Genomic DNA, 288,358 nt, shown 5'->3' with positions numbered 1-288,358 from the left:
CGTATGGTACCATTTCTTCTTGCCACGTCAAATATTAAACGGCCACAGTACTGGTTCGCGTTTTGAAACTAACAAACATTTTTAATCTTACTCAAACATTTTGACAAGCACACTCACATCAATAGAGACAGAACTGTAAAATATCGGTTAGCCAATGAAGTCACTTACAATGTGTAACACATTGTTTGGTTGTAAATTCAGGGCTTGTTGACAGTAGTGTAGCGACCAGCCGCAGAATAAAAAAAAAAAACACGTCCGATCTTGTCGCTGTGCAAATAGGTACTGAAGTCAATTCGAAGCGAAAGCGGTAAGAAAATAAGTTTAGCCAATGAAATCGTTTATGATGAGTGATGCATTGGGGTTTTTTTTAAGGTAGTGTGGCAAAATAATGCCAACGCAAGAGCGCTGTTACCATTGCAGTACAGACAGATTGGAGTGTAAACGTACAAACCCTTTGTTGCGTATTGTACCATTTCTTCTTGCCACATCAAATATTAAACGGCCACAGTACTGGTTCGCGTTTTGAAACTAACAAACATTTTTAATCTTACTCAAACATTTTGACAAGCACACTCACATCAATAGAGACAGAAGTGTAAAATATCGGTTAGCCAATGAAGTCAATTACAATGTGTAACACATTGTTTGGTTGTAAATTCAGGGCAAGTAGTGTAGCGACCAGACGCAGAATAAAAAAACACGTCCGATCTTGTCGCTGTGCGAAAAGGTACTGAAGTCAATTCGAAGCGAAAGCGGTAAGAAAATAAGTATAGCCAATGAAATCGTTTATGATGAGTGATGCATTGTTTTATTTAAAAGGTAGTGTGGCAAAATAATGCCAACGCAAGAGCGCTGTTACCATTGCAGTACAGACAGATTGGAGTGTAAACGTACAAACCCTTTGTTGCGTATTGTACCATTTCTTCTTGCCACATCAAATATTAAACGGACACAGTACTGGTTCGCGTTTTGAAACTGACAAACATTTTTAATCTTACTCAAACATTTTGACAAGCACACTCACGTTGTCGAGTAGCGTAGTTTTCTGGAGTACGTACGTACGTGTCCCAGCGACACAGTGCCGTCTCTAGCTCTCTTGAAGACACCAACTGTCTGTTTTATTTTTCTTGCAACTATTTTCTTTCGTGGTAGGGTTTGAATCGAAGGGTCGTCAAGATGCATGAGGTGTTTAAGACGCAACGCTGTCGTTGGGTTCCTATATGCTTGGCTTTCACTTGCCTTGTGAAATATACCAAGTCATTGTCACAACTAGAGGTAGAGAGGGTATATATGGAAAGAATGAACTTGGTTAAATCATTTCTGAATCAGCAATCGAGATGAAACGATCGCACGATTTCAGTGAGAGAGAAGAAGAACGTAAGAGGCAGCGAAGTGACATATCGCCTCACACACGAAAAGAAGTGTTCTTTCAAATAGAAGACATGAGCGAACCTGAAGCAACACCTTCCACGTCTGCGACCAGACAGAGAGAGTCTACTCCAAACCAAAGTTCACCAGTCAACCCTGAAAAGTACTATCACATTCGAGAGACGGAAAAGCGCTCCTCTAGAAAATTTAGAACCACGGCTTACACCTACACGGTGAAGTTTAAAGGTTTCAAGTCCGACGTACCGTTGGAGAAAGCAGAAGGGTTCATCACTGAGATGTGGGATTCTTTGCTCACCACACTCAAGAGACAATGTCAACCCAAAGAAGGCGATCGCTTGACACTATCCATACAACACGACAGCTTGAAATCCCCTGTTTGGATCGAGTTTAGCAGACCCGCAGAACTGACCCCTTCCAAAGTCATGGACAAGATACAACAGGTGCAACAATCCAATGACAAGTTTGACATCACCGATGGTAAAGCCACACTGAAAATGGCTCACGTCTCTCTTCCTCAAGGGACAGGACGCAAAAAGGTCTTATTGGTGGACGACCTTCGCAACACCAAAACAAGTCTCGTCCGAATTAACAACCCTCATGACCAGATGTGTTTAGCCCGTGCCATCGTGGTGGGACGAACCTATGCCAACAAGAACGACACGGTAGAATGGAAAAGAACCTGGAAAACTATTCAACAATCCGACCGAGTCAAACAACGAAATGAAGCAGAACTCCTGTTACAACAAGCCGGACTGTCCAAAGACACACCCTGTGGCATTCCTGAGATGCAAAAATTGCAAGATGCCCTAGCTCCACGCTACACCTTGAAAGTGCACCCTCAAGAAATGCGCGGGCCTCTGTTGTTTCGAGGCCAACATTTTAAGGACGGAAAATACATTCACCTTTATCATCACGATGAACATTTCGATACCATTACCAGTATTACTGGATTCCTGGGATATGTTTATTATTGTGAGAAATGTGACTATGGTTATAATAATCGAGAGCAACACAAACATTGTGGATGGAAATGCTCAGGATGTTTGGCCTCTCAACCCTGTCTGAGCGAAGAACCAGTGCCTTGTTCAACTTGTCTGCGCACGTTTGTCAGCCCTACCTGTTACCAACAACATTTGAAGACGCAAGGTTCACAGAAGAAATGCGCTTGTCAACTGCTGAGATTGTGCCCCGCGTGTGGACAAGGCATACGTACCAATAGTGTCAAGGCACACGTATGTTCAGGAAAGAAAAAATGTCACATTTGTCACCACATCGTGGACTTGGAACACCAATGTTACGTGCAAAAATACCAACCCCCACCAGAGAAAGAGGACGGTCACAAGAAGAAAGGCAATTTCATCTTTTTCGATTTTGAATGCATGCAAGAGACTGGCATTCACATTCCTAATTTCTGCGTGGTTCATCGAGCGTGCGAGAAGTGTATTCAAGAACCTATCTTCAGTTATTGCCCTCACTGCAGCAAAATTCCTGGAGGGCGTGAAAAAATCTTTCGAGGACCAAAGACGCTAGACGATTTTGCCAAATGGGTCTTAGACCCCATCGACAAGACATGGAGCAAAGAGGACATCGAACGTTACCGAGATTGTCATCGCCATGCCACAGTGATGGCTCACAATTTCTCCGGATACGATGGACAGTTTCTTTTGAGGTACTATACGGAACATGGCACCGAACGTCCTAAAGTCACTTTGAACGAAGCCAAAATCATTTTCATGCAAGTGGGACAAGTGCAGTTTAAAGATTCGATGAGTTACTTGGCCATGCCTTTGAGTCGAATGCCTAAAACGTTTGGAATGACAAAAGTGGCTAAAGGGTACTTTCCACACTTTTTCAATACGGAAGCCAATCAACATGCCGTTCTACCCCATTTGCCTGAGGCTCACTATTACGACCCCGACAACATACGTACCGAACAACGAGAAGATTTCTACGCTTGGTACCAGGCTCATGCCTCGGACCCTTTCGACTTTCAGTAAGAAATGTTAAAGTATTGTCGTTCCGACGTGGACATTTTACGACGTTGCTGTGGAAAATTTCGAGAAATGTTCATGGAACACGGAGGGGTCGATCCTTTGAAAGAAGCTTGCACCATTGCCAAAGCGTGTTCCTTAGTGTACCGCCAGCGATTCATGCCTCAAAAGACCGTGGCTGTCATCAGTCCTCAAACGACCAACTATGTCAAGCGTCAATACTCGGTCAAAGCCCTACGCTGGTTACATTACTTGTGCGACAAGGAAGGCAAATGGATTCAGCATGCCCACAACGGAGGAGGCGAAAGGACCATCGGAACGTATTCGGTCGATGGCTGGGACTTAAAAAACCCCAAGATCGTGTATGAGTTTAACGGTTGCTTATTTCACGGATGTCCCGTCTGCTACCCTGACCGTGACACTAAAAATCAGTTTTTACAACGGACCATGGAAGACTTGTACCAGGACACTTGTCAGCGACGCTTGAAGTTAGAACAGCAAGGATACCAAGTGGTGGAAATGTGGGAACACGAATACGATCACCGTTTGAAAATCGATCCCGAGTTTAAACGTGTCGTGGAAAGTTACAAACTGATGGACCCCCTGAACCCGAGGGATAGTTTGTACGGAGGAAGGACCAATGCCACCTGTTTGCTGTACCAAGCCGACGAAGAGAAAGGAGAAGAAATCAAATACTTGGATGTGTGTTCGCTGTATCCCTACGTGTGCAAATATTGTCACTTTCCTACAGGGCACCCGCGATTGCTGACGGAACACATCGACCTGGTCAACATTCGACAATACGAAGGCTTGATCAAGTGCAAAGTTTTGCCTCCCACGAACCTATACCATCCCGTCTTACCTCACTATTGTCAAGGCAAACTGATGTTTCCCTTGTGCCGTACTTGTGCCGAAACGTGCAACCAAGATCAGCCTTGTCAGCACACCCAGGAAGAACGGGCCTTGACGGGAACCTGGGTCAGCGTAGAATTGTTCAAAGCTATGGACATGGGATACCAACTGTTAGAAGTGTACGAAATTTGCCACTTTCCCAAGACACAACAATACCACAAGGGTGACCCTACTCAGAAAGGCATTTTTGCAGACTACGTGGATGCCTTTTTGAAACTGAAGCAAGAAGCCAGCGGCTATCCTTCCTGGTGTCACACTCCCGAAGACCAAATAAAATTCAAAGAGAAATACCGGGAACAAGAAGGCATCACTTTAGACCACATCGAGAAAAACGAAGGCAGGCGATCGCTTGCCAAAGTGATGTTAAATTGCTTGTGGGGTAAAATGGCACAACGACCGTGTTTACCCAAGACGGAATATTTGACAGAACCTTCCCGATACTTCCAGATGATTCATGACAAAACCAAATGCATGAAACACGTGGACGTCGTTCGAGAGAATTTAATCTTGGTCAATTACGAAGAAGATCTGGACTTTGTACAAGACGACCCTTTTGAAAATGTCATCATTGCTGCTTACGTGACAGCTCATGCTCGCTTAAAATTGTACGAAGCTTTAGAACTGTTAGGGGATCGCGTCCTGTACTTTGACACGGACAGTTGCATCTACATCGATCGACCGGGTCAGCAACACCCTAACATCGAAGGAGACCGTTTAGGAGCCTGGACAGACGAACATCCTGACGACAAGATTCTAAGTTTCGCGAGTGGCGGTCCTAAAAATTACGGCTACGAATACCGGGACCCACAAGGAGAAGTGCACACAGAGTGTAAAGTGAAAGGATTGACTCTGAATTATCGTACCAGTCGTGTGGTCAACTTTGGCGTATTGAAAGAAGCATTGCAGTCTGGAGAGGATGCAAACTTTAAAGTGACCACCTACCAGCCGAACAAGATTGTACGTTTACCCAATCACCACATCGTCAGTCGACCCTTGGAAAAAGTCTATCAAATCGTGTACCAGAAGCGAGTGCGACTTCCCAACCGCTTTACTTTGCCGTACGGTCACATCAATATTGGTCAGCATATAAAAAAGGACAACGTCCAAGACCAACAGTTCATTGTCACTACTAAGACCAATTGAGAAAAAATGAATCCCTTCAAACAGCAAGTATAGAGCGTAAGACTCAAGTCCAACGAGAAACTCGGGTGTGATTCTTTGCCTCACTATCACATCACCAATGCAGTAACACATCTTAGTTATTTATGTACTAACGCCATGACAAACTACGTGCAGCTAGTGAAACTTCCAGACCACAAAACTTTACCTTATGGACATACTGATATCACCCAGTATAAAAAGGGACGACTTCCAAGAACGACACTTCATTGCGAGGACAAGCAACGAGAAAGATGAATCACTCTACGCAGATGAAAAAAGAGAAGGAACAAACATCACTGACCTCTTTCACTACCATACAGTCACAGCAAAGTGCGTCCAAGAAGGGAAAGGATTCAGTAGACCTACAGGAGTATTTTAGCATCCAAATGACTCAGACAGCGACCTCAAGAAAATTTAGAACGACAACTTACACCTACACGGTGAAATTTAGAGACTTCGCGTCTGACATTTCAGCCGAGGAAGTAGCAGGTTTCATTACGGACCTACTTGACTCACTGTTAGAGGAACTCAAATGTCATTGCCAAGTCAAAGATCGAGGTCGTTTGAGCCTATCTATGTATCGCGACAGTTTGAACTCACCTGTATGTCTCGGATTTAGCACACCTGCAGAAATAACTTCGTCCAAACTTTTTAGGGCTATTGAAGACGTGCAGTCGATGAGAGGAAAATTTGACATCAACGAAGGAAAAGTAACCATTCATATGGTATACATTGTACCTCCATGGGAAGAAGACGATGACTGCACTTGATCTGCTTACTGATAAGTGTACCTAGCACGATGGATATAACAGCCGATTTATGAATGAAACGGATTAAGTGATGGGAAATATCTACGCTGGGACACAAGTGCTAGCTGACCAGATTTTTAACAACGTGTGAGACGAATAGAGAGAGAGAAACATGAACTTTGTCCTATTTGATTGCATGTTACTTGTTTTGTGTCAGCTTTTTCTTATAAATGAACATTAAATGTAAACAGGTTTACTAGAGCCAAGAACTAAATAACTAGTAAATAGGTTTGTTTGATGTAGAAATGTTTATGTATTAAATGGATAGTGCTTAGACCAAAGCACAGGCCAGAGAGCCCATGTATATACTTGAATAAATGTTTTGAACCCATACAATAGACGTTTCTTTTTTGAGCCATTATTCTCTCTGTGAGGTTTGTTTTAGAACATTTCTGTCGTCTTTTCTGTGTGTTTAAATGTGTATTTGTATGTTTGTCCCTATCTACCCTTTGTCCTTATAAATACATTAAAATCCCTATAAAATGTTTTGACCCTATAAACCTCATGACGTCACCCAAAGTTCAATTCCCATTGACATCCAGGTGACATTCCCATGTTCAATTTCCATTAACGACAAAGTGCAAACCCCATATTTTAACGTTAAAGTCCCATTGACGTTAAAGTACCGGTCCTGTTCAATTTCCATGTTCAATTCCCCTTGACGCTCTACAGTTCCATCCATGTTAAAATTTCCCGTGTTAAATTCCCCTTGACGCCAGAGTGAATCGACTGTTTTTGCATGGTAAGTCCATTTGACGCTAGGGTGACCCCATATACTACTTGTATAAAACAAATAGTATTATTCGCAGGAGGTCTCATACTGTGACCCCATATACTACTTATACATCTTGCCTAAGTTCAGATTAGATGATACATTTATTTGTTTATTTTTCTCTTTAACATTATACATAAGTTCAGTTTGAACCATAAGTGTGTATGTACATGACGCGATTGTATTAGTGCATCTTTAAATGCGTACATGTACTTTTACCTGTCTATTCTTAACAAACTATCTTGCCGAGGTAAAGGAATTCATCTTTATACTTAATAACTTATTTTATCTTACATTGATTTCTTCTCACTGCTTATGATAAACACTTTCGATTGTTCAGCTGTTGACGTACTGTGATCTTTTGTTGTTTAGGAAACAACAAATTCCTATGAAACTACTTTACCCTCACAGATGCCGGAGCCGGAGAAAGAACCAACGACCGCAGCGGCGCAACGCAAATATGATACAATCTGTTCTACTACTACTACTGCTATTACTACTACTACTAATAATAATATTAATAATGATGATGATAATAATAAAAACAATAATTATAGTACATATCTATATATCTATCTATATATATATATATATATATATATATATATATATATATATATATATATATATATATATATATATATATATATATTTCTCATGCGTTATGCTGCGGAAATAAAAACAAGTAAAAATCCCAAAAATGTATATATTTCTGTTCTCTTTCAAATCAACTAATATAAGTTTAGAAAGTATACTTTGCATTTATTGAAGGACATTCACAAACAAAGAGGAAGCAATCAAACATATTCAAGGAGACATTAATATAATTTAGTGTGATCTAACTGTGTGTATACATTTAGAGCACATAAAGGTGTGCATATTGTTATCGTGGTAGCTTCCCATTGGATGGTTATAATCTATCGATGATTTTCGGACAAAAGCAGTTCTTACATCTGGAATCTACTCCACACAGCTTAGAAACTGTATATTCACTAGCCCAGAAAGATGGGTAAAACATATTCAGAAAGAACAACATAAAAGTTGAACTTGACGGTGCTTTGAAAATCAACAAGACGTACTAGCCTAGTAAGAAAGAAGTAAAGTCATCAAAAATTACTAGTCCAGTCACAATTACTCAGCTATTAGATTTAATTTTTTGAAAGGTCCCGCACCAAGGTTGTTATGTGCTATTTTTGGTTGTTTTATACAGTTGTGAAATACGTACTGATAATTCTCTCTACTAGTACAAACTATACTGGACAGCATAAATGGCCTTTTAGTGACATTTGCTTTGAAATATTGCTGAAATAAATGCAACACATTTATTTTCATTTCCGATAATGTCGCCTTAGCATTATTTTATTTGAATGTTAGCATGCTATTATTCAAGCAATTGTAGAGTGTCAGTTATTTAAACCCTTGGTGTAAGTTTATACTGTGCTGGATTTCAAAATGATATGTCAATTATTTTGCCCTTAATATATAATAACTTTTTTGTATATATAACAAAGAACCACAAAACTGCAAATGGAGGACACATGGTACTAATTATACGGGAGACCTGTGAACCAGTCTAGAAATGAGTGAAGAAATAATAGAGTATTTACGGGTTTGGTGGTCCATAATTGGTTAACAATGAAAATTAAAATTTTAGTAAAAATATCTTTTGAGAGCTTCTCCTATATGTAATTTTAAAATAATATAGACACATTTCTAATGATGCAATTTTAGTATTTTTACAGGCTTGACTCAGGAGTACTCAATAATGAAAGTAACACCTGATTCATTTGGTGCAGAATCAATAACATGTGTTTCATGCACATGTAGATAAACAAAATGCCGCGGCTTATATGTTGTTCTCCACACATAAGCTTGTACCAAGGTTAGATGTGCATGGAGAATTATAGGTCTCATCATCAGCACCTAGACATTTTAAGTTACTGAATTTTGAATATGATAGTGTTTCCATATGTTTAGTATTGGATTTGAATTAGTACCGTGAGTCCTATATGCGACCTATACCATAATAGGAGCTTGTTTTTTTCCATGGTTACCATGGGCATCCAGAGTATCATTTTGGTGGTTTTTGCATATGACAATCATAATGGAGTCTTTTTTCATGGTTTGCATGTGATTTTGGAGAAAAATCTATACAAAAAACAGATGGGAATGGTTTTATACACTGGACAGTGGCAGTAGATAGCGCAGGCCATGGGGAAAAGAGCATAGTATGGCCTGATGGCAGAATTTCATATGATGGTGCCCACAGATTGGCTTATATTGTTAAATACCATGTAACACATGAGTAGTGAAGTGGGGCGATTCAGCGTCAATGGGAATTAGCATTACAGACACCCCTCCCCGACCTGTTTAGCGTCCATGTAAATTTAACATGGGAAAAAATCGTGGGCCTGTTTAGCGTCAAGGGTATTTAACATGGGAAAAAAGTAATCTTGGGCCTGTTGAGCATCAAGGGAAATTGAACAGGGTGGGTCTGTTGAGCGTCAAGCGGAAATGGAACATGGGAATAAATCGTGGGCCTGTTGAGCGTCAAGGGAAATGGAACAGGGTCGGGACCCTATTTTAATAAGGTCCCGACCTTATGGGTCTATGGAAATGGAACAGGGGAAAGGGATAGAACACACACACACACACACACACACACACACACACACACACACGCACACACACACGACAACAGACATTTTTTTTAAGAAAAGGGGTAGGCAATGAAAGTCAAGGTCTTTTCGAGACCTATGAGTGGCCCTGTAAAGGGCCTTTGGCTTTCTTCTTCTAATTTCTTCTATTCCTCCACCAGCTTCTTATTTTCTCTCCTACACTTTTTCTCTTCTTTTCTTTCTTTTCTCCCTCCTTTTTCTTCTTTTTCTCCTCTTTCTGCTTCTCCTCCTCTTCTTTCTTCCTCTTCTCATTTTCTTCTTCCTTTTCAATTTTGTCGTTCCACGCTCTCATCCTTATCCTTTCCTCTTCATCCTCCTTCTCCTCCTTTATTTCTTTCAACAGATCACTGATGATTTCCTTTAGTTTTCTTAAGTTGTTGATCTCCATCTTTATTCTATGTGGACTATAAGAATAGCGATCCTCGTCCAGTCTTACTAACATTTGCTCCATTATTCCTAAATTGTCCAAAACGTCTTGCAATTTTTTCATTTTGTCAAGGTGGTTCGAAGCCATCTTCTTTTTATTTTTTGCAGAATGGTGCGAAAGACGAACGTTGTGGGTTTTTATATGGAAAGCGCGGACGTGAAGGAAAACATCCCCCAAGACAAAACTTATAATACCTAGATCATCACCTAAAAAGCGCGGACGTGAAGGAAAACATCCCTACTTTTCTCATTTCATGTTATCTACTATCCACATACGCGAAGCAGCAATAAAGAAACCCAAATCTACCATCCACACAAACTTACTTGATCACTTACAAAACCCAATAATCTACTATTCACACAAACGTACGTGAGCGCTTACAAACACAAAAACATACACTCACACTAGGAAAAAAAAGAGTCAGTGTTTATATTCACACTACTCTACATACACACATTGGCAAATCGATTACTATTTCTTTTCTAAAGGTTTGGGTAGCCCTGAAAAGGGCTGTTTTTTTAAGAACTCCACTACACCTGGTTAATGATGGCACCTTCCAGGCCTGGCACCACACACACATCTTCTACTCCAATCTTTCCAGTTGACTCTTTTGACTGGGAGCGCAGAGGGAGGATGATTGGCTTCAGTACCCCAATCCTCTGTCTCTGGAATATTGTACGACATCCTCTCTCCTATTTTCTTTTCCTCCTCTTCTTTTTTCCTTTTTTGCTCCTCTTCCTCTTTTATTCTCCCTTCTTCAACAATGGCGTCTGCAGCCAGCTCATTCACTATACGCCTGGCATATTCCAGGTGCATCTGGAGTTCTAGAAGTTTTACAATCCTTGTATTCATTGTCTTGTTGTTAACCAGTCAACGATGGGCAGTTTTCAATTTATACTAAAAGCGCGGACGTGAAGGAAAACATCCCCTAAAACCCAAAACTTATATTACCTAGATCATGAACAAACAACGCGCGGACCTAAAAGAAACACTCACTTTTTTACTACCCATTACTAATTTAAAATTCTCATTAAATAAATATTATACTATCCATATACGTAAAGCAGTCATATCAGACCCAAATCTACTATCCCCACACTTCAAACAACAAAAAACATTATCATAATCTACTATCCACACAAACGCACGTGAGCGCTTACAATCACACACACTTTCTAAGCAAGATAAATAATTCATGTGCTTATACATGCACTTTTATTTTTTTGAACTTATTATAGGCAATCGATTGTTATTTCTTTTCTAGAGGTTGGGGTAGCCCTGAAAAGAACTGTTTTTGTTTGCTATGGCAATCTTTTTTAGGTTCTAAGATTGCGGCCTCCTTTGACGATAGGCTTTCTCCCAGGATAAGGTCTGCTTCTTCGGAAAGAGAAGAAGAACTCTTTGGCATCGATACGACAGTCGACAAAGCCTCTGTCAGGTTCAGGTTGCTGCTGCTGCTGCTGTTGTTGTTGCTGTTGCTGCTCTCTCTCTGCTGTTTCTGAAGTCTGTAATTCTCTGTCCAGTCTTCTTTCTCCCTGTGAATTTCTTCTCTGAAGAGCTCTTCTATCATGTCTTCAGTGACTTTTAACATTCTCACATTCTCTATCTCTTCTGGCTTCGGTATCAGATTGTGTCTGACCCTATGCAAATTCACTTAGGCTTCGTTTAGCTTTGCTAGTCTGGAGCACATCTTCGTAGGAGGATGAGTTGACAATGGGTGGTTAGACTGTAGAGTGCCCAGGTTTTAAAGTCAAAGCGCGGACGGGAAATAAAACATCCCTACACGATTTTCCACGTTCAATGAGTTTCATGAGAGGGATAGTAAGAAGTCAAAGAGCATGAATCAAGGCTCCTATAGCGAAACAAACCACAAAAGCATTTTTTTTCAAAACACAACATTTTTTATTTAAAATCACTTAACACTAACAAGTAACTATAACATTTTAACAATAATCAAACAATATAACATCAAACATATTTTTTTTCAAATTACAAACATTTGTTTCTCAACTAACAATTTATTTTGGACAGGTCTGACAACGTTGTGAATGAAATTGTGATTTCCACTGTTGGAAGTCATTAGGCCATTGATGGACACTACGTTTCCTAGCTTGAGACAAAAGATAAGCATAATGGTCACAAAACCATTTATCTACTTTCACATCCTTTCTAGAAGAAGAACGAGGATCAAATGAGTCACTAAATGTTCTAAGGAATAGCCCAGGCTGCGATGATGCAGAAAATACACACAATATTGTCCACACACCACGGAATCTGTGCCTTGCAATTTCACATTATTGAATCGTGTGGTCTGAGCATTTCTTCTCATAAAGTCAATGATATCGTCTTCCAAAGGAGGCAATCCATACGAATCGAAATATTCCACACATCCTTCTTGAGGAAAGTAGACGGCTACCCAGTGGGTTCCTGGGAGATGACTGTCGTCTGTGTTGATCACATAAGCTTGATGGTCTTGAGGTTTGCGATGAGGGAGTTCATCTTTAGCACAGACGACAGGATTCCAAGAAGCAGTGTACGAACTATGGTTCAAAAGGTAATAAAGTTTCCAGGTATCCATGTTTTGTGTGTTTTTTTTTCTTCACAGGTAATGATAAGTGATCAATTCGATTCTGACTTTCTCTTGGAAAATGTCTGACAAGTAAAAGGCGTTTAGCTCCGACTTCTTACTCTGGTCAAAGAGAGATTCGATGCGACGAATCTCCAGAGGCGTTAATGGAGGACAAGAATGTTCACGCAAGCCTTTATTCCACTGATGCAACACGACTTCTTTCGAGATGAGACCCCAAGTTTTGTCCAGATACTCGTCCAATTTTTCTTCTTGACTCAACATCAGACATTTATCGTGTTGAATTTGACTGAGATGATCGTTTTGACATCCATAGCACTCTTCCTTGATCAATTCTTTCATTTTATCTGCCAGGACTGTAGCAAAATAGGAGACTAAATGGGCTTCTTGTTCTGGCCATCTTGACTTCATCATGATAACTTCTTCGTCTTTGTCTTGGGATTCTTCTTCTTCCACAGTCTCCTCAGATTCCATGTCTAAAGTTTCTCCACTAGGTAAAGAGGAATAACAGTCTTCCATGGCTTCTAATAATCTAGAATGACTTCTCTTAAACTGTTGATTTCTAGGGTATTGTCAGATTCTGCATACAGGAGGACGTTCACTGTGTCAGATAGAGGATTAGTAAACTGAAGTTCCACACGAATCTGGCCGGATTTTATAGGGTGGAAATGTCCCTCGTCGCTGCCTTGGTCTGGAGTGAAATCAAACGCCCACAAACCGTAGCCTCCTGTATAATCCTCGTACGATATGCCGTGACTGGTGTTGCTTCCTAACTGTCCGGTGGCTTCGTACAGGGACAAGTACGACCTCAAGTATTTCCTGTCACGAAACGTAGGCTCAAAGGGTCGGGTACACAGTGTCTTGCCATCGCGACTGACTTCGATCTTGGCTACGTTGTAATGATGAAACAGGAAAGGATTTTCGTTGTGAACTCCGTTGAAGGCTGAATTCTTGACGATACCAATGATCAAACGCTTGGGTAACTGGCCTTGGAACAGATGATCTTCGATCATGGATCGCTGTCCAGCAGGAATGGTGAACGTTTTTACTTCCACGCATCGTATCGGGTACTTGACGGTCGTTCTGCTCAACGTTTGACTGATGTCGTTTCCCACTTTGGGTAACACTTCCACGCGTCGTACGTAGAGCCTGACTTCTTGGATGATGGTTTTGTACTCGTTAGCATGGGCCATCAAATGGAAAGCGGTACTGCTACGATTCAGTCTCAGGCGAATATCCACTTCGTTCAGTAAATACTTTTCTTGCAGCCACATGTCCAAATGCAAACGATCCATCAGTTCTAAACTACGTCCTTGCAGAATTTTATTTCTACGTGTATTAAACCCCACATTGTGAGGATCGTCATCTGCTGTCAGGGCTGTATCGTTAAACGTGTTATCACCCTATGTGTCAGGTTTCCATACCAAGCAAGTATCCAGATGAGTATTCTTGGCTTCTTTTCCGTACGTCAAGAGATTTTCCAGGTAGGCACGATACGGGTAAGTATCCATGCTGCTGCTGACCAGTTTGTTATTCAAGTATAAGTCCACTTCGCTGAAAAAGGAATGCATGAAATTGTTGACAGGAGCTACTCTTGCATCGCCTCCCGGATTGGTGTTGTCCGTTTTGATTACTTTGACTTTCAAATACAGGTAACTGCTATTCAGATCGATGTAATCTTCGGGCTGCCCTTTGGTATCAAACTCGATGGGAGCTGAATCGGTCAAAGAGGAAACAGGGTGAAATTCCACCCATTGGGATTCTTGCATGGTCATCATGGTGGGTGGCATGACAAACAGATCTAGTTCCGACTTGGAACAAGCGCAAGACTCTCGTGCATCATTTTTTTTCTCTTTCTCAATAATCGAAAACGTCTAAGTCTCGAACGGTTTTTCTTTTCTTTGTCTTTCTAGCTTTAGACGTGTGAAGTCTGGTGAAAGGGTGTTTTCTTCGTCGTCTTTTTCTCCCTTGTCCTTGCTGTGGCTTCAGGGAAGTAGGAATGCCTGACTCGGTAGCGTGTAGGGCATTTACAGGTGTTTCTCGTCGGCCCAAAATGTCTTTGCCCGTTTGCAGCAAGACATTTTTGCCTGCCCTCAAGAAGGCTTCTTTGGGATTTTTTTTGTCGATGATGACATTTTGGAGAAATTCTTTGCCTTGCGTCATTGCGGCATCTTTCAAGGCATGCAATCCGCGTGTCACCATCGGTTTCAACACCGGGGCCACCGAACGAAAGGCCGATTTTAACATATCTCCTAAACCGTGTCCTCGCTGTCGAGCAACCCCTCGGTAGACTGGATACATGACTTACAACTCGTGAGAGAACCGTTTTCGAAAATGGAGTTTCACCGTGACTTTTCCTTTGGTGAATGGAATATTTTGTTCCAGATCTCCTTTTATAGCAATGTTGACCGTGTCCAAATAAGACTTGCTGATGGGCAAATAGTGAGGATGAACAAATTCGAGGTGAACGTCATAAGTGTTTCCACCTTCCTAGTCAGCGGCCGTGGCAGAATCCACTTTGAAAGGAATGACACGCAGTAACAGTACGGAGGTGTGTCCCACCACGTTGTACTCCACCACATCGGAGTACACAAAGATCAAATTCAGTCCTTGGTTCAGTTCTACCGGGGAACGAAATAACTTGGTAAAAGAATCGTTGTCGGAAATGACTGGTAATTCGTTTTTCTTGATCATGGTCATTCTCATGTCCATGTCCCCACCCAACATGTCATACAATTCAGGACAAAAAAAAAGACATGATTTTACCCCCGTCAAATTTCATCAAGAAGCGACGAGCTGCTTTATGGTATTATATGGTGACACTTTTGATGACACTTTCTAAATCTTTAAGAAACACGACATTAAACCTGGAGGTAACGGTGCTGACTAAATGTTGACCGCTAAAATACTAGCCTGGGGGAACGAACAAGTGGTAGGACCACTTTTGAGTTTTGTCATCATAGTTTTGTGATCATATTTGACATGGCTATTCAAGTACTTTTGTAGGGGTTCGTCATGAACCTCCAATGAAAAATAATTTTGATTGGGAAGGACACTGAGGACTTGGGTCGGGGCAATGATTTCTACCAAAGCCACTTCCCAATGGGCTTCGTGATCTAATGGGATGGTCTGAGGTAATTTGACCGTGTAACAGCACAACGTGTTCTTGGGAAACACCTCCATGGAACTGTCACTGGGTAAGGTTAAGTAAAATTGGTTGTTATTGCTCATAATTCCAGAGTTCTGTGGCTGTCCGAGGGGTTACTGGACGTCAGAGGCGTGTCTCCGCCTAAAATGGGATTGTTGTTGTTGGAGTGGTGACTGGTACTGGCACTGGACACAAGGTTCCCGTGGTTCCCGTTGGAAGAGAATTTCAGGGAGGGATTGGGAATCAGGTAACCGATGCAACTGCTCAATAAAATGGTCCACAATTGTTTGTCTCCTTGTTGCAAACTCAAATTAGCGATGGCTGCCCCGATGACACAATTGGGATTGGGAATCAGGTAACCGATGCAACTGCTCAATAAAATGGTCCACAATTGTTTGTCTCCTTGTTGCAAACTCAAATTAGCGATGGCTGCCCCGATGACACAATACACCACAAAGATTTGGCAGAAAAAGACGATTTGCGTTTTAGGCACACGTTCTCCACACCACAACCCCAAGGGTTGTTTTTGTAAATCTTGCAGAGAAGCACTGGGTGAAGGAGTGGTCGCCGTAGCTGAATCTGTGTGAAAGGGCATGATGGTCACTTCTTTTTATAGTCGATGACTTGCGAAGCGTCGATCCAAGAGTCAAAACTGGGTGGATATCCTTTCCAACGTACTTTGACTTCTTTGACACGTCGTTTGCCCACTTTACGGGTTACGCGTTCGAGAATGCTTTCGATGTCGTACACGTCGTCTTCTTTTTTGGTGACACGTTGTAACTCGGGTAAGTAAAACGTTCCTTTGAGCACTTCTCCGTTCATGTCTTCCAATTTATAGACGGCAGGATGACGGCCATGCACTCGTTCAGTGACACGAAACAATTCGGTGGTCCAGTTAGGTAAGTAACCTTTGTCGAAAGTGCGTTTGGTTTTGCCAATGCGTACCCAATCTCCTACGACCAACACTCCACTTTTCTTGGGGACAGCCCTCCTCGGGGACGTACCAAACAGGCGATCATACACCAGCACTTCGTTGTCGGGAGTCACCTCTTGCGGGCACGTCCAATGCTTCGATGGTAAGATTGGATGTATGCTTGCACCAGGTGCGGTAAGATGTCGATGTACTTCAGAGTGTGGTGATGCGTAAAATATTCCACATGCGTTCTTTCAAAGTGCGTTGAAAACGTTCCACGATGCTGGCTTTGGTTTCAGGATTCTCGGTGGTAAAAAAATGAATGTCACGTTTCTTTAATTCTTTTTGGAAAGCTTGGTTCAGAAATTCGGTACCTTTGTCCGTTTGCCATCGAAGAGGGTGACGACCGCTGTGTTTCAACACTCGTTGCAGGGCTCGCACTAACTCACTGCTCGATTTGGAAGTCAAGGGCACGACCCAGGCAAATTTGGAAAAGACGTCGATGACACAAAACAAATATTTGTAGCCACGATTGTAGTTGGCCAAATGAGAGACATCGGCTAAATCGGCTTGCCATTGATGATCGATGCCTTCCACTCGGGTGCGACTTCTGGAAAACTTGCGTCGAATGGGTTTGTGTAAAGTGTAAGTAGCTTGTTCTTGTAACCATCGTTGCACTTAAGGTAAACGGAGACTTTTCAGTCGCGTTTTGGCAGCACGATACAATTTTTGAACTACTGCGTAACCTGCAGGATGGGAGGGATCGTAGTAAATGCTGGCTAACACTTTTTCCATGTTATGTTTGTTAATAAGGCACCCACTCTTTGAAGATGCAGCTCTTTTTCTCGTGGGGTATTTTCTTGGATTACAATGCTTTGCGTGTGCGATCAGCAATAGGTGTCGCAGAGGAGGATGTCTGAACAAGGGATATCGGTTCTTGTTTCACTTCTGTCTTCACCTTCTTTTTCTCTTCTGATGAAGAAGGAGTGGTCATCATCTTTTTAATCCATCCAATTCTGGAGGTAGGTGGTGTTGTTAACTTTTTGTGGAGGAGTTTGAAACCCTTTCCCTTCTTCTTCTCCTTTTTCTGTCTTGGTCACTGGCAGTAGCGATGGTAGTGGTGATGGTGCTGGACTTTTCATCAAGGTCTTAAAATCTTTCAGAGTGGGAACAGCTGTTTCGTCTGAGGCTTTCTGGTGAAAGAGTTGCAGTCGTTGCAAGAGTTGACCGTACTTTTGCGATTTTTCTGTTTCGGACAAATCTTGGCGATCCATCAGGGACTGCAATTTGTGATGTAAGTGGGACATCTCGCTCAAATTGGGATTGGGAGGTAAATGCGGGGTGCGTTGTTCTTGCCAACGATGGTACTCCATCCATCGTTTGTAAGGCACTAAAGCCAGTTTTCGTCCTTCCATGGGTTGTAAATGGTCAATTCTGAGATCTTGGGACTTTAGAGGTCCTTTTTATCTTGCTCCCACCAGTCCTCCCAACATGGTTCCCAAGACTCATTTCAGCAATGGGCCTAACAAGAGGGGTAAAATTCCTCCACGTTGGACCAACATCTTTTGACGAATGAGGATTTTCTTTTGAACCATTTGGCGAAGAACGTGACGATGTTTGCTTAAGCATTGTTTCTGGTGTTTGGACAAAGGGATCGTGCCTTTCAAGACGTCCAAACAACATTCGCACACGGTCTCGATGACCTCTTTGGAGGCTGATTGATTGAGTTTTTTTTCGTAGGGGTGGAGAAGCTTTGGACAGGACAGATAACATGTCCCCATGTTTGACTAAACGAGGAGGTAGTCCTTTCCTTTTATTTCCTTGGGTTTTAGAAGAGGGATGTTTTTTGGAGGGTGACATCTTTGAATCTTCAGGAGCACCAAAAACACTGATACCTTACTTGGTCACAGACCTTTTTTATACTGGAACGCGTCGCCACTGATTGTCTTTACGTCGTATTAACTTGAGGACAGGCATGACACGTCGTGCAGGGGTACGTAACAGACTAAATCGAGCCAGTTCTTGCTTGGACAAATCCAGTAAACTTTGTAACATGCCAGACCTCTCTTGGACTTTGATTTTGGGAGAAGGTACTTTGTGAGCAGCGGCCACTGCCGCTAAAGAGGAGGGTCCTGCCACTGGAGAAGTTCTTGGTGTCATCAACGGAGAAGTTCTTGGTGTGATCAACGTCTCCAAGTACTTTTCAGTTCTTGGTGTCATCAACGGAGAAGTGAATGAACTTGAGGCTACCGGAGATGCGGTCACCGCCGTTGCAGATCGTGGTTTGCGAATGTAAGGTTGCGTCCTGGCCGAAGTGCCTCTCTTGCGACTAGTTTTCTGTGAGTTTTTCTTTTTCTGTGGACTTTTTCTCTGCTTCTTTTTCTGGGGACTTTTCTTTTTCCGGGGCGGTGACTATTAAGAGGAGGGTCCCGCAACTGGAGAAGTTCTTGGAGACACGGGTCTCGTTGGGGACCTGGTCTTGACACCGTAGCTCTTTTTCTTCTTGGAGCTTCGTTTGAATTTTTTCTTGGGGAGAACTTTGGGAGCATTAGGATCCCATCTTAAGAGAGTGCGAATGATAACCCCTCCTAGAGTACCGCTCCCTCCAGGTTTCAAAATGATTTGTTTTTTGGTTTGAGTGTCGATGCGGGGATCGGCTAGTTGGGTCAAAGCGACTTTGTTTCGATCAAAAAAGCGTTTGGTTTGATGAGGAATCTGAATTATGCCTTGCAGTAATTGACGTGCTGTCACCATGAACCATCGTAAGATTTCTTTGAGATCAGCTTCTAAGACACGAGCCCGTATTTGTGGATTTTTTTCTCGACTGATGCCATACAAGGCACGAATCAATTTGCCGGGAAGATGCAACTGAAGGGACGTCATGTTCAAACTGTGTGAGACAGGCGAAAAGTGTCTGAGGTTTTTATAGATATTTTTTGAGTGAAATTAAGTCGAGGACGGAGCCGTGTACAGGACAGGCCCTCCGTCTTGGCACCAGTGGTGAAACAATTGGGTACGAAATCGCAAATCATCGGGGGTAGTAGGTTCCAAATCGACGAGTAAATAAGCGTGTGGAGTTTGAGTGGCATCGTCGTACGCCTGAGTCATCCAAAGCGTTCCTAACTGTTTGGCTAAGACTTGCACTTACGATTTATCTCGAGGGCTCTTAAAGAAGACCACGCAATGCGCATTGAGACTGATGGTGCGATGGGTTTTACTTTGTTGAAACAAATTTTGAGTGATGTAAACGCCACGAGCATTACGATGATGCCCTTTGCGCGTAAACCACAGTTTAATTTCTTCTTCGTCTTCTCCTAACATGTCGTCGAAAATGACCAAATGGGTTTGACGGGAGTCAGAGACGATTCCGTCGTCTTCTTTAGGAATGCCTTCCACAAACACGATGGAATCACCTTGACTTTCTCGCAAGAGGCTGTACGCCGATTGCCACTCTTTGTAACACCGCTGAGGTGGTCGATCGATCAAATGATGTTTATGTTCGATCAAACGTTTGACGAATTCGGTTTTGCCTGAACCGCTAGGTCCAGCAATGAGCATGTTAAAGGGATGACGAAGATACAAAGCCTCCAAACTGGCACGATCTAAGTGTTCATCGATGACTTTGACAGTGGAGGAAGAGGGAGTAGAGACAGCAGAGGTAGCCATAGTGTTAGGAATGTCACTTGTGACACGAAAAAAGACAAGACAAGAGTTTTTATACTTTTTTCAGCACAAGTTTATTGAATGTTTTAAACATGAACAGGAAAGACTAAAATACATAAAAGCCAAATTCTTAAGTACAACGATAAAAGGCACATGAAAACCATGAACGTGGAATAAAAACAAATTTCTGTATAACATATTTTGGGTAATGTTCTGACCAGTTCTATTGGGGGTAAGGTCACACAAGTATCCTCCCGAAAGGGTCTTTCAGGCATGTCCACGACAGTCCTGTCCTGGGTGACGGGTTCTTCTGGCACTGTCACTAACACAGGTTGAAAAGTAACTTTTTTTCTTGAACAACTCGCGTGCATACTGGGCCACTTCTTGGGTCCAAGCCTCAAAACCAATTTTTTTTCAGGCACGTGCATCTGTCCAATGGGGGTGTAAGTCACAAGCTACACACACATCGTCATACACGTCTTCGGTAGCTAAAAGTTGACGAATCTTTTTTTCCTGTTGAGGTCGAGAAGTATCCAGATGAAAACGCAAGGCTTTGAGCAAAAGGGGTCTTTCGTGACCATTTAAGGCCATTTGGGTGGTAAGTACTGTTCGTAAAGAGTCCACAAGGAATCGGCTGGTAAACGAAATCCCAGAAAACAAGTCACTAAGACACACACTATGCGTCGTCCCAAATTGAATGGATACAGTTCTTGTAATAGTTGATGGTAATGATCCACGGTTTGAATATGGTCATTGAGTTCCTTCCACGGAATCTGTTCAATCACTTGTGACATAAGCCGTGGCATGGATTCCTGTTTTTATAGTCTCTTTATTTCGGAAGCAATAAAGGTACTTTCTAACTAGAGATCTTCGGTCTCCAGTTGGGAATCTAAATCTTGCTTACTGTAACCTACACTTCAGAGTTCGTTTAGAAGTTTCCTCTTCCGCTAAACAGATTCCACGTAAAATATGTTGGTAATCCTTTAACTCGTCTTCCTCAATGCGTTGCTCTAGGTGAATCTCGAAGTAACCAAAATGATGAACATTTCGTTCATTCACTAACTCAAAGTGTTGAACAAGGTCTGACCACTGAAACAATTTCTGACGAATCAGTCCTCTTATACCATTCAGGTACCATTTGTTAAACAGCTGGTGACGTAACGGATGCAATTGTTCTTTACGTTTCACTTGTGTTTTGACCAGTTCTCGGTAAATGCGTTCTCTTAACTCCACAGGCAAAGCACGAATGTTCTCTTGTAACGTATCCATGAATAGGTCAGTCAGTACAATTCACAATCTTCTCCTAGAGCAAAAGTAATCCACATAGTGAGTAATTTCTGACCACTGCCATTCAGGGTAACGTCCAAGAATCTCATTGAACTCTTTTGATGTAAACGGTCTAGAGTGATATAATAGGATGAATGCACACTTGACCCAGAGAAATCTAACACATTGATTAATTTTTTTAAACTTTCCTCTTGTGAATTTCTCGGCAGAAAAGTTCTACAGTTACCCATTGAGATTTCACTCTGGCAAGTTCCTGCCAAACTTCCTTGTAAATCTTCTCTTGCAGTTCTTTAGGTAATAATTCAATATCGTTTTTGAAATGAAGTTTAAATACTGGTCTCGGTGATGTCCAACATTTGAGTCCTAGCCAATCTGGTTTCTTCTTCAACGACATGCTAAGTTACTTCAATGTCTCGGTCCCACTAAGGGTAAGTAATGACAATTCGGTGACCAACGAGCATGTTCTAGGTAGGCCGAATCTTGTGGTTCCCAGTGGTGAAGTGACACACCGCAACTGAAGCACTTGACTTTATCCCCTTCGCCCAAGTAGAAAAATCCGGCTCTGGCTAATTCTTCGGGGGTCGGTCCTCCCAGAAACTTAGGCCATTTTCCTTTGAACGATTGAAGACGATTTTCAAAGTCGCAGTATTCCGACAACCGCACAGGAAACGAATATTCGTCTTTCACAGGTTCGTTTGATGAGGGTTGGGTGACATGGACAGGAGTTTGCTCAGGGTTGGATGACATCCGTATGGGGGTAGACGTGAAGGTTGACATCCACATTTAAAACGAAACCCAGTAAAGTGTCCAAGAGGACGAGGGCATCGCTTTCGCATCCCTCAGATTTGACACGCACCATCGAGTATGTTCCAGAATAGCTCAATCTTTATAGATACATAGATCCATTCGTAACTTCAGTCCGCAAGCGAAACACTGTACTTCGTATCCCAATCCAGACTCAGGTCCCAAGTAGACAAATCCTGTTCTAGCTAAAACATTCGAAGAAGGTAATCCTTCCCTATCCGTAGGCCATGCTTGAAACGTTTCCAATCGACAGGCACAATCAAAATAGTCAGGTAAGAAGACCAAAACATGGTAGGGTTTGAACTTGGAGTTCTCACTGGATTTCTCACTCGATTCTTGCTGTGGCGAAGTCATGCTTCTGGTGGGTGGCTATCCTCTTACAACCAATGTTTTATACCGACATGTCCATACGGCAAAGTAAAGTGGTTGGGAAGCCGCACTCGCTTCTGGTACACGATTTGATAGACTTTTTCCAAGGGTCGACTGACGATGTGGTGAGTGGGTAAACGTACAATCTTGTTGGGCTGATAGGTGGTCACTTTAAAGTGTTCATCTTCTCTACACTGCAAGGCTTCTTTCAATACGCCAAAGTTCACCACTCGACTGGTACGATAATTCAGAGTCAATCCTTTCACTTTACACTTCGTGTGCACTTCTCCTTGTTTGTCCCGGTATTCGTAACCGTAATATTTAGGACCGCCACTCGCGAAACTTAGAATCTTGTCTCGGGGTGCTCGTCTGTCCAGGCTCCTAAACGGTCTCCTTCGATGTCAGGGTGCTGTTGACTCGGGTGATCGATGCAAATGCAACTGTCGGTGTCAAAGTACAGGACATGTTCCCCTAACAGTTCTAAAGCTTCGTACAATTTTAAGCGAGCATGAGTTGTCACGTAAGCCGCAATGATGACATTTCCAAAGGGGTCGGCTTCTACAAAGTCCAGATCTTCTTCGTAATTCACTAAGATCAAATCCTCACGAACGACTTCCACGTGTTTCATGCATTTAGTTTTGTCATGAATCATCTCAAAGTAGAGGGAAGGTTCTGTCAAATATTCCGTCTTGGGTAAACACGGTCGTTGTGCCATTTTACCCCACAAACAATTTTCTTTGGCAAACGATCGCCTGCCTTCGTTTTTCTCGATGTGATCTAAAGTAATGCCTGCTTGTGGCCAGTATTTGTCTTTGAATGTCTTTGATCTTCGGGAGTGTGACACCAGGACGGATAGTCACTGGCTTCTTGCTTCAGTTTAAAAAAGGCATCCACGTAGTCTGCAAAAATGCCTTTCTGACTGGGGTCACCCTTGTGGTATTGTTGTGTCTTGGGAAAGTTACAAATTTCGTACACTTCTAACAGTTGGTATCCCATGTCCAGAGCTTTGAACAATTCTACGCTGACCCAGGTTCCCGTCAAGGCCCGTTTTTCCTGGGTGTGCTGACAAGGTTGGTCTTGGTTGCACGTTTCGGCACATGTACGGCACAAAGAAAACATCAGTTTGTCTTGGCAATGGTGAGGTCGATGTGTTCCGTTGACAATTGTGGGTGCCCTGCAGGAAAGCGACAATATTTGCACACGTAGGGATACAGCGAACACACGTCCAAGTATTTGATTTCTTCTCCTTTCTCTTCGTCGGCTTGGTACAGCAAACAGGTGGCATTGGTCCTTCCTCCGTACAAACTATCCCTCGGGTTCAGGGGGTCCATGAACTGGCAACTTTCCACGATGCATTTAAACTCGGGATCGGTTTTCAAACGGTGATGGTACTCGTGTTCCCACATTTCCACCACTTGGTATCCTTCCTGTTCTAACTTTAGGCGTCGCTGACAAGTCGCCTGGTACAAGTCTTCCATGGTTCGTTGTAAAAACTGATTTTTAGTGCCACGATCAGGGTAACAGACGGGGCATCCGTGAAATAAGCAACCGTTAAACTCGTACACGATCTTGGGGTTCTCTCAGTCCCAGCCATCGACCGGATGAGTTCCGATGGTCTTTTCGCCCCCTCCGTTGCGGGCATGCTGAATCCATTTGTCTTCCTTGTCGCACAAGTAATGTAACCAGCGTAGGGCTTTGACCGAGTATTGACGTTTGACATAGTTGGTCGTTTGAGGACTGATGACAGCCACGGTGTTTTCAGGCATGAATCGTTGCCAGTACACTAAGGAACACGTTTCTTTCAAAGGATCGACCCCTCCGTGTTCCATGAACAGTTCTCGAAATTTTCCACAGCATCGCCGTAAAATATCCACGTCGGAACGACAATACTTGAACATTTTTTGCTGAAAATCGAAAGGGTCGGAGGCATGGACAGGGTACCAAGCGTAGAAAGCTTCTCGTTGTTCGGTACGCATGTTGTCGGGGTCGTAATAGTGAGCCTCAGGCAAATGGGGTAGAACGACATGTTGATTGGCTTCGGTATTGGAAAAGTGTGGAAAGTACTCTTTATCCATTTCTGTCATTCCAAACGTTTTAGCATTCGACTCAAAGGCATGGCCAAGTAACTCGTCGAATCTTTAAACTGCACTTGTCCCACTTGCATGAAAATGATTTTGGCTCCGTTCAAAGTCACTTTAGGACGTTCGGTGCCATGTTCTGTATAGTATCTGAGAAGAAACTGTCCATCGTATCCGGAGAAATTGTGAGCCATCACCGTGGCATGACGATGACAATCTCCGTAACGTTCGATGTCCTCTTTGCTCCACGTCTTGTCGATGGGATCTAAGACCCATTGAGCGAAATCGGCTAGTGTGTTCGGTCCTCGAAAGATTTTTTCACGTCCTCTAGGAATCTTACTGCAGTGAGGGCAATGACTTAAAATAGGTTCTCGAATGCACTTCTCGCACGCTCGATGAGCCACGCAGAAATTAGGAATGTGAATGCCGGTCTCTTGCATGCATTCAAAATCGAAAAAGATGAAATTGCCTTTCTTCTTGTGACCGTCCTCTTTCTCTGGTTGGGGTTGGTATTTTTGCACGTAGCATTGGTGTTCCAAGCCCACGATGTGGTGACAAATGTGACATTTTTTCTTTCCTCGACATACGTGTGTCTTGACATTATTGGTACATAGACCTTGTCCACACGTAGAGCACAATCTCAGCAGTTGACAAGCACATTTCTTCTGTGAACCTTGCGTCTTCAGATGTTGTTGGTAACAGGCAGGGCTGACAAACGTGCGCAGACAAGCAGGACAATGCACTCGTTCTTGCCCTTCGTTCAGACAGGGTTGAGAGGCCAAACATCCTGAGCATTTCGATCCGCAATGCTTGTGATGCTCTCGATTGTTATAGCCATAGTCACATTTCTCATAGTAATAACTGTATCCCAGGAATGCGGTGATACTGGTAATCGTATCGAAATGTTCATCGTGATGATAGAGGTGAATGTATTTTCCATCCTTAAAGTCTTTCCCTCGAAACAACAGAGGCCCGCGCACTTCTTGAGGTTGCACTTTCAAGGTGTAGAGTGGAGCTAGGACATCTTGCAATTTTTGCATCTCAGGAATGCCACAGGGTTTGTCTTTGGGCAAGCCGGCTTGTTGTAACAGGAGTTCTGCTTCGTTTGGTTGTTTGGCTCGGTCCGATTGCTGAATAGTTTTCCAGGCTTTTTTCCATTCTGCCGTGTCGTTTTTGTCGGCATAGGTTCGTCCCACCACGATGGCCCTGGCTAAACACATCTGGTCTTGAGAATTGTGAATTTGGACGAGGCTCTTTTTGGTGCTGCGAAGGTCGTTCACCAATAGCATCTTATTGTGTTGTCCGGTCCCTTGAGGAGGAGAGAAGTGGGTCATGAACAGTGTGGCTTTTCCATCGGTGATGTCAAACTGGTCATTGGATTGTTGCACGTGTTGAATCTTGTCCATGACTTTGGAAGGGGTCAATTCTGCAGGTCTGCTAAACTCGATCCAAACAGGGGATTTCAAACCGTCGTGTTCTATGGAAAGTCTTAATGGATCGTCTTCTTTGGGTTGACATTGTCGCTTGAGTGAGGTGAGTAAAGAATCCCACACCTCGTTGATGAACCCTTCTGCTTTCTCTAACGGTACGTCGGACTTGAAATCTTTAAACTTCACCGTGTATTTGTAAGCCGTGGTTCTAAATTTTCTAGAGGGACGCTTTTCCGTCTCTCGAATGGAATAGTACTTTTCAGGGTTGACTAAGGGTGCTGAACTTTGTTCGGAGGAAAACTCTCTGTTTTTGGATTCTGGTTCACTCATGTCCTCTTCAAAATGACTGGCATGAATTTGTGCCAAGACTTCAGCCTTGTTACGAGGCGATAGATCACATTTCTGCCTCTTACTTTCTTCTTCTTTCTTCTTGAATGAATTGGATCATTTCATCTTGATAGCAAAACGTCAAATGACTAAAATTTAAACACCATGGGCTACTTTATAGTCATGGCAGACCAACGTATATAAAGGGTATGTGTCTTGTCCTTTCACTATTCATTTCAGTCTCAAACCGAGCACAACGATGGACGAGACTACCCAAATCGAACATTTCATCAGAGCTTTGGGAGGGGTCATGCGAAAATTTTCTTCAGACCAGTCGAGGGACTACTCTCCTTCCTTTCGAGATAAAAGTCAAGATACTTGCTATATCTGTCAGAAGAAAGGGCATTGGTCTTCAGAGTGTCCAGACCGTCAAAAAAGCAAAACAGGGGCTAAAAGAGACAAAAGTCAAGATACCTGTTATCATTGTCAAGAAAAAGGACATTGGTCTCCAGATTGCCCTAAGAAACAACAGAAGCAAGAAGAGGGGAGTGATGGAGAGGAAGAAGAGGAGAAAGAAAGCAGACAGGTGAAGAAACAGAAACAGGAGAAAAAAAGAAGAAGGGAAGAAAGTGAGGAGGAAGAGGAGGAAAAGACTGTGACAGTGAAGAAATTTAAAAAACAGAGAGAGTGAACAATGAGACAGAAGAAGTCTTTGAACTTTTTAAAGTGTTACGTTGTGAATTGTGAATTGGATTGTAAATATTTATGAAAGAATAAATTAGGTATAAAAGGTAAGTGTCTTTGAGTTTTGATTTTAAAATAAGAACCTACACTCACGCACTCATACACAGACACGTACTATAGGGTAAAATGGGGCTTTTTTGAGTTTGAATGGATGTTGGCAATTGAAAGACTATCTCTTTTCGAAAGACATGGGTGGCCCTGAAAAGGACCTTTTTTGGTGTAGGGGTGAGTTTAAACAATCAACTTTAACTGCCTTAAGCCTTTGCCACGGCCAAGGCCTACGTCTGGACTGCATACAGTTGATGATGATGATTTGGTTGAAATCACTAAGGGTGGTACGGTAGGCTTAGTCACAGAGTTAGAGTGTTTAGCTCGGGAAGGTCGTATTCTCTTCGGTCGTAATAAAGAAGTCTGATACATTTGTTTCAGATTTCTTAACTCCGCTAAAATGTCTAACAGTACCGTGACCGTTTGACTTTCACACCCTTGTTTCTTTGCTGCTTCTTCTTGTTGTTGTGTTTTTCTTACCTCTTCTTCTTGCTGCTGTTGCTGTAGGAGAAAAGCTTGTTCCGCTTCCTTTTGCTGTTGTATAAATTTCTCCAATTCTTCTTTTTGTCTCTGTCTAAAATTCTCCACGTGCGGTAATGAAGGAGAAGGTGGCGAAGGTTCTGGAACAAATTCTTGCGAGGTAAGAAAATCCACAAAATCCCAATTCACCTCTTCTGAAAGTAAGTCCGGGTTCCCTTGGGTAGTCTCCACGCCTGGTGTACCCCAATTTATCGTCTTCTGAGTTTCCGTCATGTTGAAAAACTGTCGCATGGATTGACTGCACACAAGCGCTAGCGAATCTATATAGGACATGTGACGTCACAGACTGCTCTCTTCGGATTGGACTGAATTTTGTAACGCGTGTTTGGATTGGTCAATGAACTCAATTCGTTTCAATCCTTCCTCTCCCTATACATAAGCGCAGTTCACTGCATTCCTTCACCTGTTCTCGGCGCCCCAACATGTGGACCGACGTGCAATCATCAACTCTTGTATCTTCCATGATGTTCCGGACGGACATACCGATGTATGTCCAATCCAAGTGGACAGTTGTCCACAGGACAGACACCAGCCTGTGGATAAGAAGAATATATGTGGAGAGGCAAGGATGCCTAAAGAGAGTACTAGTATATGGCCCTGCAGTCAGGCGCAGCTTGAGAAGAAGAAGATCTCACAGATGCCCTTTATTTTAATATTAAGGGTATATTAACATAAAACCAAAAGCCCTTTTCTGGGCCACTCATAGGTCTCGATAAGACCTTGACTTTCATTGCCTACCCCTTTTCTTAAAAAAAATGTCTGTTGTATATTGTGTGTGTGTGTGTTCTATCCCTCTCCCCTGTTCCATTTCCATAGACCCATAAGGTCGGGACCTTATTAAAATAGGGTCCCGACCCTGTTCCATTTCTCTTGACGCTCAACAGGCCCACGATGTATTCCCATGTTCCATTTCCACTTGACGCTCAACAGACCCACCCTGTTCAATTTCCCTTGACGCTCAACAGGCCCAAGATTATTTTTTTCCCATGTTAAATTCCCTTGACGCTAAACAGGCCCACGATTTTTTCCCATGTTAAATTTACATAGACGCTAAACAGGCCCGGGGGGGGGGGGTCTGTAATGCTAATTCCCATTGACGCTGAATCGCCCCACTTCACTACTCACATGCAACAATTCCCCAAAAGAGGGTGGGGGAAAGATTGTATATCTAAGTCACTTATGTCACAATCACTTATGTATCAATATTGATCATTTAACTTTAGAGACACATTCAGCAGATCAAAACAGAGAACATTGTAAAAATCAAGGACTGTGCACAAAACTGGACATGCTGCATTGCCTCAACCTGTAAATTGCATTATTATATGTCGAGTCACACTGAATATCAATTATATCTGTCCTATTTCTTATCACAGAATTAAACTCCTTGACACATTTTCTATGTCCAGCATGTTTCTCATATTGGTACATTCAATGTTTTGGCAAACAGTATTGGAACTTTTCTGCATCCCTTTTGTTGCGGGAGCAGGGAGGGACATTTTCACTTTAAAGAATAGTTTTCAACCCTTCATTCCCAATAGAAGTCTGCAAAAGTCCTATCTGTATTGCATTATTTACCCAGGCAGTTTTTCTTCCCCATCCACTCTTCGGCATCTCTTCATAGAGTTGAAACATTCTTGATTTATAACTGCATGGTGAACATATTGCTCTCTCCCACCAGACCAGACCTATTTTCTTTTCATGTACCAAGTCCCATGATAGAAAACCTTTATAGTCAGGGGTGATGGAACTGGTGCTCTCGGAACACATTATTTCACATCTTAACATTTCTTCCTCTGTGCACTAAGTGATATGTGTTTTGTTCACCTGATATGTTGCTGTGAATAGATGAAAACAAGCTTCATGTCAGAAATATGGTTTCATATTTGTAACAAAGCTATTTATAAAGCAAACATTGCTCTGTACTTACTATAAAGTAATAGTAAGGAATCATTTAGCTGTAAATTAGAGCTTGCTATTTGGTTTGCCAAATCAAGGTGTATTCCCTCCCCTTTGACTGTAATTGAGTGATTGCAAGTTTGCTTTGTTTCTCTTTTGTTCAATAATTTATTCATGTTATTCAGCTTTATATTAAAAAGTAAGTAATTTAACACTGCTTATAGTGGAAAGTAGCCACAGTAATGATTTTGGGACTTTTTCTTAACTTTTATGAGCTTTGGGTAAATGTAGGTATAGATTTATGTATTAGACAACTTTAATATGCAATTAAATTCTATTACTTAAATTTAACAAGTAGTTTATGCACTGATAAGTTTTATTAGTGTCTGAATATTGCATAGAACATGTACTTGTCTTGGTATCGCAAAGTTTTTCACATGTTTCTCCCCCTCCAGCTTACTTATTAGCTTGAGCCGCAGCAGTTTGTACATAGGCTTTCTGTCTCCAACATCAATGTCAGCATTATAGAAAATTTGGATAGCTTTTTCAAATTTGTCTCTTGTTTTCCTTATGTAACAGACCTCAAGTGGCTGTGTCTTTTGGGTTGACGCACATTTTCCCCCTTGTTGAGGGGAACATTACCAGGCTTGAAGAAATTACTCTGTCAATTCTTTGCTTCCTCAACCTTCCCCATAGCTTTATACTAAAAAGTAGCACTCTGTTATTTAATTATTCAGTATAATAAAGCTTATGGTACTTTTCATTGGCTTTTATACCTTTTTATTAAGATTTGGGGGTGATGAATCACATATGATGATAGTTTAAATAGGTTTGGAATGTTAGCATCTCTTGATGCTTCATGGGTGTGTGTATTTGTTTTAGTCACAAAAGGGCAATGGCCTATTATCATTTTGACCTGTCATGTGGCACACTTATTTGTTTTGTTTGATTGATATGAATAGGGATGCACCGCATCTCATTTCTGTGAGAGTCAGCAAGAAAAGAAATGCAATTTTGAAATTTAAAACATTTAAAATTTGTCTTATAATAATAATAATAATAATAATAATGAGGACTTTGTATAGCGCATAATCTTTAGAAGCTCTAAGCGCTTTACAACATTAGACAACACCTATAAGATTAAAAACATATAATGATATGATTACAAAAACAAATAACATGAAATTAGAAAATTATAGCCAGTGAGAGATGAAAATACAATGCGTTATGTAATTTGATACCCTGTGATGTCATACTTGCTGATGCAGCATGCATGCCATAGAAAGATAACATGAAGATACAAAGGCAGAAAACAATTATTTTAATAACAAGAATAAGCCACTAATAAGTACAATACAACACAGCAACATGTAATGCGGATGCAATTTAGCTATAGACATTGGTATCACATAAAATGCTATTGCACTATTATCCATGCACGAGCATTGCCAATTCTTTCTTACAATTAGGCTCCAATATCATTGAGTAAACTTTTACTACAAAATTTAAATCTGGTTATAGGAGACACGGTACTAATTATACGGGAGACCTGTGAACCAGTCTAGAAATGGATGAACAAATAATAGAGTATTTACGGGTTTGGTGGTCCATAATTGGTTAATAATGAAAATTAAAATTTTAGTAAAAATATCTTTTGAGAGCTTATCCTATATGTAATTAAAAAAATATAGACATATTTCTATTGATGCAGTTTTGGTATTTTTACAGGCTTGACTCAGGAGTACTCAATAATGAAAGTAGCACCTGATTCATTTGGAGCAGAATGAATAACATGTGTTTCATGCACATGTAGATAAACAAAATGCCGCGGCTCATATGTTGTTCTCCACCCATAAGTTTGCACCAAGGTTACATGTGCATGGAGAATTATAGGTCTCAACATCAGAACCCATAAATTTTAAGTTATTGAAGTTTGAATTTGATAGTGTTTCCATATGTTTACTATTGGAGTTGAATTCGTACCGTGAGTCCTGGAAATCACAACATCATAAATTCAAGTCATGTAGACAACACGACAAAAAGTAAATGTAAGGTCCTCGGTTAGAAAAAGCTAACAATATATGGTGTAAAATACAAAATAAGGTTGATATGTGAACGCAGGAATCAACCGAGGACATCTGAATGACTTCAGAAGGAAGCTTGTTTTGTTTGGAACTTGTGCATAAACATTGATTTTATACATAACAAAACAAAAAGTATAGATGATAATAAAATTCATAATTAATGGAGCACAAAGTCCGATCGCGGATCATCATACATACATACATACATACATACATACATTACATTACATTACATTACATACATACATACATACATACATACATACATACATACATACATTTTAGTGTTGTATTTTTAACTATCTTTCAGAAGCTATTATTTCCTGGTCTAGAGCCGGTGATAAAAGAAAACTCGACACCAGTACATTCCATGCGTAAAATAATATGCGTTTTCCAGTGGGAATAGGCATAACAGCAACAAAGAAAGGTCATGGTCCTGACCTTTAGGCAGTTGCAGCACGCAGTAAGACATCTGTTTTAAGATAAACACATTATCTAGTGACTCTGACTAAGCAAAACAAATGGATACCAATTATAAGGGTGTAATTCTATCTATTATATTGTGTGCATTCTAATGAGGTCATTTGAGCTGTTTTGTTGAAAAGTCACATAAAAGAAAAGCTAAGATCTAAAATGTCAGGCTTTGGGAAAATACATTCCTTATTAAAAAAAAGCACATGCTATATATCCCCATCAAAGAGAGGACTCAGATAAGCATTCCGTCTATCATTCCGTCAATAAGAACTGTAAAAATAAAACATAACTATTCTACAAATAGAGTAAAATGGGCTGATGGGACATAAAAGAAGACAAAAAAAATCCTCAATTGTCCTAAATCAGATTCATTGCTGAATTATTTCGATATTAATATCCATGTGTTAGTTGGGAATGCATTAACTGCAATTTCAAGACGCCATTGAATTTCTGTTAAATATAATAAATATGCCTCCTCCATCACATAATCCAGATACACATAAGATTTTACAGCAATATCTCTCAATAACAATTGATTTAAATGTTAATAATGTGGACAGGGTAAACATGCTGGTTCCTGGGTTCTATGTACCCCAGTCTACATATAGAGATTTACTTTCCACCACACACATCCCCAAACGCACGCTTTTGCCACAGCCTGCCAACATTTTGTAGCATGTTACAAATCTGTTGGTAATGCAATTGTGGCGTTGATAATGTTGGTATCGGTGGGGATTACATATGGTACATTTTTTCGGATACGGAGAGTTCGACAGGAACGCAAAATAGCATTTTGCATACCGTGTATAAAACGCTTTTCAACAAAAAGAGTGAATTAGATTAATTGAATCACAACCACAGAGTTTGTGAATTGTTTATTTAGATTGTTATCGTGTCCATAACAAATTTAATTATTTTTATTTTTGTGAAATTTTCACATTTTACGGGAGAAACTATACAAAATAGTACATATTTTCTAGTGAGAGTACACACTTTTAAGCAGCACAAAGAAAATTTCATGTATTTTATCCAGGTAGCTGTTTCTACAGTCACATACTGCCAAAAATGACCATTCTTTACGGTAAATCACATTACCTGACGAAGACGAGAATAAGAAACTAACAGATTCCAAACATAACGATGTAGTTCCATTCACTTGTTGGCATTATAATGCAGTGATCTCACACAGAAGTTAACTTAAATAATATTTTCCTAAAATGCCAGTCTGTATGAAAATATATTCGTTACTGTAGTGAGTACATGATCTTTGGGTCATCCAAACCTAACATCCGGATTGAGATCATTTTACAGAAATGCGAATTAGTTTCAAGCATTCCGTCTACAGATAATAAAAGTAGTCAACAGAAAGAGAGAACAGGGCTGCCGAGATAAAAACTATCTCGATCGTCATTTATCATACAGACACTTAAAATTTGAGTAATTTGCATAACGTGGTCCGATTCTCTTGGTTGACAGTTAGCTGCATGTACAAAATTTTATCGAAAGATCCCGGATATCTGATAGACAAGCGAGTTAAGATTCTACCTTCACCAAACCAAGGACACACATTTTTACCATAGCATGTGGTAAATAAAGAGGCATTTCGTCGGCATACAGATTTTAATTAATTTCAATTCTTTTCATTTACTATTAAAATTTAAAGATCCGCTCACAATGATATTTGCGGACTATATGTGCAATTTCGTTCATGTATCATCCCCTTTTAAAAGGCGAATCACATTACCTGACGAAAACGATAACATGAAACTACTGGATTATGAGCATGAAAATGTAGTTCCATTCACCCGTTGGCATTAAAATGCGGTGATCTGACATAAACGTTAAACTAAATATTATTTCTTTCTAAACTGGCAGATTGTGGGAAAATGTTTGTAATTACAATGAGTACATGATCTTTGCGTCATCAAAAGAGAACAGCCAAATAAGGGTAATTTTACAGGAAATCAGATTAGTTTCAAGAATTCCGTCTTTAGAACTTTTTTATGAGAACAGACAAAAAGTACAAGATTCACTCACAATGATTTTTGCTTACTATGGATGAAATTTTGTATCTTTCACAAATCATTATATAATCTATATGTATATACGACCACACACACACACACACACACACACACACGTATATATATATATATATATATATATATATATATATATATATATATATATATATATATATATATATATATATATATATATATATATATATATATCCTATCAGTATAGGGGAATATAGTTCTTGAACTACAGAAAATAAAGAAGTATCTTGGAGAATAACCTCTCATTTCCAGGAGATCACAATGCATGGCCGTTAATCGTTTTATGTCGTACGCACCTGCAGGGAGTTCAATATTTTTCCAGACGTTACCACTATCTGGCGAAAATATATTTACACCAATACCACTAAATGGTTGCGATCGAATATTAGGCCAACTGTAATAAAGTCATAATGATAATAATGCAATTTCAAGCGTGCGCGGGTCACCAGCGGTAACAGGTGTAGAAAAAGTCACATTAAATTCAGTGTTTCCCTTTAAGCACATTTGTGCGTCAGGGACGCACGCTGGAGAAAACTGACGCACACATTTTGTTGCCGTGCGTTTTTTTTTTTTTTTTTTTTTTTTTTTGACGCAAGGGATTCGCATAATGCGATCAGGATTTATTTAATATCCAATGCGTTGGACGAAGGGTGGCATCGTGTATACTTAGAGCATAGGCATTGACTGGTTCCCCGCTTTGTTTACTCCCTGTGTTGGACTCCTCTATTCGTACAGCGGAGTGGAACGCAGGGAACATACAAAATAAGGAACCAGGCTAGCATAGGCAATGTTATGACGGAGTAGCTTCCCCTAATCTCGCGAGCTCTCACGCGATTTCCATTGAGCTCAGCAAGATGTCATCTTGATGTTTAACCTCAATGCTTGTTGCGCTAGAAGGTGATCTCCAGATTAAAACGTCGTGTACTAAAAATTATTAGCGAAGAAAGTGAAAGAAACAGAACACAAAAGAGTAACTGTGGATCTAACTTTAATGAAAAATGGAGAAAATAATTCCCTTGACTGGAATACAGCACATCCATTAGTATTACCGGTGTGACTTCTGATAGCGTGATTGCGAAGACTGCAAAACTTGCAAAAGTGAATAATCCTTTCGTGACAGGGTTTAAGAATTTTAACAAATCTGCCCTCGTTCGCCACAAGATATCTGGAGAACACGTTATAACCCAAGACATTCTTTCACAACAAAGAAATCAGTAAACTTGCCGAGACAAATGCGTTTATTTGGATTACACAGTCAGGGGGTCATTGCAGATTTTGTTGGTTTTTATCTTTGGTGTAATAAAAGAAAGACCTCAAAGTTCAAGTGTAACTTATTAGAAAAAAGATGAATCATTAGCCTCCTTGATTTTTGGATAAATTTGGTCTAGGACGAAGTACAATGAAACTGATGATAGTACACATTTTATGACAGGCAGTAAATTGACTGCCATTCGGTTAAAAAGATTTATTAGGCTTTTTGTATTGGCCTGTATGTAATATGTTGGTCTATAATAGTGTTTCAAAAAGATTATAAGGAGACTGTTAAAAGTACGATCTTAAAAGAAAAATGAACTAATAAAATTATTCTTTGAATGGACAATGCATTTGTTTGTTAATTGTGCATGTTGGTTTATTTGTATGTTTATATGTTTAGAGAGAGAGAGAGAGAGAGAGAGAGTATGTTGTGCAAGTTGCAATATCCTATTTCAAGCTGAAAAAGTACGAGTCGGATGAAAATTTGTCAGCATAATTTTGACCCTCACATTTTTTATTTGACCCCCAGTTCTGACACCAAGGTTTTTTTTTTTTTACCGTCAGTTTTACACTCCTGGGGGATACACTGATAAATTCTGATTCATTGATGGGATTGTGATTAACAAGGTAATTCTTTGAGTTGTATCACTGCATTAATTTCATTGTTATGTATATTTGATTTAGTTTATATCTGATTTAATTGTTTGTAAGTTTTAAAATCTTTTTATTTGTTAATTTCATTTTATGTCAAAATAATGTAGTTCTGTTTACCAGGAACTCGATCCCTTTTCCAGGAAATAGTTTGACCGTGACCGTTAATTTTTGTAAACACATAAGGCTAACCTGGTACCCGACCTTAATTCAAAATTAATAACAGTCACGTCAACAATTTTTAAAAAAATTTTTTATTTATATTGTAGAAATAATACTTTTGACTTCGAGGCTGTGCTGGACACGAGACCCTCGACTTGTAGATAGATTTTAGTAAAGTAAACAACTTTTTATATTTTATTCTTTCAGTAAAATGATTGGTTCTTGTCAGGGCCATGCTGAGAGTACGTGATGTAAACATGATCCCGTAAAATTATCCGGGCATCTGTTTTGCGTAATATTCAGGTTTTAACCATTACTTAGAGAGAGAGAGATATCTCAGTTGTTCTTCTAAACACTGGGATGTAAAGGTGTTTCTTTTGTTGTGTCATTTTGGGAATTAAATTGTAATGTTTATTCGAATTATTTGGATTCAAAAAGAATAATTCGTTTCTCTGGAAATATTTGTGAGTGCTCATGCAGAAGTCTCCAACAAAGAAATTTTATTAATTTAAACACCGGATTATTTCTTGTGTTTCTATAAGTATCTGTAGACTTCAACACAGTACAGGATACAGCATTCGTTGTCACCTTCAATCTTGGATTCATCGTCGGGACTCGAACTTGAATTCATTAGAGCATTTAAATATTAGGACTTCTAAAATGTTATTCTTGGATTATTCTTGGATTAGTTTTGGGATTTGATTCTTAAAACTGTAAGTTCTTTTATAATTTTTACAGTATTTTTTCAGGGAAATAATTATTTCTTGAAATTAACCAAAGCTCGTTGTTTTCACTCTTTCTTGTGTTACTGTTTATTCGAACATAAACACGTAACCTCATATAAAACACGAAATGTCTCATCAGAACTCATCTTCAGTGTTGTTAAATACGTCATCGATGACTTCAACAAGTTCGTACAGTAATTGAAATTATATATATATATATATATATATATATATATATATATATATATATATATATATATATATATTCGGTCCACGATGTCATTGGTGAGTAATCGCTGACAAATTCATACGGCCCCAATAATGACTTATGGTGCATTGTCCCTGGCACGAACAGACCCAGTAAATGATTTTAATCAGCCAACGAGGTCGTTAAGTTTACGTAGTCCGCCAACACCTTTTGTTCCTTTTGTTGTTTTCGCCATTGCAATTGGGAGTGTTTCATCCGATGGTTCTTCCTTAATAGGTACAGCCACTTGTTCATTCTTCGTTTTACAGACTTGAGCTATAACAGATTTAAAATTCTTTTCAAAATCATATACCACTACTGTAGCTATTATTTACGTTTGGCACAAACTCTGTCCACGTTGGATTTTTATTGCCAAATCCATTTTATCCACTCCAGTCCTTATATACAAATGCAGGCCAGTTCTTTTAAAGTAGTTATGACTCCTATGTGCTGGTAGTTGATGCCCTATTATATCCTCGGATAATTGCCTTTCTTAATGTATTAAAGCAAAAAAACTATAACATTTATGCATTTCTCAGTGCTGATTTCTGAAATCTTTCATTTGTTGGTGCTTTTCATTTTGACGTGTATGCAGGCGGTTGTTGTGAAAGATCCATAAACACGTCTCCAACATTCTTTTGTATTTCCTCTAAATGGTTTTCAATTTATGCAAATTGCCATGGCACACGTTCGATTAGGGCCAGCCTTTCTTGTGTTCCCATCATCGCAGCAGTGGTTTCAAAGACTCTCTTAGTTTGTCGAATAGTTTGGCCTTCATTTATTTTGTTGGTTTATTCAGCGGTGAGACTTTATCTCAAAACCAGGTGCTAGATCATATCGTGCTATTTGTCTTGATTGTAACATATCTTTGAAATTTGACCCGCCTTCTATAATACTTCGAATCGGTTCCTGGTGATGAAATGTGGCTTTAAGGTGTCTCTTTTCATACTTTCTTATCACGTAATCGTCGGAAAGCGGATGTTTCTCTTTTGACATTTTTATTTTGGCCCACAGTGTGTGTGTGTGTGTGTGTGTGTGTGTGTGTGGCCCACAAGTTAAATCAGTAGTGAGAAAACCATATGGGTTCTTGCTGACCTCAGAAAAAATATCACGAATTTCGTCCCAAGAAAAAACGACGGAAAAAAAGTCCAATGAAAAATTGAAAAATTGTTAAAGGTACGTTAAAAATCCAAATTACACACACACAAGTCCAATGAAAGTTTGCAAGGACATGTGAGTCAATACCAAGAAATATCTTCAACATTTTGTAATTGTCACGGATCACTTTAGGCTCGTGTGCTTTTATAGTTGAGTCAAGTCAAATAGATCACATCGGTGATTCTGTGTCGACCTCGCGAAAAGGTTCTTGCGGGATTATTCTGGTTTCCAATCATCACATCACCCAAAGATTATTTGCATTGTATCCGAATAGCATTTGCTTCATTAATTGTGGCAAAAGAAATCGATGGTGGACGACGACATCGCCACGGCTTTGTCATTCAGTACATTCGTTAAATTCCTGAGAACATCAAAACACAATTGATCATCAGGAGAGGGTGTAATCACATACAGGTGATCCCATTTTAATCACCATAAATCCTTTTCAATAGCAAATGAAATTTCTCATGATCCAGCAGAACAAATATTTATTGCGCTTATTGAGTTTGCAAACATGGAACTGGTTCCATCCGATCGGTGCTTGAGCGGTTTAGGTGTTATAATACAATTATATCTTTCTATTATGTGCGATGTTGCATTGAAACACGTACTGCAAATCTACGGTACCTTGGGTTCAAAGACAAAATTGTCGAAATTCAATCACCGGAATTTGTGTTCGATACAGATCAAAGAAGTTCATGTTTTTTAAACCTTATGGTTCCAATAAAAAAAAGTCGTAGACGCTCTGGGTTTAAGTAGGCGGCGGATATGTCAGTGCCGCCTTAACGAAATTACTATGAGCATCATGGAGTAAATATTATGGCGAAATGACATATCGATCCCTCCATGACCTAGATACAATTATTGTGCGCCCGGTACATAGCTTGATATATGACTCGATTCTAACAACCAGCCAAAGTCTGGTGAAGCTCCTATGAATTGACTTGATGTTGCATGTTACCAATATAATTCTACTTAATAGGCATCAAATGATATTCGTATACGTCAGCCTTCCTCTACAGATCTTATAAATAGCTTGAACACGATTAATCCAACACTCAGAGAAAGAATCGATGGATGAATGTTCAAAGGAAGCCCAAAGACTAAAATTGTATTAGGTGTTCGACATGGTGCTGGTGCAGTCTCTGAAGGTAGATATATTGATATAATCAACAAATAAAAGGCAAGACAAACATGGTTTCTCATCGGGTTTTATCTACAATAGTTTACAGTCCTCGCGGTTGTTGGAAATGTGAAGCTGTTATTGAAATATAAGGAAACAATGAAAAGGTCATTCGTGAGGTTGCTCGAGCTTCTTTACCATACAATCACTATGGCAAAATTACCTACCTTTACCACTAAAACTGTCATGTGGTTGGTTTTGATGTTCAAATAGCTAATGAGGTTCATCAAGCCGATCTCTTATTTCTTTCACATGATCGTGCGCGTGGAAGACTTTACAAATATGCGTTAACCATTGTCAAAGTTTCAAGCCGATATACAGCAGTTGAACCATTAACCGTAAACAATTCAGCAAATGTCGCTGATGCACTTTAGTGGATATTATGCACGCTGGCCATTAACATGGCCTCGGTTATTCTAAATTGAATCACATAAAGAATTTATCTGATCTGTTGCAGCAGTATTAGTAACATGTCAAGAACGAGTTCGTGTTGGGCATGTCGATATGCATCGTGACCATGCCGTTGTGGAACGATTTGATTGCACCTTTGTCTAACGATTATCCGGTCATTAATACGCACGAACATTATTAATGCAACCTCGAAGTGCTGTCACTCTGAGTGTGTGAGCGCACAAATCGGTAACACAACATCCATCAATTAAACATGCGGCTAAATAGTGAAACCACACGCATGTTCAGAACAAAACTCGTAGATGTAATTCAGCGGAAAACTGTCGCGAAAGACCCCACCTCCAATTATAAAACGATTTCACAACAAACACCGTTAGAATCACTTGAAATAATTTTGTTTGGTTGAACCTTTGGTGATCTTAACTAAGCTACTATATCCACTTAACACTTGAATGTCGTCAACGTCATCATCATACGTATCGTTAGATGTAATTGATGTTAGCTTCTTTATTTTTTCTTCTTGTACAATGCACAATAACAGATAATGCATTTTAGGGTTTACTCGAAAATATTGGCTTAATTTGCATCGCTTTTCATGTTCCAATATAATTTCAAAATTGACTAATTTATAAGTGTTTTCTGGATTTGTATTTGAAAACTCATGTTACATACTTTGGGCCTTTTTAATAAATCTGTATGACGCATTCAACTAAGATTTTATATTTCCTTTAAATCCTGTTTCTTAGATTCCAATCATTTGGCAGAATAATGTCACGATCAGAGATATCCATACATTTTGTCAAAATGCTACCATAATAGCAATCATCAAGTCCTGGAGGATAGAAGACTGAGACCAATATCAATGCTTAAGATTTAAGGCCAATGGCAATACTCCAAATCCCCATTAGCACACTACTTCAACTATTGAACTGAATATGACCAAACCTGTCACAGACTGTTCAGGAATAGAGTACTTTCAAGTCCATGCAATTGATGGTTATCTATCAAATAAAATTGTTGTTAAAAAAATATAAAAATCTTTAAATTATTGTGCTTAATCTTTCAACATAATTTGACGAATTTTACCGAAATAATAATGGCATAGAGATAGTTCAATGTTGTGTGACATATGTCAATCTGTCATCAAATATGGCTAATATTGTGAACAATATAAAAGTATTAAAATAACTTCTGCATGCGTATCAACCATTCGCCAGAGCATAAGTACACAATGGCCTTACACTACACTGGACAACAAATTTTTACAAAAGTCATGTTACTGAAATAAAATTAGTCAATTCTTATCAATTTTTATGTGCTGAACACGAATATGACAGTCAAATTGCAAAATTGGCTCTAGTTTTTTTGTAATCTGCAAGAAATTAATGTTTACATAACGAAATGCATTCCAATAGTAAAAGGTCAACTGTAATAGCCTACCTATAAAAAATCAAGTCATTGACTACATCTTAGATTTCTTCGCCTGTCTCTTGTACAGCTGTTCGGGAGCATCTCTGAGGAGTGTCCAGCAGTAGTCAGCCAGCATTGTAGTGGACCATTTTCCCTGGTATCTTTGTTCCATTGTTGCGATATCTTGATGAAAACGTTCGCCGTGTTCATCACTAACAATACCACAGTTGCTAGGAAAGAAATCCAAATGGGAATGAAGGAAGTGAATCTTTAGAGACATATTGCAGCCAAGTTTCTTATACTTCATCAACATGTCTTCTACTAGTTCCTTATAGTTTTCTGCCCTAACATTTCCGAGGAAGTTTGTAGAAACTAGGCGAAAAGCATTCCATGCTTGTTTCGCGTCACCTTCCAGCAAGTTGTTGAACCGGTCATCTTTGAAAAGCTCTCGAATCTGAGGACCCACAAAAACTCCCTCTTTAATCTTTGCTTCGCTGAGTCGAGGGAATTTTTCATGCAGGTATCGGAATGCTGGCAAAGTCCGGTCAATGGCTTTCACGAAGTTCTTCATCAAACCTAGTTTGATGTGAAGGGGTGGTAGCAAGATTTTCTGAGCCTCAACCAGAGCTGGGTGTTGGATATTCTTCTCTCCAATGGCTACATTCTGCCTGTGAGTCCATTCCTTCCTCATGTAGTGCATTTCCCTTGCTCGGCTATCCCACTCGCATAAGAAACATATGTATTTTGTATATCCTTGCTGCAGTCCCATTAAAAGGGCAACTACCTTCAAATCACCACAGAGGTGCCAGCTGTACTTGTTATACTCAATGGAATTCAGTAGCTGCCTTAAGTTATCGTATGTCTCTTTTATGTGGACAGCATACGCTACTGGAATAGATGGAAGAATGTTTCCATTGTGCAAAAGCACAGCCTTGAGACTCAGTTTCGAAGAGTCCACAAATAGTCTCCATTCTTGTGGGTCATGAGTGATTTTTAAAGCATTCATGAGGCCCTCAATATCGGAACAGAATATCAGATTACTTTCCTTTCTGAAGAAAGGCTCCAATTGCTGGTGGCGCTTTCGATATGCAGTAATTGTGACATCTTCTTCTAGAAGATTCCATTGTTGGAGTCTTGATCCTAGCAATTCTGCCTTGTTCTTTGATAAGTCCAAATCACGAATCAGGTCATTTAGTTCTTCCTGTGTTATTCTGTGTGGGGTTGATGATGCACCACAGTGAAAATCTGGATCACTGCATGCTGATGGACCAGGAGAAGAACAGGTCGACTCACCTTTGTCTTCGTCAGATGAATCAAGAGAATATTCTGCTGGAGGTTCTGGAATAGGAAGTCCCTCACCATGTGGAACTGGTCTCAATGCAGACGGAATGTTTGGGTAGACTATTCTCGACTTCTTTCGCTTCGTTATTCCGCCGGAAAGAGGAGGAACCAAGCAGAAGTAACAGTCATTTAGGTGGTTGCTTGGCTCTCTCCACACCATTGGGACTGCAAACGGCATTGATGACCTTTTGCAATTCAACCACTGTGAAAGCTGTGTTGTACATGTAGCACAGCATATATGCGGAGCCCAAGGCTTGTCTTGGTCACCAACCTTGCATCCGAAGTAAAGATGATATGCCTTCTTCACTTGAGAATTGATACTTTTCTTCTGGTTGGCAAATGTCACTTCCCCACAAATATAGCAAAAATTGTCCGCGGTATTAACACACTTTCGAGGCATTACTGTTCTTTATTGTACGTAAATGGATAAAATAATAAGTTTTATGTAACAGTAGCTTGAACTGTCTCGCACAACGTCTAAAATATTTTAAATGCTGAACCTATCTGATTGGGCTTTATATAGTACACTGCTTACGTCAGCTTCAGCAGCCGCCTGGCATTAGTATAATAGGCCTACACATGTATAGTACACTGCTGACGTCAACTTACTTCAGCAGCCGCATGGCATTAGTATTGCATTGCATCAGAAAATGATGCAATCAACTGTGGATGATGTGAGCATGATGGTATTATGCAATGTTACATCATTATTCCGGATGTTGCTGCAGTCCTACTGGAGAAATTTACACAGTGAAACATAGAAAATGAGGTATATGAATATCTTCAAAACGAGAGCCAATACAAATTTTTCACGGTTATATTCGTGTTCGGCACACCAAAATACTACAGATTAGGGCCTTTTCAAGTCAGTAATGATTTCACTGTTGACCAGTGCTATCATATAACACCATATAAAATGAAATTCTGTTATGTTTTACGACTCAAGATCATAAAATATATAACAGAAAGAGAGATAACAAGCACTTTATTTCACAACAACTGAAAGTGAACATTCAAGAGAAACGTATAGTGTGATGAATTAAATTCTGAATGAACAATTTTAATGTTCTATCAAAAGTCCAAAAACTATGGAACGTTCCGAACGAATCAGTAGTTTTATATGTCATGATATAATTATTAGATCTCAGAAACGCTTAATTACGCGTATTTGGACGCCAATTTTTGATCTGGGACGCAGAAAATCACTCAGGCGGGAGTCCTCCGTACGCTTATAATAGGTGTGCGGAAAAATTCAAAGACTTGCCAGTCCTGATTCAGCCACCTGCTTTGTGGGAAAATGTGTTGATCAGTTAGCTGTGCTGATATTTACAATGACAGAATTCAGTGACTGAAAGACCCCTTGATACATACACGTTGCCATTTTACAAGAGTACATAAAAAAGAACATGATGCAATAGCTGGGCGGCAAGTTCAAAGACTTTGACTGACGGCCGCGTGGCGAAATGTTGATATTTACAGTGATTGAATTCAGAGGCAGAAAGACCCAGGGATGTACATGTGGTCATTTATTAAAGTGCATCAAATAAACAACTTTAGCTTTCGTTATTGTGTTCATTTTCGAATGTAGCGGAATAAGCAGTGCACGTGACCTCAGAATCAAGACATGTTGAGACTTAAACAAAATGCCATTCGTAAGTGGGTGACAAGTCGCCTAAAAATGTAAACTTCGCCTTCTTCTGTTAGGAAAGCGAAAACGACTTCGCCCTGTGATTATTTAAGAAGTACATTGACTGACCACACCATATTCTTTTTTAAATGCCCCTTACCTTAGCCCGGGTAGTTTTAGTATTGTAGCGAAATGTATTCACCAAGGCATCAGTAGCTATAGTGAGTGATAACGTTACAAGAACCTCTCCATCTAAAAATAGATGCAGTCATGTCTGTGTTGATTCTGTAGGAAAGAAGGGACTGCAATTTTTGATGGTGGAACTCTTATTTTTACCAAAATGGGAGTCCTGGACGCCTAGTTTTAAAATCGTAGCGAGACCTCTGCCCGGGCGGGCGACTCACTCACTATAACACAATGACAAAATCCAGAGTGTGTTTTGAACAAGTTCACAAAGATCCAAAATAATGTAATAATCCAAAAGCCAATAAATACTTTAGTAACTCCACTGTGTTTTAAATAAATAATTCCTCTTGAAATATATCTGGTTTCAAGATCACAACTGTAAACTTTGATGACAAATTGATTCTCAGATACTGATCTAAAACAGGAATTAGCTATTTATTTATCAACTGCATATGTATACACTCATTTTTCACTTGACCTACATTATAAGATGATATGTTGGAATCCAAGGAAGAAAAAAACAACAGTCTAATTGTCAATAAGGCTTGCCCTGAGCTAAAATACCATGCAAACATTTTCTACACAAGTGACCATTATCTAAAGTACAACCTACAATCACGGACAAAATTAAGCACATAATATAGATTAAAATATACATAACATGTTGATACTTACCAGTATGAAAGTGTTATCTTAATCGTGAGTGCCGGAAATTCATGAAAAATGATTGAGAATTTTGTAATTTATGACGAGTTAAATTTATGTTTGATATATAGTGATAGTGGAACAGTTCACGGACATTAGGCATGAATGTCCTTTAAGCTGCCAGTGTACTCGTAAAACCCACAATGTCCTCACCTTTCCCAGCGATAGGATTGGTCGGTGGTCCATAGGTATTGGCAGGTGTTGATTGGGGTATGGCTGTATGCTAATTCACAAATGCCAATAAACCAAGATTTACATCCTGGTTTATTATAAGATATTCGTTATTGTTAATCAAAGAAAAGTATGCTGAATATATGTTTGCAAAACAAAACGTCCAACAAACAATGATACCACCACTACTACAATTACTAATACTGTTAATATAATATATTCGCATCTATGCAAGTATATGTTTATGAGCACACTAATGTAAATATACGCTTGAGAACGGATTTACGTCTATCTAAATTTATCTAAATTTGAATGCTGCGCAAATTTTCACAAATTTCTTGGACATTGTTACAGTGAGGAGGCAAACTTAAAAGTTTACACTTCATTCAAATTTCAGCACTTGTAAACATAAAACGATGCACGTGTGTCTCTTTCATTTAAATTTTTGTGGAACTTCGTTTAAGACATTATACAATCAAAAGGAAATAAACCTATTCTTATTTATTTGTCGATTTGTAAGTTTGTTAGATTTTGGTAATTATTTGTTGATTATGGGAAGTCTATTTTGGGAATATATTTCTCAACCCCAATAATTAGACAGCTTTTATGAGCGAACGGCGTAATGTAAAATATTCATGGGATTTTATATGACAGCATCGATTAGTTTCGTAAAATGGAATGTCCCTAACTGTTCAATATGGTGAATTGCATGAATATTTTTATGTATACGTGTTTAGTAATTTGAGATGGCAATAATTATTTGCATAAGTGTGTGGGTTTTGTTTTTTACTGCATGACTTGAGGTTTCGGGTAATAAAGGCTTACTTATAAGTAATATAAATGTGAAACAAGGGAAACCATGCAAATGATACATAAGAGTTTCGTGATGTGCGGGCATTAGATGGTTAGAGAATATTTACTTGCAGTATTCGCTCCTTTAACAACAATTTAATTGTTAATGATTGATACTGTGCTCCTTGGAAATAGGGGATAACAATGAACTTCAGGCATTTGTTTGATTCCCACAGTATGAGACCTCCTGCGAATAATACTATTTGTTCTATACATCTTGCCTAAGTTCAGATTAGATGATACATTTATTTGTTTATTTTTCTCTTTAACATTATACATAAGTTCAGTTTGAACCATAAGTCTGTATGTACATGACGCGATTGTATTAGTGCATCTTTAAATGCGTACATGTATTTTTGCCTGCCTATTATATCTTGCCGATACAAAGGAATTCTTCTTTATACTTTATAATTTATTTTATCTTACATTGATTTCTTCTCACTGCTTATGATAAACGCATTCGATTGTTCAGCTTTTGAAGTACTGTGATCTTTTGTTGTTTAGGAAACAATAGAATCCCTATGAAACTACTTTACCCTCACACATTCTTTGGCCGGAGAAAGAACCAACGATCGCAGCGGTGTAACGCAAATATGCTATAATCTGTACAACTATTACTACTGCTACTACTACTACTACTAATAATAATGATGATAATAATAAAAAATAATTATAGTGCGTATATATATATATATATATATATATATATATATATATATATATATATATATATATATATATATATATATATGTATCATGCGTTATGCTGCGGAAATAAAAACAAGTAAAAATCCCAGAAATGTATATACTTCTGTTCTCTTTCAAATCAACTAATATAAGTTTAGAAATTATACTTTGCATTTATTGAATGACATTCACAATCAAAGAGGAAGCAATGAAACATATTGAAGGAGAAATTAATATAATTTAGTGTGATCTAACTGTGTGTATACATTTAGAGCACATAAAGGTGTGCATATTGTTATCATGGTAGCTTCTCATTGGATGGTTATAACCTATCGTTGCTTTCGGACAAAAACAGTTCTTACATCTGGAATCTACCCCACACAGCTTAGAAATTGCATATTCACTAGCCCAGAAATGGGTAAAGCATGTACAGGGAGAACAACATAAAAGTTGATCTTGACGGTGCTTTGAAAATCAACAAAACGTACTAGCCTTGTAAAAAGGAAGTAAAATCATCCAAAATTACTAGTCCAGTCACAATTACTCAGCTATTAGATTTAATATTTTGAAAGGGCCCGCACCCATTTTGTGATGTGCTATTTTCGGTTGTTTTTACAGTTGTGCAATACGTGCTGACAATTCTCTCTACTAGTACAAACTATAATGGACAGCATAAATTGCTTTTTCGTGACATTTGCTTTGAAATATTACTCAGATAAATGCAACACATTTATTTTCGTTTCCGATAATGTGGCCTTACCATTATTGTATTAGAATGTTAGCATGCTATTATTCAAGCAATTATAGAGTGTCAGTAATTTAAACCCTTGGTGTAAGTTCATATTGTGCTGGATTTCAAAATGATATGTCAAATATTTTGCCTTAACATATAATAACTTTTTTGTATATATAACGGAGAACCACAAAACTGTAAATGGACGTCTCCACATCATAAAATCAGATCATGTAGACTACACGAAAAAAAGGTAAATGTAAAGTCCTCAGTTAGAAAAACCTAACAATATATGGTGTAAAATACAAAATAAGGGCCAGTAGCTTCTCGTGGGTCGGTGGTTCTTTCTGAGGTTTTCCCGGTTTCTTCCTCCACCATTAATACTGGCAGCCATGTATAGCCTATTGTGTGCTGAAAAATGGCGTTAAACCCCAAAACAATAACAATAACAACAATAACAAAATAAGGTTGATATGTGAACGCAGGAATCAACCGAGGAAGCTTGTCTTGTTGGAACTTGTGCACAGACATTGATTTTATACATAACAAAACAAAAGTTATAGATGATAATAAAATTCATAACTAATGGAGCACAAAGTCCGATCGCGGATCATGCATACATGCATACATACATACATACATACATACATACATTTTAGTGTTGCGCTTTTTAACTATCTTTCAGAAGCTATTATTTCGTGGTCTAGAGCCGGTGATAAAAGAAAACTCGACACCAGTACATTCCATGAGTAAAATAATATGCGTTTTCCGGTGGGAATAGGCATAACAGCAGCAAAGAAAGGTCATGGCCCTGACCTTTAGGCAGGATCAGCACCCAGTAAAAAATCTGTTTCAAGATAAACACATTATCTAGTAACCCTGGCTAAGCAAAACAAATGGATACCAATTATACGGGTGTAATTCTATCCATTATATTGTGTGCATTCTAATGAGGCCATTTTAGATTGTTTTGTTGAAAAGTCACATAAAAGAAAACCAAAGATCTAAAATGTCAGGCTTTGTGGAAAATACATTCCTTATTAAAACGAGCACATGCTATATATCCCATCAAAGAAAGGACCCAGATAAGCATTCCGTCTATCATTCCGTCAATAAGAACTGTTAAAATAAAACATAACTATTATACAAATAGAGCAAAATGGGCTGATGGGACATAAACGAACGACAATAATCCTCAATTGCCCTAAATCAGATTCTTTGCTGAATTATTTCGATATTAACGTCCAGGTATTATTATTTGGCAATGCATTAACTGCAAATGCAAGACGCTATTGAATTTCTGTTAAATACAATAAATATGCCTCCTCCATCACATAATCCAGATGCACATAAGATTTTACAGCAATATCTCTCAATAACAATTGATGCACATTTTGACTTTGTTGATAATGTGGACAGGGGAAATATGCTGGTTTCTGGGTTCTGGGCACCCCTATCTACATATAGATATTTTCTTTCCATCACACACCTCCAAACGCACGCTTTTGCCACAGCCTACCCGCATTTTGTAGCATGTTACACATATGACGGTAATGCAATTGTGGCGTTGATGATGGTGGTATCGGTGGGGGACTAGATATGGAACATTTGTGATTGTTATTCTTTTGCTTTGTTATGTATTCTTTATGTCTAGATATTTATGATAGTGGTTGGGGCTACATATGGAGCATTTTCCCGTTCTTTTGTTTTGTCATGGATTCTTTACATCCTAAACTTGGATATCGGATAACATGTCCCTTCTGGACACCTTTAAAAACTGAATGTAATCCATCGTTACCTAGATGGGATACACTGTACACACGTTAGAATGAGTGAAATAATGATCTGTTAGTCTGACGCCTTGGGGCTTGTCGGGGTAGTTAGGTACCTCAACTGACCTAATTGACAAGGTATTCCATTATAAGTCGATATTTAGCATCAGATATTATCGACACTAGCATTTACACCCGAAAGGTTATCCTCTTCTGTGTACTTAGCCTGATCCATGTAATGGTGAGGCTCAAACATTTGATACATGTACTTGTCATAGTGGTGATCTTTCCTTTTAAGATAGTCAGGGTATATTCTTATGTACGCAATGACATAGCAAACGCCCATACAAATCGCTCATCTCCGAAAATGGTAGACCCACACGTCAAGTGTGGGCCATAAATTTCCCATCACACAGCTTGTTTTATTGGGAGGCGGCCCTATAAGTATGGTGGAGGAGAGGGGCAGAATTTATTACTACGCTGTTAATGAACATGAGATTCAATTTATTTAGATGACATGGTTTGATGCTGATTAGGTGAAAGATTAGCCCAGTATATAAAATGTCACCATGAGATGGTAAAGGCAATGCCAGGCATATAATATCAACTGGATGATACAGGTAACACCATGAGCAAAAAGCAAGCGTGATACCCTTGTAACATTAGAGTCTAACATAATAAGAAAGCCAGATGACAAATCGCAATATCAACCTTCTCATGTCCCACTGAAACACGTTAATTATTTTTGCTTCTATTAGAAATCTACATACTTGAAGGGTGAAACTGCAAAACTGTACACGTATTCTGGCGACAAGTTCATGTATATTATCCAGGTATTTAAAATTCTGCATAGTCACATGCCGTGATATTGACCAATGTTGTAAGACAAATCACATTACCTGACGAAAACGAGAACATGAAACCAAGGCATTATGCATGCATTCTGGAAATATTAATGCAGTTCCATTCTCCCGTTAGCATTCCTGTGTGGTGATTCGACACAAACCTAACCTAAATATAATAATAATATTTTTTCTAAAACATTGAAAGTTAAGATGTGCTCACAAGATGTTTGCCGACTAGGGATAAAATTTCTTCACTTTCATCAATCATGATATAATCTAAATATACATAAGACTGAACATCGAATTCCAGCATCAACTATTTATAAAGTATAGTGGTGCAATATAATTCATTAACAACAGAAAACTGAAGTAGCGTGGGGAACAACTGGCTATTACTATGCATTGTACATATTGACACCTGGGTCATGCAATGACCTCAGGAGTAAGTGTGTTACAGTTTAGCCAACCGAGCCTTTTCTTGAGTGCAATACCTTCTCATATACCCCAAAAACACGTCAGATCGTTTTATATCTGCTCAAAATATAACTCTCTCGATAAAATAAATTGTGCAAAAGTGTGCATGTATTCTGGTAAGAGTAGACACTACTAAACAAGATAAAGAAACTGTTATGTATATGTGGTGTAAGGGATAGTATATTTTGTGAGATTTCATCTCTTTCTCTTAGATTCTAAAGAAACATAAGACGATTAGTATAGTGTGTTCATAGGGTGTGTGGGATGGTATATGTGGTTTAATGGATAGTATTTTTTTTGTTGTGGTGTTAGGGATAGTCTATTTTGTGAGACTGCCTCTGTTTCTCTTACACTGTTAGCGAACACAGGACGTTTTTGTTGTATAATGTGTGTGTGTGTGTGTGTGTGTGTGTGTGTGTGTGTGTGTGTGTCTATGTTTTGTTTGTTCCTATAAACCCTCGTCCCTAGAAACCCAGCCATGTTACCCGTTGGGTTTCTAGGGACAAAGGTTTCTAGGGACACCTATGTTCTATTTCCTTTTATCTTTATAAAATTGCTTTCACCTATCTACCTTCAGAAACGCGTATTCAGGTCATCTACTTGCAACACTGTTACTAGGTTTCAGCTCGATTGAGGTCATCCACTTGCAACGCTATTACTCAGTAGCTGCCCGATTGGGGTCAGCCACTTGTAACATTGTTGCCATTCCCCCCCCCCCAGTGATCAGAACCGTAACGTCACCCATGTTCAATTCCCCTTGTCCCTATATTGCCACAACATATTAAATACCCCTTGTCCCTAGACAGGCCCACAATGTTAAATTATCATTGTTCCTATTTTGCCCACCCACCCCATACTACTTAGGTCAGTGGCCTGTTATGCAATGGCTTACTGACAATCATCTCTCTAGACCGAGTATGCATGGGTATGGAAAAAAACATTTGGTCAGCATTACACATATCAAAGTTACTATATTGGTCCGTGGCCTGCTATGCAAGGACCAACAACACACGGGAAGCTATTAGCAATCTTTCTCATATTTTCACACTGGACGAGCCGGACCCCAACCCACGCAATACACGTGTGTCTGTGAGTGAGATGGATTAGAGAGCGGGTCGTTAAAAGTGTTTCCAACTTTCTTCTTCTTGACAGGAATGATTTAACACCTCTCTAATATATGAGAAATATAAACAGAGCGGCTTTCCTTTCACTGTCGAAAAACTCATCTGAAGTTTCATTTTTCTGGTATAACGAACGGGTCCCTGTGTATCATACTATAAAAGAGACAATGTAAGTAACTTCCAAAAACTCTTTTATAGTAAGATAGACAGGGTCGTATGTCAGATCGGGTCATCTGCTTATTCTGAGGAACGTTTGTCTCTGGGTATGATTATTTCCCTTCAGGTTATTGCTTATTTTACACTAAGCTTGCGTTAGACACATGTAATAACTTGCAGTGCCAACGTGAATTGTGAATTTGTATTAATGTTAAATTCACGTACGCGCGCGCACGCGTGTGTGTTTGTAGCCTAACTACCTTATTTACAAGCGAAATGTCAGGGTTGCAAACCATATAAATTGTGTTCGATAGCTTGCACAGTCAACGTGAATATTGGGTTTGTATTAAATAATGGCCCACGTGTGTGTGTTTTGTTAAAACGTAACTACCGTATTTCTACGTGTATTACACATACGGTAGTATGATTACATATTTGCAGATGTGACTTCACAAGATCGGCCGGCAGATCAACGTCATTTGTCTCACTTAATATTTCAAGCGAAAGTGTACTTGTACATCTGTCGATGGGTTGTGAACCCACGGATTTGTATCTAAGTTGTTTACAGTTGGATAGAAATAATACACTGATAAAGACAGTAGGTCATCGGAAATATGTAAAGTAACAGATAAATAATATTAAGATGCATACTCTTTCATTAAGAATCAATTCACTATTGTGTGACAAAATCTTATTATACATCTGAATGCCACTTCAAAAATGCTCAAGTTTAGCCTAAACTTAAAATTTTCATTAATTGGGACTCAGCAAGGGCTAGTCTGGCTATTTCGTATCTTTGATATAACAAGCGATGGGGAGAAACAAATAAAAAAAAAAATATAATTGCCATTTATATAAAGAAAATTTTTATTTGGCCTGCTAATGTGTGGTTGGAGTGCGGATAAGGTAGAAGCAATGCTTTTGATTTGAGCAGACCATTTCGGCAGAATTTATTTATTCAAATCTTCTGTGCATAAAATAATAACCAAATTATGTATCATGCAAAACCTTGGTACGGTGAAAATATTACGCCCAATTTGACACTAAAATTGTATAATAAAAAGTATTGTTAAAATGGTTATTCACAAATATGAGCTATTATTATCTTGGCACATCTTTTCTTAAAGGTCCAAACCCGATATTTCATCTCCGTAGTTTCCTTTTCTATACCCTTTTTTAAAGCAATACAAAGTTTGTGCTATTTTTGGTTCAACTCACGTAAAGCACCGATGTAGTTTTAGAGTAACAGGTGTTTTTCATCTCTTTTCTTTAACTCTGAGCTGACTGATGGTGCCTACGTCAGATATGCATGTGGTTCCTATGCCTGTGGCTCCAAGAAGCCGCAACATGCGCATCAGCCACACCCAGGTAAACCTCTTCGACTGTTGGGCTAAACCAGGTGAAGGTAGCCAACGGGTTTTAAGCCGCCCGTGAGTCAGTGCTTGCCTACCTAAGCATGTGAAGACTGGATTCTGCAGACTGCGCGGAAGAAACCAATAGCTAGTTAAACGGTCCGAAAGGCGATTCTCAGCAACGCGCTATGGAGCACAAAGAGCAGGACGAGGCATGTAGGTAGTAATGGTCATCAACTGTATCCGACTCCATCTCCAGCCGTCTTAACCTTTTCTTGCCACTGGATCCAGATGGTTTTGGACAAGAGAGTGAGGTCGACGATGCGCATCTCTTCCTCACTTTAAATCAAGTCAACGTGCACGATACTACTCGGTCATTGTTCTCCCCAAAGTCCTATGGTGACAGAGGAGCGGCGAAGCGGCAGGTGTTGGTACACTGGCAGCCGTAGCCGCAAATCTGCGCACATGCGGCTCAGGCCATATGTTCGTTCTACACTGACACGGAGTAGCAGTGGAGTCTGGCAACCCCCCTGAGCGGCTGATCAGCCCTTTGTAGGATTCGTACTGCCCATCTCCATGACATGATGAAGGGGCTAGAAAAGGTGCCCTAAAATTGCCTGCTCCATCCTTCTCTAGCCAGCTGACCTAGGCTGAAGGGGACCCGACATCAACGGTGGAAACAGTACAAAGAAAAAGATGAAATTCGTTCCATCTCACCCTTGGCGCATGGAACGTGCGCATACTTAGAGATAGAAGTGATGCTGACAGACCTCGGAGGAGAACTGTCCTGACTGGCAGGGAGCTAGCCAGATACAATATCGATATTGCAGCCTTGAGTGAAACCCGCCTTACAGAAGAGGGATAATTTTGTGAAAGGGGTGCTGGCTACACCTTCTATTGGTGCGGAACAAAGGAAGTGAAGAGCCACGTGAGGTTTGAGTAGGTTTTTTTTTGCAGTGAAGACATATTTGTTAACAAGCTAGCTGAGCTTCAAAAAAGGTGTGAATGACAGGCTTATGACCATGAAACTCCCACTGTGCCTACACTCCAACCATGGCCAATCCAGATGAAACAAAGAACATAAGTTATGAAGAACTCCACTCTATCATAACCTATGTTCCCATATCTGACATGCTTATCATCCTTGTTGATTTCAATGCAAGAGTCGGCTCTCTGACAACATCTCCTGGGAGGGGGTCATTGGAAAGTATGGCATCAGCCGCTGAAACAGCAATGGTCTCCTATTGCTTCAGACCTGCGCAGTGTATGAACTGCTCATCAACAACACAGTATTCCGCCTCCCTGCTCGCAACAGGACGACATGGATGCATCGCCGATCTAAGCACTGTGATCTCATTGATCCGATAAATCCCCAATAGCAAGAACAATAACCGGAGAGATTTTATACGAATCAAAGTATAAATCAAAAGGAACTTCGTTTGAAATTATTGATCATAATGCGCATGCGTGGACTAATGCAGTAACAATATTTCCACGAAATCGAACTGTTAAATTTTATCAAGGAGATATATTTGATTTTATTAACGAAATAAGTAGGAATGATCCTTGTCAGTATGGTTATTTCAAAGTTCAGATAATGGAAATTATGATCAGTTTGTACGGCCTAATGGAGATATTTATCGTACAGAATATCTCCACGATGAAATGAAACATCTTGCGTTGAAATAAACCCATGACGATACTGAGCAATTACTGAGTAATTGTTTTACCGTTCCGTCAGTTGCTGCTCATTCTGCTAGAGAGAAAAATTCGTGGAAACCAACACGATTGGATTTTCTTGAAGAAATACAACGCAGTTGTTTCGAATACGGATACGGTGGATTATGGAATACTAAATACGATTATAGAGATGTTATTTCAGTTGATATAATTGCATGTTATCCGGAAGTTTTCTTGGATCTGGAGAGTGTTCTTAGTATTTTGAGCACACAAAATGACCAGAGTATCGATAAATGGACCATTACCGGATTTTGACTTGACTGGATTCGCTTGCATCGAGTCGTTTAAGTTTGGTTACCACAACAAAAGAAATATTCTGACGATGTAAATCCGGATATAACTGATTTTGAAAATAAAATAACAAAAGATCTTGGCAGAAAAATAATCGGCAAATTTACCCAAGAAGGATCATATGATCATAAACGACATTGCAAAAGAATAATTATAGATGATGCTGAATTCGATTTTGTAATTGCTGATACAACGAATAATATACGTTTATAAGTCGAGGAACAGTTTTCTTGCCAAATGGAACTAAATTAGGTACACTTGTGAATTATATTGATGGTGAGTCACCGCAATTTACTAATTTAAGATCTTCAATGCTCGCGTATGTTTCGATAAATCTATTATCAATGATAAATAGAGTTTCTGAGTTCTCTCTCAGAGTCACCACGGATTCATTTTATATCAATAAGAATACAGGATTGCTAGAACAACTACATATCATCATTTGTGCTTCATGGGGTGAATGGAGAACTAATCAAGAAAATATACTTATTTATTCTGAATCCGTCGACGCTGAACTTAAGGATATTTATTGCCCAAAAGAATCAAATATCAAAATTGTCATATGCACCAAATGTATTTGATGCAGTAGCTAGACATAAAACAGATTATCTCAGTGGACTTGGAGTTCTGGTAAAACAACTCGTGTGATCGAATTGTTTATGAATTTTGATATAATTATATTAACACCAATACACAGAAATAATAAACCGTGCATTTATCATAAATTCTTTTGATGGAAGGGCGATAAATGGACTCCTGAACGAGTGGGCGAAAAATATATTCCAAGGATTATTGTTTGGGATGAAACATGCACCGTTTCATTAGAAAAGTTAAAAATAGTTCTTGAAAGGTTACTGACAAAAAATACTGCGTAATAATGTGTGGCGATCATGGTCAACCACCACCTTTTGTCCGGTTGTCTCCACACGAATGGTTAAAGAATTTTGTGGATTATTATGAAGAAATAACTGATGATCATAAAGCACTTGATCCAGAATTAAGAGAGTTTAAGAAATTAATCAGACTACAATCAAATAAAATTCAATGTGAAATAATGTGTGAAATGATTTCAGAAACTCATATTAACAATTTTTAGAATTTATGGAGACCAAATGATTTGATAGTAGCAAGTAGAACGAGTTCGTGATACACTTCAACAGCAATTCTTTATGTTACATACAGAAAAGTTTTCAAATCTACCCGTACCACTGCGTTATCAAACGGTTGATATGCGACGACAGAATGTCGACGTTGATATACCAGGATCATCAGAAAAACAAAATCTTGTATTAAATGATATCGTCTTAGTTCCTGTCAGTGTTGCTGAGAGCGCGTTAACTATGAAGAAAAAAACTCCGTGTACGCTAGGATACGCAATGACAATTCATTCATCACAAGGATTAACCATTTCTGATACAAATGTTTGGATCGTCGATGGTCGTATCGAAAGGTTAAATTTACTTTATCTCGCAGTGTCTCGAGTGAGAAAAATATCTCAGCTGCAGAGAATTGTCATAGACTTTACAGAAAATGATGATCCAACTGCTTGCACTGACGATGATATAGTAAGAACGAAATTAGTTATAAACAGTGTGACAAAATAAACTGCGACTTTGATCTCGATGCTGAATTTATCAAGGCATTGAAACATCAGCAAAATGATATATGTACGAGCTGTGTAACACAGTAATGTTGTGGCAATATTCAAAAAATAATCCAAGATAATTTACCGTAGACATATTTAATAGTAATTTTGGTCACACGCGCGAAAGTATAATGCTGACCTGTCTTGAATGTAATCGTTGAGGTGCTAGAATACAAAAGTGAATGCGGTGATAATTATGCGTCTTCAGGAATTACTTGTAACTGCTCGCGTACAAATCCACGTTGAGGAGCAGTTGAATCTAATCTAGATTGCAGGTCTACCCGTGGATCTTACCACGCTAGAAATTTATGTGTTGTAATACTCCAAATAGGATCAGTCGCCCCTTTTTATAACCGCCTTCAGGTTCACCGGGTTCAAATAAATACCCGAAAGTAAGATAACCTAATATTGGTTGTTTTGAAAATTCACGTTGCTGTATTGGTATGTGTTTTTTTTAAAATCGCATTAATGGGTTTCATGTCTGTTGTTCGAGTAATTTCATTATTTAATACATTCATCACACTTGGTAATCTTCCAACCCATTCGCGAGATCTTATATCTTTCTGAAATATTTCCTTCGCATATTGATATCCAAATAACCGCTCGGCAAGTGTTCGATTAAATCGTTCAACAATTGCCTGATCACGACCAATTGGGGTATGTCCTCGTCTAATTTTGACATTATGTTTTTTCATCAGATATGATACCGCACCAACAAATTCCTTGCCAGGATCAACCTGTAATAGTTGTAGCAATCTTAAGGGTCCTCGTTGATAAATTCGTTCAAAAGCAGAAGAAACTTCAGTTGCTGTTTTAGTTGATAACGAATCTCCTTCCTTATATCTACTTGCAACGTCAAGGACAGTTAATGCGTATTTGTAAGTTAATTGACGTGTTCCAGTTTTAATAGTATCATGTGGTAAAAATAAAATATTTGCTTGATGTACTTCATTAGGAACGCTAACATCAAAATGTGCGTACTGAATTCGTTTAGGCGGAGGTAAGTAAACTTGACATATTGCCTATCGTGCTAACCATTTTGCAGCAACAGAACCTGTAACATTTACTGCATAAGCTAGTTTACTAATAGCTGCTCTACATTTCCTTTATCCCATTGGGCTATAATAAATCGATTCCATTATTTCAATAATCGGATGATTAATTACCGGCTCCGAATAATAATTTACCTTCATCGCAGATCTTGCCAACCAATTAGCTGAAGATTCTCTGAAAGATTTTTTTAATAGAATTTAATGCATGAGTTAATTTAACATCTGCTTTATGCCGTTGTTCTAAATCTTTACTTTTATAAGCTACATCATGAGCGTGACATGCTCGATCAATATAAATTATTGGATACTCTTCAGGTTTTGGTCGAACTCGCTCGTTAAGTCTAATATCTAGTCGGGTACCGGGACCGCAATAATTATATCCTGTGAATTGTTTTTCTCCTGAGTATTAAGCCCATGGAGCTCCTGGTAATTTACCTAATGAAGCAGCAACATCACCAACGATTAACATTACCTGTTAAGGGAGATAAATTTGTATTTACTTATACTACATCGCGTACATTTAGCTGTAAGTGCACATTTTCTTTTTTTATTATCGTTAATAGTCCACTCATATGTGAATATGTTCTACATCGAACACAATACAAATTCATAATATTTATTGTATCTGTATAATGGATGTGATTGATTTCTCAGCAACACGAAATCGCGAACCAGTTAAGCACCATCCATCATGACCAAATTATATCAGAGCAATTATCATAGGTCCATCTGTGTCTGGCAAAACTCAATTATTACTTAATTTAATAATGAGATGGTTATAGTGGGATAAACTATATTTCGTAGCACCGTCCGTTGATGCTCAGCGGTGTTATGATGTGCATACAAATTTTGATGAAAACGCGAAATTGTTAAATGAAGACGGTGATGATGTTATTAATTTTATTACTGATATTGATGAAGCACCATCTGTACATGAGTTAGAGGATTTTATGAATAATTTAGTGGTGTATGATGATGTTATGATTGACAAACAAACAAATACCGCTCGAATATTTTCTCGAGGTAGGCATAAAAAACATTGATGTAATTTATGTTACTCAAAGATATACACAAATTCGGAAAGTCATCAGAAATAATTGTAACGTATTAGTTGTTTTTAACGGTGTTGATAAACATACCTTAAGAAATATTCATCAAACTTGGTGCAGCGGAAACATGGATATCATTAAATTAATAAAAACTTTGGATAAAAGACTGCTAAATATAGCAGCAGAGGAGGTGAACGACCTTAATAAGACGTCCCGTTTTTCTTTGGATATATACGATGGATCGAAATTTATCTTCCACCACTTTGAAATGATGTTATAAATATACGAAGTATGTGTGAGCATTAATTTAAAAAAAAATATCACCTAAGTAGTCATGACTAACTTTTATATGTATAATCTAATACACGTGTGTGTGTGTGTATGTGTGTGTGTGTGTGTGAGCGAGAACGCCAACTTTTAGAAAGAGAATTTTTTAATTTTTTGTAGGTTCATGGGAATGTACATAGCAAGTAAATTAATTTTGTTTAATGATTGATTCATTTCTTTATCGATTAAATCATGATAATTGATATAGTTTTAATGACAAGAACAACCGTAACAAAATTGCTTTAAAAATAATATTGAAGTTCTGTAATACTTCATCAGTTCAATTTTCGAACCTAAACATATCTTATATCCCAATACCATTTTCAGAGTTTAAAAAGCGTACGTAGAACCGCCTATGCCATCTGTAAATTGTAACAGATAGCTGCTGCACCATTTGCAAATAGTTGAAAATTGCATTTTCTTGTACCTTCTACTTAATGCGGATACAGCGGTAAGCACGTATGGTATACGTTTTCTTTACAGGACTCACGGTACTAATTCCACTCCAATGGTAAACATATGGAAACACTATCATATTCAAAATTCAATAACTTAAAATGTATGGGTGCTGATAATGACACCTATAATTTTTCGTGCACATCTAACCTTGGTGCAAGCTTATGTGTGGAGAACACCATATGACCCGCGGCAATTTGTTTACATACATGTGCATGAAACACGTGTTATTGATTCTGCACCAAATGAATCAGGTGCTACTTTCAGTATTGAGTACTCCTGAGTCAAGCCTGTAAAAATGCTAAAATTGCATCAGTAGAAATTTGTCAATATTTTTTTTACATTACATATAGGATAAGCTCTCAAAAGATATTTTTCCTACAATTTTAATTTTCATTATTAACCAATTATGGACCACCAAACCTGTAAATACTCTATTATTTCTTCACCCATTTCTAGACTGGTTCACAGTTCTTCCGTATAATTAGTACCGTGTGTCCTACAGTAATGTGAATCAGGCATCTTATTTTCTTATACAAAAATGTTATTGTTTTTATTTTAATAAATATCATCGTTTAATTTCTCAACATGAAAACAAATGTCATCCACCCATTCCTAACTCGGTCCTATGAATAACGGAGAACTCGCCCCATGCCATGGAGAACTCGCCCTGGGAGAACTCATTCCAGGTGTCAGAGGAGAAGTCGCCCCGTGGTGGTCGGAGAAGTCGCCCCACTTCGCCTGAAGAAGTCGCCCAATGATGATGTATAGTAATTCTGAGATGTCGCAAAATGGTTAAGGCTTTATTTATTGTTGTTTTTCTTCAACTTAATAACTTATTAAATGTATAAAATTTGCAATTTTTCAACTTTTACATTTGATCAACTCCGCTTCTGTACTTAACGAAAAATAAGTGTTATCTGTCCCTTTTGCTCTGCTCTTCAAATCATTAGATGCATTTTATTTGGAAAAATAGAGGATGTAAACATCGTGTGATGCCAGCAGTTTTATATATGAAAGGGTTCCAACCTAATAACCCCTGAGATGACTTTATTTTATGAGTTTTGGGTAATATGTAGAACTGAGGTGTACATATGTTAAGAGGGAAAGTATAAATTCCTCATATACGGAATTATTTTTAGCGATCTCATTAATGCATGTTGAAATTTTTTAATTAATTTCTATTGATGGGTCTTTGATAATATGTTTGTAGTATTTTTAATCATTTAATTGACGTTCATCTTCTTTAACATAATCATCTTGATTCATAATAATAATAGTGTTTGACTTATCATCCTTTTTAATCACTATACTGTTGTCATTCTTTAGATTATATTAAGACTTAATTTCATCCTTAGAAATATTACTATGATATTGCTTTTTATGATTACCAGTTAATATCTCTTTTGTGATTGCATATATATACAAATCTAAATATGAATCATGTAATAGATGATTTAATTCTGTTATAAAAAGATTGTCTGGGTGACAAGTTTTGGGGTGACTTCTCCAACCACTCTGGGGCGAGTTCTCCAGATACGATGGATCGAGTTCTCCCAGGGCGAGTTCTCCATGGGGTGAGTTCTCCGCATACCGGTCCTATTACTGACATTACCTTTACACCATCTATCACTCACATACACACACACACACACACACACACACATGCACGCATGCGCGTGCACACACACACATTTTAGATTATGTACAATAATATAGTGGGAAAGTGATTATCATTTTCCTTGTGATATTAACACAATATCAGATCTTCATTTAAAAATTAAAAATGGGAAAGGTCAAATTTTAAAATTGCGTTCTAGCAAGACACTACTACAGCTAAGTTTGATTTGACACGTTGCTTACACCACAGGGGCTCATGTTGTTGTTTACAGTTGACCTTTCATACATGTACTATATAATAACTATTATATAGTACATGTATGACAGATCAATTGTAAATAACTATTATATAGTGCATGTATGACAGGTCAGTTGTAAACAACGATATGAGCCCCTGTGCGGATGGTAAGTAAAATCCCTCTTCTTTGCACTTGTACCATTAAATCCTTCAGAACACTCACATTTTCTATATTAATCCCTGTTCAAACAGAACACCTATATATCCATTGACAGTTCACCCTTTTTTCAAACTGTTGACACATGCGTAGAAGGCAGCATCAACCCATGGCAAGAGTTACACTTTTACTGTGTCTAGCGAGAACTATATCAGTAGGAATATATCAGCATTCATGTATAATAAAGCTGTTAAGTCTTGACTCTAGACTTTTGTCAATGCATCGTCTTAATTGTCAGACCACATATAAGCAGGGACTTCGGAGGGGAGGGATGCCACCCCCCCGAATTTGCATGTGCTGTAAAATTGCTGTAGCCTATATACAAAAATTAACAAACCCATCAAGTTCCCCCCCCAAAAAAATTAATTGAAATGACATCCCTGCATATAAGCTGTGTATCTTAGATGACCCAATAGCGTATGCAATAATGTGCATATTTCTTTTTAAATATCTGTTTTGAGAAATACATATACATGTATTGCCATTCCTTCCAGACATTATGGATGAAGAACTAAGACAGTTTCTTTGCAACAGGGGCATCAGTGAAGAAACTGTGAAGAAAATGGGAGAGGATAAGGTTTGTCATTTTATATATCCTATCATACATGATGGAGAAGAAAAATAATATGAAGAATTCATAGCAGCAACACATTTGAATCAGAGATTCTACAAATGTACCCTATTGTTATGCACAAAATTTTGCAGATTGTGTATATGTTTGTAGATGTCACAAAATACACACAGTTGTATTTGCAAGGTGCTATGTGTTCACATAGATTTTCACCAGGGTATGCAAATTTAGTGAGGTTGGTACAAATCATTTTCTTTATTTCCTTTATGCCACACTGATAACAGCAAGAGCATGTTAATTTTGTCATGTCCATTTGAATATCCGACTGTGCATCTGAATATCTGTCTACAGTTCTGTCTTTCATCCTGAGGAGTTTGTCAGTAAGATTGTCCAAAAACCAAAACATAGTTTGATAATTTGTATCCATATGTAGATGAGCTCTTTAGATTTTCAGGCTGTCACTCTTTGTTTTGTTCTGTCATCACTACTTGCAATGGTGGCATCTTCGTTTGTCCAGTCTGTTCGTGCTTTCATTTGTCTTCTGAAGAAGCTAAAATTTTAGCAAGGTTGTGTGAAAATCTTAGGCTATTTCAAATTAAATCCAGCTAGCATATTTAATGATGTGATAAGATGTTGGGACTGTTACCAGTATGTGAATTATTTTCTCTTCTCTTTTGCAAAACTTTCAACTTTTAAGGAATTACAATTTTTTGCATTGTCAAAAACTTCATGAGGAAGATTAAGCAAAGGTCAAGCAAAGCCATTTGCAATCGGCAAACTTATTTTGGTTTGGTTATTTGTAATTGACTTATATGTAGATGATCAGATTATTTTGTCGGCTATTACTGGATTTTGCAATGTATGTCCCAGTGTTTTTCAGAATATGTCATTAAATTAGACCTGTCTGTCCTTCCATCTTTGCATTGACCCATATTTTCATCTGTTCATCAGTCCCAGTTTCTAATTTAAATGCACTACTGGAAAAAATATGTATATATGTATTTAACAAAGATCATAATGATAACATTCAGCAAGCTCAGGGTTTGCCCACATGGATAAATGTTGGATTAGCATTCAGTTTAATACAGTATATTTAATATTTCATGGAGCTAAACTGAAGGAGACAGTAATATCAGAGACACATTTTTGGGCTAAAGATGAAAGTTTTATCAAGTGTCAGTGATCTTAAGTACTTAGAAAAAGACAGTAATAAACTTGCAGCTGATGGTGGTAGGTGTCTTTTTCACCTTTATTGTAATTCGATTATACTTCAAAATGTATCCTTTCTGTTTTTAATTGCTTGAGACAATTGACTTTCTTTCAAAAATCTTTTACAATGAAGAGTAAACGCTCTCTTATGTGCAGCAACGTCTTTTCTTTTTATGGATTGTCTTGGAACAATCCAAACATGCAGCACACTGAGAACATTTTCAGCTAATAAAGAGGTTAGATGTTAAGGTAACAGGTATGAAATGTTTACACATAAATATGCTGTTGTTGTCAACACAAAGTTGTCTGACTTGAAGCAAAAGTTTGCATGGAAGACAGAACAAGCACAAATAGGCCGTAGGTAAATACTGTGGAAAGGGCCTATATATACAAGTTGGTACAAGTGAGGTTATCTTCTGTTTCCACACGTTGGTTATACTAACTTGTGAGTTTCAGGAAGTGAAGCTAACTTGCATTTCCTCAGATTATATTTGTATTATAATTGTATTTATGAGTTTTGAGAAGTTATACTGTCTTGCATTTCCATACATAGGTTATTTTTAGACTTGTGATAAGTTATGTTATCTTGCATTTCCATTCATTGGTTACATTTATGAGATTTGAGGAGTGAGGTTGTATTATGTTTACATACCTAAGTTATATTTTGGGTTTTGAGAAGCTAGGTTAGTGTTAGACTTTACACTCCAAAGTATATATACAATGTACCAATATATTACAGAACAAAACCAATATAGAACAGTTTTAATGATTTTGGATTTTTTAAATTTATTTTCTTTATTGTGCATTCTTTTCAAAGGTTTGTAATTGGCTATATCTTCTGTTTCTGTTCAGCATTTATCATGTTTTGGGGCATAAATTTACCATGGGGACTAGGGATGAATGGGAATATGGACCTTACTGAGGTTCAGAGTCAAAATATCAAATTCAAATGGTTGATAAGTTTGGTCCCATATTATCAAAGCCAAACAGATCTATATGAAAATCAGAACAATATATTAAACAATTTAAGAAGCCCATATTCATCGAAAATGGTATTCATCTTCTACACACTTGCTACTTATTTTAAAGACATAGTTTGCAAACTCAGTTTTATTATGTCTTCCTCTTTCAATGTTTAAGCTGTGCATAGAACATTGAAAATAATGCAAGTATATCTTCTGAAAATGAAAGGGACTTTTGATTTGAAACAGTTTTGAATTTCCAGTAATGACTTGTCCTGTTTATAATATCTATCCATGCATAGCCATGCCATGAGAAAATAAGTCATTGTTAACCTTATTGACTCCTGTGATTTTGCTGACATCATTCAAATTCTTTAACATAATGTAACTTTGGAAAGGATATCTACTTGTATACATATTTATAATTTTAGTCCAGTACTTTACATATTTGAACATATAAAGTGTACTCAGTGGGTGTTGACTACATTCACCAACACTGACATTATTCACAGAGATATCTTTTACAAGATCTTTCAAACTCATATATACTGTTCATTTTTTTATACTACTTTAAGCTGGAAATATCTTAATGAAATGTGTTAGATGAATCCTTCAGTGGATAAATGTACAAATCTAATGTCTAGTCAGAAGATAAGTCCTTATTACAAGTGTTTCAAAGTTTTTGTGTTTTGGTTCTAAATTGAGAAATCAGCTGTTGTAAAGTATTGATATCAACACATAGACAAGTATATTTTACACTACTGTTATGATGCACACTGTGTTTATTAAAATTGATTTATTTTGTATTATGGGATGGAGGACTTCTTTCTTTTCTTGTTGAAGTAAATACAATATTCAAAGCACCATTTTACAAGTAATTTATACATGTGTAGTTATTGTTAAAATAGTCTGTATGTAAATGTTCCATTTTCTGGTGTGAATAAAATGATAACTTGGGTTCTTGGACTGGAACTTGTACACTTAAATTTGATTATGTTACATTATTTTAAATTCATAAATTTTAAAATATATTAAGGAATTATAGGGACTAACATGCAGTGTAATTTTAATCAGAAGTAATTATCACCCTTGTGAAATGTTAGTTCTTTAATGTAATCATGTTTAATTTCTTATCATTGCTATATGTCACTATGATGTATATTTAGTTTAAATTGTGTACTTGACCTTTGTCCTTGATTGAGGGTAGAGTAGGTTTTGCTCACCTGATTATCGTCTTATTTGTTTAAACGATTTTTACTTAAAACTGAATTTAAGGCCTAATCTTTTTTTACAAACTTAGAATATTCTGGAAGAGAACTTGTGAGCTTCATCCAGGTCATTTTATTGTGTCTTAGGTCAAGTGAAATTGTATAAGTTTGTGGTAAACTAAATTATTCATTCCTGTTTTAAGTTCCCATTGTGAAATCATTACATTTTGTGTTCAGTATAATTTGGAAGAATCATTTATTTAAATTATTCATTGGAATTACAATGTGTTCGATGACTATGGGCTAAAACACTATATTGTGATTATTGTAAATTCTGTTACAACTCTGGTCTTAATTTAAGAAACAGAAAAGAGTGAGAAAAAAAACATTTTTTGTGAAATTAAACAAATAATTTATTTCCATTAAATACAAAGTAAAAGTTTAAAAAGAACTTAGTTTTGTGAATTAATTCCCAAATAGTCCTGACATTTTTAACATAACTCCAAAAGTATTGAGTATTCCAAAAAAATTCCAGTGGTGTTCTGTATGAATTCATTTTTAAAGTGCTGATATGCCAGTATCGAATGTGCTGATGTGCCAACAGTTCTGATGTATCATAACAATATAATCAAAATTGTCCTTGAATGAATTGACAGTAATTCCAAAACAGTGATTTAGTCCAAAAATCAAAGCACGTTGTAATTTCAGTGAATAATTTAAATGAATAAATCCTCTCAAATTAAAAACTGAACACAACAATAAGACTGATTCCATTTTGGATGTTATGGTATGAATAAGTAATTTTGAAGAAAACAACATCATTAGCAAAAGCTATGACATGATAAACTTCACAACAAATTCATAAATGACTTGCTTCTAGAACATTCTTCATTTCTATTTAAACTATTTAAAAAGTAGACCTTAAACTCAATGTATGCAACAATGTTAACCTCCAATTAATAATGATCTTAATGTATAAATCTAAAATCATAGATAAATATTAGCTGTGTACTATGTGGTATCCAGAATATCAAGACACCAAAACTCAATCCCTGACCAAGGTCAATCACACAAATGATGTACATAGCATGTAATCTTGGAGAAATGTTAGCACACAATACAAATTAAATATACATAACAATTCATTGAAAGCCATTCTGGATTATATCATTAAGACTTAGTTCATAAACCTATTCAGCACTTTTGGTACATCAGCATATTCAGTATTGGATTTCATTCAGAACACTATATACTTTTGGACTTGTGTTAGAACGTTTAGAATTATTTGATATTTAATTCACAATACTATCAGTTCCTCTTGAATTTACACTTAGTAACTTATTGAAATAGATTTATCTGTTGGTAACTTAGAGAAATAAATTTATTTCTTGATTTTTATTTGTTGCTTCTTTCCACTAGTTTAAAACCATAGAGTTGTATCTTCACTTACAGAGCTTTTGTTTTTCAGCTTGACAGGTACGTTATTGAGGTTGCAGATGACACAACACTGACCAAATATCTGCCCCATATAGGTGACAGGGTTGCTGTTAAAGAATTTTGCAAATCTGTGACAGCATCCAAAGGAGACTTGTTTGCTAAAAAAACAAGAAAAAACCAAATACTCAACTCCTTGAGGAAAAAACTGCTATTCAGGAGAGCAATCCATACTTCAGAAGGGTCAGATTCAGATGGGGAAAGTTCATTAATCACTAAAGTCAGGAGAGGTATTTTAACTGGTAATAAAAATGCACAAAAAGGAAGCAGGAAGATAGAAATAGGATGGTTGCATTTTGATACCAGTACCCAGATGTACCGACAGGTACGAAAGAAACGTGGGGGAAGTACCCGTAGAGTAGATATATGTAAAGAGTCCACTATTAAAGAAGTTGAAGAGGTGGCAAAGTCCTTATTTTTCCCTAACGGAACTTCCCCCAATGGATTGATAGAGGACTTTGATTTTGAAATCAGAGATTTTTCTGAGGAAAAGACAGAATGCAAAGAAACTGTCGGCGAGATGTATGACAGGACAGGGATGAATATACTTAGGTTTTATCTTGCATCAAAGCAAAAGAATCCTCCACCACAATATAAAAGCATCAACGGGATGAGGCAAATACCTACTCTGGCTGAACCTGTAGATAAACCACACACAGAGTTTGACAAAACACAAGGACTCAGAATGCAAGAAAAGAATGAGACTGAACCCTTGACAAATATTCAAGATGATCATTTTGGCCATTCTATATCTTGTTTTCTAGATGATTCAGAAACTGAGATTTTCTTTAAGAATACCAGTTCACCAAATGTTGCTCGTGATATCGATGATACTCTGCCATATATTCCTCCACTCATTCCTGCTGAACCCTTACAAATAGACATTCACAGAGGTGCCTTTGCATTTCAAGAACTGTGTAATTACTTTAAAGATCCCAGTATTTTAAATAGACATCTTATCATCACCCGCATTTTGGCAAATGGAGAGAAAGAAAGAGCAGAAGATACAGGGGGTGTTTTGAGGGATTTGTTTACTGAATTTTGGACAGAGTTTTATTGTAAGTGCACCGTTGGCAGAGATGTGAAGGTTCCAAGTCTGCGGCATGATTTTGGAATGGAAGAATGGAAGGCAATTGGGCGTTTGCTTGCATATGGATGGCAAAATGTTGGATACTGGCCAATAAAACTTGCAAAGACATTCATGAAGCACTGTCTCTTTCTGGATACTGATATTACCAATAATGAGCTTTTAGAGGATTTTTATCAGTTTATCTCACTGCCAGATAGAGATGTTTTCGAAAAGGGATTTGCTGACTTCTCTTCAGTTGGTCTTGAAGACTTGTTGGATGCTCTGGATGCCCATGAATGCCGGACTAAGGTCAGTGGGGAAAATTTTAAGGCTGTCCTTTTGGGAATAGCACATAAGGAGATGATTCAAATGTCTATGTATGTATGTGACTGCTGGCGAGACATCCTGAAGGGACTCTGCATCAGCACTGATAATCTCATTGATGTATACTTGACCCTGATTCCGAGTAACAGAAAAGTTGTACAGATGCTTCAGATTCCAGAATCTCTGAATGCCCAAACAAATGAAGTTTCAAAATATCTGAAGAGATATGTCAGAGAACTTGATTTGAAAGCTTTGTGTCTTTTCCTTCGCTTCTGCACAGGGTCTGACCTCATTACAGTGCCCAGAATAGCTGTAGAATTTGTCAATATGGCTGGCTTATCAAGAAGGCCAATAGGGCATACTTGCGGTTGTGTCCTTCAAATTGGTGATTATTATGATACTTTTATGGAATTTAGATCTGAATTTGACAGTGTCCTAGAAAGCAACATCTGGATCATGGACATAATTTAAGTTTTGTCACAATCAATGATCAGAATATTCCGTTTGTCATTCTGACTAGTCTTATCACACTAGGAGTGGGTTTCATTTGTCATTCTGACCAGTCTTATCACACTAGGAGTGGGTTTCATTTGTCATTCTGACTAGTCTTATCACACTAGAAGTGGGTTTCATTTGTCATTCTGACCAGTCTTATCACACTAGGAGTGGGTTTCATTTGTCATTCTGACCAGTCTTATCACACTAGGAGTGGGTTTCATAGCCTTTGCCCCCATCGGGTGGTGTTATGGAAGCTACTTTCTACACTCATGTATAATAATAGATGGACATTGTTTGTAAAGATTTTGCATGCAGTTCTGACAACATTTTTCAATATTGTTTATGGAGTCATGTAACTTGAAGAGTGTAAGAGTGGATCCATCTTGACAAGCACTACACACACCTTTTAAAATTAGGACACTGTGTGTCACACATAACATTTCACAGATTTTGGTCAAAGGTATTGTTGGAAGTTTATTTCTAAAGTTCGCTAATGTTAGAATCATGCGACAGTATGATAGTATGCATTTCTGATAATACCAAACCCAAACTACTAAAGGAGGCCAATGTGTCCTTTATTTCACATGTTACTTGCATCGTTTAAGAATTTTGCATTTAAAGTCAACTCGTGACCACATAGCTTTTTATCTTATGTATTCATACTGTCACTCCTTTAAAAATGAAACATTTTGAGATGATGCATCTTGATGAGTATTACACAATCATAACATAAGGTAGGTCACTGCAATCCATATTGAATGCTTCACAGACTTTGGTTCAGTTTTCCCATTTAACTGGTTTAAATTGAAGTTTTTATGTCAAGCTCATTATCGTGTTGGGTTGGGTTTTTTTCTCATGCTACATACATAGTGTTCTATCCAAATTCAATACATTTGATGACTGGATGCATCTTGTTAAATAAATAATACATACTTGTTGCAAACAGGTCTTCTGTAACAAATATTTCATGCTTTAGTGATTGTTTTGCAATTTTGTGTTTCAAGTTCATTTTGTGTTTCTAGTTCATTCTGTGTTTCTAGTTCATTTTGTGAAATTTGGTGCTTCAAGTTCATTTATTGGATGCTGTTTATGATAAGATCATGAAACATTATAATTGCATGCTTCTCTGTTAGAAGTTCACCTTTATTATCAAAAATCACTGTGACCTTCATTTTATGCTTCAGTGATGTGTTAAATATTTATATCTTGGTTATGAATACATGAGCTTTCTCTATGCTATGTACGTCTTAGCCTGCACAGAGGGCCCTTTCTGATCATCTCTTTAAATTAGTGATAAATATGTTTATTCATTGGTAAACTATCCACATGCCTGATTACAATTCATGTATTATGATGGGTTAGGCCCAACAGGTTAACTGTGTATTGCTTATGAATATAACAATTAGATTATTAGACTGCATGCAGGTAGCATGATTTCTATGTAAGGTCTCAACAGTAGTGGGTTTTTCAAGGTAATTGCAGATGCATGAATGATGTTTGTACTTTTAGCAGTAACCCAGAGCATCTGACTTTCACCCAGTAAAGTCTGGACTCTATGGGTGGGTAGTAAACAGTAATTGAAAAAACAGGCAAACAAAAGCAGTGGCATTACTCTCAGGTTGTTATCTACTCATTATAGTACCTGTATTTTCATTTACACATTTTTTTTACTTTTTTTATTTTATTTTTTTAATTTTTGGGGGTTCTTGTATGCCCAGTAGTTATGTAGGTAGATCTGTGGTTTATGGGCATATCAGCACAATACTAAAGAGATAAACAATAGAAAAGTAATCAACATTTTATTATCATGATTACTCTAGTTTGAATTAATTTTCCACCAGATAGTTAATGTTCATAGTGGAGATTATTAAACCTTGGTAGAGGCAATTGATGATCGAACTCAGGTTGATCCATTGCAATGATATCAGTACAGGTACTGTTGAAAACTGGGTGATATCTTGTTGGTTCATGAGCAATGAAAATTCTCCTTCCTTTTGGATTGCTATCTGTGATTATTCATAGGAACAGCCAACTTCACATTTAGGATGTTGTCAGGAAAGGAAAAGAAAATACTTGACCAAAATTTGAAACATAAATTGGATTAAATATGGGACACCTGGAAGGACTCTAGTTTGCCTGGATTCCAGAGATGATCATTCTTATAGTGTTTTAAATTGACCCATACTTCAATACTTTCATTACCATATTACCATTGCATTAATGTTATTATTACCATTCAGCATGCACCAGACTCTTACAGTTTTCACTGCTAGAAATATCAAGACAGATATTATGTGTTTTAGTTGTTGGTATTGAATACTGTCAGTTGTTCAATTCAAGTGATTATTTTGCCAATTCTTTTATTAAATCATCAGTGTCAACAAAGTATTGTGGTGACAGTAAGCTGAAAAGAGAGCTAATTCTTTATTTTGTTTAATATTTATTTTCATCTCAGTTCTTTATATCCCTCAAGCCTCTTGTCTACACCAAACTTGTCATGGACATTATGACATTTATGTGCAAGAGCATGAAGAAATACATTGGCAGTGCATTTGTATCACTCACACATGTACTGTTGAGAACTAGTTTAAGAAATGGTTCTACAATAATCATGCATTCTGCCAGTGATCTAGAACATAAGATTTTGGTTGAAAGTTTAAAAGTTTTGATAACATGTAGTTGTGATAGTTGTTGCAATGATGATGCACTGAGAATATTTCTTTGAGAGGACGAATAAGGGAATAAAAGATATTTAAATCATATTGTCATTTTGTTTTAATTCTTATCCATGGACATACATTGGGTACATGTTTTTTTTTGTTCAAAGTGTGCTTAAATGGTGGTTGTAACTGTAACGTCGCCTTCTTAGTAAGAGGGGAGGTTAATTGGATTTGGCTGGCGTTATCTAGAGAATGACGTCCCTCGATGTTATAGCCCGTTGGGAGTGAAAAAAGAATAGATTTTCAATAGTGAACTGAGCAAGAATACTGGGAGGAAATAAAACGATACAAGCCCTTTAGACAGGAAAAATAACACATTTAATCAAAACAAATTAAATGTGGCAATTCCAATTCAATCTAAATTATGTCAACATAATTTAATAGCAGTGTCCAATTTGGATTTATTCCATCATAATAACCACGACCGATTTTCATAACCTTACTCCCTTGACCGTGCGTGTATCAACGTCTTCCTATTTCCTGGACTTCCTATTCTTTACGCTTCATCCCTTCCTGGACTTCCTAGTCCTTTATTCTGACCTCGTCCTTTTTTTCTCTCGGACTTCAGACGTCGTACTGTCCTGTATCTCTCCCAGAAAGCTGTTCCTTAAAGGAAAAAAATACCCGTAAAATTCCCTCACTTCGTTACTCAAAAGCATACTAGCCATCCACACACTGCGTAAATTCTGACTTAGTACGGTAGAACATTACCCTCGCTTCACACGGACAAGAGAAAAGAAGAAAGGTCGAAGTGACCCTTCACAAATACTTCATTTTAATGCTCAATGCATTCAACTTTAAGGTTCAATACAATTCAAAATTCGACACTAAACAGCAACAAAAGTTTAAATACCATGGTTTTAAGCTACTGTTGACAAGTCTTGAGGCTTGAAGTGTTCTACTTTGTCAAGTTAACAGGAAAATGTGAATCAGAAATCATGGTTAGGCCACTTTTGAGCATTTGCTTGTACCAACATGTCAAAATCCAGGACAAACTAATGCACAAAGTGATAGTTTTAAATACTTGATGCAAAAGAAAGATGAGAATACATGCACACAGAACTCTCGGTTATTCGTTAAAGGCACAAAAATTCCACTTTTTCCAAAACGTGTGAAGAGCATATACAGATTATCATGTCTGTCCATCCATAGACAGTGTGTATCCACAACAATACTTGAGTTTACTGTTGTTTTCTTTTTTGTGTGTTTTGTTTAAACCTTAAACTTCCTTTACCCATGGATAGAGGCAAGAGCCCATTAATTTGATGGATGCTAGGTCGAAGGTCAAGGTTTGAATATAGGATATAAAGGGGCAGATCAAGTTTTATTGGCCCATCTTTGTCAACCTTCATATTTTATTTTTATGTCAAACAGAAAACTCGTTTAAAATTTCATTTGTTCAAAATAAGATGAAAAATAACTCGTATTTAGGATATATATATATATATATATATATATATATATATATATATATATATATATATGAGAGAGAGAGAGGCAGGCCAATAATATGTTTCAGTTGAATGCTGTTCTTCTAAACTTACAGTGCGAAAACGAAATTTATCTTGCAATTGCAAACTTTTAAAGTCACAGGATAACAACTCAGTCGAATTTTGTGTCCCATTATATAATGAAAATTCTGTGGTTTTCGACGTAGTTTCCAAAACTTTTTTGCTGCGAAACCTTCAAAATGTCATTTATGACGTTCGTTACCAAATTTTATTTCACGTTCTATTAAAAAGTTTGTAGCAGTTGTCCTAAACACACTTTCTCATTTTTCTCTCTGTTTGTATTAAAGGGAAACAAGAAACAAAAACTTTGACATTTTTTTATTGGAATAAAGAAGTATATTAGCAAAGTATACTTGGATAAGTAGAGATATAGCGAAGTCTCGTTTGAAGACCATTTAGTGTTAATCAGCTGAAGGAAAATAATATTTCTCATCATAGAATCACAGCAGTATTAAAGCCTTTATCGTAACAAATCCACAAGTAACATGTTTCGTACATTACAATACAATTGCAAAGCGTCGTCGATATTTGTAGGCGATGTCCATCCCTTTTCTTCCATGTAGAGAGTACAGATATTAAATACATCTCTGTCACATGGATATTCATCTCGAAATACACATTCTTCTCGACAGATTTCTATTTGGTCTTCGTCCACTGACTGGAGGTAGCTCCGGGTTCCATAAATCATTGGTAATTTGTACATCACAACAGGTCGGCCATTTGGGCAATTTTGGGTTTTGGTTGGTCTTATACGATGCACATTCCAGACCTGGACCATGCTATCGATGTCATTCTGCAAAGAAATCGGTTGTTAATTTCATTTCTTTAGTGGAAAATACCCATTCCCATTTTAAGAAGAAAACGGACTAATTCAAACGTCATAATTTCTCTGGCTTGATATTTATTTTCAACTTTCCCGCTTGTTGCCTGAACACACACACACTCTCTCTCTCTCTCTCTCTCTCTCTCTCTCTCTCTCTCTCTCTCTCGAAAACCTTTTCAACGTTTAGATTCATTTGATCGCTTCTATCTGATCGATAATCATCAAACAAAACATGTTTCTTCTTTTATTAATTAAAACAAAATTGAAGGACGATACGCTTTTTCTGTTTGTGATCACCATTTTCTGACCGTATACTACACAAACATCATTTTTACTTTAAAATTAACGTGCAAGCTATATACTGGAATGTTAGAGGCTTGCCGGAATGTTCGACTATAACGTTATACGCAACAGACGGTCGTTCGCATCTTCGAGGTAAATCCTACGGATTAGTCCTACAATGTAAGACATAGCACATGTTTTTGTTTTTGTGATATGTCTTACTATCCAAATAACGGCCTTGTATAGCCTGTTCCGATGTCGGTTGATATGTGAACGAGTAGTCCACGTTTCAAGAATATCTCACACACTTGGCCGCCTATATCGACACTCTACCACTAATTTATGTGTAATTAATATACTTACTGTGCTGTCTTTATCCTGGAAGAATGAAAATGTGACACTTGCAAATGGACGCATTTTCAAGTTACGTTGACATACATTTGAATTTGTTGCAATGCGACGGCAGTCGACGTATGCCGAAGCATGTTTCAGTAGGTTCATGTGGTGATTATGTTTCTTGAACGAAACGAAACGAAACGTTACTTACAGTTCCAATAGGCATAATATATGTTTATTCGTTTCGCTAAAGAATAACATTTTTACTTAACCCTATTTCGGCATTCCCGGCTTTCATCGCTTTCCAGTCAACTGAAATGTAGGCCAACGAAACTTGAAAACAGATTTTTGTGTGAATTTGAATTTATTAGAGTAAAGACATCTGGGTCAGTAAAGTCTGGCAAAAACATTATAACTACTTTGTAGAAAAGCGTCGTTATTGATTGTGTCTGATACTCCTGAAAATTTTACTTTCGTTACACTGTTAGTCGACATAAAAACACCCTACACAGCGCCGTTAGTTAGGCCGTAAAACCCATCACCCAAGAAGAAAAATTTCGGGTGATGTGTCTTACGTTGTATGACTGTCCTACCGATCACACCATGAATGTAGGTCGATAGCTACCATCCTTAAGTGTCAGTGGATAGTTTCGTAAAATGGCTCCAGTGAAATGTCTTAACATAAGGCTATGGTGTGATTTTTTCAGCTATCATTGTTTAATAATGAAAGACATGGATATATTTGTGAATTAGGCATTTGGGGCTGGTGTTGTTCTTGAAATTGATTTAAGGCATGTATGCCTCCCATAGTTACTCTGCAGCATGTAGATAGTGAAGTACCAAGAGTCGGCCAGGAAGAAGAGCTAGCCACCCACAGCAGTAGACATATTGGTTCAAGGCATGTAGAATATCTCAAAATCGGCATGGGTGGCAACTATTTTGCACCGTGAGAAATACATGGTGTCAAAAATGACTTTCGGACACGAAAAATGCAGATATAAATTTGGGGTTGGAGTGCGTAAACTTCTTTAGCTATGAACTGCCATTGACTTCTCTGGTCAAGTGAATAATATTCATATGTTATGTTTTAATATAGCTATCCAAAAATATTGACCTTTTTGACGTCTCTTGTATAAATTTTTAAATATTTTTTATATTAGGCAGGAAGATGCGACATTCAATTTGTACATAAATACTGTCTCCTCTTGCACCCTTACCACTTCGAATGTATCATTTGTAACACCTCATACAGTCAATCCAGTAGTAAAAAGATCCGAGACGATCTGAATACATTGGATTTCTTCTTTTGCGAAGAAATTTCAGGCGAATTTTTGGTAAATTACTTCGGCTACGTACACCCAAGGCATAATTTGTTTTGCAGAGATATTAGCGGTGGTTCTGATTGACCGGGTGGGAGGAGGGGGAGGAGGCAATGCAGTCGGTAGTTGTGAACTGTACCTTGTTATTAATTTTATGGCGAATTTCGTGAATTTTGGGCGCAGGAATGTTTACAGGAGAAATGGATTTTTAGTCTTACATAACTTTCTACAACAAAACTGAAATGTTTACATTTTTAAGATTTCCTCCATATTTAACCTTTAATTATTCATTGTATTTATTTGCTAAGATTAATTTTTCAGGAGCCGTTGTAATTAATTTACTTCAAATTTGCAATACCCATACCTATAAATATGAATCAAATTCTTCACAACTGCCAATACGTGCATTCAAAAATCCATCACCATTTATTGTCACACATAAAAAAGAATATAAAAGGGATAACTCCATCTCCCTCTTTAACCCGTTCATCCGTTTGTGCGTCACTGTGATTGTAATATTTGTTGTTTAATTGTCAACGTGATACAATCCGAGATCTTCAAATTGTAATTTGACTTCTCTAATCCTTCCAAACCTCCACTCGGAGAAAAGAGACATGAAGAAAATTATTTTACTTCTTTTTCTTTTAAAATCAGTTTTAACGAGACAGAAAGAATGAAGTTTTAGATCATTTTCTTTAAGATTACATCAAAGGGATAAAACTGCAGTTGTTTAAAAAAATATACTTTTTTTCTAAAGGGTGGGACTAAATTGATTCAACTTGTAGTTTGCACACTTTCTGCTGTTTAAAAAAAGGAGAAATAATGCTTTTTCGAAAAGTGTCAAAATTATGTGGGTGTGAAAATAATGATAACACAAATTATAAACTAATTATACATATTACGGTATACCGCTACTCGCGAAATTATTTTATGACAGATTCCAATCACGTTTCAGAGGAATATTGAGGCAAAACAAATTTATATTTAAATGTACCTGAAGCAGGCCCATAAAACAAAACTGAATCAAGCTGATATCTATGAAATCCCCTGTGAACTGGCCGATTTCCTTCAACATTCCCAAGGTGTCAATCCAGAACTGGCAACATTGCCTCCGCAGAAAATTCCAAAACATTTCTATTCGTTGATTGGCTGTGCTTCTTCCATAAATGAAACTTTCCTTTCCCGTCATAAAATCTTGCATCTGAGCAACATGGCCGTTTTCTGTGCCACGATCACCTCTCATTAAGGCCGGACATCCGTGACGCATCTGCACTGCTTCCACATAATAGCCGGCGATTACTTTTGGATTGCTGCTTGTTATGTAAACATTTAGCCAAATAACCTGCCTTGAAAAACCATCAATGCATCCGTTTATACAGAGCCCATATTGTTTGAGTTTATCGTAAGAATAGACATGCCAAATGTAATCCGGTCCTTGTCCAAAGTATTGTCGTCTCCTAAGACGTCTCCTTAGTCGTAATTGTATACCAACAGGGTCGAGTAATTGCATAAGTATCCCCACGGTATCCCTTGATACTATTATTCCGTGTTGAAGACATCGTAAATGCATCCAACGATAGCCTTGTTGATTACCGGAATTACTAATATTCTCTTCGATAAACTGGGCTACCTCTAATACATCAGAATGAAACCTTCTTCTAAAGAGACACATCGTGCGCAGTATTCGTTTCAGAGTTCTCATACTAATGCATAATCCATGTATCTGGACTAGAAAACTAAGAATTTCTGAGTAACTCAATCCCAAGTGAAAATAAAAGCTGCATAACCTTGCACGACCCATTCAAAATGACATAAAGGTTCCACAAGTCAAAGACACTGTAAGTCGTAATTACGAGATAGTAAGTCGTAATTACGAGATAGTAAGTCGTAATTACGAGATAGCTAACTCGTAATTACGAGATAGTAAGTCGTAATTACGAGATAGTAAGTCGTAATTACGAGATAGCTAAGTCGTAATTACGAGATAGTAAGTCGTAATTACGAGATAGCAAGTCGTAATTACGAGATAGTAAGTCGTAATTACGAGATAGCTAACTCGTAATTACGAGATAGTAAGTCGTAATTACGAGATAGCTAACTCGTAAATACGAGATAGTAAGTCGTAATTACGAGATAGTAAGTCGTAATTACGAGATAGCTAACTCGTAATTACGAGATAGTAAGTCGTAATTACGAGATAGCTAACTCGTAAATACGAGATAGTAAGTCGTAATTACGAGATAGTAAGTCGTAATTACGAGATAGCTAACTCGTAATTACGAGATAGTAAGTCGTAATTACGAGATAGCTAACTCGTAATTACGAGATAGTAAGTCGTAATTACGAGATAGCTAACTCGTAATTACGAGATAGTAAGTCGTAATTACGAGATAAAAAATTGATTTCAACGTGGCACTAACCGGCTTCCGTACAATGACACCATGCACTATAAAAATTGTATTCACTGGTTTATCCGTGAATAGTCTGAGAAATCTTTCAACAAAAATGTCAACCTCTTGTAGACTGGTATTTCCATAGACGACTGTGAACTATGATACACTGTAGCAGATTGTTGTATATATACTGATCGATTGTGGTATTTTCACGCTTCATAGTAGAGGATTTAGGTTGATTGTGTATTTTCATATTTGATTGTGTAGAGTATCGTTGATTGTGATGTGGTAGATTGTAGTAGACTGTGGTACATTGTATTAGACTGTACTATATATTATGATATTTTCACGATGATTGTAGAAGAATGTAGTCAATTGTTGTATTTTCTTAGTTTATTGTGGTTGATTGTAATTGAAGATTGTAGGACACATGGTAGTAATGGTATGGAAAAATAGTATCCAGTGTGGAAATTGGTGAAAGATGATTTATTGATGGAATTTCAGTCATTTATCAGTCTTGAGTTTGAAAGACTCTTTACTGAATTTAGCACCCGACTCTTTAGTGCAGAATCGAAAGCACATGTTTCAAACACATGCAGGCCCAATAAATGCCGTGGTTCAAATCATTTTCTTTCCATAAAAGCTGTCATCCAGGATACATAAATACTGATAAATACAGGTTTGATTATAAGTACTCAGAAATTTAAAAGTTATTGAATTTTTAATCTCATGGTGTTTGCATAGGTTTACAATGGGAACTGAATGGATAGTTCCGACCTATCAATCAAACTGGGCTGATCGACCACTTGTAAATAGGTATGGAACTGCGTTGTTACGGGTTGCTATCCACCACCTTTGCTCACAAACATAAGTCCACGCTTGATTAATTTCTTATTACATTGGAAAGGAGTTTGTAAGATTGCGCAAAAAATCACTGAAAATGTATCCGAAAAATAGTTCCCCGTTGTGCTTGGGGCACCTGCGATACATTTTGTCGGCATTATGGATAGATTCACGAGAGACATTAAAAAAAAAAACAAATCCTTAACGTAACACCAACATGGAAATATGTGTGCGTTGGAAGTGAGACATTATTTTCAATGATATTTCATATATAAATGCACAAAACTGATTTTAGTTGTGCTTGTAAAACTGTTGAACACAATATTATGCTAAATGTATGCTTATGTACAAATTCTATATCATATATGTCCTAATTACAGTAAAGATAACATGTATATACGTTTTGTTCGTTTTTGTCTTTTTATTATTTTTTGAATGTATTTTTAAAAATTAAATCGGAAATTTTGGAATCCTGCATCATACTTCATCATTGCTGATTTTGTTAAAATTGTCAACATTTAGCATTCACCTTTAACTGGTGTCAGGTTAACTCATTAACCCCTGGCGACGCGTGTACGCGGCAGGATGTAGTAGCCTACGGCCGAACTATGTAGCGCCAAGGTCATGTATGATACACTAAAGTGGGTGGTATTATAGAAAGGTAGACAGACGTAGCTCTACAATGATACCAAATAATCTGGATGTTCTAGTTGCACTATAAAATACAGAGGGAAAAACCTAATTTTATGACCCGATTTTTTTTTTCACCTAAAATTCGCCCGTGGTCGGAATCCGATTTTGTGTCCCGATTTTAGACTTTCTGGCTTCTAATCTAAGGCAGACCGGTCTTAACTGCACACAGACAGGTGAACCTTTGCAAAAAGTACGATAAGATGGGCATTTTGAATAAAGAGTTGTCTCGATACGAAAATGATGGGTCCGTTACGCAAAAAATATAATACAACTTTTAGCCTTCTGCTCATGCGCAAGCGAAATTGCTAATGAAAAACGCTATTTCTAACACAATTAGGCATTATATTAGTGCTGTCCAACCTTTTTGACACCATGGGCCACTGAAAAATGTTTTTCTTGAAGCCGAGGGCCACAGCCCGTGGGCCGCGGGTTGGACAGCACTGCATTAGATTAATGGTGAATTCTCACGATAGCTTGTGAGCCGCAGCAACAGTAACTCAGTGGGCAGAGGTTATCGTTCAACCATGTGGTGTAACGGTACCAACTGCGCAAGTCCAGGTTGGCGGGTCTTAAGGTGTAGGAAGATTTCATTCAGAAATAAAGAACAATGGCTTTGATTGGTGCATTATGTAAGTGTTGTACTTTTTGTTAGGCTTAAAAAATGTTACGCCTCTTGGCAACATGTCTCTTTAGTCCAGGTTTCTTTGATCTTCTTGACTTCTTCTCTCAATACATTTCTTATCAGTTCTTCAGCTTTCTTGAGCTGACCTACTCCCCACTTATCAAAAGACCACTCTGTCCATTGCAAGATATCTTCTAAGAAGCACCTGACTCTCGTGACATGATCAATGGCTTCTTTCAAGCTTCCTACTTTCACATACTGTGGGTTAATGAAGCCTCTTAATCTCTTTACTTCTTCCTCTATCATCTCTTTCGCAAGATCCATTGCTACCTTGAGGCTGGTTACTTGACTTCTCACAAAGACTTTTGTAACTGGATGCCTCCATTCATGTTCAAGCTTTTCCACTGCATAATAGCCATCCACCATCCAATACCAACTGTCTTTAAAGTTGTTAAATAAAGCCGTGACTGCTACCATCTTCTTTCGTTTATTCCGTAGAATGACGAACGCTTTGAATTTTTATGTGTAAAGCACGGACGTGAAGGAAAACATCCCCTACTTCTCTTGTCACCTATTATCTGCTATCCACACAGAGGTGAGGAGCCAAAAATCTAACCACAAATTTGCAATCCACACACGCGAAGAAGCCAAATGAAACCCAAAATTTACTATCTATTGGGTCAGCTTTTTCTTTATTGGTAATGGCTCCAGCTATTTTTGGGGTGGTGTTAGTTGTCTTCCCTCTAATTGATCTGATCTTATCCCAGACTTGTTTGGTACTAGTTGTGATATTGATATTTGTGCAGTATTTATGCCAAGTTGTTCCTTTGCCTGTTTAATTATGTTTTTAAGGTTTTTCTCCTTTTGTTTATATATAGTGAAGTCAATAGAGTTTTTAGTGCGTTTGAATTTATTAAGGGCTTTTTTCTTATCAGTGATGGCTTGTTTGCATTCATCATTCCACCATGGGACTGCTTGTTTATTTGGGTTACACACTAGTTTTGGGTATGTTGACAGGTGGCTGCCTTTAGTATGGTATCAATCCAGTTTTCGTAATAGTTATTAATATTATCATTTTCTAGGTTTTTGGCGTCTACTTTGCTTAGTGTTTCATTAAATGTTGTACAATCTGCTTTTGTGTATATCCATCTAGGGGTTCTTTTGAGTGAGTTGTACTGGACCGTCATCTGCAAGGTGACTATTACTGGAAAGTGGTCACTGCCCAAGGGGTCAGTTTGATCCACTCTCCAGTCCGCCACGTGGGTTATTGATGGCGAGCAAATGGTGAGGTCGATGGCGGACATGAGACCGTTTTCTGGGTTGAGGCGTGTTTTTGTAACGTCATTTAAAATGGTTAAGTTAGATTCAGCGGTCCATTCTTCAATCAATCTGCCTCTTTTTTCCGTCACACCGCCCACCCTCTTCCCCATAGCTCGTTATAGGCTTTGCAATCTCCACAGATGACGATCTGATCTACTCTTATGTGATAATTTATTTGTTTGTAAGTAATTAAGTTGGCTGTGTCTGATTTTCCCCCTGGGCCATAAATGTTAAATATTTGTATTTGACCCTTTCCTGTATGAATTATGAGGGACTGAATTTCGAACGCTTCGTCCTACCTGGGGTTGGTGTTATGATTATTGTTGTTACATTCGGGATGTTATCTGCTATATAGATGGCTACCCCACCCCACCCCATGTCCTGTGGTTCGATTTTTGAAGTGACCTGGGGCGTATCCTGGGAGTTTGGGTATTTGTTTGGTTCTACTTGTTATTTTTGTTTCTTGAATGCATATAATATCTGGTTTGTGTTCTAAGTTTTGTAATTTGGCTTTGAGTTCACTGATATTACTTATTAGCCCTCTAGCATTCCATTGTCATATTATTATGTTGCGGTTTGTTGTATAATCCATTATTTGGGTGGTCATTTATTGATTGTTTTGTATTGAGGGTTATGATGTAAATTTGATTAGATTTTGCTTATTATCTGTGTTATTTTATCCACGATGGAGTGGTGGTTGTTGATAAGTTCGGCTTTGATCTCTATGAGTAACTTTTCTATTGTCGGGTGTGACAGTGATTTGTTTATGGTGTTAGTGTTATCTGATTCTTCCGGGTGGGGCTGTGAGTTTTTGTAGGATTTGATTAAGGATGTATCTTGTTTATTTAATCTTGTTTGACCTTGGTTGATTTTGTTTAACCTTGGTTGGTTGGGTGTTTGGGCTGTGGTTGCTTCAGTTGCTAGTTTGTTTGGGGTCATGATATGGTGGTGATTTTTAATACTGGGGGTTAGTTTTTTCGCCGTATGATACGGGATTTACTTGTTGTTCATGATATCTATGGTTTGATATTCCTTGATAGTGTTGGGGCATTCGTGGGATTTAGGTAGGTGGGGGCCCCTGCAGTTGGTACATTTGGGTGTGGTTCTACGACATACACCTTTGTGGTTTCCCCCGCATTTGTAGCATAGTTGGGTATATCTACATCTGTTAGAGAAATGTCCCCAGTGTTGGCAGTTGCTGCAGAACCTGGGTTTGTTTATGTATGTCTCAAGGCGGTGGCGTGCCCCAGAGTGACTTAGTCTTATCATGGTTGAGAGTGGGGAGTTTGATTCTAGTATTGCTGTGTTGGTTTCCTGTCCTAAATGATTTTTGAGTTTATACGCCCTATTTATGGGGGTACCACTATCTTTGAGCTTGGCAGTGAGGGTTTCATTGTTTATCCCTTTAATTTGTCCTGTGAGTTTTAGAACTGCTTTAAATGTGGGGTTGTTCGTGCGTTTGTGTGTGGCTAAGTTGTTTGTTCGTGTGTTATTGTTTTTTGCTATGAGGGTCTGGTTGCTATTGTGTGTATTGGTTATTATGTTCTTTGTCCCTATTTGTTTGTGTCTTTCGACTTGCTGCTGATATAAAGTGTATGTTCTATGGGGTGGTATGAAAATTTGGCCTGTTTCTTTGGTTCTGTGGGTGTGGGTGAGCTTGAATTATTTTGGGGGGTAGGTTTGTTCTTGGTAAACATGGGTCCCTTCCGTTTACCTTTGCCATCCCACACGTTAGGTTTTGATTTAGTGGTTGGGGTGGTTGAGTTAGCTTGTGTTTTGTTTTGGCTGCTGAGTAATTGTTCTTCAGTTAAGGGTTTTGATGGTCCAGGGGTCTGACTGTTATGATATTTCGGTTTGTTGTTACTGGTATGAATGGGTGGGGGTGGATTTATCGTCCCCTTGGGTGCCATTTTGGGTGTGGTTTTTCCTTTGTACATGAGTCGGACCCTATTTTCGGTGGGTTTCCTATTATCGTGGCTATAGGTTTTTTTCTGTGGATTGTGCTTTGGCCATATATTTGGGGGTGGGTGGCTGGTCTTGTTTTTGGAGTGAATATTGGTGTTTCTATATGTATTGTATCGTCCAGTTCCTTGTTTGCCGATGGGTCTAGTAAGTTTTTAAAACTTACAGTTGAGTTGATACTTAAGTCGGCTGCTGATATTTGAATTAGTTCGTTTCTCTCAGGGGTGGTTAGATGCGGTGTTGTTAAATCATTCCTTTCAGGAGTGGATGAGAAGTTGAGTTTCTTCTCGCAAAGTTCAAGGTGCTTGGAGTTTGCACTGAGATCCAATTTCCCTATGATTATTTGCGGGTTTGGTGTCATAGGGGTGGTTTTTTTTATGTGATTTCATTTCTTTTTTTTAAACCTATTGTCTCTCTAAATTTGTTTTCTAGTGTTAAAGTTAAGTTTGTTTGTGATTGATTGAGACATTCCTACTTTGGTTTTGAGTAAGGTTTAGGTTAGTTATTGTTGTTAATAGCGGTCGTGGTTAGGAGGAAACAAGGAGAGAGGAGATTCTGTTACGTTCCGTGTATCGGAAAATCTCACAGCGGTTAGCTTGTGCTGGTAACTTGTGAGGATTCTGACCAGGCGTGTTACTAGTGTGTTTCCTAGTGCCTGTTTTCGGGAACAGTGCTAACAGCTAGTGTTGTTATTTTGAGAAAAAGGTAGTGGTTAGTTGTGTAATTTGTCGTATTTATTCTCTATGATTGAAAATCACACAATGATATTTGGTGCTTTTATCACGTGTGGATTCAATCCAGTCTGTTCTAGCATGGTTCCTAGAGACTGTTTAAGAGAATAGGCGGCAAATTGAGCAGATACGGAATTTAGTATAAGTAAGGTAAAATATATTATAATGAGTTGTAAACAGCACAGAGTTTTAATTGCCCGCAGGCTTAGTAATTTTCCTACCTTGTACTAAAGTACTTAGTTATTTTACGAGGTGGTATAATCCGAAATGGCTGCGGGGCGGGCTGCTTGGCTGGATTTCCTTTGTCTGCTCTGGTGAAGATGGCGGATAAGGCCTGCTAGTCCGTCAGGTTAGGTCCGGTTTAAATGGTCTTTTTCCCTCTGTGGCTGGATATGTAAGATGTGTGGATTTGGCGGTCATAGGATTTGCAATCTAAAGTTCGAAGAACAAACCATCTATCAGGGCGGAGTGCGTGCCAAGATAGGTATAGCGTATTGGTCCGGTGTCAAATTAGGTCTTCTCCCCTCAGTGGTCTTGATGTGAATGAACCTGCAAGACTTACTTACTTACTTAGTTGGATTAAAGTGACTAAAAACTCCAATCAATCAATCAATCAGTTGAATTATAGTGATTTTCGTTCATTTAGAACATGTATCACTGGTTTATTCTCGCACTGCGTGATTTTTAATTACTCCTGGGGGAAGGAAAGAGAGCCTCATCCCCCAGGCTTTGATGTACTCAAAGAGTACTATTTAATTTAGCCGTTAGGTTGTATGACTATTTAGTCCTTAACAACCTAAGTGTAAGGCTCTTACATGAATTGGAATTGAAACACGCACTCATATTAGTCAGGTTGGATTGAACTGCCCCAGGTGTCAACCCAAGCAGTATGTAACGCCCGCTGCGATTGGTCGGCAGCGATGACGTCACATTAGGACACCTGGTCGCGTGGCAAGTGGAAATCGTTCCACATCTTGCCACGTGTACGATATCTGAGCGTGGTAAAGAAGGAAAAGGCACCCGGCAAGCCAGTCATGGATGTTGTGTACTTCCCGAAACGCAAGCCCGTACTTATTTCAAATTAAGTCCAGTTTTACTAATGGACAATAATATATACCAATATTGTGTAAGCCACCTCTGCAATTAATCAAATTAAAAAGTTCAATTTTTGAATAAATTTTTACGAACAAGTTTGAATTTAGTGTACATAGTGTACTTTCATTATTTTGATATAATAAACCAGTCGGTTAAGTCAAAATGACTTATAATAGTTGAAGTCACGCGTAATAAAAACTAGGTATTAAATTTTGACGGCGGTACCAATGCAATCCAATTTGTTATGTAAAATAGTTGATCGAGAAGGGATACCAAGCCAAAGTGGAACCCTATTATGTTATAGGCAATCTTAGAGCCCTAAAAAGGGCTGTTTTTTATTCCTGAAAGGTGCCACGCCGCTCTTCTATCCTCACTATTTGTTCTGCTGTTATTTTTTCCTGTTTCCTGATATCAGGAAAAAGGTAGCCATGATGCGAGGCGATGTACGAAGCAGCTTCCGTTAGCAGACTGAGGGGGTAACCAGTGTAGGCACGCCTGTAGAACTGGGGGAGTACTCTGGTTCCAAAGGCCCATTGTGAAGGTCGAGAATGAAGTGAGTCTAATGAGCGGAAGGCCACATACTGAACCGCTCTAATGAACTGCCCCGCAATTTTGGTGCTATGCAGTGGCAGTTCTAGACCCATTTCAGTATATTTCTCCACCAGGGGATCGATATCCTTGTTCTCCTTTTCTTCTTCTTCTACCTCTGTTGCCCAATTTTATACCGGTGATGTTGTTTGGTCTTCTTCCGTAGCGGTAGATAATTCAAGATCAGCTGCTAATACTTCCGCCATTGTTGGGGCTTCCTTCTCAGGTATGACTGCCTGTGATATTGGTAAACGAGCGTTTCTATTTCCAAGGTCCTTAATTAATTCCAATATCTGTGATAATTCTTGCTGAACAGCTGGGTTGGTTTCCTGAGCCCTTTGTTCCACAGTCGTACTCACCGGTGCGGGTTCTGTCACCAGGATTGTTTGCTGTCGGCAAGGTGTGCTGGGTTTACTCGTTGTGGTGGGGCTGCTAACATTCTGGGTCTGCATTGCATGCTCCCTCTGTTTGTTGCGCTTTTTCCCGCCTCTTCGAGTTCTGGGCTTTTCATTGTCTTGGTCGTTATCCCATACTAAGAGCAACGTAGTCCTTTTGGCTTGTGCTCTTATACTGCAGCCGGTAGCAACTTTAAGCTGTAAGCCGTGTACTGCGCCAGATGCTTGAGTAGGGATTATATCCGTCGCTTGCTCCATTGTTGATGTGTTCTGCTCTTGAGTTCGCTGCAGACTGGACCAAAACTTACATTGCCCATATTATTACCAAAAATGCGCGGACCTAAAAGAAACACTCACTTTTTTTGATTGAGAATCACTCGTGTAAAATTGTCACAAGCTACGGAAACGAAGGGCTTATAGTCACACTTTCTAACAAAGATAAATAAATGATGTGCTTGCAGACGCACTTCTATTTGTTCTAACTGACTAACATACCATTGCAATTGAATGATTATTTCTTTTCTAGAGTATTGGGTAGCCCTGAAAAGGGCTGTTTTTGTGAACGAGGAGCTATGGCAATCCTTTATGATCTGAGATTGCGGCCTCGTCTGGCGACAGGCTTTCCCACAGGAAAGGGTCTACTTCTTCGGAAAGAGAAGGAGACCTATTTGATGTCAACACGGCAGTCGACAAAACCTCTCTCAGGTTCCTGCTGCTACTGCTGCTGTTGCTGTTGCTGCTGCTATCTCTCTCTCTCTGTTCTCTCTGTTGTTTCTGAAGTCTGTACTTCTCCATCCATTCTTCTTTCTCCCTGTTAATTTCCTCTCTGATGAGCTCTTCTATCAGGTCTTCAGTGACTTGTAACATTCTGATATTCTCTATCTCTTCAAGTTTTGGTATCAGGCTGTGCCTGACACGATGCAAAGTCACGTAAGCTTCGTTCAGCTTGGCTAATCTTGAGCACATCTTCGTAGGAGGATGAGTTGGCAATGGATGGTCAGACTGATAATGATGATAAATTATAGTCGCTTATGCAAACTATGTGCTTTTGCGACTTGGTAATTTCTGATGGCCAGGATATTTAATTAGTCGGGTTTGTAGGAATAGAGCCACTACGATCCCGTGTTTATGTGCGATATCTGCACTACTTAATTGTAATGTCTGTGCGTGGCAAAGGAAGGAAGACATCCAAGAGGGGCCCGACGTCACAGGCTAGTTTGTTGTTAGAAACGCCAAAGCCTATTGATCAAATTTGTCCGGTTGTACTAATGGACTGTCGAATATATTCCAATGTTGTGTAAGCCACATTTGTAATTAGCCTAATCTTTGTTTGTCACCCGATTGCTTTTTGGTCTTGTATTTTTAATTAAGGTTGTGAATTTTTGGCGGTGGTTCCGAAAAGGATCATATTGAATTAAGGCCAAAAAAGCCGAGTTATCTAAAGATTTCTTCAATAGCCAAAGTGAGAACTCCTATTTGAGGCAATTTGCAGAAGTCGTTGTTGTTTCCTTCCCCTCGTTGTTGTGGGTTGCTGGTTTGACTTCTTGGAGTTCCTTCTTTTAGCTATCTTGTTGTGGTTGAACCCTCTTCTTCTGAGTTGTTTACTGCCACACTACCATGTTAATTTTAACCATTGTGCTTCAAGCCCTAATAAATTTATTTTTAAATGTGTCGGCAATTGGTCTGAGGTAATTGCTATGTGCTTCCTTGTGTGGTGTGTTGTTAAGTAATAGTTTTGTTGTATCTTTATTTTTGTTCCGCCTTGTGCGGAGGGACCTGATGACTGGGCTTAGGTCACCTTATAATTCTTAATTTGAAGGATTGAGTGATATTCTGTTGTTGTGGTCAGACCTTGATTATTACATGGTTAGTATATTTTCGCATGCATCAGGTATAGGTGGGAAGGATGAGAGGGCGGAAAGAAGGAAGGAAAGAGGATTTTTTAAAAATCTTGCTATATGTATTGTTTTTATTTATTTTTATTTTTTTATTTGAATCTTGTCTCAAATTAAAACCCTTTTGCTTTATTTATATTTGTTTTTAAATTGTAACTTTATTATCGTTAGTAGGTGCAGGCCCCTTTGCTGAATATTCAAATCCGTGTGGACTTATCAAAGGTGCCTGTCCTCTTTAGTTAACGCCTTTCGCCTATCTTTTAGTTTGTTGTTCCCTATTTTTTGAGAATACAAGTCCCTTTGCTGAGTATTCAGATCCCTAGGGACTTATCAAAGGTTCCTGTTCTCTTTGATTAATGCCTATCTTCTGCCTGATTCTTATCGTTTAGTTTTTGTTTTCCCTTATTTATTGAGGTTGCAGGCTCCTTTGCTGAGTATTCAGATCCCTCGGGACTTATCAAGGGTGCCTGCTCTCCTTGGCTTATTCTTGTCTTCTAATCAATATCGATCTTTTAATTTATTGTTTTATTTATTGAGAATACAGGCCCCTTTGCTGAGTATTCAGGTCATATGGACTTATGAAAGGTGCATGCTCTCTTTATTTTGTTGTGTTTTTTTTTTTTTACCTTGAGTTTGCTTTTTAGCTAGCAACACTTGCTCTTTAACTCCTTGGTTCAAAGTTGTTTTTTTTGTATTTGTCTATTTGTTTTAGGTATGATATTACATTTCTATATGTTAATTCCGTGTTGTTGTTTATTTTGGTATCTAGGAATTCTGGGTATGTGTAGGGGAACCCGATTTTTTTGTTATGTATTTGAAGTTCCATTCTGTGTGAATGATATTTGGAGCAATTATTGAAGGCTTGTTCCAGAGTCTCTGTATTGCTGCAGTGGGGACATTGTGTGTTGTTGTCTAGCTTTTTGTTAATCGTCTCCCGAAGCTTCCCTTAAGCAGGGTTTTACCGGTTCTTATTCTATTTATGATTCTGATGTCTGAGTTTTGTAAAGTCGTTGGTAGTATAATATTCCTAGCAACTTATTTTTACAATTTGTATAGGTGTCTGCCTTTGGGGATGTTGTCCTATATTTGTTACCATTTGTTGTTGATGTTTTGAGTTATCTGGCTGTATATTTCCGGCACACTATATTGTATGGCCAGTGTTGTGTTTTTCGTGAGGCTAGATTTTGCGCTTAAATCTGCTTTGTCATTTCCTAGTTGGTTGATGTGTGAAGGTACTTCTTCTTCGCTTGGATTAAAGTGGTGTTCGTCCAACTAGGGACATGTACCACTGGTTAGTGATACCACGGGCATATTTTTAATTACTCCCAGGGGAAGGAATTGGAGCCACTTCCCCCAGGCTTTACTGTACTCACAGAGTACTTATTAACTGGGCCGTCAGATCGAGGTACTATTAAGTGCCTGTCGATCTGAGTGTAAGGACGTATTTAGTGGGATTGGACCTAGCACTCACTCAAGTTTTCAGTTGCTATGATATGTGACTAGTGGGGATGATCCCACCCTATGGTCGTATTGCTTTCTAGGTGTGCATTGCACATATGGTTTGATGTCTGCTCGTGGAAAAGGAGGACAGGCTGTGGTTCGGGAGGCGGCCAGTGGCTTTGGTCAGTAGAGCATTAAACTTCCGGGTATCCATGGTCTAAATTTCCGTCTAAAATTTTTAATAATGAAACCTTGTGCTGCCGGGCCTGATGGTCTTTGGGCTTTTGACTACCTTATATCATTTAGTTTTGGGTCCTATGTTGTGTTGTGGGCAGCCCTGATGGTCTGAGTCTTGGACCACCTTTTACGTATTAATTTGGGGTGTTGTTGGAATAAGGTATTATAATGGTGCTGTCACCTAGTTAGTAGTGTTAGTCGTTTGTTATAGTTACGTTTGTTTGTTGTTAGCTGGATGTTGTTAGAGAGTGTTCTCTGTCTTTAAGATAATTTTAAGGCTTCCTATTCTGGGTACAAATTATTTATTTGTCCTGATTCCTTATTTCTTATTATGTTGTTTATGATATTTTGTTTTTTTTTAGGTTTTTTGATATAATTTTTATTTTGTGTTTACTTTGTGAGTTGTATTTAATTTTAATTTTATATGTATATTTTTTATTTCATTTAATTATTATTATTTATTTTTGATTTTGTGTTTTTATTTTATATATATTGTTTTATTATTTTTTTTATATTATTTTTTTAAAAGAATTTTGAGCATGGTTTTATTGCGTCCTATTTGAAGTTAATTGATCTGTTATTTCTAGTACTATCGCAGTTAGGTAACCTTGTTGATGACTCGACCCTCTTACGAGGTATCAAGGTCACCAAAACTGGATGGTTCCTATTGAGTTTCCCCCTAACTGATTTAACTATTTGTTTAATGTTTTAGCTATATGGTTTTTGGGATGTGTTTTATATGTACCTTATTCGAGGTTAACTGGTCTGCATTATTATTGAGCCAGATTGCGATCCATGTCGATTTAATCGAACCTTCTAAGATTAGTCTAGGACGCTTAATCTGGTTGGTCCCTAGTAGGTGTTTTTCCCTAATTTTTCTTATTTTACTATTTAATGGTATGTTGGTGGTTAGCTATTATATTTTTTTTAAATCTAAACCAGTTTTACGTAAGTATGTTATTATATTTTGATAGGTTATGTTCAGGTTAGGGTTGGATTTGTTTAAGATTTCCGGGTATGTGTCTGGGGATCCTATTTTCTGTTGTTCTATTTTGAATAACTCCCTATCTTTTTTATATTTACGACATACGTTGAAAATGTGTGGTAGGTCTTCTGGGACCCGACAGTAAAAGCAGTTAGGGTTTACCTGGTAAGGGTCCTATATATTTTCCTAGCTGCTAGCCAACTTAGTTTGACCTGATAAAATTATATTTATTTTGATTTGGTCTTCGTATTTGAGTGAAGTTGGTTTCGTATTTCTGCTTACTTCATTTACGATGTTATATAGTTTTTCTACCTTTTTTGTTGTCATTCCAGTTTTCTTGCCATTTTCTATTTATTAGTGTAGTGATTAGGCTATAGATTTCACTTACACTGTATTCTTTTGGTGCGTAATCGGTTTCATTCAGTTTTTGTTTGGCTGTTTGATCAGCTAGGTCGTTCCATGGTATGTTGATGTGTGAGTCCACATGAATTATATGTGTTGTTGGTTGTTGCTTAATTTTTTTAATGTGTGCTTGATTTGACTATGGTAGTTTTCTCTATGTTTGGTATTGTTATTGAGTATCGTTGAAATGACGTTGAGCGAGTCACTAATGATTACTGATCTGGGAGTATTTATTTTCTTCTACCCATTTGAGTGATTCCTTTATTGCCCAGAATTTTGCAGTGAATATTGAGCAGTGGTCTGGTAGTCTATGCCCTATTTTAATGTTTAGTTCTGGAATGACAAATACTGCTGATGTTTTTGGTGGGTCTGTTATTTTTTATCCATCCGTGTAAATTTTGAGGTGGTTGGGGTATTTCGAATGGATTTCTTCTATAGTAATAGTGTGCAGTAGGTGTTCTTGTTCGCTTTTGTTGCCATATTTGGTGATTGAGATGTTAATTTTAGGTTCTTCTGTTGTCCAAGGTTCATCATCTATGAAGTCATTCGTTTCTGATTGTATGCTTTTTGTGGGAAGTTGTTCTGTAAGTTCATGCACTATTTTTCCTGTACGGATTAAGTGTTTAAGTTTGGTGCTGAATGGTTTATTGCACTTGTTTACCGCGTTTTGTGTGAGGTGGTTACCAGAGTGAGTTGTTAGTCTGGTTGCGTATCTCAGAATTAGTTCTTGCCTTCTGAGGTGGAGTGGAAGTTCTCCGGTTATTATCTGGAGTTCTGCTAGTGATGTTGAGGGGAGCGCACCAGTGATGGTGATGAGGGCCTTTCTTTGTACTGTGTCAAGTTTTTTAAAGTGTTGCTTGGGTGCTGAGTTGTATATTTGACAGCCATAGTCAAGTTTGGATCTAATTAGTGCCCTGTATAGTGCTAGTACTGTTTTCTGGTTGGTTCCCCAGTTAGAGCCTTTTAGGTTTTTGAGAAGGTTAAGGTCCTTGTTACAACTTTTTACTACTTCATTTATATGGTGTCCACAGTTAAACTTATCACTTCTTTTGGCTCTGTTCAGGGCTTTGCCAAAGGCCAAGTCTAACCTCTCCACAATAGTGTCCACCAAATGTTCATCACTAAAATAATAACCTGAAGGAATTTTCAATGTGTAGATACTGAAGGATGGATTGCTTGCTGGTCTTGCGTTCCCTGAACTCGATCCAAACAGGGGATTTCAAACCGTCGTGTTGTATGGAAAGTCTTAATGGATCGTCTTCTTTGGGTTGACATTGTCGCTTGAGTGAGGTGAGTAAAGAATCCCACACCTCGTTGATGAACCCTTCTGCTTTCTCTAACGGTACGTCGGACTTGAAATCTTTAAACTTCACCGTGTATTTGTAAGCCGTGGTTCTAAATTTTCTAGAGGGACGCTTTTCCGTCTCTCGAATGGAATAGTGTTTTTCAGGGTTGACTAAGGGTGCTGAACTTTGTTCGGAGGAAAACTCTCTGGGTTTGGATTCTGGTTCACTCATGTCCTCTTCAAAATGACTGGCATGAATTTGTGCCAAGACTTCAGCCTTGGTACGAGGCGATAGATCACATTTCTGCCTCTTACTTTCTTCTTCTTTCTTCTTGAATGAATTGGATCGTTTCATCTTGATAGCAAAACGTCAAATGACTAAAATTTAAACACCATGGGCTACTTTATAGTCATGGCAGACCAACGTATATAAAGGGTATGTGTCTTGTCCTTTCACTATTCATTTCAGTCTCAAACCGAGCACAACGATGGACGAGACTACCCAAATCGAACATTTCATCAGAGCTTTGAGAGGGGTCATCCGAAAATTTTCTTCAGACCAGTCGAGGGACTACTCTCCTTCCTTTCGAGATAAAAGTCAAGATACTTGCTATATCTGTCAGAAGAAAGGGCATTGGTCTTCAGAGTGTCCAGACCGTCAAAAAAGCAAAACAGGGGCTAAAAGAGACAAAAGTCAAGATACCTGTTATCATTGTCAAGAAAAAGGACATTGGTCTCCAGATTGCCCTAAGAAACAACAGAAGCAAGAAGAGGGGAGTGATGGAGAGGAAGAAGAGGAGAAAGAAAGCAGACAGGTGAAGAAAAAGAAACAGGAGAAAAAAAGAAGGGAAGAAAGTGAGGAGGAAGAGGAGGAAAAGACTGTGACAGTGAAGAAATTTAAAAAACAGAGAGAGTGAACAATGAGACAGAAGAAGTCTTTGAACTTTTTAAAGTGTTGTGTTGTGAATTGTGAATTGGATTGTAAATATTTATGAAAGAATAAATTAGGTATAAAAGGTAAGTGTCTTTGAGTTTTGATTTTAAAATAAGAACCTACACTCACGCACTCATACACAGACACGTACTATAGGGTAAAATGGGGCTTTTTTGAGTTTGAATGGATGTTGGCAATTGAAAGACTATCTCTTTTCGAGAGACATGGGTGGCCCTGAAAAGGACCTTTTTTGGTGTAGGGGTGAGTTTAAACAATCAACTTTAACTGCCTTAAGCCTTTGCCACGGCCAAGGCCTACGTCTGGACTGCATACAGTTGATGATGATGATTTGGTTGAAATCACTAAGGGTGGTACGGTAGGCTTAGTCACAGAGTTAGAGTGTTTAGCTCGGGAAGGTCGTATTCTCTTCGGTCGTAATAAAGAAGTCTGATACATTTGTTTCAGATTTCTTAACTCCGCTAAAATGTCTAACAGTACCGTGACCGTTTGACTTTCACACCCTTGTTTCTTTGCTGCTTCTTCTTGTTGTTGTGTTTTTCTTACCTCTTCTTCTTGCTGCTGTTGCTGTAGGAGAAAAGCTTGTTCCACTTCCTTTTGCTGTTGTATAAATTTCTCCAATTCTTCTTTTTGTCTCTGTCTAAAATTCTCCACGTGCGGTAATGAAGGAGAAGGTGGCGAAGGTTCTGGAACAAATTCTTGCGAGGTAAGAAAATCCACAAAATCCCAATTCACCTCTTCTGAAAGTAAGTCCGGGTTCCCTTGGGTAGTCTCCAGGGCTGGTGTACCCCAATTTATCGTCTTCTGAGTTTCCGTCATGTTGAAAAACTGTCGCATGGATTGACTGCACACAAGCGCTAGCGAATCTATATAGGACATGTGACGTCACAGACTGCTCTCTTCGGATTGGACTGAATTTTGTAACGCGTGTTTGGATTGGTCAATGAACTCAATTCGTTTCAATCCTTCCTCTCCCTATACATAAGCGCAGTTCACTGCATTCCTTCACCTGTTCTCGGCGCCCCAACATGTGGACCGACGTGCAATCATCAACTCTTGTATCTTCCATGATGTTCCGGACGGACATACCGATGTATGTCCGATCCAAGTGGACAGTTGTCCACAGGACAGACACCAGCCTGTGGATAAGAAGAATATATGTGGAGAGGCAAGGATGCCTAAAGAGAGTACTAGTATATGGCCCTGCAGTCAGGCGCAGCTTGAGAAGAAGAAGATCTCACAGATTCCTTTTATTTTAATATTAAGGGTATATTAACATAAAACCAAAAGCCCTTTTCTGGGCCACTCATAGGTCTCGATAAGACCTTGACTTTCATTGCCTACCCCTTTTCTTAAAAAAAATGTCTGTTGTATATTGTGCGTGTGTGTGTTCTATCCCTCTCCCCTGTTCCATTTCCATAGACCCATAAGGTCGGGACCTTATTAAAATAGGGTCCCAACCCTGTTCCATTTCTCTTGACGCTCAACAGGCCCACGATTTATTCCCATGTTCCATTTCCACTTGACGCTCAACAGACCCATCCTGTTCAATTCCCCTTGACGCTCAACAGGCCCAAGATTATTTTTTTCCCATGTTAAATTCCCTTGACGCTAAACAGGCCCACGATTTTTTCCCATGTTAAATTTACATAGACGCTAAACAGGCCCGGGGGGGGGGGGGTCTGTAATGCTAATTCCCATTGACGCTGAATCTCCCCACTTCACTACTCACATGCAACAATTCCCCAAAAGAGGGTGGGGGAAAGATTGTATATCTAAGTCACTTATGTCACAATCACTTATGTATCAATATTGATCATTTAACTTTAGAGACACATTCAGCAGATCAAAACAGAGAACATTGTAAAAATCAAGGACTGTGCACAAAACTGGACATGCTGCATTGCCTCAACCTGTAAATTGCATTATTATATGTCGAGTCACACTGAATATCAATTATATCTGTCCTATTTCTTATCACAGAATTAAACTCCTTGACACATTTTCTATGTCCAGCATGTTTCTCATATTGGTACATTCAATGTTTTGGCAAACAGTATTGGAATTTTTCTGCATCCCTTTTGTTGCGGGAGCAGGGAGGGACATTTTCACTTTAAAGAATAGTTTTCAACCCTTCATTCCCAATAGAAGTCTGCAAAAGTCCTATTTGTATTGCATTATTTACCCAGGCAGTTTTTCCCCATCCACTCTTCGGCATCTCTTCATAGAGTTGAAACATTCTTGATTTATAACTGCATGGTGAACATATTGCTCTCTCCCACCAGACCAGACCTATTTTCTTTTCATGTACCAAGTCCCATGATAGAAAACCTTTATAGTCAGGGGTGATGGAACTGGTGCTCTCGGAACACATTATTTCACATCTTAGCATTTCTTCCTCTGTGCACTAAGTGATATGTGTTTTGTTCACCAGATATGTTGCTGTGAATAGATGAAAACAAGCTTCATGTCAGAAATATGGTTTCATATTTGTAACAAAAGCTATTTATAAAGCAAACATTGCTCTGTACTTACTATAAAGTAATAGTAAGGACTCATTTAGCTGTAAATTAGAGCTTGCTATTTGGTTTGCCAAATCAAGGTGTATTCCCTCCCCTTTGACTGTAATTGAGTGATTGCAAGTTTGCTTTGTTTCTCTTTTGTTCAATAATTTATGCATGTTATTCAGCTTTATATTAAAAAGTAAGTAATTTAACACTGCTTATAGTGGAAAGTAGCCACAGTAATGATTTTGGGACTTTTTCTTAACTTTTATGAGTTCTGGGTAAATGTAGGTATAGATTTATGTATTAGACAACTTTAATATGCAATTAAATTCTATTACTTAAATTTAACAAGTAGTTTATGCACTGATAAGTTTTATTAGTGTCTGAATATTGCATAGAAACATGTACTTGTCTTGGTATCGCAAAGTTTTTCACATGTTTCTCCCCCTCCAGCTTACTTATTAGCTTGAGCCGCAGCAGTTTGTACATAGGCTTTCTGTCTCCAACATCAATGTCAGCATTATAGAAAATTTGGATAGCTTTTTCAAATTTGTCTCTTGTTTTCCTTATGTAACAGACCTCAAGTGGCTGTGTCTTTTGGGTTGACGCACATTTTCCCCCTTGTTGAGGGGAACATTACCAGGCTTGAAGAAATTACTCTGTCAATTCTTTGCTTCCTCAACCTTCCCCATAGCTTTATACTAAAAAGTAGCACTCTGTTATTTAATTATTCAGTATAATAAAGCTTATGGTACTTTTCATTGGCTTTTATACCTTTTTATTAAGATTTGGGGGTGATGAATCACATATGATGATAGTTTAAATAGGTTTGGAATGTTAGCATCTCTTGATGCTTCATGGGTGTGTGTATTTGTTTTAGTCACAAAAGGGCAATGGCCTATTATCATTTTGACCTGTCATGTGGCACACTTATTTGTTTTGTTTGATTGATATGAATAGGGATGCACCGCATCTCATTTCTGTGAGAGTCAGCAAGAAAAGAAATGCAATTTTGAAATTTAAAACATTTAAAATTTGTCTTATAATAATAATAATAATAATAATAATGAGGACTTTGTATAGCGCATAATCTTTAGAAGCTCTAAGCGCTTTACAACATTAGACAACACCTATAAGATTAAAAACATATAATGATATGATTACAAAAACAAATAACATGAAATTAGAAAATTATAGCCAGTGAGAGATGAAAATACAATGCGTTATGTAATTTGATACCCTGTGATGTCATACTTGCTGATGCAGCATGCATGCCATAGAAAGATAACATGAAGATACAAAGGCAGAAAACAATTATTTTAATAACAAGAATAAGCCACTAATAAGTACAATACAACACAGCAACATGTAATGCGGATGCAATTTAGCTATAGACATTGGTATCACATAAAATGCTATTGCACTATTATCCATGCACGAGCATTGCCAATTCTTTCTTACAATTAGGCTCCAATATCATTGAGTAAACTTTTACTACAAAATTTAAATCTGGTTATAGGAGACACGGTACTAATTATACGGGAGACCTGTGAACCAGTCTAGAAATGGATGAACAAATAATAGAGTATTTACGGGTTTGGTGGTCCATAATTGGTTAATAATGAAAATTAAAATTTTAGTAAAAATATCTTTTGAGAGCTTATCCTATATGTAATTAAAAAATATAGACATATTTCTATTGATGCAGTTTTGGTATTTTTACAGGCTTGACTCAGGAGTACTCAATAATGAAAGTAGCACCTGATTCATTTGGAGCAGAATGAATAACATGTGTTTCATGCACATGTAGATAAACAAAATGCCGCGGCTCATATGTTGTTCTCCACCCATAAGTTTGCACCAAGGTTACATGTGCATGGAGAATTATAGGTCTCAACATCAGCACCCATAAATTTTAAGTTATTGAAGTTTGAATTTGATAGTGTTTCCATATGTTTACTATTGGAGTTGAATTCGTACCGTGAGTCCTGGAAATCACAACATCATAAATTCAAGTCATGTAGACAACACGACAAAAAGTAAATGTAAGGTCCTCGGTTAGAAAAAGCTAACAATATATGGTGTAAAATACAAAATAAGGTTGATATGTGAACGCAGGAATCAACCGAGGACATCTGAATGACTTCAGAAGGAAGCTTGTTTTGTTTGGAACTTGTGCATAAACATTGATTTTATACATAACAAAACAAAAAGTATAGATGATAATAAAATTCATAATTAATGGAGCACAAAGTCCGATCGCGGATCATCATACATACATACATACATACATACATTACATTACATTACATTACATACATACATACATACATACATACATACATACATACATACATACATACATACATACATACATTTTAGTGTTGTATTTTTAACTATCTTTCAGAAGCTATTATTTCCTGGTCTAGAGCCGGTGATAAAAGAAAACTCGACACCAGTACATTCCATGCGTAAAATAATATGCGTTTTCCAGTGGGAATAGGCATAACAGCAACAAAGAAAGGTCATGGTCCTGACCTTTAGGCAGTTGCAGCACGCAGTAAGACATCTGTTTTAAGATAAACACATTATCTAGTGACTCTGACTAAGCAAAACAAATGGATACCAATTATAAGGGTGTAATTCTATCTATTATATTGTGTGCATTCTAATGAGGTCATTTGAGCTGTTTTGTTGAAAAGTCACATAAAAGAAAAGCTAAGATCTAAAATGTCAGGCTTTGGGAAAATACATTCCTTATTAAAAAAAAGCACATGCTATATATCCCCATCAAAGAGAGGACTCAGATAAGCATTCCGTCTATCATTCCGTCAATAAGAACTGTAAAAATAAAACATAACTATTCTACAAATAGAGTAAAATGGGCTGATGGGACATAAAAGAAGACAAAAAAAATCCTCAATTGTCCTAAATCAGATTCATTGCTGAATTATTTCGATATTAATATCCATGTGTTAGTTGGGAATGCATTAACTGCAATTTCAAGACGCCATTGAATTTCTGTTAAATATAATAAATATGCCTCCTCCATCACATAATCCAGATACACATAAGATTTTACAGCAATATCTCTCAATAACAATTGATTTAAATGTTAATAATGTGGACAGGGTAAACATGCTGGTTCCTGGGTTCTATGTACCCCAGTCTACATATAGAGATTTACTTTCCACCACACACATCCCCAAACGCACGCTTTTGCCTAGGCCTGCCAACATTTTGTAGCATGTTACAAATCTGTTGGTAATGCAATTGTGGCGTTGATAATGTTGGTATCGGTGGGGATTACATATGGTACATTTTTTCGGATACGGAGAGTTCGACAGGAACGCAAAATAGCATTTTGCATACCGTGTATAAAACGCTTTTCAACAAAAAGAGTGAATTAGATTAATTGAATCACAACCACAGAGTTTGTGAATTGTTTATTTAGATTGTTATCGTGTCCATAACAAATTTAATTATTTTTATTTTTGTGAAATTTTCACATTTTACGGGAGAAACTATACAAAATAGTACATATTTTCTAGTGAGAGTACACACTTTTAAGCAGCACAAAGAAAATTTCATGTATTTTATCCAGGTAGCTGTTTCTACAGTCACATACTGCCAAAAATGACCATTCTTTACGGTAAATCACATTACCTGACGAAGACGAGAATAAGAAACTAACAGATTCCAAACATAACGATGTAGTTCCATTCACTTGTTGGCATTATAATGCAGTGATCTCACACAGAAGTTAACTTAAATAATATTTTCCTAAAATGCCAGTCTGTATGAAAATATATTCGTTACTGTAGTGAGTACATGATCTTTGGGTCATCCAAACCTAACACCCGGATTGAGATCATTTTACAGAAATGCGAATTAGTTTCAAGCATTCCGTCTACAGATAATAAAAGTAGTCAACAGAAAGAGAGAACAGGGCTGCCGAGATAAAAACTATCTCGATTGTCATTTATCATACAGACACTTAAAATTTGAGTAATTTGCATAACGTGGTCCGATTCTCTTGGTTGACAGTTAGCTGCATATACAAAATTTTATCGAAAGATCCCGGATATCTGATAGACAAGCGAGTTAAGATTCTACCTTCACCAAACCAAGGGCACACATTTTTGCCATAGCATGTGGTAAATAAAGAGGCATTTCGTCGGCATACAGATTTTAATTAATTTCAATTCTTTTCATTTACTATTAAAATTTAAAGATCCGCTCACAATGATATTTGCGGACTATATGTGCAATTTCGTTCATGTATCATCCCCTTTTAAAAGGCGAATCACATTACCTGACGAAAACGATAACATGAAACTACTGGATTATGAGCATGAAAATGTAGTTCCATTCACCCGTTGGCATTAAAATGCGGTGATCTGACATAAACGTTAAACTAAATATTATTTCTTTCTAAACTGGCAGATTGTGGGAAAATGTTCGTAATTACAATGAGTACATGATCTTTGCGTCATCAAAAGAGAACAGCCAAATAAGGGTAATTTTACAGGAAATCAGATTAGTTTCAAGAATTCCGTCTTTAGAACTTTTTTATGAGAACAGACAAAAAGTACAAGATTCACTCACAATGATATTTGCTTACTATGGATGAAATTTTGTATCTTTCACAAATCATTATATAATCTATATGTATATACGACCACACACACACACACACGTATATATATATATATATATATATATATATATATATATATATATATATATATATATATATATATATATATATATATATATCCTATCAGTATAGGGGAATATAGTTCTTGAACTACAGAAAAACAAAGAAGTATCTTGGAGAATAACCTCTCATTTCCAGGAGATCACAATGCATGGCCGTTAATCGTTTTATGTCGTACGCACCTGCAGGGAGTTCAATATTTTTCCAGACGTTACCACTATCTGGCGAAAATATATTTACACCAATACCACTAAATGGTTGCGATCGAATATTAGGCCAACTGTAATAAAGTCATAATGATAATAATGCAATTTCAAGCGTGCGCGAGTCACCAGCGGTAACAGGTGTAGAAAAAGTCACATTAAATTCAGTGTTTCCCTTTACGCACATTTGTGCGTCAGGGACGCACGCTTGAGAAAACTGACGCACACATTTTGTTGCCGTGCGTTTTTTTTTTTTTTTTTTTTTTTTGACGCAAGGGATTCGCATAATGCGATCAGGATTTATTTAATATCCAATGCGTTGGACGAAGGGTGGCATCCTGTATACTTAGAGCATAGGCATTGACTGGTTCCCCGCTTTGTTTACTCCCTGTGTTGGACTCCTCTATTCGTACAGCGGAGTGGAACGCAGGGAACATACAAAATAAGGAACCAGGCTAGCATAGGCAATGTTATGACGGAGTAGCTTCCCCTAATCTCGCGAGCTCTCACACGATTTTCTATTGAGCTCAGCAAGATGTCATCTTGATGTTTAACCTCAATGCTTGTTGCGCTAGAAGGTGATCTCCAGATTAAAACGTCGTGTACTAAAAATTATTAGCGAAGAAAGTGAAAGAAACAGAACACAAAAGAGTAACTGTGGATCTAACTTTAATGAAAAATGGAGAAAATAATTCCCTTGACTGGAATACAGCACATCCATTAGTATTACCGGTGTGACTTCTGATAGCGTGATTGCGAAGACTGCAAAACTTGCAAAAGTGAATAATCCTTTCGTGACAGGGTTTAAGAATTTTAACAAATCTGCCCTCGTTCGCCACAAGATATCTGGAGAACACATTATAACCCAAGACATTCTTTCACAACAAAGAAATCAGTAAACTTGCCGAGACAAATGCGTTTATTTGGATTACACAGTCAGGGGGTCATTGCAGATTTTGTTGGTTTTTAACTTTGGTGTAATAAAAGAAAGACCTCAAAGTTCAAGTGTAACTTATTAGAAACAAGATGAATCATTAGCCTCCTTGATTTTTGGATAAATTTGTTCTAGGACGAAGTACAATGAAACTGATGAAGGTACACATTTTATGACAGGCAGTAAATTGACTGTCATTCGGTTAAAAAGATTTATTAGGCTTTTTGTATTGGCCTGTATGTAATATGTTGGTCTATAATAGTGCTTCAAAAAGATTATAAGGAGACTGTTAAAAGTACGATCTTAAAAGAAAAATGAACTAATAAAATTATTCTTTGAATGGACAATGCATTTGTTTGTTAATTGTGCATGTTGGTTTATTTGTATGTTTAGAGAGAGAGAGAGAGAGAGAGAGTATGTTGTGCAAGTTGCAATATCCTATTTCAAGCTGAAAAAGTACGAGTCGGATGAAAATTTGTCAGTATATTTTTGACCCTCACATGTTTTATTTGACCCCCAGTTCTGACACCAAGGTTTTTTTTTTTTACCGTCAGTTTTACACTCCTGGGGGATACACTGATAAATTCTGATTCATTGATGGGATTGTGATTAACAAGGTAATTCTTTGAGTTGTATCACTGCATTAATTTCATTGTTATGTATATTTGATTTAATTTATATCTGATTTAATTGTTTGTAAGTTTCAAAATCTTTTTATTTGTTAATTTCATTTTATGTCAAAATAATGTAGTTCTGTTTACCAGGAACTCGATCCCTTTTCCAGAAAATAGTTTGACCGTGACCGTTAATTTTTGTAAACACATAAGGCTAACCTGGTACCCGACCTTAATTCAAAATTAATAACAGTCACGTCAACAATTTTGTTTAAAAAAATTTATTTATATTGTAGAAATAATACTTTTGACTTCGAGGCTGTGCTGGACACGAGACCCTCGACTTGTAGATAGATTTTAGTAAAGTAAACAACTTTTTATATTTTATTCTTTCAGTAAAATGATTGGTTCTTGTCAGGGCCATGCTGAGAGTACGTGATGTAAACATGATCCCGTAAAATTATCCGGGCATCTGTTTTGCGTAATATTCAGGTTTTAACCATTACTTAGAGAGAGAGAGAGATATCTCAGTTGTTCTTCTAAACACTGGGATGTAAAGGTGTTTCTTTTGTTGTGTCATTTTGGGAATTAAATTGTAATGTTTATTCGAATTATTTGGATTCAAAAAGAATAATTCGGTTCTCTGGAAATATTTGTGAGTGCTCATGCAGAAGTCTCCAACAAAGAAATTTTATTAATTTAAACACCGGATTATTTCTTGTGTTTCTATAAGTATCTGTAGACTTCAACACAGTACAGGATACAGCATTCGTTGTCACCTTCAATCTTGGATTCATCGTCGGGACTCGAACATGAATTCATTAGAGCATTTAAATATTAGGACTTCTAAAATGTTATTCTTGGTTTATTCTTGGATTAGTTTTGGGATTTGATTCTTAAAACTGTAAGTTCTTTTATAATTTTTACAGTATTTTTTCAGGGAAATAATTATTTCTTGAAATTAACCAAAGCTCGTTGTTTTCACTCTTTCTTGTGTTACTGTTTATTCGAACCTAAACACGTAACCTCATATAAAACACGAAATGTCTCATCAGAACTCATCATCAGTGTTGTTAAATACGTCATCGATGACTTCAACAAGTTCGTACATTAATTGAAATTATATATATATATATATATATATATATATATATATATATATATATATATATATATATATATATATATATATATATATATATATATATATATTCGGTCCACGATGTCATTGGTGAGTAATCGCTGACAAATTCATGCGGCCCCAATAATGACTTATGGTGCATTGTCACTGGCACGAACAGACCCAGTAAATGATTTTAATCAGCCAACGAGGTCGTTAAGTTTACAAATAATCAACAAATAAAAGGCAAGACAAACATGGTTTCTCATCGGGTTTTATCTACAATAGTTTAGCGTCCTCGCGGTTGTTGGAAATGTGAAGCTGCTATTGAAATATAAGGAAACAATGCAAAGGTCGTGAGGTTGCTCGAGCTTCTTTACCATACAATCACTATGGCAAAATTACCTACCTTTACCACACAATCACTATGGCAAAATTACCTACCTTTACCACTAAAACTGTCATGTGGTTGGTTTTGATGTTCAAATACCTAATGAGGTTCATCAAGCCTATCTCTTATTTCTTTCACATGATCGTGCGCGTGAAAGACTTTACAAATATGCGTTAACCATTGTCAAAGTTTCAAGCCGATATACAGCAGTTGAACCATTAACCGTAAACAATTCAGCAAATGTCGCTGATGCACTTTAGTGGATATTATGCACGCTGGCCATTAACATGGCCTCGGTTATTCTAAATTGAATCACATAAAGAATTTATCTGATCTGTTGCAGCAGTATTAGTAACATGTCAAGAACGAGTTCGTGTTGGGCATGTCGATATGCATCGTGACCATGCCGTTGTGGGACAATTTGATTGCACCTTTGTCTAACGATTATCCGGCATTAATACGGAAGAACATTATTAATGCAACCTCGAAGTGCTGTCACTCTGAGTGTGTGAGCGCACAAATCGGTAAAACAACATCCATCAATTAAACATGCGGCTAAATAGTGAAACCACACGCATGTTCAGAACAAAAGTCGTAGATGTAATTCAGCGGAAAACTGTCGCGAAAGACCCCACCTCCAATTATAAAACGATTTCACAACAAACACCGTTAGAATCACTTGAAATAATTTTGTTTGGTTGAACCTTTGGTGATCTTAACTAAGCTACTATATCCGCTTAACACTTGAATGTCGTCAACGTCATCATCATACGTATCGTTAGATGTAATTGATGTTAGCTTCTTTATTTTTTCTTCTTGTACAATGCACAATAACAGATAATGCATTTTAGGGTTTACTCGAAAATATTGGCTTAATTTGCATCGCTTTTCATGTTCCAATATAATTTCAAAATTGACTAATTTATAAGTGTTTTCTGGATTTGTATTTGAAAACTCATGTTACATACTTTGGGCCTTTTTAATAAATCTGTATGACGCATTCAACTAAGATTTTATATTTCCTTTAAATCCTGTTTCTTAGATTCCAATCATTTGGCAGAATAATGTCACGATCAGAGATATCCATACATTTTGTCAAAATGCTACCATAATAGCAATCATCAAGTCCTGGAGGATAGAAGACCGAGACCAATATCAATACTTAAGATTTAAGGCCAATGGCAATACTCCAAATCCCCATTAGCACACTACTTCAACTATTGAACTGAATATGACCAAACCTGTCACAGACTGTTCAGGAATAGAGTACTTTCAAGTCCATGCAATTGATGGTTATCTATCAAATAAAATTGTTGTTAAAAAATATAAAAATCTTTAAATTATTGTGCTTAATCTTTCAACATAATTTGACGAATTTTACCGAAATAATAATGGCATAGAGATAGTTCAATGTTATGTGACATATGTCAATCTGTCATCAAATATGGCTAATATTGTGAACAATATAAAAGTATTAAAATAACTTCTGCATGTGTATCAACCATTCGCCAGAGCATAAGTACACAATGGCCTTACACTATCATATAACACCATATAAAATGAAATTCTGTTATGTTTTACGACTCAAGATCATAAAATATATAACAGAAAGAGAGATAACAAGCACTTTATTTCACAACAACTGAAAGTGAACATTCAAGAGAAACGTATAGTGTGATGAATTAAATTCTGAATGAACAATCTTAATGTTCTATCAAAAGTCCAAAAACTATGGAACGTTCCGAACGAATCAGTAGTTTTATATGTCATGATATAATTATTAGATCTCAGAAACGCTTAATTACGCGTATTTGGACGCCAATTTTTGATCTGGGACGCAGAAAATCACTCAGGCGGGAGTCCTCCGTACGCTTATAATAGGTGTGCGGAAAAATTCAAAGACTTGCCAGTCCTGATTCAGCCACCTGCTTTGTGGGAAAATGTGTTGATCAGTTAGCTGTGCTGATATTTACAATGACAGAATTCAGTGACTGAAAGACCCCTTGATACATACATGTTGCCATTTTATAAGAGTACATAAAAAAGAACATGATGCAATAGCTGGGCGGCAAGTTCAAAGGCTTTGACTGACGGCCGCGTGGCGAAATGTAGATATTTACAGTTATTGAATTCAGAGGCAGAAAGACCCAGGGATGTACATGTGGTCATTTATTAAAGTGCATCAAAAAAACAACTTTAGCTTTCGTTATTGTGTTCATTTTCGAACGTAGCGGAATAAGCAGTGCACGTGACCTCAGAATCAAGACATGTTGAGACTTAGACAAAATGCCATTCGTAAGTGGGTGACAAGTCGCCTAAAAATGTAAACTTCGCCTTCTTCTGTTAGGAAAGCGAAAACGACTTCGCCCTGTGATTATTTAAGAGGTACATTGACTGACCATACCATATTCTTTTTTAAATGCCCCTTACCTTAGCCCAGGTAGTTTTAGTATTGTAGCGAAATGTATTCACCAAGGCATCAGTAGCTATAGTGAGTGATAACGTTACAAAAACCTCTCCATCTAAAAATAGATGCAGTCATGTCTGTGTTGATTCTGTAGGAAAGAAGGGACTGCAATTTTTGATGGTGGTACTCTTATTTTTACCAAAATGGGAGTCCTGGACGCCTAGTTTTAAAATCGTAGCGAGACCTCTGCCCGGGCGGGTGACTCACTCACTATAACACAATGACAAAATCCAGAGTGTGTTTTGAACAAGTTCACAAAGATCCAAAATAATGTAATAATCCAAAAGCCAATAAATACTTTAGTAACTCCACTGTGTTTTAAATAAATAATTCCTCTTGAAATATATCTGATTTCAAGATCACAACTGTAAACTTTGATGACAAATTGATTCTCAGATACTGATCTAAAACAGGAATTAGCTACTTATTTATCAACTGCATCATGTATACACTCATTTTTCACTTGACCTACATTATAAGATGATATGTTGGAATCCAAGGAAGAAAAAAAACAACAGTCTAATTGTCAATAAGGCTTGCCCTGAGCTAAAATACCATGCAAACATTTTCTACACAAGTGACCATTATCTAAAGTACAACCTACAATCACGGACAAAATTAAGCACATAATATAGATTAAAATATACATAACATGTTGATACTTACCAGTATGAAAGTGTTATCTTAATCGTGAGTGCCGGAAATTCATGAAAAATGATTGAGAATTTTGTAATTTATGACGAGTTAAATTTATGTTTGATATATAGTGATAGTGGAACAGTTCACGGACATTAGGCATGAATGTCCTTTAAGCTGCCAGTGTGCTCGTAAAACCCACAATATCCTCACCTTTCCCAGCGATAGGATTGGTCGGTGGTCCGTAGGTATTGGCAGGTGTTGATTGGGGTATGGCTGTATGCTAATTCACAAATGCCAGTAAACCAACATTTACATCCTGGTTTATTATAAGATATTCGTTATTGTTAATCAAAGAAAAGTATGCTGAATGTATGTATGTAAAACAAAACGTCCAAAAAACAAAGATACAACCACTACTATTATTACTAATACTGCTAATACAATACATTCGCATATATGCAAGTATATGTTTATGAGCACACTAATGTAAATATACGCTTGAGAACGGATTTACATCTATCTAAATTTATCTAAATTTGAATGCTGCGCAAATTTTCACAAATTTCTTGGACATTGTTACAGTGAGGAGGCAAACTTAAAAGTTTACACTTCATTCAAATTTCAGCACTTGTAAACATAAAACGATGCACGTATGTCTCTTTCATTTAAATTTTTGTGGAACTTCGTTTAAGACATTATACAATCAAAAGGAAATAAACCTATTCTTATTTACTTGTCGATTTGTAAGTTTTTTAGATTTTGTTAATTATTTGTTGATTATGGGAAGTCTATTTTGGGAATATATTTCTCAACCCCAATAATTAGACAGCTTTTATGAGCGAACGGCGTAATGTAAAATATTCATGGGATTTTATATGATAGCATCGATTAGTTTCGTAAAATGGAACGTCCCTAACTGTTTAATATGGTGAATTGCATGAATATTTTTATGTATACCTGTTTAGTAATTTGAGATGGTAATAATTATTTGTATAAGTGTGTGGGTTTTGTTTTTTACTGCATGACTTGAGGTTTCGGGTAATAAAGGCTTCCTTATAAGTAATATAAATGTGAAACAAGGGAAACCATGCAAATGTTACATAAGAGTTTCGTGATGTGCGGGCATTAGATGCTTAGAGAATATTTACTTGTAGTATTCGCTCCTTTAACAACAATTTAATTGTTAATGATTGATACTGTGCTCCTTGGAAATAGGGGATAACAATGAACTTCAGGCATTTGTTTGATTCCCACAGTATGAGACCTCCTGCGAATAATATTATTTGTTTTATACATCTTGCCTAAGTTCAGATTAGATGATACATTTATTTGTTTATTTTTCTCTTTAACATTATACATAAGTTCAGTTTGAACCATAAGTCTGTATGTACATGACGCGATTGTATTAGTGCATCTTTAAATGCGTACATGTATTTTTGCCTGCCTATTATATCTTGCCGATACAAAGGAATTCTTCTTTATACTTTATAATTTATTTTATCTTACATTGATTTCTTCTCACTGCTTATGATAAACGCATTCGATTGTTCAGCTTTGGACGTACTGTGATCTTTTATTGTTTAGGAAACAATAGAATCCCTATGAAACTACTTTACCCTCACACATTCTTTAGCCGGAGAAAGAACCAACTACTACTACTGCTACTACTACAACTACTAGTAATAATAATGATGATAATAATAAAAAGTAATTATAGTGCGTATATATATATATATATATATATATATATATATATATATATATATATATATATATATATATATCATGCGTTATGCTGCGGAAATAAAAACAAGTAAAAATCCCAGAAATGTATATACTTCTGTTCTCTTTTAAATCAACTAATATAAGTTTACAAATTATACTTTGCATTTATTGAATGACATTCACAAACAAAGAGGAAGCAATGAAACATATTGAAGGAGAAATTAATATAATTTAGTGTTATCTAACTGTGTGTATACATTTAGAGCACATAAAGGTGTGCATATTGTTATCGTGGTAGCTTCTCATTGGATGGTTATAACCTATCGTTGCTTTTCGGACAAAAGCAGTTCTTACATCTGGAATCTATCCCACACAGCTTAGAAATTGCATATTCACTAGCCCAGAAATGGGTAAAGCGTGTACAGGAAGGACAACATAAAAGTTGACCTTGACGGTGCTTTGAAAATCAACAAAACGTACTAGCCTTGTAAAAAAGAAGTAAAATCATGCAAAATTACTAGTCCAGTCACAATTACTCAGCTATTAGATTTAATTTTTTGAAAGGGCCCGCACCCATTTTGTGATGTGCTATTTTCGGTTGTTTTATACAGTTGTGCAATACGTGCTGACAATTCTCTCTACTAGTACAAACTATGCTGGACAGCATAAATTGCTTTCTCGTGACATTTGCTTTGAAATATTACTCAGATAAATGCAACACATTTATTTTCATTTCCGATAATGTGGCCTTACCATTATTGTATTTGAATGTTAGCATGCTATTATTCAAGCAATTATACAGTGTCAGTAATTTAAACCCTTGGTGTAAGTTCATATTGTGCTGGATTTCAAAATGACATGTCAAATATTTTGCCTTAACATATAATAGCTTTTTTTGTATATATAACGGAGAACCACAAAACTGTAAATGGACGTCTCCACATCATAAAATCAGATCATGTAGACTACACGAAAAAAAGGTAAATGAAAGGTCCTCAGTTAGAAAAACCTAACAATATATGGTGTAAAATACAAAATAAGGGCCAGTAGCTTCTCGTGGGTCGGTGGTTCTTTCCGAGGTTTTCCCGGTTTCTTCCTCCACCATTAATACTGGCCGCCATGTATAGCCTATTGTGTGCTGAAAAATGGCGTTAAACCCCAAAACAATAACAATAACAACAATAACAAAATAAGGTTGATATTTGAACGCAGGAATCAACCGAGGAAGCTTGTCTTGTTTGGAACTTGTGCACAGGCATTGATTTTATACATAACAAAACAAAAGTTATAGATGATAATAAAATTCATAACTAATGGAGCACAAAGTCCGATCGCGGATCATGCATACATGCATACATACGTACATACATACATACATTTTAGTGTTGCACTTTTTAACTATCTTTCAGAAGCTATTATTTCGTGGTCTAGAGCCGTTGATAAAAGAAAACTCGACACCAGTACGTTCCATGAGTAAAATAATATGCGTTTTCCGATGGGAATAGGCATAACAGCAGCAAAGAAAGGTCATGGCCCTGACCTTTAGGCAGGATCAGCACACAGTAAGAGATCTGTTTCAAGATAAACACATTATTTAGTAACCCTGGCTAAGCAAAACAAATGGATACCAATTATACTGGTGTAATTCTATCCATTATATTGTGTGCATTCTAATGAGGCCATTTTAGATTGTTTTGTTGAAAAGTCACATAAAAGAAAACCAAAGATCTAAAATGTCAGGCTTTGGGAAAATACATTCCTTATTAAAACGAGCACATGCTATATATCCCATCAAAGAAAGGACCCAGATAAGCATTCCGTCCATCATTCAGTCAATAAGAACTGTTAAAATAAAACATAACTATTATACAAATAGAGCAAAATGGGCTGATGGGACATAAACGAACGACAATAATCCTCAATTGCCCTAAATCAGATTCTTTGCTGAATTATTTCGATATTAACGTCCAGGTATTATTATTTGGCAATGCATTAACTGCAAATGCAAGACGCTATTGAATTTCTGTTAAATGCAATAAATATGCCTCCTCCATCACATAATCCAGATGCACATAAGATTTTACAGCAACATCTCTTAATAACAATTGATGTACATTTTGACTTTGTTGATAATGTGGACAGAGTAAATATGCTGGTTTCTGGGTTCTGGGCACCCCCATCTACATATAGATATTTTCTTTCCATCACACACCTCAAACGCACGCTTTTGCCACAGCCTACCCGCATTTTGTAGCATGTTACACATATGACGGTAATGCAATTGTGGCGTTGATGATGGTGGTATCGGTGGGGGACTAGATATGGAACATTTGTGATTGTTATTCTGTTGCTTTGTTATGTATTCTTTATGTCTAGATATTTATGATAGTGGTTGGGGCTACATATGGAGCATTTTCCCGTTCTTTTGTTTTGTCATGGATTCTTTACATCCTAAACTTGGATATCGGATAACATGTCCCTTCTGGACACCTTTAAAAACTGAATGTAATCCATCGTTACCTAGATGGGATACACTGTACACACGTTAGAATGAGTGAAATAATGATCTGTTAGTCTGACGCCTTGTGGCTTGTCGGGGTAGTTAGGTACCTCAACTGACCTAATTGACAAGGTATTCCATTATAAGTCGATATTTAGCATCAGATATTATCGACACTAGCATTTACACCCGAAAGGTTATCCTCTTCTGTGTACTTAGCCTGATCCATGTAATGGTGTGGCTCAAACATTTGATACATGTACTTGTCATAGTGGTGATCTTTCTTTTTAAGATAGTCAGGGTATATTCTTATGTACGCAATGACATAGCAAACGCCCATACAAATCGCTCATCTCCGAAAATGGTGGACCCACACGTCAAGTGTGGGCCATAAATTTTCCATCACACAGCTTGTTTTATTGGGAGGCGGCCCTATAAGTATTGTGGAGGACAGGGGCAGAATTTATTACTACGCTGTTAATGAACATGAGATTCAATTTATTTAGATGACATGGTTTGATGCTGATTAGGTGAAAGATTAGCCCAGTATATAAAATGTCACCATGAGATGGTAAAGGCAATGCCAGGCATATAATATCAACTGGACGATACAGGTAACACCATGAGCGAAAGCAAGCGTGATACCCTTGTAACATTAGAGTCTAACATAATAAGAAAGCCAGATGACAAACCGCAATATCAACCTTCTCATGTCCCACTGAAACACGTTAATTATTTTTGCTTCTATTAGAAATCTACATACTTGAAGGGTGAAACTGCAAAACTGTACACGTATTCTGGCGACAAGTTCATGTATATTATCCAGGTATTTAATTCTGCATAGTCACATGCCGTGATATTGACCAATGTTGTAAGACAAATCACATTACCTGACGAAAACGAGAACATGAAACCAAGGCATTATGCATGCATTCTGGAAATATTAATGTAGTTCCATTCTCCCGTTAGCATTCCTGTGTGGTGATTCGACACAAACCTAACCTAAATATAATAATAATATTTTTTCTAAAACATTGAAAGTTAAGATGTGCTCACAAGATGTTTGCCGACTATGGATAAAATTTCTTCACTTTCATCAATCATGATATAATCTGAATATACATAAGACTGAACATCGAATTCCAGCATCAACTATTTATAAAGTATAGTGGTGCAATATAATGCATTAACAACAGAAAACTGAAGTAGCGTGGGGAACAACTGGCTATTACTATGCATTGTACATATTGACACCTGGGTCATGCAATGACCTCAGGAGTAAGTGTGTTACAGTTTAGCCAACCGAGCCTTTTCTTGAGTGCAATACCTTCTCATATACCCCAAAAACACGTCAAATCGTTTTATATCTGCTCAAAATATAACTCTCTCGATAAAATAAATTGTGCAAAAGTGTGCATGTATTCTGGTAAGAGTAGACACTACTAAACAAGATAAAGAAACTGTTATGTATATGTGGTGTAAGGGATAGTATATTTTGTGAGATTTCATCTCTTTCTCTTAGATTCTAAAGAAACATAAGGCGATTAGTATAGTGTGTTCATAGGGTGTGTGGGATGGTATATGTGGTTTAATGGATAGTATTGTTTTGTTGTGGTGTTAGGGATAGTCTATTTTGTGAGACTGCCTCTGTTTCTCTTACACTGTTAGCGAACACAGGACGTTTTTGTTGTATAATGTGTGTGTGTGTGTGTGTGTGTGTGTGTGTCGATGTTTTGTTTGTTCCTATAAATCCTCGTCCCTAGAAACCCAGCCATGTTACCCGTTGGGTTTCTAGGGACAAAGGTTTCTAGGGACACCTATGTTCTATTTCCTTTGATCTTTATAAAATTGCTTTCACCTATCTACCTTCAGAAACGCGTATTCAGGTCATCTACTTGCAACACTGTTACTAGGTTTCAGCTCGATTGAGGTCATCCACTTGCAACACTATTACTCAGTAGCTGCCCGATTGGGGTCAGCCACTTGTAACATTGTTGCCATTCCCCCCCCCCCAGTGATCAGAACCGTAACGTCACCCATGTTCATTTCCCCTTGTCCCTATATTGCCACAACATATTAAATACCCCTTGTCCCTAGACAGGCCCACAATGTTGAATTATCATTGTTCCTATTTTGCCCACCCACCCCATACTACTTAGGTCAGTGGCCTGTTATGCAATGGCTAACTGACAATCATCTCTCTAGACCGACTATGCATGGGTATGGAAAAAACATTTGGTCAGCATTACACATATCAAAGTTACTATATTGGTCGGTGGCCTGCTATGCAAGGACCAACAACACACGGGAAGCTATTAGCAATCTTTCTCATATTTTCACAATGGACGAGCCGGACGCCAACCCACGCAATACACGTGTGTCTGTGAGTGAGATGGATTAGAGAGCGGGTCGTTAAAAGTGTTTCCAACTTTCTTCTTCTTGACAGGAATGATTTAACACCTCTCTAATATATGAGAAATATAAACAGAGCGGCTTTCCTTTCACTGTTGAAAAACTCATCTGAAGTTTCATTTTTCTGGTATAACGAACGGGTCCCTGTGTATCATACTATAAAAGAGACAACGTAAGTAACTTCCAAAAACTCTTTTATAGTAAGATAGACAGGGTCGTATGTCAGATCGGGTCATCTGCTTATTCTGAGGAACGTTTGTCTCTGGGTATGATTATTTCCCTTCAGGTTATTGCTTATTTTACACTAAGCTTGCGTTAGACACATGTAATAACTTGCAGTGCCAACGTGAATTGTGAATTTGTATTAATGTTAAATTCACGTACGCGCGCGCACGCGTGTGTGTTTGTAGCCTAACTACCCTATTTACAAGCGAAATGTCAGGGTTGCAAACCATATAAATTGTGTTCGATAGCTTGCACAGTCAACGTGAATATTGGGTTTGTATTAAATAATGGCCCACGTGTGTGTGTTTTGTTAAAACGTAACTACCGTATTTCTACGTGTATTACACATACGGTAGTATGATTACATATTTGCAGATGTGACTTCACAAGATCGGCCGGCAGATCAACGTCATTTGTCTCACTTAATATTTCAAGCGAAAGTGTACTTGTACATCTGTCGATGGGTTGTGAACCCACGGATTTGTATCTAAGTTGTTTACAGTTGGATAGAAATAATACACTGATAAAGACAGTAGGTCATCGGAAATATGTAAAGTAACAGATAAATAATATTAAGATGCATACTCTTTCATTAAGAATCAATTCACTATTGTGTGACAAAATCTTATTATACATCTGAATGCCACTTCAAAAATGCTCAAGTTTAGCCTAAACTTAAAATTTTCATTAATTGGGACTCAGCAAGGGCTAGCCTGGCTATTTCGTATCTTTGATATAACAAGTGATGGGGAGAAACAAATGAAAAAAAAAATATAATTGCCATTTATATAAAGAAAATTTTTATTTGGCCTGCTAATGTGTGGTTGGAGTGCGGATAGGGTAGGAGCAACGCTTTTGATTTGAGCAGACCATTTCGGCAGAATTTATTTATTCAAATCTTCTGTGCATAAAATAATAACCAAATTATGTATCATGCAAAACCTTGGTACGGTGAAAATATTATGCCCAATTTGACACTAAAATTGTATAATAAAAAGTATTGTTAAAATGGTTATTCACAAATATGAGCTATTATTATCTTGGCACATCTTTTCTTAAAGGTCCAAATCCGATATTTCATCTCCGTAGTTTCATTTTCTATACCCTCCTTTAAAGCAATACAAAGTTTGTGCTATTTTTGGTTCAACTCACGTAAAGCACCGATGTAGTTTTAGAGTAACAGGTGTTTTTCATCTCTTTTCTTTAACTCTGAGCTGACTGATGGTACCTACGTCAGATATGCATGTGGCTCCTATGCCTGTGGCTCCAAGAAGCCGCAACATGCGCATCAGCCACACCCAGGTAAACCTCTTCGACTGTTGGGCTAAACCAGGTGAAGGTAGCCAACGGGTTTTAAGCCGCCCGTGAGTCAGTGCTTGCCTACCCAAGCATGTGAAGACTGGATTCTGCAGACTGCGCGGAAGAAACCAATAGCTAGTTAAACGGTCCGAAAGGCGATTCTCAGCAACGCGCTATGGAGCACAAAGAGCAGGACGAGGCATGTAGGTAGTAATGGTCATCAACTGTATCCGACTCCATCTCCAGCCGTCTTAACCTTTTCTTGCCACTGGATCCAGATGGTTTTGGACAAGAGAGTGAGGTCGACGATGCGCATCTCTTCCTCACTTTAAATCAAGTCAACGTGCACGATACTACTCGGTCATTGTTCTCCCCAAAGTCCTATGGTGACAGAGGAGCGGCGAAGCGGCAGGTGTCGGTACACTGGCAGCCGTAGCCGCAAATCTGCGCACATGCGGCTCAGGCCATATGTTCGTTCTACACTGACACGGAGTAGCAGTGGAGTTTGGCAACCCCCCTGAGCGGCTGATCAGCCCTTTGTAGGATTCGTACTGCCCATCTCCATGACATGATGAAGGGGCTAGAAAAGGTGCCCTAAAATTGCCTGCTCCATCCTTCTCTAGCCAGCTGACCTAGGCTGAAGGGGACCCGACATCAACGGTGGAAACAGTACAAAGAAAAAGATGAAATTCGTTCCATCTCACCCTTGGCGCATGGAACGTGCGCATACTTAGAGATAGAAGTGATGCTGACAGACCTCGGAGGAGAACTGTCCTGACTGGCAGGGAGCTAACCAGATACAATATCGATATTGCAGCCTTGAGTGAAACCCGCCTTACAGAAGAGGGATAATTTTGTGAAAGGGGTGCTGGCTACACCTTCTATTGGTGCGGAACAAAGGAAGTGAAGAGCCACGTGAGGTTTGAGTAGGTTTTTTTTTGCAGTGAAGACATATTTGTTAACAAGCTAGCTGAGCTTCAAAAAAAGGTGTGAATGACAGGCTTATGACCATGAAACTCCCACTGTTAAATGGAATAGAGCATGTCACGATAATCAGTGCCTACACTCCAACCATGGCCAATCCAGATGAAACAAAGAACATAAGTTATGAAGAACTCCACTCTATCATAACCTATGTTCCCATATCTGACATGCTTATCATCCTTGTTGATTTCAATGCAAGAGTCGGCTCTCTGACAACATCTCCTGGGAGGGGGTCATTGGAAAGTATGGCATCGGCCGCTGAAACAGCAATGGTCTCCTATTGCTTCAGACCTGCGCAGTGTATGAACTGCTCATCATCAACACAGTATTCCGCCTCCCTGCTCGCAACAGGACGACATGGATGCATCGCCGATCTAAGCACTGTGATCTCATTGATCCGATAAATCCCCAATAGCAAGAACAATAACCGGAGAGATTTTATACGAATCAAAGTATAAATCAAAAGGAACTTCGTTTAAAATTATTGATCATAATGCGCATGCGTGGACTAATGCAGTAACAATATTTCCACGAAATCGAACTGTTAAATTTTATCAAGGAGATATATTTGATTTTATTAACGAAATAAGTAGGAATGATCCTTGTCAGTATGGTTATTTCAAAGTTCAGATAATGGAAATTATGATCAGTTTGTACGGCCTAATGGAGATATTTATCGTACAGAATATCTCCACGATGAAATGAAACATCTTGCGTTGAAATAAACCCATGACGATACTGAGCAATTACTGAGTAATTGTTTTACCGTTCCGTCAGTTGCTGCTCATTCTGCTAGAGAGAAAAATTCGTGGAAACCAACACGATTGGATTTTCTTGAAGAAATACAACGCAGTTGTTTCGAATACGGATACGGTGGATTATGGAATACTAAACACGATTATAGAGATGTTACTTCAGTTGATATAATTGCATGTTATCCGGAAGTTTTCTTGGATCTGGAGTGTTCTTAGTGTTTTGAGCACACAAAATGACCAGAGTATCGATAAATGGACCATTACCGGATTTTGACTTGACTGGATTCGCTTGCATCGAGTCGTTTAAGTTTGGTTACCACAACAAAAGAAATATTCTGACGATGTAAATCCGGATATAACTGATTTTGAAAATAAAATAACAAAAGATCTTGGCAGAAAAATAATCGGCAAATTTACCCAAGAAGGATCATATGATCATAAACGACATTGCAAAAGAATAATTATAGATGATGCTGAATTCGATTTTGTAATTGCTGATACAACGAATAATATACGTTTATAAGTCGAGGAACAGTTTTCTTGCCAAATGGAACTAAATTAGGTACACTTGTGAATTATATTGATGGTGAGTCACCGCAATTTACTCATTTAAGATCTTCAATGCTCGCGTATGTTTCGATAAATCTATTATCAATGATAAATAGAGTTTCTGAGTTCTCTCTCAGAGTCACCACGGATTCATTTTATATCAATAAGAATACAGGATTGCTAGAACAACTACATTTCATCATTTGTGCTTCATGGGGTGAATGGAGAACTAATCAAGAAAATATACTTATTTATTCTGAATCCGTCGACGCTGAACTTAAGGATATTTATTGCCCAAAAAAATCAAATATCAAAATTGTCATATGCACCAAATGTATTTGATGCAGTAGCTAGACATAAAACAGATTATCTCAGTGGACTTGGAGTTCTGGTAAAACAACTCGTGTGATCGAATTGTTTATGAATTTTGATATAATTATATTAACACCAACACACAGAAATAATAAACCGTGCATTTATCATAAATTCTTTTGATGGAAGGGCGATAAATGGACTCCTGAACGAGTGGGCGAAAAATATATTCCAAGAATTATTGTTTGGGATGAAACATGCACCGTTTCATTAGAAAAGTTAAAAATAGTTCTTGAAAGGTTACTGACAAAAAATACTGCGCAATAATGTGTGGCGATCATGGTCAACCACCACCTTTTGTCCGGTTGTCTCCACACGAATGGTTAAAGAATTTTGTGGATTATTATGAAGAAATAACTGATGATCATAAAGCACTTGATCCAGAATTAAGAGAGTTTAATAAATTAATCAGACTACAATCAAATAAAATTCAATGTGAAATAATGCGTGAAATGATTTCAGAAACTCATATTAACAATTGTTAGAATTTATGGAGACCAAATGATTTGATAGTGGCAAGTAGAACGAGTTCGTGATACACTTCAACAGCAATTCTTTATGTTACATACAGAAAAGTTTTCAAATCTACCCGTACCACTGCGTTATCAAACGGTTGATATGCGACGACAGAATGTCGACGTTGATATATCAGGATCATCAGAAAAACAAAATCTTGTATTAAATGATATCGTCTTAGTTCCTGTCAGTGTTGCTGAGAGCGCGTTAACTATGAAGAAAAAAACTCCGTGTACGCTAGGATACGCAATGACAATTCATTCATCACAAGGATTAACCATCTCTGATACAAATGTTTGGATCGTCGATGGTCGTATCGAAAGGTTAAATTTACTTTATCTCGCAGTGTCTCGAGTGAGAAAAATATCTCAGCTGCAGAGAATTGTCATAGACTTTACAGAAAATGATGATCCAACTGCTTGCACTGACAATGATATAGTAAGAAAGAAATTAGTTATAAACAGTGTGACAAAATAAACTGCGACTTTGATCTCGATGCTGAATTTATCAAGGCATTGAAACATCAGCAAAATGATATATGTACGAACTGTGTAACACAGTAATGTTGTGGCAATATTCAAAAAATAATCCAAGATAATTTACCGTAGACATATTTAATAGTAATTTTGGTCACACACGCGAAAATATAATGCTGACCTGTCTTGAATGTAATCGTTGAGGTGCTAGAATACAAAAGTGAATGCGGTGATAATTATGCGTCTTCAGGAATTACTTGTAATTGCTCGCGTACAAATCCACGTTGAGGAGCAGTTGAATCTAATCTAGATTGACGGTCTACCCGTGGATCTTACCACGCTAGAAATTTATGTGTTGTAATACTCCAAATAGGATCAGTCGCCCTTTTTTATAACCGCCTTCAGGTTCACCGGGTTCAAATAAATACCCGAAAGTAAGATAACCTAATATTGGTTGTTTTGAAAATTCACGTTGCTGTATTGGTATGTGTTTTCTTAAAATCGCATTAATGGGTTTCATGTCAGTTGTTCAAGTAATTTCATTATTTAATACATTCATCACACTTGGTAATCTTCCAACCCATTCGCGAGGTCTTATATCTTTCTGAAATATTTCCTTCGCATATTGATATCCAAATAACCGCTCGGCAAGTGTTCGATTAAATCGTTCAACAATTGCCTGATCACGACCAATTGGGGTATGTCCTCGTCTAATTTTGACATTATGTTTTTTCATCAGATATGATACCGCACCAACAAATTCCTTGCCAGGATCAACCTGTAATAGTTGTAGCAATCTTAAGGGTCCTCGTTGATAAATTCGTTCAAAAGCAGAAGAAACTTCAGTTGCTGTTTTAGTTGATAACGAATCTCCTTCCTTATATCTACTTGCAACGTCAAGGACAGTTAATGCGTATTTGTATGTTAATTGACCTGTTCCAGTTTTAATAGTATCATGTGGTAAAAATAAAATATTTGCTTGATGTACTTCATTAGGAACGCTAACATCAAAATGTGCGTACTGAATTCGTTTAGGCGGTGGTAAGTAAACTTGCCATATTGCCTATCGTGCTAACCATTTTGCAGCAACAGAACCTGTAACATTTGCTGCATAAGCTAGTTTACTAATAGCTGCTCTACATTTCCAATATCCCATTGGGCTATAATAAATCGATTCCATTATTTCAATAATCGGATGATTAATTACCGGCTCCGAATAATAATTTACCTTCATCGCAGATCTTGCCAACCAATTAGCTGAAGATTCTCTGAAAGATTTTTTTAATAGAATTTAATGCATGAGTTAATTGAACATCTGCTTTATGTCATTGTTCTAAATCTTTACTTTTATAAGCTACATCATGAGCGTGACATGCTCGATCAATATAAATTATTGGATACTCTTCAAGTTTTGGTCGAACTCGCTCGTTAAGTCTAATATCTAGTCGGGTACCGGGACCGCAATAATTATATCCTGTAAATTGTTTTTCTCCTGAGTATTAAGCCCATGGAGCTCCTGGTAATTTACCTAATGAAGCAGCAACATCACCAACGATTAACATTACCTGTTAAGGGAGATAAATTTGTATTTACTTATACTACATCGCGTACATTTAGCTGTAAGTGCACATTTTCTTTTTTTATTATCGTTAATAGTCCACTCATATGTGAATATGTTCTACATCGAACACAATACAAATTCATAATATTTATTGTATCTGTATAATGGATGTGATAGATTTCTCAGCAACACGAAATCGCGAACCAGTTACGTACCATCCATCATGACCAAATTATATCAGAGCAATTATCATAGGTCCATCTGTGTCTGGTAAAACTCAATTATTACTTAATTTAATAATGAGATGGTTATAGTGGGATAAACTATATTTCGTAGCACCGTCCGTTGATGCTCAGCGGTGTTATGATGTGCATACAAATTTTAATGAAAACGCGAAATTGTTAAATGAAAACGGTGATGATGTTATTAATTTTATTACTGATATTGATGAAGCACCATCTGTACATGAGTTAGAGGATTTTATGAATAATTTAGTGGTGTATGATGATGTTATGATTGACAAACAAACAAATACCGCTCGAATATTTTCTCGAGGTAGGCATAAAAAACATTGATGTAATTTATGTTACTCAAAGATATACACAAATTCGGAAAGTCATCAGAAATAATTGTAACGTATTAGTTGTGTTTAGCGGTGTTGATAAACATACCTTAAGAAATATTCATCAAACTTGGTGCAGCGGAAACATGGATATCATTAAATTAATAAAAACTTTGGATAAAAGACTGCTAAATATAGCAGCAGAGGAGGTGAACGACCTTAATAAGACGTCCCGCGGTAAATGAGACGCGTTTAGTTTTTAAAAAAAACCCACTAACGACAAAAACAAAGTAACAAAATAAACTGACCTATTTAGAGAAACTCTCGGTAAGTTTGAGGCTTTGGTTTGGCGTTATTTACATTTTATTTTCATTTTCGTAGGAAGCTTTGATTTTTCAAAAATGACGTTCTAGCAAAAGATCTGTTCACCTCCTTTGCTGCTACCCTGCAAAACAATGGAGTCTCCAGATCTGGCAGCTTTAGAATGGGATATCCTATCGGACAAGTTTTCATTGCCTGGAAAGCTCTTTCTTGGTATTCACCCCATACAACTTTGTTCGGTTGACTCTCCTTGGTTAAGCCACTGAGTGGTACAGCAATAGCTGCAAAGTTAGGAATAAATTTCCTTCAGAAAACTGTTCAACCCAGAAACGAACGAACCTGCGTTTTGGTTTCAAGTCCTTTTTTGCTCCCTGTATCGACTGTACCTTCCTTGGTAATGAAGATAACGTCTGAGATTCTCCTATCATATGCCCTAAACATTCTAGTCGGGGATACCCTATATTACATATTGTAGAACATGCCCTTAATCTATATACTCTCAATCTGGTTAACGATTCACTTACTGCTATGATGTGACTATGTCGTGTTTGAGTTAATATAATTATGCCATCTATGAAACTATCAGAGTGTATACAAACCATAAGGAACGTTTCCTATTAATCTCCCGAATGTTGCAGGCTTATTAACCAATCTAATGGCATCGTTTTAAACTGAAACAATTCCTTAGAAGTTTCAAATGCAATAAATGGTTTTGCTTTCTCTGACAGTGGCGCTTGGAATTACCCTTTAGTCAAATAAAATTTGCTAAACTATTTATACATTGTTATCTTTGAAAATGTTTTTTCAGTATTTGGCATTGGCTCGGCATCAAATACTGTAACCTTGTTCAATTGACGGAAGTCATAACAAAACCTAACTGTGTTATCCTTCTTCTGTACTAGTACGACTGGTGAAGTGTATGGAGCATTTGAAGGTTCAATGACACCATGCACTATAAAAATTGTATTCACTGGTTTATCCGTGAATAGTCTGAGAAATCTTTCAACAAAAATGTCAACCTCTTGTAGATTGGTATTTCCATAGACGACTGTGAACTATGATACACTGTAGCAGATTGTTGTATATATACTGATCGATTGTGGCATTTTCACGCTTCATAGTAGAGGATTTAGGTTGATTGTGTATTTTCATATTTGATTGTGTAGAGTATCGTTGATTGTGATGTGGTAGATTGTAGTAGACTGTGATACATTGTATTAGACTGTACTATATATTATGATATTTTCACGATGATTGTAGAAGAATGTAGTCAATTGTTGTATTTTCTTAGTTTATTGTGGTTGATTGTAATTGAAGATTGTAGGACACATGGTAGTAATGGTATGGAAAAATAGTATCCAGTGTGGAAATTGGTGAAAGATGATTTATTGATGGAATTTCAGTCATTTATCAGTCTTGAGTTTGAAAGACTCTTTACTGAATTTAGCACCCGACTCTTTAGTGCAGAATCGAAAGCACATGTGTCAAACACATGCAGGCCCAATAAATGCCGTGGTTCAAATCATTTTCTTTCCATAAAAGCTGTCATCCAGGATACATAAATACTGATAAATATAGGTTTGATTATAAGCACTCAGAAATTTAAAGTTATTGAATTTTTAATCTCATGGTGTTTGCATAGGTTTACAATGGGAACTGAATGGATAGTTCCGACCTATCAATCAAACTGGGCTGATCGACCACTTAAAAATAGGTATGGAACTGCGTTGTTACGGGTTGCTATCCACCACCTTTGCTCACAAACATAAGTCCACGCTTGATTAATTTCTTATTACATTGGAAAGGAGTTTGTAAGATTGCGCAGAAAATCACTGAAAATGTATCCGAAAAATAGTTCCCCGTTGTGCTTGGGGCACCTGCGATACATTTTGTCGGCATTATGGATAGATTCACCAGAGACATTTAAAAAAAAAAAACCAAATCCTTAACGTAACACCAACATGGAAATATGTGTGCGTTGGAAGTGAGACATTATTTTCAATGATATTTCATATATAAATGCACAAAACTGATTTTAGTTGTGCTTGTAAAACTGTTGAACACAATATTATGCTAAATGTATGCTTATGTACAAATTCTATATCATATATGTCCTAATTACAGTAAAGATAACATGTATATACGTTTTGTTCGTTTTTGTCTTTTTATTATTTTTTTGAATGTATTTTTAAAAATTAAATCGGAAATTTTGGAATCCTGCATCATACTTCATCATTGCTGATTTTGTTAAAATTGTCAACATTTAGCATTCACCTTTAACTGGTGTCAGGTTAACTCATTAACCCCTGGCGACGCGTTTACGCGGCAGGATGTAGTAGCCTACGGCCGAACTATGTAGCGCCAAGGTCATGTATGATACACTAAAGTGGGTGGTATTATAGAAAGGTAGACAGACGTAGCTCTACAATGATACCAAATAATCTGGATGTTCTAGTTGCACTATAAAATACAGAGGGAAAAACCTAATTTTATGACCCGATTTTTTTCCACCTAAAATTCGCCCGTGGTCGGAATCCGATTTTGTGTCCCGATTTTAGACTTTCTGGCTTCTGATCTAAGACAGACCGGTCTTAACTGCACACAGACAGGTGAACCTTTGCTAAAAGTACGATAAGATGGGCATTTTGAATAAAGAGTTGTCTCGATACGAAAATGATGGGTCCGTTACGCAAAAAATATAATACAACTTTTAGCCTTCTGCTCATGCGCAAGCAAAATTGCTAACGAAAAACGCTATTTCTAACACAATTAGGCATTATATTAGTGCTGTCCAACCTTTTTGACACCATGGGCCACTGAAAAATGTTTTTCTTGAAGCCGAGGGCCACAGCCCGTAGGCCGCGGGTTGGACAGCACTGCATTAGATTAATGGTGAATTCTCACGATAGCTTGTGAGCCGCAGCAACAGTAACTCAGTGGGCAGAGGTTATCGTTCAACCATGTGGTGTAACGGTACCAACTGCGCAAGTCCAGGTTGGCGGGTCTTAAGGTGTAGGAAGATTTCATTCAGAAATAAAGAACACTGGCTTTGATTGGTGCATTATGTAAGTGTTGTACTTTTTGTTAGGCTTAAAAAATGTTACGCCTCTTGGCAACATGTCTCTTTAGTCCAGGTTTCTTTGATCTTCTTGACTTCTTCTCTCAATACATTTCTTATCAGTTCTTCAGCTTTCTTGAGCTGACCTACTCCCCACTTATCAAAAGACCACTCTGTCCATTCCAAGATATCTTCTAAGAAGCATCTGACTCTCGTGACGTGATCAATGGCTTCTTTCAAGCTTCCTACTTTCACATACTGTGGGTTAATGAAGCCTCTTAATCTCTTTACTTCTTCCTCTATCATCTCTTTCGCAAGATCCATTGCTACCTTGAGGCTGGTTACTTGACTTCTCACAAAGACTTTTGTAACTGGATGCCTCCATTCATGTTCAAGCTTTTCCACTGCATAATAGCCATCCACCATCCAATACCAACTGTCTTTAAAGTTGTTAAATAAAGCCGTGACTGCTACCATCTTCTTTCGTTTATTCCGTAGAATGGCGCGAATGACGAAGGCTTTGAAATTTTATGTGTAAAGCACGGACGTGAAGGAAAACATCTCCTACTTCTCTTGTCACCTATTATCTGCTATCCACACAGAGGTGAGGAGCCAAAAATCTAACCACAAATTTACAATCCACACACGCGAAGAAGCCAAATGAAACCCAAAATTTACTATCTATTGGGTCAACTTTTTCTTTATTGGTAATGGCTCCAGCTATTTTTGGGGTGGTGTTAGTTGTCTTCCCTCTAATTGATCTGATCTTATCCCAGACTTGTTTGGTACTAGTTGTGATATTGATATTTGTGCAGTATTTATGCCAAGTTGTTCCTTTGCCTGTTTAATTATGTTTGTAAGGTTTTTCTCCTTTTGTTTATATATAGTGAAGTCAATAGAGTTTTTAGTGCGTTTGAATTTATTAAGGGCTTTTTTCTTATCAGTGATGGCTTGTTTGCATTCATCATTCCACCATGGGACTGCTTGTTTATTTGGGTTACACACTAGTTTTGGGTATGTTGACAGGTGGCTGCTTTTAGTATGGTATCAATCCGGTTTTCGTAATAGTTATTAATATTATCATTTTCTAGGTTTTTGGCGTCTACTTTGCTTAGTGTTTCATTAAATGTTGTTCAATCTGCTTTTGTGTATATCCATCTAGGGGTTCTTTTGAGTGAGTTGTACTGGACCGTCATCTGCAAGGTGACTATTACTGGAAAGTGGTCACTGCCCAAGGGGTCAGTTTGATCCACTCTCCAGTCCGCCACGTGGGTTATTGATGGCGAGCAAATGGTGAGGTCGATGGCGGACATGAGACCGTTTTCTGGGTTGAGGCGTGTTTTTGTAACGTCATTTAAAATGGTTAAGTTAGATTCAGCGGTCCATTCTTCAATCAATCTGCCTCTTTTTTCCGTCACACCGCCCACCCCCTTCCCCATAGCTCGTTATAGGCTTTGCAATCTCCACAGATGACGATCTGATCTACTCGTTTGTGATAATTTATTTGTTTGTAAGTAATTAAGTTGGCTGTGTCTGATTTTCCCCCTAGTCCATAAATGTTAAATATTTGTATTTGACCCTTTCCTGTATGAATTATGAGGGACTGAATTTCGAATGCTTCGTGCTACCTGGGGTTGGTGTTATGATTATTGTTGTTACATTCGGGATGTTATCTGTTATATAGATGGCTACCCCACCCCACCCTTTGTCCTGTGGTTCGATTTTTGAAGTTACCTGGGGCGTATCCTGGGAGTTTGGGTATTTATTTGGTTCTACTTGTTATTTTTGTTTCTTGAATGCATATAATATCTGGTTTGTGTTCTAAGTTTTGTAATTTGGCTTTGAGTTCACTGATATTACTTATTAGCCCTCTAGCATTCCATTGTCATATTATTATGTTGCGGTTTGTTGTATAATCCATTATTTGGGTGGTCATTTATTGATTGTTTTGTATTGAGGGTTATGATGTAAATTTGATTAGATTTTGCTTATTATCTGTGTTATTTTATCCGCGATGGAGTGGTGGTTGTTGATAAGTTCGGCTTTGATCTCTATGAGTAACTTTTCTATTGTCGGGTGTGACAGTGATTTGTTTGTGGTGTTAGTGTTATCTGATTCTTCCGGGTGGGGTTGTGAGTTTTTGTAGGATTTGATTAAGGATGTATCTTGTTTATTTAATCTTGTTTGACCTTGGTTGATTTTGTTTAACCTTGGTTGGTTGGGTGTTTGGGCTGTGGTTACTTCAGTTGCTAGTTTGTTTGGGGTCATGATATCGTGGTGATTTTTAATACTGGGGGTTAGTTTTTTCTCCGCATGATACGGGATTTACTTGTTGTTCATGATATATATGGTTTGATATTCCTTGATAGTGTTGGGGCATTCGTGGGATTTAGGTAGGTGGGACCCCCTGCAGTTGGTATATTTGGGTGTGGTTCTACGACATACATCTTTGTGGTTGCCCCCGCATTTGTAGCATAGTTGGGTATATCTACATCTGTTAGAGAAATGTCCCCAGTGTTGGCAGTTGTTGCAGAACCTGGGTTTGTTTATGTATGTCTCAAGGCGGTGGCGTGCCCCAGAGTGACTTAGTCTTATCATGGTTGAGAGTGGGGAGTTTGATTCTAGTATTGCTGTGTTGGTTTCCTGTCCTAAATGATTTTTGAGTTTATACGCCCTATTTATGGGGATACCACTATCTTTGAGCTTGGCAGTGAGGGTTTCATTGTTTATCCCTTTAATTTGTCCTGTGAGTTTTAGAACTGCTTTAAATGTGGGGTTGTTCGTGCGGGTGTGTGTGGCTAAGTTGTTTGTTCGTGTGTTATTGTTTTTTGCTATGAGGGTCTGGTTGCTATTGTGTGTATTGGTTATTATGTTCTTTGTCCCTATTTGTTTGTGTCTTTCGACTTGCTGCTGATATAAAGTGTATGTTCTATGGGGTGGTATGAAAATTTGGCCTGTTTCTTTGGTTCTGAGGGTGTGGGTGAGTTTGAATTATTTTGGGGGGTAGGTTTGTTCTTGGTAAACATGGGTCCCTTCCGTTTACCTTTGCCATCCCACACGTTAGGTTTTGATTTAGTGGTTGGGGTGGTTGAGTTAGCTTGTGTTTTGTTTTGGCTGCTGAGTAATTGTTCTTCAGTTAAGGGTTTTGATGGTCCAGGGGTCTGACTGTTATGATATTTCGGTTTGTTGTTACTGGTATGAATGGGTGGGGGTGGATTTATCGTCCCCTTGGGTGCCATTTTGGGTGTGGTTTTTCCTTTGTACATGAGTCGGACCCTATTTTCGGTGGGTTTCCTATTATCGTGGCTATTTTCCGTGGATTGTGCTTTGGCCATATATTTGGGGGTGGGTGGCTGGTCTTGTTTTTGGAGTGAATATTGGTGTTTCTATATGTATTGTATCGTCCAGTTCCTTGTTTGCCGATGGGTCTAGTAAGTTTTTAAAACTTACAGTTGAGTTGATACTTAAGTCGGCTGCTGATATTTGAATTAGTTCGTTTCTCTCAGGGGTGGTTAGATGCGGTGTTGTTAAATCATTCCTTTCAGGAGTGGATGAGAAGTTGAGTTTCTTCTCGCAAAGTTCAAGGTGCTTGGAGTTTGCACTGAGATCCAATTTCCCTATGATTATTTGCGGGTTTGGTGTCATAGGGGTGGTTTTTTATGTGATTTCATTTCTTTTTTAAACCTATTGTCTCTCTAAATTTGTTTTCTAGTGTTAAAGTTAAGTTTGTTTGTGATTGATTGAGACATTCCTACTTTGGTTTTGAGTAAGGTTTAGGTTAGTTATTGTTGTTAATAGCGGTCGTGGTTAGGAAGAAACAAGGAGAGAGGAGATTCTGTTACGTTCCGTGTATCGGAAAATCTCACAGCGGTTAGCTTGTGCTGGTAACTTGTGAGGATTCTGACCAGGCGTGTTACTAGTGTGTTTCCTAGTGCCTGTTTTCGGGAACAGTGCTAACAGCTAGTGTTGTTATTTTGAGAAAAAGGTAGTGGTTAGTTGTGTAATTTGTCGTATTTATTCTCTATGATTGAAAATCACACAATGATATTTGGTGCTTTTATCACGTGTGGATTCAATCCAGTCTGTTCTAGCATGGTTCCTAGAGACTGTTTAAGAGAATAGGCGGCAAATTGAGCAGATACGGAATTTAGTATAAGTAAGGTAAAATATATTATAATGAGTTGTAAACAGCACAGAGTTTTAATTGCCCGCAGGCTTAGTAATTTTCCTACCTTGTACTAAAGTACTTAGTTATTTTACGAGGTGGTATAATCCGAAATGGCTGCGGGGCGGGCTGCTTGGCTGGATTTCCTTTGTCTGCTCTGGTGAAGATGGCGGCTAAGGGCTGCTAGTCGGTCAGGTTAGGTCCGGTTTAAATGGTCTTTTTCCCTCTGTGGCTGGATATGTAAGATGTGTGGATTTGGCGGTCATAGGATTTGCAATCTAAAGTTCGAAGAACAAACCATCTATCAGGGCGGAGTACGTGCCAAGATAGGTATAGCGTATTGGTCCGGTGTCAAATTAGGTCTTCTCCCCTCAGTGGTCTTGATGTGAATGAACCTGCAAGACTTACTTACTTACTTAGTTGGATTAAAGTGACTAAAAACTCCAATCAATCAATCAATCAGTTGAATTATAGTGATTTTCGTTCATTTAGAACATGTATCACTGGTTTATTCTCGCACTGCGTGATTTTTAATTACTCCTGGGGGAAGGAAAGAGAGCCTCATCCCCCAGGCTTTGATGTACTCAAAGAGTACTATTTAATTTAGCCGTTAGGTTGTAGGACTATTTAGTCCTTAACAACCTCAGTGTAAGGCTCTTACATGAATTGGAATTGAAACACGCACTCATGTTAGTCAAGTTGTATTGAACTGCCCCAGGTGTCAACCCAAGCAGTATGTAACGCCCGCTGCGATTGGTCGGCAGCGATGACGTCACATTGGGACACTTGGTCGTGTGGTAAGTGGAAATCGTTCCACATCTTGCCACGTGTACGATATCCGAGCGTGGTAAAGGAGGAAAAGGCACCCGGCAAGCCAGTCATGGATGTTGTGTACTTCCCGAAACGCAAGCCCGTACTTATTTCAAATTAAGTCCAGTTTTACTAATGGACAATAATATATACCAATATTGTGTAAGCCACCTCTGCAATTAATCAAATTAAAAAGTTCAATTTTTGAATAAATTTTTACGAACAAGTTTGAATTTAGTGTACATAGTGTACTTTCATTATTTTGATTAATAAACCAATCGGTTAAGTCAAAATGACTTATAATAGTTGAAGTCACGCATAATAAAAACTAGGTATTAAAGTTTGACGGCGGTACCAATGCAATCCAATTTGTTATGTAAAATAGTTGATCGAGAAGGGATACCAAGCCAAAGTGGAACCCTATTATGTTATAGGCAATCTTAGAGCCCTAAAAAGGGCTGTTTTTTATTCCTGAAAGGTGCCACGCCGCTCTTCTATCCTCACTATTTGTTCTGCTGTTCTTTTTTCCTGTTTCCTGATATCAGGAAAAAGGTAGCCATGATGCGAGGCGATGTACGAAGCAGCTTCCGTTAGCAGACTGAGGGGGTAACCAGTGTAGGCACGCCTGTAGAACTGGGGGAGTACTCTGGTTCCAAAGGCCCATTGTGAAGGTCGAGAATGAAATGAGTCTAATGAGCGGAAGGCAACATACTGAACCGCTCTAATGAACTGCCCCGCAATTTTGGTGCTATGCAGTGGCAGTTCTAGACCCATTTCAGTATATTTCTCCACCAGGGGATCGATATCCTTGTTCTCCTTTTCTTCTTCTTCTACCTCTGTTGCCCAATTTTATACCGATGATGTTGTTTGGTCTTCTTCCGTAGAGGTAGATAATTCAAGGTCAGCTGCTAATACTTCCGCCATTGTTGGGGCTTCCTTCTCAGGTATGACTGCCTGTGATATTGGCAAACGAGCGTTTCTATTTCCAAGGTCCTTAATTAATTCCAATCTCTGTGATAATTCTTGCTGAACAGCTGGGTTGGTTTCCTGAGCCCTTTGTTCCACAGTCGCACTCACCGGTGCGGGTTCTGTCACCAGGATTGTTTGCTGTCGGCAAGGTGTGCTGGGTTTACTCGTTGTGGTGGGGCTGCTAACATTCTGGGTCTGCATTGCATGCTCCCTCTGTTTGTTGCGCTTTTTCCCGCCTCTTCGAGTTCTGGGCTTTTCATTGTCTTGGTCGTTATCCCATACTAAGAGCAACGTAGTCCTTTTGGCTTGTGCTCTTATACTGCAGCCGGTAGCAACTTTAAGCTGTAAGCCGTGTAGTGCGCCAAGTGCTTGAGTAGGGATTATATCCGTCGCTTGCTCCATTGTTGATGTGTTCTGCTCTTGAGTTCGCTGCAGACTGGACCAAAAACTTACATTGCCCATATTATTACCAAAAATGCGCGGACCTAAAAGAAACACTCACTTTTTTTGATTGAGAATCACTCGTGTAAAATTGTCACAAGCTACGGAAACGAAGGGCTTATAGTCACACTTTCTAACAAAGATAAATAAATGATGTGCTTACAGACGCACTTCTATTTGTTCTAACTGACTAACATACCATTGCAATTGAATGATTATTTCTTCTCTAAAGTATTGGATAGCCCTGAAAAGGGCTGTTTTTGTGAACGAGGAGCTATGGCAATCCTTTATGATCTGAGATTGCGGCCTCGTCTGGCGACAGGCTTTCCCACAGGAAAGGGTCTACTTCTTCGGAAAGAGAAGGAGACCTATTTGATGTCAACACGGCAGTCGACAAAACCTCTCTCAGGTTCCTGCTGCTACTGCTGCTGTTGCTGTTGCTGCTGCTATCTCTCTCTCTCTGTTCTCTCTGTTGTTTCTGAAGTCTGTACTTCTCCATCCATTCTTCTTTCTCCCTGTTAATTTCCTCTCTGATGAGCTCTTCTATCAGGTCTTCAGTGACTTGTAACATTTTGACATTCTTTATCTCTTCAAGCTTTGGTATCAGGCTGTGCCTGACACGATACAAAGTCACGTAAGCTTCGTTCAGCTTGGCTAATCTTGAGCACATCTTCGTAGGAGGATGAGTTGGCAATGGATGGTCAGACTGATAATGATGATAAATTATAGTCGCTTATGCAAACTCTGTGCTTTTGCGACTTGCTAATTTCTGATGGCCAGGATATTTAATTAGTCGGGTTTGTAGGAATAGAGCCACTACGATCCCGTGTTTATGTGCGATATCCGCACTACTTAATTGTAATGTCTGTGCGTGGCAAAGGAAGGAAGACATCCAAGAGGCGCCCGACGTCACAGGCTAGTTTGTTGTTAGAAACGCCAAAGCCTATTGATCAAATTTGTCCGGTTGTACTAATGGACTGTCGAATATATTCCAATGTTGTGTAAGCCACATTTGTAATTAGCCTAATCTTTGTTTGTCACCCGATTGCTTTTTGGTCTTGTATTTTTAATTAAGGTTGTGAATTTTTTCGGTGGTTCCGAAAAGGATCATATTGAATTAAGGCCAAAAAAGCGGAGTTATCTAAAGATTTCTTCAATAGCCAAAGGGAGAACTCCTATTTGAGGCAATTTGCAGAAGTCGTTGTTGTTTCCTTCCCCTCGTTGTTGTGGGTTGCTGGTTTGACTTCTTGGTTGAACCCTCTTCTTCTGAGTTGTTTACTGCCACACTAACATGTTAATTTTAACCATTGTGCCTCAATCCCTAATAAATTTATTTTTAAATGTGTCGGCAATTGGTCTGAGGTAATTGCTATGTGCTTCCTTGTGTGGTGTGTTGTTAAGTAATAGTTTTGTTGTATCTTTATTTTTGTTCCGCCTTGTGCGGAGGGACCTGATGACTGGGCTTAGGTCACCTTATAATTCTTAATTTGAAGGATTGAGTGATATTCTGTTGTTGTGGTCAGACCTTGATTATTACATGGTTAGTATATTTTCGCATGCATCAGGTATAGGTGGGAAGGATGAGAGGGCGGAAAGAAGGAAGGAAGGAGCATTTTTTTATATCTTGCTATATGTATTGTTTTTATTTATTTTTATTTTCTTTATTTGAAACTTGTCTCAAATTAAAACCCTTTTGCTTTATTTATATTTGTTTTTAAATTGTAACTTTATTATCGTTAGTAGGTGCAGGCCCCTTTGCTGAATATTCATATCCGTGTGGACTTATCAAAGGTGCCTGTCCTCTTTAGTTAACGCCTATCGCCTATCTTTTAGTTTGTTGTTCCCTATTTTTTGAGAATACAGGTCCCTTTGCTGAGTATTCAGATCCCTAGGGACTTATCAAAGGTTCCTGTTCTCTTTGATTAATGCCTATCTTCTGCCTGATTCTTATCGTTTAGTTTTTGTTTTCCCTTATTTATTGAGGTTGCAGGCTCCCTTGCTGAGTATTCAGATCCTTCGGGACTTATCAAGGGTGCCTGCTCTCCTTGGCTTATTCTTGTCTTCTAATCAATATCGATCTTTTAATTTATTGTTTTATTTATTGAGAATACAGGCCCCTTTGCTGAGTATTCAGGTCATGTGGGCTCATGAAAGGTGCATGCTCTCTTTATTTTGTTGTGGTTGTGGTTGTGGTTTTTTTTACCTTGAGTTTGCTTTTTAGCTAGCAACACTTGCTCTTTAACTCCTTGGTTCAAAGTTGTTTTTTTTTGTATTTGTCTATTTGTTTTAGGTATGATATTACATTTCTATATGTTAATTCCGTGTTGTTGTTTATTTTGGTATCTAGGAATTCTGGGTATGTGTAGGGGAACCCGATTTTTTTGTTATGTATCTGAAGTTCCATTCTGTGTGAATGGTATTTGGGGCAATTATTGAAGGCTTGTTCCAGAGTCTCTGTATTGCTGCAGTGGGGACATTGTGTGTTGTTGTCTAGCTTTTTGTTAATCGTCTCCCGAAGCTTCCCTTAAGCAGGGTTTTACCGGTTCTTATTCTATTTATGATTCTGATGTCTGAGTTTTGTAAAGTCGTTGGTAGTATAATATTCCTAGCAACTTATTTTTACAATTTGTATAGGTGTCTGCCTTTGGGGATGTTGTCCTATATTTGTTGCCATTTGTTGTTGATGTTTTGAGTTATCTGGCTGTATATTTCCGGCACACTATATTGTATGGCCATTGTTGTGTTTTTCGTGAGGCTGGATTTTGCGCTTAAATCTGCTTTGTCATTTCCTAGTTGGTTGATGTGTGAAGGTACTTCTTCTTCTTCGCTTGGATTAAAGTGGTGTTCGTCCAACTAGGGACATGTACCACTGGTTAGTGATACCACGGGCATCTTTTTAATTACTCCCAGGGGAATGAATTGGAGCCACTTCCCCCAGGCTTTACTGTACTCACAGAGTACTTATTAACTGGGCCGTCAGATCGAGGTACTATTAAGTTGCTATGATATGTGACTAGTGGGGATGATCCCACCCTATGGTCGTATTGCTTTCTAGGTGTGCATTGCACATATGGTTTGATGTCTGCTCGTGGAAAAGGAGGACAGGCTGTGGTTCGGGAGGCGGCCAGTGGCTTTGGTCAGTAGTGCATTAAACTTCCGGGTATCCATGGTCTAAATTTCCGTCTAAAATTTTTAATAATGAAACCTTGTGCTGCCTGGCCTGATGGTCTTTGGGCTTTTAGACTACCTTATATCATTTAGTTTTGGGTCCTATGTTGTGGTGTGGGCAGCCCTGATGGTCTGAGTCTTGGACCACCTTTTACGTATTAATTTGGGGTGTTGTTGGAATAAGGTATTATAATGGTGCTGTCACCTAGTTATTAGTGTTAGTCGCTTGTTATAGTTACGTTTGTTTGTTGTTAGCTGGATGTTGTTAGAGAGTGTTCTCTCTCTTTAAGATAATTTCAAAGCTTCCCATTCTGGGTACAACTTATTTATTTGTCCTGATTCCTTATTTCTTATTATGTTGTTTATGATATTTGTTTTTTTTTAGGTTTTTTGATATAATTTTTATTTTGTGTTTACTTTGTGAGTTGTATTTAATTTTAATTTTATATGTATATTTTTTATTTCATTTAATTATTATTATTTATTTTTGATTTTGTGTTTTTATTTTATATATATTGTTTTATTATTTTTTTATATTATTTTTTTAAAGAATTTTGAGCATGGTTTTATTGCGTCCTATTTGAAGCTAACTGATCTGTTATTTCTAGTACTATCGCAGTTAGGTAACCTTGTTGATGACTCGACCCTCTTACGAGGTATCAAGGTCACCAAAACTGGATGGTTCCTATTGAGTTTCCCCCTAACTGATTTAACTATTTGTTTAATGTTTTAGCTATATGGTTTTTTGGGATGTGTTTTATATGTACCTTATTCGAGGTTAACTGGTCTGCATTATTATTAATCGAACCTTCTAAGATTAGTCTAGGACGCTTAATCTGGTTGGTCCCTAGTAGGTGTTTTTCCCTAATTTTTCTTATTTTACTATTTAATGGTATGTTGGTGGTTAGCTATTATATTTTTTTTTTATCTAAACCAGTTTTACGTAAGTATGTTATTATATTTTGATAGGTTATGTTCAGGTTAGGGTTGGATTTGTTTAAGATTTCCGGGTATGTGTCTGGGGATCCTATTTTCTGTTGTTCTATTTTGAATAACTCCCTATCTTTTTTATATTTACGACATACGTTGAAAATGTGTGGTAGGTCTTCTGGGACCCGACAGTGAAAGCAGTTAGGGTTTACTTGGTAAGGGTCCTATATATTTTCCTAGCTGCTAGCCAACTTAGTTTGACCTGATAAAATTATATTTATTTTGATTTGGTCTTCGTATTTGAGTGAAGTTGGTTTCGTATTTCTGCTTACTTCATTTACGATGTTATATAGTTTTTCTACCTTTTTTGTTGTCATTCCAGTTTTCTTGCCATTTTCTATTTATTAGTGTAGTGATTAGGCTATAGATTTCACTTACACTGTATTCTTTTGGTGCGTAATCGGTTTCATTCAGTTTTTGTTTGGCTGTTTGATCAGCTAGGTCGTTCCCTGGTATGTTGATGTGTGAGTCCACATGAATTATATGTGTTGTTGGTTGTTGCTTAATTTTTTTAATGTGTGCTTGATTTGACTATGGTAGTTTTCTCTATGTTTGGTATTGTTATTGAGTATCGTTGAAATGACGTTGAGCGAGTCACTAATGATTACTGATCTGGGAGTATTTATTTTCTTCTACCCATTTGAGTGATTCCTTTATTGCCCAGAATTCTGCAGTGAATATTGAGCAGAGGTCTGGTAGTCTATGCCCTATTTTAATGTTTAGTTCTGGAATGACAAATACTGCTGATGTTTTTGGTGGGTCTGTTATTTTTTATCCATCCGTGTAAATTTTGAGGTGGTTGGGGTATTTCGAATGGATTTCTTCTATAGTAATAGTGTGCAGTAGGTGTTCTTGTTCGCTTTTGTTGCCATATTTGGTGATTGAGATGTTAATTTTAGGTTCTTCGGTTGTCCAAGGTTCATCATCTATGAAGTCATTCGTTTCTGATTGTATGCTTTTTGTGGGAAGTTGTTCTGTAAGTTCATGCACTATTTTTCCTGTACGGATTAAGTGTTTAAGTTTGGTGCTGAATGGTTTATTGCACTTGTTTACCGCTTTTTGTGTGAGGTGGTTACCAGAGTGAGTTGTTAGTCTGGTTGCGTATCTCAGAATTAGTTCTTGCCTTCTGAGGTGGAGTGGAAGTTCTCCGGTTATTATCTGGAGTTCTGCTAGTGATGTTGAGGGGAGCGCACCAGTGATGGTGATGAGGGCCTTTCTTTGTACTGTGTCAAGTTTTTTAAAGTGTTGCTTGGGTGCTGAGTTGTATATTTGACAGCCATAGTCAAGTCTGGATCTAATTAGTGCCCTGTATGGTGCTAGTAGTGTTTTCTGGTTGGTTCCCCAGTTAGAGCCTTTTAGGTTTTTGAGAAGGTTAAGGTCCTTGTTACAACTTTTTACTACTTCATTTATATGGTGTCCACAGTTAAACTTATCACTTCTTTTGGTTCTGTTCAGGGCTTTGCCAAAGGCCAAGTCTAACCTCTCCGCAATAGTGTCCACCAAATGTTCATCACTAAAATAATAACCTGAAGGAATTTTCAATGTGTAGATACTGAAGGATGGATTGCTTGCTGGTCTTGCGTCCCCTGAAAACCCGATTTTATTTATATCTTCTTGCAATTTGGCATTCAGGATTTCAACCTGGAAAATGTTCTGCTTTTCAGTGATGTTTTTCATTTCTGTCGGGTGAATGATTTCCACCAAAGCCACTTCCTAATGGGCTTCGTGATCTAATTGGATTGCCTGACGTAATTTAGCCGTGTAACAGCACAAAGTGTTGGTGGGAAACACCTCCATGGAACTGTCACTGGGTAAGGTTAAGTAAAATTGGTTGTTACTGTTCATAATTCCAGAGTTCTGTGACTGTCCGAGGGGTTACTGGAAGTGAGAGGAGTGTCTCCGCCCAAAATGGGGTTGTTGTTTTTGGAGTGGTGCCTGACACTGGACGCAAGATTCCCGTTGTTCCCGTTTGAAGAAAATTTCAAGGAAGGATTGAGGAGCAGGTAACTGATGCAACTACTCAATAAAATGGTCCACAATTGTTTGTCTCCTTGCTGCAAACTCAAATTGGCGATGGCAGCACCGATGATACAATACACTACAAAGATCTGGCAGAAAAAGACGATTTGCATTTTAGGCACACGTTCTCAACACCACACCCACAAGGACTGTAATTGTATATCTTGGTGAACTGGGTGAAGGAATGGTTATGCAGTGGTAGCGGTGGCTGAGGCTGTGTGAAAGGGCATGATGGTCACTTCTTTTTATAGTCGACGACTTGTGAAGCGTCGACCCAAGAATCAAAACTGGGAGGATATACTTTCCAACGCACTTTGACTTTTTTGACACGTCTTTCTCCCACTTTACAGGTTTTTCGTTCGAGAATGCTTTCGATGTAGTACAGTCGTCTTCTTTTTTGGTGACACGTTGTAACTCGAGTAAGTAAAACGTTCCTTTTAACACATCTCCGTTCATGTCTTCCAATTTATAGACGGCAGGATGACGAACATCCACTCGTCCAGTGACACGAAACAATTCGGAGGTCCAGTTGAGTAAGTAACCTTTGTCAAGAGTGCGTTTGATTTTGCCAATGCACACCCAATCTCCTACATACAACACATCACCTTTCTTGATGACAGCCACCGTCGGGGACGTACCAAACAGGCGATCAGAAACCAGCACTTCGTTGTTGGGAGTTACCTCTAGCGGGGCACGTCCAATGCTTCGATGGTAAGATTGGTTCTACGCTTGAACTAGGTGCGGTAAGATGTCGATATACTTGAGAGTGTGGTGATGCGTAAAATATTTCCACATGCGTTCTTTTAAGTACGTTGAAAACGTTCCACGATGCTAGCTTTGGTTTCAGGATTCTCGGTGGTGAAAAATTGAATGTCACGTTTCTTTAATTCTTTTTAGAAAGCTTGGTTTAGAAATTCGGTACCTTTGTCTTTTTGCCATCGAAGAGGGTGACGATCGTTTTGTATCAACACCCGTTGCAGGGCTCGTCTAACTCGCTGCTCAATTTGGAAGTCAATGGCACGACCCAGGCAAATTTGGAAAAGACGTGAATGACACAAAAGAAATATTTGTGGCTGCGATTGTAGGTGGCCAAATGAGAGATATCGGCTAAATCGGCTGCTTGCCATTGATGATCGATGCCTTCCACTTGGGTGCGAATTGTGGAAAACTTTCGTCGACTGGGTTTGTGTAAAGTGTAGGTAGCTTGTTCTTGTAACCATCGTTGCACTTGAGGTAAACGGAGACTTTTCAGTCGAATTTTGGCAGCACGATACAATTTTTGAACTCCTCCGTAACCTGCATGATGGGATGGGTCGTAGTAAATGCTGGCTAACATCTTCTCCATTTTTTGTTTGTTAATAAGTCAAGCACTCTTCGCTGATGCTACTCTTTTTTCGTGTGGTATTTTCTTGGATTGTAATGCTTTGCGTGTCCGGCGAGCGATATGTGTCGAGGAGAAGGATGTCTGAACCGGGGTAATCGGTTCTAGTTTCACTTCTGTCTTCACCTTCTTTTTCTCTTCTGATGATGAAGGGGTGGTCATCATGTTTTTAATCCATCGATGTGGTATTGTTATCTTTCCTACTTTCTCTGGTGGTGTTGTTAACGTGTAGTTTTTCTGGCGGAGTATGAAACCCTTCATCTTCTCCTTTTTCTGTTTTGGTCACTGGAGGTAGTAGTGGTGGTGCAGGATGTGTTTTGCGAATGCAAGGTTGCGTCAGGGCCAAAGTGCCTCTCTTGCGGGTAGAAGTTGTTTCCTGTGGGCTTTTCTTTTTCTGGGGTTGTGACCTGGTCTTGACACCACTACTCTTTTTCTTCTTGGGGCTTCGTTTGGCTTTTTTCGGAGTGGCTTTTTTCTTGGGGAGAAATTTGGGAGCATTAGGATCCCATTTTAAGAGGGAGAGAATGATGGCACCTCCTAGAGTACCGCTCCCTCCAGGTTTCAAAATGGTTTGCTTTTTGGTTTGAGTGTCGATGCGGGGATCGGCCACTTGTTTCTATCAAAAAAGCGTTTGGTTTGATGAGGAATCTGAATGATGCCTTGCAGTAATTGACGTGCTGTCACCGTAAACCATCGTAAGACTTTGTCGAGACTGGCTTCTAAGACACGAGCACGTATTTGTGGATTTTTTCGCGACTGATGAAATACAAGGCACGAATCAGTTTGACGGGAAGGTGAGACTGAAGGGACGTCATGTTGACGCTGTGTGAGACAGACGAAAAGTGTCCAAGGTTTTTATAGATTTTTTCTGGTTAAATCGAGGACGTACGTAGGTATAGGACAGGCCCTCTGTCTTGACACCAGTAGTAAAACAATTGGGTACGAAATCGCAAATAATCGGAGGTAGTGGGTTTCAAACCGACTAGTAAATAGGCGTGTGGACTTTGAATGGCATCGTCGTACAACTGAGTTAGCCAAGGTGTTCCTAACTGTTTGGCTAAGACTTGCACTTGCGATTTATCTAGAGGGCTTTTAAACAAGACCAATTAATGAGCATTGAGACTGAAGGTGCGATGAACTTTACTTTGTTGAAACAAATTTTGAGTAATGTGAATGACAGAAGCATTACGATGATGCCCTTTGCGCGTAAACCACATTTTAATTTCTTCTTCGTCTTCTCCTAACATGTCGAAAATGACCAAATGGGTTTGAAGGGTGTCAGAGACGATTCCGTCGTCTTCATTAGGAATCTCTTCCATAAACACGATGGAATCGCCTTGACTTTCTCGCAAGCGACTCTACACCGATTGCCACTCTTTGTAACACAACACGATTCTTTTCTGGTGGACGATCGATCAAATAATATTTATGTTCGATCAAACGTTTGACAAATTCGGTTTTGGCTGAACCGCTAGGTCCAGCAATGAGCATGTTAAAGGGATGACGAAGATACAAAGCCTCCAAACTGGCACGATCTAAGTGTTCGTCGATGACTTTGAAAGTGGAGGAAGAGGGAGCAGAGACAGCAGAGGTAGCCATAGTGCAAGGAATGTCACTTGTGACACGAAGACAGACAAGACAAGAGTTTATATACTTTTTCAGGACACGTTTATTAATTTTCAAAAATAAACACGAAAGACTAAAATACATAAAAGTCAAAGGGTTAAGTAAAATGATAAAATGCGCATCAAAACGATGAAAGTAGAATAGAAACAAGGTTATGTACAAAAAATGTTTGGTAGCCAAGATGTCCTAGGGACAATGGGTAATGTTCTTACAGACTGTATATGGGGTAATGTCACACAAGTGTCCTTCGGAAAGGGTCTTTCGGGAATCCATGACAATCATGTCCTGAAGGAAGTAATTGTCCTCGGGTTCTTCCGGCACTGTCACTAACACAGGTTGAAAAGTGACTTTTTTTCCTAGGACGTTGAAATGGAGGATCACAACTCTTGAGCATAATGGGCTACTTCTTGAGTCCAAGCCTCAAAAACCCCAATTTTTCCAGTCACGTGCATCTGTCCAATGGGGGTGTAAGTCACATGGTACACACATATCGTCATACACTTCTTCGGTACGTAAAAGTTGAGGAATCTTTTTGTCCCGTAAAGGTCGAGAAGTATCTAAATGAAAACGCAAAGCTTTCAGCAAAATGAGTCTCTCGTGGCCATTTAAAGGAACCACTTTCGTTTGATTGACTGGTAAGTACTGTTGGTAAAGAGTCCACAAGGAATCGGCTGGTAAACGAAATCCCAGAAAACATGTCACTAAGACACACATCACACGTCGACCCCAATTGAATGGACACAGTTTTCGTAATAAGTGTTGGTAATCTTTTACTGTAATCTTTTACTGTTTGAATAAAGTCATTGATTTCCTTCCACGGAATCTGTTGAATCACTTCTGATAAAGGCCGTGGCATGGTATCCTTTTTTTATACCTCTTTTTGTAGGAGACAATAAGTGTACTGACTGCACAAAGATGATTTTACTCCAGTAGCGAATCTAAATAGTTTAGTCACTAACTTGCACATCAAAAGACACCGTTCAGAAGTTACCTCTTCCACTAAGTTGACGTTGTGTAACATATTTTGGTAATTCTCTAACTCTTCCTCTGGAATTCGTTGCAGTAAGTCTACCTTGTAACAAATAGAATCATCAATAACAAACCAATCTTTTGAACCAATGGGTAGTTGATGAACGTCTGACCATTGAAACAATTTCATCTGAATCAGTCCTTTTATATTATTCAGGTATCAGTGGTTTAAAAATCGGTGACGTAACGAATACGATTGTTCTTTACGTTTCAGTTGAATTTTGACCAGTTCTCGGTAAATCCATTATCTCAACTCCTCAGGCAAGCCCAAGATGTTCTCTTGCAAAGTTTCCATAAGTATATAAACTTTTTTGGAATCACTGGGTGGTGGCCAATAGCCTCGTTTACCTTTGTGACTGAAGTAATATCGACCCATAATCAGTCTTCTTTTACTTTGGAAAAGAGCATAAATTAAATATGGAGAAATGATTTTGAGTTTGCGTTTCACTTGCATTTTGACCAGTTCTCGGTAAATGCGTTCTCTCAACTCCACAGGCAAAGCACGAATGTTCTCTTGTAAAGTATCCATTTAGGTATTACTGATATCATCTCACTATAGGTAAATAGTGACAATTCGGGGACCATCGAGCATGTTCCAGGTATGCTGAATCTTTTTGTTCCAACTGGTGAAGTGACACACCGCAACTGAAGCACTTGACTTTATCCCCTTCGCCCAAGTAAAAAATATCCGGCTCTGGCTAATTCTTCAGGGGTCGGTACTCCCAGATATTTAGGCCATTTTCCTTTGAATGATTGAAAACGATTTTCCAAGTTGCAGTATTCAGCCAAACGCACAGGGAACGAATATTTGTCTTTCACAGGTTCGTTTCGATGAGGGTAGAGTGACATCGACAGCAGTTTACTCAGGGCTGGATTACATCCGTAGGATGGTGGACGTGAAGGTTGACATCCATAATGAAAACCAGTAAAGAGTCCACGATGACGAGTGCCATCGCTTTCGCATCCGTCAGGTTTGACACGCACATCATCACTTTGCATGATAGGAGTATTGGTAGTGGTAGTACTTATGAGAACAAAGTTCCCATGATGCTTTACTGCATCGCTGAGATCAAAGCGTACGGCATAGCTCTCATCGCAAGGCACAGCATCGCACTCCAATTGAGAATCACCGAACTTGAATTGTGCCTGTCTGAAATTGTTTTGTGTTTCTCTGAAAGTATTCATCTTGTTCGCTTGGTCTTGGTAGTCACAATGAACTATTGATCTTGCCTATGGTCCCTTTTTATATACAGACCAATACCGACATGTCTATACGGCAAAGTGAAGTGATTGGGAAGTCGCACTCACTTCTGATACACAATTTGATAGACTTTTTCCATGGGCCGAGTGACGATTTGTTAAGTGGGTTAACGTACAATCTTGTTCGGTTGGTAGGTGGTCACTTTAAAGTTTTCATCCTCACCAGACTGCAAGGCTTCTTTCAATACGCCAAAGTTTACCACTCGACTGGTGCGATAGTTGAGAGTCAATCCTTTCACTTTACATTCGGTGTGCACTTCTCCTTGTTTGTATCGGTATTCGTAGCCGTAATTGTGAGGACCGCCACTAGCAAAACTTAAATTTTCCTCAACGGGGTGTTCGTCTTTCCAGGCTCCTAAACGGTCTCCTTCGATGTCAGGGTGAGTTGACCCGCGTGATCGATGTAGATGCAACTTTCTGTGTCAAAGTACAGGACACGATCCCTTAACAGTTCTAAAACTTCGTACAATTTTAAGCTAGCATGGGCTGTCACGTAAGCCGCAATGATGACATTTCCAAATTCGTCGGCTTGTAGAAAGTCCAGATCTTCTTCATAATTGACTAAGATCATATACTCGCGAAAGACGTCCACGTGTTTCATGTATTTGGTTTTCTCGTGAAAATACTGGGAAGATTCTGTCAATTACTATGTCTTGGGTAAACACGGTCGTTGTGCCATTTTGCCCCACAAGCAATTTAACATCACTTTGGCAAACAATCGCCTGCCTTCGTTTTTCTCGATGTGGTCTAAAGTGATGACTTCTTGTTCCCAGTATTTCTCTTTGAATGTCTTTTGGTATTCGGGAGTGTGACATCAGGAAGGATAGCCGTTGGCTTCTTGTTTCAGTTTCAAAAAGGCATCCACGTAGTCTGCGAAAATGTCTTTCTGAGTCTCGTCACCCTTGTGGTATTGTTGTGTCTTGAGAAAGTGGTAAATTTCGTACACTTCTAACAGTTGGAATCCACGTCCAGAGCCTTGAACAATTCCACGCTGACCCACGTTCCCGTCAAGGCGCGTTCTTCCTTTGTGTGCTGACAAGGCTGGTCTTGGTCACACGTTTCGGCACAAGTACGGCACAAGGGAAACATCAGTTTTCCTTGGCAATGTGAGGTAACACGGGATGGTACAAGTCAATGGGAGGCAAAACTCTGTACTTGATCAAGCCTTCGTATTGTCGAACATGGTTCAGGTCGATGTGTTCCGTCAGCAATTGCGGGTGTCCTGAAGGAAAGCGACAATATTTGCACACGTAGGGATACAGTGAACACACGTCCAAGTATTTGATTTCTTCTACTTTCTCTTCGTCAGCGTGGTATAGCAAACAGGTGGCATTTGTCCGTCCTCCGCACAAACTATCCCTCGGTTTCAGGGTGTCCATCAACTTGTAACTTTCTAGGACGCGTTTAAACTCGGGATCGGTTTTCAAACGTGATCGTATTCGTGTTCCCACATTTCCACCACTTGGTATCCTTCCTGTTCTAACTTCAAGCGTCGGTGATAAGTGGACTGGTACAAGTCTTCCATGGTTCGTTGTAAAAACTGATTTTTAGTGCCACATTCAGGGTAACAGAAAAAAGCAACCGATAAACTCGTACACGATCTTGAGGTTTTCCATCCGTGAAAAAGCAACCGATAAACTTGTACACGATCTTGAGGTTTTCCAAGTCCCAGCCATCTACCGAATACGTTGAGATGGTCTTTTGCCCCCTCCGTTGCGGGCGTGCTGAATCCATTTGTCTTCCTTGTCGCACAAGTAATTTAACCAGCGTAGGGCTTTGACCGAGTATTGACGTTTGAAAAAGTTGGTCGTTTGAGAGCTGATGACAGCCAGCATGAATCGTTGGCGGTACACTAAGGAACAAGCTTTGGCAATGGCGCAGGCTCCTTTCAAAGGATCGACCCCTCCGTGTTCCATGAACAGTTCTCGAAATTTTCCACAGCAACGTCGAAAAATGTCCACGTCGGAACGAAAATACTTGAACATTTCTTCCTGAAAGTCGAAGGGGTCCGAGGCGTGGGCCTGGTACCAAGCGTAGAAAGCTTCTCGTTGTTTGGTACGCATGTTGTCGGGGTCGTAGTTTTTAACCTCAGGCAAATGGGGTAGAACGGAATGTTGATTGGCTTCGGTACTGAAAACGTGTAGAAAATAACCTTTGGCCATTTCTGTCATTCCAAACGTTTTAGGCACTCGACTCATAGGCATGACCAAGTAACTCATTGAATCTATAAACTGTACTTGTCCCACTTGCATGGAAATGATTTTGGCTCCGTTGAAAATCACTTTAGGACGTTCGGTGCCTTGTTCGGTATAGTATCTCAAAAGAAACTGTCCATCGTATCCGGAGAAATTGTGAGCCATCACTGTGGCATGGCGATGACAATCTCCATAACGTTCGATGTCCTCTTGGCTCCATGTCTTGTCGATGGGGTCTAAGATCCATTAGGCAAAATTGGCCGGTGTGTTCGGTCCCCGAAAGATTTTTTCACGTCCTCCAGGAATCTTGCTGCAGTGAGGGCAATGACTAAAGATAGGCTCTTGGATGCACTTTTCGCACGCTCGATGAGCAACGCAGAAATTAGGAATGTGAATGTCAGTCTCTTGCATGCATTCGAAATTGAAAAAGATGAAAATTCCTTTTCTTCTTGTGGCCATCGTCTTCCTGTTGGGATTGGTATTTTTGAATGTAGCATTGGTGTTCCAAATCCACGATTGGGTGACAAATGTGACATCGTTTCTTTCCTGAACATACGTGTGACTTGGCATTATTGGTACATATGCCTTGTCCACAAGTTGGACACAATCTCAGGAGTTGACAAGCACGTTTCGGCTGTGAACCTTGCGACTTCAAATGTTGTTGGTAACAGGTAGGTTTAACAAAAGTACGCTGACAAGGAGGACAATGCACTCGTTCTTGTCTTTCGTCTAGACAGGGTTGAGAGGCCAAATATCCTGAGCATTTCGATCCACGATGCTTGTGATGCTCTCGATTGTTATAGCCAGTCACATTTTTCACAGTAATAACTTTATCCCAGGAATGCGGTGATACTGGTAATGGTATCGAAATGTTCATCGTGATAATAGACGTGAATGTATTTTCAGTCTTGGAAATCTTTGCCTCGAAACAACAGAGGTCTGCACACTTCATGAGGGTGTACTTTCAAGGTGTAGCGTGGAGCTAGGACATCTTGTATTTGTTGCTTTTCAGGAATACCACAGGGTGTCTTTGAACAGGCCAGCTTGTTGTAACAGGAGTTCTGCTTCACTTCGTTGTTTGGCTCGGTCCGAGTTTCGAATTTTCACCCAGACCCATTTCCATTCTAACGTGTCGTTCTTGTCGGCATACGTTCGCCCCACCACGATGGCACGGACTAAACACATCTGGTCTTGAGGGTTGTTAATTTGGACGAGGCTACGCTTGATGCTACGAATGTCGTACACCAATAACACCTTTCTGCGTTGTGCGGTCCCCTTGGGGAGAGAGACGTGAGTCATAAACAGTGTGGTTTTTCCATCGGTGATGTGAAATTTGTCGTTGGATTGTTGCACGTGTTGTATCTTTTCCATGACTTTGGAAGGTGTCAGTTCTGCTGGGTTGCTAAACTCGATCCAAACAGGGGACTTTAAACTGTCGTGATGAATGGAAAGTCTCAAGCGATCGTTTTCTTTGGCTTGACATTGATGTTTCAGTGTGGTTAACAAAGAATCCCACACATCGGTGATGAAACCCTATGCTTTCTCCAGTGGTACGTCGGACTTGAAATCTTTAAACTTCACCGTGTAGGTGTAAGCGGTCGTTCTAAATTTTCACGAGGAGCGCTTTTCGGTCTCTCGAATGTGATAGTAATTTTCAAGGTTTACTAATGGTGGTGAACTTCGGATAGGTGAAGACTCTCTGGGTCTGGATTCTGGTTCAGTCATGTCATCTTCAAAATCACTGGCATTAATTTTGTGCCAACACTTCAGCTACTGTACGAGGCGATAAATCACGTTTCTGCCTCTTGCTTTCTTCTTCTTTCTTCACGAATTGATGCGATCGTTTCATTATGACTGCAAAAAGTCAAATGACTACATTTTAAATATCATGGGTCACTTTATATCCATGGCAGACCAGCGTATATATAAAGGGTATGTATTTTGTCTTTCAATATTCATTTCACTCTCAAACCGAGCAGAACGATGACAGAGCCTACACAGATTAAACTTTTGATAAGAGCTTTGCAAGATGTCAAAAGAAAATTTTCTTCTGACAAGCTGACGGACCACTCTCCCTCCTTTCGAGATTAAAGTCAATTATACTTCCTATATCTGTAAGAATAAAGGGCATTGGTCTTCAGAGTGTCCAGACCGTCAAATAAGCAAAACAGGTGCTAGAAGAGACAAAAGTGAAGATACCTGTTATCACTGTCAAGAAAATGGACATTGGTCTTTGGAATGCCCTAAGAAACAACAGATGCAAGAAGAGAAGGATTCTGGAGAGGAAGAAGAGGTACCCTCCCCCAAGGAAGAACCCAGACAACGTGCAGAAAGAAACATGAGAAGAAAAGAAGAAGGGGAGAAAGTGAGGAAGAAGTGGAGGAAGCAAATGTGAAAGTGAAGAAATTTAAAAAACGGAGAGAGAGTGAAGATAGACACAGAAGAAGCCTAAGAACTTTTTAAAGTGTTATGTTGTGAATTGGATTGTAAAATTTGTACCAGAATAGACTAGCCATAAAACGTAAGTGTTTCTTGGTTTTGATTTTTAGAATAAGAACCTACACTCACGCACTCATACATTCACACATACAATATGGGTTAAAAAAGGGGCTTTTTTTGAGTTGTATTTGATGTTGAAAATTGAAATACTATCTCTTTTCGAGAGAAATGGGTGGCCATGAAAAGGGTCTTTGGGTTTTTGTTTGTTTAAACAACAAACTTACGAATGGAACGAAATCAGCTTTAACTACCTTAAACCTTTGCCACGGCCAAGGCCTACTTCTGGACTGCCCCTTGTCGATGATGATTTGGTAGAAATCACTAAGGGTGGTACGGCAGGCGTAGTCACAGGGTTGGATTGTTTAGCTCTGGAAGGTCTTTTTCTCTTCGGTCGTAATAAAGAAGTCTGATACATTTGTTTCAGACTTCTTAAGTCTGCTAAAGTGTCTAAAAGTCTAAAAGTACCGTAACCGTTTGACTTTCACTACCTTGTTTCTTAGCTGCTTCTTCTTCCTGTCGTTTCCTTCTTGCATCTTCTTCTTGCTGTTGTTGCTGAAGGGGAAAAGCTTGTTCTGCTTCCTTTTGCTACTGTAAAAATTTCTCCAATTCTTTTTTCTGTCTCTGTTTAAAATTCTCCACGTGTGGTAAAGAAGGAAAAGGTGGCGAAGGTACTGGTTCCGGAACAAATTCTTGCGAAGAAGAAAGAAAATCGCAAAAATCCCAGTTAAAATTAACGTCTTCTGGAAGTAGTCCTGTGTTGACTTGGTTAGTTGCTGCAATACCATCGCTTTTCGTCTCCACGGCCGGTGCACCCCAATTCATCGTCTTCTTAGTTTCCGTCATGATAGAAAACTGTGTCGCGTGGATTGACTTCGCACAGACGCTAGCCCACCTATATAGGGAATGTGACGTCACAGACTGCTCTCTTCGGATTGGACGACTGACTACATGTTGTGACTGAATTTTGTAACACGTGTTTGGATTGGTGAATGAACTCAATCCGTTTCGATCCTCCCTTCCCCTATACATACATAGATAGATAGATAGATACATACATACATACATACATACATACATACATACATACATACATACATACATACATACATACATAGGTGCATACATACTCCACACATACATAGATAAATTGACATATGAGTTAGCGGTAATTTTGTTTCTTTTGTCAAATTTGCCTGATAATTTGTTTATGTGCGATATGTACATGTCTGTGGGTTTTTTTTCTTGCTTATGAGCGGAAGTTCTGATAAGTTCTGTGATATCTCCCAGGGATTTCTCTTAAGAGTTCATCATCCTTCAGTACTCTGACAAAAGTTTCAATATCCTTTCTTCGTGAAAATTTTGATTTTCCTGTCTGGAAACTTTCCAATTCAGAGACTGTTGTAGAGTATATTTTGTCTAGAACATGGTCAACCCCAAAAGCCAACTTGCTATGTCTGTCCAAAGTGGCGTCACTCAGCTGATGACCGGACCATCGAAAGCTTTCTATAAAGATAATAAAAAATCAGCATTAATATTTTAACCTCCAAAATTAATATTATGCGGCAGTTTTCAAATTAATAAACACAGAATATATTAGACTGGCGGCCGAGACCAACGGCGGAATGCACTAATTGTGCTGAAGCTTTCGCCTGTGTATAAATCGGATGATCGGACCGCACGCTATTAATTATTACCCAATCATTAGTCAGTTCCCAATGATATATGGAATCGGGTCACAATTAATACTTTCAGTTCAGTACCCACGAATGTAGTTCTAGTCTACTTTAGAACAGTTTTCCCTCTCTTATTTTGGTGGTGATAGAAGAGTTTTATTTATGCTTTTTTGGTAGGGATTTAAACGTAATTGTTTATTCTTGAGAATATGAGCTCAGTGTGTTGTTGTCTGTGTGTATTTCGGCGACAGTGCACAGTGAGTACAAAAGACCTTGGTGATGATCCAGAAGTGAAATCTGTGTTCTGTTTACATGCTGCTATGTTGACAGTCCAGCATCTAAAAAAATAGCAGGTCAACCTTTGACGAGAACTTCACTGTGAAGTCATCTTTGAAGGTATTTTAGATTAACATATGATTTGTATTGATTGTCACACAGTGGAAAGGTCAGTATTGAAAAACAAATGTAAAGAACATATAGTAAAACTAATTGTGTTCTATGTCCTGTTAGGGCAGCATTGATTCAAATTTAAATTGCTATAAAACATTTATTATTAATGATAGACACATGAGATTTTCACACCATGTGTATATTGACTGTAGCAATCAGAAAATATATTTAAAATTTAAAACATTTAAATAATTTTTTTTAAAAATTAATTTTCAAATTTTTAAAATTTAAAAATAAATTTTTTCCTATAAATTCACAGAAATAGTTTCTGTTGGAGATGACACTCATTATTTTTAGCTGCAGTGTATTCCTACACCATATAAAAGTTGCAATGGAGGATTATTTTCAAAGCCTGTCAGCGAAAATCTCATTAAATTCTGTAATAGCACATACTTGTGTTTGTAAAATATGGACAGGAAATGTAACAGCCGATGGATTATATGGCCTATTGTCATATAAGGATCCCGTGACAAACACATGGAAGAAAAAACATGTTCACAGACTGGCACTGATGGTGAAGTTGAGAAGTCTGACTATACCAAAGGTGCTAGATGCATCCCATTTATGCCATAATAATTTGTGTGTGAATGTGGATCATCTGATTCAAGAGCGTCATTCCGTTAACAATAATAGGCAGTATTGCAAAGGTTATGGTCATTGCATTGGCCATGGTGACTATCCAGAGTGCATGATAAAGCTGAAATTGTAATATGGAATAAATTCAGGTATCATGATATATCCTTTACACCCACCCACATCCATATCAATTTATGTCTGGCATTGATGGAAGGAAGGATGGATGGATGAATGTGTTGAGTAGCATGGAGAAAGGAAAGAGTGTGGTCTTTATTTTAGTAGACCATGCTGGTATGACAGTGCTTTCTTAAATACATTCCTCCCTCGCTTTCTTCCTTCCTTCCTTCATTCATTCATTCAGCTAGTCTAGTAAGTCATGTCTTGTCATGTCATGCTATTTGAATTTTGAATTTTTTAATCTTTATTTATTTTGCTTTTTAATTTCTTTATTTGTGTCTTCATATTCAGAGAAAACTGTTAGTAGTAACGTGGTGTGCTGTAGGGTCTAGGGGGACTTACCATTAAAAACAGGGTCCTGGCACTATAAGGTCTAGGTAAATTTAACATGGGAAAGTTTTTAATATCTTATAGGGTCTATGGGAATTTAACATGAGGATTGGGCCTGTCTAGGGACAATGGGGAAAGAATACAGGACAGACAAGAGACATTTTTTTAAAAAAAAAGGAAATGGAGGCAATGAAAAGGGATGTCTTTTTCGAGGCATTGGAGTGGCTCTGAAAAGGACCTTTGGTTTCTTCTTTTATTTCCCCCACTTCTTCCACCAAGTTCTCACTTTTTCCATCATTCCTTTCTTCTTCTTCTCCTTCTCTGGTATCAAGTCAGGATGGCCCAATGCTCTGAACTTTTCCTGGACTTTTATCCAATTTTGATTGAGCCTCTCAAACTCTTAATTTTCTTGTTGTTTTCTCGTTCTTTTCTCTCTTTTGTCCAGTTGTCTTTGATCTTCTTTACTTCTACCTCCATCACTTTTCTCATTAATTTCTCTCCTTTCTTCAGTCTGTCCAGGCCTCTCTGCACATAAGAACATTCTGTCCCATACAACATATCTTCAAGAAAGCACCTGACTTTGCTTGCATTGTCAAGTGCTTCCTTTAAGCTTCCCACTCTGACATAGGGGGGATTCATCATACCTCTCAACCTCTTTTCCCCCTCTTCTATCATTCCTGCTACCACGTCTTTTGCTACGTTCAGGCTATTCGCATAGTCCAGGTACTCTGCTATCTTCCATTCTTTTTCTAGTCTCTCCACTACATAGATAGCATCCATTATCCAACAGTAAATATCTACCAAGTTATTAAACAACTCTGTTGTAGCTACCATTTTCGTTCTCCTTATTCCGTAGAATGGTACGAATGACCAACGTTATGGGCTTTATATGAAAAGCAAGGACGTGAAGAAAAACATCCCCTACTTTTGTCATCTCATATTATATACTATTCACACAAAGGTGATTAGCCATATAATGTAACCTCATTATATACTATCCACACACTGGAAGCAACAAAACTAAACCCAAATCTACTATTCACACACGCCAAGCAGCAAAAAAACATAACCATAATCTACTATCCACATACTCAAAGCAGCCAAATCAAACCCAAACTATACTATCCACACAAGCCAAGCAGCAAAAACATATCTATAATCTACTATCCACACAAACGTACTTGAGCACTTACAAAACCCAACAATCTACTATCCACACAAACGTCCTTTAGCGCTTACAAACACACATGAACACATACAATCACACCAGGAAAAGAGTGAGTGTTTATATTCTCACTACTCCACATACACACATTGGCAAATAGTTTGTCTTTTCTAGAGTTTTGGTTAGCCCTGAAAAGGGCTGTTTGTTTGTGAACTCCAGATGCACTGATCTAATCCTGGCATCTCCCGGGTCTGGCACCGCAGACACATCTCCTACTCCAGTCTCCTTCCCAGTTAACTCTATTAGATGGGAGTGCAGAGGCTGGATGGTTAGCGTCAGCACCCCAATCTTCACTTTCTGGGATTTGGAACACTTGTTGTTCCCTCTCTATTCTCCTGCGCTGCCAGAACTTAGGATGACGTGGTTGCGGCTGTTGTACTGGTACCTGTGGTTGCTGCTGTTGTACTGGTACTGGTGCTAGCTGTGCTTGCGGTTGTTGTGCTGGTACCGGTGTTGCCTGTGGAGGTGCCAATGGTTTAACCCCATACACAGGTCTCATGATCCAGTGAGACAAGATTGGGCTTTTCTGTCCTTCTTCCACTTTCTTTTATTTTGCCTCTTTTTCTTTTTCTATTCTTTCTCTTTCTTCTAAGGCTTTTGGGTCAGCTCTTTCAGGAGCTGCCTGGCATATTCCAGGTGCATCTGGAGTTCGATGAGCTTTTTGAGTCTGCTGTTCATTCTGTAGTGTTGATCAATCAACAATGGTAGTCAGACATGCTTTGCTTCGTTGGATTATAGTGGTGTTCGTTCGCCATGAGCATGTACCACTGGTTAATGGTGCCACAGGCACCTTTTTGATTACTCCTGGGGGAAAGAATGGTGCCACATCCTCCAGGCTTTAATGAACTCACAGATTACTTTTTGATTCAAGCCGTTAGGTTGTAGGACTATTTGTCCTTAACAACCTAAATGTAAGGCTCTTACATGAGTGGGAACATTGAAAGCACGTACTCATGTTAGTTAAGTTGGATTGAACTGCCCCAGGTGTCAACCCAAGCAGTATGTGACGCACGCTCCGATTGGTCGGTAGCGATGACGTCACATTAGGACACCTGGTCGTGTGGCAAGTGGAAATCGTTCCACATCTAGCCACGTGTACGAAGTCCGAGCATTGTGGAGGAGGAAAGGCACTCGGCAAGCCAGCCATGGATGTTGTGTACTTCCTGAAACGCTAGCCCGTACTTATTTCAAATTAAGTCCATTTGTACTAATGGACAATAAAAAATACCAGTAATGTGTAAGCCACCTCTACAATTGAGTCAAATCAACATAAGTTCTAATTTTGAATGAATATTTACGAACAAGTTTGAATTTCGTGTACAGAGTGTACATAAAATAAGAATTAAAAACCAATTAGTGAAGTCTAAACGACTTATATTAGTTTGAGTCACGCATAGTAAGAATTAAGTGTAAAAATTTAGACGGCGGTACCAAAACAGGTCCAATTTGGATTAATAATAGAGATATTATCAAATACGGCTTTCAGCCAAATGAAAGCCGTGTAGCATTAAAGCAATGCTAGCAATCTTGTATTCTTCTATCTCTTCATAGACTGCTTGTTGAACTGCAGGCTTCCGGTGTTACTGGTAGCTGTACGGTATAGTAGGTTGTCACATAAGTTTCTCTGGTGTCCGGGTCTTACTACTTCCTTTTTTGAAAGTTGGCCAGCTAGACTTTCCATTAAACTCTTGTAAGTCCACTCTTTCTTCGTATCAGCTAGTATTTACATTCATCTACTTTCTGACATGGTTCAGGTGGTGCGCTTCTCACTGTGTTGGACATCCACGTGTAAGCTGCTTCCTTCCTTCACTCTCTGTTGATTTCGGTGAAATTTGTTTCAGGAAAGTTGGTTTAGTGAACGTTAATGGTCTTAGCAAGAACAGTGTAGAGTACATTACTCTTCTATTAGTGCTATGGCCACATTCTTTGTTCTGTGATCCTACTGCACGTGTTTCTTGCTCTTCCCTCCCGCTCACCGCTCCTGGGACACCGGTCCTGCTTCGTCGCTGTCCACTGCCTGAATGAATATGTGATGAATGGGTAGTCAGACTGCCGAGTGGTTTTCAATTTAGATCAAAAGCGCGGACGTGAAGGAAAACATCCCCTAAGACCCAAAACTTCTATTACCTAGATCATCACCCAAAACGCGTGGACCTAAAAGAAACACACTCACTTTTTTATACTACCCATCACTATTCGTAAAAAAATTCATTATTCCCTTAAAGAAAATGCTTATACACTTTCTAACCAAGATAAAGAATTCATGTGCCTATAGACGCACTTCTAATTTTTTTCTAATTTGTTATAGGCAAATCAATAATTATTTCTTTTCTAGAGGTTGGGGTAGCCCTGAAAAGGGCTGTTTTTTTGTTTGGTGTGAACTTGAAGCTATGGCAATCTTTTTTAGGATCTAATATTGCTGCGTCCTCTGACGACAGGTTTTCTCACAGGATAAGGTCTGCTTCTTCGGAAAGAGAAGAAGAACTCTTTGGTGTCGATACGACAGTCGACAAAGCCTCTGTCAGGTTCAGCTTGCTGGTGCTGCTGCTCTCTCTCTCTCTGTTCTCTTTGCTGTTTCTGAAGTCTGTACTTCTCACTCCATTCTTCTTTCTCCCTGTTAATTTCTTCTATGAAGAGCTCTTCAATCAGGTCTTCAGTGACTTTTAACATTCTCACATTCTCTATCTCTTCCGGCTTCGGTATCAGACTGTGTCTGACACGATGCAAATTCACCTAGGCTTCGTTCAACTTAGCTAATCTGGAGCGCTTCTTCGTAGGAGGATGAATCGACAATGCATGGCCAGACTTGAGACTACCCCGGTTTTATGGTCAAAACGCGGAAGTGAAGGAAAACTTCTCTACACGGTTTTCGAGTCGGAACGTTCAATGAGTGTTATGGGAGGGATAGAGAGAAGTCAAAGAGCATGAATCGTGATACCTATAGCAAAACAAACGACAAAGGCATTTTTTCCTTCAAAACACAACATTTTTATTCAAAATCACTTAACACTAACAAGTAACCACAAAATTTTAACATTAACCATTCAATTTAACATTAAACATATTTTCTAACTTTTTTTTTTGTCAAATCACTAACACTATTTTGGACAGGGCTGATAACGTTGTGAATGAAATTGTGATTTCCACTGTTGGAAGTCATTAGGCCATTGATGGACACTACTTTTCCTAGCTTGAGACAAAAGATAAGTATAATGGTCACAAAACCATCGATCTACTTTCATATCGTTTCTAGAAGAAGAATGAGGATCAAAATGAGTCACTAAATGTTCTAAGGAATATCCCAGGCTGCGATGATGCAGAAAATACACACAATATTGTCCACACACCACGGAATCTGTGCCATGTAATTTCACGTTATTGTATCGTGTGGTCTGAGCATTTCTTCTCATAAAGTCAATGATATCGTCTTCCAAAGGAGGCAATCCATACGAATCGAAATATTCCACACATCCTTCTTGAGGAAAGTAGACGGCTACCCAGTGGGTTCCTGGGAGATGACTGTCGTCCGTGTTGATTACATAAGCTTAATGATCTTGAGGTTTGCGATGAGAGAGTTCATATTTAGCACATACGACAGGATTCCAAGAAGCAGTGTACGAACTGTGGTTCAAAAGGTAATAAAGTTCCCAGGTATCCATGTTTTTGTGTGTTTTTTTTCTTCACAGGTAATGATAAGTGATCAATTCGATTCTGACTTTCTCTTGGAAAATGTCTGACAAGTAACAGGCGTTTAGCTCCGACTTCTTACTCTGGTCAAAGAGAGATTCGATGCGACTGATCTCCAGAGGCGTTAATGGAGGAGAAGAATATTTATCCAAGCCTTTATACCACTCATTCAACACGAATTCTGTCTCGATGAGACCCCAAGCTTCGTCCAGATACTCGTCCAACTTTTTTTCTTGACTCAACATCAGACATTTATCGTGTTGAATTTGACTGGAATGATAGCTGTGACATCCATAGCACTCCTCCTTGATCAATTCCTTCATTTTATCTGCCAGGACTGTAGCAAAACAGGAGGCTAAATGGGCTTCTTGTTCTGGCCATCGGGACGTCATCATGATGACATCTTCGTCTTTGTCTAGGGATTCTTCTTCTTTTACAGTCTCCTCACATTCCATGTCCAAAGTTTCTCCACTTTGTAAAGAGGGATAACAGTCTTCCATAGCTTCTAATAGTCTAGAATGATTTCTCTCAAACTGTTGATTTCTATGGTATTATCGAATTCTGCATACAGGATGATGTTCACTGTGGGGACCAGTGCCTCTTCAAACTGAAGTTCCACACGAATCTGGCCGGATTTTATAGGGTGGAAATGTCCCTCGTCGCTGCCTTGATCGGGAGTGAAATCAAAACCCCACAAAGCATAGCCTCCTACATAATCCTGGTACGATATGCCGTGAGTGGTGTTGGTTCCTAACACTCCGGTGGCTTCGTACAGGGACAAGTACAACCTCAAGTAATTCTTCTGGGTTAAGTTAGGCTCAAAGGGTCGAGTACACAAGGTCTTGCCATCGCGACTGACTTCAATTTTAGACACACCAAAGTGTCGAAAGTTGAAAGGATTTTCATTGCGGGCTCCGTTGAAAGCTGCATTGCTGACGATACCAATGACTAAACGCTTGGGTAACTGTCCTTGTAACAGATGATCTTCGATCATGGATCGCTGTCCAGTGGGAATGGTGAAGGTTTTCACTTCCACGCGACGAATCGGATACTTGGCGGTCGTTCTGCTCAACGTGTGACTGATGTCGTTTCCCACTTTAGGTAACACTTCCACACGACGCACGTAAAACCTGGCTTCTTGGATGATGGTTTTGAAAGTGGCATCAGCAGCAGCCATCAAATGGAAGGCAGCACTACTACGATTCAGTCTCAGGCGGACATCCACTCCGTTCAGCAAATACTTTTCTTGTAACCACATGTCCAAATGCAAACGATCCATCAGTTCTAAACTACGGCTTGCTTTGATTTTCTCTTTACGGCTATTATAACCCACATTGTGAAGATTGCCGCCTTCTGCTGCAGCTATGTCGTTAAACTTGTCTGCCGTGTCAGGTTTCCATACCACGCAAGCATCCAGATGAGTTATTTTGGCCTCTGTGATGTACGACAAGAGATTTTCCAGGTACGCACGATAAGGGTAAGTGTCCTTGCTGCTGCTGACCAGTTTGTTATTCAAGTACAAGTCCACCTCACTGAAAAGGGAATGCATGAAATTGTTGACGGGGGCTACATTATCTGCGTCGTCTATAATGCCACCGTCCGCTTCGGTTACTTTGACTTTCAGGTACAAGTAACGATGTAATCTTCGGGCTGTCCTTTGATTTCAAACTCGATGGGAGCTGAATCTGTCAATGAGGAGACTGGATGAAATTCTACCCACTGGAATTCTTGCTTCGTCATCATAGTGGGTGGCATGGCAAACAGATCCAGTTCCGAACTGGAACAGGCGCAAGACTCTCGGTGCATCATTTTGTCTGTTTCTCAATAATTTAATAATTCAAAACGTCTAAGTCTCGAACAGTTCTTCTTTTCTTTGTCTTTCTAGCTTGAGAAGTGTGAAGTCTGGTGAAAGGGTGTTTTCTTCTTCGTCTCTTTCTGCCTTGTCCTTGCTGTGGCTTCAGGGAAGTAGGAATGCCTGACTAGCTAGCGTACAGGGCATTTATAGGTGTTTCTCGTCGGCCTAAAAGGTCTTTGCCCGTTTGCACCAAGACATTTTTGCCTGCCCACAAGAAGGCTTCTTCAGGGTTTTGTTTGTCGATGATGACATTTTGGAGAAATTCTTTACCGTGTGTAAGTGCCGCATCTTTCAAAGCGTGCAATCCGCGTGTCACCATCGGTTTCATCACCGGAGTAACTGAACGAAAGGCTGATTTTAACATGTCTCCTAAACCGTGTCCTCGCTGTCGAGCAACACCTCGGTACACTGGACACATGACTTCGTGAGAGAACCGTTTTCGAAAATGGAGTTTCACCGTGACTTTTCCTTTGGTGAATGGAATATTTTGTCCCAGATCTCCTTTTATAGCAATGTTGACCGTGTCCAAATACGACATATTGACGGGCAAATAATGAGGATGTACAAATTCGCGGTGTATGTGATAAGTGTTTCCACCTTACTCGTCAGCGTTCGTTGCAGAATCCACTTTGAACGGAATGACACGCAGTAACCGTACGGAGGTGTGTCCCACCTGGTTGTACTCCACCATATCGGAGTACACAAAGATCAAATTCAGTCCTTGGTTCAGTTCTACCGGGACACGAAAAAACTTGGCAAAAGAATCGTTGTCGGAAATGACTGGTAATTCGGGTTTTTGTTCTACTTTCTTTCTTATCTCCATGTCCCCGCCCAACATGGCAAACAATTCAGGACAAAATAAAATGGACATAATTTTACTCCCCTCAGGAAATTTCATCAGGAAGCGACGAGCTACTTTGTGGTACTCCAAGGCGACACTTTTTTTGACACTCTCCAAAACTTTAAGAAACACGACATTAAACCTGGAGGCTATGGTGCTCACCAAATGTTGACCGCTAAAATACTTGCCTGGGGAACGAACAAGTTATAGGTGGTCGACTTTTGATTTTTTGCGGTAGGGACTTTCTTCTCATATTTGACAAAGGTATCCAAGTACTGTTGCATTTGTTCGTCATGAACTTCCATTGAAAAAAATATTTTGATTGGGAAGGACATTGAGTACTTGAGTCTGGTGAATGATTTCTACCAAAGCCACTTCCCAATGGGCTTCGTGATCTAATTGGATGGCCTGAGAAAATTTGGTCGTGTAACAGCATAGAGTGTTGTTGGGAAACACCTCCATGGAACTGTCACTGGGTAAGGTTAAGTAAAATTGGTTATGGTGACTCATAATTCCAGAGTTCTGTGGCTGTCCGAGGGGTTACTGGACGTCAGAGGCGTGTCTCCGCTTAAAATGGGGTTGTTGTTGTTGTTATTGGAGTGGTGACTGACACTGGTACTGGACACAAGGTTCCCGTTGTTCCCGTTCGAGAAGAATTTCAGGGAGGGATTGGGAAGCAGGTAACCGATGCAACTGCTTGATAAAATGGTCCACAATTGTTTGTCTCCTTGTTGCAAACTCAAATTGGCAATGGCTGCACCGATGACACAATACACCATAAAAATTAGGCAGAAAAAGACGATTTGCGTTTTAGGCACACGTTCTCCACACCACACCCACAAGGGTTGCTTCTGTAAATCTTGCAGAGAAGAACTGGGTGAAGGAGTGGTCGCAGCAGCTGAGTCTGTGTGAAAGGGCATGATGGTCACTTCTTTTTATTGTCGATGACTTGCGAAGCGTCGATCCAAGAATCAAAGCTGGGTGGATATCCTTTCCAACGTACTTTGACTTCTTTGACACGTCGTTTACCTACTTTACGGGTTCTGCGTTCGAGAATGCTTTCGATGTCGTACACGTCGTCTTCTTTTTTGGTGACACGTTGTAACTCTGGCAAATAAAACGTTCCTTTTAACACTTCTCCGTTCATGTCTTCCAATTTATAGACGGCAGGATGACGGCTATGCACTCGTCCAGTGACAGAAACAATTCGGTGGTCCAGTTAGGTAAGTAACCTTTGTCGAAAGTGCGTTTGGTTTTGCCAATGCGCACCCAATCTCCTACGGTCAAGACTGCACTTTTCTTGGGGACAGACCCCGTCGGGGACGTACTAAAAAGGCGATCAGACACCAGCAATTCGTTATCGGGAGTCACCTCTTGTGGGACACGTCCTATGCTTCGATGGTAAGATTGGTTGTACGCTTGCACCAGGTGCGGTAAGATGTCAATGTACTTCAGAGTGTGGTGATGCGTAAAATATTTCCACATGCGTTCTTTCAAAGTGCGTTGAAAACGATCCACGATACTAGCTTTGGTTTCAAGATTCTCGGTGGTAAAAAATGAATGTCACGTTTCTTTAATTCTTTTTGGGAAGCTTGATTCAGAAATTCGGTACCTTTGTCCGTTTACCATCGAAGAGGGTGACGACCACTTTGTTCGACACCCGCTGCAGGGCTCGCACTAACTCACTGCTCGATTTGGAAGTCAAGGGCACGACCCAGGCAAATTTGGAAAAGACATCGATGACACAAAACAAATATTTGTAGCCACGATTGTAGGTGGCCAAATGAGAGACATCGGCTAAATCGGCTTGCCATTGATGATCGATACCTTCCACTTGGGTGCAAATTCTGAAAAACTTGCGTCGACTGGGTTTGTGTAAAGTGTAGGTAGCTTGTTCTTGTAACCATCGTTGCACTTGAGGTAAACGGAGACTTTTCAGTCGAGTTTTGGCAGCATGATACAATTTTTGAACTCCTTCGTAACCTGCAGGATGGGAGGGATCGTAGTAAATGCTGGCTAACACCTTTTCCATTTTATTTTTTGTTTGTTAATAAGGCACCCACTCTTTGAGGATGCTACTCTTTTTCTCTTCGGGTATTTTCTTGGACTGTAATGCTTTGCGTGTCCGACCGGCAATAGGTGTCGAGGAGGAGGATGTCTGAACAGGGGATATCGGTTCTTGTTTCACTTCTGTCTTCACCTTCTTTTTCTCTTCTGATGATGAAGGGGTGGTCATCATCTTTTTAATCCATCCAATTCTGGAGGTAGGTGGTGTTGTTAACTTGCATACTTTTTCTGGAGGAGTTTGAAACCCTTTCTCTTCCTCTTCTCCATTTTTATGTCTTGGTCACTGGCAGTAGTAGTGGTGGTGGTGGTGCTGGACTTTTCATTAAGGTCTTAAAATCCATCAGAGTGAGTAGAGCCGTTTCGTGTAAAGCTTTCTGGTGAAAAAGTTGCAGTCGTTGCAAGAGTTGACCGTACTTTTGTGATTTTTCTGTTTCGGACAAATCGTTGCGATCCATCAAGGACTGCAATTCGTGTTGTAACTGGGACATCTTGCTCAAATTGGGATTGGGAGGCAAATGCGGGGTGCGTTGTTCTTGCCAACGATGGTATTCCATCCATCATTTGCAAGGTACTAAAGCTAGTTTTCGTCCTTCCATTGGATGTCAGGGGTCAATTCTGAGATCTTGAGACTCCAGAGGGCCTTTTTATCTTGCTCCCACCAGTCCTCCCAACACGGTTCCAAAGACTCCTTTCAGTAATGGGCCTAACAAGAGGGGTAACATTCCTCCACGCTGGACCAACCTTCTTCTTTTGTCCAATGGGAATTTTCTTTTGAACCATTTGGCGAAGAATGTGACGATGTTTGCCTAAGCATTGTTTCTGGTGTTTGGACAAAGGGATCGTGCCTTTCAAAACGTTCAAACAACATTCGCACACGGTATCTATGACCTCTTTGGAGGCCGTTTGAATGAGTTTTTTTTTTCGCAGGGGTGGAGAAGCTTTGGACAGGACAGATAACATGTCCCCATGTTTGACTAAACGTGGAGGCAGTCCTTTCCTTTTCTTTCCTTGGAGTTTAGAAGAGGAAAGTTTTCTGGAGGGTGACATCTCTGCTTATGGTTTCCGGGACATTCACCAAAGATCCACTAACGTCGATGACTTAGCACACTCCCTTTTATCTTTTTTTTTTGGACTATCGCTTCGTCATAAAGGTGACAATGTTTTTTCCAGAATCGTCAAGGAATCCTCCCCTTTGTTGACGCCTCTTTTTCTTTGAACGACTGTATCTTTTCTTAGGGTAACGTCGATGCTTGGCTAAGCGCTTTGTCGGATGACGAGCCTGTCTTGGCCTCTTTCTTTTTTGACGATAGTGACGGTGTGCACTTCTTTGAGGTAACATCTTTTGGAAGTTCACTGATACCCTACTTTGTCGCAGACCTTTTTTATATTGGAACGCGTCGCCACTGATTGTCTTTACGTCGTATCAACTTGAGGACAGGCATGACACGTCGTGCAGGGGTACGTAACGGACTAAATCGAGCCATTTCTTGCTTGGACAAATCCAGTAAACTCTGTAACATGCCCGATCTGTCTTGGACTTTGATTTTGGGAGCAGGTACTTTGTGAGGAGCTGCCACTGCCACTAAATTGGAGGGTCCTTCCACTGGAAAAGTTCTTGGTGTCATCAACGGAGAAGTTCTTGGTGTCATCAACGGAGACGTTCTTGGTGTGATCAACGTCTCCAAGTACTTCTCAGTTCTGGGTGTCATCAACGGAGAAGTGGATGAACCTCAGGCTACCGGAGACGCGGTCACAGCCGTTGCAGGTCGTGGTTTGCGAGTGTAAGGTTGCGTCCTGGCCGATGTACCTCTCTTGCGACTTGTTTTCTGTGGGCTTTTCTTTTTCCGGGGACTTATTCTCTGTTTCTTTTTCTGGGGGCTTTTCTTTTTCCGGGATGGTGACTGGAAAGAGGAGGGTCCCGCCACTGGAAAAGTTCTTGGAGACACGGGTCTCCTTGGGGACCTGGTCTTGACACCGTGGCTCTTTTTCTTGTTCTTGGAGCTTCGTTTGGCTTTTTTCTTGGGGAGAGCTTTGGGAGCATTAGGATCCCACCTTAAGAGAGAATGAATGATGACACCTCCTAGAGTACCGCTCCCTCCAGATTTCAAAATGATTTATTTTTTTGGTTTGAGTGTCGATGCGGGGATCGGCCAGTTGGGTCAAAGCGACTTTGTTTCGATCAAAAAAGCGTTTGGTTTGATGAGGAATCTGAATTATGCCTTGCAGTAATTGGCGTGCTGTCACCGTGAACCATCGAAAGACTTCTTTGAGACTGGCTTCTAAGACACGAGCACGTATTTGTGGATTTTTCTCGCGATTGATGCTATACAAGGCACGAATCAATTTGACGGGAAGATGAGACTGAAGTTACGTCATGTTGTGACTGTGTGAGACAGACGAAAAGTGTCGGAGCTTTTATAGATTTTTTGTGGGGTTAAGTCGAGGATGGAGACGTGTACAGGACAGGCCCTCCGTCTTCACACCAGTTGTGAAACAATTGGGTACGAAATCGCAAATAATCCGGGGTAGTAGGTTTCAAATCGACGAGTAAATGAGCGTGTGGAGTTTGAGTCGCATCGTCGTACGCCTGAGTGAGCCAAGACGTTCCTAACTGTTTGGCTAAGACTTGCACTTGCGATTTATCTCGAGGGTTTTTAAACATGACCACGTAATGCGCACTGAGACTGAAGGTGCGATGGGCTTTACTTTGTTGAAACAAATTTTGAGTGATGTAAATGACACTGGCATTACGATGATGCCCTTTGCGCGTAAACCACATTTTAATTTCTTCTTCGTCTTCTCCTAACATGTCGTCGAAAATGACCAAATGGGTTTGACGGGAGTCAGAGACGATTCCGTCGTCTTCTTTAGGAATGCCTTCCACAAACACGATGGAATCGCCTTGACTTTCTCGCAAGAGGCTGTACGCCGATTGCCACTCTTTGTAACACCACACGATGTGTTGAGGTGGACGATCGATCAAATGATGTTTATGTTCGATCAAACGTTTGACAAATTCGGTTTTGCCTGAACCGCTAGGTCCAGCAATGAGCATGTTAAAGGGATGACGAAGATACAAAACCTCCAAACTGGCACGATCTAAGTGTTCGTCGATGACTTTGAAAGTGGAGGAAGAGGGAGCAGAGACAGCAGAGGTAGCCATAGTGTCAGGAATTTCACTTGTGACACGAAAACAGACAAGACAAGAGTTTTTATACCCTTTTTCAGGACACATTTATTGATATTTTAAAAATGAACACGAAAGACAAGTACATAAAAGCCAAAGGCTTAAGTACAATGTTAAAATACACAGCAGAACAATCAAAGTGGAATAGAAACAAGTCACTGTACAATATGTTTTTGGTAACCAAGATGTCCTAGGGACAGTGTGTAATGTTCTGCCCAGTTCTATAGCGGGTAAGGTCACACAAGTGTCCTCCCGAAAGGGTCTTTCAGTCATGTCCACGACAGTCCTGTCCTGTGTGACGGGTTCTTCTTCTTCTGGTTTGGTCACTAACACAGGTTGAAAAGTGACTTTTTTCTTTGGACGTTGAGAGGAAGGATCACATCTCTTGAGCATACTGGGCCACTTCTTGGGTCCAAGCCTCAAAACCCCATTTTTTCCAGGCACGTACATCTGTCCAATGGGGGTGAAAGTCACAAGCTACACACACATCGTCATACACGTCTTCGGTAGCTAAAAGTTGAAGAATCTTTTTGTACCGTAGAGGTCGTGAAGTATCCAGATGAAAACGTAAGGCTTTGAGAAAAATGAGACTTTCGTGACCATTTAAAGGCACCACTTTCATGTTGAATTGGGTGACAAGTACTGTTGGTAAAGAGTCCACAAGGAATCGGCTGGTAAACGAAATCCCAGAAAACACTAAGACACACACTACGCGTCGTCCCAAATTCAATGGATACAGTTGTCGTACTTAGTGATGGTAATCCTCCACGGTTTGAATAGTGTCATTGAGTTCCTTCCATGGAATCTGTTCAATCTCATGTGATAAAAGTCTTGGCATGACAGCCTGTTTTTATACTCTCTTTTTGTTTGGAAGCAATAAATGTACTTTCTAGCCAGAGATGTTCGTTCTCCAGTAGGAAATTTAAATGCTGCATCCTGTAACTTACAGTCCAGAGTTCGTTCAAACGTTTTCTCTTCCACTAAACAGATTCCACGTAAAAGACCTTTGTAATCCTTTAACTCTTCTTCCTCAATTCTTTGCACTAGGTGAATCTCGAAGTAACGAAAATCACAAACACGTGGATCATTTGCGACCTGGAAGTATTTCACAAGGTCTGACCACTGAAAATTTTTGACGAATCAGCTCTCTTATAGCATTCAGATACCAGTGGTTTAAAAATCGGTGACGTAACGGATGCAATTGTTCTTTACGTTTGACTTGTATTTTGACCAGTTCTTCGTAAATGTGTTCTCTCAACTCCACATGCAAAGGACGATTGTTCTCTTGTAAAGTATCCATGAATAGGTCATTCTAAATCCTCTTTTCTCTGACACAAGAAATGTACTGTTTGCACAGACATGGTTTTACTTCAGTGTCGAATCTAAATCGTTTAGTCACTAATTTGCACATTACAGTTCTTTCAGAAGTTTCCTCTTTCACTAAGTTGACATTCTGTAAAAGATGTTGGTAACTCGTTAACTCTTCCTCTGGAATTCGATGCGGTATGTTTACATTGTAAGAAATAAAATCATCAATAACAAACCAATCCATTTTAAAACCATGGGGTAGTTGATGAAGGTCTGACCAATGAAACACTTTTGCCTGAATCAGTCCTTTTATAGCATTCAGATACCAGTGGTTTAAACACCGGTGACGTAACGGATGCAATTGTTCTTTACGTTTGACTTGTATTTTGACCAGTTCTCGGTAAATGCGTTCTCTCAACTCCACAGGCAAAGCACGAATGTTCTCTTGTAAAGTATCCATTCAAATATATTGTCCCACTAAAGGTAAATAGTGACAACTGGGAGACCATCGAGCATGTTCCAGGTAAGCTGAATCTTGTGGTTCCCAGTGGTGAAGTGACACACCGCAACTGAAGCACTTGACTTTATCCCCTTCGCCCAAGTAGAAAAATCCAGCTCTGGCTAATTCTTCGGGGGTTGGTCCTCCCAGACACTTAGGTTTCAAAATTGCAGTATTCAGACAAACGCACAGGGTACGAGTATTCGTCTTTCACAGGTTCGTTTCGATGAGGGTAGGGTGACATGGATAGGAGTTTGCTCAGGGCTGGATGACATCCGTAGTGGGATAGACATGAAGGTTGACATCCACATTTAAAATGAAACCCAGTAAAGTGTCCAAGAGAACGAGTGGCATCGCTTTCGCATCCCTCAGGTTTGACACGCACAGCATCACTTTCCATGATAGGGGTAGTGAGAACAAAGTTCCCATGATGCTTTACGGCATCGCTAAGGTCACAGCGTACAGCATCACTCCTATCGCAAGGCTCGCAATTGCATTCTACTTCAGAAGACCCAAACTTTAATTGTGCCTGTTTGAACTTGTTTTGTGTTTCTCTGAAAGTATTCATCTTGTTCGCTTGGTCTTGGTAGTCACAATGAACTATTGATCTTGCCTATGGTTCCTTTTTATACTAATCGCAATGAAGTCTCAAGCTTGTACATCGTTCCTTTTTTATGTCTAGTGCAGGAAGGTACCGTCTCTAAGGTGCCGTCATAATTGTAAAGTAGTGTAATGGGTGGAAAGGCCACAGGAAGGTAAGGACAGTGCGGAGATCATCGAGTATGTTCCAGATTAGCTGAATCTTTATAGATACATAGATCCATTCGTAACTTCAGGCCACAACTGAAACACTGTGCTTCGTATCATAATCCAGTCTCAGGTCCCAAGTAGACAATCCTGTTCTAGCTGAAAACATTCGAAGTAGGTAATCCTGTTATTCCCGTGGGCCATTTTTGAAACGTTTCCAATCGACGGGCACAATCACAATAGTCAGACAAGAAGACCGGAAAAAGGTACGGTTTGAACTTGGAGTTCTCATTGGATTTCTCACTCGATTCTTGCTGTGGCGAAGTCATTCTTCTGGTTAGTGGCTATCCTCATACAACCTATGTTTTATACCAACGTGTGCATACGGCAGAGTGAAGTGATTGGGAAGTCGCACTCGCTTCTGGTACACGATTTTATAGACTTTTTCCAAGGGTCGACTGACGATGTGGTGAGTGGGTAAACGTACAATCTTGTTTGGCTGATAGGTAGTCACTTTAAAGTGTTCATCTTTTCCAGAGTGCAAGGCTTCTTTCAATACGCCAATGTTCACCACTCGACTGGTACGATAATTCAGAGTCAACCCTTTCACTTTACACTTCGTGTGCACTTCTCCTTGTTTGTTCCTGTATTCGGAGCCGTACTGTTTAAGGAACTTGCGAAACTTAGAATCTTGTCGTCGGGGTGCTCGTCTGTCCAGGCTCCTAAACGGTCTCCTTCGATGCCAGGGTGCTGTTGACCCGTGCGCTCGATGTAGATGCAACTGCCCGTGTCAAAGTACAGGACGCGTTCCCCTAACAGTTCTAAAGCTTCGTACAATTTTAAGCGAGCATGAGCTGTCACCTAAGCCGCAATGATGACATTTAAAAAGGGGTCGGCTTCTACAAAGTCCAGATCTTCTTCGTAATTGACTAAGATCAAATTCTCGCGAACGACGTCCACGTGTTTCATGAATTTGGTTTTGTCGTGAATCATCTGAAAGTAGAGGAAAGTTTCTGTCAAATACTCCCTCTTGGGTAAACACGGTCGTTGTGCCATTTTGCCCCACAAGCAATTTAACATCACTTTGGCAAACGATCTCCTGCCTTCGTTTTTCTCGATGTGGTCTAAAGTAATGCCTTCTTGTGCCCAGTATTTCTCTTTGAATGTCTTTTGGTCTTCGGGAGTGTGACACCAGGAAGGATAGCCATTGGCTTCTTGTTTCAGTTTCAAAAAGGCATCCACGTAGTCTGCAAAAAGGCCTTTCTGACTAGGGTCACCCTTGTGGTATTGTTGTATCTTGGGAAAGTGGCAAATTTCGTACACTTCTATCAGTTGGTATCCCATGTCGAGAGCTTTGAACAATTTCACGCTGACCCACGTCCCCGTCAAGGCACGTTCTTCCTGGGAGTGTTGACAAGGCTGATCTTGGTTACACGTTTCGGCACAAGTACGGCACAAGGGAAACATCAGCTTGCCTTGGCAATGGTGAGGTAACACGGGATGGTACAAGTCCGTGGGAGGTAAAACTTTGCACTTGATCAGACCTTCGTATTGTCGAATGTTTTTCAGGTCGATGTGTTCCGTTAGCAATCGCGGATGCCCTGCAGGAAAACGACAATATTTGCACAAGTAGGGATACAGTGAACACACGTCCAAGTATTTGATTTCTTCTCCTTTCTCTTCGTTAGCATGGTACAGCAAAGAGGTAGCATTATTTCTTCCTCCGTACGAACTGTCCCTTGGGTTCAGGGGGTCCATCAGCTTGTAACTTTCCACGATGCGTTTAAATTCGGGATCAGTTTTCAAACGGTGATCGTACTCGTGTTTCCACATTTCCACCACTTGGTATCCTTGCTGTTCTAACTTTAGGCGTCGCTGACAAGTGGCCTGGTACAAGTCTTCCATGGTTCGTTGTAAAAACTGATTTTTAGTGCCACGATCAGGGTAACAGACGGGACACCCGTGAAATAATCAACCGTTAAACTCGTACACGATCTTGGGGTTTTCTAAGTCCCAGCCATCCACCGAATGCGTTCCAATGGTCTTTTCACCCCCTCCGTCGCACAAGTAATGTAACCAACGTAGGGCTTTGACCGAGTATTGACGTTTGACAAAGTTGGTAGTTTGAGGACTGATGACAGCCAGGGGATTTTCAGGCATGAAACGTTGTCGGTAGACTAAGGAACACGCTTGGCAATGGTACAAGCTTCTTTCAAAGGAACCCCTCCGTCTTCCATGAACAGTTCTCGAAATTTTCAACAGCAACGCCGTAAAATGTCTACGTCGGAATGACAATACTTTAACATTTCTTCCTGAAAGTCAAAAGGGTCCGAGGCATGGGTCTGGTACCAAGCGTAGAAAGCTTCTCGTTGTTAGGTACGCATGTTGTCGGGGTCGTAGTCTTGAGCCTCAGGCAAATGGCGTAGAACGGCATGTTGATTGGCTTCGGTATTGAAAAAGTGTGGAAAGTAGCCTTTAGCCATTTCTGTCATTCCAAACGTTTTAGGCATTCGACTCAAAGGCATGGCCAAGTAACTCACTGAATCTTTAAACTGTACTTGTCCCACTTCCATGGACATGATTTTGAGTCAGTTCAAAGTCACTTTAGGACGTTCGGTACCATGTTCGGTATAGTAGCTCAAAAGAAATTGTCCATCGTATCCTGAGAAATTGTGGGCCATCACTGTGGCATGGCGATGACAATCGCCGTCACGTTCAATGTCCTCTTGGCTCCATGTCTCGTCGATGGGGTCTAAGACCCATTTGGCAAAATCGGCTAACGTGTTCGGTCCCCGAAAGAGTTTTTCACGTCCTCCAGGAACCTTACTGCAGTGACGGCAATGACTAAAGATAGGCTCTTGAATGCACTTTTCACACGCTCGATGAGCCAGGCAGAAATTAGAAATGTGAATGCCAGTCTCTTGCATGCATTCGAAATCGAAAAAGATTAAATTTCCTTTCTTCTGGTCATCTTCTTGTTGTGGTTGGTATTTTTGAATGTAACATTGGTGTTCCAAGTCCACGATTCGGTGACAAATGTGACATTTTTTCTTTCCTCGACATACATGTACTTCGGTAGTATTGGTACATATGCAATGTCCACACGTAGGGCACAATCTCAGCAGTTGATATGCACATTTCTTCTGTGAACCTTGCGTCTTCAAATGTTGTTGGTAACAGGCAGTGCTGACAAACGTGCGCAGACAAGCAGGACAATGCACTCGTTCTTGTCCTTTGTCCAGACAGGGTTGAGAGGCCAAACATCCTGAGCATTTCGTTCCACAATACTTGTGATGCTCTCGATTGTTGTAGCCATAGTCCCATTTCTCACAATAATAACTGTATCTCAGGAATGCGGTGATACTGGTAATGGTATCGAAATGGTCATCGTAATGATAGAGATGAATGTATTTTCCGTCCTTAAAGTCTTTCCCTGGAAACAACAGAGACCCGCCCATTTCTTGAGGGTGCACTTTCAAGGTCTAGCGTGGCACTATGGCTTCTTGCAATTTTTGCACTTCAGGAATGCCACAGGGTATTTCTTTGGACAGGCTGGCTTGTTGTAACAGGAGTTCTGCTTCATTTCGTTGTTTGGATCGGTCCGATTGTCGAATGTTCCCCCAGGTTCTTTTCCATTCTACCGTGTCGTTTTTGTCGGCATAGGGTCGTCCCACCACGATGGCACAGGCTAAACACATCTGGTCTTGAGAATTGTGAATTTGGACGAGGCTACGCTTAATACTGCGAAGGCCGTTCACCAAAAGACCTTTTTGCGTCCAGTCCCTTGAGGAGGAAAGACGTGGGTGATGGATAGTGTGGCTTTTCTTTCGGTGATGTCAAACTGGTCATTGGATTGTTGCACATGTTGAATCTTGTCCATGACTTTGGAAGGGGTTAATTCTGCGGGACTGCTAAACTCGATCCAAACAGGAGATTTCAAACGGTCGTGTTGTATGGAAAGTCTCAAGCGATCGTCTTTTTTGGCTTGACATTGTGGCTTGAGTGTGGTGAGCAAAGAATCTCACACCTCGGTGATGAACCCTTCTGCTTTCTCCAATGGTACGTCCGACTTGAAATCTTTAAACTTCACCCTATAAGTGTAAGCCGTGGTTCTAAATTTTCTAGAGGAGCGCTTTTCTGTCTCTCAAATGTGATAGTACTTTTCAGGGTTAACTTAGGGTGGTAAACTTTGATTAGATGAAAACTCACTAGGCCTGGATTCTGGTTCACTCATGTCCTCTTCAAAATCACTGGCATCAATTTGGGCCAGGACTTCAGCGATGGTACGAGGCGATAGATCACGTTTCTGCCTCTTACTTTCTTCTTCTTTCTTCTCGAATGAATTTATCGTTTCATCTTGACCGAAAAAAGTCAATTGACTAAAGTTTAAACACCATGGGTTACTTTATATCCATGACAGACCAGCGTATATATAAAGCGTGTGTGTCTTGTCCTTTCACTATTCATTTCACTCTCAAACCGAGGAGAACAATGGACGAGACTACACAGATCGAACTTTTCATCGGAGCTTTGCGAGGGGTCATCAGAAAATTTTCTTCAGACCAGTCGACGGACTACTCACCCTCCTTTCGAGATAAAAGTCAAGATACTTGCTATATCTGTCATAAGAAAGGACATTGGTCTTCAGAGTGTCCAGACCGTCAAAAAAACAAAACAAGGGTTAGAAGAGACAAAAGTCAAGATACCTGTTATCATTGTCAAGAAAAAAGACATTGGTCTCCAGATTGCCCTAAGAAACAACAGGAGCAAGAAGAAGAAGAAGAGAGGAGTTATGGAGAGGAAGAAGAGCAAGAAAGCAGACAGGTGAAGAAACAGGAGAAAAAAAGAAGGGAAGAAAGTGAGGATGAAGAGGAGGAAAAAGCTGTGAAAGTGAAGACATTTAAAAAAAAGAGAGTGAACAAAGACAAAGAAGAAGTCTATGAACTTTTTAAAGTGCTATGTTGTGTTGTGAATTGAATTGTAAAATTTGTACCAGAATAGACAGTCTATAAAAAGTAAGTGTCTCTTGGTTTTGATTTTTAGAATAAGAATCTACAGTCACGCACTCACACATTCACAAGTACCACAAGGGTAAAAAAGTTTTTTTTTGAGTTTTAATTGATGTTGGCAATTGAAATAGTATATCTTTTCGAGAGACATGGGTGGCCCTGAAAAGGGCCTTTGGGGTATTTGTTGGTTTTAAATAACAAACTTAGGAAGCAATCAGCTTTAACTGTCTTAAGCCTTTGCCACGGCCAAGGCCTACTTCTGGACTGTGTACTGTCGATGATGATGATGATTTGGTAGAAATCACTAAGGGCGGTACCATAGGTGTTGTCACAGGGTTGGGTTGTTTAACGCGGGAAGGTCTTTTTCTCTTCGGTCGTAATAAAGAAATCTGATACATTTGTTTCAGACTTCTTAACTCCGCTAAAATGTTCAACAGTACCGTCACGGTTTGACTTTCACCCTCTTGTTTCTTTGCTGCTTCTTGTTGTTGTTGTTTTTTTCTTACCTCTTCTTCTTGCTGTTGCTGCTGTAGGAGAAAAGCTTGTTCTGCTTCCTTTTGCTGTTGTATAAATTTCTCCAATTCTTCTTTCTGCCTTTGATTAAAATTCATCACGTGTGGTAAAGAAGGAGAAGGTGGTGAAGGTAATGGTTCCGGAACAAATTCTTGCGAAAGAAAATCCACAAAATCGCAATTCACCTCTTCTGGAAGTAAGTCCGGGTTAACGTGGGTAGTCTCCGTGGCCGGTGCATCCCAATTTATTGTCTTCTGAGTTTGCGCCATGTTTATGCTAACTGTGACCCTTGACAGGCCCAATCCCCATGTTAAATTCCCACAGACCCTACAAGACATTAAAAAATTGCCCATGTTAAATTTACCTAGACCCTATAGTGCCAGGACCCTGTTTTTAATGGTAAGTCCCCTAGACCCTATAGCACCCCACGTTACTACTACTGTTTCTACCTCTCCATTGGTCTCATCATGTGGTAGTAAGTAACACAACTGCACATAACATGCTTTGTGTTACCTACGGATTTCCCCACTTCAGTTTTCCCTTGTGTACAATTTGTTCTTCATGGTGTCTTTGAGCACTTTCATTTTCCACATGGAATTAAAATAACTTTTTTTCTGTCTGCAGTGTCCATTGGCTCCTGCTAAACCTTTGCATATGAGTGATCGCCCTTGGTGTCTAGCAGTCCTTTGCAGTAGTCAGACTTCCTATTGCCTTGCTGTGTCCTGTACCTCAGATGGGTCTGTATCATATTTCCTCGTCTTGCTAGAATACGTTTCCTGGTTTGTGGATGCTTTTGATACAATTGATAGTAAGTGCAGTCTTTATCCATTGTCTCCAGTGATCTCAGTCCTTGTTGAAAGTTTACCTCCCAAGTGTGTCACTTTTATTTTCAGTGATGATCACAGGCTGTTATTGAGTCTGTGTATTGTTGAATGCACTCTTGCCTCAAACTTTCTGGAATAGTTCACATTTTTAGGTAATGAAACACTAATCGATCTGTTCACCGCCTCACATTTATGTGTGTTTGTGTTCAGTCGCAGTCTTTCTACAACATCACAGAAGAGTTTCATTATCAGAACTTCTACCAGGATATTCTTATCATTTTTTGTCATGTTGAGATGAGTCACTTGATGAGCGCCCAGGTATGCTGATCGCATCCACCAGCTGTTAGTACTTCCTCCCCCACAGACCTTTGAATAATGCCGGCATTTTTAGCAGTCCCCCTCAATAACAGCGCAGAGTGGCATCCAGTACTTGGGGAAGTTGACATTTAATTTTTGTAACATCACCACTATTGTCCTCCATCAATTGTTTGAAGATTAAACCGCAACGTGCTTTAATGTCTTGGCTGACAATTTTTTATTTGAGCCTTTTTCTTTCTCTTGTTCTTATTCCTGGAAAAATGTTTGCACTAAATATTGCAGAATTACCTTTTGAACTGTAAACGACCCAAATGGATGGGATCCGATAGTCTTTCTACTTTCCACATTGGACGCTGAATTGTGTAAGCATTTTGGAAGCCAGCAGCAGCCTGTGCATCTCCATCTGTTGTTGCATGTCTAATGAGAATCTCTTGCAGCACAAACTTGTTTCACATTTCTCTTGCCATTTCATACTCTGAATGTGGTGTAACTGGTGACAGATTTGCTGTGCAGTCAACATGGCCTCCTGGACATTGCACATCAAAACCTTTCCCCTTCAGCCCTGCTCCAGTCCAACACAGCTTGTTTTCTACTGTAGTCCCCACAATGTATTGCTTCTCTGTAACAGTTTCGCAGGCAATTCCAACAGCTTGTGATGAACTTTGACCAGGTTTCTTTTCACGTCCAAAGCTAATGGCATTTTATCTTGCATCAAAAGCAACATTTATTTGCTCAGGATGCTGAACACCACGCATGACATTAACTTGTCTGACTAGTTTCATCTTGTCTGTCATGACCATTTCATTGAGCTCCACAGTTGCTTTGCCTACAAGGTTGGAAGCCCTTTGCATATATGTTCTGCTAGGTGGCAGAATGTCAGTGGCTGCAAGCAAGTATCTAGCTCTGGTGTTGCCCATTGGTGTATCTTGTAGTCCAGCATGAAACATCATATTTACAGCAGCAGGATTTGGCCCAGGTGTATTTGTTCTTATCTCCTCATACAACTTATACTATGGTGACTTAAAGCTGTAGTTTTTACACATCATAGTATGCTTCCAAGCAAGTCCCCATTTTATTTCGTTAGCAATTTGGAATTCTGGTCTGCCACATTATGTTGACTTGATTACCATGGCGACGAATAATATCATTCCACATTTCAACATTTTTTTCATACAGATCATACGTGTCCAATCGTGCTCATTCAAATTTGTCTCTTTCAGGTCCAGTTTTGCTTCGGATGATGGTCGTAGAACGTTTTCAGACCCAGGTGTGCCATTGCAGTCTGGTGCCTGAACTGACTTGAGACCCCCATTTGTCGGCTTTGTCACTGCTATGAGAGAGAACATGTCAGCATCCATTCTTATATTCACTGGAACAGATGCAGCACTGGAACTTGGTAGAGTATCGTCAGATATATGACTCCTTTGTTATGTGAAATATATCCAGGTTTTAAAAAAAAGTTGTCTTCCTCTTCTTGTATCCTTTCATGGTTTCAGTTACAAAAACTGCATGTAAAATACAAGAATTATCCTCTCTTTCTCTCACTTATATAACTAAGAAATGGCATGCTGGCTTGGTTTCAGAGAACTTCACCAACTCTTCAATACTAATGGAAGCTTAACGTCTGAAAACTCCCGCCCCCCACCCCTTCATGGGTGGAAATGATGTCATCTACTTGGTTAGACCTAGCTTGCGTATTTAGATGCTACCAGATTTCAGGTGTTACCTTTGATTGACAAGCTCTGGTTTAATTGCTTCACACCTGATAAGGATAACCATGGATGTTTATGACAAAGGAATGGAGAGACTTTGCCACAGAACAAAATTTGTCAACTTCAGGTTTAAATTTGCATTACAATTTACGTTAAATTTAAATTTTCACATAAAAATATGAATCATTTTTTTAAAATTGAATTTTCTATGAAAGCTAAACAGTTAAGTTTAATTTCTAGTAATTTCCAGATTGGTGTTAGAACTAAAAACTTATTACAGTTTATTTGAAGTGTTTATCTTGATTAGCAAAATCACAATTAAACTTTAAGTTTTGTGCATTTTTGAAATTCGGTCATTTGGAATTAGCTTGTGCTTGTGTTACAGTGGTGTCAGCTAAAAGCCTGTAACTGTCCTATTCATGGATGAAATTCCTTAAAACTTTGCTGCAGTATTTAAGAGACATTGATTTGATCACAGATGGAAGTTTTGTCCATGGAGGTGAAACTGTCTAACCCTGTCAGGAATCGGGTCACAATTAATACTTTCAGTTCAGTATCCACGAGTGTAGTTCGTCTATTTTTAGAACATTTTTCCCTCTCTCATTTTGGTGGTGACAGAAGAGTTTTATTTATGCTTTATTGGTAGGGATTTAAAGGTAATTGTTTATTCTTGAGAATATGAGCTCAGGGTGTTGTTGTTGTCTGTGTGTATTTCGGCGACAGTGCACAGTGAGTAATAAGGCCTTGGTGATGATCCAGAAGTGAAATCTGTGTTCTGTTTACATGCTGTTATGTTGACAGTCCAGCATCTAAAAAAAGAGCAGGTCAACCTTTGACGAGAACTTCACCGTGAAGTCATCTTTGAAGGTATTTTAGATTAACATATGATTTGTATTGATTGTCACACAGTGGAAAGGTCAGTACTGAAAAACAAATGTAGAGAACATATAGTAAAATTAATTGTGTTCTATGTCCATATGCCTCTCTAGACGGTTTCCACGCGTTACTCTTGCCTTGTTGTGATGCTGCTTTACACGCATGCGTGGGTAATTCAAATCTGAGGTCAACAGCAGATGAATACATAGGTGTTCTGTTCTGACAGGGGCTTATACTAAAAAAAGTGAGTGTTCTAAAGAATATAACTCAGTGGATTATTAAAAAAGGGATTATACTTACCGTCTGGATACAAAGGTTAGTCTAAATAAATTTATTAATTAATAGCGTGCGGTTCGATCATCCGGCTTATACATAGGTTGGGTCGGGAATCCGGGCACTTTTTCACATCCGGGCATTTTCAGTGCATAGTTATGACCGCCGAGGTGAAAACGACCGCCATTGTTATAGGGACTTTAGGAACGTGTGGTTGACATTTGTATAACATTTTAAAATATGCCTAAGATTTAATAGGACAAATAAAGAATAATATTTATGGAAAAATATAAATTAATGAGAACTTTCAAAAATAATTAGGATCACAAGTAATATCGACTGAAAATTTCAGATTTTGATATAGTTTAATTAAAGAAAAATAGGTTTGAGAAAAAGGTGTTCAATTTACTTCAACAAAATATTTTGTTAGAAAACAAACTTACCAGGTGTATCTGTAAGATAGTTGCAAATATCAGGCCAAGTCACTTCAGGCCATTTTGTTGGGTCATTTACCCAAATATTTGCTAAAAAATTAAAATCATTAATTTCCACAACTTTGAAGTTTATGTAAATATCGTGCATTTGCATCGCTATCCAGCGTCTCTTTGTAAACGTAAGACATTGCAAGAGTGGCCAACTGATCTTATGAACCTTGCATTTATATTCATTTTATAAATGAAAAGTGTACAATACACAAACTATATAACAAACAGCCTTCAAACTGCCTTGACACTAATTGGCGTATATTGTCATGTACACATGTACGTGACACGTACCACAGGAGTCTGACGTTTTATCAATAAAGTACAGTAAATCTCTGACATGAAATCAGCTTATCTTATCGGTAATATATTCTCCTTTCCTACTGGTTTTTTTTTCTTCTCCTTCTTCTCAATCATTTTCATCATCATCATCATCATCAATATCATCATAAATAGTACATCCCTCATATAAGTATCATATTTTCTTCTCCACTATTATTTTCTGTTATGAAAAAAATATCAGTACAAACAACAGATAATTTTACCAGGTGGCAACCTCTAGAAAATCAATCAAACACAATGGATTCTAACAAAAAAGGTTTGTGACCGTAATGGTCAAAATAAAGGTTAATTCGGTGGATTGGATTCATGACATGATCGTCCGAGAGTTATGCGTACGTCACTGTCTTTTGAATGTATATGTGTAGTTTTTCAGTTTTCTTGCATTTCTGAAGCGATAAAAGACGCGTGAGAAAAGTCGAATCGAGCAGAGGGTTTTGTTGGTCACGCTTGCACTTCATGTGTTCATTTATATTACCGACAAGATGATTTCATATTATTAGAGATTTTGCCGTACTTTGTTGATAAAAAGTCAGACTCCTGTGCACGTACACACTACTATCACACTTATCAACCTAAAATATATTACGTCTTTAACAATATTCAACAGACACATTCGTGGTTTTATATCCTGCTTTTACAGAAGACTATGCATCACTTCTGAACAGAAAACAGAAATAATAAACAAAATACAGGTAAACTAAAATGATTTGCATATCGAACATAACTAACGCTACTGTACTGTTACTAAGCAATTGTTTTCACCTCCGCAATATGGCGGAAAGTAGGTCGCTATGCTTGTGACGTCATGCCGACCCAACCAATAGTTATTTGCATATTTGCATAAATGAATATTTAATGACTGGTAGGATTTCTCCATTATCCCAAGAGGGAGGACGCTTCAGCACAATTAGCGCTCTGCCGTTACAAAGAACAAAACAATGCAAAGAACAGCTTGTTGGTCTAGGTCTGAATAGGCCCAAGTCTTTGCAAGAGTACGTGGCAGCTGTGTTGTTGCATTGCATGGAGAGTTCCAGCTATGTTTACATATAACTCGTTTTTTTTTTTAATGACAGTACTCTGATGCACAAAAAAATAAAAAAGAACAACACAATTTAAACCGGAAAATCGTAAGTATCTGCCTCATTGTTCCTGCAAAGAACGCTAAGTGTTAGTTTGAGTGAGTGATCAGATTTCTTTTTTTTTTTGAGGGTGCTCTCTTCTCTTTGCAGACCAGATAGGGAGGCCCTCCTGCCCTAATTGTAAGTGTTTGCTATATTTATATTTTTCCAGTTTGGTACACTTTTTGTATATATGTATTTTTTGTTATTTTTTTTATCTTTTGTTTATATATATATATATATATATATATATATATATATATATATATATATATATATATATATATATATATATATATATTGTATTTTTTTAAAAATCTAAATATTCATCCATCACTAAAAAGGCTTCTGCTTCTTCTGCCATCCTTCGTTCTTCTTCCTCTTTCTGCCTTCTGTTTTCCTTCCTTCTAATTCTGTCTCTTTCTCTCCTTTGCTCTTGGGTTCCTGTAATTGGCTTTGAGTTTGGGGAGTTGGGTATCTGATTTTCTCGTGCAGGTTGTATTTGCTCTGCGATAACTGTTGATGATTTAGTTTGTGGAGTTTCTTCTTGTCGTTGTTGCTGGTGCTGTTGACCTTGTTGATTTGGAAATTGACAATTTTGCAATTTTACTGTTGCTTGCTGTTCTTGTATTTTTATTGTCTTTGGATTTTCTTTGGATTGTCCCTTTTTCCGTTCTAGTTGTTGTAGTGGCTTCCCTTGTTTGGGGTTTTGTTCTTTTATTTGCTCCTCTTGTTGTCTTTGTTGTTACTGTTGTACTTTTTGCCTTTGATTTGAAGTTGGTTTTTCTTGCTGCTGTTGGTTTTGTACTGTCTGTTCCATGTGGATTCATTCCTCTTCTCGTTGTTGGCTTTGTTGTTGTTGTATTATAGGTTGCCTTTCTACTCTTTGTTCATCTACTGATACTTGTTGTTGTTGTTGTCTTTGTAATCCCCTTGTTGTCTCTTGATTTTGGGGGCATTTGTGTGTTGTATGTCTGGTCTGTTGACATCTACTGCACTTTCTGTGATATATACACCCTCTGTACCATGATTTGGTCAAAAAACCATGTACGAAGAATGCTCTTTTTACTTCCATTAGCTTAGTTTTCTCTGTTTCCAGAATTCTATTGCCGTTGTATATGGAAGTCAAAGGTATTGTTTCCAGTTGTGATAAGATAACTTTTATCTTCAATTTCTCTTCAGATTTTTGGACTGTTGCCTCCAAAGGTATTTCTAATGGAATGTCAGATAGGTGTAACTCTCCAGTTTGATTTTTATCTTTCGCAGAATTGGTGTAGGTTCTTTGATTAACGCTTTTTCTCCAGCAATCTGAAATTCTCCGTAGGGTAGTACTGATTTTGTCCCCTTTGGGCACACAATAAACCCTTGACATCCCTTCTGGTTTTTTGAGTAGATTTTGTTCAAGCGGTCTGGGCATTGGACTTTAATTGCTATCATAACTGAGGCTACTCCCTTTACTCTATCTCTCGATAATCCTAACATGTCTATCTCTTGGGCTCCTTTTTTGTACATACATTCCAAAAAAGATCCATCATTTGTTTCTATCCATCTAGTGTTTAAGTATTTTTCTAATTCTCTTATCTCTTTGTTCGCTCTGTGTGTCGCCATTTTTCCTTGTGCGTCTTGTGCTTGTGAAGATATTTCCATTGTATATGTTCAATCTGTTTCTTCTCAATTTGTAAATTTTTTCATCAATGTGATTCTTGACTCTTCTGTTGAAGCATTTGTACAATGATTTGCAGGTATCTGTCTTAAAGCAGTTGACCGTTCAACTCCAGTTTTCTCAGTAATCAGATTTCGAGACAAATGCATTTGACCTTTCTTACTGAAGGCAACACATTATGATAACAATCAATGTCAGTTTAGGTGCTTGCAACAACATCGGAGGTCTCGGTTTTGATTAAATCTGGAATGCAACGTATGGGACACCTTGTTTTATTTTTCAGTTAAACTAATAACATACATTTTTAAAACGTCAAGAAACAGTTAAAATGTATAAAGTGTAAACTATATCATATATCAGCTTAATTGATTTATTGTTGAAAAATATTTACTAACTCTCCAAAGTCTCTGTGAGCTGACTCCAGAGCGTGTCACAGGGGCTCGTATCGTTGCTTAAACTTTAAGTTAAAATTGACCTTATACGAGCCCTTTGGAGCGTATCAAAATGTGCTTCTTACTGATGCCATGAAATAAATACCACGTGAGCATTTGTAAGATTGGAATGCAACAGTTTAGGCAAGGCATTGTTCTTACTTCTGATGCAAGTGGGGGGGGGGGCTAGATGCATTCGGGCTAGATGCATTCAGTTTATGTAGTGAGTTACAAACTATTAATGGACACATTCTTTTAGGCAATGTCACAATTGTGTTTTAGTATGCAGAATATGTTTCAATTTTCATGTACATAATGATATATTTAAATGGTCAAACTTAGCTACTTTGTTAAAAATGTTTAATTGCAATCATGAAAACTGACTTTTAAACATAGATTTTGTTCATATACTTATAAATTTGAATGTTCATTATATAAATGCATAAAAGTATGACATAAAGATGACAAATAATGCATTTGATTCATTAAATCATAAAAATTCATTTTTTGCCTTTTCTCCATTTGCAGTCTTTGTAGTACCAAGTTCCTTTAGGAAGGTATTTAATCTTGGCACAAGTGAGATGCACCCACTTAAACTTTAAATTGGCCCCATCACACCCTATCATGTCATCTCCATCGTCTGTATTCCAGGTTTTTTGACAGTAGCAGAAGACTCCATTGTCTTCTGAAGTACTGGCTGATGCTGCCTGTGCTAAGGTTTCAGCCTTCCTGTGTCTTCATGTCAGTAATTCTGACAGGCAGTGTTCAATCCAGAAAACTTCAAGTTTGTTCACAATGTTATCAATGAATTGTTGGTCTTTGTTGACCACATTGATAACACGTGCTTTATTGGTCCACACAACAAGTGGCAGAATGTGTTCTGGAACACATACATTTGAAGCTTGACCTGTGCATTTTAGTTATGGTCTTTCTTCAATCCATAGTTTGATACAAGACAGTAGTTAGCACTGGTGATTTCATCTACATTGGCATCCTTTAATGTATATGGACATTTTATTTCCACAACAGCATTGCCACAACATGAACATGAAAATAGAGCATCTGGAGAAGCACCGATAAACCCTTATCCATACACAGACCTAATCCAGTCCTTGTAATTTTCACATCTGATGTTGTGTAGATATGGCAGCTGTGTAGTGTTGAAGAGCAGTAGCTTCATGCAAATGCCCCCATTGCACTGGCTTACTTTTCAGTTCTTGCTGTACAGGGTTGCAAATTCTTTTAATTAATGAAGGAGCAGGACAGTCCATATTGGTGTGCAGTACACTATATGCCACAGAATCTGTTATTCTACAGGTTCTTTGCTAGTGCCATACCAATGAATTTGACTGATTTTTGATGCACTCCATTAAGTACTCCTTTTCACTGGCACTGACTGACAGTTCACATTATTTGTTTACACTTTTCCACTAATTCTTCTGTTGTAAGATTAATGCTGTCTGGGTCGTATAAAGATATCAGGGGCATTGGTAAGCATCTTACTGACATTTGTTTGTCTTTACTTGCAAAGTGATGAGCTGTTTCTTTGAATGTGCTTAGTCCAATAGGCTTGTGTAGGACGCTTTCTAAGCTCTGAATGGATCCCAGCTGTTCTGAAACTAGTGGTGTTGGAGTTGGTGGATTTCGTGTGCAAATGCTTTCTATTAGCCTCATCTTTGCTTCATCCTTGTAAAATTTTATTGATGTATCTGGTGCTGGTGTTACAGACTTAACAAAACACTCTGTTTGCATGGTTTCTCTGTGCATGCTAGGCATGTGTATCCATTGCGAACTGCAGCAAAGCAGAATATATTAACCTCTCTTGTTTCTGTGTAATGATGAGAAAGCTGCATTGTAAATATTTGCAAATCATTAAAGTTTTAAACAATAATAATAAAGGGATTAAAATAATAGTTTAATGGCCATCAGTTTGATTACTACACAAGTATTACCCAACTAGAATATGACAACTCTAATGTTTATATAACATCTAAAAAAAATGGATACTCAGCCATGCAATCACAATGTGCTGTAATGACACTTCCTTCACTGGTAACAGCAACCCATGGATGATACAGGTCATCTGTCACTCTCCGTGATGGCTTGACATCAGCCTTCAACACAAAATTTGTGCTTTTCTCAGGCTGCATATACTGTTTGCACCCATCCTGATAGTAAAAAGTTGTGTGCCTCAAGACTTCTGTAGTTTTTCATTGCCTCTCTGGTGTACATTCCAGGCAAAAAAAAGGAAAAAATAATTGTAAACACAGTATGGATAAACGTACATAGGTTGAAAAATACACAGCTTTTAGTGCTTATTAATCAAGGTTTAATAGGACAATTAAAGAATAATAAAAATGGAAAAATATAAATTTATGAGAACTTTATTTTAAAAAATTTAGGATCACAGTTAATACCGACCGAAAATTTCAAATTTTGATATAGTTTACTTAAAGAAAATAAAATAGGCGTAAGAAACAGCTGTACAATTACTTCAACATAATATGTTGTTAAAAAAACAAACTTACCAGGTGTATCTGTAAGATAGTTGCAAACGTCAGGCCATGTCACTTCAGGCCATTTTGTTGGGTTATATACCCAAATATCTGCTGTAAATTTATATGGACAACCATTGATTTCCACAACTTTTAAGTTTCTGTAAATATCGTGCATTAGCATCGCTATACAGGGTCTCTTTGTAACTGTATGACATTGCAAAAATGGCCAACTGATCTTATGATCCTTGCATTTATATTCGTCAACTTATAAATGAAATGTGTACAATATACAAACTATATAACAAACACAGCCTTCAAACTGTCTTGAAACCAAGTGGCATATAGTGTACTGCCAACCTTATCAACCTAAAATATATTACGTCTATAAAAATATTCGACACACATTCATGGTTTTATATCCTGCTTGTAAAGAAGATTATGCAGCACTTCTGAACAGAAAACAGAAATAATAAACAAAATATAGGTAAACTAAAACGGTTTGCAATATCGAGCATAACTAACGCTACCGTTCTGTTACTAAGCAATTGTTTTCATTTCCGCAATATGGCGGAAAGTAGGTAGCTAAGCTTGAGACGTCATGCCGACCCAACCTATAGAAATCGACATGTTTTTGATTGATTGGATTTACGTCGCGTGTGCCCAGAAGGGCATGTGCGACGGGGCTTATTCCCGCACAATGGGATGCTAAATGTTCCTGGGGGAAGGAATTAGTGCCACATCCCCCAGGCGTTTATGTGCTCAAGGAGCTCTGCTAATTTAGCCGTCAGGTCGTAGGATTATATGTGTCTCTAACGATTTGAATAAAGGGCTTTCATGAGTGGGAATGGGCCCAACACACACTCATGTTAACAATGAGTTGATTTCAGTCCGTATTTTCTGTACCAGCTGTCGACCCAAGCAGTATGTAACGCCTGTTGCGATTTGTCGTAACGATGACGTCACATCGGGATACCTAGCTTTAGGTTATGATGTCCCTGTAGAAATAATATTTACATCTGTATATATTTTATTTCTTTCAGAGGCATATTAGCTGCAATAATACACTTGTACATCATAGTGAAAAAAATATCAAAGAAAAATTGCATTTTTATTTTGTTTTTCAAGTTTTTTGAAAAAAAAATTCTATTTAAAGTTGTAGTGTTATGCTATTTCATAAGAAAGATTTGTTTCCCGTAGATTAAACTATTTCAGTGAAATGTTTCTTAGTTTAATTTTCCGTTAGATTAATTCTTCCTAACATGATATTAGAATGTATATTATGTACAGGCACTTGATTCCGGGGTACCAATTGGTGAGTGTACACATTAGTTCACCCCGGAATCAGGTGCCTGTGATATTATGGTAAACAAGTTTTTTACATTGCCGTTGCCATTGCAGAAATCTTGGTCATGGTGTTTCCCACAAATGAAACCTTAAAGAAATCCAGCTCTTGAACTGGAGCGCTGACTTGAGCAGCTAACACTCACTCCAGGGTCACAAACTTGTGGCAATATATGGCATTAGTTAAATTGAACATTTTCATTGAGTTTTCTTTGATTTAAATTATAGTACATGAATTGTATTTTTTTGTAATATTTCGTAATCAGTACATATTGTCAGTGGTATTGGCCCAGTTGATGACATCAGGATCTCAAAACAAGCATGTGGTTGCAAGAAGAATGGCACCATAGATCATCAATGGGCATGAAGTTAGGGCAGTAGATGACATTTAGAAGCTTTCATATACTCTATTGAAATGGTAAAATATTTACATATTACTGTTGTACTGGAGTCTGGCTATGGGGCTATTTTATTATTAAATATTTTTTAGATCATAAATACAGTTGTTGTTTTTGTGGGGTTTAACGCCATTTTTCAGCACACAATAGGCTATACATGGCGGCCAGTATTAATGGTGGAGGAAGAACCCGGGAAAACCCCGGAAAGAACCACCGACCCACGAGAAGCTACTGGCAAGCTTTCTCACATACCCGCATTGGCTGAATCTGAGACTCAGACCGGTGCAGACAGAGGTGAGATGGCAGTGATCCATAACTAAGAGAGCTTTAGACCACTCTGCCACTCAGGGCCCCAATACAGTTGTTATGGAGCTCTAAGAAAAAATTGAATATATGATTTAAAATATTTGTTGTATCAAAAATTAATTTAATATTTAACTTTTATGATATCAAATATTCAGGCTGAATATATAACAAAAGTCTAATCGATTAAAACAGTAGAATATTTTGATGTTAAATAATGCACATGATATTTTTAATTAAAAAAGTTAGATTTATAAAAAAGAAAATTAATGTTTGATATCAAGTATTTTGCTTCTGTATATTAAAAAATCATTTTTTATGTACAAAATTTACATAACTCTTTTCCCCAGACTACTGACTCCGCTTCATTTTGTATATATGTATTAGGGTTTAACCTCAACACAATACACATTATATGGTGACAGTTTATTGTTAAGTTCAAAAGTAAATTGCAAAAGACCATTGGAACATAAACACTTCTAAATAAATGTTAACATATAGTAATCCAAGTGAAATAAATAATGGTAAAGATGCTCAAATTCTGTAAAAGGTATAGAATATAGAAAACAGATAAAGACAGAAAATATAAAACACCCTTGAGTGAGATGAATTTTTACTTGTAATTACAAACTGTTTTTAAGGCATTGAAGAGCTTCAAAGGTTATTCATTATTCAGAGTAAAATGTTCTCCATTTAGAAGGAATTTTGACATACAGCTATAAAGCAGAGTTTTGGTATATTATATGAAATCTTTTGCCTACCATTATATATATTTATAGAGACAGAGAGTGAAAGAAAGTTACAAATATACATCTGACAGTGGAAATTGCTATCCCTCAGAGCAAGGGAATGGATGCTGTAACCTGTGGATGTGGGATTGAATCTCATTAGATTACAAATTAGAAAATTTCGAACCTGTACAATAACATTCTGTCTCCATACATATATTTAAATCTTCACTTTGTATTATCATGCATCCACCAGTAGGAACCAGGGAAAGCACTTTCCGCTCTGTCAAGTGTATGTTTGCAACCCTCTATAATAATAACCTTGTCATACCGTGATTTCTGTGATAAGAATATGGAGTGACTGTGTACTAGGAATTAATTACTGTCAAGTGTATGTTTGCAACCCTCTATAATAATAACCTTGTCATACCATGATTTCTGTGATAAGAATATGGAGTGACTGTGTACTAGGAATTAATTACTGTCAAGTGTATGTTTGCAACCCTCTATAAAAATAACCTTGTCATACCATGATTTCTGTGATAAGAATATGGAGTGACTGTGTACTAGGAATTAATTACTGTCAAGTGTATGTTTGCAACCCTCTATAATAATAACCTTGTCATACCGTGATTTCTGTGATAAGAATATGGAGTGACTGTGTACTAGGAATTAATTACTGTCAAGTGCATGTTTGCAACCCTCTATAATAATAACCTTGTCATACCATGATTTCTGTGATAAGAATATGGAGTGACTGTGTACTATGAATTAATTACTGTCAAGTGTATGTTTGCAACCCTCTATAATAATAACCTTGTCATACCATGATTTCTGTGATAAGAATATGGAGTGACTGTGTACTAGGAATTAATTACTGTCAAGTGCATGTTTGCAACCCTCTATAATAATAACCTTGTCATACCGTGATTTCTGTGATAAGAATATGGAGTGACTGTGTACTAGGAATTAATTACTGTCAAGTGTATGTTTGCAACCCTCTATAATAATAACCTTGTCATACCATGATTTCTGTGATAAGAATATGGAGTGACTGTGTACTAGGAATTAATTACTGTCAAGTGTATGTTTGCAACCCTCTATAATAATAACCTTGTCATACCGTGATTTCTGTGATAAGAATATGGAGTGACTGTGTACTAGGAATTAATTACTGTCAAGTGCATGTTTGCAACCCTCAATAATAATAACCTTGTCATACCGTGATTTCAGTCATAAGAATATGGAGTGACTGTGTACTAGGAATTAATTACTGTCAAGTGTATGTTTGCAACCCTCTATAATAATAACCTTGTCATACTGTGATTTCTGTGATAAGAATATGGAGTGACTGTGTACTAGGAATTAATTACTGTCAAGTGTATGTTTGCAACCCTCTATAATAATAACCTTGTCATACCATGATTTCTGTGATAAGAATATGAAGTGACTGTGTACTAGGAATTAATTACTGTCAAGTGCATGTTTGCAACCCTCTATAATAATAACCTTGTCATACCGTGATTTCAGTCATAAGAATATGGAGTGACTGTGTACTAGGAATTAATTACTGTCAAGTGCATGTTTGCAACCCTCTATAATAATAACCTTGTCATACCGTGATTTCAGTCATAAGACTATGGAGTGACTGTGTACTAGGAATTAATTACTGTCAAGTGCATGTTTGCAACCCTCTATAATAATAACCTTGTCATACCGTGATTTCAGTCATAAGAATATGGAGTGACTGTGTACTAGGAATTAATTACTGTCAAGTGTATGTTTGCAACCCTCTATAATAATAACCTTGTCATACCATGATTTCTGTGATAAGAATATGGAGTGACTGTGTACAAGGAATTAATTACTGTCAAGTGCATGTTTGCAACCCTCTATAATAATAACCTTGTCATACCGTGATTTCAGTCATAAGAATATGGAGTGACTGTGTACTAGGAATTAATTACTGTCAAGTGCATGTTTGCAACCCTCTATAATAATAACCTTGTCATACCGTGATTTCAGTCATAAGACTATGGAGTGACTGTGTACTAGGAATTAATTACTGTCAAGTGTATGTTTGCAACCCTCTATAATAATAACCTTGTCATACCATGATTTCTGTGATAAGAATATGGAGTGACTGTGTACTAGGAATTAATTACTGGGTCAGTAAGTGGGTGTGTCTGCTATGTACAAATACCTGTATTAGCAACTTTTGTATCATCCTTTTGGGGGGGGGATGTGTATTTAGTTGATGAGGTTTAGGCATTGGTGTGTGCAGACAAAGCAGTGGGTGCTTCCTTTATTTCACCTTTACCTGATGATGAAGGTGTATTTGTAGTTAAGAAAGGTACATAACTCTTCTCAAATTAATGATTTGTCAGCACGCCTGTCTTTTGAGGATGACCTTAGTACTGGTACTCAGTTTAAGAGTAACACACTAAAAGCTGCAAGTGTAGATTTACTCGAAACAAATAATTATAATATGTACCAAGTTTCATAGTAATTTTAAGAAATGCTGTACAAACTGGAATTGCCAGAAACAAATGCATTAGGTTACAAGACAAGATAGTCAGTAACTCTTAAAAAAATTGCAACTGCAATGCAATTTGTTTGTATGTGCATCATTAGGTGAACACTGCAGGACTAGTTGTGTTAATGTGAGTGTCATACCCTGCATTGCATTCAGTTACAACACAGCAGTGGTAATAACTCTAAGGCAATTTTGTGTGAGGAAGGTGATTTGTTGGTATGTGCTCTTTCAGGTCATGGCCATGATAATATTACCAAGATTTGAGTGCATCAAAATGGCAGGATTAAATACACAAAAAGTGGTCAATCATTTGTACAAGGCAGAAACGACAGTATATTAAGGAAACATTTCAGTAGCATGGTGTTTTGTCTCTGTGCCTTTTCAGGACATAACCATAATATTTACAAGTTTTGATAATCCATCAGAATCGGGGACTGGTTGCACTAATGAGATTGTCATATATTGTTGCAAAACATGACGGCCAATGACTATAAAAAATTACAGGTGCAAAGTTATTTGTTGATATATTCATCTTCATGTGATAGCCAAAATATTTTACCAAATTTCATAGTAATACATAAAAACTGGAACTAGTGCTAATGATAACAGAAGGAAGGGTAGACAGACAGGAGGTTGGATGACTCGAGGAATGATTTATTCCTCCCCTGCAGAAGTATAAATATGTTATCAATAAATCACCGTTAATCCAATGGGATAGTTTTGTGGTTTGTCTATAGGGATAAATCTTTGTATGTGGTGAATATTTTTATTAAAAAAAATACATTTCAATTAAACAAATTGTTAATATAAAATCACTTTTTTAAATTTAAAATACATTTTGTAAATTTAAAAAAAATGCATTTTTTAAATGTAAAAGTATTGAATAAATAGTAAAATGGAACCCATATGTGCCAGTTGCTGGTCAGAACCAGTTAGTAGTACATGTATTAACATGTAATACATGCGAATTTTAATACAAGACATAAAACATTAAGTAATCAACTCAAGATCAGTATAAGAGGCATAGATAACATTTAAGACTATAATAATACATGAGCTACACAGACATGTTGATTAAACATTGCAATACCCTTAAAGCCATTACAAGGTTTACTTTCAGTGGTTGCTGGCTGTAGTCAAGATTTAGGGGGCAACAATTTTAAGGCCAACATATAAGGAAATAAGGAATTCAAAATAACAGGTTATATTGATTGCATAATGAAAAGATTATGAACAGGATGTATACATCATTGACATCCATACAAAACAGATACAATATCCACTGACAACTTGAGCTGAGTACCATTAGAAAATGTTGGTACCACAGTGTACAGTGGTATTCCTGAACATACCATACCATACTTGCCAAACAAGAAAATATTTAGTGTACTTAAGAAATTACATAAAATTTAATTCGAAAACAATTTACTGCTCTCCTTCAAGTCTTAGGATGATTTGCAGTCTTACAAAGGAATATATGTACTGTAACTTAACACATTAACCTGCACTTGAAAATAACTAAATAATAAGATTTTATATTTAAAAAATCTGACATTTTCAATAGAATTGGATTTGTCGCAAATATCTTTCACAACTTCTGACTGTGGCATTAGTGACAATATCAAACATGTGATTATAACATCATAAATATAATTATATTGTAATATTCAAAATTAATTTTGCCATGAAAAAAGAAACCATGCTGTCAACATTATTAAATGTGTTACAAGATTGCTCTGTAATTTCCATACATTCCATACTGACAATCCCCCCCCAAAAAAATAAGCAGTATACTGGCAATGCTGCATACATTTACTGACAACCATACAAACAAGATACATAATTTACATACAGTCATTCACACAAGATGCATAATTCCCTGACTACCATACATACAAGATACATAATTCAGTGACAACCATACAGATACATAATTCAGTGACAGTCAGATAAAACTACAAACATGTGAGCATTATCATTAGGGATTAGTTCTCTACAGAACTTTTATTAGCAATATATATATATATATATATATATATATATATATATATATATAATATTCCTCATCCTTATTCTGGGAATACATTATGAGTTTGCCATGTATTTGGTTGTTGTTGCTGTTGTAGGGTTTAGCGCCATTTTTCAGCACACAATAGGCTATACATGGCGGCCAGTATTAATGGTGGAGGAAAAACCTGGGAAAACTCCGGAAAGAACCACCGACCCACGAGAAGCTACTGGCAGGCTTTCTCACATACCCACATTAGCCGAATCTGAGATTCGAACCCACGCAGACAGAGGTGAGTAGGCAGTGATCCGTAACGGAGAGCGCTTTAGATCACTCGGCCACTCGGGGCCCTGTCTTGTATTTGGTATTGCATGTAACTCTGCAATGTACTCATTTGAAAAATACTTGACATAGTCTTAAATAAGAATGATCGATTTATGCAATGACTGGTTCCATTAGGTAACTGGTGGATTTTTTCTAGAGCCAGACTACTTTTTGATGCTTTTACTAGTTACTTCAGTTTGTTCCTAATTTGCATATATTGTCTTTATGTACTGAAGAATTTACTGCAATTTAGGTATTTCATTTATACATTCATTTAATTTTTCCCATTGAAATAGATGGAATTTTTTATAAATTTAAGTAAGACATCGCTAGGATCATCAAGTTAATTTTCCTACATCTACATACATCTATGTCATGAAAACTTCAATAAATAAGTACAACTGTATGTGCTGTATGGACATGCATAAGGGATACTTTTGTAGGATCTACAGTGAATGAAAACACATGGTGGCTAAACAGTATTTCTTTAATTAAAATATTACTAATCAAAGGTTCTGTTAACAAACATTTTTTTTCAATTGTAAATGATTTAGTTTAAATAAAAGGTTGTCCTCATCGGTAAATCAATCTAATGTATAATGTTGTCATCATATAATTATATCTTTTTGTACCTGGTGCATAACATAGGCTGGAACCCATTACATGCCAGCTTCCTTTGCCCAGTGCATGTTAATTTACATGTTTACCAATTTTGTAAATGTTCACAGGTCATAAACTGAACTAAAGCTGTTGACACATGTAAGCATTGCAACCTTACCTGTGAAGGATGCTCACTATAGCACTTATTATAACTTGTAGATAATCCTAAATTAAACTGATGTTGATCTCATATCCAACATGGCCAGACTGGCAGCCATTTTGAAAATTCTTGTTATTGCTATTCCACTGGAACTGCTAGTCATATCAACATTTGGTGTTCACTTAAAGTTTTTTTGTATGACTTTGTAATGGTTTGTATATGAAAATGGTTCCAGTCTGACATCTAACATAGCTAAAATCATATCCTTCTTAAAAATCTTGATTTAGCAACTGTTTCTAGGGGCACTGGGTGGCTGAGTGGTCTAAAACAATTGCCTTTACTGATCAGTGACATCTCACCCTGTCTGCGTGGATTTTGAGTCTCAGGCTCAATGTGGGTACGTGAGAAAACTTCCCATTGGTCTGTGGTTTTTCTGGGTTCTTCCTCCACCAGTTATACTGGCCACCATATACCGGTATAGCGTATTTTGTGCTGAAAAATGGCATTAAACCCACAACAACTACTACTGCTGCACCTCCTAATCAGATGGTGTCTTTTTAATAACAGTACATTGTAAGTATGTATATTTACCTTATGTTATCTCTGTATTACCATTATCATTTACGTACCTTATGAAATAGTTTTATCTGTTTTTTTCTAGTATGCTGCAGGGTAGAGAGCAAGCTGCAGCAAATGCAAAATCAATGAAGCATTAAACATGTCATAGTAACCTACATTTCAGATTTTTTTTGCAGTATATCGTAGCTTATAAGTCAAGTCCAAACTGCAAACAGCATAAACCCTGATCTACCATCACATAATATGCTGGCAAATCATGGTTTGTATTATTTGGTCTACTGATTACTCTTTTCAAAAAATACAGAGACCCAGATCTATAAGTACACTATGCAGCTGCAGTTCAGGTCTGCTCTGTTTGCAGTTGACTCAACCTGTGAGTGAGTATATATGGTAGCCATCACTATGTACCAGGTAAATTATCTGAAAATCAACTTTATATAAAATAACTTGACCATATAAAGTGGATCATACACCTTCTTTGCATATCATGTTGGCTGTAAAGACGTATGTTGAGTTTATTAAGTATACCAGAGGTGGATTAAGGTCCTTATAGATCTACCTGTACACACTGAAAGCAGTCCTTCAGGTGCCCTTTATGTGTGTATAATTTATTATAGCTATATCATGCTAAGTATTAGATGGTATAGAGGTGGTTTGTTTATATCAACTGAGGGGAAGGGGGGCAGGCCATGTTTCCTCCCACCCCATCTTAATTTGTACCGAACTTAGACTGCGAAAATAGATCAAACTTTATGACATTAAACAAATTTGTGACTGGAAATTCATCTTGGAAAATTGTGATGAAATTAACTGCTACTTGATAACAGTAGTACAGTTTGATCTTCCATTACCAACTTAAGTGGAATGTTCAGCATTAATATTACATTAGGTATGTGCTTGATTGAGGGTTTGAAAATTTGGCCATTGTTGTTTACTAACTGAACTCCTCCTCTTTTGTATAACATTAGTTTACATGTTCTCCCAGAGCTTTAGAAAGTAAAGAATAATTATCTCTGCTGTAAAATTTTTGCAAGCATGATAAGGAAATGTTTGACTTTTAACCATCTTTAATTGGTTACAGTTATTTCTGGGTGAAAATCCTTCATCATAAACACATTTATTTATGTATTTATTTCTTTGATACAGAAAGCAAAATAGCATTATTACATAACATGCTATATTTCAAATTAGAGGTATTTTATTAGAGCAATATTAGTTTATTTTTGGCAATCATCAGAATTTATATTGTATATCTTTATTTGTGAGTATAATTCCAAATTTTAAAACTCGATAAGTTATGTAATTATTTCTAGCAAAATTTCATTTTTACAATCATAATTAGTATTGGTTTTGTGTCTAGTGAAAAATCCTCATTACAGACAGTGCAGTTGTACATATTACATTGGTATTGAACTAAGTAACATAGATAGAAAGTTTGATTTCCATGAATAAAATGGTTCGGGAAAAATTGGCGAAGTCATTAAATGAAATGTTCTTGATGAAAGAGTCATCAAGACTCCTTATTTGGCTCCAACCCTGCCCCAAACCCGCAAAGGTAGATTGGGATTCAAACGTTGTTTTCACATCTACATTGATTCTTCCATGATGACCCATTTACAGACTTGTCCATCCCTTCCTTTTGCAGAGTTTTAGCAAATTTTGCCAGAAACCTTGTATCAATGAAAAGACACCTCTCCCTTTCGAAACATTGGTTAGAAGGTACACAGTGGGTGTAACATGAGCGCTGTGGTCATGCTATTATTTTAAACTTTTTTTTTGTACTGGTGTAGAAATAGGTTTGAGATTGAGAGGTTACTTAATACATGTATAAACGGACAAATAATGTCTTAATAGTCCCTGTTTCTTTTTAAGAAATGAAGGAGTAAGCTATGTTTTTTTTTAACATGTGTGTCAGAGCCCCAGTTCCTATAGGTGAAACCATTTGGCTGACTCTAACCCCATCCACTGTCCTATGTCAAAATTCTTAGCCTTGGAAGTTTTTGAATAATTTAAATAAAACTCTTAAAATTGGGAAAATAAATGTTGTAAAGCTTTTCACAAAAATTTTTCTATAAACAAAAGATGGTGCTATTTCAGCATTGTATTTGTCACTGAAGATGCCGATGTTGTAGGGATAAATGCAGAGTAAAGAATCTCTTCAAATGAAAAATGGTCAGCTTTTTAAATTTGTGGATATCAAAGATGACATAGTTGATAATATAGTGTAAAGCGCAATTTGAATCATTTGTTTCTACAAGGTATTGATAATGCCTGCCTTCAGGCCGTCTTGATTTGCTATTCCACAAGCTAGAAAGTTTAAGTAATAGGTAGATCGGTATGTAATGCAAGATTTTTGGTGCATGATTTTAAATAAAGTTACCATATATATATATATATTTGTGCATAAGTTGAGTCAAACTGCAAAAAACAAAGATCCTGATCTGTCATAACATAATGCATATGCAGATCAGGGTCTCAGTTCTACATTATACAAATGTGCAGATCTTGTTATTTGCAGTTTGCAGTTGGACTCAACTTATAAGTGTGTATTTAGAGTATTCATTAAAAATTCACAATTGTGAAAATGATACTTGCTCAGAATTATTAGGAAAACAAGTTAGTTGAATCATTGATTTAATGGCAGAGAAAAGTCCATTAATAATTATTAGAGGTTGGCATTCTATTAAAGTACAGTACAAAAGTCAAAGTGCTGCAGACCCAAATATTTTTGTTTGAGGTTTTGGTAGTTTCTATGGTTGCAGACATGAGAATGTGTTATGCAAGGACAGAGCGAGCTGTCTGAGTAATGCCCAGCATTCTTTGTTTGAATCATCAGAGTTTGTGTTTTATTTGATTTATATATGTAATTGTGTGAGTTTAAAGAATGTCTGTTTAATTAAAACTTTATTTTAAAATTATTTCAAGGATTAAGAGACCAGGAGAAAATTATAGATTATTTTATGTTACAACATACTGTAAACATTGCTACTAAATTGTGTGGTATCCTGATGAAAGAAATAATAGTTTGTATTGTGAAATTTAATTTCCCACTTCTGTCACATCTTTTACAAATATGTGTATTTGCTGCTGGGGTGTTTTTTGTCAATGTGATTTCTCCAGCGAACTCTACAGACTACAAAAATTAATAACACAGGAATAAAAAATAGGTTTGCAGTGGTTGTAAAGATTTTTTTCTGTTCATTCCACTAGTAATTGATCACTGTATTTGTATCTATTCAGCTTACATGTTACTGAAATTATGTGTCTGATATTTTCATATTTTAACAGTGCTGAGGTTACATAACAAGACAAAGTTGAAAACATAATTATGTTGACCATCCCATTTTATGGAAATGGGCCTGACTGAATAACCTTGACATTCTCTCATGTCACCTAAGAGATTTTTTTTGTTATTCAGATAACATTTTAGTTTATGTCAGATATGAAGCGTCAAAACACATGCATTGCCAACTATAATAGGTCTACTGTCAGCACTCCATGCTCACTGATTAACCAGTTGACAAGGGGTTCAAAATTTATTCCAAAGTTGAAAAGGTCAAAGGTCAGGGTCAAAGAAGCCACTAAAGGAATATTTGTTAGAATATACCTGTTTTATTTACAGGACACTACAATATATAATGCAGCATTTTCTTGATGGCAGCCAAACGGTTCTTGATAGTGTGATAGGTCCTGTAGGTCTGACAGTAGGAGCTGTTACTGTGGCAGCCACTGCTTATTACCTAGCAACCAGACCCAAGCCAATTTTGCCACCAGTGGACCTAAGAAACCAGTCTGTATTGCTTGAGGTAAGTGGTACTGGTAACTAATCAGTTGTGGTTTAATACAGATCATATAACATAGCAACATGACCCTGGCCATACATATCACCTGTAGACCTAAGAAACCAGTCTGTATTGCTTGAGGTAAGTCGTATTGGTATCTAATCAATTGTGGTGTAATACAGATCATACAACATAGCAACCCAACCATGGCCATACCTACCACCTGTAGACCTAGGAAACCAGTCAGTATTGATTCAGGCATGTCTAATCAGTAACTGATTAGTTGTAATGTGCTACAGTTCTATGTTAATCCCTTATGTTTTTTTAATCCCCCTGCCATATCTATGGAGGGGGCAGTAAGTGTTAGACATGTCCCTCTGTCCTAGTTCATCATATGCAGTCATGTCCAAATTTTAGTACTGCACACATACTTTTGGAGGACTTCATGGATTGAAAATAAATTTGGTATGAAGCCTGTACTAAGAAAACCTAGGTCCAGTCCGATTTTCTCTATTTTCCAGCAAACTTTTACAAAGTTATGATCCCAGCTTGACATTAAACTTTTCCCATCAGTTATCATCGGCAACCAGTACCCATGCCATACTTCCTAACTATTACAAACACAGTATAAAACTTTTAAGGTTTTTATGGACTAAAAACAAATTTGGTATGAACTTTTATATTGAAAAGACCTAGTTCAAGATTGCTTTTCTTTACTTTGTGGTAACATTTTACAGATTTTAGGCCCCTGCTTGATTTTAATTTTGTCCCTCAAATGTATCATATTTGGGTAGGCATCTTTGTAATATGGTTATAATTAGTTATCTATATTTTTGTTATCTGTATTATTTCTCATGGTTTGTTTTCATTGTGGTTTAGATTGAATGCTGGTAATGTATGTACGTTGTCTAGTTTGACTGCCCATCATTTCAGAAAATATCGGCTTATGAAACTCGTATAATTGAATCATACTTTGGTTCTAAAATATATTTCCAGATAATGCAGATTTGTTGCAGACTTCATAGTTTATGGTATGACAGTTGACAAATGTCTTTATCTAAGTCATTTGACTTATTGATTGTGGATCTGTACAGAATCTAGTCCACACAGATAAAGTGATGTGAATAAATGAACCTGACAAGTTTGTTTTTGAATGAAAACAGTATCACAGTGTGCATAATAATTAACTCTGACACATGACATTGGCAAGTCATGTGCAAGTGATACAATCTCAAATTAAAAATATTTGCATGGTTTGTTTACAGTAATATCTGCTGTTTGTGAACCTCATGTTATAATTGTTGACCTGTAGAATGTTATTTATTTATGAAAACACAGTTTTCTGTAAAAGTTTAGATAAGTAGTTTATCTGCACTGAGTATATACTGTATTGAAAATGTTGCTATAATCTGGCAAACAATTACTAAATTATAACGACTTGAAACTGTATATTCTGTAGTGAAGATTATATATGCACAGGACAGCTTAATAAAGAAACAAGTTCATGTACATGGTTTAGCAATAACTCAGAATTTTATTTATTTGAAGAAAAAAATTGGAGTAAGTTTGATATTGTAAATGAAAATAGATAGTGACTAAAGTTGAATTGGAGGCAGGTCTGTGAAAGAAAATTCATTAGTGCAGCTGTTTTGATTTTTCAGTTATATCAGTGGTGTTTCTCAGGACTAACTTGACTAACTTAAACAAAAATTCTTGTCTCATCCTTTATAGGCATTAAGTGGTACAGAGATCATCACTTCATTACCGTCAAGTGTCAAACAATTTGATTGGTTGTCAGTTCATTGAGATTACTGTTAAGTGTCAGGCATTCTGATTGGTTATCAGTTCATTGGGATTACTGTTAAGTGGCAGGCAGTCTGATTGGTTATCAGTTAATTGGGATTACTGTGATAAGTGTCATCTGACCGCTTTCAACAGTTAAACATTATAGGCAAGTTCATGATATGGCATTGTTGTAAAGTAGTAGTACTGAATTAAACAAAATCATACAAATTGTTGTTTCTGTAGATGTTGATCAAGAAGCTTTTTTAAGGATTGGCATGAGTCAGCTGATTTTATATAAGGTGGTATGGAATTCCATAATTTGGCCCCAGGAAAAGCAAATCTCTTCTTATAAAACTCTGAATTTGGTTTAGGTAAATATAGCTTGTTGTTTGAGATGGATCTTTGTTCATACATATGTACATTTTTAAAAACAAATTTAAAGTTACATTTAAAATAATCAGGAGCCAGTGGATGTAAGGATTTACAGACTAGTAAACATTTTTAGGATCTGTGTTATCTGCTGAAATGGAAGCCTATTTAGGGTTTTTAAAATATTTGTTGATGGTGTATCTAAATCAGCATCAAGAATAACTCTAGCAGCTCTTTTTTGAAATGTTAGTAATATCTTTCCTGATTTTCTGTACCACAATTACCCCAAATAGAACAACAATAATCTTAGTGTGACATGATATATGCATTGTAGAATATTATAATATTGTGGAAATTTTAGAAATTGGAACTATTAATTGCTACACTTACAATCAAAGTAGTCACTGAAAGAGAGAGAGACAGACAGACAGAGAAGAAAACAACTGATGACAATTATTGGAAAGAACTATGAAAATACTGTATATTAAAATGCAGCATATTTCTAATGTTTGTATTGTACAGGCCATGTTGAGAAAATAAATGCATCAGTTCCCAATTTGTTAGTCAAAATTATCAACAGATTTGCTCTTTGAAGATAAACTTCAGGTCTTTGAAGTCATACATGGATGACCCTGTCCCTTTAAATGTATCCCCTTATCTCCTAAAATATCTGCCATGGTGTACTTGATATTTGTTGCTCTCATTTTTACCATCATAATTCATAATCAAAACAAAGGATGCAAATAATGGATAACTTATTTGTTGATATTCTTCTGTCTCACTGATTACTCCTATTCACCTGATTATTGCCTAATTGATTTATCTGAATCCTTTCAATGTATAAATGGATTAGTCATGATTTGGTTAGAACATGCTTTGAAAAAAATAGAATGAGTCATAGGGGCTTTTTGGAAAGCTGTTCATAATACTGGTACTTTCAGGTTTAACACAGTAGAATCAGGGGATTTATATTTTCTACACTTTTCCTGATATAGAAAATGAAAAGCAAAATGATAGTCTTTTCCTGTTTCTGATCATAATTTTCTGTCCTGTCCTAAATAACATTAGTCATGTTTACCTGGCAATCAATAGTGCTTAGTTGGCTTGTTCTAGAATGACCTAGCCAGGCATCAGTCAAAGGAGGTAAAGCAGTTGGTAATTTTGAACAGTTTAACTCCTCATCAAGTTTGAAGTAAATTTTAGAAATATTTTTGGTGTAAATTTTTAATGGAGAAGTAGATGTGTAATCAATACTTTATGTTCCACAAATAAGCATGAAAATTTACATTTAAATTTTTCTCCTTGTTTGACTTTGAATATATTTTATTAGGGCAACAACATTGTCCCTTGATACATTTTCCAGTCTTAAGGTCATAATAATGTTTAGGCTTTAAAGTTATTATCTGAAAACATCTGGTTACTATGTTAAAACATCAAGTAAATGTTATTCTGATTTTATATTGATAATCTTCAAATTAAGAAATAAATATTTCAAAAAAAGAGATATCTATTGCTTACAGAAGAGGATGGTATAACACATTGCAACGTTTCAAGCTGATGTTTATCTTTTTATCTAGATACCTTGTTTCAACTTATTTAAATTCTAACATGAATAATAAAAAAAATTCAGCATGTTTTTTCTTTGCAATTTTTTGAACTAATGCTACAGCTCGACAATTGACAGTGGACTCCATGAATGACATTACAATGTGACCATATACTGAATGTTATTTGTGGTGACTTGCGCATACAAAAGAGGTACATGTACTGTTTGTGCAAGATAAATACATTCTTTTTTCCATGCATTGTAAAAGGAAAACAAAATCAATTTGTATTAAAATTATATATTAACAGGATGGGTCCCGTGGCAGCTGGTTCAACAGAGATGGAAAACTCTATGAGCTTATGTTTGAAGATGCCAGAACCTTGCATGAAGGCTTTAAGAGAGGACTGAAAGTCTCGAGTAAGTACTTGGTACTACATGTAAGTCTTGCCTTTCGCTCCAGCAAACATTTTTGCACTCATCAGTATGATCCACTTGTTGAAACCAAACTGACTTTATGGGTACCATGTAGATTGAAGGTGTGTTACATACCTTGGCACCTTGTTTAAACTTTCAGACTTTGTTAAAACTCACTTGTTCACGTGCCAATTAAGATTTTGCATAGCCCAGTGGCACATTATTTGAAGATTTTGAATAGCCCAATGGCACATTAATTGACAATTTTTACTAGTCCAGGCAAAAGTACAAGATACACTCAATCATGAGTTCATTTTATTTATTACGTCCATAAAATTTAAGCACAGTTTGCAGTCATTTTGGAGAAATAAACCTCCAATTTCCAAATGTTTCCAGCACAAAAGGTTCAGTAGACACATCTATTAATTTTCATATGTCTGTTTACCTGCAGTAGTTAGAAATAAAGAATGATATATATTTATGTAGGCCTTGAAAAGAAAATGGCATTTCAACTGAGAAATTGATCATTAATTTTTCCAAAGAGACTTTATGGTCATTCAAAATTAAATCTTTATTTTTTAAATCGGTTTTTACATCAGTATCAAATAGCATTTAGTATATCTTCAAAATTTGTGATAAAATGTGTGCTTGTGACATGAAGACAAAAGTAAAAATAATAACAAAAAACACATGAGACCTTAATCAGTCACCCTTTTTACAAAAGCTCATCTCATACCAAAGACTTTTAAAAATGGTACTTACAGCTGCCTCGCTTGGTGCTCAGTATTAAGAGCTTTGTGTTAGGACTGGTCTCAGGATAATGTGACTGAGTGGGACATCATGCTACATGTATGCGGCATGATTCCCCAGTGCTAGACATCACTCTAAAACTGCCACACTGCATACATCATAGTGATATGACTGAAAAATTGTTCAAGCTACATTAAAAATCCATATAACATATGCACAAAAGCTCATCAGTCAAAGTATTGGAACACATATTTCAGAAAATCATGACAAATAAAACAAATTACACGTTTAATTTCATTTATCAGTCAGGTCCAACTGCAGTTTGCAATAGCTCAGATCATGGTTGATGTTGTTTGCATTAGCTCAGATCTGCCATTGTGTAATATGCCACAGATCATGGTTGATGTTGTTTGCAGTTGGACCTGACTTCAAAGCAAGTATATATGGTAAGTCTACCCAGGTACAAGAAGGTGGGGCTCAAGCATGGCTGTTATACAATGCAGAAGTATGATGTACAATTAACAATGAGCTTTCATGGTAAAAAGTAAGTATGCTGTTGCACATTTAACAATGTAAGCACTGTAACTAAAATAGTTAACAATTTCTTAAAAGCAAGACATCTCATGAATATTTAAAAAACCCAAATGATGTTGAGAAAACTGTTTGGTTTATTAATCGGTTACAAACACTAACAGTGAAGGATATTTTATCATATTAATCTGACAGTCATTCCAGGCAAACACCTCATTCATTATTATCTCTCCAGATTACACAGTTTTTATGAAATCAAATTAAAAACAGCATCAAAATCAGTAACATCAGTATATGTCACAATAAAATGTCGTGACTGATTCTGTTATGTACACACCACCTGTGTGATTGCATCTGGGGATAGAAGTCTGGCACACAAACAGAACTATCTAACTTTTACCTAATATTGATGTTTATTCAACCCAGAGAAGCCAGGAATTATCTTATTTGATCCTATTCACATTCCTGCTGTGAATACACATTGAAACTAGTGGTACATATTATATATCTCATCTGTTCATCTGTTCATTTTTTTCTTCTTTTCATTTAGTCATCATAACAATTGTGCCTTTTTACTGGTTGTACTGAAATTTGATAGGCTACACTTGACCTACAAAAATACATATTTGTTAGGAATTATGATGTAAATATTGTTTGTCCTGAATTAAGCCTCAATGAAGTAAGAATGGCAGGGTCATCATTGTTTGATGGATACATTACTCATGTGCCAAAGTAATGAAGAACTTAGTAAACACAACATCGTTGACTGAGACCAAGATAAATATGTTTAATTCTATTGATAATGATCCTAATATTAAACCCACACTCATGGAGAAAATATTAGTTCTGAATAAGTTGTTTACAGAATTTAAAAAATGATTCTGGTCAGGCAGACTTGATTGTGGACAGCTACAAACTTAAATTTTACATAACTCATAGCATATAATAAATAACAAAACTAACCAACAATACAAATTAAATACACATAACAAACAATAATTTTTTTATTTATTTACCAAATGGAAATGACATAATAAAACTGCTACAAAGCTTAGTTATGTTTATGTCACTTTTTACAGTTAAGTTTACAATAATGTAAAAACACACATGCACACACAAAATTGTGCTTATTGTTTTATCATCACATCACCTTTGGGCAGTGCTGTTATATTTAAAATTTCAGTGTTACTTACTGAGTCTAGAACATCACTGTCTGTCATAGTTCTTGTTCTTTTAAAATAAGATGAGAAAACCAAAATAAATGTGGATTTGTATTGTTTGCTTGTTTACAGACAATGGGCCCTGTTTGGGAAGCAGAACAGGACCCAGCAAGGAGTATGAATGGCTTTCATACAAAGAGGTTTGTAAATACAAAAACTGAGTTACTGGTAAAAAAACACCAACTATAGTCTAGAAAATACTATCAGAATTAATCTCACTTTTTGAATAAAAGTAATTTTGTCCTTTCTTATTAAAAGTAGACTTATTAGGATCTTAACTAATGATGTGGCAGGAATTTATTAGGATCGTAGCTGATGATATGGCAGGAGAATATTAGGACCTTAGCTAATGATATGTCATTGGCTTATTAGGGTCTTAGCTAATGATATGGCAGGAGCTTATTAGGGCCATGCTAACAATATGGCAGGAGCTTATTAGGACCTTAGCTAATGATATGACAGGAGCTTATTAGGATGTTAGTTAATGATATGGCAGGAGCTTATTAGGGTCTTAGCTAATGATATGGCAGGAGCTTTTTAGGACCTTAGCTAATGATATGGCAGGAGCTTGTTAGGGTCCAGCTAATGATATGGCAGGAGCTTATTAGAACCTTAGCTAATGATATGGCAGGAGCTTATTAGGACCTTCACTAATGATACGGAATGAGCTTATTAGGGTCTTAGTTACTGATATGGCAGGAGCTTATTAGGGTCATAGCTATTGATATGGCAGGAGCTTATTAGGGTCTTAGTTACTGATATGGCAGGAGCTTATTAGGGTCATAGCTATTGATATGGCAGGAGCTTAATAGGGCCTATCTAATGATATGACAGGATCTTATTAGGGTCTTCGCTAATTATATGGCAGGAGCTCGTTAGGATCTTAGCTAATGATATGGCAGGAGCTTATTAGGATCTTCAGTAATGATATGGCAGGAGCTTATTAGGGTCTTAGCTAATGATATGGCAGGAGCTTGCTAAGACCTTAGCTAATGATATGGCAGGAGCTCATTAGGGCCTAGTTAATGATGTGGTAAGAGCTCAGTTGTAATCATGCTTGTTAATTATTTGTCCATACACCTGCTCATTTGTCTGCAGAGCCCTTAAAAATATTTGCTGAATGAAATGATACCCGAGGAAAGTGTCGCCTTCAATGTCCCCTGCTCAGAAAAATCCCACAAATTCCATGAAATGGCACACCAGACAGCTGCCCATATCACCTGCTCTATATTAGGACCCTGTCTTCCTGTCCACACTAACTTCAGCAGCATAAATGTTCAAGATATAGTGGAATTATTATCAAGTTTGGTGTTCAGATTTAATATCCCCTGTCATGAAGGTCAGGGGACGTATAAATGGTCTTGGTCAATCTCTCTGCCCATAGACTATCAGTTTTTAATGCACATAATGCCAAATGTGCCAAGGTCAGAGATTTTGGCATCTGTTCACCTTAACAGATATGTTATATCTTTTTTCCAAGTTGATCTGCTTATTAACTCTGTGATGGATAATTTCAGTTATGGCATTTGGGTATAGATTAATATATTAAGTAAGTTTCATCATAACTAATTTCACCATTTATTTACAGGATAAGTAAGTGTTATGTTAATTAACTTCGCACTTCTTATGTTAATAGACTACATTTGAACGTCAAATAAAAATGTATATGTTGTAATAATCAACGTATTATAAATAAAAATGTAAATGTTATCATGATCAATATGTTTTAAATGCAGTATAGAACTTTTTTAGGTGAATGCATGTCATATCTCAAGAATGATTATGAGTAAAGAAGCAAATATATGTATTTTTGAAATGGTATATTTTTCTTCTTAATCATACTTTTATTTTGACCTTTAAAGCTGGCTCTCCTGAACAAACCTGTTAAGAGAGACCACCTGTCTTGAGAGACCACTTTTTGTTGACAGAATTTGTTGTCTCTCATGACAGGTCTTGTTGTATCCTCTGTGTACAGCTGGTCTTTCTGTTTTTGGTCCAGAGATAAATTTGTGATGATTTTACAAAGGTTTGTTACTAACAGATGAAGATGTCTATATCATAACACAATGAGGCTCCAGTGACTTTTTTTATACAAGAGTTACATCCCTCTTTTTAACTTGGCATATGAATGGACTGTTGTGTATATCTCGTGTGTGCAACTTATTTCTCATTTTAACTTAATGGATAGAGATCTTCATATTGCTTTTTATGATAGTTAAATCTCTTTTTTGATATGTAAACTGGTGAAAGAAATACAAAAGTAGATGTAGATATATATTCTACAAGTGCTAGATACTGGAGAGTGGTCTGCAACTGCTCTTCCTGAAGACTTCTGATAGACTACATTGAGAGAAAAGATAGGGTGGGATTAGTAGAGTGTACCAACGTGCAGTGTACATGTCAACGTGTAGTGTACATGCCAGCATGCAATGCACGTGCTATCATGGTCGACTCATTCTTTTACTCACTCCACCAATACATGCTACATGAGACAATCTCCTCAAATGTATTAAACATATAATGGCAAGACAACAAATACAACAGATATACCATTTATAATCAATATAACACTGGCTACATCCTCTCCCTGTTAGGGAAAAAAATGTCTCCAGACATTTAATATATCTTGGATTGAAATTCTAAAAAGATATGAACATTGTACAAGAACAACTTTCTATCACTATATACCTTTGTTATCTACCATAGTGATACTACCATGACGGATCTAGTTGATCAGCCCCAGTGGTATTCAAACCCATCCGATTCTTCTTGGTTGGGATAAATGTTTTGGCCATTTTTGTCTTCTTTGTATTTAATTTTCAAAGTGCTTTAAGTACATTTTAACTTACTGTCTTGTACTGTGAATGTGTTTATTTTGTCCAGGTATACAACAGAGCTCAGGCAGTTGGATCAGGTTTAATCCTGGAAGGACAAAAGCCCCAAAGTGACACTTTCATCGGCATTTATAGTGCCAACAGAGCAGAGGTAAGCAGATGTAACTGATAATTGACATAAAAGAAATTATAGAAATAATTACCTCTGGTTTGTAAATTGATTTAGTGCTAAATTTCCACATGTTGCAAAGTTAGGAAGCTGCCATTTTATTAGATGGTGACAAAATTATGGCATAGTATCAGGTAAGGGTGTGAGATTCTCTTCAAGCTCTATAGAGACAAACAGGATCATTTAACCTCTGAATTATTTCTGTTCAGTGAAAGAGAAAATGTTTTCATTGTTAGATCTTAAATTTAAAGATTAAAAAAATGTAAGAACAATGTCTCTTTTATCTTTTAGCAATTACAAATCAACTTAATTACCGAATGCATCAGCACTTGCTTCAAAATCAAACATATTGTAACGGCCGAGCTTGGTCCTGATAATACTATCTTGGAGTATCGCACCAGGGATGAGTATGCTTCTTATCAGCTGACTAAGGAGGGGGAGAATGGAGTAAACTCGAACTCTTGATTTCTTTTCAACCATAACACAAGATGATTCATTTATTAAGAAACAGCGAATAAAGTCAGTTCATAACCATGACAGTCATGTTGTTTTTGTACTAAGCCAAAATACTATCGTTGTTTGGAGGTACGGTATGGTATATGATAATTTCAGGCAAGGTCAGGGTACACATTAGCACTATACTATTAGTTCATTATATTATTTCTTCTGATGAGTGAAAATTATATTAGAGTTGCCATATGTGGATTTAGTTGCAATAAAGTTTACTACAGAAGAGAGACTATGACTTGATTGTAATTGTGACATGTAAAAATCTGCAAGGAAAACACTTGCTTGACTGTACACTTCAACTATAGCGTAATACTTATTTGAAGTGAATTGGTATAGATGGAAGTAAATTGGCTGTCAAGTTGGTGAGGAAAACACTCACAATGACTTAGACAACTAATACATTATAAAATAGACACATAACTTATGTTTTATAGATTGCTAGAATAATCAAGTATTGTTGAATTGAATTTAGAATGTCAAGTCGGTGAGGAAAACACTCATAATGATTTAGACATTTTATTTCCCTAAGAACTTTGTTGGATTTATAATTTAAGAAAAGGAACTATATATTTGTAATGTAGAGAAATTTATCTGTATGTTTTTAGCTTCATAAAACTAATTAAATAAAGAAAATAAATAAATAAAAGTATTGGTCTGTGAGGACAACACTCACTTGACCATAAAACTGAATTTCAAATAACAAATGATATAACAATATCTAGTTTGCATGTAAAAATAAATTTGAAATGACTAGAATGCATATAATTTGGAAGAGAGAAAGGAATTAAAAATAATAAAAAAATAACTTAAATAAAAATTGATTTGTACTTAAACAAACTTTATAAGAATATTTACTGTCCAAAATGTTGCCTAAAGTTTCGTAACTCTCTAATAAACTAAACAAAACAAAATAAAAAATTTAAAAAAAATAAAACTCACAATAACTGTGATGTACCTAGTTTGATGGCTGCTAGCTGACTGAACTCTCTCAAGCAGCCCACAAAGACTTATATACTCCTGATAAAACCCACAACCAACAAAACCCACAATACCCACAATGCCCAAAAAACCCACAACACCCACAATTTTTGATGGAATATTCAAACCAGCATGCGCTAGTATTGCACGTGTATATTTAGTTAATTTTCACAGTGATTATTTATGGAAATTACCAGCTCGATATTTTACACATTGCTATATTGCGATTGAATTGCCATAAGTAAAAAAAGAAGGAGAAAAAAAATCAGTTTTGTATTTCGCGGCACATATCGTGTTAGTCTGTCGCTCATAGCAATGGTTCGGAAACCATGTTATGCACTCTTACAATATTACCGAGGTAGACCGCATGACAGGGTAGTCAACATGTATATGTACCAAAGAAATAAAGAAGAGGAAAAACAAACTTAAATGCAATGACGTATACAAATGAAACATCAGGGACTATAAACACATTGAGAATGTACTGTACAGTCTTAAGCGGTTAACTAGAAATAGTCATTAATCGAATTATCAAGGATGCCAGCCGCTGGCATGATACTCCCTATTTTCACTATCACAAAAACATGTAGAGTATACCAGCTAACTATTAATCGACAAGTAAACAAACAAAGGATCCTAGAAAATAGTAATGTCAACTCATTTGAGCAATTCACAGCTAATGCACTGATTTATAATTTTTTTAAAAATCTAGACCGAATTGGATGGCTTGTATGAATAGTGTTTACTGTATACATGCATGCATACCTCACTCCCTAAATGCAGGTTATTACAATATTTTGGCATGGAGGGATTTCAATCCCTTCATGATTTTAGGATAATGCCCATTCTCTTGTACCAAATGTTGTTTGTGTGACTTACTAATAGTATCAAACCTATTGGTCTTACTAAAATTAGCAATAAAGTATAGATCCACTAGCCTTTTAAGTCAGAGTTCATGGTCAAGGGAGGCAATTCAAATTCAGGTAAATAATTAACTACGATAGTCCTAAGTGGTTAGAATATCAGGACTGGTCGGCCTTGAGTCAGGATAGTGAGACTGGATGGGACATGATGCTACATGTCTGCAGCATGATGCCTCAGTGCTAGACATCACTCTAAACTGCCACACTGCAGACATCATAATGATATGACTAAAATTGTTAAAACTATGTTCAAATTTTTAAAAAAGTTATTGCAAGTTTGTCCTAACTTTTACTATACATTCATCTCAATTCTTATTTTTTAATGGTGTCACTCGTACATACAATATGGCTTCCACAGTGGCCTGGGTTCCCATAGGTCCTGGAATCCAGGAAAAGTTTTGAAATTTAGAAAATAAATTTCAAAGGCCTTGAAAAGTCATGGAATTTCTCAAAACCTTGCAGAGTTTTGGAAAAGTCATGGAATTTCTGACAGTGGAGTTAAAAATTGATAATTTGTAATTTCGTGGAGTGCCAAGCAGCAATTAAAAAAACTTGTTTCAAACACAATTAAACAAACTTAGTCCTGGGATATTTTGACATTGTCTTAGACAGACTTAGTCAATGGGTATATTTTGACATTGTCTTAGACAGATTTAGTCCATGGGTATATTTTGACATTGTTTTTGACAAGTTCAGTGATTTTCTATCCATGGTATCAGGTTCAATGTCACAGTGGCCATTTGTAAGAATTTTGTCCTGAGCATTCATGGATCGATATCTTGTGAACATGTTAACTCAGATATGTAAGATTCCTGGAAATTCATTTTGACCAGAAGAGCATCAGTCCCTCCAAGGTTGCCTTTGTTTGGTGGGTTCCAATTCATTGATTATTTAGTTGCTACAAACAAACAAGTCAGTTAGTTTCTTTGGTTTGTACAGTAATAATTATCGAGGCTAACTTCCCAGACCTCTCTTGATCTTTTTCAATGAACACGGATGCAATGAAATTACTTCCAAAAATTTGTACTACTTAGTTTTACATTGTATGTTGGTCACTGTCTTTATCAGTAAAAGCTACCACAATGACATTCCTGTTGATTTCAGTGGACCATCACAGAACAAGCATGTAGTATGTTTTCCATGGTAACAGTGGCCCTGTATGACACACTTGGACCAGATGCTTGCTCATACATCATAAATCAGAGTAAGTAGAACCACAATTTACAATTAATATTTTAAGCCTTTCTGGACTCAAAGAGTTCAATGTTAACAACACATAAGATATGCGCAGTGGTAAATTCCAAGAGATGCATGACTTCTGAGACAGATTTGGCAGGTGCTTCCCTCGCATGATGTATGCTGAGACCGTGAAACAGGAGCTGAGTAAGGATCATTTTTAAAAAAAAATTATCTGAAATAAATGGTGGTGTTCACTTATGTAGGCACCTGCAGTTATGACATATACAGATTTATGAAAGTTAGAGTGGGTATAAAATTAAAGACACTTTTGAACACATACAGGTAGTAGAAAATGTTGTACTGAATTAATGTATGAGCCCTCAGTGTGTTGAAATTATACATTCTATTAAAAAAATCAACAGATTTATTGATATATTAACCAGAATATATATGGATAAACAAACATTATTTGATTTGATAGTCAGGAAGAAGAGGTTTCTTGGTTTATTGTTTTGGTTTTACATCTTCTATTCCTAGCAGCTCATTTACCTCCACTAGTGAAATAGGAATGCACAAAACATAGGACGCATGACATCCATGTACAGATCAGCACAGTTTGCAGTCTTAGTCTTTTCCTCTCTCAAGGCCTAAGGGTCATGTAAAACCTATGATTTGTACCCAGTTCTTGCTAAGGGCTATTCCATTTAAACATACCACTACCCCACAGACAGCAAAATAAAAAAACCTCCATGCATGGTCATCAATAAACAATAATCACTTCTGTGCCATGTCATATCAAAAGATGCATGGCCATGGGTGTCCAAAATTCACTGCTTTGACTGGTGGTGGTAGAAAAAAATCACATCTATGGGTGGTCACCCATTTTTGAATTTGCCTCCCCCCCCCCCCCCGGGTATGTTTAAATGGAATAGCATAGCCCTAACAAAACAGGTACAAAATCAGACAGATTGTAAAAGTAACCAGTCATATGTAAGAAATCGTATTAGTTATCTTTCTCTTATCATCACAACTGTCAAAAATAATTGGAAGAGAAGTTGCCATTTTGTAAATTCTTCGTCTGTTTTAGTGGGGTGTTTAACTTACTGTCTCTATTCTACTTCTTATTTTGTTTCAGAGTTGGTCAGTTTGAATTATCCAACAGACACATACCTTGGAAATATCTCATACAGTTTGTCTTGTTTCTTGTCCATGTGGAAAAGCTGCATAAAGCTGTAACTTTTCTGCCAGTATCAGCAGCAATATCATTGTGCTCAATCATTTTTTGTTAAGATTTGGTGAAAGTCTAAGGCTCAACATCCACATCATGGGCTTCTGTATATGTACAAGTGTTTATTCTCCTTTCAGCTGAGATGCAGCTGGTTGTGGTGGATAAACCAGAGAAGGCCCAGCTACTTTTAGACAATATCAGTATGATTCCCAGCCTAAAAATATTAGTCCTGCTGGAGCCTGCTAGCTCAAAAAACCAAGAGACTGCCGAGAAACATGACATCAAGCTTGTGCAGTTTGCAAATCTCATGGTAATGATTTACATATGGGTCATTCTTATGATACCAGGGTTTCTCACCACATTATGGTGGTGTAACAACTATTCCTTACATGCCAGACAGGTGCTTACTACCATTCCTTGAAGAATTCCTTGCAACCATGCCTTAAACTTAAAAATAACAGATATCAGAATCGTAACATTTAAAATTATATGAAATGGACCCATGATCTCTTAAGCAGTTCCCAGATATTTAAAAGTTTGACCTGATTCCCAGAACCAAATTATCATTAAAATTGTAATAGAAAATGAACACTGATGAATGTGTTTTTATTTAGTTCCTACTGACCTTTTTCTCTTGGTTCTTGAACTTTTTTATGGAGGGTTATTGTGATATATTACTTAAGATTTGTGAAAATGTATGCATATCCTTTGTATTCCTCTCTTTTTTGTCAAATAACTATTGTAAACTGAGCTTATATCACGGAAGTATGAAGCACAGCTCTTGTATTAATATCAGTCTTTCTAATATTAATTTAATTTTATTTTCAATGATTCAATGATTTCCTTAGAGAACATTATCATTTGAGAAATACTGTATTAAATTTAGAGATGAAACATGACAAGGATAATAAAATATCAGTATGGTACGCAGAAGATGGCATCATTTAGTAAAGGATTTTTATGTAAACTTTCCTGTCATCTGCTGTAAGGTTTCTATGTTGCCTTTGTTTAAGTCATGATTTTATTAGTGCATTGCTGTACTTCTAATAAATATTCACCCCATATACATTTTTTTCTTCTTTTTTATGTGTGGAAAATAAAACTCATAGGTTGAAAAAAGTTATTCCCATCTGTGCTTTTTCATAGGATTAGACTTCTTTGTTAAAAAATATGAATGAAATTGTCACACATCTCAAAATGGAAGAAAGGCATGAGCAGTTCAAGGCTGTTTAACATTTTTGTTAGCAGAGTTGTTTTACAATGGATTTATAGTTATCAGAACATTTTTTTTTTTAAAAACTACACCTCCAGTTCTTAAGCTAAATTCTGTTTCAGTTTTGTTATTCAAATAGATGTCCTCTCTTTTATAAAATTATAATGCTTGCAAAGTTTTATTTAGAAAAATACAGTGTTTCTAAGTGGTGAGGTATGTTTTTTTTTGAGCCCATGTTATTGGGAAGTGAGACACAGCAGTCACTTTACTTTGATCTGCCAACCCTCATGATTTTGGCGTGAATTTCATGACTCTCAATAGTGATTATGGATTCACGCCACATGCAAATAATCACGAATTCCCAACTTCTCAATCGGCTTAAATCATGTATAAAATAAATTTTATCCCATTAAGTGCTTGTCAAAATAGCTGCAGTGGTCACTGATACCTATAATGGTCCTGTATTGCTAGTTGCAATGTTAGTAGAACTATATCCAGTTGTTACAGTTTGCCTGTAGCAAGCATTGTAAATTATATAATCTGTATTTAGAATAGAAGTTTTACAAATACTTGGGAAGAAAACCGGGGCCTAACTGATTTTTTTTTTTTAAATAGCACATGTGCATACTTGTACAACTGTATTTTATTTTAAAACAAACACCAAAAATGAAGACAGCTTTTTTGAGTGTAGGAGTTTTTGAGATATTGAAAGGTTAGTGCCAACACCACTAATTGTTAATCGTTCAACGTTTCATCTTATGGATTTCATAGAAAAAGATGTATTCTACAAAAAGTGAAATATAGATTGGAGTACACCAAAAATTGGCCTTACATTCAACCATCAAACATCGATGTACATTATGCTTTTCGTACTGTAGTATGCCACAAATTTTAGAATTTGGAATGTGCACAGAGGCTCATATCATCGCTTACAATTTACCTGTCATACATGTACTATACATACATGTATTATTGTATAGTAAATTAATGACAGATAAATTGTAAGCAACAATACAAGCCCCTGTGGGCATGTGGCAGAATGATTTGAAAAAGCACACAGCTTGCAAAAAGCACATAGATACTGGAAAAATGAAAAGCACCCAGCAGATTTCAGCTCTGAAGTACTTTAAACCACCGACTCAAATCCTGAATGCTACCAAAGCTGAAGCTTGTTGAACATAACCTACCTTTCTTAGTTGGAGATCAGTAACAGTGAAAGATTATTTCCTATTGTAAGGAAAAATAAGACAAATTTTAGTGCCTCCTTAGGTACTGAAAATTTGCAACAATTTTAGTCACCAAGATGAAACAGCAGGCAAGAAGCCTGTTCTGTTTTGAGAACAAATTTACCATGGCCTGATTGAAGAAGTTCAAGACTGCCACAGCAACATATCATGACAAATAGAACGAATTTTGTATGTATCAGTAAATTTGGCTGCAAATTAATTTGTACATGTAATCAGTGTAAATAATATGTTTTAGTTTTATTTTGGGATTTTCATATAATGCAGTACTGACTATCGAAGTGGATTGAGTTAGTGTCATGGTATAATTTTTCACTAATTGTGTTCAAAATTCACTAATTTGTATCCCTGTTTTCACTAATTGCAAGTCTCGAAGGTTGGTAGCTCTGCTTTACTAGATGCATTGCCAGTGGTGTCAACAGTTTGTTAAGGTTTTGGTTCAAGTTTTCCTTTGCATGTACTTCATAAACACCATGATAAATTCAAATCATACTTGAGCTGAATCATTATAAAACAGTCACGATTCATTCTTTGACATGTTTGCTCACCATTTGACCTTGGGTTCATGATTACAATCATAGAAAAGTTGTGTTCTGTTTTTTAAAGGATATTTCATTTGCATATATTGCTTAACTTCGTGAGGCCTTTTTTATATTTGGGATGAATCATTTTGAAGCTAAGATAGTTTATTCTGCAACATACTCTCTCTAGGCTTTAAGTGACATTTTTGTAGAAAATTTGTTTTGAGGTTTTGGTTGATGTTTTTATACTTGTTACAGTGTTTCCCTTTACGCACATTTGTGTGTCAGGGACGCACACTGGAGAGAAATGACGCACACATTTTGTTACTGTGCATTTTTTTGACGCAAAGGATTTTCATAATATGATCGTGATTTATTTAATACTGAATGCATTGGACGATGGATGGCATCGTATATACTTCCCGTATAGGCATTGACTGGTTCCCCGCTTTGTTTGCTCCCTGCCTTGCGCTCCTCTATTCGTATAGCAAAGTGCAACACAGGGAACATATAAAACAATGAACCAGACTAGCATAGGCAATGTTATGACGGAGTAGCTTCCCCTAATCTTGCGAGCTTCTTGCGATTTCCATCGAGCTCAGCAAGCTGTTCTAGATATTTAACATCAAGCCTCGTTGCACTAGAAAGTGATCACCAGATTAAAACGTCATGCACTAAAAACATTAGTGAAGAAAGTGAAAATAGCAGAACACAAAAGAGTAACTGTGGATCTAACTTTAATGAAAAATGGAGAAAATTATTCCCTTGACTAGAATATTCATTACGATTACCGGTGTGACTTCTGATCGCATGATTGCAAAGACTGCAAAAGTGAATAATCCTTTCGTGACAGGATTTTAGATTTTTTAAAATTCGGCCCTCGTTCGCCATAAGATATCTGGAGAACACATTATAACCTAAGACATTATTTAAAAACATAGAAATCAGTAAACTTGCAGAGACAAATGCGTTATTTGGATTACAAAGTCAGCGGGTCATTGCAGATTTTGTTGGTTTTTAACTTTTACTGCAATAAAACAAAAAATTTTAAAGTTCAAGTGTAACTTATTAGAAAGAAGATGAATCAGTATCCTCCTTTATATTTGGATAAATGTGTTCTAGGACGAAGTACAATGAAACCTATGATAGTACACATTTGATGAAAGGCAGTAAATTAACTCCCATTTGGTTAAAAAGATTTATTTGGCTTTTTGTATTGGCTTATATGTAATTTGTTGGGCTATAATATTGTTGAGGAGACTGTTAAAAGTACAACTTTAAACGAAAAATGAACTAAAAATATTATTCTTTGAATGGACAATGCATTTGTTTGTTAATTGTGCATGTTGGTGTATTTTGTATGTTTAGAGAAAGAGAGAGAGAGAGAAAGAGAGTATGTTGTGCAAGTTGCAATATCCTATTTCAAGCTGAAAAAGTACGAGTCATATGAAAATTTGTCAGTACATTTTTGACCCTCACATTTTTTATTTGACCCCCAGTTTTGACACCTAGGGTTTTTTTGTACCCTCAATTTTACACCCCTGGGGGATACACTGTTGTTATGTCCTTCCATTCATTTGTCATTCCATCTGGCACTTGTTCATGCATCTAGTCCTACAGTTTTTAATGAATTGCCATGAAACTTGGTACAGTATATATTATAGTCATCAATTCAATGTGAATATCAATCAAACCACTTTTCTCCCATTTTTGTTTTAGTTATTGTTTTTTTTAAAAATTACTTTGTTGCTTAATTCTAGTTGCACAGTTTGTCTTGGAGACTTTTTTATGGATTGTTGTGAAACTCTGTACATATTATGGTCATCATCCAATGATGCACATATTGACAAATCTTTGCTTTTGATTTTTGTATGAGTTATTGCCCTTGTTTACTTCCTGTATGACATAATGTCTGACAGAATTTTGTGACTGCAATCCTTGCAGTTTTAGTGGATTGCTGTGAAACATAGTGTATATTGGTGCTATCATCAGGAGACATGCTTATTGACAAATTGTTGTACTCAGTATTTTCAGAAGAGTTATGCATGTTTTAGCATGTTTTATTGCCAAAGATTTATCACCATCATAGGGTATGGGGTGGGATGATCGCCAATCCTCCAGCTTCATATGCTAAAGCCATTGATGGATTTCTGGATGAATCAGGATGAAGTTATGTCAATTCATTCTGTGACATGTTCACTCACCCCTTTTGAGCTTGGGTCAAGGTCATTAAGTTTAAGTTAAAGTGTTCTTATTTACTTACATTTGCTAAGCCCCTTGTTGGATTTTTTTCATACTTTGGATCAATCATTATGAAGCTAAAGGGTCAGTCTGCAGGTATTATGAACTTCTGAAAGAGTGACAGGTGTAAGGTGAAGTTATTTGCATTTGCATCATGCACATTAGATAGAATGTTGGCAATCCTTGAAGTTACTTTTATGTACTGTGGCTGTAATTTCTTTGGATTTTGTACTTGTGGAATTGTACATGATCTATGCACACAGTTAACCAAAATGACTGCTCCCATGTTCTCAAAAAATCAAAAGTAGACAATCTTTAGCAGTTATTAAAATAGGGGAAATGAATTTTGCCAGACTAGACAATGCTTCTGAAAAAGCAATGAATGAATTATAAAATATTTAAAATGTAAAAAATGTTATCACCCTTTTTTGCAATTTATCTCTAAAGTCCAGGAAGTGAAAATGGCCAAGTGGAGCTAGCATTTTTTGGTAGGTTCACATCTGAAGAAAGGCCAAGTTGTATTCTCTTTAACCCCAATTACTCCGATCAATCACACACCAAAATAAAGGGAATTAAAAATTCATTAACCAATGCCAAAGATATACAATGTCTTTTTTAAATAGCCAGTAAAACCATTGAGGAAAACCTGAGAAGTTATTTTTCTTTTTGAATCTAATCCTATGCAAACTAAGAAACTCTAGAGCACCACCTAAAAAGGTTCACACCCTCACTCACACCTTTTGACATCAGGGTCAAAGTCACATTTTTTTACAGCAATGCTTTGAGCATGGACATGACATGCAGGTTCAAGCCCTGTCTTCTGATGTAAAGAAATTTGCAGAGGACCATTGTAACTGCAGGTTACACTAGATTTTCAAATAAATTATTGTATAGCAGGTACTGTTTATGCACATAAAATTCAGCAATTTTGGTTTTAGAAAAAGAGGATTTATTTTGTTGGATTAAATTGGTCATGGATAATGACAGGTTATAATATTTAGGTTGGTGTATTTTAATGGAATTTATTTATGTGTTTGCACTCTGAGACCACTAAATAGCTAATATTTTGTACACCACTTAACGCCACTCCAGTGGCCTAGTGGTTTGAGCATCCACCTTGGATGTGGGAGATTGTGGGTTCCAACCCATGCTGAGTCATGCCAAAGACTTATAAAAATTGTACTAACAGCTGCCTCACTAGGCACTCAGCATTAAGAGGTTAGTGTTAGGACTGGTCAGCCTTGTGTCAGGATAAAGTGACTGGGTGGGATATTGTGCTACATGTCTGCAGCATGATGCCCCAGTGCTAGACATCACAATAAACTGCCATATTACAGACATCATAGCGATATGACTGACAAATTGTTAAAGCCACATTATAAATCCAAATCACATACACACATACACCACTTAACATTCCAGCTATACGGTAATTCAGTTGAACTTACATAAATATCGGGAGAATGTGACTGTATTATGACATGTAGTAAAGTTCATAAATTTTACTTTTTGTTGTAAATTTTTCTCCTCCTAGGAAGAAGGGAAAAAGAATTTCAGAGATCCAGTTGTAAGTAAAGCCTATTTCAACATCTACTTTTCAACTTTTAATACTTGTTTGATGGTTTGCATGTGACTGTCACCCATTTGTCTTTATTATTAGTTCATCAGGCAATTTTCTTTATTATCAATTGTTCTAGCAGCCAGTGGAAAGAAATGATGCCAATGTTGATAAAGTTGATAAAATTATTGCATCATCAAATTTCTTGCATGTTATAAGTATTGTATTTCTCCAGTTTGATGTAATTTCATATTTTTTTAACGTTTTTAAAATATTGTTAATTTGTATCAATGTTCATGCTTGGTATTATTTTACTTATTCCATAATTGTTTTGTAATTGACATTACTGCATGTTGTAGCCCCCAAAACCTGAAGATCTGGCCGTGATATGCTATACAAGTGGAACCACAGGTAATGATACAATCGCTGTCATCATATTTACGTATATATAATATACAACCAACAGTGAACAGACAAAACACAGATATGCTGTTGCTTTTAATGTACTTGCAAACTAGATCTTGAGTTCTTCTTTATGTATGTCTATGATCACATTTACATTAGGAATATTAGCCCTACTCCCTCCTGAATCCAGCCCTCCCAAAAAGAAAAAGAAAAAAATATTTCCGGTCCATATTATATAAAGGGTGATAACTCTTGCACATTACATCATCTTGACCACCACCAGGTGGCACTAGTTTTAAGCTTTCACTGTGAACTAACAATATATTATTCACATTGCCTCGCAAAATCCATTTTAAATTTATGCTAATTTCATCACTCCATTGTGCATCTTATTATTTTGGATCTGTTGAGGAATATTTACAGCTGGTATACATTATTTGTACTTTTGACCATAATTTTGAGAGAAAACTTTAGCAAAATTTGTTTATGAGAACTCAGTTCAAGGTTCACAGCAACATTGTAAATTGCACATGTCATAGTTCATGGTTTGTGCACAATATATGTTTATTTGTCATCCCTTGTGTAATGGGGGTTTCTGACATTTGTTAATGCAGTCAAATGTTAATGCAGTATGTGGAAAATACTAATGTCATATATTAACACAATAGATGGAAAATACTAATGTCATATATTAACACAATAGATGGAAAATACTAATGTCAAATATTAACACAATAGATGGAAAATCTAATGTCATACATTAACACAATAGATGGAAAATACTAATGTTCTGAACATTCTGTCAAATCTTTAGCCAGTCTGGTGACAGATGACATTGACCCCCTTGCCCAATGAAGATGTGATGTACTTTACCTATGGCTATAGCTATATCATTACATCTTGGAAAATGGAGCCAACTGTAACTTCTCCTCCATCTATGTCATTTCTGGAGTTACATGTGCATCACCTGGTACAGTTTGGGCCAATTGTTCCTAATCATTCTATCTTGATCTGTTTCAGTTGAGCAGTTTGACACTGCTTCAGTGGCCTAGTGGTTAGATTGTCCACCTTGGATGCCAGAGGACATGTGTTCAAACCCCAGCCGAGTCATACCAAATACTTTTAAAAATGTTACTAACACCTACCTAACATCACTACAAACTACCACACTACAGACATCATAGCGATATGACTGAATTTTTTTTAAAGCTATGTTGCAAATCCAAAACACACACATGCAGAAGTTTTGCACTTTTGGGGAATATTCTCTCTATTCTATGCAACCCAAATGGCATATGTCCCCCCACTTGTCCGATCATGGCCTTTAGGGCTGTAGGTCCACTCCCATGGGGTTTATACATGACTTGAATGAGCCATGTCATCTAGCTGCACCTCACTTTGCCACATTAGTTACCAACCTTATCGTCCAGCTGTCCAGTTCTAGATCCATATTGTTTATTGACTATATGGCTTCTGTAATATATTGTCATATACCTCATCAAGTAGAGCCAAGTGGAACACTAATATTGTCTGGGATCTTAGTAATAGATCTGTCTGTCTGCCTAACATTACCAAAACTCCAGTAAAACAGCTGACTATACTGCCATCTGTATGCTCAACATCCATGCTGAATATGATTTCAACACTGACTCAGAGGTTACATACTATGGCTATGGCAAGCAATTTACACACGACTTACTCTCTTAAATGGTACCATGACAGTCTTAGAGACCATGGTCATGCCTCATCTAAGCCTCTGGGAATGTATTATCTGGACATTGATCTGGATCAGGACAACTTGCACACTGAGTATAGGGATAGGCCTGAGGATGTTTCATACTCTGATCCCACTATGGAGAGGACTAAGTATAGATTTAAGGCTGCCATAGAGGAAACATATCAGTGTTGCTGAAATCAGAATGTCTGCCATTTCTCTCTTTTATGCTGGCCTACAGGGTCTAGGCATCAGTCAGTCCTGGGGATGAAGTGAGCCCTTTCTTACATCTTCTCCCACAGTCTGGGAAAATCAAGGGAATTGCTGAGTGGTCATCTGCCAAAATCAGTGACCCAGGGAATTTGAAAGTATTTTCTTCCAAAAGTCAACTGCAAACATCCTTTGCATCTCACTGGTATAAGACCCATTCCAACACCTTCTGCAAATCTTCCTGGGCTAAATAAGAATGATGCTGCAGTCAGCCTGACTTCGTCTGTTTACTATAAGGTGGATAAAGGCATTTTTCACACCACTTCAGAGATCATTTGCAATACAGTACCCAGTTTTTTGTTTTTGGATTTAGTGTCTCTGGCGATGCTCGCAGTGAAATCTGGCAATGTGCATGCCTGGGAGTTGATGGTTAGGATAGCAAAGGTTATAACCAGTGCAGCCCACCTTTCAATGGTGAATGCTTTGACTACTGCCAGCCTTGACCTTGTGTAATGGGATGCATGCTTACACTCAACCTTGCTCAAGCCACACCATGTCCTGTCCCTGCAGACCACTGCATTTCACCTTTGCTTTTCAGTTGCAAGAAAGAGGATGTGCTGAGGCAGACAGCCCAAGAACTGCTCCTTCACCTCACTATCAATTCATCATTGCCTTATAGATCAGCTCTGACTCATCCTCAAAAATGTGATGATTGGAGACAAAGGGATATGGGATCATTCACAGCGCACTTCCAAAACCAGCCTAGATCTCAACTTTATGTACACAGACAATCTGCTAATCAGTCTCGGAGGCTGTCATATTGAGGAGGTAGGATACATGGTGTCTCTACCCTCAAGCCTCCACCTCTCACTCTTGACCCATGTCCCAGACTGCGCACAGGTATCCTTTCAGCAGGCACCTGACTCTTGCTGTTCAATACACATGGTATTGTTTGTCTTCTGCAAAGCAAGTGGGTGATTAAAATTGTCTTAGAGGGGTTTTGGATCTCATTTTACCATCCCCCTCTTCTATTTTCCTCTCCATTCTAGAGAGAAGTAACATAAGGACAGTAAATGATGCACTCTTACAGCAGGAGATCAAAATACTCATCAAAAAGTGAAGATTGTATGGAATCAACAGGGTTTTACTCCAGGCTTTTCCTGGTCAGGAAGGCTATTGGCAAGCTCAGGTTGATCATCAACCCGAGTCGACTAAATCAGTTCAGTACACCCACTGAAACTGGAAATGGTGAAGTCAAGATCAGTCTGCCTCTCCATCCATCTGAACAAATTTTCCATCAATCCCAATCAGACAGATGCATATTTTCATGGTTGAATCCATCCATCCTCACAGAAATGTTTTTGGTTCGCATACTGAGGGAATTGTTTTCAGTTTCATGCTCTCCCTTTAAGCTTGAACATAAGTCCTTGACCTTGTTCCATATAATTTCATCTATTTCCATGGCAGCAAACTTCAGTGACATTCTCCAGAAACATGTTAATTTTCAATTTTAGTAAAGAGTAAGAACTATCTTGTATTCCTATTAAATCAGCTTGCTTTTCTGACCAGTTGGGAAATGTCCAGTTGTCCATCCCAGCAGTTTGTCCATCTGGGTATGGAATTTCTCATCCACCTCAACCTTATATATCTTCCTTCCAGTGGTAATACACATGGTATACTCTGTCATCTCACCAGAACAGAGTCACATCATGAAAATCACTGCTAATGAGATCACAGTAATCTCTGCAAGCCTTCGACTGTAATGTTTCTTCAGAGACATCATTGGTGTCGTCTGCTGGCACATACAGTCAACCATCTCAAGGTTTGCCTATGAGATTTAACTCTACAGCATCACACTCTGGTAAGCCCAGTCTCACTCACACAGGCAACTGCTAGACCCAGCTGACATCAGCACAGCCTCAAGACAAGCTGCTGTCACTGGATTTACTGGAGATTTTATCTGGTAAGAAGAGTTAATTTATTTGTTCTTCCCAGATGTAGACCACATTGTCTCCAGTTGTGCTTATTGCAAATTAGGGCTATCCATCATGTGGAGAATCATCATATAAGGAATCCAATCTTTTTCCCTCGAGGGCATCTCAAGGTATAAGTAGGCCGCTCTACTTCCCCTTTGCCTATTATTAATTCTCCTAACATTAATGTGATTGTGGAATGTATTTAAAGGAGAAAGTGAATTGTTCAGTAAAGGATGCTTCTCCTAGAATACTTACCTGATCATGTTAATTAAATACTCTCCCATCCTCCCCACAATGTGAGCATCTCTTTCATGGTGTTCCACTCAGCTTAAAACTAGTGTCACCCTGCTGTGGCAAGGGGATGAAAAATGTATTTTCATCTTTTGGGAGGTAGTAGAGCTTATATTTCTAATGTAAATGGGATCAGGAGCAACATAATTTCATGAAAAATATTTGCTTTCAGCAACAGGGTTTCACTTTGGACTTAATTTGGTGATTTGTTTGGCTGAAACTTAAATCTGACTTAAATTGACCATTCAGATATCTTAAGTCTATACATAATTGGGAGACTTGTGTTATTAAAATAGAATGGTATACTTTCATGATGCGACTCTGCTCTGGTGAGATGACAGAGTATACCATGTGTATTACCTAGGTATAGGCCTGGAAAGTTGACTTTCAGAACACAACAGTTCCATCTAAATTACAAACATCCAGCACATGTTTTCTTGTTAATAGCAAGCAATGTTTTTGTTTTTATCAATATTGTAAATTCATTATTGGATCCATTACTATGAAAAGTTTTGTTATTTTTTATTCATGTGTTTCACCACAAGGTGGAATATATTTTGCTATGATGTCCATCATCCATGTGTCTATTGCCAGTTTTCTCTATGTACAGTTACTTGATTTGTCACCATCAACGGGTCCAATACTTTGCTGATGGCTAGTACTTGGGGTCTATCTGCGTGAGTTCGAGTCTCAGCCTCAGCTAATGTTGGTACTTGAGAAAGCCTGCCAGTAGCTTCTCGTAGGTCGGTGGTTCTTCCCGGGGTTTTCCTGGGTTCTTCCTCAACCAATTATACTGGCTACCATGTATAGCCTATCTTGTGCTAAAAAATGCCGTTAAACCCTAGAACAACAACAACAAGTACTTGGGGTAAAGAAAGTAGCCTGTTGAATAAGACACACTGCTAAGAAAACCTCACAAGTATGTTCTCCAACCAGTATCAGACTCATAATTTATGGAATTCATGGTATAACTGCATGTGTGTGTGTCCAAGGAAAGGACCTTAAGTCTCTTTTCCTTGGAATTTTATAGTCCATATAGTGTCACAAATGATGTTAAAAATCAACCAATCGACCATTCTCTGCACATTCATGGTATGGAGGTTTTTGAGTTTGGACTTGTATGCCTGTTAACAGCTACATAACCTGGTAGTGCACTTTGGGAAAATATCCAGCTGAATCTTGTATTTGAAAATCTGACACAGCTTTAATATATTTGGAAAGACAATAAACCTTGCCCATCTTCATCTTCATTATCCCATGAATGTGTTAAGAGAACATAGCTATGGAGTTTGCTGGGGAGTTTCATGGTTTGGTGATTCCTATGCATCAGAATCTTCCAGTTCTGAGCAATCTGAAATCAAATTAAATTTTTTAACATCATGGACCTTATTGCTTTTTTAGAATTTCCAAAACAGGGCTAAAGGTTGAAGTTTAGTGATCCTGAATTCTCATATATGAAGATGAAGACATTTTGCTCCAAGGCAAATTTGTCGTTGAGATAGACTGATACTATAATTGGTATAATTTAGGTGCCTTTTTTTAGCCCTCTTTCAGTTTTAAGGACACTTGTATGGGGTTTTAAATATGAAGAATATAAGCTGACAGGGTTCACCTTCTTTTGATGACATAAGCGTGCTTTTTTACAGTAATGAAAACTTTTAATATTCTGTTTTCTACAAAATAAAGATTTAATGACTGTTGTGTTATAATCTTATCTTATTAACTGTTGCTGCTAACTAATTAATCAACTTCCCTGAATCATTCATGTATACCGCTATTTTTGTTTTGAAAGCATATGATCACTCCATGGTAGTTGGCTTAATTTATACTGCTATCATATGTTCTGTGTTTTGAGTTTGGGGTCAAACTGCTTTTTCAATGGCATTGTTAATTCAGAGACAAAAAGGGAATATAAGTAAGTAGGATTAGCCTTTAATTATTTTATAACATGCAATAGCAAGAGTTTAACTTATGTTCAGATTATCATGTTGCATAACTAATTAATGACCAAAGAGAACCGCAGATGGAGAGCTTGCTGCATACACTGCAAGTCACTTGTACATGACATAAGTTACTATCGCAGGCATTTGCATTTGGATTTAATGTTTTATAGATTTAAATGGTTTTACCTTTGTATTACTTTTGTTGGCATTGAAAGGACTTCAGAGAATTATATAAAAAAATCTATATATTCCAAAAGAGTTTGTCAATTTTGTTCTGTAAATTTTACACAGAATTTTCTATTTGTTTTCAACATTTTCAAAATGTTTACTCAAAACTTTCAATTTTGTAAGTGCTTATACAAGATATAAATTAAGTACTTGTGAATCAAAGTTAACTGGGTTCAAAGTCTTGTCTAGCATAATTGTGGTAATTCAGATGAATAAGGTTTGTATAAAGCTGGTTACACAAGACTTGTATTGAATCCATTGAAGCTAGCCCTTTTGCACATTATTAACCATTCATAGTTGATTTGTACTAAGCATAAATAGGTGTAAACATTAATTATAATGTTAAAGCAATCATGTGACCAGGATTCTGTCAAGGGATGAGCAGCCTCACCATAATTAGGAGTCAGCTGAATGATCTCAGCACAGTTGTATAGGATTACATCCATTCATCTAGTCATCTACTTATCTATCATCAACAATTAGGTTTCTGCAAGATAATTTTACTGTGACTAGACTTGTTTCACAGTCATGGATTATTCAAGGTAATACCAGTTATTGCATTATCTTACTAATTGAAAGCAAGACTTAGGGTGTAACTCATGTCAGTAAACCAAAGATAAAGTCACTCTGTCATAGCTGAACAACATATTTATACTGTCATTGCATTTTCTCATGAACCTGGTTTACCAGTGATTGTTTTATTACAACCATATTTGGACATGTAGCTTATGTTGATATCTAGAATGAGTTTAATTCCACATAATGATTTACAAGAGTTATGGCCCCTATTTCTCTTATCCAAATTTTGCATAACTTTATAAAGATTTTTTTGAGGATTTCAACCAAATTTAACATACACATTTGTATTGATAAGACCTTGATGTAAATTGATTTCCTTTATTCCATTATATATATATATATATATATATATATATATATATATATATATATATATATATATAGAGAGAGAGAGAGAGAGAGAGAGAGAGACAGAGAGACAGAGAGATATTTATGTGTGTGTGTGTATGGTTTTTTATCTATAATTCCACAACATACACAGGAATTATGATCCTGTTGTTGTCTGTCCCTTGATAATGGTTTCCACATAATTACTTGACCAAAGATTGTTGAATTTCAACCAAATTTGACATGTAGCTTTTTCTTAATATTCCCACATCCTCATTAGGGGGAGTTATGGACCCTGAATGTCCATTCTCTTAACTTTGTTTCCAGCTCAAGTGTCTCTGCTTGATGCCATGTTGTATGAATTGTATTTTGTAGATCAATTAGTAATGCATACCTTGCTAATATCGGTTAAATATAAAAAGACATGTCAAACTGCAGGTCAAAAAATGTATTTTACACAAATAGGATGTGCAGTTTCCATGAAGTTTGAAAGTTATGTTTGCATCATATACTAAGATTTTTTTACGAATGAAAATTGGACAGTTCATGACAGATATGTCTAAACTATATTTATCAAAATCAGATTGCTGCTTAACAAATATTACTTTCCCAGTTGTTGATCTGCAGATTATAGCAGGATATACACAAGGTAGTAGGAGCCATGACACCTTCCCTGGCTCATCCTCACTAGCCATGGGGTGATGATCCACTTCAGTCCACTGAATGAAACTGACCCAATCAAATTACTCTTAACATTTAGCTAGGAAGGTTGTTGGGAGTAACCATTGTGGATGGACAGCAGCAGATGTCATTGTCTCATAATTTTTACAAGAATTATATCTTGTATCTTTTTAGTAATAATCCCCATATTGCAAAATTAATTTACATCACTTTGTACATGAGGGGAACTGCCCCTTGTATTGTACGAGTCTGCATGATGTACGACTCATCAACAATTCTCGTTTTGGGTGGAGTGGAACTGCTTCTTTCTCAACAGACCAAGACCTACAAGAAATAAGTTACATCAACTCAAACGAATCTTTGTTCTAGATTTGATACAAGCTGGGTAATTATTTATTTGGTACAGTAAATTAAATCCTGAAGTATTTGTTACATTTGCAACAGAGTTTTCCTTAATTATTGATTTACCTAAAATAAATATATTCTATTGCAGCATAGCCTTCAGAGTGATTAGATTTTACAAAAATTCAATTTTCCTGACTAAACAATAAAATATATTTTTTAACTTTTCTCAGGTGATCCTAAGGGAGTCATGTTGACACACAGGAATATTATTTCAAACGTGTCAGCTGTAGCCTTTCATGTAGAAGTAAGTTGGGATTTTTGACAACACTTTGCCAGTTCTAGCTAATGTAGATTTTTATACATTTTGTATGATGTAAATAGAATTCATTCAAGTCGGTGCCTGTTGTGTTAAAAACCTAGTTTTATTTTCTGTATTATTTATACCCCTGCGTTGAGATGTAGATAGTATATAGGATTCACTTTGTACCTGTCTGTTCCTCCATGCATGCATCAGTGCTATAGACTTTACATTAGTCCTTTACACCATGTTCTTTATGTATGGTGGTATATTAGCAATTAATATATACTTTATAAATAGTTCCATAAGCTTAACATTGGTATTGACCATTGTTAAATAAAATATTAACTGCTTCTTATATTGTAAACACATTCCCATGTTCAGTGAACTATTTGGGCTATGGCTAAATAAAAATGGTTATGGGAACATGAATGCTGACCATGTCATAATTTGATGGCCACCAGAGACTGATGAAGGCTGTAACCCTTTCTGTCTGATGTCAGTGCTGGAGAATTGGTAGATCTAGTTTGCATCTTTAAAAAATATATCTGAATTTGCGTTATAGTGGGGCGCGTTATAACAGGGTTGCACTGTAATTTGATGACCACCAGAGACTGACAAAGACTGTAACCCTTTCTACCTGATGTCAGTGCTGGAGAATTGGTAGATCTAGTTTGCATCCGTATAAAGCTATCTATTGTACAAAATTAGAGGAAGGAATCTGATTGCATCAAAAGATTTGATTTATACAAATACTGAAAATGAATGGCTTGTGATCCCAAGTTGCTGCTTTTCATACAAGAGAGAGTATCAAACTGACCTTTGATACAATGTATTTGTCAACAACTTTTCTTTCTAAACAGTGCACTTTTATCCAGTCTTAATGGCAGTGTATTACCTTTTACTCAGAATTTATTCAAAGACAGGTGACTCCAGAATTAATCTATTTTTGGAGGTATTATTGAGGTTTGATGGACCACAATACCATGGCAACAATCATAAAACAAACTGCACATTCAGAATTATCTGTCACCATGACAGCAGCACTGAGACGATCAAAATGATACTGTAACTTGGACTAAATTTTCTGGCCCATCTTTTCATAATGGTATCTTTAAAGTCTATTGGTGTATTGAGTCATTTTTAGCTATTATCAATGTTTCATTGTTTTACATTGGCTTCATGACATTCCATCATATTTTACAAATTTGTGTTGTTAAGTGTTGAATGAGATACACTCCATGTATGCATGCACCTCCATATGAATAAAGTATTGTGTATTAGTGCACAGTATTCAGGCTTCAGCCTCTCATTAAACAACATATAAAATGTTCAGTAAAGTATTGATATAATTTTTGTTTCAGTTGTGTTAGTCATATAACAGAATGAGTGATAGTCTTGTTTTTATGTATTAAGTAAAAATTATAGATGAGTATAAAAAATATTGGGCAGTCATTCATGTGCATAGAATGCCATCTCAGGCACAGGCAGCCTGTGTCACATGATCTTTGGTCTAATAGTCAATAATGTGTTATGAATGTTGTTAAAAAGCAACCAACAACAACAACCTTGTTTTCTGAACAGAGTTAATTTTGTCCTTTTTATGTTACAGCCATGTATAAAGTTGCTTTCAACGGATGTTCATCTCTCTTACCTACCTCTGGCCCATGTGTTTGAGAGGGGGATGCAGGTGAGGTTTAACAATTTTTTTTAGTTTTCTCTGTGACAAATGGCTATAAATGCACACTGCCTTGAAAATAGTAGGATGCTTGCAGGCAGAATTGCAACTGTATATTAATTGTTTTGCTAATACTTTCCAAATTTTGTTATGTATGTGTTCATATTATTTTCATTAATATCTCTATGCTCTTGTTATACTAGTAATTTTAATGACATGATAAAAATGTGCTAATGTGTTGCTATCTATGACTTTATTGGTCTTTTAATACTAATCAAGCAGCCTGTTCAAAGTGGCCAGTTAACACTAATCAAGCAACCTGTTCAAAGTGGCCAATTAACACTAATTAAGCAGCCTGTTCAAAGTGGCCAGTTAACACTAATTAAGCAGCCTGTTCAAAGTGGCCAGTTAACACTAAATAAGCAGCCTGTTCAGCATGCCCAGTTAACACTAATTAAGCAGCCTGTTCATCATGGCCAGTTAATACTAATTAAGCAGCCTGTTGAAAGTGGCCAGTTAATAATAAATACTCATAAGTACTATCATGGATATTAGTAAAAAGTTGTAACCAGCTAATTGTTAACAGTTCTTCGCACAAGCAATGAATGGTTGGTAGAATGTCTAGTTGTGTACAGGTTTTTTTTACATATGTGGCACAATTGAGAATGGTCTGGTATTTTATGTTGCCAGGTTCCAGACAGTTAAATTGCATGTTGTTTGGCCTGGCATTGTATAATTACCCTTGTGTGGCATAGAGTATTCACAACAGTATGCCATGAGCTTTTGTTCAGCTGACCTTGTATTACTTGTATGTACTCTTCTATAGTCATGTTGAAAGAAAGTCCCCAGATTTTAAATAATTATACTCTTGTGGTATTATGTATGCAGTAAACCTTATTTATGTGCACCTTATATTGTATATATTTGTCTTTGCCAAAGTGGGTGTAATTATCAAGGTCAGAGTGTAATCATAAAGGTTGGAGCATAATCTTCAATGTCAGGGTGTAATCATAAAGATCAGAGTGTAATCATCAAGGTCAGAACATAAGCACTGTTAATGCTTTTGAAAAGAGCCTTCATAATGTGTACCAGCTGAGGTATATAAGGCCATACAGTCTATACTCACTTAGAAGTCAAGCTTAACTGCAAACAACTAAGACACTGATCTGTAGCATAATGAATCTGCAGATCAGGGTCAATGTTGTTTATTCTGCTGTTTATTCCTAACAAACTGCACACACCCAGATTGGTCAGTGCATAATGCACCAGCAGATCTGGGTCTGTGCAGTTCATAGATGGACTCATCTTATAAGTGGGTATATATGGTACTAGTTGAAAAGGCCTTCCATACTGTAAAGGTCAAGGTATATAAGGCCACTACAACTAGTTGACTGGGTTTTCCATATTGTACCAGTCATGGTATACAAGGCTGCTACATAACTAGCCTAGTTGGGCAGGACCTTTTTGTCTGATGGTATGTGTACCTGGCTGTGAGAGACAATCGGGTTATTTTTCCTGACTACACCAAACTTTGCATCCCCAACTGTGACATCTGGGGGTTTGTCGGACTCTCAGTAGCTGATGACACATTGGACAGAATGGGATTTAACCTCTTTGAACAGTGATTCTGGATCATGTCCAAGGATTCTGGATCTTGTTCAAGTATGAATGTTAATGTAAGGGGGAGGAGTGAAGTGGTTGTGGTATAAAAGGCCACTTACTTTATCAGCCTTGCTGATCTGGAGTTTTTAGGCTAGTGGTATGTGTACCTTCCTGTGGAGTTTTTAGGCTAGTGGTATGTGCACTTTCCTGTGGAGTTTTTAGGCTAGTGGTATGTGCACCTTCCTGTGGAGTTTTTAGGCTAGTGGTATGTGCACCTTCCTGTGAAGTTTTTAGGCTAGTGGTATGTGTACCTTCCTGCTGGATATATGACAGGAACTATTAGATTTTGTATCCCCTACTGCTCCCAGACATCTGTCACACTACATATCAATCTTTCTGGCTCTCTCTGTCTCTCCCTCATGTTGGATATTCATTGCTTACTTTGAATTTACTCCTTTTTGATGGGTACCAATTTTCATGCATTTTGTGGTTACTAAAAGTAAAAAAATTAAAGTTCACATGAACAATAATCCTTCTGTGGAAACAACTGATGAAGTGAAGTAATGGCAAAAATGTTAGTTTGGCTGAATCATTAAAATTGATGCCCAAAAAAATAAATGTTAATAATAACTTGACTTTTTCAGAAGCACGTGTTGCCACAAGTGATCTCCACTGAATACATTGAATTTATTCTAGTTGATGCAGCTCTGACCAATTTCACTAGACAACTCTTTTACACAGTCCTATAAATTTTGCGTTAGAGTAAATTAGGCTATACCTGCAAACACAGGGAGCCAGAAAATGAACTATACATGTATTTATATCGTCAAAATCCTTAAAGGTCACTAATGGAGAAAAGTTTTAAAATGTTAATTTTCATGCTTTTAGTAAATTTGGTGTAGATAAAATATGTTTCTCCAGTAAAATTTACCCAAACTAAATTCCTGAAATATCAAAATTAATGAGGAGTTATATTGTTAGAACATTTCTGACTACATCACCTCACTTGACTAAGGCTTGGTTTGTTGACTGGCCGCCAATGTTGACCTGTATTAATTGCACAGTTATTTCAAGTAAAAATCACAGATTTTGTGCAGTATATGGTCACAGATTAAGATCAAACACAAACTATTGTTTTTCATTTGTTATAAATTTCTAAAAGAAGAAAGACACAGAAATACAGATCTGCTGAATAAACTGTCAGACCTGGAATATTTTATTAAACATTTGCTTGACAGATTTATGATGGAGAATTAAGAGAAGTAAATATCAGGTAGAACATGCAAAGTAGTAAATCGTGATATAATAAATTACATTTGAAGAAGTGAGGTCCACTGTTTCAGAGAACTGCAATTTATTTTCAAACAGCAAGTGTCAATATTTGACTCTGAATAGGGATCTGATGCATATACTTTTTCTCTGTGGCATATATAACATGTGTGGCATATATAACGTGTGGCATATATAACATGTGTTATAAAAGTTAGGGCTGTTCCAGTAAAACTTATGTGGGAACCAGGGAAGGCACTTTTGATGTGGGGTAATCACTAATAGATGCAATTTTGAATTTTCTTATCATTTTAATATGCATTATGTGAAATCTTAGTACCCTGGCAAATATTTTTTTTTAAATGCCTTCCCTGGCTACAGTGTATGCTTAAATAGAACAGTGATTAGTAAATACACAGAGACCACACTTCTTTCATATAACTGTTTTCTTGTGATCTATCAATGAACATATTGAGTGTAGGTAATGCAATAGTCGTTTTTTAGTTTTATAAGTTTCCATGGATCAGTGTTCATTTGATAACCTATTGCAAACTTCCTACATTATAATCTCTACTTTAAGCAAGTTATTTGCTTAAATGCTACATTACTTCTGCATAGATATCAGGGACTGGTAATACAATCACCAGCTATTGTGGGGGTCAAACTTTTAAATGCAATTCTTTGTAAATGATGCAGTAGAAATTTATAATAACAAATATGAGCATTTGGGAATGGAAGAATGCAAAATAATTGTAAACAGAAATCTCCTTTTTTTACCTTTGTATAGTACATTTGTATCTCCATTGTGACAAAGTTTGGAATTTTATTCATTTTTGACAATGTAATAAAATGATAATCACATGGAACATCAGCATATTTAAATTAATGATGTCAGCATGTCTCACAATTTGTTATGTAGGTTTTATGTTTGACCAATCAGAATGGTAAATTACATGTTTAGATTTCTTCAGAATTGTGGTATAGTGTGAATTAACTTTTATTCATATGTTAGGTTCTTCCAAGGTAAATGTGTTCATCAATTTTGTATTTCAAAATTATGAATATGCCTTGGATGTGGAATATGGTGCTTTTGTCTTCAGCAATTGTTCATATGGTCTTTGAATTTGTGGCTTGTTGCAACCAAGAAATACACTAAAATTGGTACTCTGTCAATAAAAGTGCAATCATAGAACATCAAAAGAATTAATGTTTTCTTACAGGTTTTGCTGTTTATGCATGGAGCCAGAATAGGGTTTTCCCAGGGAGATGTACAATTTTTGACAGATGACTTGCAGACCCTTAAACCAACAGTTTTTCCAACAGTACCTAGACTTCTGAACAGAATGTATGATAAGGTATGGTATAACACAGTATAACAGCTGTATTAAATATTTAATGAGATAATACTAATACATATATTTTGTACAATGGGTATTTTTACCTGATAATGACTACCACTGTGGCCATCTTGAGTCTTCAACTCCATTTTGCCTTTACCCTTATGACCTTTATCATGAAATATGACAAGCACATTCACATACCTGCCAAGTAACACTGGGTCATAAGAAAACATGATTTCTAAGCTCCCAAATACACTGACAAAAAACATGATATGAAAAACATGAATTTCCAAATATCCAGCCATGATTAACTGGAGGGCTGATTATCAAGTGTTACTAAAATATAATTGTATGGTCTCCTTTTAAAGATTTTGGAAAGCACTAATATCTTCAGCAAGGTATTGATGAGCAATTAATAGGTTTTATTGCATATTGCACAGAACAAATTGCACATTAGCTGCTGTTGAAAGCACATCTGGTTGGATATTTGCAAGGGAAGTAACTGTATATTATGACCAAGAACTCAGTTTGAAATTGCTGATCTGGAAAAGAGGAACATCACTGAAAATATCAAGAGACGACATCTGATACTATAATTGGTGCATTTCTCTGTGCATTTCTCTTTTAAAACTTAAATAAAATAAAATGAATAAGACAATATAAATACAATTAGTATTAATAATTGTGTTATTAATAGAGTAATAGTCATAAGAATGAACAAAAAAAATAAAATACAAAGACAATGAATATTTGCATTCATAGAGACATAGCTTTTTTGTTTTTGACATCATTCATCATTATTTAATGGTCAGAACAGTTTAATTTCAGAGTATCAATAATTTAGTAATATTTATCATCTTATTTCTTCAACACTTAATTTTACAGCTATGTAAAGATGCTACTAGAACCAGATAATGTATTAATAAGGTATATTTTTATTCTTTGTAAGATGTCACTTATGTAGACAGCTTGTGATTACCAGCCTAGCAACCATAAATCCTCGCATAAAGTCTGAAAAAATCCTACCACTGTCTAGAAAGTTGGCAGATACGAATTCATTCTGTTGGTCCTAAATAAATATGAGTCAGTTTCACATTACATATCTCTCTAAGGTTAGCTGTTTCGAAAAATCTTGCAGTTACCATTCCTCCGGAACTGTTGGACATTTTGACATGGGATTTTCATTCAAAAGATCTTTACAGGGTATGGCTGATCATATCTGAAAATGGTACCCTCTTTTGCATCAAACCCTCACCCATTGATGGCCATCTTGAAAATTTTGCAATTGATTTATTGTAAATTGTTAGTTTTTGTGCCAAGATCATGTTGAAACACAGAGTACATGTTGACTTGTGAGGCATAAATTGCATTGTTAGATTTATTTATTTATTTATTTCCAGGTTATAGCAGGCGTTAAAGGCAGTTCATTGAAATCCATGCTACTCAACTGGGTTTTGGCTGCCAAAGAAAGAGAGATCAAACAGTATGACACGTTAGATGTTTTTGTCACACATAATGATCAAATGTCATAAAAAATTTGAGCTAAATTAGCTGCAATGTCCAGCATTTGTTAAGCTTCAACTTTGGATGGATTCTGTTTCCCTCACTGCATTGTTAGTTTGCACTAGCTGATTTTCACTAAACAAGACATAAATTTATACAGCATGAATATTAATCCATATGTTACACAGGATGAATAAGTGTTACATTAGCTAGCTTTATGATTCATGTATATCTTTATTGCTATATAGAATAATATTGAGATGAATGCATTTAAGACTTTAGCAAGAACTATGAAAAACAATGTATATTAATTATGGTGAATTTTCTGTCTTAAACCCAGTTGAATTAGACCTTCAAATCTGGCCCAGTTGTACAGACCAGTTATTGAAAAACCTTCTAATCTTCAAAGACATGTTTTTATTGGCAAAATAGGTGGTTTCTCAAGACAGGTTTTTCTGTAAATATAGATGGATCTAAAGATCACAGATCAGTATCACCAGTGAAGTGACAGTCATCACATCGATGATCATTTTAAAATAATCATATATAAGGATTCTTAAACAAAGTTTCAGACTGACCTCTCACAATTGTAATTCTGTAATTGATAATGGTGACATGGCTGATTTGTTATTTTCTGTAATTTTTGTTTCATACGAAATACCTTTTAAAACAGAACCCAAAATTTTAGCACATAGTGTAGCATTGCTGTTTTTGTTCATTATGCCTCATGCAGCAAGATCAGGGATGATTTGTTTTACATATCAGCACATAACAGTTTGATATAGTCAGTCAGTTTTATTACCAGTCTGAGGGCTATGTTTGTTTATTTCCAGTCTGAGGGCTATGTTTGGTTATTACCAGTCTGCAGGCTGTTTGTTTATTACCAGTCTGCAGGCTATGTTTGTTTATTACCAGTCTGAGGGCTATGTTTGTTTATTACCAGTCTGAGGGCTATGTTTGTTTATTACCAGTCTGAGGGCTATTTTTTTATATAAAAATAATTAGAAATTTACATATAATCTTGCTGAACACAAAATTGTTTTAACAAGTCTCCGTTTCCCAAAGACAGAGTCATCCTCAAGTATAAAAACACCCATATATTTTTTTTTTTAAATCTTGTATTAAAAGACATACAGGAAAAGTTATAGTTTAAACCTTTAGTTATTTCCTGCTGGTTTAGCTCTGTAGATTCTCTCAACATGTTCTATCACTCTGTAGATTCTCTCAACATGTTCTATCACTCTGTAGACTCTCTCAACATGTTCTATCACTCTGTAGATTCTCTCAACATGTTTTATCACTCTGTAGATTCTCTCAACATGTTCTATCACTCTGCAGATTCTCTCAACATGTTCTATCACTCTGTAGATTCTCTGAGATCTATTGTTTTTTGTTTTAAATAATTAGAAATTGACATATAAGCTTGCTGAATACAAAATTGTTTTAACAAGTCTCTGTTTCTCAAAGTCATCCTCAGCTTGTTTGTTTAAAAACACCCATAGAATTTTTTTAAAAATCTTGTATTAAAAGAGACATACAAGAAAAGTTTTAGCTTAAACCTTTAGTTATTTCCTGCTGATTTTGCTCTGTAGATTCTCTCAACATGTTATTTCACTCTGCTGGCACAATTTTTAAAAAATTCTGCATAATCTAAATTTTGAAAGTAAGTATAAGAACATTGTACTGTCATGAGTGGTACCACTCATAAAAATGTAAAATGTTTTCCCTTTATCAATGAAATATTTCGTTATATCTACAAAAAATGTAAACTTAGATTTTTAGCTTATTATATATTTTCCAAATTAGAAACTGTCTACTTGCATACATGTTTTCTCCATTTTATGCTTGTGCAGTTTATTTCAGTGAAAAGTAAGTTCCTAAATTTTACGTTATTTTATGACAAACTTTTTACAATTTATAGCATGCATATAATGTTTCAGATTGTGTATTTTCTCACATCAGTCACAGTTTTCATTAGAAAAATGAAATGTTTATTATTGTTAACATATTTTGCACACATACTTTGAAAATTTCAGGATGTGGTAGCATCATTACAGAGGAATCCGATCTGACAAACTTAAAAATGTAACATCTTTAAATTGAATATCTCAATGATCATCAGTTTACCTGTTAAGATTTTGCTTATCCAGTTAAGTGTAACAGATACAGGTGAGATTGAATATGGAGTAGAAATAGGTCATGTAGTTCAGTGAGTGATGAATTACATGATTTCTATGGAAAACTGTTTTAAATATGACCTATTTGTTATTGTTTGGTGTTTGCTTGTAGGCATCTCTAATGGCACCTCCTCATTGATTATATAAATGTACACCCCCTGGAGTGTAGAATAGGTCTGATCCATTCTCCTTCATATCATTAGCAGTGACAAATGGGGGCAGGAAATATGATGTATCAGTGATTAGTTTTCCAGACTCATGTTGGAAAGGGTGCAGGCATGAATCATACAATTGGATTAACCCAATTTTGGATACTGCGGTGTGTCCTTGGGCAAGGCACTTTACTCCAATTGCCTTGGCACTAAATAATCAACTTTGGTATCTGTACCATGGAACACCAAACCAAAATATGAATGTACAGTGTTAGCATAAGTTAGGTTCTTTTCAGTCTGATGGAAAGGGTAGGAGAAGAAGAAAATGCATTAGGTATGAAAAACATAAGATACATAAGGGCAGATATATTTTCTAACTGGGAAAGGTAGTTCCAGAGGTGACATCATGATAACACTTATCATCATTATGGCAATATCATTTTTACCCACACTGTTATATTTCATTATCTCATTTTAAAATAAAGAATAATAATAATAATGAGGACTTTATATAGCACCTAATCTTTAGAAGCTCTAAGTGCTTTACAACATTAGACAACACCTATAACATAAAAAACATATATATTGATATGATTACTAAAAACAAAAAACATGAAATTAGAATACATAAAAAACATGCTGCAGATATTTAAGGTAGTAAACATTATTAGGTCTTTAAGTTTGTTCTTGCAGTTGAAATAAGTGAGTTTTAAGAGCACTCTTGAATGGGATCTCTGTGTCTTTGTGTCTAAGTTCAGTGGGCAATTCACTCCACGTTACTGGGCCCTGGTATGCAAAAGAATGTCCATATGACTTTGTTTTCATAGTGGGAATAATGAGTATACGATTGTCAGAAGAGGAGCATAAGTATCTTGCTGGTGTGTACACAAGAGTGAGGTTGGATAGGTATGTTGGACTGGAGTCCGTTGGTGAAATGTAGTACAGAGAACAAATTTTGTGTTTGATTCTGGATTGAATGGATAGCCAGTGTATGATACAGTGCAGCAGGGAGGTGTGCTCTGATCGTGGTACTCTAAGTATGATCAGAGCAGCTATGTTCTGAACTTTTTTAAGTTTCTGGAGTAGATATTGAGATGAACCAGACAGAATTGAGTTACAATAGTCCAGTCTTGAAAGTACTAATGAATACACAAGTGTTTTAGTGGCATCAGCTAAAAGATATTTGTGAATGAAGCTGATGTGTCTCAGCTCAAGATATGCAGCCTTGCATATGTTCATGACATGTTGTTGCAATGTGAGAGTACTGTCCAGAATAACACCTAGGTTTTGTACTGATTGTGTGAATTTAATGATGGTGTTGCTGATATTTAATGTCAGAGGTAAAGGATGTGAATAAGAAAGTCTTTGTGTTGCGATCAGATTGGCCTCAGTTTTATCATCATTCATCTGCAGCTTGTTACATGTCAACCATGATTTCACATCAGAAATGCACCTCTCTACACCTTGGATGGTAGCATCAACTGTTCAGTTGGGTGGCTAGAATTGTATATTTGGGTGTTATCACCGTAGAGTCGGTGAGACACTGGATCATGATCTATGACACTTGAGAGCGGCTGAGTGTATAGAATGAAGAGAACAGGTCCAAGAACAGACCCCTGTGGAATACCACAACATAGATTAATTGGGCTGGAGTGTATCCCATTTGCAAAACAATTTGTGTCCTGTTGACCAAGTAGGACTTGAACCACAAAAAGGCTGTATCATTAATGCCAAATACATGCTGGAGACGGTGAAGTAATATATCATGGTCTGTTGTGTCAAATGCTGCAGACAAATCAAGGAGGATGAGGACTGTAATCTTTCCGCTATCCAACGCAGAGAGAATGTCATTAACTACTTTTAGAAGAGTAGTTTCAGTACTGTGGCAAGGGCAATATGCAAATTGTACATAGCTAAAAAGACTGTTTGAATTCAGATGAGATACAAGTTGGGATAGAACAACCTTTTCTTAGATTTTTTATATGAATGGGAGATTAGAAACTGGGCGGTAGTTCTTTAAATCATTATGGTCGAGTGTTGGTTTTTTCATCAGAGGGTTTACAATGGCAGTTTTGAAAAATGATGGGAATTCCGCGTATGAGAGAGAGGTATTAATAACATCAGTTAGTGAAGGCAATACTGGATCTAAGCACTCAAGTAGCACTGATGTTGGAATTGGATCAAGTTTAATTAACTTTGGTGCACTCTTCATCATGATTGTATGTACTAAATCCATAGAGATAGGTTCAAATGCTGCTAATGGTTGCTGCTGAAATTCTGTATCCCAGCTGCATGGTGATGATGAATCAAATGAAATTGTGTTGTCAAGCTTATCTCTAATGGTTTGTACTTTGTCACGGAAGAAATTTGCAAACAGGTCCGGAAGGTCGACTGGAGAGAAGGTAGTTGGAAGTGGTGTACATTTGTTCCTTGACATTAGCTTGTTTGTAATCTTGAAGAACTCTTTGCAGCTGGAACTTTCCATGATCTTAGTACTGTAGTGGGCTGATTTTGCTGCATGGACTATGTGGTATTCTTCTTAGTGGCTTCACAGATTTGCTTACGAATGGTGAGTCTGGTGGAAAGCCAAAGCCTCTCAGCCTTATGGCGGTCTCTTTTAGCAGTGTGAAGCTGGTCCCTAACACTACTATACCATGGAGGACACTTTTGAATTGATACTCTGCACTTGGTGGCTGGGGTATGTTTGTCGAGCAATGAATGCAGGCAGTTATCAAGTTTTTCTGCGGTAGGAGGTAAGCAAGTTGTTAGGTTTGCTTGGATGTCATGCATTAGTTTAGTTCTGTTTGTCATACGGAGGTTTCTATTAGTAGCAAATAAAGGTGGATGGTTAGGGACTGATACGTCAAGATGGCATATAATGAAAAGGTGATCTGATGCAGGTTCGTGGGATACCGGGGAGGACTGTAGAATATTATCATCAGGTCTATGAAGAATCCAGTCTAAAATGTGACCATGTTATGGGTGGGTTGGTTAACTGACTGTTTGAAGTTGAAAACATTAATGGAATCTAGGAATTTTGAAGTGCTTGGATTTCCGGGACAGTCAAAGTGAAAGTTAAAATCTCCAAGAATAATCAGGTTGCCACCTCTCGAATTTCCATACTCCAGGAGATTCAGAAACTGCTCCAAAAAAGAGAGATTCAGTCAGCTTGTTTTTTTCTACTAGGAGATGGGTGGTATAGGCAGAAAAAATGGACTGACCTTTGTTCCAGTGTGAGTGTGGTTTGGACTAGTTCAAACGATGTGTGGTAGAAATTGAAAGTTGTGGTATGGTTAATCATGGTTTGGTCATGGAGTTCTTTGTGATGACAGCAATTCCACCTCCATGAGAGTGCAGGTGAATGACTTCATGGAGTAACCAGTGGGTGTTAGATCTGCACACTTGGGCTCATCAACTGAGATTTTTAGCCATGTTTCTGTCAGGAAAAAGACATCAATATTCTGATCGTTGATAATATTAACTATTTCTGTACACTTTTTGGGTGGTCCTATGGTTTGGGAATTGAATAATGCAATACACAGAGGTATCTCTTTGATAGTTGACACAAAGGTTGATGATTTAATAGGGATTTGAAATAGGTTATCTAAATTAACGGTCAAACTTTTAAAGTGTTAAGCCAGAAAGGGAGATAACTGGAGTTCTTCCTGTTCTATGTTGGCCAGCTTTGAAACGTTTCTTTTTCACTTTTGTTTACATTTAAGTTATGGTGAATATAGTCGAGTTTGTTAAGTCTAGAGCACATTGTAGTGTGGAGAACCAAGGAATGGTCCTTTATAGCAATTAATGAGGGTCCATCATAGCATAAATGGGTTGACTGGCGAGTATCACGTGATGGTGGTTTGTTCAACAACAATGGAAGTTGTAGCAGTGGAGCAAGACAGCTGAGAAAAATTCTAATTGTTCTTGTTTCCAAAACAAGGAGGTGAAGAAACACATATGAAATGAACAGCAATGAATGATGAACACAATAATGTATCAGCAAGCATATATATCATCAAAAATGGCACAAAAAATGGAACAGCTGCTTCAAGCCGGTTAAGCAATAGCAGCCATCTTGACATCTAATAAATGAACAAAATAATGTAAGATTCACATAGCTTTTGCACCAACTCAAACCAAACAGATAAAAGTAAAATGCATAATTGTGCAATCTTAAGATGACAATTGATGGGGCCTACTTAACAGACACATTGGACCTGGACTAAAGACAAAGACAAATCTTCTCAAGGTACAACAAGTTTGTTAGATGAAATATGGAATTACATTAGTAAGAGTTGTCTACACCAAACATACAGTGGTTATATAAGTACATAAAAACCAAACATACAGTGGTTATATAAGTACATAAAAACCAAACATACAGTGGTTATATAAGCAATCCAGACCAAACATACAGTGGTTACACAAGTAGTCTAAACCAAACATACAGTGGTTATATAAGTACATAAAAACCAAACATACAGTGGTTATATAAGTACATAAAAACCAAACATACAGTGGTTATATAAGTACATAAAAACCAAACATACAGTGGTTATATAAGTACATAAAAACCAAACATACAGTGGTTATATAAGTACATAAAAACCAAACATACAGTGGTCATACAAACATAAGTGGTTATATAAGTACTTAAAAACCAAACATACAGTGGTTATATAAGTACATAAAAACCAAACATACAGTGGTCATACAAGCACATAAAAACCAAAGTACATTTACATTTACTCTCAGTTAAATCACACACAAAATGCTAACATATTATAGATATTTCAGTTAGTATCCTCAGATTTCAGAATTTAGAGTTATAACTTTTCTGTAAGGGATGTCATAACCACAAACATTTTGTTATCTTATAGAGACTGTGCTAAACACTGATTTTCAGTGATATTGAGACCCTTTACCTATGAAATTTGTGCTTTGTCAATTTCACAACAATGAGGCTATTACCACCAGTTGCCTTATACAACTCTGATTATCTCCCCCTTTTTTCTATATAGGTTTAACACATTAACCCCTAGCGACAACTTTATGGGGCAGGAGGTAGTAGCCTACTGCCGAGCTCTGTAGCGCCATGGTCATGCATGATACACTAAAGTGGGTGGTATTATAGAAAGGTAGACAGATGTAGCTCTACAATGATACCAAATAATCTCTAGTTGCACTACAAAATACAGATAGAAAAACCTCATTTTTTGGGCCTGACTTTTTTTTACGCAAAATTCGCCCGTGGTCGGAATCCCATTTTGTGTCTGGATTTTAGACTTTTTGGTCTCAGATCTAAGGCAAACCAGTACGAACTGCAAACAGATGAGCCTTTGCAAAAAGTAGGATAAGATGGGCATTTGGAATAAAGAGTGGTCTCCATACAAAAATAATGGCTCCATTTAGCAAAAAAATTTTTAAAAACAAATCCAACTTTTACCCTTCTGCTCATGCGCGAGTCAAATAGCCACTGAAAAATGATGTTTCTAACACACCTAGGCAGTATGTTATTGAAAGATGACTGGGGATTTAGTGTTTTCGAGTCTGTTCAGAAATAGCTTTCAAAATATGTTTCCTACTCGATTTTCAGCCAAAAATGGCAAAAACCTCCAGGGGTTAATGTGTTAAGGACCAGTTGCCCTATACAACTCTGATTATCTCCCCCTTTTTTTCTTTAGAGGTATAATAAGGAAGGACAGCATATGGGACAAGATTGTATTTGGGAAGATCCAGAAGATGCTGGGAGGGAACATCAGAGTTGTCATCACTGGCTCAGCCCCACTTGAAGAGAGAGTCCTCAGCTTTTGCAGATGTGCATTTGGATGCATGGTAGGTTTGTGGGGGTTCAAAAGTCCATCTCAGAAGGGTTGAGTAGACACATACTTTAAGCTTGCTTAGAAGATTCTTCACCAGATCACAAATGGTGACTACATATATTAACAAAGTGAGTTTAATTATATTTGGCAGGTAGAAGTATTTAAAATTTCAATAAGAAATGTGATTTATTTGTGACAATGGCAGATGCAGAAATTTCTGTGCAAAGAGGCCATATTCACAAGTCATAAAGCAGAGTTACCTGCCCTTGTGATATTGGCATAGGCCTCATGATTTTCAGGGGTAACTTACACCATTTCTTCTTTCCCCTACAAATTTCAGTCAGAATCATAAATTCTGTTCCAGAATTAGTTATTTTCATTCAGATCCGATATTATCAGAACATCACTCAACCACTACCATGATGTCATGAAATAAACTCAGAAAACATTGTAGGAATACATTAATTTAATGTGTTTGGTGATTTGTCTCTGGTGGAATTCACCACATACTTTACAACAATAAAGACCGAGATTGTTCTGATTGTGACCTTGTCCTTCCACTGTCATATTGTACGATGATATGAATGCTTCTACTGCCAGTATTAATATACACAAATAATGGCAACAGAGAAACAATGTGCTCATGTAACTAACTCCAGTAATGATTCAGCAAGAAAGATTACATAAAAACAATGGACAAAGAAGTTCAAACCAGAATACACACATTTCCCTATTATCTAGAGATCAGCAATAAGTGAAACCTTTGCCTTTTTAAGTTAGTCAGAACTTCATTGTAGCACACAGAGGGAGGATGATTGTAAAAAGCCTGTTTTGACAAAGAAACACAAGGATGTAGCTGCCTTGCAATGTTTGTCAAAGAAACTTTCATCATTCTTTGAGCCCAAAAGGAAAATTCTCCAAATTAGATGTTGCTGTTGTGAATGTGGAAGCTCTCTTTAGTGACAAGCATAATCTACAAATAAGTGTGGCAGATCATGCAAGCAAGTTGTTTGTCAAAATGTTCCCTGACTCTAAAATAGCCCCCAAATACAGCTGCACAAGGAGTAAAAATTTAGCAATTTTAAATGAACTTTCTTTAAAAAATACAGTAAATACTGTTGACAATATAAAAAGCAAAACCTTTTCTATTGCCACAGGAAAGTAGTGACTTGGACTTATAGCAATATCCAGTTGTGGTAAAACATTTTGATGTTAAGGTACGGCAAATTATTTCTAGGATACTGTCTGTGCCTGTTTGTGAAGAGAAGGGCACTGAAGAATATATATTTCAATTAATTGATTTTGGAACGGAAACATCTATTCCATATAATAATACCATATTATATTCTGTTTAGCTTATCCCTTATGTCAATGGACAGCCTGAGCAAACGAGAACCTAATACCAGTCATACCCATAATACCTTGCAGAAAATTATCTTAATAAGTCTACCATTTATAATTAATATACTTAATATACACTTATGCACCAATATGGTATGGACAGATGGTTTGTACTGACCATACCACACCAGCCAGCTGGACCACAAAACTGGTATCATCTTTGGTACACTGTTCTGACAGTCAAACAACTGGTTAAGCCATATGAGCTATGCACAATTACAGTGGTTTAGGAGTCTCTTATCTACACTGGCTATCAATTCAATCCAGACTCAAACACAGAAGATAATAATACTTGATAATTACAATTTCTGTTTAAAACCAGAACAGCAGATGAAAGAGTGTTGGTTTCTTTTCAGAATCTTTCTATTGTATATTAACTCTTTGTATGCTTAGGTTGTCTGATTCCAGTCAAGAGAAACAAATGTCAGGTTGAACTTGTGATAGAAATCTTACAGACAGACAGACAGACAGCTTGTATTTATCCTGTTTGATATGGGTTAGTGTATACAAACTTCATTTTTGTTGATGATTTTGTTTTGCAGTGTCAGTTGAGAAGTTTTCTGTTGACTTTTCTGTTTGTATTCATGCATGAAAAAAATTCTATATCTTCAATTATTTTCAAAGAAAATCCTAAGTATTTATCTTCTGTTTTTGGGGAAAGATTCCTGTTTTATATTTTTGTTTTGTACGAACAGTATTGACAAGAACACCTATAAATATTTTTCACAATGTAGTATATGGGGATTCAGTGCACAGCTATATTTGTAACCTATAAATTGGCTTGACAGCCTGTTCAAGAGTTGGGTTCATCATCAGTGGTTATCAGTGTATATGACAAAAAAAACATAATACCTAAGTACATGCTTATGTAAATATTGTATGCAATTAAATATACATATTATCATATGTAGTGACTTAAAAGTCACACAACATAGATCCTGATCTGCCATATAATAATATGCCTGCAGATTGGGGTCTCTGCTATTTGTTATACTGATTACTCCAGACAAACTGCACAGTCCCAGATCTGCCAGCACATTATGTGCTGGCAGATCTGGGTCTGTGCAGTTTTCAGTTGGACTCGTAAGTATATACAGTACTTAATACACCACTTTCTCTTCATGCATTTCATTAATTTTCTTCATCTTTCTTTCAACTTCTTTTGAACTGAACATAGATATTCATACAAACACTGCATACAGTTTTTTATTTTATAGAGGCATTATGCAGTAAGCTTAAGTACCCTAACATAATCACTGCATTTAATGTGACCATAGTAACAACGTTATTTGCTCTAAATTTAAACAACTTTAATGTTAAATTCAATAATATTCTGTTGTACATCTTTAAAACCATTTGAGTATATTAAAGAAAACTATCAATGCAGAATATGCAACAAAACATGTATTGACTTAATGGGTTCAATCTTAACACTTCACTGAAAACAAAACACGTTATGCCTGTATTAGATGAAACTTGGAAAATCTAAGATCTATATTTTTAAAATCTAGGTTTACTCAATCATAAATTGAGAAAATTCAGAATATGTCTGATTTGGCAGGAAAGAAGAAATTCAGTGTAAAGGAATGTTTATAATTTGTGATTTTTACAAATTCTAGCCAGGATTTTGTTTATTTGGCAACAGTGATTTCATCCCATTCATGCTGAAATAAAGCATACCCAGAGGAAATTACCCACAACTCTTCTCCCTTGATAATTCATGAGCAACTAGATTACTAAACATCTACTGTAGCGTAGGGCTGGAGACAGTGAAGGAGACTCGTATTTTAGTCAACATTTGTGTTTAGCAGGAGGTGTGGTGCTGGACAGCTGAGAATGATAGTTTCAATTGTCTTACAAAATTCCAGCTATTGGAGTTTAATATATATGGCTACTGGATTTGAAGAAGTCAATTAAAATCTGCAAACTGACCGGAGAGTTTAAATATAAACTAAGTTGACATGCAGAACTTGATATTTTAAGTTTCAGTAAAGTTGTAGTTTCTTCCCATTTAGAGGTTAGAACGTGTGTCCATTGTGAACAAACACTAAAGCTTCATAGCTAAAATTATACTTATAACCACAGGAGTCGAACTAGTCAACAACTTTGCACTGGTTAGTTCCTCAAGATAGTGGATTTATTTAAATGTCACCTTAATGTTTTGGGTTGATAGCATATATACTGATTACTACCTTGTATCATTTGTACTGATAAAAACAGTCAGCACATGGCAGCTGCACAGTTACAGAACTCTGCATCAGAAATGAAAAAATATTATCAACCCAAAATAAAGGAAAAATAAAAATGTATGTTTTATTATAATTTGCAATTTGGGAATATATCACTGCAAATTTTGAAGAACAATTTACAAATTAGTCAAAAGCAAAAACTTGTCTCCAGTGTGCAGTTTTAGCAAGAAATTAGGCTGACTCCTACAAAAGGATGTTACTCTGATCTGTGCACTTTTTATGTATTGTCATCAGCTGATACAATTAATCAGTTAATTAGCTTGGGTCTTCATGCCAGAGAAGGTTTAAATTCTCAACGGTATAAATCCAGCTTAGCTGCCAAGTAAGCACTTAATTAGGTTTCACAGAATCTTTCAAGAGCATAATCAAGATAGTTGATAACTCTTTCCATGTCTGCATGTCAGTCTATAAAAGATTCCATGAAATCTTGATACATTGTTATCAGTTCAAAGAGCATATAGTAACATATTTATAGGACTGTAAAAATTTCTGAATGTGTACTACTGATGCCTGCATTAATGCAAACTACAAATTGTATTATTTTAAAATCATCTATGTAAAAACAAAAGTCAGTAGTTATTCAAGATCTTTATTGCTTTAAGGAAATAAAGTTTAGGCAGATACATAAAACTCCTTGTATTCTCCACTAATCTGAAGCTCTTTTCTTGAGACCCCTCTTCAGGCTTCATTCCATTATGATTGTAGGCACCAGAAATTAAGGTCTTCCAGATTTAGTACATAGATTAAGCACTTGCCCTAGCTTGAAATATTTCAGTGTATCAAAGATTGTTATAGACACCATTTTATAATATATAGTTTCTTACACACAGATTAAAAATGGTTTGAAGTTTGTTATTGGCCATAAAGCTGTGCAAGGTCTATAAAGGATTTACCCGCATCAAAAATATTTTGTTTACTATGAAAAAATAATGTCTGTTTAGAAGAGCCTTAACTAGTGTATTGCTATTTTCTATTACTCATTGTTGAATTATTGTTTTGTTTATGATGTGTTTTTATTATAATAATGTTAATAATGGCAGATATTGGAGGGGTACGGGCAGACGGAGGCAACTGCTGGGATCACCTTTTCCATGCCAGGAGATGCCACACCAGGTCAGTTCTAATGTTTTTAATACTAATGACACTATGACAATCAACGATACTTTGAACCTGTTTATTTCTTTGGCTACTGACCAATAACAGGTGACCACCTGTTAACTGGTGTTAGTGATTGTATTTCATTGAATAGCATAGTCCAGCTTTAAAGACCTTACACTGACAAGGTGTCACAAGCATGTACTAAAACAAGAAAAGATAATTCATGAACACTGCAGCAATTTGTTCAGAAAGTTTTTCATATGGCATTGAGAGTGGACAAGGCTTAGAGAAAATAGTAAAATTATCAATTGTAGACCAGATGAATTCACATACATTGCCCCAGATAATTGAGTGAAATTAGATTTTTACTAAACTAAAATGGTATTCTTCAATTTTACATGATAATTATTTAAAATTTAAATATACCAGATTTTTTTTAATGTTCTGAAGCAAAATCAGTTGCTTTGCATTCATATTATCCTTGGAGACACTCATTTCTGAGTACCTCTGTACCAAACATCTTTCACTTTGGTACAATGCATACATCTCAGCCGATGCTTTGTAATTCTTTAAAGCATGGTAATTATTATCTCCACAAATCACATTTCTTATTGTCATTTGGCAGAAGAAGAAAAGAAAAATGAATTTTTCATTAGACTTTCAGCTTTTGCAGACTTTCTCCCTCATTTTCCCCAACATTTTTTTGTTTGGTGTTAACTTAACATTGATTTTATGCAATTGTGGTAATAGAAGCTTGACTGGTTTACCATACTTGTTTACATTAACAAAAAATGCGCTTTTTTAATTTATTTTATCAATAATGTAAGTGGCACCAGACAATAATATTAGTCCAGACATGTAAGTCAGTTGGATATTTACACAAATATACTCAAAGAGACATTGATCTTTTAAGTGGAAAAAAATGCTTGTATATATGGTATGCATACTGGAAGACAAAATTTGGTAATTAACCATTTTAATTGGGTGAAATATATACACTGCTTATCTGGAGCACTGAACATTTAGTGGAACATTTTAATCATGCACAGGTGTCCTTGTAAAGAAGGCTTCGCCTCAGATCCTACATTTGTATGTATATATATATATATATATATATATATACACACACACACACACACACAGTGGAACCCCGCTATAACACGATAATTGGGGACCAATAAATAGGATTGTATTAATAGCAGGGTCACATTAATACGGGGTTTTATAGTATTTTACTTTTTCAGAGAGCAACTCATTGGCACATGTATGTGTATTAATGTCTGATGTATATGATGAATAGGGTATCAACACTGTTTACTGTTGTGCCGTCATGGCATGTAGTTCATCCATAATGCATGTAATTCCATTGAAATATTGCAAACAGATTTACAATAGTCAATAATTTTGTCCCAGATCATTGCATCTGAATTCAACGTCTAATGTATAGCATGAACAGAGTATTAACACTGTTCACTTGCCGTCTGATATCGTACCGTTGGGGCTTGCAGTTAATTCATAATACATGTAATTCCATTGCAAAAATTGCATACATATTTAAACTGTTCAATAATTTTGTCACAGATCATTATGTGTCTGAATTAAATTGGAAAAATTAACAGCAAAATGAGGTTAAGAAAGACAAAGCATGTGTACAGTTCATTTTGTTCTAGTATTTATGATCGGTGTCTGTACAAATTTCATACTGCTAAAATTTTCTCATATGTATTTCCGTGTACATTTATCCATTGTAAATTTCCAATAATTAACACTTGTATGCCTATTTGTTTGAACGACTACAGCAAGAATAATTAACAATCGACACATGCTTTCAGTGTGCATGTAACTTTTACGTCAGATTTTGGGAATATTGAAAAACTTGTGAAAACTACTATACTAATCATTGTTCAAAGTGCAGAGAATGACTTGCGTTTGTGAATTTGCTTTTCCATAACGGTAAAATATTTTTATAACAATAGGAAATTGCGTTTGTGAACTTCCTTTTCCATAACGGTGAAAGATTTTTTATAAAAAATAGGGAATTAATAACGAGTTCATACGCAAACACCATACACATGTAAAACCCAAGGACTAAGTGCAGTAGGCCTGCAGTGGTCACAAGTCACTTATATAAAAAAAATTTAAGCTGAATGCATGTACACTTTCATACCCTTTCAATTCCCAGCTAATAAAGCAGACATTATTTAGTGGTCAACTGGTTGCATCTAATAACACCACCAAGCCCAGCAAACATGTTGGCGGCTTTTGTTTTTTGATATTTGTTAAATTCTGAGAATTTTTTATCACCCACTGCATTGTCTGCTGCTTGGTTGTGTATGCAGTTAAAGAAGAAACACATGTTGGCTATTGTTTGAGCAATGATTGTATACAGAATTAATTGAAGACAGTCACAAAGACGACATAGTGGCTTTACTCATGGATCAGTAATAAGTAACATTTCCAATGTTTATTTTGACATAACACTTCAGAAACCTCATGAAATTGTTAAATTTCAGAAGCTACACCATGATCATATTATATTCAAATTCATACACAAACTCTTCCCCAAAATAATAATAAACATTTGACACACTATTTTTTGTACTTCAAAAAAATATTTTTTCAGTACAAGAAAAATACACATTCATGTATTTAAAATTTCAGGAACTATGCCACAATCGTATTATATTCTAATTCATACACAATCTCTTCCACAAAATGATAATAAATTTATTATACACTATTTCACATATTTTAAACAAAAAATATTTTTTCATGTTCAAATCAATATACAAAATTTCAGGAGCCACACCACTACCACATTATATCCGAATTCATGTTATCACGGGGCGCATTTTGGCAGGGTTACACTGTACTATAAAATTTACATCAATAGTATATATTTGTATTTTTAAATTTAGTGACTGTCATGTATGCTTATTGTTTTATATGCACTAATTGATAGTGAAAATATACCACTACACAAGCACCTGAAAAGTTCGGATGTTTATGCATCTCATTGACATTTGAAGGAACAAAAAAAATAGTTGATGAAATTAAGAAAAAAATAACAAGAAGTAAAACGACATAATTAGGACCAAGTAAATATATCAATTATGAATCCAGATCTGCCAACCCTTACGATTTTGCCATAAGTCTTACGAAAATTACCCTTAAAATACAGACTTAATGGCATAAAAGTAAAAACTACGAGAAAATGACCATTGCTGAAAAATCCAGATAAATGGTTCATCCTTGTTTGATTTGGATCTGGGTTTCATATTAGAATTACTGATATTAGTTAGGAAACCAGACTAAGTTTAAAGCAGCACCTCGGATGCTTTAAACTACAACCTATTTGTTCATGTGAAGCGTCTGGATGATCAAACTGTTGATTTTAGAATTTTTTAAAATGGCATCCAGCAGGCAATGCATGTTAAGGCGAAAGGGATAATAAGCCTCTTGAAAAGTTTTCATAACCAACACTTAACTCATTCAGCCCCAGACCCGTTATTTTTTATCAGTATCACTGATGCTATGCCCCAGCAGCGCTAAGCTGTGTCTAGCTGCGTGTGCCCCAGAGTTTTTACCTGTTTGAAAAATTTTGTAAACATCGTGCACATGCATTCACTCTTACCTTAATTTTTCTGCTTATATCCAATTAAAATCCAAGAAAGTTTCACCATTTATTGCAAATGAATTTGTCTACACAGTGATGTATTTTTTTCCCTATTTGTCCAAGTCTTTCACGACTTATTTATACAGAATTTACAAAATTATGTGCAACATTTATCCGCAAGAACTCGATCATCATCGCTGTCAGCATCCTCATTTTCGGACGATTCAATCTCAGAAACTTCTATGTCCGAATCTAAATCTCACAAAATATCCAACTGAAAAACATATCTTTCCTCAGCTTGCTCAGTATTTTCAAGATCAAACCCGAGAAACTCCTCATTTTTGCTCTCATCAAAAATCACTCTTACGTCCGCCATCATTTATGATTTTTCATGACCTGAACACGTGTAGTTAAACCACTTTCAAAACAGGAGCCCTTAGCTTCTGAACAATTCAAATTTCCGCAAATGAAAGTAAAATCATTTCTGATTGGTTTAATAGTTGTTAGTTCTTGGAATAAACCCATTTCTAACCAATCAGAGACGTTGAATCTAACACACATTCATCACGCTTGGAGACGGGATCGGCCATTGAATGCAGTAAAAAAGTCACGACTACAGGCGGGATCGGCCATTGAATGCAGAAACCCGATCATGCCTACAGACGGGATCGGGGCTTAAAGGGTTAAGAATGTAAAGGAATATTTAGATTCTTGTGAATAAAGCTGGAAGAGACACAATTATGTTTATTGGACATAACATACCAATTTGAGTTTGTCTTATGGTGGGAGATATAATTGCCGTCGTCATGCAAAATGGAAAAAGAATTCCCAAGAATTACATCAAGTTGAGAGATAGCAACAAGCCATTGAGCTGCATAGTGTTTGGAACTAAATTTTGTGCATCTGTACTAGTGGTAAATAAAATCTACTTGTATTTTAGAAACTTTTCAGTTGAACGTAATGTTCATTGTCACTGCATGTTCAAATACTGAACTTTTAATTACATTTTCAGGCTTTACAATAGCAGTTTGTGATATTTTGTTACACTATTCTGAAAACTGGTCAATCTTATGGAGAGAAAAAAATCAACTGCCTTACTGAGACGGACTCCTCAGGGTTGGCAGCTCTGCGAATCACTTTATTAGCATCAGAACAATCATTAGAGAGACAAGTTTTTTGTCTTATACTACTATTCCTTTGGCAATCTTACTGTGTATGACTGCACTCAATGGTTTAAGTGGTTTGAGTGTCCGCCTTGGATATGGGAGGTCACAAGTTTGAACCGTGACTGAGTCATACCAAAGACTTATAAAAAAATGGTTCTAGCAGCTGCACATCTTGATGCTCAGCATTAAAAGTTGAGAGTTAGGACTGGTTGGCCTGGTATCATGATAACGTGACTGGGTGGGACATCATGTCACTTGTCGATGACATGATGTCCTAGCACAATATACTGCCACATTGCAGATATCATAGTAATATGAATACAGTTTATAAAGCTATGTTACAAACCTAAATCATATGCACACTGTGAATGCTTATTTTTGCATATTTACTTATTATGCAGATTTTACAGTGCATATATATATTTATATATGTGAGTGTGTGTGTGTGTGTGTGTGTGTGTGTGCGTGTGTTTGTGTATATACATATATATATAGTATTACACTGTATGATGAGAAGTATACATTTTTTTATTAAAAGGAAATGAGGTTTGCTGAGTTTACTTTTAGTGAAAAATGTATACAAGGGATATATCAAAGATACAATCATACAATACATATATTTTTTTTATATCACATAGAAATACACATACTTGTATGCTTGTGTCTTGAACATTGAATGCACAGCCATTCAGTCACTGGCAAGTATATTGAAATGAGTGGGGAATATAGACTTAACGAAATGATGAACCAACTCGAGTTAATTAAAATAATTAAATTTATTTACCTTTGATCTAAGTCATTTTTGTGTTTTAATTAACATTTCTACTCACTATAAGATTGTTTTTATCCTCAATCTTCCACTGGTCAGTTTGTCTGTAAATTTTACCATTATTCATAGGCCCAAAGACATTACTACATGATATATGCAAAAATCTGCTATGTTAATTATTTTTTTTAATGCTCTGGTGGCCTAGTTCTTAGAGTGTCTGCCTTGGAAGCAGGAGGCCATGGGTTCAAACCCCAGCCAAGTCATACCAAAGCCTTACAAAAATGTTACTAACAGCTGCCTCGCTAGGCGCTCAGCATTAAGAATTTAGTGTTAGGACTGGTCGTCCTGGTGTCAGGATAATGTGACTGGGTGGGATATTATGCTACATGTCTATGGCATGGTGCCCCAGTGCAAGGCATCACTATAAACTGCCACACTGCAGACATCATAGCGAAATGACTGAAAAATTGTTAAAGCTACATTAAAAATCCTAATCATACACATGCACATGTTAATTTTTTCACAGATTTTCGCCAGTAGCTTTCAACGATGGTAAAGAGGTGGAGTTTGGGTTTGGGAAGACTTAAAATAAAATGATTTTTTTTATTGTGGATTCCTTTGTTCATCTATTGGTCAGTTAATCTGCTGCCAGACCAACCAACACATGCGAGAGAAAGAGACAGATGGAGTGCAGATAGTATGATATCATCATTAAAACTGTACTTGGGAAAGAATCTTCCTTTAAAAATACACAAAATGTCCAGTTTTTTCTTTTCTTCAAAAGCAATGCTTGTTCACATTTTGGCTTGTGTTTGCATGCATGTGCTTGTGTTTGTGTTTATGTAAAAAATAGTCATTCAGTAACATAAAGACTGTTAAATAACGGTTTATTGGTTAGAAAATACATTTCTTATGAGCTCTGGGATGTTCAAGTACCAAATAAGTATAGAGTAAAATAATACACTTTGAAAATCTATGGGATCACATATATAATTTTATAAATACATACATGCATGCATGCTTGCATCCATTCATCCATCCATACATCCATACATACACACGTACATACACACATACATGCATATATACACACATACATACATACGTGCATACATACATGCACACATACATGCACACACACATGCACACACATACATACATACATACATACCTACATACATACATACATTGATGCACACACACACACACACACACACACACACACACAAACACATACATACATACACACATACACATGATCAGACTTAGTATAAAGAATAAGATCAACACGGTATTGGTTGATTTTCATTATATCTGATATCTGTGCATATTAATGAAATAAAGGAGAGAAGATCACAGACCGTGAGCAACAGATGGCCAGATGGGTGGAGCACTACTCAGAGCTATACTCCCGAGAAACGTCAGTCACTGATGCAGCCCTTAGCAGCATAAAGAAACTTCCCACCATGGAGGAGCTTGACAAAGTGCCCACCTTAGAGGAGTTCAGCAAAGCAATCAACTCCTTCCCAAGTGACCGCTCTGGTGGCCTAGTGGTTAGAACGTCCACCCCGGATGCGGGAGGTCGTGGGTTCGATCCCCGGCCGAGTCATACCAAAGACTTACAAAAATGGTACTAACAGCTGCCTCGCTTGATGCTCAGCATTTAGAGGTTAGTGTTAGGACTGGTCGGCCCGGTGTCAGGATAATGTGACTGGGTGGGACATCATGCTACATGTCTGTGGCATAATGCCTCAGTGCTAGACATCACTATAAACTGCCACATTGCAGACATCGTAGCAATATGACTGAAAAATTGTTAAAGCTACGTTAAAAATCCAAATCACATCACACACCCTCCCAAGTGACAAAGCACCAGGAAGTGACAGCATCCCGCTCAAAGCTATCAAACATGGGAAACCAACATATTTACAAAAACAAAGGTGACCAGAGTGACTGTAATAATTACAGAGGGATCTCGCTCCTGAGCATCATTGGTAAAGTGTACGCCTGCATCATACTCAATAGGCTGCAGTTGCTGGTGGACCGTGTGTACTCGTTATCCCAGTGCGGCTTCAGAGCAGGCAGGTCATTGACAGACATGATCTTTTCCCTATGACAACTCCAAGAGAAGAGCCGAGAACAAGGTCAGCCACTCTACATGATGTTCATCGATCTCACCAAGGCCTTCGACCTGGTCAGCAGGAAGGGCCTATTTGAACTTCTCACTAAGATCGGTTGCCCCCATAAACTCTGCAGCATGATAATCTCTTTCCATGCCGATATGAAGGGAACAGTCCTGTATGTTGGATCCTCCTCAGACTTCTTCCCAATCAACAGTGGTGTGAAGCAGGACTGCGTGCTGGCACCAATCTTTTTCGGGATCTTTTTCTCCCTGCTCCTGTCCTACACCTTCGACTCATCCACTGATGGTATATATCTGCACACCAGATCCAACGGGAGGCTGTTTAACCTGGCACAACTGCGCTTGCAGACCAAAGTGAGATTGGTGCTCTTAAGGGACATTTTTTTTCAGATGACGCAGCTGTTGTGACCCACACCTAGGATGCCTTCTACGGACTGAGAAACCATTTTGCTAATGCCTGCAAGCAGTTTGGGCTCACCATCAGCCTGGAAAAGACAAACGTGAGTGTGCAAGATACTACCATTGCCCCTCCTATCAAAATCGATGGTGTCACCCTGGAAGCAGTCAACAACTTTACTTACCTGGGGTCAACCATTAGCAGCATTCTTTCAGAGCTGGACAGAAGGCTTGGAAAGGCAAACACCATCATGACACGACTAACAAAGAGGGTGTGTGAAAAAAACATGCTGACAGAGCACACCAAGATTCAAGTCTACCAGGCTTGCGTTCACAGCACCCTTCTTTATGGAAGTGAGATCTGGAACACCTACATGAGGCAAGAGTGCCAGCTCAACTCCTTCCATATATGGTGCCTAAACCGCATCCTGAATATCAGCTGGCAAGACTGCGTCCCACACAGCGAGATCCTGCAGCATGCAAGTATTCCCAGCATGTACGCCCTGCTGAGTAAATGCTACCTTCGATGGCTGGGACATGTCCAATGCATGGACGATGGGGGGCTGCCAAAGGACATTCTATATGGACACCTGGCCACTGGCACCAGAAGAGTCGGCCACCCCCAACTCCATTTCAAGGATATGTGCAAGAGGGACATGAAGGCATGTGACATTTCACCCAGTGGCTGGGAAGTGCTGGCTGAGGCACCATGACACACTGACGGTAAGCAGGGGCATAGCAGTCACTGATGCAAGGAGAGGCCAGCTGGCGGCAAAGAAACGTGAAAGAGAAAGAATAGCACAGCATCAACCCCAGCAACTCAGACTTCCCAGTATGTCTGCACCAACTGCAGTAGGGACTGTCACTCACACACAGGCCTGTACAGCCACAGCAGATGATGCCAAAACCCCAGAGACAGACAACACTCCAAGGGTGCTATTCATAAGGTCTCTTGAGATCGAGCTGCCAATGATTAATGAAGTAAGACTACATCTGATTGGTTGTTTTTTTTTACCACTCCAGAGACTTATTTTTTATAGGAATTTATATCGAACTTGGCAAATAGGCTTATGTGATTAAGGTATCGGATGAATATGGTTCCAAGTGACATCCATGCATATTAATGAGGCTGTGATTTTTATGAGCTTGTCAACACTCTAGCAACTCCAACATTTTGGATTAGGTTGTGATCAAACTTTTCAAATAGTCTTAAGTCTTCAAGATGTTGGATGAACTTGATTATGAGCAAGGGTTATATATATTTATGAGGTAACCTTTTATGTGATTGGCTAAATTTGTTACTAATCTGGAGACTGAATTTCAATCTGATATTTGGGGTAAATAATCTTATATCGTCTTTGTGTTAGTATCTGGAATAGGAGGGATGTATACATTTAGAAGAGGCAATTTGCATTTGATTGGCTAGGCCCTTTACCTCTATAGAGCCTTGATTTTTCATCTCAATTTGATAAAACTTGGTAAATAGGTTCATATTATCAGAATGTTGGATATATTCAATTATGAGAGTCTTTGCACTTTAATTATGCCTTTATCTTTGGAAATAGTTCTTATCAGAAAGTAGTGAATATGATACATTCAAGATGATAAAGTGGTTTGGAGAAGGTTTTTGTAGGAATGCATTCTTTCATTACTTCATAGGACTGCTTATGTAAGCCAGTGAGCAATATCAGTCCAACCAGAGATGCTGCCAGGCTACGCGAATGTGTAAAAAGAGCAACATTTATACAAATTTGCACACTTAGAGACCAGCGATGCATGACAACTCCCACAAATTCAAGTTACACATTTGAAAATGTCTTCTGCACAGTATGCAGTTTTTATTCATTCACCTGTAAAGTGCTTGTCATGACATAAGTCATGATAGTTTAGGTATCATAGTACTTTTCACAACCTGTCTTTTTTTTCATAACTGTTTACGAATCTGGGTCCTTCGGCTTGACATGGATGAATGTTAAACTCAATTTCTTTGAAACATTGGACCCTGGAACAAGCATTCTGTCGTAGTTTGAACCTTACAGCAAGGAAGTTTTACAAATGCTCGTAAGCTACCTAAAAATTCCCAGATGGCTGATTCCCAGTGTGGTTCATGCTTAGATGATGGTTTTGTTCTGCAGATAGTGGCTGCTGATAGTGATGAAGGCAATTTTATTTTTAAAGTTTTGAGTTATATCAAATTATTAGACCTGGCAAAGCATTAATGGAGATACTAGTGAATCATTTTGAAATTGAAAATGGTGTTAAATACAAATCCATTGTACATGCTTATTTTTTTAGAAAAAGAGCATGTGGCTCTCTCACAAACACACACACACACACAAGCACACGGTGGTATTTTGAAATTAAATGTAGAAATGGCAGAATAACAAGCTGAATTAAAATACAATTTAAGAGTGCAATTTTTATTTCTTATCTCAAACAGTTTAGGCCAGCAGGATCTTGTGCTACAAAACCATATAGTCCTATTAGGGTTAAGATAAATTTAATAAATAAGAATTTATAAATGAGATTAAGAAGTAAACATTTATTTGATCAAAATACCTCTGCCTGAGCAAGCATACTGTGGCATTGATAGACTTGAAGCCCTAATACGGCATTATGGAAATGATGGTAAATATAGCAACAGAGTCAGTATAACACTGGATCAAATTGTAAACAACAACCATAAAGAACAGTTTTCAAATTTGTTCCAGCTGGCTAAGCTAGCTATGTTTATGCCCCATCAGACAGGAGACTGTGAAAGGGGGTTCTCAGTACAGAACAGTATTCATACACTGACAGGAGACTATGAAAGGGGGTTCTCAGTACAGAACAGTATTCATACACAGACAAGAGACTATGAAAGGGGGTTCTCAGTACAGAACAGTATTCATACACAGACAGGAGACTATGAAAGGGGGTTCTCAGTACAGAACAGTATTCATACACAGACCGGGAGCAGATTAAGCAGAGAAACAGTTAACAGATTATTGCTTGTACAACAAGAGGCAACATCTTTTAAACATTTTGCATTCAGTAAGGCTCTGACAGAGGGGAACAGGAAGAGAGAGAAAGAGATGAATATTTAAGTGTTAGGTAAATATTAAACTATTGCCATTTCCTTCTCCTCTCCTTTTTTTCTACTTCCCCTTTATATTTTTGACAAGGGAAGAGCTCCTCCCTTTAGATAAAATCCTGGCAGCATCTCTGCTTTCCTACTTGGGCCTCAGTATTTTTTGTCCCACAACATTGAAAACTTGAACTGACTGAAATGAACATGGGGTATGCAGCTTTGTCAACATTGTAAAGTTCTATATATTCCAGCACACTAATTTGGCTGTCCTCTTGCAGAGTGTGTAGACACTAAGGTTACCCAGGTCATGCAAATTGTAAACTGACCACAATATCTAGCCATGAAAATGCATGTCTTTTTTATTCTGATTTGGACTACCATATATACTTGCTTATAAGTTGAGTGAGTCTACAAACAACAAAGATCATGATCTGCAATCACATAATGTGCCTGCAAATCAGGTTATATGTTGTTATTTCTACTGATTAATCCTAACAGACTGCACACTCAGATCTACTGGCACATTATGCTACAGCAAATCTGGGTCTGTGCAGTTTGCAGTTTGACTTGTCTTATAAGCAAGTATAGACAATAAGCAATTACACAGATAAATAAATAATACATCTATTTAATTTCAGGGCAAGTGGGAGCTCCACTTGCAAGTAACTTTGTCAAGTTAGTAGACATTCCAGAAATGGATTACTATGCCAAGGATGGCAAAGGGGAGGTAAGTTCATGATATTCAGATTGTTACAGGAACTGATTCATGTGCCATGTATAATAATAATAATAATAATAATAATAATAACAATCATCATAATAACGATAATACTAATAATAATTAACAAGTTTATTTTTTATGAGAGGACCTCATTTATTAAATACTGTTCTCTCCTGAGACCCTTGGAATCCATAAAGTATAAAAGCACAAAGTGTATATGATGTGCAGTAACACAAATTGGACTGCATGTATTTAAATATTTACATTTACATTGACAGCTGCTTTCCAAGCCAATGGTCACAGGTATTTTTTTAAAAACATTCAGATTTGTTTTTTGATCTAATGGTTTTGGGGAGTTCATTCATAAAATAACACCGGATTAAGCAGCTTTTTTAAAAGGTATTTGTTTTGGGAAATGGTGTTCTACAGTGATAATTTGTAAGTGATCACAACTTGGTGTTGTTCTTCTGACTTGAAATGAAACATGCCATGCAAATATTGTGGACAACAGTCATTCTTAACTTGAGCATTAATGTGGACTTATGGCAGGTTATTCTTTGTTCAGACTTCAGCCATTTCAATTTTGAAAAGAAAATTTTGTATGGGTAAATAATCATTGCTGCACGTTTTTTGAATTTTGTGTGGATTTCTTAAATATTGGTATCAGTTGTATTTGCACAAATTGTACAACAATGGTCCAATAGAGGAAGAAAGAATGCATTGTAAAATAATCTCCAGTGGTTGAATGGTAGGTAACTTTTTATCCTCTGTGAAAGATAAATTATTAAACTTACATTGAGCAAATGTGTTTCACTTGCTTTCATGTATTTCACTTGCTTTTGGGGGCCCCGAGTGGCTGAGTGGTCTAAAGCGCTCTCCGTTACGGATCACTGCCATCTCACCTCTGTCTGCGTAGGTTCGAGTCTTGGATTCGGCCAATGTGGGTATGTGAGAAAGCTTGCCAGTAGCTTCTCGAGGGTCGGTGGTTCTTTCCATGGTTTTCCCGGGTTCTTCCTCCACCATTAATACTGGCCGCCATGTATAGCCTATCGTGTGCTGAAAAATGGCGTTAAACCCAACAACAACAACATGAAGCTTTTGATCTTGTAGACCATGAAATTTTACTTTTAAACTGTAAATCTATTGATGTAATGAAAACTTCTAAACTGGTTTAAGTCTTACTTAACTGATAGAGTGCAAACAATAAATGGTCACCTTTTTAAAAGTAAAAATATTATGGTGTAGTGCTGTAGGGCTCTATCCTCATGCCTCTGTTATTCATTGTGTTTATTAACAGCTTACTGGTAATGATAGGTAATTCAGTTTCTTCCAGTGACCTTTATGCAAATAACACTACACTATCTGATCCATGAATGATACCACTTCATTGCCTCTCTCCCCCCCCATTTTTTAACAAAAGTAATTATAGATTTAACAAAATTAACCCCATGGGTATATCTTTGACATTGTCCAAGATAAGTTCAGTGATTTTCGACTCATGTATCAAGTTATAGGTCAGAATTTCAAGACAAAAGGTTCTGTACTCCACTACTTCACTTGGGTATCTTGTGAACATATTAACTGTAACTTGGACATATAAAAACATATTTTTGTTACCAAATTTGTTATGTTGGAGTTTCTCAAGAATATCAGAGATGGTAACAATGATCAGCAGATAAAATGAATAAAAGGAAGAAGAAACAGACTTTTCTTCCATTCCTGGAAATTCTTTTCAGCTAATAGATCATCAGTACCTTCAATAGACTATGTTGTGTTAGGGTCATTGTATTTTGTTTTATTGTTGACAGAGAATTAAAACTGATGTCTTTGGTTACCTTTTGTATCATTTTTCTTTCAAATTTACTCACAATATTAAATCACATTTACTGGATTGCAAGATTGATTTGTAGAAATTTCAATTTCCAAAATTACTTGTCATAATTTACATTAGTTATATACCCTGATTGTGCATCATCCTGAATTTGGTTTCCACATAATAACTTTATCAAAGATTGTTTTATTGTTTGATTTTAACCAAGGTTGTTGTGTCTTTGTGTTGAGGAAACCTCGAACGAGTTCGATTTCCAGAATTGTGCAATATCATTTACATGAGTTATGCCCCCTGATTGTGCATCATCCTGACTTGGTTTCTGCAGCATTGGATTTCCAAAGATTGTTGGGGTTGAATCAAATTTTGGAACTTGGTTTGATATTGATGATACCTTGAATGAACTGATTTCCAGCATTCCACAGCATGATTTAGAGGAGTTATGTCCCCTAATTTCCATCCTCCAAACTTCCTGCATGATAACTTTAAAAGAATTTTTAAATTTATCATGCACTTTTATCTTGATGTGATCTTGAATTAATTTGATTTCTATAATTGTATGACATCATATAAAGGCTTTATGGATCTCTGATTGTACTTTACTTTGGTTTTTCAGCATTACTGTACCTAGGCTTGTTGGATTTCAGCTTGATTTTTTATGCAGCTTTATATAAATGAAATATTGAATAAACTGTAGTTACAGCGTTTCACATCATCATTCAGAGAGTTATGGCCCAGTCTGTTCATTTCTTTACAACAAAAGTTCCTCTGTTCAAAGCCTAGTAAAGTAAGTTGTAGTAAGCTTGGTCATTTGGGATGCAGCCATTGCTAACACCTCTATTTATTTTCTTTCTAGACAAAATTCTTGACTTTACTACACATGTATAAAGAGTTTGTTTTTGGCAATCAGCATCTGTACATTTCTTCTTTGCCTTACAGCAGCAGATAGAAAAATATAGATACAGTTATCCGTCAGTTTAATGCTGTGTAAAAGTGTACATTATAAGCAAGTATGCCTTCTACAGTATCAGAAGAGGATGCATCCCAGAACTGAGATCCATGGTCATACATGTTATATGAGGAACAGTACAGTGATATACTGAGATCCATTGTCATACCTTTGTTATATGAGGAACAGTACAGTGCTATACTGAGATCCATTGTCATATCCATGTTATATGAGGAACTGTGCTATACTGAGTTCCATAGTCAGACCCATGTTATATGAGGAACAGTTCAGTGCTATACTGAGATCCATTGTCATACCCGTGTTAAATGAGGAACAGTGCTATACTGAGATCCATAGTCAGATCCATGTTATATGAGGAACAGTACTATACTGAGATCCATGGTCATACCCATGTTATATGAGGATCAGTTCTATAACAAGTTACGTAGTCATACCCATGTTATATGAGGAACAGTACTATAATGAGGGGGCCCCGAGTGGCCGAGTGGTCTAAAGCGCTCTTCATTACAGATCACTGCCATCTCACCTCTGTCTGCGGCGGTTCGAGTCTAAGATTCAGCCAATGTGGGCATGTGAGAAAGCTTGCCAGTAGCTTCTCGTGGGTCGGTGGTTCTTTCCGGGGTTTTCCGGGTTCTTCCTCCACCATTAATACTGGCCGCCATGTATAGCCTATCGTGCTGAAAAATGGCGTTAAACCCCACAACAACAACAACAACTATAATGAGATCCATTGTCATACCCATGTTATATAAGGAACAGTGCTGTACATAGGTGCATTACTGCAAGCAGCCGCTGTATCACTGGGAACAATGGTATTAATATTTTGTCTGAAACAGTCACACACAGAGAGGGTATAGCATGACTGTCTTCACAGGCAAGACTCAATTAAAAGTATGCATGTTTAGGATACATTTTTGCTTCAGGTTTGTGCCAAAGGTCCCAGTATATTTCTTGGCTACTACAAGAATCCAGAGAAAACCCAGGAGGCATTAGACAGTGATGGATGGCTACATACAGGGGACATAGGAATGTGGTTACCTGTAAGTTTTGCATTGAAAACATGTTTGTATAACCTGCACCCAAAATTAACAGTTAAACCCATATCTGCACTGTCTGATCATTCAGAACCCTAAGTCAGACCTTTGTCTGCCAATACAGTATGTTACAGGTGATCTTGGTCGATGTTATTCACTGTTGAATGTTCATTATAAACAAATATAGTATCCTAGATCAGAAACTCTCTGGAATCTCAACAGAAATGTCTCCCCATCTCAACTCTCAGCATTAAAGGTGTAAACCAAAAATATAATGGTATTGACTACACTGTATGATGTGTATTATGGGTATTGACTACACTGTATGATGTGTATTATGGGTATTGACTACACTGTATGATGTGTATTATGGGTATTGACTACACTGTATGATGCATATTATGGGTTATTAATAAATGTTTCATTCACATACTTATTATCTACATACTTCTCAAAGAAAAGGTGGAAATTATGTTGTCCTGTGTGTGTGCGTGCATGCGTACATGCATGCATGTCTGTCTCTCTCTCTCTCTCTCTCCTTCACAGACCATCATTGAGACTTCAAACCTTGGGATATGATTGGGAGTGTTTGTAGATATGCTCAGATGAGGGTTTATATGGAATCTTTGGCTCTTGCCCCAATTGTGGTTCCTGGGTCACAACTTAGAAACTATTGATATCACCATGCAGTAACTATGTTTTTATTTATTGTGCATTAAAAGATTAAGTCAGATTTGTAACTTACTTTTGCCTATGGGTTTATTCTTACTCTCCACACATTCAACCTCCAGATCATGAGATAGAAGTGACTGAGATCACCATACAACGACATCATATACACTTACTGGGAAATTTATACATGCATCTGACATTGACCCTTGGACCACCCCCAATCTCCAGGGACTTTGCCACTGGGTCATAACTTGTGAACTGTAGTTATCCCCACCCTATAACCTTATATACACTTACTGGAAAGATGAAAGTCAAATTCAGATGCAACTAGCCCATGGGTCTTTTCTTACTCTCTTGGGTCAAGATACTGGGGTTAAAGGGGAGAGGGGGTGGATAGGTCAAAGTAGGGGACTGCAAGAATGTGTTTTACAAGCACTCTTGTTTTAAAGAGGTGTTTTTCTCAGTGTTTTTCTTCGTAGAATTTGTCACCTTGTTGTTTAATTATTTTTTCCAAAGAATTCCCTATAAAAATCGCAATTTTTTTGGACATGATGCATAATGACATGTAAAAAGCTGGTATGTTTCAAATGTACTTTGTATTTATGATGATCTACAACTGTATGCTGCCTCTCTCTAAATTGATGCATTTGATTTAAAGAATTTCACCTACTTGTTATTTGGGAATGAAATATATTGCTGTCTTGGATTTAAATAGAAACAGTCTTGACCCTGTTGAACTGTTAAAGCCAGAAGCACAACAGGATATATTTTGAGTTGATACTGGGAGCTAACGAGAATATCAAAATATTTGTGTCTTTGTCTTTTGAAACTTAAGTCTCAAAACAACCTTAAACCTCTGAAGCCTTGCATTGAAAATTACTACAACTTCATACGTTTAGCTCATCATTTGTTTTAAAGTTTTTTTTATAATGGTGCTGTTAATTATTTGTTTCAGTATACAGTGTAAATATCAAAAATGAATATAGTTAATTTAATTTTATTTTGTACTTTTTTCAGAATGGAACACTTAAAATTATTGACAGAAAGAAAAATATCTTCAAACTTGCCCAGGTAGTTGAATTTTCTATTGCATCCCATGTATCATATTTGGATATTGAATGTACGTGTAGCTGTATCAAATTATGGTGATATGTTTTATTACAACCCATGTGTCATAAAATAGGGAATATCAATATTTATATGGCAGTACAATGTATTGTATTGCCATCCCAGTGTCTCTTTATGCATGATGCAACAGATGAGCTTAGTATAGTGATGCCATTTTTAAAACAATTTGAAATTTTCAAATAGATGAAGTTATTCATTTGTAAGGTGTATTTAATTTTTCATAATTCAATTTACATGTAGTGTTTTTTATTTTGAATATATTATGGCAAACTTTTACATTTTTTAAACCTTACATTTATTTTAATGATTGAAGAGAAAGTATTAATACAATAATGAATTCAGATGACAATGTCTTGTCATAAGTTTTTCAGATAAAAGGAATAGAAGGTATATATTGTGATGCTTGGCTTGTTTTTTATAATGTGGTCCAATAGTGCTGAAATTAGGACCCGGTTACAATGTAAATGGCCCTAGTTCCAGTGTAATCCAATAGTGCTGAAATTAGGACCCAGTTACAATGTAAATGGGTCCTAGTTCCAGTGTAAAATGTTTCATATTCATGCAGAATTCCTAGTTTCAGTCAGTCTCTCCAAAATATTATTATTCCAAAAAAATAATTTCCCTGCCCCCCCCTCAAAAAAAAAAATTATGGGCGCAGACCCCATTCCTGATCACCCAAGAAAACTTCCTGGTGTCTGACATATCAAGATTTGTGTATCATGTCAGGGATCATATTGCAACATTAGATGCAGTAAACAGCTCCAGTCACTACTGCATCTGTATGTTAGTTGGGATAATGTGTACTGTGTGCTGAATCTCCATTTTATTATTTGTTCTTTTTGAATGATATCAAAGATAAGGTATGTTGGTGTGGGAAAATTACATTATGCTCATGTTATACTGTATCTATGGTGGGGCATATGTTACACATCTGTCTGTCTTGTAGTACTGTATCTATGATGGACATAGTGTTACACATGTCTGTCTGACCTGTTTCTTCCTGTCATGTCATACTGTATTACTGTAATGGGAAGGGGTACACATAGTGTTACACATGTCCATGTGACCTGTCCCATCCTATCTTGTCTTACTGTATCTATGATGTTCATGGGCATATTGTGTTACATGTCCATCTGACATGTCCCTCCCTGTCTTATCATACTGTATCTATGATTGTGGCATATAGTGTTACACATGTCCATTTGACCTGTCCCATCCTATCTTGTCTTAATGTATCTGTAAATTAATGGTGATGGGCATATAGTGCTACACATATCCATGTGACCTGTCCCTTCCTGTCTTGTCGTACTGTATCTGTAAATTAACGGTGATGGGCATATAGTGTGACACATGTCCATGTGACCTGTCCCTTCCTGTCTTGTCTTACTGTATCTGTGGTGGGTGAATGAGCATACAGTTTCCACCTGTCCATCTGACCTGTCCTTCTAGTCTAGTCTTACTCTGTCTATGATGGTGGCATATAGTGTTCCACATGTCCATCTGACCTGTCCTTTCCTGTCCCATCAGAAATTTTGTTTGCGCTCAATAACATTTTAAAGATGTTATGCAAGCTGCCAACCCTCACGATTTTGGCCTGAATTTCACAACTTTATACAGGATTCATGGATTCACACCGCATGCCAAAAAATCACGAATTCCCCAATTCTCAATTATTATAAATTTTTCTGTTAAGTGCTAGATATTGGCCGTTGCTAAAACATTTCAGCACTGCTGGTCACAATATTAGTAGAACTATTGCCTATTGGTACCATTGGCCCAGTAGCAAGCATTTTAGCATATTTTAACCTTTATGTATAAGAGTATTTTTACAAACGCTTTTGAAAGAACCAGGGCCTAACTGGAATTTTTCGCTGTGTATGTGCTGCCAGAACTGATTTGAATTACTGTTTGGCATCACATCTTTAAAACGTTTTCACCACCAAGGAAAAAGAAATGTATTGCACAAAAAGTGACGTTTACTTTGGAATATACCAAACATTTGCCATGCATTTAGCCATCAAATACTGATATACATCATGCTTTTTGCACACAGTGTGCCACAAATTTTAGCATTGGGCATGGTGGCAGAGATGATATGAGGAAGCATATTGGTAGCAAAAGCTATTAAAGGTTGGGAAACTACATGAAGACAGCTTTTTCAAGTGTTGGAATTTTTTAGATTGAAAGATTAGCATATATCGTAATTTTCTTGAGTTCACAGTTTTCCGCACATGCACCGACACCACTAATCGTTCACCATTCAATGTTTCATCTTCTGGATTAATACCATTTAGTAATTAAGCTACACTGCAGTTAAAATATTTTCACCTCCAAGGAAACAGATTTGTATTCCACAAAAAGTGAAGTATAGATTGGAGTACACCAAAATTTGGCCTAGCGTTCAGCCATCAAACATCAATGTACATTATGCTTTTTGCACAGTAGCCTGCCAAGAGTTTTACAGTTGGTAATGTGCACAGGGCTGGTATTGTTGCTTATAATTTACCTGTCATATATGTACCATGTAGTAATTAAATTTAACAGCTGTGCAAAAAAATGAGGACAGTAAGTGTGTACACTTTACAGCTAGTGAAGGTTGTATGCAATTATGTTAACTCTACTGGTCATAGACCAGGAGAGCTTAAGGAATGGCCTGTTGTCCAACATCCATGTCCAAAACCCTTTGTCTGTCTAATGTCAGAAACCCATTGCATGTCTATCTGTTGGTTTTTTATTTCTTCTCCTCCTAAACTACTTGGAGGATTGTTGTGAAACTTGACACACATTCATACCAAGGTCATTCTGGTCCTAAATGAAAATGGTGCCACTCAAGCATTCAGTATGACCAACAAGGCAGCCATATAAAAAAATTTGTTATCACTTCTTTTCTGCTAGAGATATTCACATAGTCACATCAACATGGGTTTTCACTAAGAGACTTCATACAATGTCTAGTTGGTCCTTAATGAAAAATGGTATTGATCTGACATCCAATGTTGCCACTGTATTAACCGTCCTGAAAATATTGTTATTGCTTCTCCTGCAGAGAAAGTCATATCGTCAGGTGGTTTTCACCAGAAGACTTTTTTTGACATCTCTGTCTGCCTAAATGAAAATGGTTCTGCTCAAACATCCAGTAAGGCCATTTCAGTGGCCATCTTGAAAATATTAATATTGCTACTCCTGATTGGATGGTAATATCAACATGGTGTTTTCACTAAAAGATGACTTCTGATATCTAGTTGGTTCTAAATGAAAATGGTTTTTATCTGATTTCCATTATGGCTATAAAGGTAGCCATCTTAAATGAAAAACAACATGAGGTTTTCACCCAGAAGCTTTTTATAATCTCTAGCCAGTCCTAATGAAAATGGTTCTGCTTTGACATCCAGTATGGCTGCCACAGTGGCCATTTCGAAAATCTTGTTATCGATACTCCTCCTAAATGGATGGTGATGTCAACGTGGACTTTCCACTAAAAGACTTCTTATGATGTCTAGTTCTTACTAAATGACAAAGTACTGATCTAACTCCCAATATTGGCCACCATGGCAGTCATCTTGAAAATCTTATTATTGCTACTCCTCCTGTGCAGACAGTCACTTTGGCATGGGTTTTCACCAGAAGACTTCTTATGATGTCTAGTTTGTCCTAAATATTAATTGTGCAGCCTAAATATTCAGTCTGGCCACCACAGCAGCCATTTTCACAAATACGTTTTTGCTACTTAACTAGAATGAATGGTCATATCAGCAGAGGGTTTTACCTAAAAGACATCTTGATGCCTAATTGGTCCTAAATGAAAATGGTGCCAATCTGATATCCAATGTAGCCATCACAGCAGCGATCTTGAAACTGTTGCTATTGCTACTCCTCATGAAAATGGAAGGTCATATTATCATGGTCTTTTCACTGGAATCTTCCTATGGTGTCTGGTTGGTCATAAATAAAAATTGTGCTGATCCATTGTGGCCACCACAGCAGCCATCTTTAAAGTCTCATTAATACTTGTCCAAGATAGAAAATCATATCAACATTCTTTTTTCACCAAAGACTGTCTTTAGTGTCTAATTGGTACGAAATGAAAATTGTGCTGACCTGACATCCAGTATGTCCAATTTGGCAACCATCTTGAAAATCTTGATATTGCTACATATCCTAAATGAAAAGTCATATTGACATAGGGTTTCAACCAAAAAATTAATCATGATATCTAGCTGGTCCTAAATGAAAATGGTGCTGCTCTGACATCAAATGTGGCTGCCAGAGTGAACATATTGAAAATCTTCTCATTTATGGTCATATCAACATAAAGTTTTCACCAAAAGTCTTCTAATCGTGCCCGGTTTACCGTAAATGAAAATGATTCTGTTCACAGATAATATGGCTGCCACAGTGGCTAATTTGAAAACCTTATTGCTCAAGAATGAGAGAGATGATTTCAAGACTCAGAACTTATGAGAGGAAATGGTCTTATATTCAGTTCGTAGAAGTTTGTTTTTGACCAGTAGAGTGTCAGTCCTGTCAAGGGACTCTTGTTTGAATGCACCTTTTGATGATGAAATGTACTATGATGCAGCTGTGTTGCTTAGTTCTGTGATTTACATTTATCAAACAAATTTAATATATTTGCGATAATAATATTTGGACAATAAATGTCTATGCTTACAGTAAAAACAAATGAAATACAAATGCAGTTAATTTTTATATGCACAGTTTGATAATGAAATGTACCATGATGCAACAATTTTGCAAAATGTTGACATTCACATTTATGAACCAGTTTTAATAATAAATGACTTAAAAGTTGTTACTTGAAGAAAGATCTATAGATGAAGTCAAACCAGAATGAAGTATATATAAGCATAGTCACACTAACTGCATTATCACATCAGCAAATTTCACATCTTTAACTATTTTAATTTCTTTGCAGATATATATTCTCTTATTTGTTTCATCAAAATATACAAAAAATGTGTGTGATCTTATTTATATTTAACTGTATTCTGTGAGTGACATTTGCCCATAATTGACGGTAGGAGGTTGGGCCTTTATGACTAGTGTTACGTGGAGTAAACATTGTTACTTGGTTTTGAGTTCCAATAAAGCCCTGATTCTGACCTTAGAAAATTCTAGAAATGAATGAACAATTTGATGGAAATTTACATTAAGATGACCCTCATCATGGTCCTCATATTGTGTCCTAAGTTTTTATATAAGGAGAAGTAAACAGAAATTCTTACTCCTATCATAACTTCTAAGTGGAATCATTCTTTTAGTTGTGTTCAGTTTTAATTTGAGAGGATTTATTTATTTAAATTATTCATTGGAATTTGAAATTGCTCATTAATACCTCTTGGACTAATCACTTTTTTGGGATTATTGTAAATTCATTTAGAGACATTTTGGATTATGTTATCATGATACATCAAAACTGTTAGCAAATCAACACTGAAATTCATTGGGAACACAACATGAATTTATTCGGAATACTCTATACTTTTGGAATTGTGATAGAACTTTTAGGACTATTTACATTTTATTGACAATACTGTAAGTTCTTTTTAAATTTTCACTTTGTATTGTAGGGAAATTAATTATTTGTTGAATTTTATTCAACTTGTGGTTTTCTCTCTTTTCTGATACTTAGTTGAAGACCATAGAGCTGTAACATTGGTCATTTGTCACCTGTGCTTACTTCTGATTAGGTATAATATTCTGAAATCTTTTTATTTATCCAAAACTAATTATTTTTTCTAAATCAAATTCAGGGGTGGCCATAAAGGAAGTTCTGGGGTTTGGCTGAGGGTCCCCTATTAAAGTAAAAGCATTATACTTTTTCAATGTTAAAAACTGAGAAATGTGGCCATTGTAAAAAAAACAATTGCCTAATAAAAATCTTGGATCCACCTGTGTAATTTGTTTTAATTTTAAATTTCAGGGAGAGTATATTGCACCAGAAAAGATAGAGAATACTTACGTGAGAAGTCAGTTTGTAGCCCAGTGTTTTGTTGAAGGAGACAGTCTTCAGGTACTTGACAAAATACATTTTAAAACATAAAACAACTTGCAGATATCTGGAGACAAAAAGATACGCATCATATGACATTTTGTCAGTTTAAAAAGAAATACAATTTAATGTGTGATTTTGTATTATTCAGTGTATTATTAAATGATATATATATATATATATATATATATATATATATATATATATATATATATATATATATATATATATATATATATATATATATATATATATATAATGTATACTCACTTGTAAGTTGGACCAAACTGCATAGACCCAGATCTGCTGGCACATAATACATGGCCAGATCCAGGTCTATGCAATTTGTTAGGATTAATCACTAGAACGGTGCATTATGCAGATGAGAGTCTATCTTCTTTGTAGTAGGACCCAACTTATAAGTGATACATCTATAGATAGATATACACCACTCCCTTGATAACTCGCGCCCTGATAACTTGCAAACCCACTTATAACGCGGTGTCAGGCTGGATCCCATTTTTTAAACCTGAAAATACCCCCAAAATTTATCCCTATTTGTTGAACTTGAAGAAAATCACGATCAAAATTGGTAACGGAAGTTTTGATGTATCGCTTGTTTTATCGTTGAAAACGGTAGTTAGGACCTGGAAATTTTAATCAACACTATGAAATATCAAATTTAAAAATAGCCCATACAATTTTTTACATTTTCTTTCCAAACAACATTCCTAGTACACCGCGATTAATGATATGTAAGGATATTTTGATCAATGAAAATGTCACTTACGGCGAGTGGAGGCAATACTTTAATAAATAAATACAAATTTTTAAAAAAATTATCTATTGAAATTTGTGTACTAGTTCCATTTTTTGTTCCTTTTAAGTGTAATTGTCATAAATGCAATGTGTCCTCTTGTAATTAAACGTAAAATGTGTCAATCTACCGTAACAGCTATGTCCCCGAGTGTTTCTCTGAGAACCTAATTAAGTGCCGACCATGTTTTGATAACTGAATTGTGGAAGTATTTGTTGTATTGTTGCACTGAATTAAAAGCTGGCCTCCTTTGTATTATCACGTTAGTTATGTCTTTTGAATAAATAAAAAAAGGAGTGGAATGAAAGAAAAGTTAAAAGGCACAAAAATCAGACTAACTTAAAATCTAGCGGCCTCGGTCGTATGTTGGGTGAACTCACTTCATTTGATCAATCGAACACTGTAATAAACGTTATTGTGTATATAACATAAACTACCTTAAATTAACCGACTCTTTCATAACTGTGATCAAAGATAACAAGGCTCCCAAGCAAAATGAATACTTTGTAAAATATCAAGCTTGATTTCACAGATACAGACCATTGTGGGCAAGCGAGGTTCAGAGAATTCTTGAACTGGCATTTAGAGATATCCTTAGGGATGACAAGAAATTTCATTATTACTTCCATTGAAATCACGACTTTAACAATGTACTAATTGAACAATAAAAAAATAGAGTTTCGACGTAGACATGCCACGAATTAATGTCGCGGGTTTTTTTGGAAAAAAGGAATCTTGTTTGGTGGTGTATCAACAGTTAGTCTAGTTCTCAAATTATGGACTACCGATTTGGCAAGATACTATTAAACACCAATACGGGAACTAGACTCCATCAAGAAAACAAAAAGCAGTGATGTAATACACAGATTTTTCGCGTACACATGATGGTTGCTTAAACCATTTGGAACAATCTTTCATATGTTGGATATTTTGAAAAAAAATGTTATTTAAACAGAATAACGAACAACTTCATTAGAAAAAGCACATTATTAAAAATTATTATCGACGTGATTGTAAAAACGAGGATTCAGTCATTAAACAGCCCAGTTCCCTAACGCTGGTTCCCCCCACCCCCCACAGTTTTCTCGAGGTCAAAGCGATTATTTTCAATTTTTGGATGTCCCTCAGTAACTCGCGCCTCGCTTATAGTGCGGTCTTTGTTTGTGGACCCCGTTGTGCGTGAGTTATCGAGGGAGAGGTGTGCATATATATATATATATATATATATATATATATATATATATATATATATATATATATATACATATACATACATACAGCACAAGGTACTGTACAAAATTGGTGCTATGTTAGTCATAGTGTTTTTTAAAATTTGCTTTTACAAAAATCTAACTTAAATATACCAGTGTGAGAGAAAGCAAAATATTTGTAAAGTACAGTAATCTACCATCTTTGAGTGATTTATGTTTTGGCATGAGAAATATTTGGAGATAAAATGAATTGATTTAGGTGTTCAAGTTGAAACGTCTATATTTTTGTTTCATGTTTCTTATTGAAATTCACAGAATCTTTTTGAATATCATAAACAGGGCCTTTCACAACTTTTCAATGATAATCATTCACACTGTGTTGAGATTAAGGTAGATTGTAACAGATATGACATGGACTGTCTAATTAGTGGAGCTTTTATTTGCTTTTGTATCAAATAGTTATTTTCATATACTGGTACATGCCAGTTCTGATTACAGGCTTCCATTTTATAATGAAGAAATATCATACAATTTGCACCACTGTGTTCATTTTTATGCCATCAGTGGTGGTGTGACTGGCGCAAAGCTCATGTACATGCATGCACATGCATTGCATTGCTTGCCTCAAGAATGTATCTGTGGCATAAATTGAGTATCACCTCTGTGTGCATCACTATCAAACCAATCTTGTAACTAAATCATTCTGAGCTGAAATAATGTTTTTATTTTGAAATAAATAGCCCATGGCTGTTGTCAATACATTATATTTATGTTTGTTTGATTGCCAACTTTCAGCTTGACTATTTACAAGTCCCCAAATAGAGTGAAGTAACTGAGAAATCTTAAAATTCTGTGAAAGTAAATCGGCTAGAAACCAGTGTTAATGAAAATTTTAAAAAGTATTGAGTTAAATAGAATGTATAGATTTCAGTGAGTTCTAAACTTATTGCAGTTCAAATAAACTGGAATTTATAATAATATATAGTAATTTGCTATAAAATCGCATAATAATTTTCAAATGCCAGGGCAAATTCGAAACTATTTAACAGTCTGAATCATTTAACAAAACTGATATAAATGTTTGTAAATTTTTACAACATTGTTTGCAAATAATGTAGTTGTACTCTTTAAAAAATGACATTCAGACAGGAGGTTTGGTTAATATTTTTGCTTTCATATTTTTTTTCTGGCTGTTTTACAGCCTTACATCATGGGTGTAATTGTACCAGATGAGGAGGTGCTGTTGAAGTGGGCTGGAGAGAAAGGGTTGACAAAAGACTTCAAACAACTCTGTGCCAGTGAGGTAAGACTAATATATGTATCATGGGGATTGTAATTTTGAAAACATTCTAATTTTCCACACTATCTATCCATAAAATCATAATTAAATATATATAGTTTTTTCTTAAATAGAACTTAAAATTCTTTGCTATATCCTTTAAATTTTATTACAAATTAGTATAATGAGAATGGTTATGTTAAAACATTGCTGAATTTTCATGAAAAAGAATAATGGATTAAAATCATATACAATTAGGCATTGTTTTATTTTCATCTTTATATTATTTTTCAACCTTGTATTTTTGATGTGTTAAAATTGAATCAAGAAGGAAAGTTTACAATTCAGACAGCTTTGAAAAATAGCCCTGTTTGATACATTCAGTAACCAATGTATTGTTTGCTATGTATATGTTATAAATGGTGATTTAATTTGGATAAATTGCAATGTATAAGTTATAAATGGTGATTTAATTTGGATAAATTGCTAAGTATATGTTATAAATGGTGATGAATTGCTATGTATATGTTATAAATGGTGATTTAATTTGGATAAATTGCAATGTATATGTTATAAATGGTGATTTAATTTGGATAAATTGCTTTGTATTTGTTATAAATGGTGATGAATTGCTATGTATATGTTATAAATGGTGATTTAATTTGGATAAATTGCTGTGTACAGTAGGACCCCGCTATAACACGGTAGTTGGGAGCCATAGAATCCGACTGTGTTATGAACCGAACCGTGTTATAAGCAACCATGTACAGTACCAACACATTTGTGGATTTAATGGGGTGGGCCGGGGCGGGTAATAAAAGTGGGTGCGAAAATGCATGCTTCATTGGCATAGTTACCATTTTACTTCAGTGTATATTAAATGAGAAAAACATTTGCTGTAATAACAGAAATTGCATATATAATATATTACTTTATTCAGAGAACCATGCAATGGCACATACACTTGTATAGTTTATATATACATGTCTAATCTATAGCATGAATAGAGTATCAACACCGTGTACTCACCAGCGAATCTCATAACATACATTGAATCCACAAAACAAGTATTTCCATCGAAAATATCCATACACAGATGTAAAATATTCAATAATTTTGACACAGATCATTATGTGACTGAATTCAATGGAAAAAAATAACAAAAATTACGTAACAGGTGTACGTAACGAATGATGAAATAGTACGTCAGAAGGTTAATTAACGATGTCTGTATAAATTTCATGCCACTACATTTCTCATCCGTCAATTGTAATACATTATTATTGTTTGAAAAACTCTGTGATTTTCAGCTGCTTTCTGCTACTGTCACGTTTACTCTTGGGAAAGTCAATTATAGTTCTGAGCTGAAGAATTCGAACATAGTTGATATCTTGTGTCTCCATCCATCACAAAGTACACTCTAAACCATTGACTGCTTCTGTTGGTAATGGTGGCCTATCCTCAGGTGTGGTGTTCTCGCTGTCATCATCAGAAGCATCACCATCATCAGCATCACAATTGGTGTTATTGAACTTAATATTATTAATAATTTCTGCATCCGAAATGTGGTCTGCAACTGGGCAGTCATTATCAAAATTAAGCCATTCATCAACACTTTCACGTGACTGCATCAGCTCCCCAAATGCCCTCTCAGCCTGGAACACATCATTCTCAGAAAATCCATCAAATAAACTATTGTCATCATCACTGATGTTGCCTCTGTTTTCCTGTGTAATAGTAAATGCAAGTCCTTTCTCCCAGCAGTTCTCAATGCAGCGTGGCATAATGGCATCCCAAGATTTGCCGCCAAGGTACATTACTTATTTCAGATTTAAACTTTTTGTGTCACCTGGACTGAGGTTTCATCGCAAACAATCTTTTTCACAAGTTCTCTGCAATAATTCATTTTAAAAACTGATATTATGCCCTGGTCCAGAGGCTGAATCCTGGAAGTTGTATTCTTTGGGAGGAAGCTAGCCTTTATTTTCCCATCTTTACTAACTAGGCATTCTGCAGGTGGGTGTGCAGGGCAGTTGTCCAATAATAACAGTGCCTTCGGCTCCATCTTCAGATTTCTGAGGTGGGATCGAACTGCTGGTACGAATTCATTTTGAAACTATTCAGATGAATTGAGGGAAAACAAAGCAACTGTCATCCATGCGTTTTTTGTGGCATCATATGAAAATGGTAGGGTGTTCACATTCAAATGATGGAGCACCTAGGAGATTTAATTTTTCCAATACATAGTGGTTTAAGTTTGTGTCATCCCATTTTATTGACACAAAACAACAATGTTAATCGCTCTTTTTTCTTAAACCGTTCATGTTTATGTTCATCTTTTTTCACAGCTGGGGTGGTGTCAGGCATCATTTAGTAGCACAATCCAGTTTCATCACAATTATAAATCTGCTCTGGAGAATATCCACCTTCCTCTATTATTTCCCTCAATTCATAAGAATAGTTCATAGCAGCTTCAGAATCTGAAGAGCGAATTTCTCCAAAAATTGTGACGTGGCTCATCCCATGTCGCTTCTTAAAACGATTTAGCCATCCATTGCTTGCTTTGAAGCTGGAATCTTGCCCATGTAAGTCACTGTGTAATTTTTCGGCTTGTGCCTTTACAATTAGTCCTGATAAAGGCACTCCTTAAGCTCTAGTCTGGACAAACCACTGATACAAGGCTGCATCAAGTTGGGTGTCTCCTGCTAGCCTTGCTTTTTTTCTCATCATAACCTCACTTTCATGCATATCCACAACCATCTCTCTTAATTTTGCTTCTTCCTTCTTCCATACTCGAACTGTTGATTCATTCACACCTAAATCTTTAGCTACCTGTGATTATTTAACACCGGACTTAATCCTGTCCAATGTTTCAATCTTTTCTTTAACAGTAAAAGCTTTATGTTTCCGTTTCCCATTTTCCATTCAAAATGTCCACTAATTAACACTTTTACTCCTATTGGTTTGAAAGACTACAGCAAGAATAATTGTCATTAAACAATGGGGGTATATTTGTAGGAAATGGACGACATTATTTACTAGTCAACAGATTGCATAAAACAACACCGCCAAGCCACATGCACATGTTGGCAGCTTTTGTTTCTTTGATGTTTTATAAATCGTTGCCCCCTAATTTGAACAAGTTTAGCTCGGCAGTTGATTTTGATGATGAGCAATGTACTTAATTGATTAATAAATTCTGGCGAGAATCTTTTATCAATCACCGCATTGGTTGTTGCTTAGTTGTGTATGCAGTTTAGAGAACATATGTCGGATATTATTAGAGCATAGATTGTACACGGAATGCATTCAAGACAAACACAAAGTAGACATGATGGCTTCATTGCTTAAGGATCAGTAATAATAATATTAACACTTATGAGCTGTCATTTTTCAACAATAAACAAAGTTCTTAAAAGGCCCAGCCACTGGTTTGAAAACTCATATTTCCAATGTTTATTTTGGCACAAAACTATAAGAAATTGGTTAAATTTTTAAATTTTAGGAGCCACACAATGATTATTTTATATTCAAATTTGTGTGTGATTTCCTCCCCAAAATGATAATAATCTACACGTTCTTTTTCGCACTTTTAAGAAGAATATGAGTATTATACATGTATATGATATTTCAGCCACAGTCGTCTTATATTCGAATTTATATGCAATCTCTTCTTGAAAATGATAATAAAACTCTTTATTTATTTTATTTTTCATACTTGTAAGAATTTTTTTTTGTTTTTGAGAAAAATACCTGTAATAAAGTACCTGAAATTTCAGGAGCCATGCCACGACCACGTTATATCTGAATTCGCGTTATAATGGAGCGCGTTATAGCGGGGCTCACTGTATTTGTTATAAATGGTGATTTAATTTGGATTTATTGTTAAATGAGGCATCGAATAATACAACAGGAAATTAAGAAATTAAAGGATCACCATTTGAATCACGAAGAAAAGTTCACGTTTATATGGCTTTGAACAAATACCAGTGTATGATTTAGATACATCAGTCAACCAATATAGTGTTGCCAAGTGTATGTTAGAGATGATCTCAAATGAAAAGCATAATTATTTGTTAGATTTGAGTAAGATTTTTAACTGAGGCACTGAATAATGAAACAGGAAATTAAGAAATAATTATCAAATTCTGATTGTGCAGAAAGGCCTTTGCCTATCTCATTTTGAAATATTAATTGTTTTGTTAATTGTGAATTTTCTTTCATACTTCAATCTACCTATCTGTTATCTTTATAGGTGAGAAAATATAACACCGGATGCTTATGATTGTTCGTTGTTACTACAGTGTCTCTTGCTGTTCATTGACAGCAGGACAGTGACCATTACAGCACATAAACAGTATCTTTAATGAGTATCCTTTATTTGTTTCCTTGTACACACTATATCTACCTTACTAACTTCTGCACACACTCTTTTTAAATCCAAAAGTTTTTGTGTGTCACAATTTAACAATTATTATTAGTATTTTTTAAGTTATCCCCTTTAAACTTTTTTATTCATTCTGATAAATATTTTTCCTCCTGTGCATTCTTTGCATTTGTATGCTTACTCCATGCTCTAGATTGGTTATTAATCTACCTTCCCAACAAGTGTATATTATATTCTGCTTAAATAAATACCTACCTACACACACACACACACACACACAAACACACAGACACACACACACCATTTAAATATAAGCAGGTGCCTACATTTGACTTTGATATATCCAATAAAGGAATTAAAGTAGAAAGCAAAAATTTACATCCTTTAACATGTCTTTAAACATAAGATATCCAATAGTAGACAAATTCAAACTAAGACATGATCTTGCAGGTACCATGCCAACTTAACTCTTTACAATTCATCTCAGTGCACATGCACATTTCTGTAAAAAAATGACCTCAGTACATGCTGTGTTGGTTCCCAGAGTCTGAGTGATGTGTCTGTTTTTGATCTGAGTGGACTACATCAACAAGTGATAACTGTAAAGTACATGTACCTAACAGAGCACTTGGTGGAGTATTAAACAGAGACACCCTCCTTGCTGATTGTGCTTGTTTCTGATCAGCTGAATACAACAGTAATTGTTGTTGAACTCTGTATTTGTTTATATTATGAACACAGTTGTTTTGATATGTGTCATGTTACAACATGGCTGGTGATACCCAGCTTTGTTTGAAATGTAGGTAAGACTGAAATGGGTCTCTAATTTTCTGGGATATTTTTGCATTGCCTTTGTGCAGTGGTGTTTTATTGCCCTGTTTAAGAAAGGAAATGCAGTACATTTTAGGCTTAAGTTTATAATGTGTCCTATTAATGTGTATATTATGTTAGCATTTGACAGTTTAAGTCCTATGCTATTAATGTCATATTTCAGATTTAGATTTATGAGATTGTACAGTTATTTTAGTTGTTACAAGTCCATTTTCAAAATTTTCAGAAGTTTGGAGTCAGCAAGCTCATCTAACTTTGTATGGTTTGCCATGGAGCATCTTCAGCACAATTGGACATTGATCTACATCCCTAATAACAGAGTATTTTATTGTCAATTTCTTTGAGTTGGGAAACTTTGATTGAATTGGTTAATCGTTAGAACGCTCTCAGTGGGATTCATTAAAGTATATTATTGATTTGGTTCGATCTTTTATGGAACAGTAACTCAGATATGTTATCAATTGTTAAGGAAATTGACCTTGGCCAATGACAAATTAGTACAGCCAACCTGAACTAATCCATTGGTAGGATTCAGACCTGTACTATTTCTGTTTTGAGTCTGGTATAATGACCACTAGGCCACCAGGGCTCTTGCCTCCATTGTATGACTCTTACCACCTACAGGAAAGGAAGGACACCTTGGGCCAATTCTGCATCCTGAGCCCACAGACATATACTATGTCAGAGCAGGGCATTTTATATGGAGATATATTGCAAGTGGATATGAAAGTCACCCAGTAGTATGGGATCCATGACAGTACCTATGTTATATCAGGAATGACATTACACTGAAGAACCTTGTAGTGTTGGACAAAGTATTGTTGATATTTCACAATATTTTATGATATCACATTATTTGGGTGCATTATGATTGTATGTAATTGTACTTAAACCAGGGGTGATGATTCAGTTTTGTTAATAACAAACTTTATTGTATGTGTGATATACATATATGTATATATAATGTACAATATCAGTCTACTTAAGAGACTGCTTTCAGTGTACAAAATCAGTCTACTTGATAGGCAGCTCTCGCTGTACAATGTCAGTCTACTTGATAGGCAGATTTCACTGTATAATGTCAGTCTACTTGACAGGTAGTTTTCACTGTACATAGTCTACTTAATAGGTAAGTCTTCATTGTACAATGTCAGTCTACATGACAGGCAGTTTTCACTGTACATAGTCTGCTTGATTGGTGAACCTTCACTGTCCAATATCAGTCAATTTGGTATGCAACTTTCACAGTACAGCATCAGTCTACTTGACAGGCAGCTTTCACTGTACATAGTCTACTTGATAGGTAAGCCTTCACTGTCCAATGTCAGTCAATTTGATATGCAGCTTTCACTGTACAGCATCAGTCTACTTGATAGACAGCCTTCATTGTACAATGTCAGTCATCTTAGACAGCCTTCACTGTACAGTGTCAGTCATCTTAATAAGCAGCCTTCACTGTACAGTGTCAGTCATCTTAATAGGCAGCCTTCACTGTACAATGTTAGTTTTCATAGGCCACCTTCACTGTACAGTGTCAGTCATCTTAGACAGCCTTCACTGTACAGTGTCAGTCATCTTAGTAGACAGCTTTCACTGTACAATGTCAGTCGACTTGATGGGCAGCCTTCACTCTACAATGTCAATTTTCTGGATAGGCAGCCTGCACTGTACAATGTAAATTGTCTGGATAGGCAGCCTTCACTGTACAATGTCAGTCTTCTTGATAGGCTGACTTCACTGTACAATGTCAGTCTTCTTGATTGGCAGCCTTGACTGTACAGTGTCAGTCTTGATAGGTAGACATCACTGTACAGTGTCAGTCTTCTTGATAGGAAGCCTTCACTGTACAATGTCAGTCATCTTAATATACAGCTTTCACTGTACAGTGTCAGTCTTGATAGGCAGAGTTCACTGTGCAGTGTCAGTCTTGATAGATAGACTTCACTGTACAGTGTCAGTCTTCTTGATAGGCTACCTTCACTGTACAATGTTAGTCTTCTTGATAAACAGCCTTCACTGTACAATGTCTTGATAGGCAACCTTCAATGTACTTTTAAGCTACTTTGACAATAAGTTACCTCTTTTATTGCAGAATGTGAAGAGTATGATACTGGCAGATATACTTCAGACAGGGAAGACAGCAAAGCTAAGAGGTTTTGAGCAGGTTTGTATTTTAACGTGTGTCAGATTAGTTGTAGCACTGTTGATTACACAAGTTACGTAGATAATATCTATGGGTTTTTTAATAGATATACGGTAATATTTCACCAGTGAAGTGGAAATGTATTGTCACTAGTGACTTTGCCGCTTGTCGACATAATAACTGCATGGATTTTCTCAATTTGTTGCCAATGCAGTTAAAAGCTGCTTAACTATGTCGATAAAAAGAAGTTTACAATAAATATGGGGCAGCAGTGTTTTACAAAGTTAGCTTTATATATCATGCTTCAGATTATGTATTTTGTCAAAATAATGCCTGCGTATGAAACTGAAGACATTTTTATTGACTAACATTTCATGCACAGATTGATTGTTGGGGTTATGTTGAAACATAACAGAGCAGTTGTGTCTGACATATTCCAAAGCATAACATCTTTAGATGATAGTCAGTTTAGGATTAGTGTTCTTCACTTTGTTCATTTCTACGTTTAAATGGGAATTTTTTTGTGTGGCCATGGCAAGCATGCATTTTTTCAAAGTCAGTAGTAGATGCTGTATCCAGTTTTCAGTTGCCACTTAATTTTGGTTTGCAATCAAGACTAATCAATGCCTGATTTATCCATCATTTTCAAACAGTAGTGTGATGCAAGTTAAAATTGCTACTTTCAAAATTGGATTATTATATTTATTCAGTATTATTTATCTTCTAAAAAGGTGAATGTGTATTGATTGTCATAGAGTATTATAGGTATACAATACTGTATAGTCAACACACAGCAAAAGGAATTGTAAGTTCAGCCACCTATAGTTTCTATAATTTATGTCGAAGAATAATTAAAGAATAATTATAAAATTTTAATACTTTTAAGTCTACATTTTGCTGTTTGGAGTTTGCATTTAGGCATTTCTTGATGACACCTCATTGATTGCATAAATGCATACTAGAGGGTCTAGAGTTGACACGTTTTAAGATCTGTACATCCTGATGTGGAGGGAGAGAGAAAGGGAGGGAGAGAGAGAAAGAGCAAAAGAAGAAGAAAAATGAAATAATCCTTAAAACGGAAACACAGGTCTAAATAACAAACATTAGAGCAGATATGCTTCCTAAATGGAAAATGAAAGTAGTTCTAAAAGTGATATCCCCACTGTGGCAATAAAAATGGTATCACTGCTATCCCATTGATATATTTCATTACCTCACTATGAAATATATAATACTTACACCAATTTTGCAAAAAGGTTGGTGGAAAAAGATACTGCAATCACATGTTTGTGCAAATATTATTGACCACACAGTATTTATGAAGCTTCTGAAGCATGATCCTGAGTACGTCATTGTTAGAAGTCAATGTATTTAATCAGATATGTAACAGGCATTTCCCAAAGAGGTCTAAAGTCAGAGGTGACAACGCCAAATTTAGATCACCTGTACACAAGTGCAGGAGTGACTGTTCTATACCCTTGCCATTGTAATTTCAGGGTTTGCACATATTCGAAAAGTACTTAATTTTCATCATTGAAATGAAGTCATTAAATTTTAGTCGGACAGAAAAAGTTCTTAAATAGTCTTTCAAAATCTTCATTAGTCATTGAAAAGTAAAGCAATAGTTGAATTGAAAATGGGTAATAGCTGAAAAAACAGCAGAAGAAATGGCAAACTGAACATTTATTTGTCAGTGTTTTTATTTATTGTGTTTACTTCCATATTCTTAATTGTTTTCCTCCCTTTGCTAAACTTCTTTTTTGATAAATGATCAATAAAATATTGAGATGGTCTGTCAAAAACTATTATTGTACCATTTATAAATATCCCCAATTATTGTAGTACAGTACAGTAGAGCCTTAATCTGTGATGGGATGAATTATATCATGCAGCCATGATAAATCATCTGTAAAGGAATTTAGTTAATTAAAAGTTGGTCAAGTATGCCTGTAAGGAAATGTGTGTTTAACATGGTATGGTGTAATCAATGTCCTTGAGTTAGAGAAGTGAAGGACAGCTCTAAAGTGATGTGTTGCTGCTCTTGGAAGGAAATAGACATCAGCAAATTGTAGGAGAGCGCACTTAAATCCTACAGGAGAAGTGAGAAACACAGTGGAAACATATCAATGCCTACGATTAATTTACATTAATCTGGTGTCATTGTTGAATGCAGATGGTTTGAGTGTACCTCACCCACCTATAGAAACTCTGATTTTATCCACAACCCCTGTAGTGGGAGCTGCTTCCACAAAAGTCGCGCAAAATAAGAATAACATGTCATCTTTTGTTTCGAAGCATGATGTTCTTAAATTTGAATTTTTATGGACTTGTATGGACTTAATTTTTGTGGACTTTATAAACAATAACAACACATTCTTCATATAAATCTAATGAAAAAGCTGTGGAACTTTTTTATGTCATGTTTCCTGACAGTATCATGACCACCAACTTCAATTGTGAAGAAAGAAAGACTGCTTACTTATGTGTCTTTAATGCAGCAGTGCATTTTAAAGATGAATGCAGCTTGCTAACTTCCTGTAGATCAAGACTGTGCTGCCTAAAAGGTGAATAAATCTGTCATTAAGATGAAAGTTTTGTTGATGACAAGTCCTTGAATTTCGTTCCCCAAGTTCTGTATGAACCATGCATTTGTTTTGGTGGCTTAGGTGTTAATTAATGTACACCTTTGTGTTTATGTTAATGTCTCAGATACTATTGCATGACCAATTTTAACAAATAGGTCACTGTGACCTACTTTTCACACTGGTGATATGTACTCTTTAAACTTTCAGGTAATTTTCTGCACACTGTAGCTAGTACAGTCAATAAAGTAAATATGTGCATGTATCCTGAGAAGTACTACAAACTTTGCCGATGACTTGCAATGGGGTAAGGATAAAGCCTATCAATTTCAGGGTCAAAGGTCAAGGTCATTTAAGGCTTCAGTGATAGTATAACTTTGTATTACTAGGTGAGTTTCTCAGACACTGTTGCTTGTTTGTTTTTAAGTTTTGTCATTTAATGGCAAATCAGCTCTTATAAAGCAATATAATGCATTGCCCCCACCACACACAGAGAATCCAACATGCAATAGAATGCCAAAAGAATGGGAGTAAAATGCCTTAACCCCACCTCACACACACACCAGCCAACATGCAGTATAATGCCAAAGTAATGGGAGTAATAGGCCTTTCCCCCACCACACACACACAGAGGTGCCAACTTGTAGTATAATGCCAAAGTAATGGGAGTAAAATGCCTTGTTCCCGTCGCACACACAGCAGCCAACACCACACACACACAAGCCAGCAAGGACTGGTCTGAATAGGACTGAACCTGTGACCTTTGGCTTTTGAGTCCAGCATTCTACCTACAGAACCATTGCATCTCCCAATTTCTTGTACAGTCATGAAACTATATGTGTTTGTGTTCTGAGGAGTACTACACATTTGTAGGGAAAGCTGTCACTGTGACCTACTTTCAACCTTTAATGCTCCTGCACCTCTAAATGTTTAGGTGAGATTCTTGAATCATGTTATTTGTACATCATGAAGCTGGAACCAAGATTATGTCTGGGAAGTACTGCATCATCAGATCAGAGAAATATCTGCTGTCAGAATAAATATGAACAAGCATTACTGTTTTGAGATAGCTTCATTTCTTGATCTTGTCTAAATATGAGTTTACTATGCAACACCCTGTCCCATGGGGATATGTTTCAAATCTGTTATATTCTTGATATGTGGAAATGCAGATTTAAATATGGACACAGATATTAAATATTGTTGATTATACCATTAAAGGTTACATCTGAGTGAACAACCATTGCAGCTCAGTGTGTATTTCTTTGATGTATTTTGAGTCAGTGTCAGAAGTTTTTTGACCTTTCTTTTAAAAACACCCCATTATGAAAGGATTTCATTAATTGTATCTTGAGATGTAAATCAGATTTGTTTGTATTGTTTCATATTGTTTTCAGCTCAAAGTGAAACCATATTTGTGCATCTTTAAGATTAATAATTTTTCTTAAGAATCAAATAAACTGGGTTGAGCATGATGTTTTCTTTTCTTCAGGTTGATAAATTTTCATAAAAATTACATTGATACATCTCTTTTCTTGAAGATTTCATAAATGTTATGACCAAGCTAATTTCAATATTAAGTTAGGACAAACTTTGTATTTATGTCATTAAGTGCCATCTTCATGGTACAAGAATGTTTCTTGCTTCTTCAAGCTTTCTTTGAACCAGCTACTTTATCTTTTGTCCTCCAATTTTTTTAATAAAAAAACACTTTTTCACACTGATGTGACAGAAATACAGTTGTTGTTGTTGTTGTTATAGTGTTTAGCGCCATTTTTCAGCACAAGATAGGCTATACATGGCGGCCAGTATTAATGGTGGAGGAAGAATCCGGGAAAACCCTGGAAAGAACCACTGACCCACGAGAAGCTACTACTGGCAAGCTTTCTCATGTATCCACATAGGCCGAGCCCGAGACTCGAATCTACGCAGACAGAGGTGAGATGGCAGTGATCCGTGATGGAGAGCGCTTTAGACCACTCGGCCACTCGGGGCCCCACAGAAATACAGTGGATTTGTGAGCTTTATCTTTCTTGTCTCAGTCTGCTCTTCACAGGTTGGTTCAGGTTATTATGTGATGGTTTCTTGATGTCATAATATAGTGTGATATACTATAATGATGTCATAATATAGTGATATACTAAAATTTTGTCTTAATATAGTGTGATATAATGATGTCATAATATAGTGATATACTAAAATTTTGTCATAATAAAGTGTGATATACTATAATGATGTCATAATATAGTGATATACTAAACTTTGTCATAATACAGTGTGATATACTAAACTTTGTCATAATACAGTGTGATATACTATAATGATGTAATAATATAGTGATATACTATAATGATGTCATAATACAGTGTGATATACTATAATAATGTCATAATATAGTGTGATATACTATAATGATGTCATAATATAGTGATATACTATAATGATGTCATAATACAGTGTGATATACTATAATAATGTCATAATATAGAGTGATATACTATAATGATGTCATAATATAGTGATATACTATAATGATGTCATAATACAGTGTGATATACTATAATAATGTCATAATATAGTGTGATATACTATAATGATGTCATAATACAGTGTGATATACTATAATGATGTCATAATATAGTGATATACTATAATGATGTCATAATACAGTGTGATATACTATAATAACGTCATAATATAGTGTGATATACTATAATGATGTCATAATACAGTGTGATATACTATAATGATGTCATAATATAGTGTGATATACTATAATGATGTCATAATATAGTGATATACTAAAACATTGTCATAATATAGTGTGATATACTATAATGATTTCATAATAAAGTGATATACTGGAATAAAATAATAATGCTAGATAGAATATCATTGTTAGCAAATAAAGCAAAGTCAGGGAAATTAATCAGGTTTTTTCTTATTTTTTTTTATATCTTTGAAACACTGGGTTGAAAAATAGTGTAGAAGCTGGCACTTTGACAAGGAAATCCATCTCCGACTCATATTTCTTGACTTATACATGGTAGAACCCCACAAAAAATATGATGTAAACACTCTACTGCTATTTCCTGGTATATATTAAGTGCTTAAGAAAATTAGAATGATTATTTATATTAATAAAATTACTTACACCTGAGAAATATTATTAATAAAAAGTGTGTATGAAAAAAAGAGGTACAGTATTCCTGATTGCTTTACAAGATGTAACAACTGCAAGTCTATCACGTTTTTCTGAATTTCAGGTAAAGGACATCATCCTTCACCCAGAGCTTTTTTCTGTGGAAAATGGAATGCTGACACCAACATTTAAGAACAAACGACCTCAGCTTAGAACAACTTTCAAGTCACAGATAGAAAAACTGTACAAGGCACATGGTAGTTCATGAAAATATTCACAGAACAAACCATGTGTCTGTCTGCCACTGCCAGAATGAACAAATATTTCATCAATGCCAGGGACAGTTCCATAGAAAAATAAAAAAACAAGATCAAAACAGACTTGGTAGATTAGGGTCTACACTGTTCATTGTATTTATGACTCGGGGACAATCAGCCATAAAATATTCAATATTTCAGGATACTCCTGTTCTTACTGGAAATGAAAAAAGCAGTCTTTTGATTGATCTGAACTTTCTTCAAGCAAGATTTGGTGTGTCATAAAGATTTTTGATGGTAGAATCTTACCTTTCCATTATAAAATGTTACTTGATTCCAAGTGATTGCTTGAGAACTTCTATCCAATTAAAATGCTGCACTTGTCAATTTTGAATAAGGTTTCCAAATTTACAATATTTATCACTTGAAACAAAAACAAAATTTCTGTCTTATTATTGTTTTATAAATATATAACTGGCAAATCTGTTAGTTTAAGTGGTTTATATGCTTCATATCATTGATATTGTTAAATATTTGTGTTCTACACATTTTTACAAATCAGCTGATATGGTGTGGGATTGATTTATACCAAGATATTTTCATGATTTTGCTATATTCAGATGTTTGGAAAAAAAGAACAAATTTTTAAAACATTTTATATCCTATAAGATGATGTTAGTTACACAGTATATAAAATAAAAATAAAAATGATATATTTTATATTATGGTTCTTGTTTTCATACTCGTTGTGCACATGCCCAAGTTCCTTCATGTGATTTTGATCCCAAATGGTAAAGCGTTGAAAAAAGCCTGAACAAATCCTGAAGATACTCTGGTGCAGCTCTGTGCCGACATTTTTGCACAAGGACAGCCTTCAAGGGTGACAATAATAAGTAAAGAGCATTGCACTTAGAAGCGTCTTCAACTTTCATTGTATGCCATAATTATAAGCCATGTTATATCCCAGATAACAGCTTTTGGCTTTACACATGATACATGTCTCTTTAAACTAAACATATATTTAGTCTGTCACCAGAGTTGTCATAGATTAAATTAATCAGTTATGTTGCTAACAAATTAAGACATAAAGTACACACAATGACATATAAAGTACACACAATGATGGAAAGAAACAAACCTTTATTGCAGTTAGCCAGTTGACCCTTAAGAATACACTATTATGTTAGCTACATTGATGGCATGAAGTTATAATATTTCAAATCTGAAATACTTTATAAACAAAAAAATACCTGTTCTTTACTTCATAACAAGACATTCATTAAAAGCAGATATTGTAGTAAAGCATTTAAACATGTTTGATTTTCACCCAATGAAAGGTATATACTACTTAATAATACATTGATATATACTTCTTCCTAATCATGCACTGGGACGTAGGTTTACCTAATTATACATAGGTATATAGAGTTATACTCCTTCCCAATAATACACAGGTACAGTATATATTTCTTCCTCATAATGCATAGGTATATACTTCTTCCTCATAATACATTGGTATATACTTCCTCATAATCCATAGGTACATACCTCCTCATTATGCATAGGTACATACTTCCTCATAATGCTTAGGTACATACAACTTCCTCATGATGCATAGCTACACACTTTCACATAATGCATAGGTATATACTTCTTCCTCGTAATACATAGATACATACTTCCACATAATGCATAGGTACACACTTCCTCATAATGCATAGTTATATACTTCTTCCTCATAATACATAGATACTTCTTCCTCATAATGCATAGGTACATACTTCCACATAATGCATAGGTATATACTTCTTCCTCATAATGCATTGGTATATACTTCTTCCTCATAATACATAGGTATATACTTCTTCCTCATAATACATAGGTACTTCTTCCTCATAGTACATAGGTATATGTTTCTTCCTTACAATGCATAGGTACATACTTCTTTCTCATAGTACATATGTACATACTTCCTCCTCATAATGCATATGTATATTCTTCTTCCTCACAATGCATGGGTATATACTTCTTCCTCATAATACACAGATACTTCTTCCTCATAATACACAGATACTTCTTCCTCACAATACAAAGGTATATACTTCTTCTTTATAGTTCATAGGTATATACTACTTCCTTAATGTACACAGGTACTTCTTCCTCATAG

General features: G+C 37.2%; 4 protein-coding genes across 11 annotated transcripts; 2 read left to right on the top strand and 2 right to left on the bottom strand.

Moving 5' to 3' along the window:
• The first annotated feature begins 60,247 nt into the window (after nucleotides 1-60,247).
• LOC149805891 (uncharacterized) lies at nucleotides 60,248-72,547 on the top strand. 3 transcript variants are annotated; one of them, XM_089950646.1, is made up of 4 exons: nucleotides 60,398-61,171; nucleotides 61,854-61,954; nucleotides 62,947-63,029; nucleotides 67,871-72,547. In XM_089950646.1, exons 3-4 carry the CDS (start codon nucleotides 62,952-62,954, stop codon nucleotides 69,758-69,760), a joined length of 1,968 nt encoding a protein of 655 aa, XP_089806772.1. In that variant the 5' UTR covers nucleotides 60,398-61,171; nucleotides 61,854-61,954; nucleotides 62,947-62,951; the 3' UTR covers nucleotides 69,761-72,547. The 3 variants fall into 3 exon arrangements, with proteins under 3 accessions (XP_089806773.1, XP_089806772.1, XP_089806771.1); XM_089950647.1 differs by lacking the exons at nucleotides 60,398-61,171; nucleotides 61,854-61,954 and adding an exon at nucleotides 60,248-60,372; XM_089950645.1 differs by having other exon boundaries at nucleotides 60,398-61,954.
• Nucleotides 72,548-72,802: 255 nt separating this feature from the next.
• On the bottom strand, nucleotides 72,803-78,343 carry LOC149805890 (uncharacterized). Of its 2 annotated transcripts, none has more exons than XR_016419824.1 (3): nucleotides 75,487-75,643; nucleotides 74,515-74,811; nucleotides 72,803-73,113 (listed from the first exon to the last, which is right to left on the bottom strand). XR_016419824.1 is itself a non-coding variant. In XM_089950644.1 (3 exons), exons 1-3 carry the CDS (start codon nucleotides 78,286-78,288, stop codon nucleotides 73,072-73,074), a joined length of 855 nt encoding a protein of 284 aa, XP_089806770.1. In that variant the 5' UTR covers nucleotides 78,289-78,343; the 3' UTR covers nucleotides 72,803-73,071. The 2 variants fall into 2 exon arrangements, 1 of the variants encoding a protein (XP_089806770.1); XM_089950644.1 differs by lacking the exon at nucleotides 75,487-75,643 and adding an exon at nucleotides 77,773-78,343.
• Nucleotides 78,344-149,237: 70,894 nt separating this feature from the next.
• LOC149805889 (uncharacterized) lies at nucleotides 149,238-177,864 on the bottom strand. The gene is made up of 2 exons (XM_089950643.1): nucleotides 176,669-177,864; nucleotides 149,238-149,581 (listed from the first exon to the last, which is right to left on the bottom strand). The coding sequence occupies exons 1-2, from the start codon at nucleotides 176,811-176,813 to the stop codon at nucleotides 149,325-149,327; spliced, it is 402 nt and encodes a 133-aa protein (XP_089806769.1). The 5' UTR covers nucleotides 176,814-177,864; the 3' UTR covers nucleotides 149,238-149,324.
• Nucleotides 177,865-177,895: 31 nt separating this feature from the next.
• On the top strand, nucleotides 177,896-286,911 carry LOC149805888 (long-chain-fatty-acid--CoA ligase 1-like). 5 transcript variants are annotated; one of them, XM_089950641.1, is made up of 23 exons: nucleotides 177,911-178,176; nucleotides 178,279-178,308; nucleotides 195,359-195,542; nucleotides 199,527-199,635; nucleotides 202,206-202,273; nucleotides 205,017-205,118; nucleotides 208,652-208,751; nucleotides 210,092-210,264; nucleotides 216,708-216,740; nucleotides 217,091-217,142; nucleotides 225,661-225,734; nucleotides 227,341-227,418; nucleotides 231,498-231,632; nucleotides 233,018-233,100; nucleotides 241,134-241,284; nucleotides 245,962-246,034; nucleotides 257,818-257,906; nucleotides 261,622-261,738; nucleotides 263,422-263,475; nucleotides 269,474-269,563; nucleotides 272,772-272,873; nucleotides 280,160-280,231; nucleotides 286,059-286,911. In XM_089950641.1, exons 3-23 carry the CDS (start codon nucleotides 195,375-195,377, stop codon nucleotides 286,200-286,202), a joined length of 2,067 nt encoding a protein of 688 aa, XP_089806767.1. In that variant the 5' UTR covers nucleotides 177,911-178,176; nucleotides 178,279-178,308; nucleotides 195,359-195,374; the 3' UTR covers nucleotides 286,203-286,911. The 5 variants fall into 5 exon arrangements, with proteins under 5 accessions (XP_089806763.1, XP_089806767.1, XP_089806765.1 ...); XM_089950637.1 differs by lacking the exon at nucleotides 178,279-178,308 and having other exon boundaries at nucleotides 177,896-178,041; XM_089950639.1 differs by lacking the exon at nucleotides 178,279-178,308.
• Nucleotides 286,912-288,358: the final 1,447 nt, after the last annotated feature.

Source organism: Sinohyriopsis cumingii, chromosome 2, assembly GCF_028554795.1.
Source record: "Sinohyriopsis cumingii isolate HCF-2022 chromosome 2, ASM2855479v2, whole genome shotgun sequence".
Classification (NCBI taxonomy): Eukaryota; Metazoa; Mollusca; class Bivalvia; order Unionida; family Unionidae; genus Sinohyriopsis; species Sinohyriopsis cumingii.
Note: the sequence above shows the minus strand (reverse complement) of the source record. Positions and strands in the feature narration are given on the sequence as shown.

What these genes read in the sequence shown, in the direction of transcription:
- LOC149805891 (XM_089950647.1), top strand. Translation starts at nt 62,952, where the DNA reads ATGGATGAAGAACTAAGACAGTTTCTTTGCAACAGGGGCATCAGTGAA. An exon ending in AGAAAATGGGAGAGGATAAG is followed by an intron (nt 63,030 to 67,870) that starts GTTTGTCATTTT and finishes TTTGTTTTTCAG; the next exon opens with CTTGACAGGTACGTTATTGA.
- LOC149805890 (XM_089950644.1), bottom strand. Translation starts at nt 78,288, where the DNA reads ATGCAATTACTCGACCCTGTTGGTATACAATTACGACTAAGGAGACGT. An exon ending in GTTTTATGGGCCTGCTTCAG is followed by an intron (nt 74,812 to 77,772) that starts GTACATTTAAAT and finishes ATTTCTTTGCAG; the next exon opens with AATGACATCGATAGCATGGT. An exon ending in CTTTGCAATTGTATTGTAAT is followed by an intron (nt 73,114 to 74,514) that starts GTACGAAACATG and finishes TTTTCCTTTAAG; the next exon opens with GAACAGCTTTCTGGGAGAGA.
- LOC149805889 (XM_089950643.1), bottom strand. Translation starts at nt 176,813, where the DNA reads ATGCAAATGCACGATATTTACATAAACTTCAAAGTTGTGGAAATTAAT. An exon ending in CTATCTTACAGATACACCTG is followed by an intron (nt 149,582 to 176,668) that starts GTAAGTTTGTTT and finishes TTATCTTTATAG; the next exon opens with AAAGCTTTCGATGGTCCGGT.
- LOC149805888 (XM_089950637.1), top strand. Translation starts at nt 177,905, where the DNA reads ATGACTGGTAGGATTTCTCCATTATCCCAAGAGGGAGGACGCTTCAGC. An exon ending in AGGCCCAAGTCTTTGCAAGA is followed by an intron (nt 178,042 to 195,358) that starts GTACGTGGCAGC and finishes TTTTATTTACAG; the next exon opens with GACACTACAATATATAATGC. An exon ending in CTATACAAGTGGAACCACAG is followed by an intron (nt 217,143 to 225,660) that starts GTAATGATACAA and finishes AACTTTTCTCAG; the next exon opens with GTGATCCTAAGGGAGTCATG.